Raw genomic sequence first — 288,358 nt, forward strand, 5'->3', positions numbered from 1 at the left:
CCAGCAGATCCCGGGAACAACATCGGAGATCTCTGTCCAGAAGAGCGCAGTCCTGGGAACAGCTAAGATACTGCGCAGGACCCTCAAGCTCCCAGGCCTCTGGTAGAGGACCCGAGCTTGAAGGATAAACCGCCCGCAGGGGCGTGCTGGGTGTTTATATAGATAGATAGATAGATAGATAGGAAGAGAGATATGAATATTTAAGCTTTATTTTCTATTCTTTAGTATGCATTTATATGTATATGCTGGTACTTGACATTTTATAGAATCACTCTTGGTTTAGTTAGAGCCCAAGACAGTAATAAACCGTACTTCTACACACCTTTGTGTCTGTGTGTCCGTTTGTACCTACATGATGGTGTGTCTTGCGTGTGTGGGTGTGTGTGTGTGCGTGTGCGTGTGTGTGTTCATACGTTCACTCTCAGGTTCATCTTGTTGTGATTTCCTGGATGTTATTGCCTGATTGTGATGATAACAGGTCTCTGTCAGCAGTCTGCAGAAAACCAGCTATAAGCATTTCTGCCCCTTTAGTACCAACAGAGAGCCTCTCTCTCACACACACACACACACACACACACACACACACACACACACACACACACACACACACACACACACACACACACACACACACACACACTTTGTTAATGCTGCCATATATATCAGGCTTCCTACTGCACTTCATTAGTTTTGGGATCATTGCTGCTGGCTCTTCTCTGCATTCTAGCTCCTCTTAATAAAACTAAATTAAAAACTTACTGCAAAGTTATTGCAACTCCATAATTGAAGTGCACATTAACTGTTGTAGAATGTCAGTCACAGTAAAGTCACATTCTTTTATTAAAATAACAACAACAACAACCCGCTGTTAAAATAGACCATTATTTTTAATTTTCACTGTTTTCACTGTTTTGGTCACATTGTGTCAGCTAAAAGCATCAGCTTTTGTTTCAAACTGATCTGAGTTGTGTTTGAACAATCTTTGCAGGTGATGAGAGCGCAAACACATGAGCCCAGTTAAGATAAGAGCATGCTTGTCATATTTTTCTGACTTTAACAAGATTTTAAATTGTGAATTTGTCACTCATGGTGACACAGCTAAAGTACCATTTTGATGTCATGTCATTTTGTGTGTTTAAGTCAGTGTATGGTCGGGGTGGAGGAGGGGGGCGGGGGGGAGTAGAAAAGCGCCGCGTAAGAACCATGAGAACTGTTTACATTAGGATCATGTTGGCTACCAAATGAGTTTAGGTTTAAGTTTATGAGCCAGATAACACACACCAATTAGTTAAACTGCAGGAATGTCTAGACCTGGATGACCTCTAATCTTCTGCTTCTAAAGTCAGCATGTCTCCATGCTAAAGTATATAGTTAGGGCTGCAGTAGGTGTAGGCCGCTGGGGGATTCCCATGATGTGTTTCTTCTTCACTCACTATGTGTTAACAGACCTCTCTGCACTGAATCATATCTGTTATTAATCTCTGTCTCTCTTCCACAGCATGTCTTTATCCTGTCTTCCTTCTCTCACCCCAACCAATCACAGCAGATGGCCCCGCCCCTCCCTGAGCCTGGTTCTGCCGGAGGTTTCTTCCTGTTAAAAGGGAGTTTTTCCTTCCCACTGTCGCCAAAGTGCTTGCTCATAGGGGGTCATATGATTGTTGGGATTTCTCTGTATGTATTATTGTAGGGTCTACCTTACAATATAAAGCACCTTCAGGGGACTGTTGTTGTGATTTGGCGCTGTGTAAATAAAATTGAATTGAATTGAGTTTGCAGCGTCATTTCTTTTCTCAGTGAACTGCTCACTTTTCATGTTTGTTTCAAAACATTAAAAGAAAGCAAGTGTCAGCTGGAAGCTTCTGATTGGGACTCAACCAGGCGGTGACATGTCCACTGTCTATGTCCATCTTTTACAAACACCCAGTGTATTGCAATGACTCTTCTGGTGCTTGTATAGCAGTGTTACACAGGGATTCTTCTTTAATAGCAGGAAGCAGTCTTTGACATGTTCAGAGTGGCGCTCGGGTTGATTCTGTTCTACTGTTAGGTTTTTCACGACAGTAGAACAATATTAATTAGCTACATCTGCCTCGTCTGTCAGTTTAAACCGTGAAAGTGATGAAGAGCACCAATAAAAGGAAAGGCTGCCTCCAGGATATCTTTTACAGTGATGTGTGATTCTGTTGTGCATTTAGCCAACCTCAGTGTTAGAGTCCATCACAGATGGGGCCAAATAAAATTTAAGATGCTAATTATCAGTATCATTTGCAGTGAAATGCCGCAGTGTTGGAGCAGCTGTCATTAAGAAGAGCAGCGAGCTGAGTTGGACAAACTAGAGTTAAGGAAAGACGAGGTTCTATTTTGATCCACTTTAACCAGTTTTTATCTCCAATATTTTTATCTTACCTGTTTTCACTACAACTGCAAATATAAGCTGCTACTTTCTGAATGAGGGCAAAAGATGAAAACCCCAAAAGAATATCCAGGCCTCATTTCCTTGCGATTTATTTCATGGTGTTATTTGTTCTTTTTTGGCTATTTGTTTGTTGTAGCTGCTGGAAACGTGGCTTCGTGCAGTGTCACATCAGCCGTGCAACGGCTCTGGACCAGCTGTATTTATAGATCAGCCCGTCAGAGGATGGAGCCAGCAGCCAGAGAGTAATGATGTGCTACAAATGGGACTCATCCAAAACTCATCCACACACACAGTCCTATTAACCTCCACACACACAAAGAAACACACAATACACAGACCACACAGTGACACAAAGTCATTTATGGTATCTTTTTTTATAGGTTAAATGCTTTAAACAGTCATTTGGCAAGTTCTTCAAACTGCTGCGAGAACAAAATAATGGGAGGGCTACTTTGCACCAGCACATCTAGAAATTTCTGCCGAGGCCTCTGTAACTGCACAAGATCGACGCTCACATTGGTGAGATGCATGGCCACAGTGACCCTGTGAGGCTCAATGTGAAGCCGAGGGCAGACACAGAGTTCACACAGCAGGGGACTTAATAGCCTCCTGAGAAGATTGCAGTTCTCAAAGCACAATGAAAGAAAAAAAATCAGTTAAAGTGACGGATACAAGATTACAATAACCACAAGAAGCCCCTCTGTTTAGGCTTGGTGCTGGACTGGATGAGTTGAAGGGATGCTCTCTCTGCTGTGATTGGTTTTGTGGCATTCAACAAACTCACAACAGTGGCAAATGTGTCTGCAGCAGATATGGTGAATCAGGAGTTAGCTTTAATAAATGTCAAAACATCTCAAATGTTTTTTGTTTCACCTTGGATGAAAGCACACATCATCCAATAGATCTCTGTACCCGCCTCAAAGAAATATTTTTTAACACTTTGTGTCTTAGTTTGTGTTTTGTTCTTTTGTGAGTGTCTTTATTTTCCTCCTGTGTGAGTTTGTTCTTGCTTGGTTTGTCAATGTAATTCAATTCAACTCATATATCACCACAACAAAAGTTGAGTCAGTGCATTTTATATTGTAATGTAAAGATACTACAAACAACCTTTGGTGACAGTGGGAAGGAAAAAACCCTTTTAACAGGAAGTAACAGCCGAGTGCTTTTTTCTTTTGTTCTTACACGAGACACCAGTTTGCACTGGTGCAACTCCTCTGCAAATCTGGCTCTTAGTATTTCCCCATATCTGCGGTAGTTTCCATCTCAGAAAGCTTTTTTGGTTTTGGATGTTTGTTTTTGGTAGTGACGTGAAACTGCAGTTGTGCAGAGAATGTATCAAGGCTTTGAAATAATCCAACATTAATCACCACACTGAAGAAGACTAACATCACAAACTGTGTCGCAAATATTACCCTCACCTTTTCAAATGTTCTGTTAAGAGTAAAAAAGTAAAAAAAAGTACCATCCAGCATGGAAATACCGAAATTTCCCACTTGTAATGGTGGTAAAGTACAGCCTGTGGCTTATTTGGCTTTCCTACTGAGTCTGAGCTCAGGTTTCATGCAAAGCCCAGTGGGTTGTGACTCCTTCACACAGAACAGGAGTTAAAATTTTACAAAAGTCTTGAACACCTTGAAATGAAACTTATAATAGGTGTTTGGATGTTTGAGTGGTTCTGATTCCTTTTTCTTTCAGGCAATTGCAGAAAAAGTATCACAGCCAGGCGACTGGTCAGGTCCACTGAAAATGTCTCAAATGGTTTGTCAGTAATTATGTCTGAGGCTGCGTCCTGTACCTACCTGGAGACGTTATAATTAGCTCAGCTGTACTGCAGTGCCATGCTGAGCCTCAATACACTTGTAAAAAAAAAAACAAAGAAAACTACTTGCAACTCATTGATAACTGAGTGTCGGTGAGATATAAGTATCTCTAATCTTCAGTCAAGCACAAAGAAAAGGCGAGAATTCAGCTCTTTTGACACAAAGAACAACTTCATTGTTTAGTGCTGCACAATACTATAAGTCTCACTGGGTACGGCATAGAAATTAATGCCTATTCTCATTCCAATTCAATTCAATTTTATTTATACAGCGCCAAATCACAACAACAGTCACCTCAAGGCACTTTATATTGTAAGGTAGACCCTACAATAATACATACAGAGAAAAACCCAACAATCATATGACCCCCTATGAGCAAGCACTTTGGTGACAGTGGGAAGGAAAAACTCTCTTTTAACAGGAAGAAACCTCCAGCAGAACCAGGCTCAGGGAGGGGCGGGGCCATCTGCTGTGATTGGTTGGGGTGAGAGAAGGAAGACAGGATAAAGACATGCTGTGGAAGAGAGCCAAAGATTAATAACAGATATGATTCAGTGCAGAGAGGTCTATTAACACATAGTGAGTGAAGAAGAAACATGCAATGCATCATGGGAATCTCCCAGCAGCCTACACCTATTGCAGCATAACTAAGGGAGGATTCAGGGTCACCTGGTCCAGCCTTAACTATATGCTTTAGCAAAAAGCAAAGTTTGAAGCCTAATCTTGAAAGTAGAGATAGTGTCTGTCTCCTGAATCCAAACTGGAAGTGTGACAGATTAATTATTAGTTGAAGTTCATAACGGGGTAAACAGTAGTGGTTAAAAGTTACTCAATTTATTATTCAATTTATTTCAAATATGTAAATGTATAAACAAGGGTAAAAAAAAGTCCCGTCAAAGAGATGTAATGTAACACAGGCAAAACAGTAAAAGAGTTCATGACTTCGTTCAACCGGATAACAATTCTTAATGTGACTACAAGCTGTGTAAAATTCAATCTGTGATCTACTTGTCGAGCCTGGGGAATAATCCATGTGATTTAGTGATCATGATTGATTAGTTATGCCTGCCATTGCCGGAAGGGGGATCTCTGGTGACTTATCCCCTTTCAGCCCATTTTCAGGGTGTAACAGAAGCTGGTTCCACAGAAGAGGGGCCTGAAAACTGAAGGCTCTGCCTCCCATTCTACTTTTAAATACTCTAGGAACAACAAGTAGGCCTGCAGAGCGAGAGCGAAGTGCTCTAATAGGGTGATATGGTACTACAAGGTCATTAAGATAAGATGGGGCCTGATTATTTAAGACCTTGTATGTGAGGAGCAGGATTTTGAATTCAATTCTGGATTTAACAGGAAGCCAAAACAGGAGAAATCTGCTCTCTCTTTCTAGTCCCTGTCAGGACTCTTGCTGCAGCATTTTGGATTAACTGAAGGCTTTTCAGGGAGTTTTTAGGACATGCTGATAATTCCCAGGGTATTAATAGCATTTTGATGCTGGTGTGGGTCATTTATAAAGCACCTTCAGGTGACTCATGTTGTGATTTGGAAATACTTAAATTGAACTTAACTGAAAGCCAAGCTGTTCTACCACGGTACAGATAGTAGGAAGTGAAACAGAGTATGATAAAGGACAAAGATTCACACAGGTGGACTATGTAGAAGGTGCAATCTGAAAGAGATAGGAGACTGCAAGGTGGTGGCAGTGGGGAGCGTAGTATCAGACTTTGTACATCTCTCCAAAGAGAGGAGGAAAAAGAAAAGGCTTATAGTGGATTGCATGTACTCCTGGACACTAAGGAAGATGAAAAGGACTTGTATCGACTGACTGGTCAGAGAGGTTGAGCTAGAAAGGATATGCAAAGAAGTCAATGATTCTATCCCCAGTTCCTCTATTCTGATGGCGTGCATGATGCTAAACCTGCTCTCAGTGTGTGTGCATGTGCATTCATGCTTGTGATAAACAAAGTGCTGCATGCACAGAACAAAGCCCTAAAAACTGGGCTGGTGAATGTGGCTTGTAGCAACAGAGCAACTTCAGTGGTCACAGAAACCAGAAGAGCTGAATGTAAATGCTAGCCTATTTTACAATGTGAGTCTGCATGTCTTTTTGTTTCATTCATCAGTCACTTTTGTTACAGGTGTGTTATAATATACATTACAGCCTTGCTAGAGCTGGTTACTTGCTAAATGTATGTTCCACAGTCACCGATAATGACTTCATGCTTAAATAGCTGTGGTGAGTGGAAGGAGCTGTCAGACCACAGTAATGTCTCCTGACTACCATGGGACTCGTTTTTTTCTGCCCTGCCTTTACTCCACTGACACAGTGTAAATGTTTTCTATTTCCCATAAGAATCCTACAAGATTCATGACAAATGTAAGAAATACATTAGCTTTTTGTCACATTTTCACACCATGCCATCTGTTGCATAAAACATGTTTTTTCCCACAGTACCCGAAGAGCCTCTCTGTGTGAAGGATTTTTTTCATTGAAATAAAAGAGCCTCTGAGGCTCTCTGCCATTTCTTTAAATGTCACGTCCCTCTGCAACAGGAATAACTGAGTCCAGGTGATTTGGGGTTATTTTTCCGAGTGTGGCTATTTGTAGAAAAATTTGTTTGTTTGTTTGTTTGTTTGTTTGTTTGTTTGTTTGTTTTTTTCAAATAGATCATATATTATTATTATTATTATAACATATTATTACATGAAAGATTATATGACTTTTGTCTCCTTAGTGTAGTGGTGACACAATTGCCTGACAAGCAAAATATTCCTGGTTTGATGCTGGGAGGGCATCCAGTGTAAACACAGTGTCTTCTATCTGATTTATGTCAGCATCATATCTTCATTTGGGTTCAAATGACATATATTTTATCTGAACTTTTTTTAATTCTTTAAACGTGGGCGGTTGATGGAAGTTTATGGGAGTCAGCATCCAAACAGCCTGAACATAAACTGCAGTTTTTGGAAACTTCCATTGTGGCTTTATTTTTTCTCCCTGGAGGTCACCACTTAATCAATACACATATGTCAAGCAAGTATAATGCCATCCTTACAGACAATGTTTCTGCTCTATTTCAGTTTCTGTCTGTTTTCTCTTCTAGAAACACAGAGAGAGAGCAGGAAGGAGTGCAAACAGGGAAAGATGCAAGACCACCCCGGGGGAAATTGCCCTACATTGTATGTGCTGACAACACGCCAACGCAGAGATTAACTCTGTGAAGCGCCACTGAAAACATCCCTCCCCTGCACGTCTCCATAGGCCATTAATCTGAGATGACATGCAGGAGACCGGCGAGAGGTATAAGGTGTGACTGAAAAAGAAAGAGGCTGTGACATGTATTTCCAGAGATATTGGCACTATCATCACCTTTCTCACTGTCATGTTTGTTCAGTGCTTTCACGATATGAATAGGCGATGAACTGTGGTCCAGCCTTTAATTCTTTTTTCATATGAGTTCTTGTTTAGGCTGTCAGAGCCAGTGCAGCAGGAGAAAACATCATCGATGCAGGAAGATAGAGTGTAACTATGTAGACTCAGGGTCTGATTTAGCAGTCGTGAACGAGATATGTAAGTGTAGTTTGACTGGACTTCAGCAGTTGATGTGTGTGAGCAGGAGAGCCTTTGTCAGCTCTGTTTAGATTATCTGTGCACGTCTTAGAAAATAAAACCTTAGAATGTATTAAATTAGTTATTTTCACAAAGACCTTGAATGTAACTTATTTTCAAGTGTCAAGTTTCAAGTTTTATTGTCATGTACAGATAAACAGTGTAGCCACATTCATCCATAATGAAATTCTTTGGCTCCTGCTCCTGAGCTTTACATGAGCATATAGAGAGTGTGCAGTTATATTAAGAAGAAAATAACAGAATTTAGCAGTAGAATAATAATAATAATAATAACAATAACAATGAAAAGGAGAGAAAAAAGTACTATTTGGTATTTACAAGTTTGTGCAAGAGTATTTACAGGTTGTGCAAAGTTGTGCAACAAGCATTTAAGTGGCATTTGTTGAAGTGATAGTGTGCAGACTCCTGTAATTGTAGTGAGTGTGTAGTGGTGTGTATGGAATGTCAGCAGTTCAAAAGCCTGATGGCTTGTGGGTAAAAACTGTCTCTGTGTCTGCTAGTGTGGGTCTGGATGCTCCTGAACCGCATGCCAGGCGGCAGGAGTGTGAAAAGTCTGTGGCTGCCAGTTCAGTCCTGGTGATACGCTGTGCTGATCTCACCACCCTCTGCAGAGCTTTGCGGTTCAGAGCATTACAGCTGCCATACCAGGTGGTGATGCAGCCAGTCAGAATACTTTCAATGGTGCATCGATAGAAGTTTTCTGGGGTTTATGCTGAATCTTCTCAGGAAGAGCTGCTGTCTAAATCTTACTAATAATGCTTCACTGAGTGAATGGGTTAAATGCAGAGGAATTTCCCCATGGGGATCAATAAAGTAACGGTGGCACGGTGGTTAGCACTGTTGCCTCACAGCAAGAAGGTCCTATTAATGTGTCAGTTAGCACATGTGATGAATTAAACAGTCAGCGTTTAAATCCATCTATTTAAATTTAATAATAATAATAATAATGTTACTTATTAAGAAATAGCCAGGCCTTTGCCACAGGACACTAATAGATCCCATGCACAAAGAATAACTCAAATAGACTCAGCTGGTCTCTGTGCAGTTGTTTCGTCTGTTGTGGTTATTTTTGATCTTTTGTTTTTCTTTACAGTCCTTCTGATTGAGCACACTCATAATTAATAAATTCTTATAACAATCAATAAGTTAGCAGCCAATCATGACTCTGAACGAGTACTGTACTAATTCTACAATCAGTGTAAAGTTACTTCAGCTAATGAAAAATAATGGATATATAGCTGAAATAATTGCTTGCCTGCAAGGCCTAAAGACTTTAGCAGAGAGCAAATTATAAAAAATAATAGGCTAATGGTTAATAGCTTATGCTCAAAATAAAATTGTATTGCAGTACATTTAACTAAGAAGGTTCAAAACAAAAAAAGGGGTAGAACAGCAGATAAATAAAGTCATAAATAGAAAGGAAAATGTAAAAATCCTCACTTCCTCAAAACTTCTATAACCTTTTTGCTATTGACAAAAACCCCACAAATCCGTTTCAGTGGCAGTCAGGCTGACCAAATGTTCTCACGTCTGCTAACGAACAGGCAGCAGCTGCTGGGGGCGTTTGTGTGTTACTGATAGTTGTGGTATGAATGTGGATGCTCCACGCTGCTCGCTAAGCTGTTCGACTGCTGTCTGATCTGAGGTGACTTTGGCTTGATGGCACTCTACTGCTCAATTAGTTTAATGTGTGGAGTTTGTATGATGTCACAACAGAGAGCTGCTGACTGCGTGCTGAAGGCGCTCCAGCCACCACTTCATCACCCCGTGTCAAACACGCACAGTTTAATAAGAGCATCTGAGGCTCTAATTCTAATAACCATCTCTTATACCATCTGAACCCGCTCCAGATCGATTACCAGATCAACCTGCTGTCATCTCTTGATCTGCGGTTTCACCTTTGGCTGAGCCCCACAGATCCATCAGGCCTCGCCTCCCTCACAACAAAGGAGTGAATCAGCTTTGTTTCGCATACGTCGGTGTATTTAGAGAATTCACTGTCAGTGATTTATTCATCTGCTGTCTTTGTTGTTGAAGAGACTTCTTCTTTGTCTTGACTTAAAGAAGCAGCAGGCTTGAATATAAATTAGTTAATCAATTTCAAATGGCACAGTTGGCACGGTGGATGGCTCCAGCGCTGTTGGCGTGGAAACCACAACTCCAGATAAGACATTTAGAGCTTGTTAACTGCAATCAGTGCACTCTGTCAATGTCGCTGCCCGCAGAAGCTTCAGAAACCCTTCAAACCACCACTGGGCCAAATTTTATTTCAAGGAACTTCTACTAATTAAGTTACTGGAAAAGAAAAACACAGTCAAACACACTGGAAAAGTATTTTATCTGATGTAGCATATGTGGTAAATGGTAAATGGTAAATGGCCTGTATTTATATAGGGGACTAGTAAAGTGTGAGGAAGTTAGCGACACTCTTATTGGGCTGACCATTTGCTTGTGTGACCAAGTGGTCGGCGGGTTTATGAAAGAAATAATAAAATGACAACGCCACCTGGGGGGAATTCTAGCCCCCGGGAAATATGAACTTTAGAAATGAAATGTAATTAAAAAGAACAACGTTTGCACAGGTTCAGGGATGCACACTGAGGCCGGCTCAATGTATTAACACCATTTTATTTATTAAAAAAATAAAAACAAAACAACAAAGACAGCACACTAAATGTCTAAAATAGTGTCCCAAATTACAACAAAATAAACATACAACTGGGACTTACCAGCAGCGGTGGACCAAAAGAAAACCACACAAAAAAAACCCACTATAGTCTATTCACCTGGTGCTGTACAACAAAAGTGTGGAAACGACCCGCCACCTAAGGTCCCACGGCCGCTGGTAGATCCTCAGTTCACTGAAATAAAAGCACAAGATATACACATTAAAAAGGATAAAAACATGGGACATAAACAGGCTCTCTATATACTAAAAAAAGAAATTAAAAGAAAAACGGAGACCTGCAATAAAACACACTCACATACACACCACAGAGCACAGATTGGAAATACTCGTGCTCTGCGAGCCAGCCCACAGCTGGTGCTGGTTCCGATTGTCCGTAGCCCTACTCAGTCTCGCGCAGCTCTCCACAACTGGGAGAGGGAACGGGAGAGGCGGTACCAGTTTTTGTAACACCAGCCCAATATGCAGCTGAAGATCGCCCCAACCAGCCGCGAAAGCTGGAGTAAAACGATAGTCCAAAAAGGGGCTTAGCGTGAGACCCAGAGCCCCCAGGGGCGAGGCGAGGCCAGCAGCAGGAACAAAACTGGACGGCCAACAGATCGGAACACAAGATAAAACAGGGCAAGACAAGACAGCAGCTAGGCAGGCGTCTCGACTCTTTGCTTAAAATCAGGCAGTTGGTCCCTGAGAAGGTGCGGCAGCAATCAAACCCTACAAACAAAAAAGGCAAAGATAACCTTAATCGTCTCTAATTTACAAATACTAGCAGCTATAATATAAGCGACTTACCCCAAGACTGGAGGCGCTGTACTGTACGGTGGACGCGTCTCTCCACCACAGCTGGAGTAAGGAAAAGAGAAACAGCCGCGCTGTAGCGGGCCGCAGAATTATGACTACTAGTTACCGACTTTTGAGAGAAATCAGAGGTCGAAAGGAGGCCTACCTGTAGCAGTCACAATCCGATCGTATCGGTAAATTAACCAATAGGCCAGCATTTACTGCTGTATCGCACCAGAAGCTCGGGAGGAATGATCCAACAAAAAAAACGGCTTCCCTTTATACAGGTAAACACCACCCTGTAATCAATATGCAGGTGGGTTCCTAATTAACCCAATCACACGATACAAGGAGCGAGTGCAGCGGAAAGAGAGCGAGGGTGGTAGAGCGAGCGAGAAAGAGAGAAAAAGAAGGGCGAGTAGCCCATCCGGCTACAACTGCTCTCTCTAACAATTTCAGATTTACTGGCATTGCACACATAAAAACATCAAAACATTCCCAGGTTAGAAATTCCTAGATTACCTTTTATTAAATTAGTCCTTAAGGGTCCATCTGAAATAATAGTAACATAGTATCAACCTCTATCTCCAAAACGAGCATGGTGGCATTCTACTTTTTAAAGTTATAAAATCACACATCTGTCTTTTCACCACACAGCAGCCCTGGGAACAGTGCTCCCAGTTTGGAAGCCCATTTAGTGTTTTGTGGGTCACAGAATAAGCCGCTGACTGTTGTTGTCATTTTCAGTTTCAAATTACAGTTCTCAGCCAAACTACAAGAGTGCATATTGCAGAGTATTTCCTTCTTATTATGCCATCTACAGCATTAAACTGTTTTTTTTTTAATCCACAGACGGGAATAAAAGTTTGGCTGTTTCAAAAGTCACATTAAAGGACTTCCGGTCGCTCGGGGGATGTAGAAGGTAGAGGAAAAGACTGCTCCGCTAACTTGTCTACCTTTTCCACTCCTAAACCAGCCAATTCACAACAAAACTACTGAACTGAGTACGTTTTATTTTACGGGTTCCGAAATTGGGTTTTGCTCATTCTAACATGGCCTCAAAACGAACTAAAGCGGCAGAAAGGGAGGACGACGCACCTAAGCTGAACATGGCAGCCATCTCCTCCCTTCTGGAGCAGCATAGGGAGGCATTGGCCAGCGACTTCAAAACATCTCGTAGCCTACTGGAGTCGAAGTTTGACGAAGTCCACTCTGCGGTGGAAGATCATGGCCAGCGGCTCGGATCTTTAGAGCTAGCAGCGGTTGACTTAAGCCAGCGGGTTAGAGAACTCGAGAACATTTGTTCCAATCTCAGCGAATCTAACACTAAACTTCTGGCTAAAGTTACGGACTTAGAAAGCCGAAGTAGGCGCCAAAACCTGCGTATCCTGGGACTCGAGGAGGGCATTGAAGGTGGGCGTCCCACAGAATTCTTTGCAGATTTGCTCTGCGAGGTTTTCGGGAGGGAGAGGCTCCCGACCCGCCCGGAGATCGACAGACCCCACCGTATACCTGCCGCTAAGCCAGCCCCAGGACAGAGACCGCGCCCCGTAATTATACGCCTTCATCGGTACCAGGTAAAGGACCTTCTTATCCGAGAGGCCCGGCGAGGAGGGAAACTAGAGTACCATGGTCGGCATATTTGCGTGGTGGAGGACTACTGCCCGGAAGTTATGAGCAAGCGAGCGGAGTACCGTGAAGTGATGTCTGAGCTGTATAAACGAGGTCTCAAGCCCGCTCTGCTGTATCCTGCACCACTTCTCCTGGCGGCGCAAGACGCTGGCTTCATTCGGCCGATGAAGCGAGGAGATACTTGGGTGACCTGCCCGCTACAGCCAAATCACCCTGAGAGCCTGCTTATCTGGTCTTGACGTTTGTCCGTGGGACAGCCCTGTGAGTAGATTGTCCTGACTATCTTCCTCTCCTGGGATATGCAAGGACTTTCGTTCATATTCAGGCATTCTACTCTCTGTTTTAGTCTCTTATTTGTCATCTTTCTCATACTCTGTTTTCAGCTGCACTTGTTTTCTTACATTTTCAGTGCAGGACTATGGGTAGTAACTTAAACTTTGTAAGCTGGAATGTCAAAGGCTTGAAAAGAAGGAAGGTGCTCTCACACATAAAGCAGTTTAAAGCAGCTGTTGTCTTTCTACAAGAAACACATTTCCGTGATTCGGATAACTCTCATCCTATATCCCGATGGGCAGGGCAGCATTTTCTTTCCACCTTTCAGGCTAAGGCCAGAGGCATTTCTATTCTAATTGACCAAAATATTCCCTTTGAGAAACATAATGTAATTTCTGATACGAGTGGCCTGTACGTTTTTGTTTCGGGTAAACTTTACAATACGAAAGTAGTGTTGGCCAACATATATGCCCCCAATATTGATATTATAGATTTCTTCCAGTGTGCTTTCTCATTGCTGCCTGATCTGAGCTCATACTCTCTCATACTTGGTGGTGACCTGAACTGCTGGCTGGACCCTGTGTTAGACCGATCCTCCCCGAATCCCTGCACTGTCAGTAAAACTGCTCTTTTCATTTAATCCTTTTTATCTAACTGTGGTGTCTCTCGTATGTTTGGCGCTGTTTACACCCCCACAGAAGAGAGCGCTCTTTTTTTCACAGGTACACCACACTTATTCTAGGATCGATTATTTTCTTATTCATAAGCAGCTGACTCCATGGGTCCAATCCTGTGAATACCAGACCATAGTAATATCAGACCGTACTATATATACAGGGAGTGCAGAATTATTAGGCAAATGAGTATTTTGTCCACATCATCATCTTCATGCATGTTGTCTTACTCCAAGCTGTATAGGCTCGAAAGCCTACTACCAATTAAGCATATTAGGTGATGTGCATCTCTGTAATGAGAAGGGGTGTGGTCTAATGACATCAACACCATATATCAGGTGTGCATAATTATTAGGCAACGTCCTTTCCTTTGGCAAAATGGGTCAAAAGAAGGACTTGACAGGCTCAGAAAAGTCAAAAATAGTGAGATATCTTGCAGAGGGATGCAGCAGTCTCAAAATTGCAAAGCTTCTGAAGCGTGATCATCGAACAATCAAGCGTTTCATTCAAAATAGTCAACAGGGTCGCAAGAAGCGTGTGGAAAAACCAAGGCGCAAAATAACTGCCCATGAACTGAGAAAAGTCAAGCGTGCAGCTGCCAAGATGCCACTTGCCACCAGTTTGGCCATATTTCAGAGCTGCAACATCACTGGAGAGCCCAAAAGCACAAGGTGTGCAATACTCAGAGACATGGCCAAGGTAAGAAAGGCTGAAAGACGACCACCACTGAACAAGACACACAAGCTGAAACGTCAAGACTGGGCCAAGAAATATCTCAAGACTGGTTTTTCTAAGGTTTTATGGACTGATGAAACGAGAGTGAGTCTTGATGGGCCAGATGGATGGGCCCGTGGCTGGATTGGTAAAGGGCAGAGAGCTCCAGTCCGACTCAGACGCCAGCAAGGTGGAGGTGGAGTACTGGTTTGGGCTGGTATCATCAAAGATGAGCTTGTGGGGCCTTTTCGGGTTGAGGATGGAGTCAAGCTCAACTCCCAGTCCTACTGCCAGTTTCTGGAAGACACCTTCTTCAAGCAGTGGTACAGGAGGAAGTCTGCATCCTTCAAGAAAAACATGATTTTCATGCAGGACAATGCTCCATCACACGCGTCCAAGTACTCCACAGCGTGGCTGGCAAGAAAGGGTATAAAAGAAGTAAAACTAATGACATGGCCTCCTTGTTCAACTGATCTGAACCCCATTGAGAACCTGTGGTCCATCATCAAATGTGAGATTTACAAGGAGGGAAAACAGTACACCTCTCTGAACAGTGTCTGGGAGGCTGTGGTTGCTGCTGCACGCAATGTTGATGGTGAACAGATCAAAACACTGACAGAATCCATGGATGGCAGGCTTTTGAGTGTCCTTGCAAAGAAAGGTGGCTATATTGGTCGCTGATTTGTTTTTGTTTTGTTTTTGAATGTCAGAAATGTATATTTGTGAATGTGGAGATGTTATATTGGTTTCACTGGTAAAAATAAATAATTGAAATGGGTATATACCCTGCCTCTCGCCCTATGACAGCTGGGATAGGCTCCAGCGCCCCCCGCGACCCTGAAAAGGATAAGCGGAAGCGAATGGATGGATGGATGGATGGATGGATGGGGTATATATTTGTTTTTTGTTAAGTTGCCTAATAATTATGCACAGTAATAGTCACCTGCACACACAGATATCCCCCTAAAATAGCTAAAACTAAAAACAAACTAAAAACTACTTCCAAAAACATTCAGCTTTGATATTAATGAGTCTTTTGGGTTCATTAAGAACATGGTTGTTGTTCAATAATAAAATTATTCCTCAAAAATACGACTTGCCTAATAATTCTGCACTCCCTGTACATTGTGCTATCAATGAGTTTCCCAGACATCCCTCAACCCAGACGACACTGGCGTTTTAATTCGACTCTCCTGGCAGATGTAAACTTCCTAGAATTCATGAAAGAACAAATAACCTTGTTTCTTAAAACAAATGCCTCAGGAGAAACTTCTAGCTTAATAATTTGGGATACACTAAAAGCCTTTCTCAGGGGACAAGTTATTTCCTATACTGCTAATATGAAGAAAAAGGGCCGGATACAACAACTTGATTTAGTCAACTGAATCAAAGAAGTAGACCTGCTCTATGCTAAGATAAAAAGCCCAGATCTATACAATAAGCGTGTGGAGCTTCAGACTAAATTTGAGCTCCTCACAACGCACTCAAGTGAAAGTCAGCTCCTGAAGAGTAAGAGTTTGTTTTATATTCATAGCGACAAATTGGGTAGGATGCTTGCCAGCCAGATAAGGGGCTTTCAGGTAAAACAACATATCACAAAGATTAGAATGGCTAATGGTAATATCACTTCGGACCCTTCCAAAATTAACGATACGTTTAGGGCTTTTTACTCCCAACTTTACACCTCTGAATTCCCGCAGGAAAGCACCTTAATGGATAACTTTCTAAAGACTTTGAATGTACCTATGCTTTCCTCTGATAGTAAAAACAGATTAGATGAACCCATCATGCCAGAGGAGCTGGGTGCAGCCATTTCTTCACTGCAGCCTGGAAAATCCCCTGGTCCTGATGGCTTTCCCGTAGAATTTTTCAAAGCATTTTCACCCTTGCTTTTGCCTCAACTACATTTAACCCTGTCCTACTCATGGAAGTGTGGTAAACTTCCGCCATCCTTTTACGGGGCAAGTATTGCTCTTGTCCCAAAGAAAGTTAAGGATCCTGTGGAATGCTCATCCTACAGGCCAATTTGTCTATTAAATGTCAATGCTAAAATTTTGGCCAAAGTTTTTGGCCAGACTGGAAAATATTTTGCCCTCAGTTATATCCGAAGATCAAACAGGCTTCATTAAGAATCATTACTCTTATTCCAATATCCGCCGACTATTGGATATATTATACACCCCTTCCAGTCAGAGTCCTGAGTGCATTCTCTCCTTAGATGCGGAGAAGGCATTTGATTGGGTCGAGTGGAAATATTTATTTGCAATTCTAGATCAATTCAATTTTGGATCGAAATTTATTTCATGGATAAGGTTATTATATATGTGTCCTAACATTTCAGTTTTTACTAATTCCAACGAGGAACCCGTCAGGAATGCCCCTTAAGCCCTCTTCTTTTCAATCTGGCTATAGAGCCACTTGCCATTGCACTCCGCTGCTGTGGGGAGATCGATGGGATCTGGAGGAAAAGAGTTGAATATAAAGTATCCTTGTATGCAGATGATCTCTTAATCTTTATCTCAAACCCCAAAATATCTATACCTGCAATGCTATCCATACTTCGCCAATTTGGCCAGTTTTCAGGATACAAGCTCAAAGTGAGTTGTTTCCTGTGGATGGAGGGGTACCAGTGTTTGACTATACTACCCTCCCCTTTAAAATAGCAGGAAATCAATTTACATATCTAGGTGGAACAATTACAAGGACGCATAACTGTCGCTTCAAAGCGAACCTCCTTCCTCTGTTAAATAATACAAAAAAACATCTGGCACAGTGGTCCCCTCTCTCCACCTCTTTGGTGGGAAGAATCAACTCAAGCAAAATGAATATACTTCCTAAATTTTTGTTTCTCTTCCAATTGTTGTCAAAGGAGCTTGCAAAGAAAAGCATCTGGACTTCTTTAGGTTACTTGAAGACGTTTCACCTCTCATCCGAGAAGCTTCTTCAGTTCTAAGGTCAAATGGTGGAGAGTCCCAGATATAAACCTAGTGGGAGTGTCCCCCCACAGAGGGACAAAAGGACCCCCTGATGATCCTCTAATCGCCTGAGCCAAGGTGTGAAACTGGGTGTGGGTCCCAATCAGCCAGAGTTTCGGGTGTGTTCATTGTGAAACCTGGCCCTACCTTACCATGCGCATTCCTGAGATCAGATGGCCCAGGATGTGAGTGGGCGTTAAGGCGTCTGGGAAGGGATCTCCTGGGCCATCTGATCTCAGGAATTCGCATGGGGTAAAGGGTTTATCTCTCTTATCTATGACAGTCTGGTGAGCATGAATGGTTCTTCGATATATCGGATTAAAACGGCCTCGAACAAGATTTAAATCAGTCATTGTCTATGGATACATGGGACTTAATACTCAAGTTAGTTAACTCCACATCCCTATGTGACCGCCACTGTCTTTTACAATTTAAGTTTGTGCATAGGTTCCATCTCTCCAAAGTCAAACTATCTCGTATGTATCCGAATCGAAGGAGCTTGTAAAGAAAAGCGTCTGGACTTCTTTAAGTTGCTTGAAGACGTTTCACCTCTCATCCGAGAAGCTTCTTCAGTTCTAAGGTCAAATGGTGGAGAGTTTACAAGGTTTACAAGGTTTACAAGTTTGTGGACAAGGCTCAGCGGGCCCAACACTCTAAAGGAAAAGAAAGACAACGCAGGAAATTTCACACCTTGCTTTCAAAAACACACACTCCTCATCCTGAACCTACACAACCCAGAGAAGAAAACACACCTGAAGTCAGTCAGGAGAAATGGGTTAAGAACTTTTCAGACAGGATTCTCACTGAACCTGAAAAGAGAGTATTAGCCAAAGGACTCAATTTTGCCATTTCTCCACAACAGTTGCCCATAGTGGACCTCATCACAGCCACAGAATCTGCCATATGGATTAATAAATTATCACAGACAGAAGCAGAGCAAATCAGAATGAAAGTCTCAGCCATGCTCTCCAGTGCCAAAGTCCCTCCATCCAACCTCACAATACAGGAAAAGAAGGCCGTCGCTTCCCTGAGCAAAGACCACAACATCACTGTTTTACCAGCTGATAAGGGAAGATGCACCGTGGTCCTAAACACTACAGATTACCATACAAAGATCACTACTCTCCTCAGTGACAACAATACCTACGAAGCCCTAAAGCAAGACCCCACAAGCAGCTACAAAAAGAAAGTTATAGCTTGCCTTCAAGACTTTGAAAAGGACAAAATTATTGACCGCCTTACATATCACCGCCTTTACCCAGGGGATGCCATACCCTGCATCTATGGACTTCCTAAAATCCACAAGGAAGCTGTCCCACTCAGACCCATAGTCAGTAGCATAAACTCAGCCACTTATAACATTGCTAAACACCTTGCTACCATCCTTGCTCCTCTCGTGGGGAACACCCCACACCACATCAAGAACTCCACCGACTTCACCGACAAGGTCCAGAAACTTACCCTGGATCCAGATAACACCATGGTGTCCTTTGATGTAGTCTCTCTCTTCACTTGCATACCCACCACGGAGGCCGTGGAGACTGTCAGAAAATGACTACAAGAAGACAGCTCCTTGGAGGACAGATCCAACTTCACACCCAATCAGATCTGCACACTGTTAGACCTCTGCCTCACCACTACATATTTCAAATACAACGAAGGCTTTTACAGACAAAAACATGGCTGTGCCATGGGCTCCCCCATGTCACCTATTGTAGCCAACCTTTACATGGAGGAAGTGGAAAGGAAGGCTCTTGGCTCTTTCAAAGGAAGAGTACCCAGCCACTGGTACAGATATGTGGATGACACCTGGGTCAAAATCAAGACACAAGAAGTGGAATCCTTCACTGCGCACATTAACGCTGTGGATAAAAACATCATGTTCACCAGGGAAGACACAAATGACAACTGTTTGCCTTTCCTGGACTGCGCCGTGCACATTGAAGAGAACGGCAAACTCAACATCGAAGTTTACCGGAAGCCCACACACACGGACCAGTACCTCCTCTTTGACTCCCATCACCCTTTGGAACACAAACTTGGAGTAATTAGGACCCTACACCACCGGGCAGAACATGTTCCCTCTAAGCCTGAAGGAAAAAAGAAGGAACACACAAACTTAACAATGTGGTGTATGCTGTACAGTGCAGCGAGGAATGCTCAGACCTCTACATTGGAGAGACCAAACAGCCACTTCACAAGCGCATGGCACAACACAGAAGAGCCACCTCCACAGGACAAGACTCAGCAGTCCATCTGCATCTAAAGGTCAAAGGTCACTCTTTCGAGGATGCCAATGTTCACATTTTGGACAGAGAGGACAGATGGTTTGAAAGAGGAGTGAAAGAAGCCATCTATGTCCACTGTGAGCGACCATCTTTGAACAGAGGCGGGGGTTTACGACACCAACTCTCTGCCATCTATAATCCTGTTTTGAGATCCCTTCCCAGACGCCTTAACGCCCACTCACATCCTGGGCCATCTGACCTCAGGAATTCGCATGATAAGGTGGGGCCAGGTTTCACAATGAACACACCCGAAACTCTGGCTGATTGGGACCCACACCCAGTTTCACACCTTGGCTCAGGCGATTAGAGGATCATCAGGGAGTCCTTTTGTCCCTCTGTGGGGGGTCACTCCCACTAGGTTTATATCTGGGACTCTCCACCATTTGACCTTAGAACTGAAGAAGCTTCTCGGATGAGAGGTGAAACGTCTTCAAGCAACTTAAAGAAGTCCAGACGCTTTTCTTTACAAGCTCCTTTGACTACGATGACCTGGATGACTGAGAACCTTCACAGACATATGTATCCGAATGTTGACCCCACTTGTGATAAATGTGGGAGTGCGGAGGCTTCCCTTATCCATATGTTCTGGGTGTGACCTAGCCTTGAAGGATTCTGGAGAGATGTATTTCAAACCGTATCCCTAATTCTTGGACACCATATGGATCCTAATCCATTAGTTGCGCTTTTTGGAACCACTGTAGAGGCTGATGCACAGCTGACCTCGTCACAGCGTTGCATGCTCTCCTTCGCCTCCCTTGTACCTAGACGTGCAATCCTACTAAGATGGAGGGGTGCCCCTTTGCCCACCCAGGCTCAATGGCTGAGGGACCTTATGTACTATCTGAGCCTTGAAAAGATCCGGTATGCGATTAGTAATAACAGCGGTAAGTTTTAGAAGGTGTGGGGGCAATTCCTGAAATACTTTTCCAGCCTCCAGGTTGCGAACCCGACTTCCAGCATTACTCAGTAAATCCTCCCCCCTTCTTTTTCTTCTTCTTTTTATTTATTTATTAATTTTTTTTAGTCATTTGTGTGTTTGTCTTATTTTGTTCTTGTTGTATCTGCGATGTTGTTTTTGTTTGTTTGTTTGTTTTCTTTTTTCTTGCATTGTTTGGCTTTTTTCTACCTGGCCTGAGGGATAGGGGTTTTAAGTGGTATGGGTTGGGGATAAACTGATGAAAGCAATTATAAGACACGTGAGTGTGTCATTAATCTGTATTCTAATATTTCAGTTCAAACAGTCACTGTGAAACTTGCTTGTTTGTTGTTTAACAATTCTGTGTGTATCTGTTTTTCTTTGTTGCTTCCATTCAATAATATCAATTTAAATATGTTTATATTGTCTATTCTTTAAAATAGTCAGATGTCTATTCTTATTAATGTACAGAATTCACCTGCTTGCTGCTACTACTGCACATTCACCCAATGTATATACCAGCAGTCCCCAATCCCCGGACCTCGGACCGGTATCGGTCCGTGAGTCGTTTGGTTCCTGTAGTCCCCTCTCTACTGACCGCGTTGTAGCGCATGGCCACCCTCCCAGCTTGTCAGACTGTTCCTGGTTGTGCTGGAAATTTTTGTCTGAAACACAGCAGTTTTTCCTCCCCACCGTCACCAAATGCTTGTTCATAGGGGATTATCTGATCATCAGTGTACTCGCGGAACACTGTGAGTCCTTTACCTTGTTGTGTAAAGTACCTTGACAGTACCTTGGTTGCTGTGATTTGGAACTGTAAATACAACTGATTAACATTGCGAGCAGATTTAAAAATGATCTGCACTTAGAGCATAAGTCCTTACATCTACGTAAAGGTTCACATGCACACACATTATACCGTACATAAGTTGGTTGTTGCTTGAGCTAACCAGGCTAATAGTCCCACCAGTTTTTTGACTGGTTTACTCAAGCCATACACTAGTATGCACTAGTACATTCTGATTGACAATATAACACAAACAGATTTCCACACGTAGCATAATGTGACTGACAAAACAGCACAGCATAGGTATGAGCTAGCTTTGTTAACTATAAACTCATAATACATATACTATAAACTGATAGTAAGGATGGAAAAAAGTAGCTGGTAGCTCTGAAGATGTTCCAACATGTGCACTTGCTTTGATTTGAGCTTTTTCAATGAAAGCATCACTGTTTTGAAGTATATTCTTCCCACTGGTTGAACTCATATAGATCCAGTTGATCTTTGATTCAAATACTACCAACAAGAAGGAATCATTTCATAACCAAGTAATTAAACACGTGCCTTAGTTGACTTTTTTGAGTATATAGAGTATATATATGGGTTATATTTACTTAACTTTTGCTGGGGGGGGAGTCCCACTAATGATTTAGAGATCTCAAAAACTCATACAAAGGCATTATGGGGTTAAAAACACTAAACAGGAACTTTTGACATTTAGTCACTAATTTTTTTTTTTTACTTTGTTATTATTGAAAATTATTCATGCAATTAAAGCAGATTTTTAAAAGGTTCCACACTCTCTGATTATCACTTGAAAGTCTCGTGCTTCTCTATAGGGAAGCAATCCTGCACCAACACCTCCTGTAAGTCTGAATATATTCATGTAGTTAACAAGGATCAAAGTGTGAAAACATGGCATTGCACAATGTTGAACAAAATAACAGAAAAACAATGCAGGAACATTTCCAGCAACAGGAGCCTTCATTTTCTTATTTCTCAGTATGCACATGCTCTTCAGCCTCAGTCTTTCCCACCAGAGATGAGGAACGAGGTGAGGAAGAGACCAAGGAGAAAGGAGTTGAGGTGGCAGGATTTTAACAAAATGAAATACCCTTATCTACAAGCACCATTTTAAAGCAATGCCAGTTAAGTGAGATGTTTGGCACAGCTGCATAATCTCTTCACTCTTCTGTTAGAGCAGTGTACTTGTCGTGGTCTGGGTGGTTTTCCACAGCATCAGCTCCTCCCCACTGGGTGGAGTCTTTGTTGTTCCTCACCTGATGGCAATCGGACCAGCAGTATTTATGACCGGCGCACTCAACTGGTCTTCGCCAGATTATCTGCCAACTTTACCTCTGAAAACCACCTACCAAGCTCTCCTGGATACCAGTTTGCTGCCACCGGTAATCCCTCTCCGTTTTGGAGCTGCCATTTTCTCCTGCCTGCCTCCCTGCCTTGCATGCAGCACCCACCTGGACCTCTCCTGCCTCCCCCCCTCCACGCAACCCCCACCTGCAAGCTTTGCCCGGGCCCGCCACAGTTTTCCCTGCCCAGTACCTGCACCCAGTTATCCCTGCCATCTAGTTTTCACCACAGTATTTTTCTCTCGCCTCAGACATCTAGTTTATGTTCATTGATTCTAGTCTGCACTTTCTGTTAGCCTCTGAGCATTGTAAAAATAAAGTCTCTTTTCGTTACACCTCACCCCTGGCCTCCGGTTTTGAATCTGCGCTTGAGTCCATCCCATGTCCACGGGCCACTGCGCCTGACAGTATAATCTGGCCAGTATATGGACTCAGCGGATCAAATCCGGACTGCCGTCTCGAAACAGGGCGCCATTCTTGGTACTCACGAGGACGCGCTCCAGTTTCTACTGGCGAAGGTTAACTCACTCACTGACGAGCAAGAGAAGATGCAATCCGCGGTTCAGAACCTTCAGTCAGCCACTGCCCCTGAACCCGAACCCATTCCCAGTACGTCGGCACCGGTACCCGCGCCGCCGCAGCCTCAGCCCGCTGCGGATTCTGAGCCTCTGCAGACGCCGATGTTCCGCGATGCCGCCTCCCCGGAGCCGGAACCCTTTTCTGGCGGCCGGGGGGGATGCAGCGGTTTCCTCCTTCAGTGCGAGCTAGCGTTCGGTCGCTCACCCCGCTCGTTTGTTTCTGATACTGTGCGGATTTCTTATTTAGTCGGGAAACTGCGCGATCGCGCCCTTACATGGGCAGAGGCTTATCTAGCTAGACATCCGTTACCGACTTGTCATTATGATGACTTTTTGAGAGAGTTTAAGAAAACTTTCGCTCACCCGACCTCTGAATGCAGTTCGGCGCGGAGGCTGTTGCATCTTCGCCAGGGACGGCGGAGCATTGCGGACTTCCTAATCGATTTCTGCATCGCCGCCGCCGAGGCGGGCTGGTCTGATCGGGCTCTGCTTGGGGTGTATTTGCACTCTCTCAACGATGAGATGAAGGACCACCTGGCCTCCCGGGATGAGCCTGCTACTTTTGAGGAGTTGGTTTCCCTCACACTTCGCATTGACAGCAGGTTGCGGGAGAGAGAGTGGGAGAGGGACTACAGTTCCCGTCGGTCCTTGCGGCGGTCATCTCTGGTCGTTTCTCCCCCGCCACCGCTTCCGGTTCAGCCGTCCACTCCCATTGCTGGCACCGGGGGTGGTGAACCGGAACCGGAACCCCATGCAGATCGGGCGTTACCAGCTGACGGTGGAGGAGAGAAAGAGGCGCCGCCGTTCACGTTCTTGCTTTTATTGTGGCTCCGGTGAGCATTTGATTTCTTCCTGCCCTAAGAAGGGAAAAGAGACCGCCCGCCGGTAGGTCCGGGGATATGGGTGGGCGGTACCAGGGTTAACGCCAAGCCCCGATTTTTGCTTTCTGTGACACTCTTACTCGGTCAGGGAGCCCACGTCTCATCAGCGCTGGTTGATTCAGGGGCCGAGCAGAGTTTGATCGACAGGGGATTTGCTGAACAGCTTCAGATCCCTCTTTTTGAGTTAACTCCGTCTATTCCAGTTAGGGCATTAAACGATCAGGTCTTTTCTTACATTACTCATCGCACTGCACCGGTTACCTTGATCACTTCCGGCAACCACAGAGAAACACTGATCTTTTACACCTCACAATCCCCTGACACGCCCATAATTTTAGGTTTCCCATGGCTAAGACATCATAATCCTCACCTGGATTGGGTGGGACAGAGGGTCGTGAGTTGGAGCCCATATTGTCATGCCAACTGTCTCGTCTCAGCTGCCCCACCTGGGGCCACTGAGCCCTCTAGCAAGGAGAACTGCACCCCTGACCTCTCTGCGGTTCCCCCCGAATATCATGACATATCAGAAGTTTTTAACAAAGATAAGGCACTGTCCCTACCACCCCATCGCCCTTACGATTGTGCCATTACCTTGTTTTCCGGCTCCACGTTACCTTCCAGCCGTCTCTACAACTTGTCACGCCCTGAACGGGCTGCCATGGAAAAATACATCGGAGACTCACTGGCGGCTGGACTCATCAGACCATCGACTTCCCCCGTGGGTGCTGGCTTCTTCTTCATGGGTAAGAAGGATGGCACACTCTGTCCATGCATCGACTTTCGGCCCCTTAATGACATCACAGTTAAAAACAAATACCCATTACCACTCATCAGCTCCGCTTTTGAGCCCCTCCATGGGGCCACCATTTTTACCAAACTGGATCTCAGGAACGCATATCACCTAGTCAGAATCAGGGAGGGGGATGAGTGGAAGACTGCGTTTAACACACACTTAGGACATTTCGAGTATTTAGTCATGCCATTTGGCCTCACTAATGCACCTGCAGTTTTCCAAACCCTAGTGAATGATGTCCTTAGGGATTTTCTGGATCGTTTTGTCTTCGTTTACCTCGATGTCATCCTGATTTTTTCCAAGGACCTCAAGGAACACAGAATCCATGTCCGGGCCGTACTCCAGCGGTTGTTGGAGAACAAATTATATGTCAAAGCCGAGAAATGCGAATTCCATGCACCATCTGTGTCATTCCTGGGTTACATTCTTGCAGGGGGGCAGGTGAAGACAGATCCGGCTAAAGTGAAGGCAGTAGCGGAGTGGCCACTACCTACCTCACGAAAACACTTACAAGGGTTTTTGGGCTTCGCGAACTTCTACCGCCGCTTCATCAGGAATTACAGTCAAGTAGCCGCTCCCCTAACTCGTCTAACTTCCTCTAAGCTTCCTTACCATTGGAGTCCAGAGGCCGACGCCGCCTTCTCCCGGTTGAAAGAACTGTTTACCTCTGCGCCGGTCTTAATCCATCCCGATCATAGTAAACCTTTTGTCGTGGAAGTAGACGCGTCAGGCGTTGGGGTCGGGGCGGTGTTGTCCCAGCGTTCAGGTTCATCTGCTAAGCTTCAGCCCTGCGCCTTTTTCTCCCGCCGCCTCTCACCTGCGGAGAGGAATTATGACGTTGGAGACAGGGAGTTGCTTGCTGTAAAGCTAGCGCTGGAGGAATGGCGGCATTTACTTGAGGGAGCAGAGCATCCATTCACTATTTGGACTGACCATAAGAACTTAACCTATTTACGCACAGCCAAAAGGCTCAACTCGCGCCAAGCTCGATGGTCCCTATTCTTTACTCGATTTAACTTTTCCATCTCTTACCGACCAGGCACCCGCAACACCAAGCCGGATGCTCTGTCCCGCCAGTTCGACCCTGTGTGTGACCCGTCTGATGCACCCACCATCTTGCCGGCAGGAGTCAGGATCGGTTCTGTCGCCTGGGACGTGGAGGAGGACATCCGCCGTGCGCTGGAGACTGAGCCAGACCCCGGCACGGGCCCTCCGAACCGACGCTATGTCCCCACCGTGGCTCGCCCTAAGGTGATCGATTGGGTCCACAAGGGCAAATTTTCTTGCCATCCGGGTGGGGGGAGAACAGGCTCACTCCTTAAAAGGTATTTCTGGTGGGAGACTATTGATAAAGACGTCAAAGAATATGTAGCTGCCTGTCCTGTCTGCGCACGTAACAAATCGAGCTCACTACGCCCAGCTGGACTTTTACGACCCCTCACTATACCTCATCGCCCCTGGTCTCACATTGCGTTGGATTTTGTCACTGGCCTTCCCGTCTCCTCAGGTAAAACCACGATTCTCACTGTGGTGGATAGATTCTCCAAAGCTGCACACTTCATTGCCCTAAACAAACTCCCCACTGCAATGGAGACAGCCAAGATTATGACTGAGCAGGTCTTCAGACTCCACGGCATACCTTGCGAGATCGTGGGCCCTCAGTTCATTTCGCGAGTGTGGAGGTCGTTCTGCACCGCTCTCGGGGCTAAACCCTGCTTGAGCTCAGGATTTCATCCACAGACGAATGGGCAGGCCGAACGGCTCAACCAGGAACTGGAGGCCACCCTCCGTTGTGTCGCTGCCTCCAACCCCGCCTCATGGTCCTCGTTGCTGCCGTGGGCAGAATACGCTCACAATTCGCTTACGTCTTCTGCTACTGGCCTCTCGCCTTTCGAGGCCTCCATAGGTTACCAGCCGCCTCTCTTCCCCGACCAGGAGGCCGACCTCGAGGTTCCCTCGGTCCAACACCATCTCCGACGTTGTCAGCGGGCGTGGAGGTTGACCCGTCAGTCGTTGTGCCGGTCCGTTGCTCGCCAGTGCCTGTACGCGGACCGTCGCCGCAGGGCAGCCCCTGCCTACTCCCCTGGGCAGAAAGTGTGGTTGTCTGCTAAGGACGTTCCCCTCAAGGTGGCATCCCGTAAGCTGGCCCCGCGTTTCATTGGACCCTTCGAGGTGGAGCGGGTCCTCAGCCCTTCTGCGCTGCGGTTGAAGCTGCCTTCCTCGCTGCGCATTCACCCGACCTTCCACGTCTCCCAGGTCAAGCCGGTGGTCGTGAGTCCGTTGTGCCCTCCTTCCGCTCCCCCTCCTCCCGCCCGGCTCATGGATGGGCATCCTGCCTTCGCGGTCCAGCGCATTCTGGACGTCCGTCGGCGGGGACGGGTCCGGCAGTTCTTGGTGGACTGGGAGGGTTATGGGCCTGAGGAGCGGTCCTGAGTGTCTCGTTCCTTGATTTTGGATCCTGCTTTGCTTTCTGCTTTTTACGGGGCTCGACGCGGGCCGCGGGTGGCTCGGTCGCCGGGGGTCGACCCTTGATGGGGGGGTAGTGTCGTGGTCTGGGTGGTTTTCCACAGCATCAGCTCCTCCCCACTGGGTGGAGTCTTTGTTGTTCCTCACCTGATGGCAATCGGACCAGCAGTATTTATGACCGGCGCACTCAACTGGTCTTCGCCAGATTATCTGCCAACTTTACCTCTGAAAACCACCTACCAAGCTCTCCTGGATACCAGTTTGCTGCCACCGGTAATCCCTCTCCGTTTTGGAGCTGCCATTTTCTCCTGCCTGCCTCCCTGCCTTGCATGCAGCACCCACCTGGACCTCTCCTGCCTCCCCCCTCCACGCAACCCCCACCTGCAAGCTTTGCCCGGGCCCGCCACAGTTTTCCCTGCCCAGTACCTGCACCCAGTTATCCCTGCCATCTAGTTTTCGCCACAGTATTTTTCTCTCGCCTCAGACATCTAGTTTATGTTCATTGATTCTAGTCTGCACTTTCTGTTAGCCTCTGAGCATTGTAAAAATAAAGTCTCTTTTCGTTACACCTCACCCCTGGCCTCCGGTTTTGAATCTGCGCTTGAGTCCATCCCATGTCCACGGGCCACTGCGCCTGACAGTACTGCTGTATGCTCAGATATCTTATAATTATAACACTGTGATGGATGAATTTGCACCGTGGACTTGTAAGCAGAAATACATGAAAACAAACTAGACAGCGCTGAAAGACACAAGCTGTAATATAAATATAACATGCAACATGTTTGCAGAAGACAAACAGAACAGGTGGAGGACACTGAGCACAGATTGGAGACATTCAGAGACAGCTGGGCGGCCCTGTTCCAGAAAGACGGCTCAGTGTGAACTGGTGACAAGTTTTCTGTTCTAGGGGAATCACTGGAGTAACTGGCAGGTGTTCTGCTTGGCTCCTCCCCTCCTGCTGAAGCAGCTGTGTGACACACCATAAATAACATTAACTTCTAGATTAGTTTATACTGCTTATATGGAAAAGCTGTTTGTGTAGAATAGAGATAACAGTGGACATGGCTTTTTTTAAATTTAGCTATCAATAAAGTGTGTGCCAATCTGTTTATCTGCACTGAAACATTTATTCTGCACTACTGTACAGGGTGGGCCATTTATATGGATACACCGTAATAAACCAAGCACACCATTGTTTTTCGTGTGACATTACCAATAAGTTTGATGTGTCACATGGCCCTCTTCCTATTGAAAAAACAAAAGTTGTATCCAAGATGGCCGACTTCTAAATGGTCACTATGGTCACCACCCATCTTGAGGAGTTTGCCCCCTCACATATACTAATGTGCCACAAACAGGACTTTAATATCACCAACCATTCCCATGTTATTACGGTGTATCCATATAAATGGCCCACCCTGTAGTTCCCATAGTCCAGCCTAAGGCTCAGGAGCCAGCCAGACAAGGACCGTTTCTGTTAATTAACAAAAACTTTCAGTTTTGTCTTTACAGTCTGGACAATAACCTATCAGAACTTTTACCTGTAATTTTAACCAGTTAATTCTTACAATTTAAGCCCAAAGAGTCATGCTCACAATTTCTTTCATTACCAGAACAGAATTTCAACGTTGTCTAGAAAAAAATGACCTGCTGCAGTGACAGCACTTTTAGGATATCTCCATGACCGAGCACTTAAAGTGGGCCATATGTAGCCCCTGATGTAACATGAGTTTGACATCCCGGCCATAGACAGAAGGACAAAATGGATGCAGCTTATGTCTAAAGTGCTTCTTACTAGATTTTTAGTGTTGCATTAAAAACAACAATACTGTGTCAGCCGCTTGCCTGATCATATGCTCTGGAATTCTCTACAAAGACGAATGCAGTTTCTTCTTTCTTCTTATTGAACTGCAGCAACACACCAGGGTTGCTTTCCACCACAGCCTACAGAAACCTTGCTGTGAAGGGCATCTTCACTTTCTTTGTATATGTACAATGGCAATAAAGAGCTATTCTATTCTATCTCTGAAATGTGTGGTTTGCTGGCTTTACAACTGATGGGCTGACACACACCAGTGTGAAGAGACTGATCCACGATTCACTGCACAAGTTAGAACCTGTGGTGTTTGATGCTGTGAAACACATTGCAGAGCCAAGTTCTTGTTACATATTTGTTAACGTTCTGCAGTAAATAAACAGAGTTCCTTGTCTGGAGATTTGCACATGTGGGTTAGAGAGGGTGTAGCGACACACAAACCTTCCCCCGGATTTTTTTCACAAATCACACCCTGGATGTAGCAACTGTGACGTCACCGTTTGGTTTCTGAATTCTTGTTTTTAGGCCTTGAGATTAGGGATGGGTATTGATAAGATTTTCACGATTCCGATTCCATTTTCGATTCTGTTTAACGATTCGATTCTTTATCGATTCTTTTTAAAAAAGGAGAACACTAAGGTCGATTAGCTTAGAACTTTGTTTTTTATCTTCTCTTTGAACAAGATAGAAATTTAGGAGTAACATGGCATTACAAACCCAACAGTGAGATCTTAAGAGATCCAGCCTACAGCTCTTCAATGGGGTGTCACAGGGACCCCGGGGAAAAGAAATTATAAATGTAAAATAATAAAATAAATATTCTTCTGTAGCAATAACAAAGTATAACATAAATTATTCTGTAGCAATTACACAAGAATATCCAGCAATGTCCCTGCCTACACATTCACTTACCGAAAATCGGGGGCATCTGCTGTGGCAAATGGGTGCAAGCCTTTGACCACAAACTTAGTCACTGCTCGGTGACATTCGTCTATCCTGGCCTGAAAGGAGACGCTACCGGTAGACTGCAGCGACAACTGCCAGCATCTGAGCCAGACTCTGTCTGTCTCATCACGGTCACCTAAATGCACAGTAATGGCAGGTTTTGTAATAAGGCAGATCGCGCTAACATAATATGCACTGTTAGTTGATTATTTACCTGCCGTATTAACGGGAGAGGACGTGCAAACGTTACCGCTGCTGCTGGGTTGAGATTCACGAGTCCGGAGCGGAATTAAAAACACGACATTCATTTAAGGTCATCGCGTGTTTTGTGAGCAAATGCTTTTGCATATTCGTAGTGTTTACTCCCTTAAATGAAATATCTACTTTGCAAGTATTGCAAGTTGCCCTGTTGTCATCCGTTCTCGTAAAGTATAACCAAACTTTTGAGCGTTTGAGCCGCCATGTTTCCTGCCAGGTAAATGACGCTCCACAACGTGGTGACGTCTTTCGGGGTGACTGGAATCGATAAGGGAATCGTTTACAAAAATGGCAAACAATTCCAGGGAATTGAAACAGTGCGAACCGGTTCTCAACAAGAACCGGTTTTAGATACCCATCCCTACTTGAGATGTTTTTGCTTTTGCCGTGTTGGAGTTTGAAGCCAGATGTGGCGGCCGAGGGATGGTGCTGAATGTGAAACTGCACACTCGGTGGCTAGCACTTTGTCCGTAACAAGCGGCTGTTTATTGCATGACACACAGTTGTTAGATGCATCCATCAGAGTCTGCAGCCAGTCCATTTACCATTTATGTTTGCTAACAACATTTTAAGTATATCCTGTATAATCCTGCTTTTCATTTTCAAAAATTGGCCAAAATTTGCAAAATTCATTGAATTTTTATTGTTTGACCCAAAACTGGGCAGAGGGATTTTATCTCACAGACTTCAGTAAGACTGAGAGTCACAGCTGTCACCTCCTGATCGCCATTAAAAAGAATGAAATGCACTGGTTTTTATATATAGTGCTTTTCTACTATACAGGAGGGCTCAAAGTGCTTTATACAACATGCCTTATTTACTCATTAATACAGCACTGTTTTCTATGCCCAATGCTTTCTACCTAACAGTCATGCTCACTCGTGTTCTGATGGATACATCAGGAAGTAACTTGGGGTTCGGTATCTTGGTCACGGATACTTTGGCATGCAGATTGGAGCAGCCAGGGATCGACGCGCCAAGCTTCCAATTAGTGGGTGACCTGCACTGCCTCTTGAGCTACATTCACCCCACAGTGTAGATTTAAGGCTTAACCTTAAATCTACACTGTGGGATCAGTTTTCAGACATGGAAGCTACGTCTGTCTGTAACAGAGTTACTACTATATAATAATCACTATTTATCAGTGATGTCAATAGATTATATCATGAAATAATTATATTTTTAGTCCTTATTTAGTGTTTATTGTTACTTGCTTTTAATATAGTTTAAAAGGGCCGTCTCTTAATACAGTCTGTGCCAAAAGTACTGACAGGAAACTACATGCTTTTGCAAGAGCATGGTAACTGCAGGACCAGAAAGTGAAACTAAGCAGAGTGTTTGATCGAAACTTATAGTGTTTGTGACGTCTGGATGGAGTATATAAATATAACTAGGCTTCCTGTTTGTGCTTCAGACTTTGGCTGACGTGTCTGTGTGTCTGCTGAGTCTCCGTATTCCGGAATATGTGAAATTAAAGATCATTTTGTAAAGTAAAGGACCACTATGAGCTGGCCATAAAGAATCCAAAAGAACTCAATTTAATAATTAAAAAAAAAAAATTTAATCTCACAATTTTCTGTAATTAATCGCGATTAATCGCAATTACTTGATCAATAACCTGGCTAAAACTAATTTTTTTTTCAACTTTATATTTAAGCTTGTGACATTTCTGCAATATAATCAAGTAAATGCAGAATAAACACAAAGAATGTTAAATGCTTAAATTCAAAGAGAATTTGAATAGTTTTCTTCAGTCTTTTAGCACAGGTTCTCTACTGTGAAATACAACTTTTTAAAAAAACCTATATACTAATAGGTAAGTATACACTAATATATAATATATATTAGTGCTGTCAAACAGTTAAAATGTTTAATCTGATTCATCGCAGGGTTACTGTAGATTAATTTAGATTAATCACAATTGAATTCATTTTTATTCTATATTAATCGCACCACGGTGGCACGGTGGTTAGCACTGTTGCCGCACAGCAAGAAGGTCCTGAGTTCAATTCCACCATCAGGCCGGGGTCTTTCTGTGTGGAGTTTGCATGTTCTCCTCGTGTTTGCGTGGGTTCCCTCCGGGTACTCCGGCTTCCTCCCACCGTCCAAAGACATGCAGCTTGTGGGGATAGGTTAATTGGATAATCCAAATTGTCACTACACAGCAAAATCTCCAGTGTTAATTCAACTCCTATAGTGTTAAAGTTAACACTTTTCCAGTGTTTATATAATTCTCACTGGTTTAGAGTTAAAGTAACACTTTGCAAAGTGTTATTATTTTAACTCCATTGTAGTGTTAAAAATATAACACCCATAGTGTTAGAATTTCACTCTGTATGGTGTGAAGTGTCTTCACTCAGAGTGTAACTACCTAACATTTATAGTGTTGTTTTAGGACACTGATAAGTGTTCACTTTTACACTGGCTTGGGTTAACTCTTTTCACTGAGGGTGTTACTACACAACAACTATGGTGTTATTTATGACACTTTTAAGTGTTTATTTTCACACTGGATTGTGTTGACTGTTTTCACTTAGAGTGTTATTCTGTAACTTTTACAGTGTTATTTTGGCACTTTAAAGTGACATATATGAGCTTTTAAATACTAGTCTGTATTAATTGTCTGAATACAAAAATGCATTAAAGTGCAATTACTGTATGACTACTGTGTTACATTCAGTGAAAATCCTTGTTAAGTCCCTTTACAGGATAAAAGGAGAAAACATAAAATTGGTCACATAAGCATTTTAATAAATATTAAATTCCAAGCACCATACAGCATACGTTCACAACAAAAATAATGGCACAATGTACAGACCATCATCATCACCATAAGCACTTTGCAAATCAAAGGGCTTGTATATTTCAATACAGTCTGCTTTAACAACATCTTTTTCATCCGTTTCAAACACTTTATAAGCATGGCAATGTTCACTGAAATTTTCAACCACAAGCTTCTGAACTATGAAGTAGGTGTGACTATTGACCAAAACTATTGTTTTTATTCTGCAAAACACCGGCATCTCATGTTCAGAACCACAACAAATGACCAATCCTGTTCTGTACTCAGTCCCATTAATGTTAACCCAATTAGCAGAGAAAGCCTCTTCTGCAACAGCAGGCAAGCCTAGGGAGATCATTTCACTATTTTCCTCACTATCAACATCAAATGATTTCAAGGGCCCATACTCAACATGGCTTAAAGGACATGTCTCCCACTTGTATGCTATGGATGTTTGATGTTTTTTGGCAAGTGACACTGTGATGTTCTTAAAGTTCTTAAGGGTGTCTTTGAACACCCTATGTTTAGCCTCACCTCTCATGCTCCATACATGCAATAATGGCCCAATTTTTCTGATGCAAGTTGGGTAGTGCAACATAAAGTGGTGTTTGGGAATCATGTACCTGGATACAACAATTTGAACAAGTCATGATGTTCCATTGTTAAATGTTTTAGAAGCACAGTCATGCCATGTGTAACAGATGGAGAGAATATGATGTTAATTATTTGCAACAATAGCAATAGCATAGTCCAGTTCTGATTTCCTTCTGGCACAATATCACCAAAAGTTAAAGGAATGTTTCTTATCAGACAAAGAGTCTGAATGGAGTTAAGACCTATACTATTACCACTACTGTCTAAGTTCACCCTTGTTGGACGATTTTTGCTCTCCAAGTAGCCATAGTCAAAAGCATAGATCCGTGACAAAAGAGCAGGTTTCGGCAGAAAATTGTCTGACAGATATTCCAACAGTAACTTTATCTCATATTGTGCTACCCCTTCGAGAATATCATGCATAATGTCCAAGGAAAAGTTCTGGCAAACATGAAAGAATTGAAGAGTGTTCAGTGTAGAATTCTTTCTTAAGCCAAACACATGTAGCTTTTGAGGATCAGATTGCAACTCACTGCAGTGCATTTCAAAAAGTTCTTTCCCTCGTAAGATGATCTTTGGATCATCCTCAGTATACACACTCTGTGCATCCTGTTTTGCAATTAAACACAAACGACAAAAGTAACGTCCACTGAAAGACTCAACAAAACCCAAAATTGAGTGCATCCCCAAGTTGTCCCCAGTTATCTGACATATAGTGCCATGGACCTTTTCAGATGAGAAGGGTAAATCAATGCCATGGCTCTCCAAAAACTTTATGTCATCAATCAGAGGCTGTATTTTTTCACATCTTCTGCATGAAACAATGCAACCAAATGAATGTTCATCAATGCAGAATTTAATTTTGGAGGCAGATTTCTGAGGACAAAATAGATTGCACCAACTTTGTGAACACCACGTTTGGAACCAAGTGGATTAGCAGTCTCAAAGTCATCATAATAAAGCTGAATTTGCAAAGAAGTCTGTGGTTTTGAAAACAATGGATGAGACTTATAGTAACTCCCATCACAAAAGTCTTCATATCTGTCTTCTTTTGATACACATAGTTTAGCAAGCAGCTCGCAAATATAAGAATTGCGACATATAAATTTGATTGTTTCCAAAATTGGAATGTACACAAAAGTGTCTTTTACTGGTACCTGGTCATAAGTGCCTGATTTTTTATTTAACCTTGTATCATAGCGTATTCCTAAAGTCTTTTCCACTGGATCCACAATTCCCCATTTTTCACGGAAATATGACTTTCTTTTAGCTTCAGTGTCGAACTTCTCAACTGGATTGTCAAAAGTCTCAAGACATTTTTCCACTGGAGATCTAACAGGATTTTCTGTTGGCACAACGTTCAGTACTTTATGTTTAAACTCACAGTGCAGTCCATCTGCAAAATCTTCCAAATCACAAACAAGTGATGACACAAAACTATTTGCCAAACCACTACCATTGAGTTTACCAATAATTTTAGTGCAAATTGCTTCAGAATTTTTTTTAATTCTTTGACCTGACCCATTGTTTTCAGAACACCCAACCTCTAGGCTCTGAGTAACACTTGTTCCTGCAACTGCTATGTCTGTATCTTGTAATCTGTCAAAATCAGCTTGAAATGACTCTGAGGGTTCTGCATCACCACTTTGACAACAATCTTCATCATGAACACTATTTAAATGTTTTTTTAAACCAGAATATGTAGTGAACTGACGGCTGCAACCATCTTGTGAACAAGCCAACTTAAATTTGGTGCTTGGATAAAAACTGTGACCTAGTCGCAAATGACTTATCAAAGCCTGACTGGTGCTATGCAGAGTTTGACAGATAAAACATTTAAACATGGTTCTCATTCAACATTTTGGCACGCAACTCACGAACACGTGGTGACTCATCTGTTGAGGTGGCATCAATGTTGAATATGGTGGTCTGCACAAAACTGTAGAGATGAACCAGTGACTCGTCGTAAGATAAGTTGAACACGTAGTGGGATTTGAAAAGTTCATCAAAAGCACTGAGTGAGCTGGTGGCTTGGCAGGGGATGAGCTGTTTGTCCACTGCAATGTAGAAGGTGTCAATGCTGTTCTGGGTTCGACCAACAGCGAGGATGTATGGTTGTTTACCATCTCTTGCTTGCAAGTGTTCATCAATGCTGCAGCATGACTAAAAACAAATGAGATATTGACATATAGGCCTAGCTTATACTTGCTGAGTATGAACCATTCATTCAGTTTGACATTATGTGCCTTGCTAACTTATTACAAAATACTAAGACACATACTTCATGGAGAGGAAAACTAAAAAGTGCAAAAACTGAAAAAGTGTTTTGTAGGATTTTAAAAAGTGAGACAACATATTTACCTTGTGAAAGTGCACCATTTTGTGTGCTGCATCAGTTGGACTTATTTTGGTTCTCCTCTTTCGTCCAGCTGTGGGTGGCAAAAGTTGAAGGAGTAGCAGCAGAGAGGCCATGTCACTGTCCCAGTCTGTGTATGGTTGAATTTATAAAACAATTTCAAAATGACAGGTAAAAATAAATATTATTAAAATCAAACAAGCATGGTGCGACGCCTACCATTTGCATCACTCTCTGTTGGTTTCTCAGCAGCTTTTATCAAACGACACAGGTCAGTTGACTGAGTCAGCTGTTTGGCTTCTTTAATAACCTTTGGCTTGAATGACATGTCCCACTTCTCAAGCAACTTGGTGGCTGTTTCAGCACCAAACAGCAGCAGGAAGTCTTGATTGACCTGTTCATCATACACACAGGACATAAAGACAGTGCTCAACATTGTTTACATTGCAATGTGATTTTGACCAATATGGGATATAGCCTGACTGGGATGACCAATGATCACATCTTTTACTGTTGCCATCCACATCAGCAAAACAAAAAAAAAAGGATTAACAGTTGAAAATATCAAGTGATTTGACTTACTAGTCCTTTGACATCCAAAAAGCGTGGAAATGTTTTGAAGACATCTGCAGTTCTTTGTGGATCATGCACCAGATCCTGGCGATGTTGGAACATCATTTTCATCTTCTGAAATACACTTGCTTCATCAGGAGAGTGAACAAGAAATGAGATGGCCTCCTTGCAGGCATCTCCATCAAGTTGCTGAGGCAATGTGGTTGCTAATCTTCTGCGCTTAGGCCCTTGTTCTTGATGCACTGGGACTTCCTTCACTGGCCGTTTGGTTGTAGACCTGGACATGGTTTTGAGGCGCCACGCTACATATCCAGTGCCTTTCACTCCGTCGTAGAAATGCTCCTGTCACATTTAAACATAGATGAAAAATAAACATCAAATGCGATCTTACAGACTTTGCAGATTCAACAAAAAGAAACCCAAGGACTATTATCATGTAACAGGTGCAATACATGTTAAACAACATCCACAATTTCAATACAGTTTTATGACAATAGTTATTACGAAAGAGGAATTAAGATTTTTCTTTTAAATCATTTAGCTGATGTAATTATTCCATGATGAAAACTAAATAATGTGCTGTTTTACAATCACTGCATGACTTACATAGCCGTTTGGAGAAAATGGATCCTTCAATGAGGGAAAGAGTGTAATTATTCCAAGGGCATATTTCTCCTTTTGCTTACGGGAGGGAATTCTGGTATAGAGGAAATACAATTGACAATGTTAAATCAGAAGTATGTGTCTTTACTGCAGTATACATTACAAGAATATTCCATATGGCCCATCTTTACTTTTTTATTAGGTACTATTACTCTTACCCATGTCTCTCAGTCATATCACTTGCCAATATGTTAACAAGATGCCGCCGGGTGCGGTGGCTCAGTGAATTTTCGGCATTGTATTCTTCAAGAATTTCCTCTCCACCAGGTTTCCTAGTCAAGGCATTTTTAACCATCTGCTCATATAAAAGGGAAAATAATAACAATAAAAACTTGTTTGTCAGTAAAGGTGAAAGTTTAGAGGAATGTCAACAAACCTGTGAAAGACATATCTAGCAAGAAGCACTAACTTCTACTAACATTTTTTCATACAGGGCAAGTTGGGAACCACCATGTTTTGAATTTCAATTTGTATAACAATCTACAGTATAAACGGTGTCAACTCAAAAATACAAAAGACATTTTCTGTTCTCAATTACCTCTTTTGCAGCCTCTGACACAGAAACATTTGGTGCAGAACTGTCTTTGCTGGATCTACTGCGGCCTGCAGGAATGCCCTTTTCCCTGAGGTCACTGTCACTTGATGAAAGTGATATAGTGTCCGTGAGGGAAGATAATGTATCCGAGGAGGATGGTGTGGAATGAGCTAAAGGACAAAAATCTTTGGGAGAGATGATTTGGTTAACTTTCTTTAGGCTACTCCACAATGCCATTAATAACACAATTTCAATGTTCATGTTCAGACAACATTCTATACAAATATGACCCAGCCCTGTCCACTGTCATGTATATTGCATGAAGACAGGTCAATGTCATCTGCATCAAGAGCAAAAGAACTTGGCTCTACATTGAGTGGGCTATACTATGAAATTTAAGTTATGATAACATTTACCTTCATCTGAAATCTTTTCACGTATTGTCAGGCATAGGTCTGGTTGGGCCTCCAGTAACTCCAGAAAAATGTCTTCTTCGACAGCTGTGTCAGTTTCATCGAAAATATCAAGGTCAGCAGCATCCGGAAGTCCAAACTTGGTTTTGGCTTTACAAAAAGATAAGCATAATGTCACCTAAAACGCCTGAAAAACTTTTTTAAAAACTAATTTTGACTTTTTTATTTAGCTAATATTTATTAACAGCTGTTTTACCTGTCTTTAAAATGGTTAAATTAGACAAGTCTGCAGCAACAATATAGGCCTAGGCCTACTGCTCTGTACTGTTTTTAATGTCACACATTAAAATAAAATGTGTTAACATTTAATTCGTTTTTTAAATAGATGAGATGCAAACATGATGAACTGATACATGTGCAACAAATTTTGTTCTGCCAGGTTATCTTACCTTCACTGATGAATTCTAGATAAGTGAATCCTGCGTGCAATTTAATGTACTTCTTTACATTGAGGTATTTCACTTTCAGCAACATGTCTTACAACAGCACCTGGTGGAGAGAAGGGTGCACAGAATATTTTTTACCATATATTTAAACCATAGCTTAAGTGGCAACAAATCCGGACAACTTTAAGAAAATATTAGGCTATACATTGTGTGATGATCTGTGAAGGGGTGACAGACCACTTCAACCTCAGGAACATAATTTGGCTTCCCCCTGCACACTAAAATAGCTGAACTTGGGTACACAGAAATAGCATCCAATGAATTATCCACCCATCCACATGTTTATAAGACGACAACGGCGATCTTCTCGTCTGCACGCAGGCTAGATACTTAGTTCTGCTATGTTGCGAGTAAATCGCTGTAGCCTACTTGGGGAAAAGCATCTCTGTTTAAACCATGTCAGGATGATAATCCACATAAAATTTCCTGTTGAACGCACACCTGCCTTCATCACACTTTCACTTATGACAACAAATATCCCTTATACTGTAAATTAATGAGTGCAAGTCTTACATTTATATCGGGAGTTTCTGACACATGCACAGCCGTCTGGCTAGTTGCTACTTTGTGGTGGTTGTTTTGTGACACGACATGCTAGGATTATCAGTGGAGGCGACGTCAACGACCCTCAGTCGTTATACCGCTTTGTCTTAAACACTGGATGGTAGCCTATTTCACTAAAACTGTAGAAAAGGGGAAAATGTTCCCTTAGATTAGGCCTACTACAACATGTATGATATATCCTAACCGTTAGCAAGCAATCCATGCACAAACGCAGCGCGCCTTGCTTGGTCACTAACATCTAACAGAATTCCATAACCCCCTGCCACTTCAAAGATTTGTAGGCTAGGCTACTGCTAAACTCGCTGGTAGCACGTGTAATTAGCCTATCTTGATGCTTTCCAAAACTTGACTTGAACGTCTCCATGTGATTGTTTAGTTCACTTTTAAATAGGATATTTCTGAGGCGAATGTTCGCTTCCCTTAAAAGCAGTGGGCTAAACGCATTTGTCTTAGCTGCCAGCTAGGCTACCACAAATTCAAATTTTAACATTACATTTAACATATCCAGAGGATAGCTAACTCCTCCCTCGTTTCATTTAATAAGCATTGAACACTGGAAAGCATTTCTCTTATGACATTAGAACTAACTAGAATTGAGAATTATATTGAGCACGCATTTATTTTCGCTGCAATATTAACTTGTTATAGAGGATAGTTTAGCTACCTAAGCTAACGAATCCCATCTCTTACCGCAGATGAATACACTCCACATTAGGAAAATATTGCATGCTTCTGATAAATAATGTTATAGGCTAGTTAGTTACAATATTTAATAATGATAAAATAACATAGGTCTTGTTGTATAGTTCTTACCTGAACAACCTCCTCGATCTTGACAGCAAACCTCTGGCGGACTCCTCATGCCCATGAGCGCGAAAAACCCGGATGTGGAAATCAACTCCAAATGAGTGTTATAGTATTGACTCTTTGAAATAACTCCGGCTACAGAGCTTTTTCAGCACCGTTAGTGTTACTGTAACTCTCAAACCAACACTTTTCAACTCGAAATTTTTAACACCAGTAATTTTAACTCACATCAACACTTCGGATTTTGCTGTGTATGTGTGAATGTGAGTGCGAATGGTTGTCTGTCCCTGTGTGTTGGCCCTGCGACAGACTGGCGACCTGTCCAGGGTGTACCCTGCCTCTCGCCCTATGACAGCTGGGATAGGCTCCAGCGCCCCCTGCGACCCTGAAAAGGATAAGCGGAAGCGAATGGATGGTTGGATGGATGGATTAATCGCATTTCATTTTGCATGAGCAAACAGACTCAAGAAAAAAGGGAAAATATCTGCACTTAACATGTTTATTGAACATCTTGAACATTCATGTTAACAAAAAACTCTGTAAACATTTATCCCCTCTCTCTCTGTCACTCTTGGAGAGGCTTCAAGTCCTCAAAACGAGGAACCAAAGTTCTGTGAACCTCATGTTCTCAACGATAGTAATAGGTCTGCCCGAAATGTGTTGACAGAAACATTTCAGGGATTTTGAGTCATTCTGCACTCGAGATGCGTTAATTGCGTTAAAAAATGTAATCACGTTGACCGTGATGGTGGATTAATTCGCGTTAACGTGTTAATTTTGACAGCACTACTATTTACATAAAGCAGTATGAGCCTTTAACTTGGATTTATCATGTGATGAGTAATACTGATGGGACGCTTCTATCATATGATGCATCATACAAACTATCTTTTATAGCTGACATCAGGTTGGGCGTGATGGTAAATGTATAAGTGAAGATGTCTGTCGAGCAGCTGAATTCTTTTGGTTGTAATTAGAAATCTGGATTAAATATATTGTAGTTTAGAGGAGGGAGTTTGAACCTGACTCAGCCTTTTTAACCATATCACGAGACTATGATATAAATCATACATTCATTAGTGGATTAGTTGTACCTGCCTGAGCCATATTTTCATATTCATTTCTGTCACAGGTACTATTTCTGTTATTTTCCAGCTGAATAAATATCAGATGTAATGTACCACACGGTTCCGGTGTTATCACTTCATTCCATTAAGGAAAATTCAAGTGTAAATTATAAAGTGGCCTGTGGTGACTGAAATGGAACAGTAGCTGAATGTCATGGTCTAAATTGACACATGTATCCATTTTCTGGATGAAGCCCTGCATCGTCTCTGAGCATGTCGGTATTTGTTTTCCAGTTCGATGAAAGAAAAACTGCATTTGAGAATCACCTATTTTTAAATCAACTTATTTGTTGTTGTATAAAACAACAGTTTTGCTACAAGCTAACATGTTTTGTTGCTGATTTTCCTCAGGCTGTTAGCTAGGTTCATCTCTCGAAACAACATGTCGAAGCTTTTCTGAAGTGTCATTTAACCAAAGTCAAATCATGTGCACAGTTATGTTCAGATAAATTACTACGAGCTGTAGGAAGAGGGAACTTTAATAGTTCCCAAGACGAGATAAAGCTGTGTTTGTTGCGTGATTTAGGCAAGGTCGAAGCCTATGTGTGTGTGTGTGTGTGTGTGTGTGTGTGTGTGTGTGTGTGCGTGCGTGTGTGTGTGTGCGCAAACTGCTCATTAGCTGATGGTAACTACACCTGCGGTCAAATGTCTTTTATCTTTGCTGACTGCTTTTGCTTTGATGATTATAAAAGGATTCAGTTATCGTGTTTAAGGAAGGAGCCTAGCTTGTGGTCTGAAGCCTGTAACATTGTATCTGAAGTAGTTTCATCACTGTAGAGATATTGTTTGCAGTCTATTTTTAAAAAGCCTCTGGAGGCACACCTAAACTAGAATTTGTTCTTTGTTGGAATTCTAAAAGATCTGTTCAGTCTCACTACCACAAGATTTACCTGTAGATTCTGAAATTTTGCAGTTCTGTTTCATCCTGAATTATTCTGCTTTTACGCATCGCATACGCATGCTTTTACAATTCCTCCATCATAAGGAAGCCATGTAAAATAAAGCCCTGTGTGCACGTGCACATTCACACACATGTACACTAAGAGTTCCTCGAGTGAGCTCAGCAGATGTTGTGAGCAGGTGTTTTGGCCTCTGCTCCAGGGGAGAAGTTTGGTCTGTAATTGGAGACCTGGGGCCACGTTGGACACACAGATTTCGCAGAGCATCAATGCTGCACCGTTTGGGCGTCATTTACCAAATGTTGCAATATGTCTCTCTAATGAATCCGTTGTGTAAATGCGTGTTCACCCCTTCACCCTCATTAAATTCTGCTGCTTCTGTGGCCTCCTCACTGAGCCGTGTGATGTCAAATGTGAGAGGAAGGATCTCTGATCCACTTTTCCTAACTGTTGGCTGCTGAGAGGCACCTGAGCCAACAGCACATCAGGGGCCCCGTCAGGTGGAAGTTAAAAAAATAGAAATTAAATGTGTAAATAAAAATAAAAAAATTTAAACAATGTGTGTGTGTGTGTGTGTGTGTGTGTGTGTGCGTGCGAGCGCGCACAAGCGAGGAGTAAAAGTAACTTTGTTGTTAGTTGCTGTGAAATCAATACACAGCTACAAGAAAATGGTCAGAAGAGATCATTTGTAAGTTATTACTATGTGGGTGTTGTGGTATTATGTGCTGCAAGTTCAACTCTGTAAAGCTAAGTTGCCCTTAGAGAGGCAGACTGAAATCATGAAAATTTTGTTAGTGGAGAAGCACAAAGTGAGATGAAATGTGTGAAATGTAATCAAACAAGTGATATTCCTGCTTTCTTGCCTCATAACAAACCATTACAATTATTATGCATAAAAGGCTTATTGTAGTCTCAGAGCAGAAAGAGCCCACAGATACTGTTTAACAAGAACCACTAAGAAATGAAATTGTTTCAGTGTTCCATCATCTCAGTCTTAAACAGTGAACAACAATGATGATGTGTATTTCACACTGTAATTTTCCAGACAGAATTATCAATTGCTGTGAATGATTGAACCAGAATGAAAACATTTTAAAACATCAGTGAAGTAAAATTACTTTGCTCTAAACGTGTATCCAACAGCAACCTTCTGTCTGCTACAGAAAGGAGTCATGAGCAAAGCGGAAGGTAAGACAGACGACTGCCTCGCTAACTGCAGGGCTCTATAGCACTTTGGTGCAGAAACGTAATGGTAATCAAATATATGACTAAACTGACATATAACCACTCGACTGAAAAATTATGCACAGGAGGGTGGACGCTAGCCTGGCAAAAGATGGCTGCTACTGTTATCCACACTCAGCAAATTAACATTGTGTGTTTGCAGTGCTATGCACTGTTCAAGGTCCCTCACAACTCATGCTAGTGTTCCTGAAACCCCCCCACAAAAGTTTCCACCAAGGACAAACAGCATCCACCTATGGAGGCAGAAGGAGGAGAACACTGACTGCAGACTGCAGGACAGTACTTCTCTGGGTTCACTGGACTAAGGCACTCAAACTACTCTGTTAGCGTTGCACACAAAACATTAGCAGGATATTCATAATGGTATGGCTAGATTTATATGAAGAAGAAGAATGCATTCAACATATTTAAACTGGGGTGGATAGGATCATATCTGTGCTTTATTGACTGCTAAGAAAGGTCTTGGTTCAAGTTGGAAGTCATGACATTACTTCAGCTCTCACTCCAACAGTTTTTGGAAGTACGGTTTGCGACTGCTAAAGGCAAATGTCGATATTTAAATCATTTTTCCGAGGACACATATTCACAACTGAAAACTGATCAAATTTGAAAAGAAAAATTGAGAAACATGAATTTCTCTAGAAAATACAACAAATCCAGATTCAGATCCTGTCTTCCTTCTCTCACCCCAACTGGTTGCAGCAGATGGCCCCGCCCCTCCCTGAGCCTGGTTCTGCTGGAGGCTTCGTCCTGTTAAAAGGGTGTTTTTCCTTCCCACTGTCGCCAAAGTGCTTGCTCATAGAGGGTCATATGATTGTTGGGTCTACCTTACAATATAAAGCGCCTTGAGGCAACTGTTATTGTGATTTGGCGCTGTATAAATAAAACTGGATTGAATTGAATAGATGTCCAACTGGACGGTGGTACACAGTTCATGTTTAGTGTGGATTGAATTTTTTGCCAGGTCAGAGACATAATATGCAAAACACATCATGGATGGATAGAGGATGAAATCTGTTACACTTGCTATAACATTTATGATATTTGGGTTTTTTCAGTCTGCGAGTCATATGGAGGCATTTTGACCTTTTTAATTGCAAGGAAATACTTTTCATCTTTAGTTCAACAGACTTTAACAGGTATAGATGTGCATCCAAATTACTGTCCAACTTTTTTTGAGTCACAATGGAATGGCTGTCTTCACTATATAATATTACAATAAATAAAATAGAGCAAATGCATAGAAGAAAAAAATACCTCTCACCAACCATTTGCTTGACAATGAGCCAGCTTTGGTTACTGGTCGGGCTGGAATTTGGGTTTGGGTAATGTCCATCTATTTTTATACCTCAGTGTGAAATGCAGAGGTGCTCAACCTACTTGGTTAGCGTGGATGGAACATTTATACAAATACATTATGATAAATAGCAGGACTTTTTTATTCAAAATCTGTTATAGGACACCCTGGCTGGAGCAACCCAGCAGTCAATAAAGCCCAGATATGATCCTATATGTGTATAACTATGTTGGATGCATTCTTCATTGTAGTCAGGGAGAAAGTGTCATCCTCCCCTTTATAGTGCTCATAGAGACCAGGCAGAAAGAGAGGGGAGAGGTATTGCCATTGATCTGAGGCGGGTGACGACTCTTCTGGGCCAGTGATGCGAATACTTTTCTGCTGGATCCACATTTATACTGTGTAGACTGTAAGAGTAAAAACTGGCCTGTACCCACCTCCATCCTCTGATGGCTTCATCATCTCCTTCTAGCCAAACACTGAGCACAGGCCAAAGCTTCTGTTGACACAATCTGGAGTTGATCTAGGAAATGTAAGCTTGAGGATTCTCTAGGAAAGGATGTTTTCTTGGTTTCACTTGGTTACATTTAAGATTGTGGTACACTCGTTGGTAACGGCTCTAAAAGGGTTAATCGATTAATCAAAGCTCAATACAAAACAGTGTTGGGTTTTTTCTTGTAAGTTAAACACCAGCCCAGCAACAATACATTAATGTCATTATTAAAACAGGGAAAATAAATGATCATTTAGTGTAATATAAAAATATAAAAAATGTAAATACAATAAATGTAATTACACTTGGCCAGCTCCTAAACAACAAGGATACTGTCTACACACGGAGCTTCACATGTACATTCCTGGCAGTGGAAATCAAACATACCTTTCTTGTCTGTATGCAGCTGCTAACCATCTGTGTGTCTGCGGATATGCCCGTAGGTTCTTTATTAAATATAAATCTCTCTTGGGTCTGCTTCTCTTTTATCTTTGCACATACAGTACATGTAAAAATATAATCCTGGCTGTCTTTGCGCTCACAATAGTTTCCAAATATCTGTCCACAGAGTCAGAATTAGAGAGAAAATGTGCCATTTTTTCTGGAATAATCTCTGCAGGGACATGAAGCTGTCAGAGCTGGTTACTCTTAAGTCAGTTTACAAATATTCAGAAAATGTTACTTTTTTCTCAAAGTCTCAGCTTTGAAAATTGAGCTAAAACTTTGTCACTTTATTTGATTACATACGAATTGGATGTTATTTTCGTGTATTGTAGACGGTGACAGTTGTATATGTTTGTAATTGGTACAACTTCTGCTGCTACAAGGAGATCAGCTTTGGTGGACCCCAACCGGTCGCAGCAGATGGCCCCGCCCCTCCCTGAGCCTGGTTCTGTCGGAGGTTTCTTCCTGTTAAAAGGGAGTTTTTCCTTCCCACTGTCACCAAAGTGCTTGCTCATAGGGGGTCATATGATTGTTGGGTTTTTCTCTGTATGTATTATTGTAGGGTCTACCTTACAATATAAAACGGCTTGAGGCGACTGATGTTGTGATTTGGCGCTGTATAAATAAAATTGAATTGAATAAAACTGAAAAGTTGAAAAAACACTGGACGTTAACTGGAGAGCAGCTAAGAGGAGTTGCTGGGAGGATGAAGCAGGTGAGTGTGGGGAGTGTGGTTCATTCTGACATACCTGACATTAGTTAAACACATGTAGTGTTTGTATAGGTAAAACAACAAGGCTGGGGTGCGTAGACAGTTTTAGAAAAACTTTTGACCATTCACCTTTGGTTTTAGGTGAAGGGAAGGACTAATAGATGGGACGATAACCTCAGATACCCGGAGGCAGACTATGAGCTATATACCATTATAGAACTATATATCATAGCGCACAGACCTGACATTATTCAAGCCAGTATTATAATATACTATCCATAAAACAACTGGGAAGGAACAACAGAGGAAAGAAATGAAGATGTTATTCAACGTGGAGCAGACGTGTGTTGTGTGTCTTTATGACACGAGTTTTATGACAGAAGAAAAGAAACAGCTGCTTTTATGAGCAGGAGGTTGTTTATTCCACCACTGGAGACATGGGCTGAGGTCCGGGTGGAGCAATGTGCAATGTGGAGGTAAATCTTTTTTCACACCTGTCATTCGCCTCTGTCAGTGCGCCCCAGGGTGGCTGTGGCTACAATGTAGCTGCCATCACCAGTGTGTGAATGTGTGTGTGAATGGGTGGATGACTGGATGTGTGAAGCGCTTTGGGGTCCTTAGGGACTAGAAAAGCGCTATACAAATACAGGCCATTTACCATTTACCATTCGTTTCCCTTTCACCTGCACTTTTCAGTGGATCTGTTGTAAGGAAGGAATAAAAACTTAGCAAATTAAGGAATTTTAACGAGAGTATATAAAAATATTTACAAAGAATATTAAAATAGTTAAAAAAATTAACATGTACATTTTTATGATCTGAGTTAGGTCTTTAACAGTGATAACTATAAGCAACATATTAAAAAATGAATGCGATGATAATAATGATGGTCATAATGATAATGTTTTATGATGTGAATAAACAGCTCACAGTTCAATATGCTAGGCTTCGATATGAGATATTCAAGTAAATCATATGTGAACAAATTCAATCAAAATATTAGTTATGAGCAAATAAATCACTTATGTTGAAGGTCCAAAGGTATTAATAACCATAGTGGCAAACAGTATGAAAAGTCTGAGATAAATAAAGGTGGTCGTCTGGTTTTATATAACTTTGTGTTGACGGGTTAAAAATCCCATCTTTCGCCAACCTTAACCTAATGGCCAGTGTTTGGGGTCAGAGTATTGCGTTTGATACTCCCCTCCATCCACCCCAAGCACCTCCTGCTGACTGCTGTTCATAAATGTGGCTCTTTGTCCAGGAAAAAAAACTGCAGTCAGTCCTTTCTACATTTGCTTCTGTATCATCACTTGGAATCTAATTTACAAGGCAAAATACAAACTTTTCAGCAATCGTGTTTGATACTTAAAAGAGCGTTTGATGAATTGATTCATTTGCATATTGTACTTGTGCTGCAGGGCAAGCCCTGAGATTAACTGGGGATTTTTGTTGAGCATGTATGTTCAATAGAGGGAGAAGAAACTGTACTTTTCAGTAATTAAGTGCATACAAAACAAGAACACAGAAAAAAAGAGAAAAACCCGCCAGAGAGCCATGGGTCAGTGCTGCCAGTATTTGTTTCTAAACAACCGTTTGAAAGCAGCGTAACGGTTCTTTTCTACCTTTGCTGTTTTTTCATGACAGCAGTACATCAGCTGCTTTCTGCTTTGGTGAGCATTGCTTTGGAAGTGGGAGGCATTTGTCTTGAAAGAGATTGTTATCGCAGTACTTCAATTGTTTCTGCAGATATTGGAAATAAGGAAATGCTTGACTTCACAGTTCTTTTCCCTCTCTTTTTTAGTGAAAGAAAAGTGGTGAGGGAGCCCATTATTCAAGCAACACATCTGCAAAGGACAATTCAATTTCCAGGCTTTTGCAATAAATGTCAGAGCAGGAAAACGCTCACAGAAAATTGCTTAATGTGGTTTTGTACTGAAGAGAAGGTGTAGGCGTGTAGCTGTATTATTCATGCTATGGGACTCAGCTCCCACTTAGAGACGGAAGGTCAGAAGCTTAGTCCTAAAATTTTTATTGATAAAATTCTCCAACCTTCTCTCTGAAGAAAGAAAAAGAGATACGCCTAAACTGCATTGCCCATTAACATGTAAAGGAAAATGTATTTCTTCTCATATGAAACTTAACCTGACTGCATAACCAACAAAAATAATCCACGGTCCACATCAGGTAGTGAGTAAGGTTTGGCTGCATGACTAAAAATGCTACTCCATGTGACTTGATGTTTTTTACTTAGTTTGATTGAAGTTCTTTCACTCAAGATCACAGTTTAGGCCAAAATTTACAGATGAATTTTAAAAAGTGGGGAAAATGGGCGACTAATATTCTTAACTCTTCACAGACATATGAATTATGTCCCAGTGTATTTATACATCTCTAGTGTGTACTGGATCTCTTCCAATTCAATAAAAATAGCAGAGCTTTTACACGGGGAATTCACGTAGCATAAACTGGAAAAAAATGATGTGGGATGGAGAACGAAGATGTCATAAACAAACAAATAAACAAACATACATGTCATAAAAACCTAAAAACAAAAATAGCATCCTGCCCGTGTCATTCGTCCTCTGACATGTTTGTTTCAGGCTTGGAAATTGTAGCTCTTTAATTGAACAGTGCTTAGTGGCGGTTGGAGATCAACTCTCTTCAGCTGTGATTTATTACATGAAATTGTTTTCACGCTAAAACAGAAGTTGATGTTTGTGAAAAGGATCGTGGTGAAATCGCAGTACACGGGGTATGTAGTCAGAATGAAACTATGAAGAGTGATGTTGGAGTCAAATTGTTAAATGTTGTCATTGTGTTACTTAAATTTGTAAGTCTTAGTTCAAACAGCATCATCAAAGACATTTCTTTGTTTCTATTACCCTCCCCAGCCTGTTGGCGGGGGAGGCTGTAGTGTTTTATAGGGACACATCACATGTGAGGGTTCTGTTTTCTTGTTTAGTAAATTTCCTGCCCTTATGACCCTTTTGGTGAGCAGGAGGTCACACAAACGCACCCCAAAACACAAACACACACATTCTCGCACAGGCATACACACGTGCGCACACATACACACATGGTACCTTATCTTTTATAACCATGGGGGGGGGGGGGGGGGGGGGGGGGGGGGTTACAATGGGAGGTGCTTGTGTGTACTGTAACTGTTGTCAATAAAAGGCGGGAAGTGGAGGCCGGGGTCGAGGTCGTCTGTGGTTGGATTCAGAGTGCTTTCCTGAGACACAGACCGGGGCCTCCCTTGCGCAAGTAAAATCGCTGTTCGTCTTGCTTCCTTGTCGTTAACGGGAATAAGTTTCTAAACCAGCGGGGCCTGTGGAAGCGCAGACCCAACAAGTGATCTTAACAACAGAGCCTCGACTGGCTCCTTTCAACACGGAGAAACAGAAGCTCTGCTTCAAGACATGTCCAAGCTCCTCCCCCCTTCTTTTTAAGGCTGAGGGTGAGGATGGAGGAAAATGGAGGAAATTTGCAACATTTCTCTTTCAGTCAACACCCAGCTCTCACGGCCGTAGGCCAAGGTGGGGATGTAGATGGACTAAATAAATCCTAGAACATTCAGTTAGATTTGGACTGTTCTTCAAAACCTAACTGAACAGGAAGAGTGAACCTTCTCACCCGCCTTTTTTGGGCCAATCATCCTCGACATCACGCCTTTTAAATCTGTGCGCATTCTCCTTTTCGGACTCTTTTCGCGCAACCCACCTCCTCCCCATCTCCACCTCAGACAGAGCTCTATTCAAGCCTCAGTCTGCATCCTCAGCACCACTAGAGGTGTGTGTGTGGGGGGGTCTATCAAAGGGAATCATATTCAGTTCTTCCAAGTGAGCTCTACTTATTAAAAATGGGATACAAACCGATTTCCTGTTGACATTCTAAAAGCACAGCAGCAATAAAAGGGTTTAAAAGATTTGTCCTGTGGAATTTGTGCTTCTGTGCTGTTGTGTGAAATAGATTTCAATACAGAAGTCTTTGCACACGTCTCCTCCCTATATAATCCTTCTGATGCATACGGGATGCCATCAAAGAAGCTCTGCCCTTGTCTTTGAGGAATGTCACAGATCACTTTAATGCAGTGATTTTACTGAAAAGGTTTAAAATAACTGCAGTAAAAAACAGGCATGAAAGGTACTTTGAGGTTTCCAGTAAGTTCTTGTACAGTCTTACACTCACATATGAGCTTGGTTAGCCTACATGCAGGGAAGCTGACTAAGAACTGATAAGCTGTTACTAAGAACACTGGAGGTGTGAAGTGGATGTTCTCCTGCTGTGAAATGGGAGCTTGAGCGATATTACGTCTATGTGTCATGTGCTAATCATGAGATGAAGACCTGCTCTGCATTTGACGATGTAACGCAGAGAAGCAGAAGGGCATACTACACGTATGTAACTATATGTATTTCCATCTTATGCTACATTTTACTATATTTTGGATGCATTTGTAAAAGCTTAAATGGCCCGGGGCACATTGCAGCCCACTCTTTCCCTCATATTCAGAATATTTTGTATTGTCGGCATTTCTGGCTTCACACACACATACACACATATATATATGAATGAAAACATAAATGCTTTTCTAAATGTGTATTCATTTGCTTTTCTACTCTCTCACCCCAATTTGTTAAGAAATGATTCACTTCTGAACAAACTGCAGGCAAAGTTCTGAATCCAATTACTGTATTGTAATTTGCATTAAAAGGGATGAGAGCCATCAGGGGACCTATTCATCCAAAACAATTTGGTTTGTATTTGGAATTTTCACTAGGCCAATTACACACATGGAAGATTCAGCCGGCTTAAAACCACTGACCTTGGCAAATATTCTGAATTCCTGAGGTTCCCAAGACATCCTTGGATCCAAATGCTGCAGCGTTTGTTCATTTAATGCTACTTTAGCGAGCTTGAGGAGTATTTGCATCCTCATGCAGAGCGGAGTCGTGTTTGTCAAGAATGCTGAAAAACTAAATACAGACCAAGTGATAAAAAGGGCAAATTTATTTAAAGCACTTACATAGAAAAATATGATCGATTTGAGTCAACAATAATAAATAGAGCGCCTGACTATCCCCAGGCCCTGTCGGTACAATAGTACAATCAATATCCAGTTTCACAATACAGCAAAGGCACTAGCATTTACCACAATCAACAACACGGCAATAGAGGTGGTGTGGGTGGGAGTGGACAGGGAGCAGGGCTCTTCACGGCACCGTCTGGACTCGTCAAACGGCCGTCACATACACCGTCACTCGTGACCCACCTCCCATGTTTGCCGTATTTGCAGTGGAAATTACACGAGATCTGCTTGAAGTCTTTTCCGCTTGCCTTTCCCTCCCCTCTAAATGCAGGTAGAGATGAAAATTTGTAGAGAATGCTCAAAAACAAAACTACAGCGCGATGCTGCTACAAGCGATAACGCTGCACCTTGGTACTTGTTTTGCTCTCCTGCGCTACAGGGAAGGATGCAAACATCGTGATCAGCCTGCAGGCAGCTCCAACATAACGTTAAACACGGATGCTTCTGAGCATAACTGACCAAAGCGTTCAAATAACCAAAAACTAAACTAAACTGAAGCAGTAGGACTTATCCATCATGTCCAATGCTACATGTCATAACAACATGACAAATGTATTTCATCATACTTTACTGATTGGAAATGTTGGACAGAGCATCATTAAAAACAAACAGAAAATGAATAAAGTCCAACTGAAATAAATATCTTTCTGCAGCACACGGATCAGTTGTGGAAAGTTCAGGAGAAGCATTCTGGTTTGACGGCTGCATTCCAGTTTGCTGCTGTTGGATGTTTACAACTTGAACATGTAGCTGTCAACAGATTTACCGATTCGGACGCTCGCTGTATTCTTGTGATTTTAAAGAAAACCCATTTGTAACCAAGTTATTCAGTTTGATACACGTCAGATATTTTTGACTAGACTGGTTGTGCTCTTAGCTTGGTATCAAGATCTGAACTGGGTGCAGGGTTAGCGTCCCCACTGTAAAGACTAACAAACCACCGGCACAAGATGTCAGCACTGATTTCCACGTGATGACATCCTCAACCACACTTTAAGACTGAATGGACATCATCTTTTGAGAAAATCAGATTTCTTATAATCTTCCTTTTAAAATATTCAGTCACACTGTATTTAATTCTTGATGCTGCACTTTCACGGCTCTGTTACTTTTCTAAATGCATCTGAGCAAAGTGCAAATAAATGTGCATTGGTGGGAAAAAAACTAACCATCTTGACTTTATGAAGCCTCAACTGTCATGGTCTCCGTGCCTGCCGGCCGGCTCCGCATTGCTGCATGTGTTTGTTTTGTTTTCTCTCTCTCTCTGCCTGGGCGGAGCTCACTGTGGGCTCCCGCCCTTGGCCCACACACCTGACAACAATCAGCTGTCATCACCTGAAGCACTATTTGAGGCTGGAGCACAGATCTTCTCGTCGCTGGATGATTGTACTACAGACGTTAGTGATTCTCCCAGCTTATCTGCTTAGTATTTCGTGATTTGTGAGTGACTCCCTTTCCTCTACCACAGACTTTCCTTCCTGGACCTGTGACCTCCCTACCGTGTGAGCGTGTGTGAGTTTGGGCGAGAAGACGAGAGCGAGTGTGAGAGAGCTTCCCCGTGATTCCCTGGAGTTGGATGTTTTCCCTTCACTGTATATATCGTGCACCGGTGTTGTAAATAAACTGTTTTTGGAGACGTCAAACCGCTCTGCTCTTGAGTCCCTACTACCAGTTGTGACATCAACGTACTGAAGCTCTTTTGTGCCAGTAACAGATAAAACAAAACAAAAAAAGCCTTTTGTGTCAGACTTTGACCTGTAACTTTGTTTGGTGGATGTAAACAGCCTTACAAACAAATGTAACACCAAATATTGCTGGACAGGAAGTTTACTGTAATTGCGCTTGATATCCAGTGACCTCATGCTCCGATTTCACTACATCATTAATTCGTCTCCAGTCTCACAGGCCTGCAGGCTCGTCGGGTAAGGAGGAATAACTGGTTGGAGAGTGCTTGGTGGTGGGTGACTGCTGTCCCTCAGTGACGTTAATCACAAAGAGTGCTGCACTGAAAACTACCCTGTCATTTCTTTGGTTGCTAGAAGATTGCCATGGTCACCTGTAGTTCATATGGAAGACTAGTCTGCAAACACTCACTAACTAATCGTGAAACTATCAGGTTTCTGGTTGACCTGAAACAGAGAACGTTAGGTGTCAGAGTACAAGTTGTGCATTTCATTGAAAAAATACAACTTTTACTTTGAAGTTTCTCGGGTTTGTGTCGCACTCCTGATAGTTTTACTATCACTCAGTGGTTAGTTAGGGAGCGTTTGCAACTTGGCATTTCACAACAACAACAAAAAAAAACTACGGGGGACCGCATTAACTAAAGCAATCACAAGGTTGTCAGTGCAGGATGTAGTTCTCCAACTGCACCACCCCTCACCAACGTTATTCCTGTGAGGTTTCCAGGTTTATTGACGGGTCTGAGTGACCGAGCCCGTCGCTGATATCATGTAACAGGCTATGACACAAAGTTGGGAACACTACACTACTTTTTTACTCTTTTCTTTTCTCTGTCAGTAAAAATTCAAGCACATCCTGTGTTCTGAGTTAGCCGGTCAGCTGTTTCATTTTAAATAGCTTCAAATCTCATGTAAAATTAGCTTGGAAAAATATTCAATTTGGCAAAGAGAAGAGGACACAGAAGCTTCTTTTTCCTGTTATAATTCAACGTCACCTCCTGATTAGAAGACTCGATCTGCATCAAAATAATCTGACAACATCCTTCAGATTCTAGTCTGCAGGTAAAGTTGGAATAACAAAAAACTGAACTTTGGCTGCAGAAACATTTCAGCTGGACTTTACGAAAACAGCAGCACAGTGAGTAAAACAGTACAGTAGATGGCACGTACAATCCAGTGATTCAGACACATTATAAATGTAATGGCACAAAAAAATAAGCTCCTGCCCGTCACCGTGCTCCTATTTCAAAGCCAATAGCTTCATCTCATCACTGACAATTATGTGTCGGTGTTGGTCGTGTGAGTTGGTCCCAATTGGTAATGACACATCTCATCAATAATTTTCTGTTTCCAAGGGAGGAATCATGGGAGAAAAATGTAGATTTTTCCAACATGAAAAGAACGTGTTGTGCAACTCTTTACATGCAAGACAGAAGCAAGCGTGACACTGAAGACGAGCTGTAAGCGTGTTGAAGACGTGCCCAGTGATGCAGCTGGATCGCTTGTTCCGTCTCTCTCTCTCTGTCTCACACACACACACACACACACACACACACACACACACACACACACACACACACACACACACACACACACACAGCACATCCCTGAAGCCCACAGAAGAAACTTAAATCGTTTGACCAGGACACTATGGATTTCTTTATAAGAGGTCAGAAAATATAGAAAGAAAAAAAACTGATTCTTGTGTAAAGCCATAATCAAAACATTGTAAATGCAAATGCTCACTATCATTGGTTCAGATTTGCACTGAAGAAAAAAAAAGAAAAGAAAATATTAAATATCTTAGTAAATATCAGGAAAGTGATAAGGCTTAAATCTTTCTCCAGTTCGACGTGCCTCCCAAATATGATTCCTAATGTCGGAAGTTTTTCCCCCAGGTGCCAAATATCCAAATATCCGTGGAGATCGACTGGTTCACTGTGTGTCTGCTTGAAAAAAGCCCTGATTGTCAGAACAAATTGTAAGAATATGGTTGTTGTTTCCTCGCCTTAAAGCTAGTCCCATCAGTTTCCACTCTCATCTATTGTCCCCTTCGGCCGTGTCAGAGTCCCGCGTTACAAATCCGCAGCTGTGCTGTCCTGTTTTGGTTTTCGTCTCTGCGTCCGGTCCTCAGTCACTCCGAGTTGCAGTCGACTGGAGAATTAATGCACAGGAGCCCGGGGATGCTCAAAAGGGCTGTAAAGCTTATATCCACACTCGATACACTCCAAGCCCCTCCAGCGTCAGTACACGTCGGAGCTCGCAGGGCTGACAGAGCTGCTCTTAACAAGTCTACTTTCTAGATGTTTCTCTGGGCAGTGAGGTACTTGAGAGCTGCAGAGCCATACTTCCTGGACAGATCCTGGTGGAACTCATCCTTCAGGGTGTTCAGACAGTTGCGGTAGCTGGAGCTGGAGCGAAATTTAGAGATGTCGAAGCTGGGAGCGTGGGGCATGTGGATCATGAAAGCATTCGGCAGGACCATCAAGTCATACTCCTGAAAAGAAGAAAGAGATGATAAATGGAGAACAAATGCATTTTCAAATGGCTTTCAGCCTCCACTCACAGTTTGGGTAAGTTTATCAAAACACGATGGGACGGGTTAAATACTCCCTTTAAGAATATTAATTTTAGGCTACAGTCACGCGGGGGAAAAGCCAAAAATGATGACCAAAATTATCGTGAGTGTGTACACTGAACTTGCAATCTTTGGTTGCCCAGGTCTGCAACAGGAAGGTGATAAAATGGCAATAACCTGGAGTTCATCTGTTATCAGCTTGAAATTTAATGGGGACAGGCTGGCAATTACATGCAATCTCTTTGTGACAATATGGCAATTAACTGTGATCCATTGGTAAAAAATTGCAAATCTTTCCCATTACACAGAAATTCATATTAAATCTCAAACACACATTGCTCCACAATATGGTGAATGGATGTGGACAATGCTTCATTTTAGATTTAGGCTCCATACTGCATCATGGTTAGATGGCTGCTGGAACACAGTCATTTCCCAGCTTCTGGGATGCATAAACTGTACGTTATCTCCCACGAGGAGCATGGTTTTGGTTCTGCTGGAAGTCTTTTTCCTGTTAAAATATGGCATTATTTTTGTGCCACTATTCTGAGCGCACGTAAAAAAAAATTGCAGGTGCAAGTGTTGCATTTTGAGGAGAGATTTATTTTGAGCGAAGAAAAGCTAAATTTGAGTGAACAAAATTCATTGCTGCGTGCACACACACACACACACACACACACACACACACAATAGCAGCCCCTCTCGCTCAGTTTTGCATTTGCGCTCTCTCCCAATGTGTTGCTCGCGCTCTCAACATTTCTGCCCGTGCGCGCTCAGCTCTTTCTGTACACCGTTATATTTGTGCCACAAACCAGCCAATCACAGACTTGGATGCAAAAAAATTTGATTGGCTGTTCTGGTTTCCAATCAGCTCGAAATGGCGAAATGCAATATCCCAGAATGCATTTCGTCCCAAACTCAAAAAGGCAGTGGCGGAGGAACACAGAGTGGCGGAGTTTGAAATATTACTCTTTCTGGGTCACAAAATAAACTTTAAGATATTTTCATGCGAGAATGGTGCTGTGTAAACTTCAAATCTCTGCTCGATTCATCAAGACATCACACATTTCCATAAGTGCTCTAACGTTTTCGGAGATGCCTGTTACCCACCAGCTGATCGCATAGCTGGACTGGCCACTGGGCATACCGGACATATGCCTGGTTGGCCGATGATGATTTTTCATTTTTATGTTTGTTTGTTTGTTTTTGTAACAGTATAAACAATGAAAGGTGGTGGATTAGCCAATTGGTCATGATCAACTCTGGGCTGGACCAATTACAATACATCCGTATTGAGGGGAAAAGGAACGCGATTCGTCCCAGACTTCAGCGAGAATGAAAAAAACACCAAAGCTGGAGTTATTCTGGCGTTACGCTGCGCAGCTGCCTCTTCTTCTCTCATTCTCCCCCCTCCCTCTTCTGTTGCTATTTCAATCATGAAACTGATCAATGATCAGCTGATCGTCTCTCTTGTTTGCTTATCACCCACTTCGCGCCAGAAACAGGGAACCAGCGGATGTCGCTCTAAACAACAGCACGTTCAAGCTTGATCAGCTGTTGTTAGAATTTATTTAATATTACTTTCTAGTATCAGCTGATGTTTGCTGGAGCCACAGCTGTAAAAGCTGCTGACCATGATATCGGTTTGGAAACATGAAGCTGATACAAATCATACATGTGTACATCACTGTCACAACATCGTTCGTTTTAGTTCAAAGGCTTTATGATTTATGGTGGTGTAGTCGGCCGAATTTTTGTCAGTTCAGCTTCATACATCATGTTTAACCCGAGTTCCCACCCGGTCAGCTGGTGGTTAACAGGCGTCTCCAAAAACGTTAGAGCACTTATGCATATATGTGATGTCTTGATGAATCGAGCAGAGATTTGAAGTTTACACAGCACCATTCTCGCATGAAAATATCTTAAAAGTTTATTTTGTGACCCAGAAAGAGTAATATTTCAAACTCTGCCACTCTGTGTTCCTCCGCCACTGCCTCGTTTGAGTTTGGGACGAAATGCATTCTGGGATATTGCATTTCGCCATTTTGAGCTGATTGGAGACCAGAACAACCAATCAGATATTTTTGCATCCAAGTCTGTGATTGGCTGGTTTTGTGGCACAAATATAACGGTGTAGAGAAAGAGTTGAATGCGCACGGGCAGAAATGTTGAGAGCACGAGCAACACATTGCGAGTGAGCGCAAATGCAAAAACTGAGCGAGAGGGGCTGCTATTGTGTGTGTGTGTGTGTGTGTGTGTGTGTGTGTGTGTGTGTGTGTGTGTGTGTGTGTGTGTGTGTGTGTGTGTGTGTGTGTGTGTGGATAATAGCAAACACTGAAATACAGTTTTTGCACGCAGGAATGAATTTTGTTCACTCGAATTAAGCTTTTCTTCGCTCAAAATAAATTTCTCCTCAAAATGCAACACTTGCACTTGCAATTTTTTTTTACGTGTGCAGAATAGTGGCACAAAAATAACGCCATATTAAAAGAGACTTCCTCCTTCCCACTAAGGATCCTGCTCATAGGGGATCACTGGAGTACTCTCTGTAATTTGATTTTGATTTGATTTGATTTTTATTTTTATTGATTAGCATTCAAATATCTACGTGAAAACAGAACAAAGATCTACCACAAAGCAAGAAAGCATGAGACAAGGCTAATCAAAAGGTATTGGCTGAAGTAATATAGTAGGACTGTTGCCTTATTTTAAAAAAAGCACATGAATGTTGCTATGAAGTTGCTCAATCATTACATTACACTAAAGGCATACAATAATTTATATGACACTGAGTAAAACAAGCATCTGAGATCCTACAGCCCAGCCAGACTCCCACATACTGACTGTGAGCTCATGTGACACACAGATTACAACTGCAATTAAATTTAATTACATTATACATTATGCATATGAGGCACAGACCAAAGACCATCAGCAAGAAGCTTGATGAGAAGGCGATTAATCAGAAATGGAAGAAATATAAAATGACCATTACTCTCCCCTATGTCTGGACCTCCACATGAGCTCTTGCATCATGGGGTGAAGATGATCATGAGAAAGATGTTGGACCACAGACAACAAGAACACCACACTGGACTGATATCTAGCAGCGCTTGCAAGGTCCTCCTGTTTAAGGAGGCACGTGACTTAGTTTTAAAAATCCAAATGATTCAGAAAAGGCTTGGGAGAGAGCTGTGTGGTCATATGAAACCAAAATCAAGCTCTTTAGCATCAACTCGATGTGCCACGTTTGGAGAAAGAGAAAGTCAAGCATAGAAACATTATACTTTTCTGCTAAGGACGGGACAACTTCACGGACATCTGAGTTGACAAGCGAAAGGATTTACTTAAATCAGTTTATAACTGATTACTATCCCCCCACCGCACCCAGTCGTTCTTCCCCTGCCATCTTTGACTAGATTATTGTGTACATGAGCACGTTTACCTGTGCATCCAGCTCCATGATATGGGACACCTTGTTCCAGCCAAAGCCCACAAAGCGCTGGTCGTACTCAGGACATTCTCTTCTCACCACAACGTATGGCTCAAAGTCTGGCTCCCACTCCACCTTATAGGGCGTGGTGGCCGTTCGCCATTTGGCATAGTTGGTAGGTGCGTGACCCTTTGGCCACACATGATACCTGTGACAGGCAGGAAGAAGGAGACATTGCCAGTTAAATAATCCTCCAATCATCATCGACTGATCAGAAAAGTTCATTTTGGTTTGTAATTAGAAACCTGAAGGTGTAGAGAGTCCCCATGTCCAGCATGGAGAGCAGCTCGGCTTTGGATTTGGGGAAAGACAGACGGTAACGAAGGGTCTCGAAAGCTGGAACCACCAGAGCCTTCTTTGTGTGAGCCATGTCCATCTGCACCACAGACTTTCTGCAGCAGCAAACAGGAAGTGAGAGGCAGCTAAAGCAGCACGTATCTACCAACAGGGATGACTAAACCCTCGAAAACAGGATTGCAGTCTGAAAGTTCAAAGTAAGTAAAACTTCCAGAAATGCCATGAATAATATATAATGAATGATTTTTGGTTCTTGGTTAGGAAAACTACTCCAAAAGGATTTTATGCAGGACTCATGACTCACCTCTAATGCTGGGCTCAGACTACACAGCACTTTGTGATCAGTGCGTCTCCTATTAGGCGGATATAATCGAGTCAAAAACACTCGCAATGAATTGGCAAATAGACAGAAATCCTAGACCGAATCATGGCAGGAATATCCTGGTGAAAAGGAGGGAAACGTCATCTCTTCTTTGTCCAATAATAATTTTAAGGAGTGTTAAAATATGTCTACTCTTGTTTTCAGTTCATCTTGTGTAGCAGGAGAGCGTCCTCACTGAGGAGCAAACACCGTTTCCACTCGCAGCAATAAGGAAAATGAGTCAGCGCAGAACCAACGGATGTCACAGCGCAGCATTACAACCTCTAAGCACAGCGGAAAGTCAAGGTGTAGGCATCAGAGTTCATTACTCTATTTTATTTTAGTCAGTGGTAAGGTAAGGGTATCAGAAGTACAGTTATAACACCACATCTGTATGTAACACTCTTCAAAAAAACAAACAAAAAAAAAACAAGCCATGAAAAGGTTTTTTTACAACAGGACAGTTGGACTTACCTCAGGTAATCATAGAGACCGTACATTGGCAGGAAGTCCACGTCAGTCAGGAACACGTAGGGTGTGTTGGCATTCTTCAGGGCCACGTTCCTCACCAGGTTGACCGGGTAGAACTGGCCCTCCTTGTAGACAATGTGGTAACCCACGTTCTTGCGGTTCTTGAGGACCTCGGAGGCCTGGGCATAACGCAGGAACTGCTGAGCCTCAGCGTCAGACATGTAGAGAGCTAGGCTGATGGGGCCTTCCCAGTGCTTACAGATGGCTTCCAGCATCTGCAGCCTGTAGCAGGCACACACGGTCATTTCACACATTTTAAAGCACACAGATCCAAGCCAGGAGATGATTACAGTACATGGGTTCAGTACCTGTCCATGGAGAGCTGGGCCACCAGAGTGATGTCAGTGTTGTCCTCAGTGGGCGTGTAGTCATACTGCAGGAAATACAGGTGAACTCGGTGCACTGTCAGTCGCTCTCGACGGAAGTCGTAACACTGATCGTCCTCGTCCAGCTCCTCCAGAGCCTTTTGTAGCTGAGCAAAAGTACACACAGTTACAACATCCATCCATCCATTCGCTTCCGCTTATCCTTTTCAGGATCGCGGGGGGCACTGGAGCCTATCCCAGCTGTCATGGGGCGAAAGGCAGGGTACACCCTGGACAGGTCGCCAGTCTGTCGCAGGGCCACAGTTACAACAATTAAATGTCATTTTCAATTTCCTTTATCTTCTAACCCAACGGTCCCCAACCCCCGAGCCACCAGCCGGTACCGGTCCGTGAGTCGTCTGTCATTAGAATAGAATAGAATAGAATAGAATAGAATAGAATTCCACTTTATTGTCATTGCACATGTCATAGGTACAGGGCAACGAAATGCAGTTTGCATCCATCCAGAAGTGCTTTAGCCATGATATAGATATATCTTCCTTCCTGTAGATGTCCTTTATGGCAGGAAGTGGTGCTCCGGCGATGCGCTGGGCAGTTTTCACGCCCCTCTGCAACGCCTTCGGGTCCGAGGCAGAGCAGTTCCCGTACCAGACTGTTATACAGTTGGTCAGGATGCTCTCGATGGTGCAGCGATAGAAGTTCACCAGGATGTCTGAGGACAGGTGGTTCTTCCTCAGAGTCCTCAAGAAGAAGAGGCGCTGGTGAGCGTTCTTGACCAGCTTGGAGCAGTTGGTCGTCCAGATCAGATCCTCGGAGATGTGAACTCCCAGGAACTTGAAGCTGCTCACACGCTCCACAGCCGTCCCCTTAATGTAGGTGGGCGGATGTGGGTCAGCATTCCTCCTGTAGTCCACGATGAGCTCCTTGGTCTTCTCAGTGTTAAGCAGCAGGTTGTTTGTGTCACACCACTCACCCAGACGATCCACCTCCTCCCTGTAGGTCACCGTGGTGTCATCTGCAAACTTAATGATGGTGTTAGAACCACCGGCAGGTCTGCAGTCGTGGGTGAAGAGGGAGTAGAGGAAAGGGCTCATCACACAGCCTTGTGGTACACCGGTGTTCATTGTGATTGTAGATGAGCAGCGGTTATCCAGCCGGACATGTTGGGGGCGGTTGGTCAGGAAGTCCAGTAACCATTTGCACATGAGGGAACTGATTCCCAGGTCTGTCAGTTGTGAGTTGTGAGGGGTGGATTGTATTGAATGTTGAACTGAAGTCTATAAACAGCATTCTGGTGTAGGTGTTGTTGTTGTCCAGGTGTGAGAGGACAGAGTGCAGTGCGATGGAGATGGAGGTGGATTTGAAGCAGGCCGGTACCACAGCGTGGACCAAAGACAGGTTGAATGTGTCTGTGAGCACTCCTGCAAGCTCCCCAGAACACGCTCTGAGAACACGCCCGGGGATGCCATCAGGACCTGCAGCCTTGTGGACATTGATCCTGTTCAGCACCGCTCCTACATCGGTGGAGGAGAGAGTCAGAGGTTGGTGGTCTGGCGTCATGTCTGCTTTGGTTGTGGTTGTTGGATTCCCTCGCTCAAAACGAGCATAAAGGTTGTTGAGCTCGTTGAGGAAAGAGACGTCAGAGGATGCGGGGGAGGGTTTGGTGGTCCTGTAGTCTGTGATGGTCTGGAGTCCTTGCCACATGCGTTGGGGGTTGGAGTTGGAGAAGTGTTCTTCTACCTTCTTTTTGTAATGGTGTTTGGCTTTTTTGATGCCCTTCTTTAGCTTAGCCCTGGCTGTACTGCAGGCGTGTGCATCTCCTGACCTAAAGGCGGTGTTGCGGGCCTTCAGGAGGAGACGAACATCCTGGTTCATCCAAGGCTTCTGGTTGGGGTACATGGTGATCCGTTTCTGGGTGGTGACACTGTCTGTGGTTTTGGAGATTAGGTGGAGCTCATGCACCAAGCGTTGTTAATATAAATGCACAAACCTCCACCTCTGGTCTTGCAGGAGTCATCTGCTAGCCTGTCGGCTCGGTGTGTGTGTTAAGGCTCGGGTGTGAAATTCATGGTTTTCAGGGTTTTTATCGTTATTTTTTTAATGTTTTTTATCGTTAACTCGGTTTTCCTGGATCTTTTCCCGAGTGTTATGAATAAATCTTCTTTTTTGGTACTGGTTTTATTTTGTTGTATTTATACGCAACACCTTAAAGGCTGGTCTGTGAAAATATTGTCGGACATAAACCAGTGGCACAAAAAATATTTTCTGTCTCTGTCTGTCCTAGCTCTCTCTTTCTTCCCCAAACACCCTCCTTTATCAAAAAACAAAACAAAAGATAAAAACATATTGCAAACAAGATTTGTCCTGCAGACTAATCTCATGGGAATCGACTGGAAAACGATACATGCACATGTGTTTAGCTGACAGGTAACATCATAAATATTTAACAAATAAACTTCACTACTACTACTACTAGATACTTTAGGCAACAGTGGAAACCACGACGCTGCCCCCGTACAATATTACTCAGCAAAGGCCACAAAGTGAAGTAGAGACAGATCAGCTGACCTCAGCTCGGCACAGCCCTGAACTGGACGAGCAGATAAGAAAACAGGTGGATGTTATTGTTTCCTGCCTGACACAGTCTGAGTGATGTTTGAAATATTTTCCCCCAATGTTAAATGATTACTCTCAGATGTTTGCTACTGTCACAAATATCGCCCGTGTGTGTGTGTGTGTGTGCGCCAACCTTGACGCTCTCTGGACTGGCCTGCGTCGGGCAGCCGAACAGTTCCCGTCTCAGCAGGTTTCCATCATACTCCAAGAAGGTCAGGTAGAGGTTCCTGAAGAACTCCACGTGTTTGTTTTTGACGCGGAGCTTCTTAGGAGAGTTCCAGTGGATCACCTGAAACCATAACAAATGGTAAATGGACTGTATTTGTATAGCGCTTTTCTAGTCCTTAAAGCGCTTTGGGGTAAGCGCTTTACACAACCAGTCATCCACCCATTCACACACTGGTGATGGCAGCTACATTGCAGCCACAGCCACCCTGGGGCGCACTGACAGAGGCGAGGCTGCCGGACACTGGCGCCGCCGGACCCTCTGACCACCACCAGTAGGCAACGGGTGAAGTGTCTTGCCCAAGGACACAACGACCAAGACTGTCTGAGCCAGGGCTCGAACCGGCAACCTTCCGATTACAAGGCGAACTCCCAACTCTTGAGCCACGATTGCAAGTTTCTGCTACTCAGCCTGACGGCAGCCTGTGGCAGTAAACGACAAACCTGATGGTGCGAGCTGGCGTACCTTGAGGTCAGACACCTCGGTGTAACACTGCTCGGAGCGCGTGTGATCAGACAGCTGAACGTTCCAGAAGCAGGGAAGCTGGTGCACCAGGACTGGGTTCTGCTTTATGAAGGCGTTGAATATGTCCTGCACACAGACAACACACCGCTTTATCAAGAGCCTCGATCCTTTTAACACTAGGATTACTTTGTAGACATGCATAGATCAGAGCTGCTGATGTTTGTGATGATGTAAACAGAATCAAATTTGTGAAAGCATGACTCATCGTGGCCTCAGGGTCTAATTCTGCAGCCCTGCTCTCCAAGACAACAAAAAAATAGTCTTTAAAAAATTCAATAAAGCTCAACAAACACAAGACTGTAAAACACCAACAGCTCGTCAGTGCCAGGATGATGCCACTGATGAGCTGTATACGTGGGCGCCGAGGCGACGGAGTCACAATCAAAGGAGTCCTCACCCAGAATCAGTTACAGTGAAGGCCACAGACTGATGACGGTGTGTAATGAGTTGACAATCCTGTTTGGAGGTATCCCTAACCTGATCAGCGAGTGATGTACTGAGCATGCTCATAAGTTCCCTCTCTGCCGTCAGCCTCCACATCTGCTCCCAACCGATTCGCCGCAGTCTCTCCAAGTACAGAAGAATGACGCCTGAAACCACGAAGCAGGACACTGGCTAACAATGTGACATTAACTTAAAACGTTCACTTTGGGCTAAATGTTCACTCTTCAAACACTGAGGTTCTTTGTGCTGTTAGGAATGAGACGACATCAGGTTCTGTGCTGTTTGGAGCAAACCTGCCAGCCTCAGAGATTCGATCAAAAACCCGTTTACCTGTGTTGAAGCCTCTTCCCAGCGCAGGCCACGGTTTGTGGTTTTTCCATAAGTTGCCCAAGTACCAGTCACTTTGATTCTCCACCAGACCAATCACCTGCTTATCTATGAATGAAACAACCATCAGCTGAGGAGCAAAAATTTCAGGAAACATTCTTCTTTTTCAACAAGTTTTTCCCCTCAACAGTTCACAAACATAATAAACTTAAATGAGCGTCAGTGTTCACAGTAACCAACTGCTTTCATCATTCATTCAGCTAGTTTAAAAAAAATTCTAATTTCTTATTTGATAACTGATATCGAGGCGTCACATACTAAACAGCAGTCACTCTGCTGGCAGCGTCTGCCCGCTAATGAATCTAAAACCCACAGATACATCTGTACGTCTGTGGTCTGCTTGAGGAGATTTTCAGTAACAGTAACTTATTGATGGTTTTCGATACGTGTGATGGTACACAGCAGTCCTAAAAATAAAAACAGCATTGATTTGAAATTTTCATAAACCCACAATTTATTCACAGTAGCACACAGAAAACAAAACTTTACATTGAGATATTTTATTATTTCATGAAAAAAAATAGCTCATTTTGAAATTGATGGCAACAAAAGAACATTTTGTAACTAATTAGGCTAATTGGCAACAGGTCTTTAACATGGCATAAAAAAGAGAAGCAGAGAGGTTCACAAATCTGTAAAAACTCTGTCTTCAAATTCTTTGTGGAACAATTTCAGAATAATGTTCCTCGATGGAAAATTGTGTCTAGAGTACATAATATCATCAAGCGATTGTGTGAATCTAAACATTCAGACACATTAACACTCCAATGGATAGATCAGAGAGCAACTTGGGCTAAGACGGGGATCGAACACCAACCTTCCAATTAGCAGATAACCTGCTCAACCTCCTGAGCTACAGCCACACCACATAGTCAACACATCCTCTGGACTAAAGAGGAAATCGGTCAGCTGGCTTGTTATCAGCACTCAGTTCAAAAGCCCAGATCTTCGATTGTAGGGCGGTGCATTAGTGTCTGTGGAACTGGCAGCTGTTGTTACAAAGAGACCGAATGCTACAGTGCGGTAAACATGTCCTGCTGCCATAAAAGTCAAAATGGCAAAACATTGCCTCATTTTAAATGTGGTATAGCGTGCCATGTAAATAAAATATGGCTTTATGACATTTGCAAATTGTTGGGTTCTGTCTTTATTTATATTTTACGCACCATTCCAAGTTTTGGAATTTCACAAATTTCTCATTTATAGTTTGACATTTCTGTGTGTCAGCACCGGCTGACTTTTTGGAGACTTTTTTTTTTTTTGTCAATGTCAGGTTTGAGGATCTCACCAGTAAACTTCCTAAAAATGCCCCAGAGTTCAGCGATGTCCGTAGCGAAGGTGATGTCTGTGTCCAGGACGATGACCTTCGACAGGTCGGAGGGCAAAGCTTTGGTTAGCGTCAGCTTCATCAAGCCGTAAATACCTGAGTAGTGTTTGTTGGGTATCCACGACACTTCGGACTGAAACAAGAAAAAAATGCAACAGTAACTCTTAAAGCTGTTACAGCTCTGAGCTGTTCATTATGTATGAGCGCAGTTCCAGTATGTGGGCTAAGACAAAGCCATATAAGGACATTCTGGCAAAGCCTCAATTTGTTGGGTTTTTTCCCTGTATCTGCTAAGAGACTCTTTTAATTAATTCTCCTGATTCTGAGTAATTGTATCTGCATAAGTGAATCATCTGCAAACATAATCGGCTTAGAGTCTTGGCTGTTTTTCCCTGTTTTAGTGTGAGGAAGCTGAAGAGAGAGGCTGCGGGTCGAGGCTTCTGACAGCACAAAGGACTCATTGTTTAGCACTAAGACTGTGAGGGAGAGGAGAATGTGATGATGTGACGGGGGTGATGCAGGTTGGAAACACAAACAAATTCAGGCTTGTTCCCTCCCCGCCACTCCAACAGAACAGTTATGATTTTAAAATAAATCGTTTGGCGTCTTTGTGCTCATGCGTCACTTGACTTTTCGAACTTAACAAGCAGTCGTTTCTGTCGAGTCAAAGCTCCTGTGGTGATTGTTGTCTTTAAACTTCGAGGAGGTGGATGAGCGGCTCAGAATCACCGAGCAGAAGTCTTAATTCAGTGACACTTAATTGGATGTTTTGACTGTTTTGTCCCATTCCCAGTCTAGATGGTCCCACACTGCTTGGACACCGATCCATGACTGACGGAGTTCCACGTTCCACATTCCATGGACGTCTTTACTGTCATCTGATATTTGGGGTTTTCTCTGTATTATTCTGGGGTTATCTTAAAATGTAACATGCCTTTGGGCAACTGTTGCTGTGGGGCAGTGGATCAGGCAGTTTATGTATCAATCCTGCAATTCATCCCAGGACTGAAGAGGGCAGCATACACCAATACAATTACATATACTCTTGTTCTACTCTATATCTGAAGGAGGCGGACGTCAACAAGCACTGGAAACACCACACATGCCAACGCAAAAAAGTATACGTGAAAGATCAAACATGTGAAAAACGCATGTTACCATTTCGAGACAGCAAATGTTTGCTAACATTATATAACTATATGAATGTGTTATATCAGGGCACCACTTTAAATACAATGATAACTCAACAATAACCTTACCTAGATCAAATGAGTGCATTTAACTTTATTTATACTTGGTTTCCTCACATACATCAACTTATCTGGCCTAAATATGGAACACTTGTACACCGCTGTCTGCAAGCACTTGTGAGACTCGTAATCTCTAATATCATGCAGCAAAATTTCTGCCACAACTTCACCTACTTCCAAGGTGCATGGAGAGGATGAGAAACTAACAAAGCATGAACTCCAGCAACACTTAAAAGTAAAGAGGAACAATTTTCTTAACTGACCAACGTGTGTCGGCTTGTGGCTTTCATCAGGGTCATAGAAACAGATAACACAATTTGTGCTTAAATAAAGGAAACAGAAAAAAATTCAAATTAACCAATCACATCTTCATAGGTAAGCCAGCTGACAGCAGTTAATTGGTTAAGTCACAGGCCAAGTAAATACTGGACTAGACCATTAACATAAAGGGGTGGGGGGCATAATCCCCACCTATCTTATCATGATATATCTGAGAAATACATAAAAAGAAAGAATGTTGAAATTATACAGAAAAATATTTATCCTTAGATTCATGAGAATGTTTGATGTGATTTCCAGTGTTTGTGTGACCGTGGCCAGTGAATTAACAGGTCAAGAATAATACAAGGAGAGCAATGACTCTGTCAGTATTCATGTTCAGGCTTGAGGCTCCGGTGTTATTAAAACCAGTGTTCCTGTAGCTGTGTGGTGTATGTGGCACAGGAAATCAACAAAAACTAAGATCTCTGACTACAGAGATGACATTTTCTGAATCTGTGCATCATAACATGTATAAAACTTTGAATGTATAAAGTTTATCTTTAAATTGAATAAACCTAAGAGCTGCATGTTCAAAATAAACAACGTAGCATAACTTTAGTTATTACTTAACGTTTTTGGGCCGTAAGTCTGCATAACTTTTTAAAGTAAAGTCAAATTTTACAGTGTGTTGCATTGTGCCTTACCAGAAGGCTGGAAACCCCTCAGCACCAACATGAGTACAATCGAAGCTAAATGGGAGCTTGACCCTTTATCTCATCCTAAAGTAAGATCAGAGAGCTTTAACGATGTTCTGATCTCTGCTAAAGTGACAAATGATCTGACAAGCACATAGACACTAGCTGTGACCTCCTCTGTCAGACTCTTAGAGATGCATACTGTACCGTGCAGCTCTTATTCTGTCTCCCACTCTTTGATGCTCTGCAACTATTCTGGTAAAGATTTGGAAATATATTCAACGGTACCCTCACAACTTGCTGTTGCTTTGAACTGTGCAGGTTTTCTTTTGATGTGATAAATTTAGGGTCTGACTTTGACTCACCTTGTCTAACAGACAACAGGAAACAGGGCTGTGTTAATGTATTTGGATGAGGTTTGTGTACATTCAAGGCGTGCTCTTACCTTGAGCTCATCTGCATCGTAGAAGCTGACTTGCACAGATGGAACCATCCAGGACTGGAACAGAGAACTCAGGATTCGATTTGCTACTGTGTCAGTGATAAAATGAAAGTGAAGAGGATTTCTCCTGAAAAATAAAAAAAAGGCATCAAGGTCAAGGAGGTCCTTCCAGTAGGAGGAAAAAAATGTCAACACGTTCCACGGCAATGCAATACTGTAATCAGATTACATTTTTCAGTATGACAGTGATGTAACATGCTACGGTGATATGGGCATCTCTTTTATTTGTAGTGCACAAAAGCACATCAGTACAACGGTAAAGGGCAAACTGCATCTGGGACAGAAACAACTGCGTTTTACTGCTAACACAAAGGTAACCTGCTAACACAAAGCTAACCTGCTAAAACAATGCTAACAAGTTAATACAAAGCTAACGTGCTAACACAAAGCTAACACGGTAACACAAAGCTAATGCGCTAACACAAAGCTAACCTGTTAAAATAAAGCTAACATGCTAACACAAAGCTAACACGCTAATGTAAAGCTAGTGCGCTAACACAAAGGGAAGAGCTCAGAATAACATTAGAGCTAAGTGTATGCCAACCCCAAACCACACCTGTACATGTGTCTGTAGCAGAACCTCTTTGGCTATCACTTTGAAGTTTCTTTGGACTGGTGTTAAACTTTGCTTTTTGTTGTGGGTTTATTCTATTATGTAACGCCAGCAAAATGATCAAATGCGTGTCCTTGTTAGGATAGGATTTTGTGTCTGTGTGGGACTGTAGCCTGAGGTTTATATAGTATAATGAGTACTTAAGCAGGATACTGCATAAATTTAAAAAGAAGTAAGTAATCTGTAGTACATTTCTTCTCTTGAATAATAACCCCACACAGGGTCGCTGATAAAGCTGAATACTAGTAGTTATTCATGTTAGCTAAGGTTAGCCCTCTAAAAGCATCACCATCATTAGCCTTCTAAATTAGCAGCCCTCTGCCCATGGAGCTGCTATCTTCATCAACAAGCTCTACAGTTTGCCTGCTTTGAACAAAAGCTTGAAGCAAGAGTGCCTTTATGGGTCTTTATCTCGTTTTTGATTATCCAATTTCCCCACAAACATTTCTTTTTGTCCCTTATCACTTTTATTTAATATCCTTTTCTTTTTATTTGCCTTTAGCATGTTTGAAGAAGGCTTCACAAATACTTTAGCTTCTTCTTTCTCCTGTACAATCTCGTGTTAACTCTAAAGTCATGTATATCTGAGAATATCTAGGTAAAAGTGGGTTTGTATGTAAATCTATTACAAAAAGAAGAATTTTGTGACCCCCTTTGGAATGACCAGGATTTTTGTATGAATTACTCAAACAAATCTTCTTCCAAGTCACAACATAGACAAACATAGTGTGACTAATAAATAAAATAAATAAACCTATTATGTATTGACTAATGACAAATCATTCACATTGCTGGTTCTTTAATGATTACACATTGTGCTCTTGGTATGCTCTTCACAGACTGTCCATTTCTAAAGAGAGCAGAAAAAGTCATGCATTTTGACCATTTGTAAACACTTTGTCTTTTTGAACACAATTCTCTAAAAATGTGTTTGTAGCATTTTGTAGATTCCTATATCTTAGTAACACTTTTTCCAACTTCCTGTAAACATTGTAGTCACTGAGAATGGTAAAGAGTAGATTTGAAATGAAATTAGTTTGTCAGATTTACTTTAGTGTTTCTTAAAGGCTGGGGTAAGTTATGATTACATTACAGCTAAGTGACATTAGTTAGCATGATGAGATTATGTCAGTTTGAAAGTGGATTGCGTCCTCCTTGCAACTATGAAAAAATGGTGGCTGCAGGTTGTTGCATTGCATTTTTCCGTATTTGGTGACCTGCAAGTACACTCAACAAAAATATAAACGCAACACCTTTGTTACTGCTCCCATTCCCCATGGGATGGACGTAGAGACCTAAAATTCATTCCAGATACACAATATAACCATCCCTCCCAAACAGTGGTCACAAATCAGTCCAAATGTGTGGTAGTGGGCACATCTGCTATATTGAGATAATCCATCCCACCTCACAGGTGTGCCACATCAGGATGCTGATCTGACATCATGAGTAGTGCACAGGTGTACCTGAGACTGCCCACAACAAAAGGCCACCCTGGAATGTGCAGTTTTTTGCGCTATTGGGGGTCTGGGGTCCCAGAACCGGTCAGTATCTGGTGTGACCACCATTTGCCTCATGCAGTGCAACACATCGTCGCATGGAGTCTATCAGATTGTCAATTGTGGCCTGTGGAATGTTGGTCCACTCCACTTCAATGGCTGTGCGAGGTTGTTGGATATTCGTGGGAACTGGCACACAGATGTGCTGGCGGACAGATGACAGATATAAGGGAATAAATCAGTGTTTTTATTACTAGCCCGTAGCCAGATACGGCTCTTCAGCCAAAGGTTGCTGACCTCTGACCTAGCGGGAAGCAACCTGTCTGAGCAATTGGAGACAGAACATTCAATTTCTAGCTTGTTTAGCTGATGTGACCAAAGCAAATGAAGGCTAAATGTTTGGTTGACAGAAATAATATTTTGATCAGCTGAGATAATTTAAGTATTGTACATCCCTTTTTGCTCATTTTTTAGCATCTGATTGCATCCATTTAATTAAACCAATGTAATATACTTTTAGATCCTTTCAGTAATAACCTTAAAATGTCTGTTAAAATATGACTCTTATGTGATCTAAACCATAACATTTTCACTTTGTCTGTTTCCTGTTTAAGCTGAATGAATCTAACTGGGAAATGGGACCACCTCAGCAGAGACTTTAGCCTGCAGCAACTACCAACCAATCAAACTGCTTGATTTAATTTCTACAGTGTAAAGGTCCATTGGCTCATTTTGTTTCAGTCTCTTCATTTTTTAAATAACTCTTTTTAGGGTGACCTTCAAAGAATACATTTTTGTTTACAGAAAACCTAAACTAGAGAACTGACACAAATTTAGACTCACCTGTGAAAGAGGACCGACTTGACCAGTGTGACCACATCTCTGCTGGCGTTATGACCGGCACAAACGCACGCTACATGGATCAGCTAAAGGAAAAAAGAAGAAGAAGAAGCTCTGAGTTTTGGCAAAAGTCAGCCTGTAGCATGAATACTTCCCATTATGGGTGCTAACAGCTTCCATCACAAGCTCACAGCAGACTAGATGTGACTGCAGTTATAGATCTGCCCTATGTGCTAATTCACACACAGTGTCATCAGTCTTCTCCTAAAGTACTGAAGCTATATTGCTCTGCTGGTGCGTGTCACTCGCCCCCGTCTCTGATGTAAACTTTCATACTGAGATTCTCAAACATATATGATTTCACGACACTCGCTTTTCAGCAGAAGAGACTTTGAAAAGTTGGAGCTCAAAGGCAGCAAATCACATCAAAGAACAAAGTGTTCCCCTGGATTTCAGACCCTGCTAACCCACCTCTGCCTCACCCATTAATTAGTTTGAATGGACCACTGTGATTCGCTGAGCTTCTTGTTCAGGAAATTCTCTCCTGTTTGTGATTAGCCATCAGTGCAGCTGTTAGTGTGACACACTAATGTGTGATCCCATCAGAAGTAGTACTTGTTAAAAAAAAATGAGAGATTTGTCACCGAAGTGAATTATGTGTAATGAGGTAGTTGCACCCCCCGGCCTCCAGGTGGCGCATTGCTCAGTGAGACAGAATAGCGAGGTCATAGGTCCTCCTCTCCAATTGACTATGTGCACGTTAGCATATGCTACTTCCGGTGCGGAAACTCCTGTGGGGAGCTTTGTTTCCGGTGTCCTATTCACGCCTTGTTTACCGTCCAAAACAAGTTAAGCAAATGAATGAATCAAGCGGCGATTTACATTTCTATAGATGTCTTGGGCATTTACCCAATATATCTGTAAATGATGTTCATCGACTTGTCGATATTTTTCCCCTGCGCCTCAGAGCAAAAGAGAAAAGTGATTCAAATGTTATATTTCTCAGCTGTCCCTCGTTTATCGCGGGTGTTATGTCCTAAAAATAGCCAGCGATAGGTGAAATCAAATAGCCAATTTTTTTTTTTGACGGTGCAAAACGTTTCGTGGACATCGTGGACATACAGTACTGCACTGCAGAGTCACACTGCTAACGATCGATGCAGCGATTCTGTACTGTACAGGAGAGACGTCACGGAGATCGTCTGCAGCGATCAGGACGCAGGACACAATGTGACGTAAAAAAAAAGCATGCAAACTTGCACTAAAAAATCCGCGAAACAGCGAGGTGAAAGGTGAACCGCGTTATAGCGAGGGACCACAGTAATTTTGAAGGTAAGTCACAACATACCCTTCGTAAATACTAATCTATAGAAACCGTTACCCTTCTGTGTTTTGTGATTTCTTTTTTTTTTTGGGTCAATTTAGTCTTAATATTGGTCCCACCTTCTGCTCTTTGTAACTTAACGCGATCTTTCCGTTTTCGAGTTTTGGACATGATTTTGGAGCATATCTTCGCAGTAGCGATTGACCGCAAAGTAAAGCTACCGGAAATGCACAACCCTACATCCAGTCTCAAACCAGGAAGTTAGCATTTTCTTGTGCACATAGTCAATATGGCAGAAGCGAGGCAAAGAGAAACTTCACCAGTCGCCTCTGTCTCATCATTTCCCTGTTTTGCAGGTTTGTAACCGGTAAAACTATATTAAAACAGTTGTAAAATATTAATAAGAAACACAGCTAAATGTGGGGGGGATAAATCAGTGGGTAAACCCTATTATTTGTTACTTTTTATGAAGTAGAAGGACTGGAAAAATGCCAAAGCCTAGCCAGCCGCGGGTGCCATTTTGGTTTCCTTTTTCCCCTTATTTCAGGTCGTTTTAGCTGAATAAGCTCCCTGTTGTGTCCTGATATTGTGAATATGAATGTTAATCTGCTGTTGGCAGTGAAGAACGACTGTTTACTGGTTCTGAAAAGTGATTTTGAGAATGTTAAAGCTAAAGCTAAGCCTGCCAGCATACACATGACTCTTTCATGTATTTGTGAGCTACTAAGCTGAATTGGTTTAAGACCAAGCACTGGTATGTTGGTTAAAACAATCAGAATACATAGGTATTTGGGACAAAAGTTAGAGGTAATTTTCTTTTTCTTGTGCACATAGTCAATATGGCAGAAGCGAGGCAAAGAGAAACTTCACCAGTCGTCTCTGTCTCATCATTTCCCTGTTTTGCAGGAACATTTAATCTGTTTTACCGGCCCAAACTCTGGGTCGGTTACATTAGCAGAGTTTATCCTGACCTCACACTTCTGGACGGTGGGTGAGCGGGGACACCCCGTGTGGTTGTTCTTCTCCTCGGCCGTGTTGTCGCCATCCTCGGGCCCCGTGTCTGCAGACGCACCCCACTGCTGGTTGCCATAGTTACCATCCGCTGCCTGGCCAGCCATACCCTGCGATTGGCTGAGCTGCAGGCGGATCTGTCGGTTCTCCTCCTCCACCTCCCGAACCCGCGACTCGAGGACGGCCCGCTCTAGGACCTGGGCAGCTGGAGTATCCGCCAGGCAAGGAGTCAGGAGAAGGGAACGACCATCTAAGGAAGGAAAGTGAGGCACTGTCAGGCTGTCTGCAGGAAGCAAACAACATGTAACCTGTGCATTGCTTTTGCTCTGCAGTTAATAAAAAAGAACTCTTCTTTTTTTACTACAGCCTTAACAATTCAAAAACATTTGGCGCATGTCTTTTGGTTTGAAATCTCTGATAACTGTTTCATGTTCCAGCAGCAATTTTGGCCCATTTGAGGCTATTCTTAGCCTTTATTTCTCAGTTTTTATTGTAGTTCTTATTCATCCAACACTTGTCTGCACCTCAGCAAACTTAACTTACTACTTAGTCGGTAGATGCATCTGTAGTCAGGTATCTAGTTCAGTTACACTGGTCCCATCTACCAGGGTCGGCTCATTACATCCATACAGCTCACTGTGGTTCCCACTGTACTGTAGCTTCTGGATCTCCACATGGTAGCTGTCTTCTACTGATATTATTGCACTGAGCTGCTAGGTGCTGCTGGTTTTCTACTCATTCACAGTTCAAACATGCGCTGCACATAAACTCCTTCACTGGGTTGGCTGGTAGTTAGAAAAATGTATTATAATATGCAACACTGTAAAGTAACTATAATTGTCAAATAATTGCAGTTGAGTAAAAAATGATTATTCTCCTGTGTTAGTTCGGTATGTTGAAGAACCACAATCCCTGCCAAAAAAGCAGTTCAGCCAGACACAGCTCCATTAAACACCAGATTAATTAGTACAGTTATAGCAAAGCTGCTAACGGGCTCTGTCGTCTTCTGCCCAAACTTCTGGAGACGACAACAGGAAGTGTAAAACCCGACCAGGACCTGTGGAGGTGACATCACAGGCAGCACACTCATGTTTGGCTTCATGCATGCTGAGAGTCTGAGAACGTCTCCTGCGGCTCACACTTGAAAATTGGCTTCTCACACATTTGTTCGCTCCTCTTTCACCACCTTACTGCCTCCTCAATGTTCTGACAGACTCGGGTGTGAACATTCCCGCGGTGCTTCAGGGTGTGTGTGTGTGTTGTCTGTTCATTTTTTATATAGTCATTTCTCATTTTGCCAGCAGCTTAAATATAATTTCAATGAAGCTGGAGAGAGTTAAGCTTCAATTCAAACTTCTTACAATGTGGAGAATTAAAAAAAAACAAAACAACAACAACAAGTGTCTTCCAGACACTAATCCAAGGCACAATGTACATTTCAATTCCTTTAATTTTAAATATGTTTATATTGTCTATCCTGTAAAATAGTCAGATGTCTATTCATACTAATGTACAGAATTCACCTGCTTGCTGCTACTACTGCACATTCACCCAATATATATATATATATATATATATATATATATATATATATATATATACACACATATATATATATATAATGTTCTTCCTCTACACCCCCCCAATTTTTTTTTGCACATGTCGAGGAGCGTGTCAGGCTACATTTCACTGTGTGTTATACTTGTATAACTATGCATGCTGTGTTGGTCAAGTTACTTGAAAAAAGTAATCAGTAACTAATTACTGATTACTTCCCCAAAAAAGTAATCCCGTTACTTTACTGATTACTTATTTTCAAAAGTAATTAATTACTTAGTTACTTAGTTACTTTTTAAAAACACGGTTTACAACCTGAAGAGGTGATAAAGCGATAGATCTTTCAGCCCAATTCTACTTTTTCTTCATAATCCATCATACAAAATGTAATCAAATGGAAAAGTCTCTTTTTAAAACTTGTTTTATCAGTTTTAATCTTTTAACTTTATGCATCAAGCAAAAATTTAATTATATGCAACATTCTCTGACTTGAATAAATTAGTTTAACATTTAAACCTATTTTCTACACATTCCAGCACATAAAATAAAATAAAATATTTTTTGTGTTTACACTCAGTCTTTCAAATAGATGCAAGTAAAACACAGCAGAAAATAAATAAAGTCAAAGACTAGCGGTCCTGTTGCTCTATTTTCACCTGTAAAGCAGGAGTGGCGTAGGCGGAGGTTTGCCCTGGTGCAGGTGTGCCGCGGTCAGTGGAAGAATCCGCGAGTTTCTCTGTGATTTTCCCATTACGTGGTAGCGCACTTGGTGCTTGCTTGGAAGTTTAGGGTTTTTTTTCACTGTAAAAAGAAGTTTTCTTCCCACGCACGATGGACGCTAATCTTTTTGTCACTTTTTATGGAATCTCAAAGTAAGGTCAGTACTTCCACGCTTTAAACGCTGCACGCTCATACTCTCTCCCACAATCGATATGTGATCCATTGTTGATCTGCACACAGCTGTTGTCACTAACGGCGCACTCGCTTACGTCACTGTCGTGAGACATTCTCGCAAAAAATCACGGTTTTAGTAACGCAGTAACGCAGCGTTCCTACGGGAAAGTAACGGTAATCTAATTACCGTTTTTGCAATAGTAATCCCTTACTTTACTCGTTACTTGAAAAAAATAATCAGATTACAGTAACGCGTTACTTGTAACGCGTTACTGTAATCTGATTACTGCCCATCTCTGTATGCATGTGACAAATAAAGAACCTTGAACCTTGAATCAGTGAGATAAACTGCAATTCTTCTAATGGCCAGTAGGTGGTGAATTTTGTGGTTTTACAAAAAAGTCAGGTTATTATCGAAGTTTATGAGAAAACAGCCTTTGGCTCTGTTAATCAACGATCTCAGTAAACACTTTCCTTTTTTGAATTTTTGTTATGTTTACTTTGAAAATTGTGGCTCTCATTAGTCAAACAGGAGGATAAATCAGGGCCTACTTTAGGTCAGACAGCATGCCCCCAGGCACAGACTTGTAAAGGACCTCGCCCGTCCTACATGATGAGTCTCACAGGCTAAGAAACACAAAACACCAACATGCAGACGTGTTTTCCGTCTGTTTGCAGTTTCAACTCCATTTCTGGTCATTTGCATTTCCCCCCAGTTACACTGAACTTTAATAATGGACACTCTTCTCTCTGTTTGCAAACACACTGTATCAGCTGGTGCTCATTTTGCTTCTCCTTCTAGTTCTTTAGCTGCTCTTTATGTTCAGTCACCTTGAGTCTGATAGTTTTAAATCTCTTTATGAGAGTTAATTAGTACTTGAAACTCAGGCTCATGGGCCCCCGGGCCAATGTCAAGTAGGTCCTTTCACATATCCTTCCACATTATAAGTGGGACTACTTTGTGATGCACAAGTTGATAACTGATGAGCATGCAGGGCCCTTCTCATGTCTGATTTCAAACCAGCAGGACAGCGACCTCACACTCTGACCTCACTAATAAATGGGTGCTGTAATGTTTCCTGTAACCTGATTATATGCATATATATAATAATAGCCATTTCTCTCCATTCCAGCAGCATCATGACAGAAATATTAAATGTAGAAGAACAAAAGATTACACACACAGGCTGGAGTTTGAGTTTTCACTCAGTCCTACATTCACTGCCACGCTGACCCAAATACTCACTTGAGCACCAAATGTCTGCTACTGGAAATTATCCAACAAACGCACCATTTCCTTCAATGTCAGCAACATTTGACAAAAATGATGTTGGACGATGTCCAGCCAATTCGTCGTCCTGCCTCCATCTAACTTCCATTCTCTTCTTCTCTCACTGGTTTTCTTTTGACTTTGTCCACCATGTTTTTCTTCATCTATACTTATCTCTATTCGTCTTCACATCTTTCTCCTTTTTCTACATGTTAGTCTCTCTGATGTCTTCCTCCTCTTCTTATGTAAGCATAAGCAATTGCATCTTTCTCCCACCGTGCCCTGCTCATCATTTCCCTCTCCCTCTATATTTACCCCTCAGTTCTCCTTTGTGATTGAGTTCTCTCACTTCGTTTTTTTAAAACTCTTTCTCCCATCTTGGTATTCTCTTCTTCTACATTGTGCTCCTTTTCCCTCCCTTCCTATCTGTAACCCCACGGAGCAGCAGCCGGCCCACAGCTGAACAGAGGCATGATGGGAATGTTTACACCCATATCTAATGGCTGAGTGACAAGAAGGAATTGGACTCTTTCAAAATCCTCTTTCTGATTATTTATCTGATCCTCTGTTGTCCATGCTTGTTCCCATTGTTTGTCCTTGTCTCCATATACATGGGCTGTAAATAATGTCTCTGTATGTTGTTATTAACTTGTGTGTAACATCAACCTGTCAGAGGGTCTGCAGATGGAAATTAGCCTGAGGCTATAATCTGGCATATTTACATTTGTTAAAATGTTCATTCATATGTATTGTCCCTCTTTCTAATAAAAAAGGAAATAACAAAATGAATTATTTGATAATGCGGTAAAGTCCAACTATTTGGACAATAACAACTTTTCCCCCTGTGCACCTTTGTGTTTATTTTCTTCCACTGTTATTTGACTTCAATAGGAATTTAAGCAACATTTCAATCCAACAAGAAGTCGTTCTATAATCCAGCTTCAGTGCTAGTGCAAACAGTGGCTTTCTGCGCTCATCTTTATACACAATCCATGATTAACAAGCAGCATTTTAATAATGTAGCTGTATGCGTATGAAGCTCTCAATGGGCTTTATGTTAAGGATCCTACTACTGTGTTACAGACAGAACCCGAATGGTTCTCACTGAGAATCGGCAGAGACTTGGTGACAGGGGAGAGGAAGAACTTCATTTTACTTGGATTACTGGTCTCAGAGAGGATCAGTCATTTCCTGTGACTGGGTGAGGAAGGCCAGGGTGCGTGTACTCACTACAAAGAATACTGTAGGTAGAGAGGAAACCCTTAGCTGACAGGACAGATGGAGGAACCAGAATCCGATTCGCAGTCAGTCAGCAGAAAGAAAAAAGGGAAACGCTGGTTATTTCTGTGGTAATGTGCTCCAGGAGCCCACTCCATCACTTTGAACACTCACAGCTAAAGTGGATCCACTGAACAGAGACAACTCATCAGTCATCCATGTTGGAGTGCTCGAGCAACATGGAAGCCTCACCAAAAAGGAATCCTATTTTCCTGCTCTGCGTGCCCTCCGAGAATCACTGCCACATAAAACATACACCGAATATGGAAATGTGTGTCTGTGTGTCTGTGTGTGTACGTGTGTGTGTGTGTACGTGTGTGTGAAAAACACTGAGGAGTAAACCTGCATCCTCCTTCCCATCAACGCTGACACCAGTGTCACGTGTCACTCTTAGATGAGCACACTGGACACTTTTCTGTAAAATCAATCTTTGAGCCTCATAGGTTGGGCCTCGCTTCTTTATCGCTTCCAACATGGTATGAATGTGAATGCAGTCACACTGACGCAGCACGATTTGACTTGATTTTTTTAACCTGTAAAAACAGCCCAGCACACAGATATATCACCTGCTGCTCTAAGGGTTAACATAAAATCGAGTTGTTCCAAGTGACATTAATTGTTAAGGAATCACTGATCAAGGTTTGAGGTGTTTGGATCAAAACAGAAATAATACAAATCCTGAGCAAGTTCTTGACTCCGTGTGATGGTTTGAGGGCGCTTTGGTGGTCTGACAGTGGGAGACTGGGAGACACATCAAGAACAGAAGAGGTGCCAGAAGACCTTATCGGTGTCTTTATTATATTTATGTGAAACTTCTAAGCCTTGTGAGGATCTAAGCATGTAGATAATATTTCAATACATAAAACTATTTAGTCCTTTGGCAATAAATGCTGGCCCTGGATATAAATTGTTAAAAGGAGAATCATTAGATATGCATCCTCAGTTTTAATGAGATTAAAGCCAAGGCTGCTTACCTATATCAACAAAGTCTGTGGCAAAAACCCCCACAACTGGTACAATGTTTCCCAAATCGGTTCATTATAGTTTGATCCAGCACTACATTACAGATCAGAGGACTGCTGACATGATCCACAGAAAATGTAAGTTCATACAAGTGTCAAGGTTGAATTCAAAATAATTAAAAAGCAATTAATCCTGAAGCTGCACTGGCAGAGATACTGTGCCTCTAACATGTGACTTCCTGTGTTAGTATGTGTGTTATTAAAGCTTCTCGAGGAGACACCACGCAAAAACGTCTCTCTGAATGAAAAAGCAAACTAAACAGAAAACTGCCTCCATGCGTTTAAAAATGTAACTTCATAGTCAGACTGAAAGGAAACTGAGCCGAGCTGCAAAATGCATCTGATAATTTATGTGTTGCTGTCGCTGGTAGGATTCCTGCGACGCCGTCTGACCCAGACCGCAAGCCAGCGTCTATGAAAATTACACTGTGTGGATTCTCAGTTTGGACCGTGTAATGATCAATGCTTGGCAGAACTCACGTTGAGTGATTTTGTTGCGCGCACATCCTGAAATCTCTTCATACTCACTTTCCAGGTTTCCAGCCAGAAGGTAGAGCCAGGTGAGCAGGACGATGGCTGTGAGTGACGCCGCCAGCAGCTTTAGGCGCCCGCGGCAAAGAAGGTTCATGATGGGACAGCGGCACTGAGGGCTCTGAGGGTCAGGGGTCGGGAAGAGGACGAGGGGAGGGGCGGGGTGGGGGTTATCAGGTGGGGCTCAGTCCCTCGGCAGGTCTCTGCAGCATCCTTTCATCTGAGTAGAGAAGAACACAGAGTCAAAACAGGACACTTAGAACAGAGCCATCCGAGTTCAAGTCGTTACTGAAGAAAAATTTCAATTTAACCAACAAATACTGAGTTCACAAGATTTCAATGTGGAAAACTGACACATGTCCAGTTTTCCAAGCTCGTTTTGTTTCAAGGACGTCTAAAAACCAAGAACAATTTCTCTTCATTCCAGCTGATTGGGTCTCATCCCAAAGCAGTCTGCAGATTTCTTATGAGTGATTCATTACTATCTGAGTTAGAAAGCTTACGGTTCTAAGAAGTCTGGACCCAATCTGTAAGAGATCTGAACCACAGAAGAAGACACAATCACACGGTCCGAAAGTACCAGAGGACAGCCAGACCTCATCCAAGAGTCCTCACAGATGGACCAAAATCACCAAACCAAACCCAGGCCGACACTCACAGCCTGTTACACTCATAATGATATTTGCTTTCGACCTCGATTATTGCACCTCTGTCTTACAGAGACACAATTTTACAAAACCAAGAGACAACTTTTAAAATCTGGCTCTTCATCACACAAACATTTACAAATACAACACTGACGCTTGAGGAAAAGTGCTGCTGGATACACTCGCTAACGCTGCCATGTGTGACACTCCTGTCGCTGGTCCACAACCTTCAAGGAGAATGTATAACATCACAAAGTAACCACCTCCTGTGACCAGTTTTATTCACTTTTGTTACTAAATCAATATCCATCCAACCATCCATTCGCTTCCGCTTATCCTTTTCAGGGTCGCGGGGGGCGCTGGAGCCTATCCCAGCTGTCATAGGGCGAGAGGCAGGGTACACCCTGGACAGGTCGCCAGTCTGTCGCAGGGCCAACACACAGGGACAGACAACCATTCGCACTCACATTCACTCGCACATTCACACCTAATGGCAATTTGGATTTTCCAATTAACCTATCCCCACAAGCTGCATGTCTTTGGACGGTGGGAGGAAGCCGGAGTACCCGGAGAGAACCCACGCAAACACGGGGAGAACATGCAAACTCCACACAGAAAGACCCCGGCCTGATGGTGGAATTGAACTCAGGACCTTCTTGCTATGCGGCAACAGTGCTAACCACCGTGCCACCGTGCAGCCACTAAATCAATATATTTATATAATATGTAACTGTACGTACTTGTAATTGAATTTCTGTCATGACTGCAGCACCTTCATGGCCCACACTTTGTCCCTGACTGAAGGTGATATTTAGTCTAAACAGTGAGTGACTCTGGACCTTCAAAGATAAAATAAGGAGTCTGATTAAAATGCAAAACAAAATGAGTTTCTTACAGATAAGGAAAGAAACAAAGCCATTTTATCCCAGCTAGACTGGGTTATAACTGTCTAGGGGTTTTTTCGGTGCTGAGACACAGAAATGGAAATCCTCGTCCAAAGTCTTTGACTTCAACTCAAATGTAACACGTAGAGCCTGAAAATGTGCCTGGTTAGCTCACCAATGAATAGCTGGTGAGCTGGTGGATGGTAAAAGATTGATGCCCTATTGTGATTCATCACTACCATTTTTTCAGCCTTTATCTTCACAGTTTTGGCACATCTCTGTTCATTGTATCATCGAGTTGCTGCTCTTGGCTGGCATGCTCATGCCTGTCTGCCTCAAGGTTGGGCATCCTGTTAATCTGAGCTGCTTTTCAGCTCAGCACAGCTGTGGAGACTTAGTGAGCTACTGTAGCCTTTCAGCTCCAGCACGTCTGATCGCTCTCTGACCTCTCATCACCAGGACATTTCTTTCTGCCACACACCGAACGTTTTTCACATCGTTCTCGGTAAAGAGCCTGATGTGGTGAAAATTCAGGACGTCAGCAACAGAAATACTCAAACCAAAAAGCAAAGATGAAACCACTGCTTGGATGTGAACACGAGGCTCCTGAGCTGCATCTGCAGAACTTCATGGATTAGCTGACTATATAATTACAGGCAGACGCATTAGAGTCGATGTTTTAAAAGCATTCAGCTTGAGGTTTGGAGTCACCGTGCAGAGCTCACATGACTGTTTCAGTCGATGAAGCTGAACTGAACTGAAAGAAGGAGAAAGAGTCACTTTGCTCCATACACACAGAAAACTTGAAAAGGGGGAAAGTCCCATACAAGTTTCAGTTTAGCTCTCCATGTTTGTCAGTCCAGCTCTGTCTGTGCTGGCCTCCCTCCCTCTATGTGAGCCTGATTAGAGCGGGAGGTCTGTCTTTGTTTAACAACGTGATTCATTAATCCCTCTTTAATTAGACACAAGCCCGGAGAGGAGAGAGGGCTGCCAGTGGGAAACAGTATGGAAGCAAGCTCATAGCAGAAAGAAGGTAACTTTGTGCTGGAGGCTGCAGCTCACGTGGAAGAAAAATCTTCAAGAATATTTCTGCGTTTAATAACTAGGAGCTAAATTTACATTTTAAAAGCATTACTGAAGCGCTTAAACACCCGCTGACTTTGTTCCTTGGCCCGTTTAAACACAGGCTTGTGCGGCCATTAAACTGTCAGTCATTTGTAGTCCCCCATTTTCAGCCTCTAAAAAACGGGGACTACATATAAAAAGGGCTATAATTCCTCAACAGGTAATGCAGTGCTTTTATTAAACCCCTGCAATTAACGCCGAAAGCCGGTGGTGGAGTACAAAGGCAACAAATTAGCATCGTCCAAATACTTACGCACTGCAGTGCAGCCATGATTTCTAGTGATGTTTCCTTGTTATACGTCATACACAGCAGATTCACAGGTAATATTTTATGTGTAAAAGTCTAAAAATTATGTTTAAAAACAAACAAACATCCAAATATTCAGTTTGAAATTTTAAATCTGTCTGAAACGAGGCCTTATTTAAGGAAATAAGTTGAAAAAAAATCTTATTCTGTAACATCTCTGGTGCCACTGATGTGTGGTGTAAGCTGGTGAATGTGGAAGTGCAGCCCATTTAACACGTGACTGTATTCTCATGTATTCGTCCTTTATGTTGTTTTGTGGGCAATATGCATTTAATCTAAATCCTGACACACCATGACTGTAACCTGCCAAGTGATTGTTACCTAAAAACCTTAATATATTTTTTGCAGGAAGTCTTTTGATCCTCTTTTCATTCATTTGCAAAGTTTTAATTACCCAAAAAGCAAAACCTCTGGTACTACATGAAGTACTGCTGACACACTTCTGATAAACTTAAGTATTTTTTGTCATCCAAACATGCAAATATGTAAAACTTGTCTGCAAGAAATATCCCCACGTATCAGCTGCACACACATCATTTTTCAGAATGTTTAATAAAAGTGTTTTCAGTCTTTAGCGGGGAAACCCATGTGACCACGTGATATGATAGAAAGCTCCAGAGCAGCTGCCAGACAGACTTAATGTTTTTTGTTTTGTTAAATCAACTATGTCTAGCATCAGGAATTAACTTTTGTTCTTCTTCCTGCCATTTTTGTGTCACATCTGTGTCTAAGAAGGTAATCAATTCCCAACAACAGGAGTGGCACCAAGGTGGGGCCAAAGGGGGGCACTGCCCCTACGCCCCACCCCACAACTTAAAAATGTTGAAGTGTTCCCTTAATTTTTTTTTAGCAGTATATGTAGTTGGTAACTGTAACAGCAGCCTAACACGATGCATGAGCTAACTTAGCAACCACAGCTTTTTTAAATTAAAAAACAAACAAACACAAATGTGTGGTGCTCAGTGCTGCTGTGGGGTCAACAAGGCTGTCAGAGCAATAACTCTTGGGTGTTACTGTGAATGTTAGCAGGATATCATGCCTAACATAGTTTCCTCTTCCTTGCTAATTGTCCACTCCACCCACATTACCATCACCTGTTTGACTCAAATGTTACAGGATTCCAACAAATCACTTTACCAGCAAATCGACTGTTTAATAATGGAGCTGAGCTCTGTCAGGTGTTTGAGCTGAATTGAAATGTTGATTCAGTTTTTACCACACGTTATTCCCACGAAACCTAGAAGGAGAAACACTGAGAAATTTACAACGACTTAAACCACAAAAAAACCCAAACTGTTATTTGTGGTTCAGCCCCACATGGTTTAAAGTGATGCATTATTAAAACCACAACAATTATCTGCTGTAAAAGTGGATCACACTGCGCGCTGAAAGGCTCTCCAACACTCTGCCAGACATTTCAACTTTCCAACTACATAGAGATGATTTATGAGTTAATTAGTGAGGCTGATGTATGCGCTCTATGTCGTTAAGAGCAATGAAAGGTGCTGAGACAGGAAGAGAGGAGGAGGAGGAGAGCTGAGATGGAGAGCAGGGAGAGTAAAGATTAAGAAGAGGGGAGAAGGAAGAGAAGTGTGGTGGGGGGAAGAGAAAGAGAATGAGAGAGGCAAGCAAAAGAACAGGGAAAGAGATAAAGAGGGAAGAAGTTTGAAAGATAAGGAAATGGGAGTGGGAACAAACAAGAAAAGAAAGAAGGGACAGGTAAAGAAAAAAGGAAGAGAAATGAGGAAGAAAAACAGGAGAAAATGTGAGGAAGAATATATAAAAAGAGAAGGGAAAGGTCAAGACAGGAAAAAGGAAAGGAAAAAGAAGATAGGAAGAAAGGAATGAGGAAAAGAAGGGAAGCAGAGAGGTTAAAAGGGCATAGGAAGCAGAGGAAAAGTACTAGGGAATGAGATAAACAATGAAAAAGAAATGAAAAGAAGATTAAGGAGGTGTATAAAACAACGATCAAAGGGAAACAGAAAAAAAGAGGAGCAGAGGTAATTGGAGGTAAAGAATGAAATGAAAAGGAAGAGGCAAGGTAGCCATAGTACGTAGAAGATTACCAGATTCAGAGAAAAGCAAAAAAAGCAAAAAGGAGAGGAAGTAAATGAGGTGGAGGCTGAGCTATAGGTCGTGGCAGTGTACTGGACACTCCGCCTCCAACAGCCATAAACTCAGAGAGGAAATAAAAGTGAGGGGCAGTGCCACTAAAGAGGTGTTTAATAGGCAGCTTTTGTTGATTCTGCAGGAGCTGCACAAAACGTTTTCTCTGCTCTAATTGTAGCAGTAAAAACGCTGTGAGCGGGGAGCACCGGAGGACTGCGGCAGTCTGCAGCCCCCTCTGTCATCGAAGCAGCTGAGAACAGCACTGAAGGGACAGCGTGGGTGGCACCGGGGTGGAGGCACAACAACAGATAACTCAGTCTAATGGCTGTAAATTAAAGGATAACACAGCAACCACAGAGAAGCAACAATTCCTAAACATTCCTCTGCTATCATCCCCAAAGCAGCAATTCACTTTCATTCACCCGCAAATTAAATCAAAGCCGAGGGCTTTCGAAAACCGGTGCAACCATTTATGTCAAAAAGGACTGAAACACATCAACTAGACAGTAAAATTCATCCTCTGAAAAACATCACAAAGTTTTCCTGTCAAGCACCTGGTGTGTTACTGAATTACTGATGGGGCAGAACGAGTCTGTAGATCAGGGATGAGCAGCAGAAGAAGAATATGGATGACTGTCCGGGTGGTGGACAGGTTTAGAGGAGTGTTTGGTGTATGAAGACGAGAGCGAGGCGTGTCCGCCTGAACTCGCTCCACTGATGCAAACCTGTACAGAAAACGACAGACTCTGAGATTCTTACACTTCAGTCCTTAATGTCGCATTATGTAAAAATAGAAACTGCTGCCACAAAGAGCGACACCGTCAGCAGAGCCCGTTCAAAGAGGCTGACCTGGATTATTTGTTTCAAACGCTTGTTTAAGGGGTTCAGACTTGATTTTGAAGCTAGGTGTTTAGCACCAAGGTTTGGGTCCTATATCTAACATTTTGCTGATGTGGATAGATGGTGGAATGATGGGTGGATGGATGGGGGGGGGTGGATGGATGAGTGGATGGTAGGGCTTATTTTGATAGTCGACTAGTCACCAATTATTTTTGCGATTAGTCAACTAATCAAATCATCATCCATTGGACGTACAACGTACAGCTTATTGCACCAGCAGCATCTGCTCTTATATAACTATCATTAGCTTACAGCTTTAAGTGTGTAAGGTATGTGCTAACTAAAAATAAAGACAAGATGGTAGTTTATTAAATTTTAATGAAATTTGCAGATTGTTTCAGTGAAGTTCAATAAACTCCTTGATATCTAAAATATAACAGGACACCAGAGTAAATTCTCGAGCATCTCACACTTCTGATAATTAGTTGTCTGCTTGGTTTATTCAGCTGTGTAAAAACTATAACTTTAATCTCAGCCAAACCGATTTACTCAGGAACAAATAAAATACTGAAAAAAGCCAAACAATAACATTTTTAAGTTATCTAAATGACTTATATATCATGTTTAACCTGAGTAGTGAAAGACGGCGGTGGGTTTGAAAATGATCTGCCGGGAGTCCGGTGTTCTCACGGCTCTAGTGAGCCTTGCCCCCGGCTAGCTATCGAGCTAGTGGGTAACAGACGTCTCCGAAAACGTCGGAGCGCTTTTGAAAATACGTGGTGTCCTGATAAACTGAGCAGATATTTGAGGTTTACACAGCTACATTCTCGCCTGAAAATATGTTAAACGTTTATTTTGTGACCCAGAAAGAATAATAAGAGTAATATTAAAACTAACTAGCTGCCGCCATTGATGGAAACTGAGCAGGGCCGCGCTATGAATTCTGGGACACAGCTTCTTCTTCTTCTGTGTTTAACGGCAGCTGGCATCCTTGTACATGCAGTGCTGCCATCTTCTGTTTCAGTCCGTTATTACACTCTTAAATACTACTACTGCGTCTTTTGGGATCTTACAAAGCTTCAAATGACGCGTCGACTATTAAATTAGTCGTTGACGATTTTAATAGTCGACTAATCGTGGCAGCCCTAGTTTTCTTCTTTCCGTGTGTCGCTACTTTAAAACGCTTGGGCCGCTCTGCCCGCCACAGTTTCAAACTGGTCATGTGACTGCATGGCCACATCTGATTGGTAAAAGAGTTACAGAAAACTCCACTGGCGGCATGATCCATTATTAGCAGTATTATGTAATGTGTGAAATTAATCATTTTTTTAAAAAGTAACGAGTCGAATATTGCCAAATGTAGCGGAGTAAAAGCACAGTTTCTTCTTCACAAATGTACTCAAGTAAAAGTAAAAAGTATCGTGCAAAAAACTTTAAAAGTACATTTTTTTCAAAAACTTACTCAAGTAAATGTAACGGAGTAAATGTAACTCGTTACTACCCACCTCTGCCCATCAGTCTTCACACACAACATATGATAATGCAATTAGGAACCCAGAGCAAAGCTTTAGTCCAGTGGGCGTGTCCTCGTTGTGAGTGAGGAGCTCTTTTAGCCCTAAGCTAATCACAAAGAGGATAGTCCTGATTAAGGGAATAATCAGCAGATGCTTCTGCATTAGAGGAGAGAGATAAGAGTGGAGACCAATAATCAACTCCACTCATCCTCTATTCAGCAGGAAGAAGACCTCAAGAGCGAAGAGCGCTCAAAGCTCCCCTCACACGACTACTCGATGGCTGTCAACAACCTTGGCAGAAGAGGCACTGCTTTACATTATGCTAACAATAAAAGCTGATCCTCTTTAACCCATAAATAGGTAATGAGGAAAAACAAGGAATTACTATCTGTAAACTGAGAGCAGCAATCACCACACACTGTGTTATTATATATACAGTAACCCAATTATCCCTCCCAGCTTCTGATCATTGAAAATGTTGATTTCATAGCAGGCAGGAGGGCCCCGTATTAGTTTTTCCTTTTCATTAACAGTGTCTTTCTTTTCTTCTGCCGGCTTCAGCATGCTTCATGAACACACAACCATCTCAACTTTCGAGGCAACATTGCTTTTTATAACTATCTATAAGGATCTCAAACCATCCAAGAGTATGGAGGGCACGAACAGTGTTGTGAAGAATATTTGCTTTCTCTCCGGGATAGTTACTTTTTTCTCTTACTAAATGATATTATTATTAAAAAGTACTGGCAACCATCACTGCTACACCCCAGGTTACTAGTAGACACACCTCTCTGGTATCAATTTCTATGTTGTCTTCTTCTCAAGTTATTGGATTCACAAGATTCTGAGAAAACTTGACCTCTAATGTTTAGGTCGAGGTCACTAATTTCTAGGAAATGCACTAATGCTGAAAATTTGAAAATCCCAGGTCACTTCAACTCAGCTTTATTTATATTGTGACAAACCACAACAACAGTTGCCTTTAAGTGCTTTAAATTATAAAGTAAAGACTAGGGCTGTGCGATATGACCAAAATCTCATATCCCGATAACGATATAAATCACAAAAATGTAACATGTTTTGTAAATTCTGTGAATCTCGGGCAGCTCGACACAAGTGAAGTGTTTCCAGCTGGGCGTCGTGTACCTGGAGTCGAGTGTTTTAACCGATGCATGAAACGATACATTTTTAGACATAAGTTGTAACGGCCGCCATTTTCTTTGTATTTATTACACGGCGTGCTGCGGGGAAAAGCCTGTTCTAACGTTTGAGTCTACGGTTTATTTTTTAGCAACTGACGGCTCTTTTTGCTTCTCATCCGTAAACAATCTGCTCTTTCACGTGACTCAGTTTAAGTCTCAACAGGATCTTGAGCTTTATTGTGAAAGGTTTACGTGGAAAACAAACAAGCGGACAGCAGAGCCACGCGACCGTTTTACCATCATTGTTGCTAACGACAACACGTAAAAACAGGCGCTTGTCTGTCTGTAGTGTGGTTATATTAAATATAAGAGAAAGAGAGAACTTTAAGAAACTAATATAGCCACTACAGTGACCATCAAAACGATGAACAAATATTGCTGTAAACTTTATATTTCACGACACCACGAAACAAACGATAGAGTGATAGGAAACGATAAACGTTTTTATATCGTCATTCGATATATTTCGTTATATTGAACAACCCTAGTAAAGACCCTAAAATAATGCAGAGGAAAAGAGAGGAAACCTCACATGGCCACCTATGAACAAGCGCTTTGGCAACAGTGGAAAGGAAAACCTCCCTCTTGACAGGAAGAAACCTTTGGCAGAACCAGGCTCAGGGAGGGGCAGCCAGGGTGAGGGGAGGAAGATGGGAAAAAAGAGCCAGAGATGAATAATAATTCATGATTAAATGCACAGTCATGTATAAACAGTGAGTGCAGAGAAAGGTCTTCTTGACTTATTGCATTCACAAGATTTTTGGAAAACCTGACCTTTGACCTTTTAAGCCCCCGTGTTAATTTTTGCAGCCATCAGCTGGAAATAGATATTTGGAAATGTCTCAGATATTTGAGACATTTAGCAGGACTAGCTTCGAGTATAAGTATATAAAAGTGAGGCAGTTGCCATACTTTATGTGATGGCATACCAAAACGTTTCCCCCACTACCAGATAAGTAGTGGGGGAAAGCCATGGCAACCAACAAGGCACTGAGGTAGTTCGACAACAGGGTTTTCTGTATGAGAACACAGCATCTGTTGTCTGTGGACGTTTACATGCATAAAAAGCTATATAAAGGTTTTCCCTGATGGGGAAGTGAAATAATATGTCCTATTTAAAGTTGGATCAGAATTGGACCGGCGTTCTGGGACATGATGTCTTTCTTGACTATGGTCAAGATTCACTCACTAAATCAGACAGCAACAACAGACTGAGTGAAATCTAAAACCACCTCCTTTCTAAGAGCTTTGTCCAGTATCACCAATCTGCTGCTCAGGTTTGTTCACCAGCATCATTTTTCAGAATTTCTGTATAGAGGGAGAGACAAGTGTCAGTGTGAAGAAAAGGAAAACTTTCTCCATCCTTTCCCTCCGGCATCAATGTTCATCGTGTTTCAGAGTCTTTCCACCCAGTTTTCACCCTTTGCTCCATGAGTTGCACTCAGAGCCTTGACACGTGCACTCTTTTCCCTGCAGCTTCTCTAGAGAGACAAACATTTTTCTTTAGTGCAGATTTTTCCTCTGTAAAACACACCGGCTCTATTACTCAACTCAGTGCAGAAGAGGAGACATGCTATGAGGAAATAAAACTCAAATTTAAAACATTTAAAAAGACGAATACAAAAAGTCTGTTTGTGGCAGTTCCGTTAATGACCCAAATGAAAAAGATCATATTTAAGGTGCCTTTGCAGCGTTTAGTCAAACAGATTGAAGTAACATATCGAATAGTTAGAGAGCACAGCTTGATCGGTGAAACGATAGCTCGTTGGACATCGACAGGGAGACTGCTATGGTGATATTTTGTTTCTACCATGATTAACATCAACCACAATGTCGAGTCCCCATGGCTGCATTTTCTGAAAACTTTCATTCTATAATTTTGTGTTGATACACATGATGACACACATCAATGTCTTTTCTTTTTGCTCTAGCTCAACAAAAACCAGGAAGGAGGAGACCATTAGCCCATGTTTGTCCACTCAGCCAGCTGCTGCAAAGGATAAACAACATTACGTTCATGAAGTTTCAATATCGATTCCACGTGTAATACTTTCATTATTTAGTATTTATTGACTGTCAAAATAAACTTCAGTGAACACATGCCCGTTCTTCTTTTAGCAAATAAGGTTGTCGTTGTTGGTTCTAGAGAAAAATCTCGACATGCTGATGCCATGAAAAGTTGGTGCTATCCTGAAGCCAGAAGATGAAATGAAGAAACTCTCGCTCCCCGAGCTTTTCTCAGAGCCCTCCTCATGCTCCACTCCATCCAGCATTCCCATCAGCCTCAGTTCTATTTTCCGTTTCATGTCATTTAACAAATTAGCACAGCAAATTTAATGTCAGTTCAGAGCAGACACTTTGTCCTTTGTGAACATTTCTTCTCCTTACTTTTGTTATTGTTATTAATAATTTACAGAGATCCCGTAATCATGCCTGAGTAAGGTACTGCTCATTCCCCATTGATTTTCCTTTGATTCCATTTGGTCAGGATTTAATCAGCTGTACTGTCAGTGTGCTGACTGCTCTGTCAGGTCAAGAGTGTTTCTTTGTGATGTATCAGAGTAAGCTGAGATGGGATTAGTGAGTTTGTGACCAGGAACGACCTTTTTCATTTCATTTCCCTGTACTCCCACAGACAAGAGCTGGAACTGACAATGATACATTGTCTCTCTTTCTGTGTCTTTGTCTCGCTCTTTCAGATGAGCTGAGCCACAATTTTCATTTTACACTTTAAAAAACGGCTATAGACATTATTTTTTCAAATACAACTATGTGTCTTAATTATTGCTAATATAAAGAGTTCTCACCATCATTGGTAATGACCCCAATCCTCAATCAAACTGTGAACCTTTGCCAATCAGTGCAAGTAGTTTTGGAGCCTCGACATTATCCCTGGGAGGTTCATGTCAGAAATTACTCAAAGTACTGAAGAGTTTTACTCCAATCCTTCATACCAGAAAACTCTTTAGCGTGATTTATTGCTGTGGTGGAAGAATTATTCAGCCTTTTATTTTTCTAATATATCTCTAATTTTTCTTCCTGACCTGTAAGTTTAAAACATAAATGAACTTTAATTTACATTTTTCATACTGTTGATTATTACTTAGCTCCTCTCATTGATGCAGAATTTTAGAATTGTGGCAATCTGCAGTACACTTAACTGAACATATTTTACATACTGTTGGGTTCTTAGATTTGTCATGTAGTCCTGCAGAGCATGTTACATGCTAAGTAAGATTAGATTTCCTTTTAAAAAATGTTAATTTTAAAGTAACAAACTGCCAAATAAATTAGCAAAGAGTCAAAAAGTCGAGCAACAAGTCACGCCCCACTCTTCAACCCATCTTCTTTCTGTTTTCTTTGCATTATGAAGCCTTTATTCTTCCATGAGATTTCACACCCAGTGACATCTGAAGCTTCAAAGCTGTAGATCAATGGTGCCATTATTCTACATCCATTAAACTCTGCAATCCACGCTTATTTCATAATGAAAATACATTTCCAATTTAAATACTCCAGTAAATACAACCAACCTGCATAGTGCTTGAATAAACTTACTGGGAGACATGTTTAACAAATGCACCACGTGCTAAACAAACAGTCCAAAACAAACAGAGACTATAACATAACTCAGACCAAGTCTCCAATATGCATCTGTGGCCTTATTGTTCTTGAGTTTACAATTTGGGATCGACGTATACTGGAAAATTCTACAGAGTAAGGTAAAGCTACCCCTAACCCTCAGCTCAGCTAATCACTGTCGTGATGGTGGATGTAAAGAAGTTGAATAACTTAATAACTATTCACACATAAATCTTTGCGAGGGTGCATGGTTAACCATATATAGAGAAAAAGAATGGGTGTAGGAATAGTTTCTATAACACAGCATTTGAGACAAAGGCCACAGAAAGCTGCACGTGTTGCTCAGAGTTAAGAGAGATCAAAGCAAATCTGTTTACGGTGGACAGACAAATACTACAGAGAAATGAAACCTATCCTTAGAAACAGGGCTACCCTTTTAAGAAATAAATGTCACTGCAGAGTTTCTGAATGTCACTTTTGAGCGTTGCACACTCTCCAACTATATTACGTTCAGCTTCATTGTACTGCAGGGCAGAACTGTAAGTGACAAATGTGAATACCCAGGACAAAGTAAATCAAAAACATCCACAAGGACGGGTGAAACCAGCAGAGGCAAGATCACACAGCATGTCTGAATGTAATGAAATCCTCCTCCACCTACAGTACTCTGAGCAGGTGTATTATAAGGTGCCTTATAATAACATCCCAAAGACAAACGAGTAAATGCATTTTGTCTGTGAAAACACAGCTCTGGACACAAAGGCAGAAACCTGAGGAGAAGAAGCTGAACGACAATGGGACCGGACACAGATGGGTTTAAATCTTTGCTAACAGCACTGCATGTTGGTTATTTCACTCCTGTAACGCTTCACAGTGTCCTGTACGTCATATAATTTCTTGAATTGAATACATAAACAAAGCAGACGGACGATGCAGAAACAAGCCAGTATAAAACCTTTAAAACACACACGCAGAAAGAGCAGAAGCGACCTTTACCCTGTCGCCGTACCTGCGTTTTTCCTCTCCTGCACATGTGGCTGCAAATCCAAATTCAGCTGCATAGAGTGAGTCAAGCCCTCCTCATTCCCTCCTTCTAATCCTCCTCTTTCAAAGCTCCAACAATAAACTCCAGAGTTCTTTTCTCTCTCGACAGACTTTTGTCCCAGTTCTTCGCCCTCTGTCACTGCTTCGTGCCCTCCTTTCCTTCACTCTGCCTGCTCTCCTCCCACTGCTCCTCCTCCTCTTCCTGCACAAACACGCTATAAATCTCCTCCACCTCCAAGGCAATGGCTCTGATTTCAGCCCCCACCTCTCCCTGCTGTCCTCCTCTGGCTTTTGCAAGAAAAGAGTTGAGCTCCTTCAGAGAGAGAGAAAGGTAGAAAGAGGAGAAATGACAGAGGGAAAGAAGCGGTGTCGCCTTACTTGCTGTCAAGAACACAAGAGAGAAGCTTTGTCGGAGAAGAAGCTTTAAAAAAAACCTGTGGAATTCAAAAGACGTGAGGCTCAGTTTTTCACAGGGTGGGCTTTTTGCATAGCCTGAATACACCTGCCACACCTGCTGTTGGACCATAATCAGACTAAAAACCCAGCTAGAACAGAATAAGACTGCATCTCTTATCCAGTCCAGGAAACACATGACATTTCATACATGTACTAGATAACTGTACCAGAAGCTAAACTAACAGTTGTAAGATAAGTTAATTGTTTTTGGAGGTTTTTTTGTTTTTTGGTAGACCTTTTTTTTAGCCAACTGCCACGACCTGGGATTAGAATGTGCAAAAGCCAAAAGTCACATACCCTAACTCCAGTCCTCAAGAGCTACCACCCTGCAGCTTTTAGATGCATCCTTGTTGTGACACACAACAGCTTTGCCAAATGTGATGGCATCCAACCATTTCATTCAGCTGTGTTGCAGTAGGGATGCATCTAAAAGCTGCAGGACGGTAGCTCTCGAGGACTCGAGTTGGACAACCCTGCCATAGAGTATCTCATGGCTTTGGATTGAGTTAAGAGACTTAGATTTCTAGTCTATGTGTCCTTATAAAGCAAGAGAAATTAGCATGTTAAATGACACGAGCAAGTGTCTATTAGCTATGTCCAGATGATTGGGCCAAATAAAGGGCAAACCAGTCTAATCCACTACAGGTCCAACTCACTATTTCTAGGATGTAAAGGATGTGCTGATAACAATCACACCGACCTCAAGTGATAACCGTAAAGGTACAGAATCAAAGTGTAAAGCTTTACAAATATCACTCAGTAACCTGACTGAAAGCCTGCAAGAAGTCTACATAAAGCAACTAACCTTCATTATGTCCTTATAGCTGAAGGTCATGCGTGCAGATTACAATGTACCTAAAGGTTTATTTACCTGCCAATGAAGTGAAGTGCTTGACTTGTGTTGCAAGGATTATATCCTGGGCCACATCTGCACAGTGGCTCAAATGTCTTAACGCACATTATATCTGGCCCATCTTAGGCAGAACTCTGGCTAACTCAGCTTTGAGTCGAGGCTGTAAGTCGACATGGTCACGCAAAACTTTGGTGTGGGTAACACTTGGATCAGTCAGTACTATCACTTTTGCCCTGCAGTATTACTGCGGTAAATGACAGTGAAGGTTACACCAACACTGCGCTGTTGCTCACTGAGGAAAATGATTTAGTATTTTATTCACACACAACTCTGTGATACCGCTCGACACTGAAGATTAGGTTCAGACCTTCAACTAGTTTAATGTATAACCAAGCAGGAAACTTGGCTTTTCTTTTCATTTACTCCGGCCGTGACTTGCATAATCCAGGCACACATTCCCTTAAAGAACTAGACCTGCAATCAACAGACAGCGATTTACTTTTTGTTTTATAGTTTGCCAAATGTTATTCGAGTAAATTCATCCTGGGTCATCTTTTGTTTTTCTGTGCCTGCAGGCATGAAGGTAAGCGCTATGATAACAAAAGCACCATAAAGGAGGGAGTGCTCTATAATTACAGTGTATACAGACCTACAGTGTTGAGGAGGAGCATGCCAAGAACCAGTCTGAGCACGCTGCATACCTGAGCTAACCAAGCTCTGCTGATAGGTTTGCTTGACCTACAGAGCTGTGCACGGACTGGCACCAGCCTACATCTTTGATCTGCTACAGCCCTATGTCCCTAGCATGTCTCTGAGGTCATCTGATCAGGGCTTACTTGCTATAAAAAATACTAAAAGGAGGACTAAGGGTGATAGAGCTTTTGTCACTGTGGCCCCAAGACTGTGGAACTCTCTCCCCCACGCATTAAGAACTGTGGACTCAGTAGCTGTTTTTAAAAAACAACTCTTACCTTTTTAAAACTGCTTTTGGTTAATGTTATGCCCGTTTTATTTTCTCTTTTTAAATCTTTTTATGACTTGTAATCTTATGTGCAGCACTTTGTGATTCTGTCTTGAAAGGTGCTATATAAATAAAGATTTATTTATTTATTATTATTTATGCTTCATTAAGGATGCAGATCAACAGAGTGGATCGGCGGGGAGGCTGGGAACCGACTACGGCTCTTATTTCTTCTCCGGAAACAGCTCACACACGGGGAAACTCAACTTTGTACAGGAGTGTCTGGAACGTCTGGAACAACTGCCTGCTATGTAAACTGTGAACACAGCTCTGAGCAATCTACCTGCTTCCTTTAGCATTTCAGGAGCTTACGAGGGGACATTTTTTTCACTGCTACACACACAGATATCATCTTTAATTATCAGTTAATATAACTTAAAAATAAATCTTAGTCTACTAATACGGTGGACGAACAGCTACGCGAGGAGCAGGCGGGTTTTAGAAGTGGAAGGTCCTGCATTGGACAAATATTCACGCTGAGATCAATTATTGAGCAGAGCCTCGAATTCCAGCAAAGGCTATGCGTGAACTTCGTTGACTTTAACCCTCTGGGGTCCGGGGTATAATTGGCCATTTTTGACTACTTTTGATTTTACCTCTATATTTCACCTTTAAAATATGTTTTTTTTGCCTTGTTTGGTATCATTATTTTCAGCACAACCTTAAATATCTGAGATTTGAGTTATTTTTTCATTTTGGTATACTATATTAGCGCAGTTGATCTAAATTCAGACAAAAAATTCAAAATCCGAGTAGAAAAAGGTTATATTTTTTACTGTAAAACCCACAAACATGTTTAACGAATCATTTTCATAACTTGAAATGCAAATAGAAATTGTACATTTCTAAAAATTATGCACAAGTTTTTCAAACAACAAAGTTATATGGTACTATTTACCTAAAAATGCAGCCAAGGCCTCAGGTGTTTTTTACATAACCATTTAAATCTATTTACAGAACAATCAGGTGTGCTGCATCAAATAAGAAGGCACACAAATTATTTGTGCCAGTCCAAAAAATGTAGTTTGTGTTCAGTATAAGACAGAGGAGAACACCAAAGGCCTAAACCCTACAGGTCTGACAGCAGGGGGTGCATCAGTCCAGTTTTCCATGTGGGAACAGCGTTTACACTGGAATCTGCCTTTGACGGCTTTTTTAGAGCAAATATGAAATTCAGCAGTCTAACTGACACACAATGCAAGACAATAACTACACAACACACTAACTATAGCCTCCAAACACGCTAAACGTCACTAATGTCTCACATATGAAAACTCTCTCTCTCTCTCTCTCTGTCTTTCGCTCGCCCGCTTTCCGTTGGGTGTCACTCCTAAAAACTTCCCCTTCTCCCTAAACAACCAAATGCCGCATGTTGCCATATAATTTTTTTGATTGGCTGACATGGTAAACTCTAACACCAATAGGGAAGGGGTGTTTTTTCTTTTTTCACTGGCAAGCGGAGAGTGTTTGCTAGCGCTCTCTGTAGAAAACGCAGTTTTTACCGTTCTTCCCGCTGTGAACACCACTGTTTTGTTCAGAAAAAAACATCGCGTGTATTTTTTATCATAAGTCTGGTTTTACGTGGCCCATCGACACAATTCAAAAACTGGTATATAGTTTGAAGTCCGCACTTTTGAGCCAAGTTGAAATGGAGACTCTGATGCGCTGCATCTTGTAGCTGTGCCGTCTTAAATTGGTCATGTGATTTTGACGCGCCAGCGTGTCCGGCGACCCCAGAGGGTTAAAAAGGCTTTTGATAGCCTTAATCGAGACACGCTCTGGAAAATCATCAAGTCTTACGGAGTACCCGACCGCTTCGTTACCGCATTCCAAGCATTGTACTGCAACTCTAGTTGTTGCGTCCGAACAGACAACAGCATCACGGAATATTTTAACATCGATACTGGTGTGCGACAAGGCTGCGTCCTATCGCCATTCCTCTTCAACATCGCCATTGACCATGTCATGCGCCGAGCAATTGGACCAAACACGATGGGCATCGCCGGACGTGATCCCCTGCAGCAGTTCACAGATTTGGACTTTGCGGACGATATAGCCTTACTTGCACCAACACTCCAGGCTCTTCAGAAAACAACCTCATCTCTGGAAAGCAAAGCAGCACCGATAGGACTCAGGATCAGTGGTGAGAAGTTGAAGATTATGCGAGTTGGTTACGCTACACCATCAAACACAGTGGTGACTGTGAAGCAGCAGCAGCAGCTAGAAGAGGTGGACAGGTTCATGTACCTGGGTTGCACTTTTAGCAGTGACGGGGACGTGGAGCATGACGTTAAGTGCAGAATTGGGAAAGCATGGGCAGCCTTTCAACGACTACGACCTATATGAATGACCACCGCACTGCCTTTATCAACCAAGGTGCGGCTCCTGAAGAACATTGTTATACCGACGGCACTGTATGCAGCGGAGACTTGGAAATCAACTGCAAAGATCAACCGCCATCTTGACATCTTCCAACAACGTCTTCGACAGCTGCTTAAGATCACATATCGGGATCGCGTTACCAATGAAGAAGTATATCGCCGTGCAGGAGTAGAGCCGCTCCATGTCCAAGTCACCAAGCATCGGTTCAGATTTGCCGGTCACATCCTTCGGCTACCGGACCAGAGACCTGCCCGTGTCGCGGTTCTGTGGAACCCAAAGAATGGAAAGAGACGGCGAGGAAGACCCAAAATAACATGGAGGAGGACTTTCCTTGAAGATTTACGTTCTGTCGAACTGTCATGGGATGAAGCAACAACTGCAGCGATATACCGAGTTCGATGGCATTCCATTCTCACCCGATGTGCCAATCAGCGCGGGAGGATCTAAGTCTAAGTAAGTAAGTCTACTAATATGTAGCTGTGATGCATTAAAGCCTGACACACAGTAGCTTCCTCCTCTGTGCAGTGGAACTCCGATGTTGTTCAAAAACTAATAAAAAAGAACAAAATGAGTAATACTGTTGGATTGGGAATGTAGCTTCAAGGAGAATTATTGTGTTTTTATTCTTCTTCTATCCACATGTTTTTGGACACTAACACAAATATAGTGATTATGCCTCTGTGGACCACCACAGTGAATTTTAAGTCAACGAATCAAAAATTTGCATCATCTGTTTTGGAATTAAAGCCATTTCTATGGCTGCACACTCCAACTCTAAATACACTTCCTATATATTTGGTACTTTTGTTTTGCTTTTGATAGTGCACGGTATACATTTTTATTTCAGTTCACATGTTCATTCTTTAGCATAGTTACATTAGAGTAACTTTTCTAGCTTCTATATGAAAAACAAATTTAAAAACTGTTACCTCTAAAAACAAACCCATTTAAAAAAATTCCAAATAAAGTAACAGACATATATTGTCCACCAGTGTTGGTCAAGTTACTTGAAAAAAGTAATCAGTAACTAATTACTGAAAATAAATAAAAGTATTTTTGCACCAACAAGGTGATTAGCAGAGAGCTATTAACACACCACATCTCAGTATGGTGTACAGTGTGCCCTTGAGCATTTTAGGAACCAGGCAAGTGAAGGACAAAGGAAGAAGAAAGAAGAGACAGGCCTCAAAAAAAAGCTAGAGCAGATGAACAGTAACGACCTTAAGAAGAATAAGCTACTCTCGGTTGCTCCCTTGTCACAAAGGATTGCCACAGCCGGTAGCTGTACATATTTGATTTGGCAGACAGCGGAGAAAAAAATCCAGCCAAGTTCTCATGCAGGAACTGACAAATGCGTATCGCCCTGCAGTTGATCCACATACCGTTCACTGGTGGCTTGTGAGAAACGGTCTTGGTTGTCAAGAAGCCATTCTTAACCTCCTAGGACCTTCCGTCCACATATATGGACATCACATTTTGGGTTGTGCAGACCAAAATATTTAAACTCCTCCACTTGGGGCAGGGTCTCGCCCGATCTGGAGTGGGCAATCCACCCTTTTCCGGCTTAGGACTATGGCCTCAGATTTGGAGGTGCTGATTTCTCATTCCCACCGCTTCACACTCGGCTGCGAACCGTTCCAAGGCGAGGTGGAGGCCATCACCTGATGAAGCCAATAGGACCACATCATCTGCAAAAACCAGAGATGAGATCCTGAGACCACCGAAGTGAAAGCCCTCCGCCACTTGGCTACGCCTAGAAATTCTGTCCATAAAAATTATGAACCGAATTGGTGACAAAGGGCAGCCCTGGCTGACCCACCAGGAACGAGTCCGACTTATTGCCGGCTATGCAGACCAAGCTCTTGCAACGGTCGTATAAGGACTGAATGGCCATTAGCAATGGGCTAGACACCCCATACTCCCGGAGCACCCCCCACAGGACCCCCAGAGGGACACAGTTGAATCCCGTCTCCAAGTCCACAAAACACATGTAGACTGGTTGGGCAAACTCTCATGTGCCCTCGAGTATCCTCGAGAGGATAAAGAGCTGGTCCAGTGTTCCACGACCAGGACGAAAACCGCATTGTTCCTCCTGTATCCAAGGTTCGACTAGCGGACGAACGCTCCTCTCCAGCACCCTGGCATAGACTTTCCCAGGGGGCTGAGGAGTGTGTTTCCCCTGTACTTGGAACACACCCTCTGGTCCCCTTTCTTATAGATGGGGAACACCACCCTAGTCCGCCAGTCCAGGGGTACTGTCCCTGATCTCCACGCAACATTGCAGAGACGTGTCAACCAAGACAGATCTACAACATCCAGAGCCTTCAGGAACTCGGACCTCGTCCACCCCAGGAGCTCTGCCACCAAGGAGTTTTTTAACTGCCTCAGTGACCTCGCCCCCAGAGATTGGCGGGTCATCCCCTTCGTCCCCAGACTCTGCTTCTGCCACGGAAGATGTGCCAGTGGGATTGAGGAGGTCCTCGAAGTATTCCTTCCAGCGCCTGACAATTCTCTCAGTCGAAGTCAGCAGCACTCCTCCCGCACTATACACATTGCAGGTAGAACACCGCTTTCCCCTCCTGAGTCGTCTGACGGTTTGCCAGAATCTCTTCGAGGCAGTCTGAAAGTCTTTTTCCATGGCCTCCCCGAACTCCTCCCACACCCGAGTTTTTGCCTCCGCCACCGCCCGCGTCGCACTCCGCTTGGCCTGTCGGTACCTATCAGCTGCCTCCGGAGTCCCACAGGCTAACCAAGCCCGTTAGGACTCCTTCAGCGTGATGTGGTGTCCACCAGTTGGTTCGGGGGTTACCACCACGACAGGCACCCAAGTGGAGGAGTTTAAGTATCTCGGGGTCTTGTTCACAAGTGATGGGAGAAGGGAGTGGGAGATTGACAGACGGATTGGTGCAGCGGCTGCAGTGATACGGATGCTGTAGCAGTCTGTTGTGGTGAAGAGAGAGCTGAGTGTAAAAGCAAAGCTCTCAATTTACTGGTCGGTCTACGCCCCTACCCTCACCTATGGTCACAAGCTGTGGGTAGTGACCGAAAGAACGAGATCGCAAATACAAGCGGCGGAAATGTGCTTCCTCCGAAGGGTGGCTGGCCTCTCCCTTAGAGATAGGATGAGAAGTTCAGCCATCCGGGAGGAGCTCAGAGTAGAGCCACTGCTCCTCCACATCGAAAGGAGCCAGCTGAGGTGGTTCGGGCATCTGACAAGGCATGTCCCACCGGGAGGAGGCCCCAGGGCAGACCCAGGACACGCTGGAGAGATTATATCTCTCGGCTGGCCTGGGAACGCCTTGGTGTTCCCCCGGATAATAGTGAGAGTCTAAAACATGGTGGAGGTTCTGCCGTGGGTCGTGGTTGCACTTCAGCCAGTGGTGTTTGGAACTTATCGAAACTGTTGGAATTATGGATGCAGAGAATAAACATCAGGATAACGTCTAACTGGAAACAGCTTCATTTGTCTCAGTGATTGCAAACACACCTGGGTAGAAAAACATACAATGGAAAACTATTAATCACGGATTGGCGTCCCTATAGAGCCGGGACCTCAGCAGTCGGGATCATCTCGACTGAGGACGAGATTAAAGCCGCCCAACATTTAAAGAAGCGGTTTGGACTTGGACTATTCCTGAAGATGACTTAAAGAAAGGATAAGAAAGCTTGGCTGAGACATACGAAACACTGACTGTCAGGCTCATTATGCTGCATTTCCGTTCAATAAGTTACTGTACTTCTTTTCCATTTTTCTACCAAAATATAAAGAAATGAGGGGTGACTCAAAACTTTTGCACAGTACTCACCAGCCAACAGTAGCACAGCTATCAGTCTTAGCCTTAAACCACTGCAGTCTGTGTCTTTCTTTTTTATATTAGAGAAAGAAAAAGAGAGAAAATGAAGCAGTGCAATGTGAAACATTATTGCTCCTCTGAGATAAAATCTGGTTTTTACAAAGCGAGGTCTGCAGGTCAGCAACATCTTTTTTCACAGTTTACTCCAAAAAAAATACACTTTTTGTTAATGCCTCCTGCCCTCTGGCTGTGGATCGTGTATGGTGGGTAACTGTCCTTCGGATGATTTGACAACTTAACATCAACACTTCTCTCCTTGTTATGGGGCCACAGGTCAGGTTTACTGGCCCAGGGAGGGGGGGTCTTATTGAAGGCTGCTAGCAGATAAACAACAGGAGGGACAGAAAGGTGAGGAGAAATAGGTCTGCGCTTCCTCAGAGAAGCAGAGAAAGAATCTGGTGGATTGTGGGTGTCTTTGGAGTGGCTGAGGAGTTGCGTCTCCTACTTGCACCTCCCCCCTCCTCCTTCTCACTTGCAGAAGAGGATGAACTCTGTAGAATTTTTATGTACTTTTTAATAGATAGCTGGTATAGCTCCAGAAAGCACAGAAACTGTAAATGTTTACCGTCACCATCAAAATTTTCCATGCACTCATCGTGGGTCGTGAGTGTGGGTGGAGAACGCGGCACAAAAGTGTGCTGTAAACTGGAAATGTTGCCGCCTTTGAAGTGGTTGCTTCAAATTCAGGGTCTACTGGAGGTCTGCTGCGGTCTTCAGAGCAAGCATCCGTCTGCTGCGTCCACACGGCAAAAAAAAAAAATGCAAAAAGACTGAGTCACTCTATCAGTCTGCTATCAGTGGGAATGATTTATTCACTGGTATCACTGGGGTCAGAAAAGTTTCCAATACTCGGCACTGGATTCGCTCACAATTCAGTTAAATTCTGTACTCTGTTTGGAGGGAAACCAATGTTAAAAATAAAGAGTAACAATAAGAGAAATAGTTAAAGGACAACAGCTGCTCGGCTACTTGAAATTCAGAAGCAGATGATCCGTGTTTGATAGCACAGCAGAGAATCTCTCTCCATCTCTTTCAGTGTAAACATGCTGTGCCCTCTGGCTCTGCACTGCCCACCCACATGGACTGCATAAATAATATGACAATTGACTCGCAGAGTACAGAATCATGCACACATTCACACACAAGAGCGCTCGTGTTTGTTTTGCCGTGCTCCAGCCGCCTCCACACTGCATAGTCATATCCACAAAGTCCGCTTCTGGACAGTACAGCAGGTCAGAGGTTTTATTAAGACTCTTTTAGAGCCCCTCCGCTGTTGTACACTCGCCTGCTATTTCTGAGCAACTTTCCGATGTCCTCTGGAGCAGGCCTACCTATACATCTATCAAAATGTAATTACTTTCATACTACTTCCAAATACTTCTACACCCTCTGGAAACATAACAAACTTCTATCCCAAGTGCTGCAGCTATAGACTAAATATAAACAAAGGATGGAAGGTGGAAGTGAGCTAAAACTACGTTCTTTCTAATGGCCAGCAGGGGGAGACTTCTACAGCTGAAAAGAGAAAGGCAGATTGTGCAGAGATCTCTAAGAAAATGATTTATGACCACAGCAAACATTTTCCTAACGAGTCTCAGTCACTAGATTCTTTATATTTCTCTTTAATTTATTGCCCCATTTAGAATAAAATGGCCGATAACACAAAGTATGCACACAGAACGGCTAGTCTGCGATTAATTAGTCAGATCTCAGATCCAGTCCGTTCACAGTTCTTCAGGCTTCAACATTATAGTCTGCAAAGTTTTCCGCTAACATTCAAACTCAGTTGGCACAGTAGAGACTATTCAGGGTTTTTCACAGGGGACCAAAAACAGATACAGCTGGCACTGTTAATGTAGCTCCATCGCTTAGATAGTCCACACTTCCTCCTTTAAAGATATTTTATTGTTGACAGAAAAGCTTCCACACATCATACCATCTAGCTCTGAATCGAAAATCGAGGATTTTCCACTTTTAATCTTTTCGTTGCATGTGGAAAAGGTTGTTTTTTCTTTTAAGTGGCACTTCTAAAGAACCCGCTCACTTTAATATAAGCTCCAAAGTGGAGAAACACCACAGGGTTTTCGTGCACCGTAGACAGTTTGATGTATTCCACGTTCCATGTCACATACTGAATATATCTGGAACAGTGCGGGGAGAAGTTTCATGTGCGGACCGAATAAAACTCAACGCTGATGGTGCAGTGCCAATGCAATGAGTAAGCAAAAGCAGCACGCCACAATAACATGAGACCAGAGTTGAATTCCAGTATTTAAACAACCTGATGATCAGATTCATTGTTGATCTCTTGGTGCATCTCCTTTGGGCTGCGTTTGGCTCCGTAATGTCGTCTGTGGCTCTGTGCAGGTGTTTTAGCCCTATGTGGTCCTGTTCCATTTATAGTTGCACCTCTTTGTAACCACTGTGTGTTCCCTTCTGGTCATTTATTGTCCCTTTGCAACTGCTTCATCTCTGTTTTTGGCCGTTTTGTCTTTGTGGTCAATTTACATACCGATGGTTTCGCTTTATGGCATTCTGTGATCAGTTAGAGTCTTTCACCAGCAAGAGAGAAAACACGACCTCCTCATGGTCAGTGTGGGATTCCCATTGGTTGTTTATTGTCTATTTGCAGCAGCTTTATTTTACATTTTGGCTGCTTTTTCCTGCCTTTGTGGTCTGCTAAACTGAGCTTTGACTTCAAATAAAATAGTCCCAGAGCTCCCAGATGCTTTGGATCCCAAAGAAATTCATTTTAAATGTAGCAGCACTGTTGTGTTTGTGTGAGCTGGGAATGATTTGCCAGTTTAGCTTCATTTAAAGTTCAATCTTGCCAATGAGTTAAATCAATGGGAATGGTGTTACACTTAAACGGTTTATTTTCACAAATCACAACTTTCCAGGGTGCAGAACACAAACATACATGCTGCCAGTGTTAACCCTCTGTGCAGTCCTGTCCTTCACCTTAACAGGGCCTGAGCTCATTACTCAGTGATGATATGAGAGGACAGCAGCATTACAGCCTTTGAATGAGCCACGTGATGTCTAAGGTACACAGATGATGGACACACCATCGTTCAAAACTAATGTACTGCACGAACACAAGTCAGAATTTCACCAAACTCATGGTCAGCCAAACTGCCCTCATCCAACCTTGGAAGCTCAGCAGGTCAGGTGTGGTTAGTTCTTGGTTGGGAGACTGCCTGGGAATACCAGATTCTGGAAGCTTGTCCCGTCTCTTCTCTTAACCGTCGCCCCTAACTGGTCACTGCAGCTCCCCCGCGCTGAGCCTCGTTCTGCCAGAGGAATTGAAGGAATCTGAATTGAATCCGGAGTTGCATTCTAGGCGTCCCTCTGAAATCAGGATGGATTAAGGTCCTAACGGTTACATTTCAAGACTCACACGTTGCAACTCACCTTCAACATCAGAGAGCTTTTGAATCTTCATGAACTTCAGGAGTGCATCGGATCTAGACCTTCAGAGGCTGTGCTCTAATTCAGCCTGAAGGGCAAAGGTTAGTTGGGTTATACGGTCAGTGTTCGTTACACACTCAGTATCTTAGAAAGTCAGACTTTGCACTGTCAAAACTCATTTTATTATGCATTTTCTTTCATGATTGACAACAGCTTCTAACAGCCAATCCAGATAATTCTCTCACTCATGACAATTTCAACAAGATGTTCACGGTGCTGACTAATAGGAGCACAGAGCGCCCTTCCAAGGCGCAACAAAAACATGCAAACAGTCAGACAGCCTCTGCTGTCCTCTCGGTGTGAGCAAGTCCTTTTTGTTTTGGTTTTTCCCCTTTGATGGGATTCAGCATGATGGATTTAGTATGTCACACCGTGGCTGCCTAAGCCCATCATACCTATTTCAAGACGGCTCAAAATCCATGCCTGGTTAATTTACACAGGAAGATTAGCCACCACAGAAAGAGCCAAGGGTAACTGGAAGGCTGGTAGTTCAGTCTGTGTGCCAAAAAAAACCTCGGGCATTCACTGGAGTGTGAATTATAAACAGAAAGCACTTCAGCATATGTATGGGTCAATGTTGTAGAAGGTGATTTGAGTACTCAAGTAAAGGGTTATCTACCAGCTCTGCTTGGTACAGATGGTTGTTCTGTTTGTGGCATTCCCAACACGTGATGCTAACAGGGAAGTTACAGAGTGCCCTCTGGTGGGAAAACTACACATCAACACTCATGACCTGGAGAAAAGCCCATTAAACTCTGATGTAGTTCAGGAAGCAGTTACTATTAGCCAATAATCAATTGGTTGGGCTTTAGTATTATTATAAAAAACAATTAAAACAAACACCCACTGCACAGTTATTAGTTATAGAGGCCACAGCATTTTAGCATTGCTATTGAGCTAAACACACTAAACACTGTTGGAGCCAGCCTCCAGTGGGCAGTAGAGGAAATACCATTCTTTGTACTAGCTTTTCAGTTACATCATTCATAATTCTAATTCGAAATAATGTTGTATGGTATTTTGTTCAAAACGCTCATCCCACTGGGAAATTGCGTCGTTGAGGCACCAAATTGAATCCACTGTTTGCTAGAAGACTAATGAGAGCAAAGATAAAACATTAACCTACAGACCAGACCTTTCCTGGTGTGTTATTATTTACTGCACATCAGGCTTTTCTGAATGTGTGCTCATTGCACTCTGATGTCATGAGACCTCTGCTGGCTTCAGATAATATGGTGAGTCACATGATGCTGTTTGTGTCCAGGACACGTTAATGCTGCAGTGACAGAAGCTCCCTCCTGTTTTCAGCCTTCAATCATTGATCAGTTTGAGGTCTGCTCAGGACAAACTCAATCGACAAAATCAATGTTTCGTCAGAAGTCTGCTTCCTGTGGTTATTCTGTGATTAACTGTCCTTTAACTCTGAACATCCTGGTCAATATTATTCTTGAACATTTAGCAATTAATTTTTTGTAATTGTTCTCCAATCGTGGTCTTACATTTCCAATGAACTGTACTTTTTTTTCTTACTGGGATAATTATAAACTGGATTATAGAACTCTTTGTTTGTATAGAAACAGGCCACAACACCAAGAAAAGCACAGTGGGGGGGACTGTGGAGAAGGCAAACGAACTTAACAACTTCTTCAACAGGTTTGACCAGCCCACAACCCCCCCACCCTCACCTTCACTACAGAGTCCAATCCCCACTCTCCTACCTCCCTCGCTTCCCCCCCTTCCTGACACCATGACACCCCCCTCCTCCAATCCCTCTCTCAGCAGCAAGACATCTCCCCCCCTCCCCTCTTCCCAAACATCTCCCAGTGTCACAGTGGATCAGGTCAGGAGACAACTGAGGAAGCTTCGCCCCAGAAAGGCAGCAGGCCCAGACAAGGTGTGTCCTAGGATGCTAAAGGCGTGTGCTGCTGAACTTGGGGAGCCGCTACAACGAGTCTTCAACCTCAGTCTGCGACTGGGGAGAGTGCCCGCCCTATGGAAGACATCCTGCATCGTCCCGGTCCCCAAAAAGAACCGGCCCAATGAGCTGAATGACTTCCGACCGGTGGCACTGACGTCACATCTTATGAAGACTCTAGAGCGGCTCTTCCTCAACCTCCTCCGACCACAGGTACAACATGCCCAGGACCCACTACAGTTTGCATACAAGGCGGGTGTCGGAGTGGAGGATGCCATCCTGTACCTCCTACACAGAGCCCACTCACACCTGGATGGGGGAAAAGGCACGATCAGGATCCTGTTTCTTGACTTTTCCAGTGCCTTTAATACCATCCGGCCCTGTATGCTTCAAGAAAAACTGAACAGGATGGAGGTGGACCCCTGCCTGGTGGCTTGGATCTCCGACTACCTCACCGACAGACCACAGTACGTCAGGCTGAAGGACATCACGTCTGACACAGTGGTCAGCAGCACAGGAGCACCACAGGGAACTGTGCTGTCCCCTCTTCTCTTCACCCTGTACACCTCTGACTTCTGCTACAACTCTGAATTATGCCACATTCAGAAGTTTGCAGACGACACAGCCATCATGGGGTGTATCTGGGATGATCAGGAAGAGGAGTACAGAAGTCTGGTGAGGAACTTTGTCGCATGGAGTCACACAAACCACCTGCAACTCAACACCTCAAAGACTAAGGAACTGGTTGTGGACTTCGGGAGGTCCAGAGAAGGTCCACTGCCAGTTCAGATAGAGGGGGAGGAGGTGGAGGTGGTCAACAAGTACAAGTACCTCGGGCTGTGGGTGGACAATAAACTGGACTGGTCATGCAACACAGAGCACCTGTATAAAAAAGCCCAAAGCCGACTGTACTTCCTCAGGAGGCTGAGGTCTTTTAACATCTGCAGGAAGCTCCTGAGGATGTTTTACCAGTCGGTGGTTGCTGGAGTACTTTTCTATGCTGTGGTGTGCTGGGGGAGCAGCACAGCAAAGAAGGACTCATCCAGGCTGGAGAAACTGATCAGGAGGGCTGGCTCTGTGGTCAGCATGAAGCTGGACACTCTGGTGACAGTGGCAGAGAAAAGGACATTAAAGAAACTGATGGACATTATGGACAATGCTGGGCATCCTCTGCACACGGCCATAAACAATCAGAAGAGTCTGTTCAGTGACAGGTTGCTTCTCCCAAAGACAAGAACTAACAGACTTAAAAACTCCTTTGTCCCACACGCCATCAAACTGTTTAACTCCTCTCTGGAGGGGAGAGGGAGGGGAAACAGGAGGACAAAGGAGGGGGGAACAACTAAGCTGTAGTGCCTCTTCACCTCACTGTACAATACCTTTTGTGCAATACTTTTGTAAATAGTCAACGGTGCAATAGACTCAATACTTGAAATGTGCAATTCACTTGTATTTTTATTTTTATTCCTATTTATTCTATTTATCCCCTTCGTATATTTTATTTATATTGTCTCTGTATTTATATATATGTGTGTGTGTATAACTCTGTAACTTCTGTCGGTGCTGTGCTTTTTTGGAAATCGAATTTCCCAGAGGAACCCACCCGAGGGATTAATAAAGTTCTATCTAATCTAATCTAATCTAATCTAATCTAATCTAGAAGGCTGAATTCTTTTAAGTCTTGTATGAAGAATTTGTATCAATTATTAGTGTGATTATGCAAATAATTCTTTGCACTGTAGGTGCAAAGAATTATTTGCATAATGATCGAATGTATCATTTTCCAAATACAATTTTCACATCTTCAAATTGAAGGTTGAATGAAATGTGAATAAAAAGTGCAAAAAACCACAAATATTTTACTTTTATTTATTAACGTATTACAGAAAAAAACTGAGCCAGAGTTGTCAGGACCTGTGGGTCCTACACAGCACATGCTTTTCTTTTTAGAAACTGCTGTTTACATGCAAACAGAGAAAGCTGCTTTCTTCTATATCTGATAAACTGCAGTTACTGATTACTGCTTCTGTGCCTCACTGATCTTTCCAAAGCCGAAGTAGTAGTTCTGAAATGTTAATGTGATCTTCCTGTAAGCATTAACCTTGAATTAATGTGACTGCTCATTTGACTTATACTGGATGTGACTTACAGTGAACTTTGCACACATATTTTTATCTGGCTAACCTAAACTAGTTTGCTTATTTCTAGATCAGTTGTATTCTTTGACTTTACTAGCTGTGCAAGCTCCACAGTTTAAAATATTGCTTACTTATCGTACAATAGGCCTTTGTGCAGTCCCTCAATTCATCTCCTACCTGAAATAACCTATTTTAGCTCCTCTCTCTTTAAGGCCACCCTTAGGGCTACGGTTAGGTTAGAGCTTGGTCACAAACAGTTCAAGAAATTTGAAGATGCTCCCTTTTAAATCAAATCTTTTCACTCACATTTTGGCCCAACTTGGTCTTTTGTTTCATCTTCCACATCTTCAGTGAACCACTCTGTGGTAGCGTTAGGCTCCATCCTCGATGGGCGGGACCAGAGATCACAGAAATTTAATATTCAGCAATTTCATGCAACTACAGACAAAATAACTGCTGGTGACACCAGGCCCAGTTTCCAGGTGAGGTAATTAAGCAGCTATCAGAGAAATACATGATACCGACACATGGTTGACACATGACCTTGTTGTAAATATATACAAGAGGGTTACCCAGGCAACAAGAGCCTGGAATATCTGCAAGCGACCAGCTGTGACCGATTCCAGTGTGGACACAGCTTTAGGGTTAGGATGCATCTTACATACATAATAAAGTTTAGTTGTGTGAAACTGATTTTTCAAACCAAGAGTCTTACATGCATTTACATTCAGTTATATCGGGTACCTGAAAATGGCACACTGTATTAAGCATCAGCACCCAGAAACATTAAATTGTGCCAACTTTCTTCTGATTGGCTGAGCCTTGTAGACACATGATTTAGTGAGTCCACTTGGGTTCCACTGTAAGGTTGGGCGATATGTAAAAATCGTCAGTCCAATAACCGATGACAGGCGATATATTCACGCATGAGCAGACTTTTTGATTGGCGGAGCAATGTAATCATGCACATGCGCGTTTACAACACAGAAGAAGTCCAAACATGGACGAATTAATTGCCAAATTGCACCCTGGAGGAGAGGGCGCAGATAGAAGTGGACTGTTAGCTCAGCGAGGAGGTCGTAGACGGAGACAATCCATAGGTTTGATGGAAAATGCATGAAAAACGTTTCCCATTGATGTCACACATGGCATGGAAACATCTGTGTATACCGGCCACGAGCACGCCTTCAGAACGGCTAATATCGTTAACCACCTGTGCATGCTGCTAAAACCTGATAAATTTAAATTTATACGTTTTGTTTGGAGGAAATATTTGACCTTTTCTTGTTTGTTTCAGTATTAATGTATCTACTTTTTGGATTATTCATTTATTTATTTATTGCATTGTGATGCGCCAAATCGCACAAAAGACTTTATGTCTGAGATTTTTTTCTTATGTTCGCTGGAAGAGACATTTCTGTTAGCTTCAACGAACATTATTAGCAAACTTGCTCATGGGCAAATAAATAAATCACCTTTGTAAAAATGATCGACGATAGCCTCCGCCTCGTCAATAGTCGATATATTCGTCCAATCGGCCAACCTTATTCTACTGACGGAAAGCTTGCCATTGGACAGTGAGCGAGACAGTCTGCCATTTGTGGCTATGACTGCGCAGATGTTACAACCACACACGCTCCCAGGCAGTGGATCTCCAGCTGTCCATGTCCAGCCTACAGAGTATAATCCAGGTCTGAGGTTTCTGCTCTGATATTGTGCAGATCCAAGATCTCAAGATCTCCCTCTTTGGCCCTGCTGAAGATAAGCATCCACCGCTGTGACAGTATATATATCATAGCAGAAAATAAAGACTAGCACAATAGGTTCACTTTCACCATAGAAGACAAAGCTCTGAAAGCAGTCACATGAGCTGTGAAGATTTAATCTAATCTTTTTCTCTACCAGGCCCAATATAATAAAAACGCTCAAGGTTAACGCATTATTACTCTGTTTGAAAGCTGCATCATGTGTTACCTCATCAGTGAAGAGTACAATCTTCCTTTGCACTTATTTTCACTCACATTAGCACAAATTATGTAACAGCAGTCCAATGCCGAAAAACCATGAAATGTAATTTCACCCCGCCCCCCTTCGGCCGCTGATCTACGGGAGTCCTGTCGCGTCCCGATGAATCACAAAGTGCTGAGAGGCATTCCTTTCAGGAAACGTCAGGATGTGATTTTGAGATTGCAGCAATTCCTCAGTTCAAATGAGAAAAGAAGAGCGAGAAAGGGAGGGGAAGAGACTATTTAGAGAGGAGAAGTGGAGGTAAATGATTAAGTATAGTTGTGAGTTCATTTTCCCAGCAGAGCCCGGGCTCCATTTCTTTCCATCAGCCAACAGAGATTTATCTCTCTGACAGCAAGGGGAGTGTGTGTGTGTGTGTGTGTGTGTGTGTGTGTGTGTGTGTGTGTGTGGACAGTGAAAGTAGGCGCTGTGAAGAGAACGAGTGGCTCACATCCATTAATAACAACTTTTCACTGTAAGAATCAAATGTTGTCGCTCTCAATCTTCGTTTGTCACTTTTACCCTCCTTCAATCTTCTCCCTTCATTTCTCCAGCAGTCACAACAAATGTAGTAGATGGCTTCATGGGAGGGCGTCATCATTTACTCTCAATGAAGAAGAGGACAGCAAGGCACAATGGAGAGGCGGGCAGGAGTGGCGTTCACAAAGGGACCAGTTTTCTTTTCAAACTGACTCGCGTGTCTTTTACTTTTCAAAGAATCAACGTGGAGCTGGTTAGGTAACCAAAGAGAAGTTCATCTGATCATTAATATTTGCCTTTTTCAGGATCACATATTTTGCCCTCAAACAGATGTTTACGTGCTTTAACTATAGTTTTCCTGTCACAAGCTTCCAAACAGGCAAAACTGTAAGAAGCATTGGGCTAAAACCTAAACCTCGATGGGTTTGCAATAACCTTGTGGATATTTGAGATTAATGAAGTTATTCACACAAGGTCACCATAATGGTTGGTCACGCTACAGTCTCACAATTTCTTTTTTTGTCTTTCAGCAGCAAAATAACTTCAGTGCTAACTGTAATGTTAGCAAGCTGCATGGGTAAGGTGGAAGCAATGCAACGTCTTAGCAGGACAGTGCTCTCAAAACTGTAAGCAGTCCACTGGGGCCTCAGCTCCTCATATCCTATCCATTAAAGTTATATAAAAATTTAACAGTGCAAATGCAAATTCCTTGCTGACAGTTTAACCAAAAGGCATTTCCAGTGGAAACTGGCCGACATATCCTCAGCATAACCATGTATAATATCCACAAAACTTAAAAAGAGGTTATACACACACAATACGGTAATATTATGTTGAAGCGCAGTACGTATCACTCCGCGAGGCTCCTGCCTACGATAGCCGTAATGCTCCGACAATCCATCAAGCAGTGCGGCTTCATAGCTTAGCAAAGTCGCACTAAAACATTTGACAGATTTTCGAGCGCCGTGTACATAAAATCGTTTCGAGGTCAGTAAACACAACCAGAGTTCATACATAAGGCACACAGGATTATAAGGGGCTCTGTCGATTTTCAGAAAAATTGAAGGATTGATTTTAAGTGTGCCGTATTTTCCAAAAAACATGGTAATAACGACAGCCCGCTAGCATGCTCTACCAGAAATAGTGCTTTGTTGTGTATCTGGCGGACGAAAGCCAAACCAGTTCCACACCACTGAAGCTGCAGCATTTTACAAACCAGTTCTGGTTCATCCGTTTCATTCAACGATCCACTTTCCTCCTTCTCATTCTCCGACATGCTTTTTCCGCCATGTGCGTATGAAAACAAAGGCACTGCGCATGCGCGTTTTACCCATATTCTATCGCGATATTTCATTTTCTTATCGTTGCCCAACATTATACCGGTATTACCGTGAACGGTATGATATGGCCCAGCCCTAGCTCCTGTCAGTACATAAAAATGGCCAACACAAACTAGACAATGGAGTGGCATTAGGTGTTGGTGACATGGTTACCAGAAGAAAACGCCGACCCTACCAAAAGACCTTTAAGGAAAATAGGAGATATGATTTGAATTTGTGTTAGCAAATTTGCAACCTTTATGCTCCATAACACACTGTACCGATAAAAGCATCCAGTTAAAGAACATAAAAAACATGTGATTACAGATCAGTGCAGGTAATGTCTAGACTCTGCTGGATGGCACAGATCCAAGTGTAGTAGAAGCTGTGTCACTGCAGGAATAGCATCTGTCCAGGCATTTAGACTACCAACACTCTGGCTTTATTGAAAAAAAAAAAAAACAGAACCCACAGGGTTCCACAGTCCAAGTAATGTCAAGCACCATCTGTGATCCAAATGCAAACAATGGGAGTGTTCCTCTACCAGAAACAGATGATTTATAAACCTTATAATGCACTGGGCAATAAAAAAAATCCAAGTTTATTCATAAAATCAAAGCAACCTATAACCTCATATATATACACACACACATGAGGTCAGTCCCTAATTTGAAGCCTTGGTTGACCTTTGCACCCTGTCCAATACCCCTGCGGCAGAACAATGGAATGTGTCCTGGGAACCCAAACACAAAAGACCCCACCATAGCCCAGATGACCCCATCAGCACACCACATCACTTCTAATGTCTGCTCTGATGTCTGTTATCTGTCCAATCAAAGCCAAGTTTTAATGGACAGAGGTCGGGGGGACTGACCTGTGGTCACATTATTTCACCCCTGTTCACCTCTGTCTGTCCACCTTCAGCACACCATATCACCAGTCTTTGGACAGCTCGTGCGTGCATGTGTGAGTGTGTGTGTGTCTCAGCTCTCATCTGTGGTTGCAGCAGAGCACATCAATCGTTCATCGGTCAGCTTTGGTGTCACATTTCTGCCCACAGCAGGTGCACACACTGACCTGACAGTCGTGCACATTGTCACAGTAACAATGATCATAATGTATGACATGCTTGTGATGCCACATGCAGTGAGAAAGCAGCCAATTGTGTCGTTACAATGACAAAAAAATGTGCTTTCTTTCTTTCTTTTCCTTTACTTTGGATTTTAACTGTGATTCCATACAGTTTCTGTTTCATTGACCACATTATCTCCTCATTCATTTAGGAATCCTTAGTGGTAGCAATTGGGAGACTTGCTTCTAAAATGACTGTAATGATACAGAATATGGTGCGGCCACATTCTTCCTGACCGCTTGGCTCCGACTATGCACCTTTTTAGTTTATTGCTTATTTTCTGCTCTGGTTTACAGTCCAAAATCCTCTAGTTTTATAGTCTACGACAGCAGATCACTTGTAAACATCGGTGACAAGGTTGCACATTTAATCTTGGACACTTTTAAACTTGACCCATCCTGGCTGCCAGAGATACTACACACAGCGCGGACAACAACAAAGGATGGGCCGCTCATCCAAGGCGTAGAACAAAGAAGCGCCGGGGGAAACGCGGAACAGACTGAGACATCGCACACCACTGCCCAGCATCCTACTGGCCAACATACTAGTAGGATGCTAGGAGAACAAGCTTGATGACCTAAGAGCAAGAGTCACCTTCCAACGTGACATGAGGGACTGCAACATTCTGTGCTTCACGGAGACATGGCTGACCCCCAAACATGCCGGACCAGGCCGTAACTCCGTCGTATTCATTCTGTGTGCTCCACGCGGACAGAACAGCAGAGTCGAACAAAACCAAAGGTGGAGGAGTGTTTCAGGGTAAACAGAAAGTGGTGTGATGCCAGGACCATTTCTACTCTTTCCAGTGGCTGCTTGCCACATCTGGAATTCCTGAGCATTAAGTGCCACCCTTTCTATCTGCCCCGTGAGTTCATCTTGGTCATCGCCATGGTCTACATCCCACCCCAAGCGGACACAGGTATGGCTTTGTCCGAACTACATGATGTGCTGAGTTCATTTCAAAACAAGGACCCGAGCGCAGCCCTCATTGTAGCAGGAGACTTTAATAAAGTGAACCTCGGACAAGTCATGCCAAACTTCTACCAGCGTGTCTCGTGTTTGACGAGGGGGGATCGAATTTTGGACCACTGCTACACACCATACAAGCAGGGCTACAAAGCTGTCTCACACCCGGCTTTTGGGAAGTCTGACCACAACGCCATCTTCCTCACTCCCCAGTATAAACAAAACATACAGAGGGAAGAAGTAACCACGAGGGAGGCGAAACGTTGGTCTGCCCAATCAGAAGCTACGCTACAGGATGCACTCAACGACGTAGACTGGGACATGTTCAGAGCATGCGCAGTTGACAGCAATGAGTTTATGGACGTAGCAGTAATCTTCGTTAATATGCTAGTGGAGGAGATTATCCCCACTGCGAGAGTCGCCACATTCCCGAACCAGAAACCGTAGGTGGACAAATTGTGCTGCAGTGAACACCAGGACCGCCACCTACAATGCGGGTCTCCCCACTGGCGATATGAGTGCCTACAAAGCGGTCTCATACGGCGTGTGGCGCGCGGTGAGAGATGCCAAATGCCGGTACGGGGAGCGCATGGAGTCTCGCTTCCACCAGGGTGACACACGGAGTATATGGTACGGACCACGCACCATTACGGACTACAAAGCCAGGGACACTGCGCCGATCAACGCAGACTCTGCATTCAACAATGAGCCAGGCGGCTAATGCTAACTACCGCCTGACTACCGAAGACAGTGACGTCATCAGCGAGAGACCGGTGATCAGCATCGCGGAGCATGACGTCCGAGTGGCATTGAGTAGAGTGACCACAAGGAAAGCGGCGGGGTCAGACGGCATCACCGGCCGTCTGCTGCGCTGCTGGGCTGACCAGCTAGCAGGTGTGTTCACTTCCATCTTCAAAGAGTCCCTGGCCAAGCCTGTGGTCCTAGGACTGTGCGATATGACCAAAATCTCATGTCCTGATATAAGAATTCTATCATCCCGGTAACGATATAAATCACAAAAATTTAACATTTTCTGTAAATTCTGTGAATCTCGGGCAGCTTGACTTGCGGGAAGTGTTTCCAGCTGTGCGTCATGTATCTGGAGTCCAGTGTTTTAACCGATGCATGAAACGATACATTTTTAGACACAAGTTGTAACGGCCGCCATTTTCTTTGTATTTATTACACGGCGTGCTGCGGGGAAAAGCCTGTTCTAACATTTGAGTCTAAGGTTTATTTTTTAGCACCTGGCGGCTCTTTTTTACTTCTCATCCGTAAATAATCTGCTCTTTCACGTGACTCAGTTTAAGTCTCAACAGGATCTTGAGCTTTATTGTGAAAGATTTATGTGGAACATAAACAAGCGGACACGCGATGCTGTTACCGTCATTGTTGCTAACCACAACGCATAAAAACAGGCGCTTGTCTGTCCGTAGTGTGGTTATATTAAATATAAGAGAAAGAGAGAAGTTTAAGAAATTAACATAGCCACTACAGTGACCATCAAAACCATGAAAAAATATTACCGTAAACAGTTTATTTTGCGACACCACGAAACAAACGATAGCGTAAAATGAAACGATAGACGTTTTTATATCGTCATCCGATATATATCGTTATATCGAACAGCCCTATGTGGTCCCCACATGCTTCAAAGGATCCGCCATCACATCCCGGTGCCCAAGAACAGCAAACCCTCATCCCTGAACGATTACCGGCCAGTTGCACTGACCTCGGTAGTAATGAAGGTGTTCGAGAGGCTGCTGAAGAACATCATCTCCTCCTCCATCCCAGACGGTAAATGGTAAATGGCCTGCATTTGTATAGCGCTTTCCTCAGTCCCTAAGGACCCCAAAGCGCTTTACACTACATTCAGTCATTCACCCATTCACGCACACATTCACACACTGGCAATGGTAAGCTACATTGCCATTGCACGTAACGATCTGGCACCTAATGATGTGGCAAACATAGTGTTATAATCAATCAGTAAACTCGTACCTTAAAGCAACAGGATTATAGACCTATTTTAATTGCTTTAAAAAGCAGGAGCAGGTTACGTTCATTAGTCTTATAATCTGTAAAGTTTCTTTTTTTTGGATAAGACACTTTTGATCTCTGACTTTAGCCTTTGAGGCAGTGAATCCTTCCAGGCATCATTAACAACTTCTGAAAAAGGGACCAAAGAGAGAACGGTCGAAAGGACAACCTCAAGGAACGTCCCAGGTCGTTCCCTAAGCAGCAATCTTCAAAGCCAGTGCAACAAGGCACTTTTTAAACTTTGTCAACAACTGCACCAATAAAAAGGAAGGAAAATATCCGAGTTCTGGGGTAAAGAGTACGCTAAAGGAGAAAGTGAGACTGATTTAATGGTGATCTGGTGAGGGCTGGAGGAAGTGCTCGAATCATGGCTTTAAAGTATCTTTATCTATCAGCAGATAAGGCCATAAATTTACCATAAATTACATCTTTTGGATTTTTAATATTAACGTTATGGAGGTGCCACTTACATGCTCTGGGTGAAGAGCTGCAGTTTATAAAGGTACCACATGTCATTTGGTTTATCAAGTGGAAAATTATTGTTGGTTCGTTTTAAATTGGAATGGAAACGCCTCCAGATGCCGCCTACGCCCCTCAATGAAATATCCTGAACACACACGCAGGTGGAGACAGCACCCCCTCGCTAACTCATTCAACCGCTTTATGCGTTGTGACGGAGCTGACGGCGCACTGGCACATCCTCTCGTTTCGCACAGACTTCAGAGGCAGTTTATTCCCAAAGTCTAAATAACCCGAGGGGTAAAGCAGAGGGAGGAGGACGGCACAGTAATCAGGATGAGAGTAAAAATAAAAAAATAAGAATTCAGCGAGTCGTTCTCCTTCTGTTTCCTCTCACTGCAACCAGCCTGAGAAATTAAACCTACACATGGAACACAAAACACAGAGGGCTTCATGTTGACATGATGGTAATTATGTTTCTAAGAGGGGGGAAAAACAGAAGAAGGGAAAAAAGGCTAATCGAAAGCATAGCCATTTTGCAAGTGTGGACGGGGATTTGGGCAAGTGGCTGCGAAGATGCCCGAGCTGATACCGGGAGAAAAGCTCAATCAGCTGGCCAAAAAGTCGTGAACGCCTCCTTTTCATTTCAATTCATTTCTGTTTTAGTTTACCTCTTATGAGTAAGTACATGGAAATAAATGGTTGGAAGAAAAAACCTCCAATAGACAATCAGGGAAGAGCAGAAAGCAGACAGGACAAAACACGCACAGGAGAGAGTCCCAGTGTTGCCAACTCGTCAGTCAGGAAAATCGCTATTGGTTGTCCTAAAAGTCGCAAGAAGTCGCAAAATGACGACATCGCCTAATTTCCATAATTGGTCATGCTTACATTATTGTAACCTACGTTGTAGGAGAAAGAAATAATACAATGAGAGAGACAGAGTAAAAAACATGCTAAAAGCACTTAGAATATATTTAGAACTACACATTAAATTTCTTTTTGCAATTATCATTTTTTTAACATCTCAATTCCAACCCTGCTCCTCTATCTGGACTTGGGACCAGGAAAAGTGAAACAGGCACTCTGGCGGAGTTACACACACACACACACATGGACGTGTAGGGGTGAACATCTCCAGCTCTGTTTTTTAAAGAAAAATCTGACAATAGAAACATGTCAGTTATCTGACCAAGTGAAAAATAACTGTATGGTTTACACATGACACGTGATTCCCTAACTGCTAATTAAATTCAAATTTTCAGAGACTTAAACTTAATTCTGTTAAATGAGCACTATATTAACTATAGTTAGAGGTCAGGGAGCAGGACTGATGTTGTTTGTTAGCTAGCTCCCACATTAGCAGCTCTTTTATTAGCCATAGCCGCTACCTGAGAGATGACCAATATGGGTAATTGCAGATTAACATTCATGACAACTGTTCAATACTTTAATGTTGTTGAAACAGGAGCTAAAATGCTCTACAGGGAGTGCAGAATTATTAGGCAAATGAGTATTTTGTCCACATCATCCTCTTCATGCATGTTGTCTTACTCCAAGCTGTATAGGCTCGAAAGCCTACTACCAATTAAGCATATTAGGTGATGTGCATCTCTGTAATGAGAAGGGGTGTGGTCTAATGACATCAACACCCTATATCAGGTGTGCATAATTATTAGGCAACGTCCTTTCCTTTGGTAAAATGGGTCAAAAGAAGGACTTGACAGGCTCAGAAAAGTCAAAAATAGTGAGATATCTTGCAGAGGGATGCAGCAGTCTCAAAATTGCAAAGCTTCTGAAGCGTGATCATCGAACAATCAAGCGTTTCATTCAAAATAGTCAACAGGGTCGCAAGAAGCATGTAGAAAAACCAAGGCGCAAAATAACTGCCCATGAACTGAGAAAAGTCAAGCGTGCAGCTGCCAAGATGCCACTTGCCACCAGTTTGGCCATATTTCAGAGCTGCAACATCACTGGAGTGCCCAAAAGCACAAGGTGTGCAATACTCAGAGACATGGCCAAGGTAAGAAAGGCTGAAAGACGACCACCACTGAACAAGACACACAAGCTGAAACATCAAGACTGGGCTTTCTAAGGTTTTATGGACTGATGAAATGAGAGTGAGTCTTGATGGGCCAGATGGATGGGCCCGTGGCTGGATTGGTAAAGGGCAGAGAGCTCCAGTCCGACTCAGACGCCAGCAAGGTGGAGTACTGGTTTGGGCTGGTATCATCAAAGATGAGCTTGTGGGGCCTTTTCGGGTTGAGGATGGAGTCAAGCTCAACTCCCAGTCCTACTGCCAGTTTCTGGAAGACACCTTCTTCAAGCAGTGGTACAGGAAGAAGTCTGCATCCTTCAAGAAAAACATGATTTCCATGCAGGACAATGCTCCATCACACGCGTCCAAGTACTCCACAGCGTGGCTGGCAAGAAAGGGTATAAAAGAAGAAAAACTAATGACATGGCCTCCTTGTTCACCTGATCTGAACCCCATTGAGAACCTGTGGTCCATCATCAAATGTGAGATTTACAAGGAGGGAAAACAGTACACCTCTCTGAACAGTGTCTGGGAGGCTGTGGTTGCTGCTGCACGCAATGTTGATGGTGAACAGATCAAAACACTGACAGAATCCATGGATGGCAGGCTTTTGAGTGTCCTTGCAAAGAAAGGTGGCTATATTGGTCGCTGATTTGTTTTTGTTTTGTTTTTGAATGTCAGAAATGTATATTTGTGAATGTGGAGATGTTATATTGGTGTCACTGGTAAAAATATATAATTGAAATGGGTATATATTTGTTTTTTGTTAAGTTGCCTAATAATTATGCACAGTAATAGTCACCTGCACACACAGATATCCCCCTAAAATAGCTAAAACTAAAAACAAACTAAAAACTACTTCCAAAAACATTCAGCTTTGATATTAATGAGTTTTTTGGGTTCATTGAGAACATGGTTGTTGTTCAATAATAAAATTATTCCTCAAAAATACAACTTGCCTAATAATTCTGCACTCCCTGTATTGTACTATGAGGTCTTTTAGATATGATAACAGTGCATCAGTGCTCAGGTCTAACTTGGTGATGTAAATCTGCCTAACCAGACAGTTAGCCAACACACACACAGTTATCATTCACGATAGCCAACAGGCTACTGCAGCTGCTGCCTGTTTCATTAACAGGCGAGAGAGATTTGAGATATTTACCACCTGAAAGGTAATCTGGTGTCAGACACCAGGTGGTTGTCCTGTGGTGCAGTCTAGCATTATTAAGTCAGGGCACTGAAGACTGCTCAAGTAACTGATTAGTGGTGCTAATGATTTTTTCTTAACATTTAGAGTTACAGCTTCTAAACTGGTGTCCAGCAGTTTCATTTAAGAACTTTTAATAGCATTTTAATATTTAATTATTGCTATCTAATTAATGTGAAAAAAAAACCCCACTGAAACACACCACATTTAACTACTCTGTCCAATCGGGACTGTCAGGCTACGAGCATGAGGTATGGTTGTATAGTTTCAGACCACTGGGATAGCCAACATCTTATTATTTTGCTGCTGCCATTAACAGTTTGGTGGGAAATAGGATTATGACACTTTTGTGTAACTGATGATCTCTCTTTTGTCTTTGTTGTGGGAGGAGCCTTAGCGAGTCCTGATGTCATACTCAGCTTGGGCTGTGTTGTCTTTGGCGAGACGTGGCTGGCAGAGGAAGGTATTCTTGTGCCTGAAAATTGGTTTTTTTTTTTCAAGTGGACAAGAGCATTGCTTTAATGCAACTGTGGCTCATGGAAGGCATCCAGATTGCAGTTTAATAATACAAAGTACTCAGCCTTGTTGAAGTTGCTGGCTGCAGTGCTGGAGGGTGCCCTACCTGGCAGCTCCATTGTCCTACTGGGATATTTCAATGCTCATGTGTGAAACGACAGTGAGGGCTGGAGGTGAGTCATCTAGAGCAGGGGTGTCGAGCTCCAGGCCTCGAGGGCCGGTGTCCTGCAGGTTTTAGATGTGTCCTTGATCTAACACAACTGATTTAAATGGCTAAATGACCTCCTCAACAGGTCTGGAATGACCTAATCATTTCAGGTGTGTTGACCCAGGGTGAGATCTAAAATCTGCAGGACATCGGCCCTCGAGGCCTGGAGTTCCCCACCCCTGTTCTAGAGGAACGGCTTGCCTGATCTGAACCTGAGCAGTGTTGTATCATTGGACTTCTCTGCAAGTCAAAGTTTGTCCTTGATTAACACCATGTCTGAACACAAATGCATTCTTTAGCGCACAGCAGAGTGGCATCAGGACACTCAGTTGCAGGTCAATGATTGATTCTGTATTAGACCTGTGGCTGTGTGTTCTGGACATTTAGGTGAAGAGAGGAGCTGAGCTCCTGATGACCAGCTGGTGAGCAGTTGGGCGGGGACACCCAAAACATACAGAGAAGGTAGAAAAATCTGGCAGAGGCTGGGATCCATAGGATTGTTAATCCCAACTTCAACAGTATTCTGAGGAAAGCTGGTGACATCAGCCTCTGGACATGGACCCTGTTTCCAAACCTCAAGGTAGCTGTCATGGTGGTAATCCCTGAATGGGTTGGTGGACACTGGAAGTTGAGGGAGCCATCAAGCACTAGAAGGACTCCTGGTTGGGCTTAATTAGCCTGTGGGACACTGGATGCAACTGACCTGTGCTAAGAGGCCACGCAGAGTGTTGCTCTGGCAGATGTTGAAGCAAAACCTCAGCTGTGGAGTTTTTGAATGCAAAGTACTTGTACAACTTACTTTGCTTTTCTTTCCAAACAGGACAGAGCTATTACAGCAGTTGCACTAGTTGAAATCTTCCATTTGTAGTTTTTTCTATGCTGGTGACTGTTTCTTTTGTAAAGCTAGACTCGAACCCTTGTAGGCAGATGCTGCCTCTGTTACTTTTTGGAGGAAATGCAGCTTTAAATGCAAGTTTTAAATGTAAAGATTCAAGATGTCTACAGTTTGTGTTATCCACAGACCTAACAGCATTTAACCCAAAACTGCTCCAAGCCAAAATTGTAATTTATTTTAATTTTAATTCAAATCTGATTCATCACCAAGTCCAAACGGCCCCTGATTCAAAAGCTGCCGTTTTTAATTAAACACACTAGTCGGCCACCTGTAAAACTGCAAACATCTGAGTAACATCTACAAAGACATTACTTGTTATAAGTCTGGCACATTAAAATTTTACATAAATGACTAAAAATATGCAGACATCAATTCAAAAGCAACAGCCGAAGAAAAACAAAGTGCTGTGATGCTTCCATTTAGCAAGTCCGATGCTACAGAAAATCATATAACAGTGCAGCATCGATCGTATGGGAAGCTTCCTCAGAGAGCTGCTCCTCTGAGCTAAATTTGTACCCAAACTGCTTCAAGCACACATAAATAATTTCCACTGCAGCTCTATTAAGAGGAAGAAGAAGAAAAATAACACCATGTGACAGCCACAGGGGATAAATACCTTGGATGCTAATTTACACAACATAATTATGCAATGACCTTTGTGATGTGGGACAACATGTTCTAGAGGTGTTTGCTGGGTAAAGCACTGCTGCTGAACATTTTAGATTTCCTGTCATGTCACACAAACAAGACAACAGAAAAAAAATATCACAAAACCAGTCACGTAAACGCACATGCACAGGAATCAACAAAGAGCCAAAACAATACATTCACCAGTTCCAAGCAGCTCATCTCTGGATTACATCCAAGAATTTGTGAATCTGGTCTCTGAAGATTTCTCTGCATCTCATCAGATATAAACTGAATCCTATTATGTCCCCACACAGCTGATTTTACACCAACTCTTCAGTCGTTTTCTTCAGAGACTCTATGCAGGTCCACACGCACTCACTGAGGGGGTGTTTTACAGGCAAAAAAATATAATTAATTAAAAAGATTCCTCACCAGATTGGCTAATGTAAATCCCCGTGTGGGGTAAAGTGATGAGAAGTGACGGAGAGGCTCTTCAGTCGAAGTCAACAGGAACCATCCGGGGAAGATCCAGTCTGCAGAAATAAAAATAGCTATGAGATGACAGCAGCTGTATGGCAGGACTGGAACAATTACTAATATTCAGACAATCTTATAAGATACTAAAGAATAATATTTTTTTAACAGAAATGAACAGAAAGAGTGAAGATTTCCTCTGAGCTGCTCAACCAAAAGCATCTGAATATCAAACAGCAAAAGCTACAGACTGAGCTGTCAATCACGCAGCAGACAGAGCTTCTCATTACTGTCATTGCTCAAGTTGAAATTCACAAGGTTTTTCGGTTGCCAGCGCTCTGAAACCATGTCTCCTCTGTCGATCAACCTGCACAGGAGTGTGAGGTTGTCTATTTCTTTAATTTGAGGCTAAATACTACATCACTTCCTGTGCATGCGTGGGTTCAGCAGTGCAGCAGCTCGTCTTTTTAAGCAACAAGGACTCCTGTGCCATTTTAAACATCAAATGCAAAACCTTTTCAAAAAAGTCAATAAATAAGCCATTAGTACTAGTTACATACCCTCTTTCTTTGCCCAAATGACATTAAACTGAATCTTTTTGGATCATTTTTAAGACTTTTCAGTCATTTCTACCTCTCCTTTGCAGTGTTTCTTCCGGTCTACTGAAAGCTCTCCAGAACAAAGAAGACCCTCAGCTGCATGGATTTTTCAAACAGTCTTAGCGATTGTATCTCATTTGCCTGTTTACCACAGAACAAATTATTTTCAGTTGAATATTCTTTATAGGTAATAATTTATATGTAGTCATACTGATGGGATATGGTATTTGATGGAGATCTACGGGTACTGTCATGATACGTTTTCTTTATTTGTAATACATGTAGTGCAGCAATTTTTGTTTGGAAATACTAAACGTTCCTTCCATCCATACATCCGCTACCTTCACATGGTGGAGGGGCTTGTGTGTTCCAGGGATCTCATGTTGCCAGGGGGCTTTTGCTCCCTCGTACAGCCTCCCATGGCAAACTGGTTTCAGGTGATGGACCAGACAAAGAGAGGATTCAAAAACCCCTGTGAGTATAAGATCTAGGGAACAATTCACCCTGCCCAGGATAGGGTTACCAGGGCCCCACCCTGGAACCAGGCCCAGGGAGGGTGCCCGAGGGCGAGCGCCTGGAGACCATGGGACATGGGGCTACTACCTGTAGGGTGGGCCCATGCGGCGGCCGGGGTCAGAGACCCTGTTGGGCCAATCACCAGCTACCGAGACTAACGATTGGAAAATGGAATGTCACCTCTCTGGTGGGGAAGGACCCGATCCACCGCATGAGGTTGAGAGGTACCAGCTCAACGCAAAGGGCTCCAGAACCCTGGAGAGGAGCTGGACTCCCTTAGTCTAGAGTTGCCCTTGGCGAGAGGCGGCAGGCTGAGGTAGGAATCTTAGTATCCCCTCGCCTTGCTGCCTGTACGTTGGAGTTTTTCCAGTGGACAAGAGCGTTTGTTCCCTGCGCCTTTGGGTCGGGGAACATGTCCTGACTGTCGTCTGCACCATAAGACCTGCATTCTCTTAAATGGCCACCAGGGAGCAATAGCTGTAGCTGCAAAAGTGCCCAGACCTCTCTAAACATTTATGGTTTCAGTTACTTGTTTTGGATTACACTGATTTTAACTGCCATAAATGTAAATTATGTCAGTTTGTTTAATTTATTGTGTTCATTTATGTTATTTATTTTCTTTATTTATTGTTGTTCCTTTTGGGGTAGGAACTAAGGTTCATTCTGTGTTGCACACAGGCCTTTTTAAGTGACGTAAAGGGAAGTAAAAAGCATGTGCAAAGAAGCTAAGTTAATAAGTTAACTAAGGCAGAAGAAGGAATAAATAAGCAGTTTAAAGTAAAAGAAAGCTGCAAAGAAGAAGAAATTGGGAATTATTTTTGTTAAGTTTTGTTCCTGAAGCGGACTCATTCCCTCACGGTTACGTGCAGCCAGCGAGGTACGTTAACTGTGTTTGTTTATCGCGTATTTGTTAACTTGGGTTTAAATGTTTATTTGTAATATTTATGTTGGTCATTCTGTACTTTTATGTAATAACAGTTTGACGGTGGATTTTATGGTGTTTCTGAGGAGAAGTTTGACGGAAGAATAAATCCATCAGTGAATGAAGAACCGTGGTGTCGTGTATTAACTGGAGGGAGTGATACTGATTAAAATGCAAACAGATTTTTTCCCCCCTCAGTGTCATAGAATAAGATTCGGAAATAAACAATTGGCTAATGACTTCGAATTCCTTTAGCCAATGAGCTTGTGTTTTCAGTCTGATCCAATCACAAAGGTGACATGAGTGATGTCACAGTAGCCACCGGACCTTTTATACTGTGGAAGTGGGATGGCTGTCTTAGACTAGCTCTGAAGCTACTTTGAAGTTGCTAATGCAAGAGTAGAAGATGACCAGCATTATTCTTGGCCTTGGCCCAAATAACTACATTCTCAAATAAATTAAGCACTTAATAATGGGCCAAAACAAAAATAAGCAAGCAACAATAAAACCACAACGACTTAAAAAAAATGTAAAAAATGAATGTAAATGCATTTTAGGATATCATTTTCCTTAAATTTTTATTTCAGACTTTTTGATCTTTTTGAACTGTATCCATCGTTGCCTTTTCCATAAAGAATGCCTGATGAAAAAGCTCAGGAGCACTGGAATGGATCAATGGTGCCTTCCAATCAGACTGATTTACTGAGATAAAAACATCACGGGTTATTGTTGTGAGGGGTGTTGTGTAAAACGTGACTCCAAGTCTGTGGGCAGGGCTTACAACGGTTGACTTTCGGGAAGGGAACACTGTGGGGTGAAGCTCTGGAGGGAAACAGGGGGACAGAGAAGCAGACGGCAGGAGTGAAAAAAGAAGAGGGAAAAGAATTAACATACACAAAAAAATCTTGTCTTTCTTTTGTCCTCCCTGGCATTGCCTGGGCTCCATCCAGACGGCAGCTCCTCTCTTCTGTTGTATAGAACAGAGGGAGGCGACACGACGCCTGTCAAAAATCCGAGAAATTCTGCCCCGGAGCCCGATCTTAGCCAGAGCCTGTGACAAACAGTCTCCTCGCATGCCGACAGTCTAATCTGCACCAGCATCAACGAGGATGTGGGGGGGCTAGGATCATCCTGAACCACAGGAGGTCCCACACTGTTTTTACTGCAGCTGATAGCTGGAGTGATGCTGTTGTTTGTGTGCTAACAGCCCGTCTGATGGCTCCAGGAGCACAGCCAGATTGGCTCTTAGTGTGAAACAACAGCAGCCATTAAAGCTCCTCCATACGGCCTGGGGCGAGAGGAGCAGGAGGAGGGGGCCATCTACCCCAGACTGAGTCCAGCCCAGTGTGAGAAGGAGCTTGTCTTTTTGTTTTAGTTGGTAGTAAACACAATCAAGGGATTCAGCTTAGTTTGCATGGCCTTAGCTAATCTGATTATTTGATTCTTCTTACAGCAATGAAGATATTTCTGGAAAGAGAAAATGTGCTCTTCTTCCCCACGGCCGAGGCTTAGCAGAGTTTAGCACATGCAAACGCACCGTGGTGCATACTCTCTGTGTGAGTGCACAGACACGGGGGGAGGATCACTGCTCTTATCTGTCACGTGCCAATCTTAAATCCCCAGACACAGACACAGACATTGGGGGGCAGGTAAATTTCCACTGTAGGCATGCCTCAGGGGTCCCCCCACCTGCTGTATAAAAATAGCTGTTGGGTGATTTCTGACCCCTGCATGCGAGAACACACAGAATGCCAGAAATACACATCTTCAGCTTTTTAACATGGACAGTTTGTCATTTTTCAAGTAAACTCAATGTAATTTTTGACTTGACAAAAACTTAAATGCTCATTTAGGCTTTAGGGGAAAAGAAACAAACCATGGCAGTTTCTTAAAACAAATCATTAACAAGTAAGTCAGATGTGTGTTGTACCAGCCTCGAGTACATCTATAAAAAATGCACAAGTTAAGTGAGGCCTTTAAATAAAAACAGACGGAATTTCTATGGAGGCAGCACAATTGATCATTTAAACAAGAGTTTCACAACTTTTTAAAATAAAAAACAACAAATGCATTCAAGATCAAATAAAATGGCTGTAACAACAAAACTAAAATAAATACAGTGGAAGTGAAGGATATGGATTTATATTATTCGCCCAGTTCATTTGCACTCATGTCACAACAGTCCCCCGCTATAGTCTCCATTCTCTTGTACTGAAACTACTAAATATCAGAGCAGATTTCGGTCATTTTAACTCACCTGTCCTAAGTTTACAGTCAAGTCACAAACTACTAAAAACACACAAGGAAACACTGATGCAATACCAGACATGGAAAAACCCCAAGCTGCTGACGGTGTCTTCTGTGTTATGTCTCTCTCTAACTAACAACCATAGACTATTTAAGAGATGGATGGCCGTCACTGTGGCGTGACACACTGGCTAGTGGGCGGCTATTTTAAAGCCTCAGGTTTGGCATTGTTTTTTTTCACAAGACTGGACATGCTGGGTGAGGGGTGGACCTGAATTATAACTCCAGGAACATTGTATGACTATAATAGCAGTACTTTGTCAATCACAAAATAACCTCATCCTAAAGCACTCCCTGTTCTATTGTCCATTAGACTATAATGGGAGCATCATTTACCAAATGAACATCATCTTACTGAAGTATTAAAGAGAACTTGAAACTTCTGACTCAGGCTATAAAGTCATTAGAAGAAATGTTTACAGAGGCCATAAATCATGCGACAAATAGGGTCATTTTCCCCATTTACGGCATTCATTGGGTTCATATTGTGTATCCGGAGGTTAAATCCATCCTTTATATATGGTGCCACCCCTCCTTTTTTTCTTTAACTGAGAAATTAAGACCCAGTATTCAGACTTTCTTTCCATTTTCAGCGAGGTCTGGTGCTAAATAACAAGGTCAAGTAAGGATAATGGCTAGGGCACATTTCACATCAGGGACTTGTTCAGCGCAACCAATCCAATGTAGCAGATTTAAGAGTAGCTAGAAAGGTACAATAAACAGTAATGACCCAAAAGGTTGATTCTGTTCATCTGGATGTGCAGTCAGTCTCAGCAGACTGCACGTTTCCCAACCTTATCTGGGTATGTATCACACAAATCTAACTCTCTACTTCCACTGAAACCACTTCTTTTTCCCAATTCTGTATTTTTCAGGCCAGAACACGTGGAGGCAACATTAAAAATGTAAACTGAAGTGACTTAATTGCTGACACAAACAGACACGAGTCACACCACACTGAAGCCAATTTACAGCCTTTTAATTTTTTCCCTTGCTACACAGTCTTTGATGTGTGAAACTGTGATCACAGCACAGCTGCAGCGGTTTCAAATTCTACAAAATGACAATGATCTGCAAAATCTCAACAGTGAACTGACTGGAGTCAGCCGAGCTAATTTGCCTGAACAGTGGTCAAGTCAAAGCCCTTATACAGTCACTGTCACTTTGTTAGGTACACCTGTTTGACTGCTTGTTAACACAAATATCTAATCAATCAGTAACATGGTAGCAATTCATGTAACTCTGAATTTGGGATGGTTGTTGGTGCCGGATGTGTTGGTGTCGGAGTATTTCAGAAACTGCTGATCTACTAAGATTTTCCCCACACAGCCATCTCTATGGTATACAGCAGGGGTGTCAAATATGGCATAATCAGCCCAGCAAAGACTCTAATCTGGCCCACTAGAAGGACAAAGGACAACATACATTTTTAAAGTTTAAGTATTTTTTGGCAAGCTTTTTTTTTTTTTTCAAAAAACAAGAAAAACAAAAACGGAAAAACTATTCTTTTTCAAGAGGATTCATGCTAAACTAAACGAACAATTACAAAAAAATTAAATGACAAAAATTTGGTGACCATAGTCACCACATGTATGATTCTATGATTCACGTACGGATGCACCCGACAAGTCTGCAGCAACTGTGTGACGCTATCCTGATACGGATCAATGTCGTCGAGGAATTTGAACATAACGCTGTGCTTGAAGGGAGTGTCAGAAGACAGAACGCATCTATGTTTCTGCTTTGGCTGCTCTTCATGGCTGTACAGATTCTTTTTGAGCTAATGCAAAATAAATGAATTCGCTAATTTCATTCAATTCACAATATTAACAGTATTGTATTTAATACCCAGCTGGATGCAATTCCCCGGGTCGCAAAAAAAACCAAATCCAGCTGTATAGAACGACTTTTAGCTCTCTATTTTATGACCTGCATGAACATATCTCTGATGATTTTTCTGGGCTAGAATCTCTAGTTTCGAGTCATACTGCATAAAACATGGAAATCATTTTATAAATGGTACTAACCCATATGGAAAAGATATATATAAATCTTATAAAGTTTGTATCTGTCTTGTGTGAAACTTGTATGAAAAGCATATAAATGTGAAAACAGATATAAGATCCCTTGAAAAATTATATAATGAAACTTGTATGTTTTGGATACTTACTAAAACAATGTATGAAAGTAATGCGAAAGTGGCCACTTTCATGAGTAATCACATATAAGTTTTTACTATTTCTTTTCTGTATGGGAATTTAAGTAATAATGGAAGATAAACCAGGGTAAATTGAGTCAAACATGCAATTATATTTCTAGGTGATTAATAAAGAAAAGGTAAAAATAGGCACAGCAGGATAAAATTTGCCCCATCACCATTTTTAACTGCCCCCTCAGCCACTTCCCCGTAGTGCTGGTCCTGCCTGAACATCTGCTGTAGTCCACACTTTTTGCTCTGCTCTTTGCAGAAACAGCGGCTAACGAAACCCTGGTTGTTTTGCTGTTTCTGGAAAGCTCAAGAAGGAAATGCAAGTTAACAGAAGGAAAAACTGCAGCAGTATGAGCAAAAAAACAATATTGACTTGCTTGTGCTTCCTGAAAGCATCGAGTTAAATGAGTTAAAGAATTCAAGATAAGAATAGTCTTCATCTGTCCCAGACTTACTGCCATTTATCTAAATGATCTCATTTAAAAAAAAAAAACAAAAACAAAAAAAAAAAAAACATACTACTACTAAGCGTCTGCATTTTCTTCATGGTTCAAATTGCCAAAGAAAAGGAAAATCCATGTCAGCTCTGAATCCAGGAGTCCTTGTGTGCCCACAGAAAGAAAGCGGCCAAGCAACAGCCCCACTGAGCCAAAGAATCAGGCCTGGGGGAGTCCAGTTAAGGAGACAACAACGCAAAAAAAAAAGAAAAGAAAAAAAGAAAAGAGGGGGATCGCAGCAGGCTGAGAGTACAACGGGAGACCAGGAAAAAAAAACTGATGGAAGAGGAAAATCTTGGGAGAAGGAAAATCAACTTGGAAGAATATCGCTGACCGAAATGTCCCCAACATCCACTTCCTGGCACGTCTTTGTCAGGACACAATCAAAGAAGAGTGACCGAGGTAATGGTTAGAAAAAAAGTAACTGTGGGAAACCGTAGGTGTCAACTGAAGGCAACCTTTCAAGTGACACAAATCACTTCCGTTTTTGTGCAACAAGCTAGGGCTGCACAGTCCTTGGCAAAACTATAATCACACTCATTTTGTTCAATATTGACAGCGTAATCTTTTGTGATGATTATTTATCGATTTTGGTGTTTAAAAAAAATTAAAACATTTATTGCATTGTTGTGAAAACAGAACAGCGCTTTCTAATTTGTAGAAATCATCATCATTTCGTAAAGCTGTACCAAACCCTAACACGATGAAATAAACACACACTGCTTTCAGTCTTACATTGCACTGAGGTTACGTTCAGCTACTCCCTTATTCACAAGGGTTTGAGGCAGGTAGCGCCACATGTTCGATTTGGCAGATTCTCTCACTGGATGACCTTACGAGAATATTTGATCCTCCTGTGACGGAATACTGTGCTACATTTATATTATACAACCTTTATGGCCACAAACTAATCTCCCGTGTCACGATTTGGAGTGCATTTGATGAGCATGCATTTTAAATATTGCTACTGACTAGCTGCTGCACATGTATCATGTATTAGGGCATATGAAGCTTTGGTGTTGATGAAAATAAATTAAGGGAACTAAAGGGGTAATTTATAGAGAGCTTAAGGGTTTCTTCCTTTTCCATGCTTGCTTCGTAATCTTGATGGTTTTGTCTTTGTGTTGTAAAAAACAATAAACCAGTTTTAAAAGCAACTCACAATGGGATGGATTAAGTTGCAATCAATGTCCTCTGCTACTGGGGGCTCACTTAGTGATGTGAATATGCTGGGTTCTGTTATGCTTCCATATTTTATTGAAACCTTCGACCAGACATGCTTTGCTTACATAAGAGAGATGACCACATTGAATCTGTGGATTGCCGTTATCATAGACAAAATAAAAGATGGATGTAGCTTCTGGCTCTAAAAAGAGTAGACAATACTGAAGCGCCTTAGTTCTTTTTAATGGCCAGCAGGGGGTGACTCCTGTGGTTGCAGAATCCAGCTGTATAGCAGAGTTTGGGAGAATAACTTCCCTTTGATCAGTGATGTCAGTGAACACTTTCCTGATGAGTTAAAGCAGATTCAAGGCATACTGAACAGAACATGTTCTGTCTGTCCGTCTTTCTTTTGGGTGTGCATGCATGAGCGTCTGCTGCATGTGTGGAGAGGAGAATGAGTGTGAGGTTTTCTAAAGGTTTGAACTTTACTTTTTACAGTGGTGATTCACATTTTAGCTCTGTTCACACAACTTTCTTTCACTGGCGTGTTTTTGGTGTTTTTTTCAGCAGCATATAGCACTTAGCTGGGTACGATAGCGGAAATGATATGTGGTTCTGAAGGCTTTTGGAGCCTTTCCTGTCAGTATGGTATTAAAATACCCATTGAATTACTCGGTTGAGAAGTGTTGTTTGGCTGTAGGGGAACTTGTCGAATGTGACAGCATGAAGGCAGGGTCTAGGAGAAATAATGCGGTTGTCATGTTTCTGGATTCTATAGACAAGGTGAATAGCCTAGTTGAGAGGGGAGTTGTTTTGTGAAAGATCATCCTGTCCAATTTGCCAACTATTGGTAATGATGTATTGCTGCAGCAGTTGTCACATAATGATCAGCAAAGACAATGCAAATCAGCAAAGTTGAGGCACAAAACTGCTTCGACTGTTCTGCCAGGGCTAAGAGCAGAGGGAGCTCTTGTCTGTTAACGTTTTCAAATTATCTGTGAAATGCATAGAAGACGGAGGAGTTTGTTAATAATTTGCCAAAGGTTTCAGAACAAACCTTTGGCAAATTATTAACAAGGGATGATTCAAGACAATGTTGTCTTGAATCATCCCTCAACTCTAGAAGAACTGCAGGAGGCACTGTTGAGTAGGGGTGGGCGATATAAACGATATACGATAGAAACGATATAAATTTGGCCAACGATAGAGATTTTGACTGTATCACTCTATCGCGATAGCGCATGTTGATGATGTCATCAAGCTGCGCCTGTTTTGGTCGAAAGCATCGCAGTGGCTACAACTATTATCATCTGCACAATATGCCGACAGTCATAGCAAAGAGATGAAGCACTTTTGAAATATGGGGAAAGCCAAAAACTGCGCTTCCTCCACTTCCGTAACATTGATTCATTAATGTTGAATTCTCTCGCAGCTGTTCTATTCCCATGTTGTTGCAGTATATTAACTAACCTCGTATTGTGGATGCATAATCTCAGTTGTTCTCCTGACTGAAGTTTGGCCCGTGTATAGCATCCTGCTATGCGACTGCATTTGTCCCTGACCACCAGAATCCCTCACGTTAACTTTTATCGATTGGGAAAAAAGTTGGCGTTCATCCTCCAGCTTCACTGTGCTAATGTTATGCTAACATAGCTGTGTCGCTAGCAATCACGTAGCACAACATTATATACCAGGTAGTCCAACTTCAGTAACCCTGCAAACATCACTGCTGTTTAGTTTTCTGTCTTCATTTATGTTGGAAGTGGTAGCAGAGCTGAATGTTTATATGGATCATTATTAAGTAAATAAATGTGTTTTTAAAAATCACTCTATTATGGCTTCTACTGGAGATGAAAAAGGAGGTGTGGCTCACAAGCTAAAAGATGGGAGAAACATTTTGGACATAAAGATAAATTTTGTGTGTTTGCGTCTAATCCAGATAGGGTCAGAATTATTAGCCCGCCATAAAAAAAATGTCATTCTTTAAAAGTATTTTGAGGCACCAAAACTAAAGAAAACTTTAACGCAGCCTTTCCAAATATTATAGTTTTATTTCTGATCTTTATATTTTAATCGCACACAGAAACAATATTATTTCACAAAAATCGAATTATTTGACCCCTGATGCTGAAAGTCAGTTGTGTATCTTTTTTGCTGTATAAGAGCCTGTAGTCATGCAGTTTTTAAGTCTCACATGTTTTTAGGCCATTCTTCTTTGACAAATCTCTTAAGATCCTCCAAATTTGATGATCTTCAGGCACAGACCTTGGTCTTCAGTTCACCCAACATATGTTCAAGTCGGGGCTTTGTGCAGGCCATTCAGTTGGAAATGATTCTTACAAAGAGCGATGCATGTTTTGGGTTGGTGTTGTTGGAAGACAAAGAAACGACCCAGACCCAGTTTCACAACCGACTGCTTGAGGTTTTCTTTCAAAATTTTCACATATCAGTTCTTGGTAAATGGTAAATGGGCTGGTTCTTATATAGCGCTTTTCTACTCTCTGAGCACTCAGAGTGCTTTGCACAACTTGTTCATTCACCCAATCACACAAAACACTTTTTCTAAGCTGCTTTCTATCCAACATTCCCACAGACATTCATATGTATGTATTGGAGGGCAACATGGGGTTAGTATGTTGCCCAAGAACATTTGGCATGCAGACTGGGATGGAACCACCAACCTTCGGGTTAGTAGGTGAACACCTGTAGCTCAGGTGTAGGTCTTCGTGATTCCTTCCACCTTGATGGGATTCCCAGTTCCAGTTCCTCAGATCTGACTTGATTTTACACGCTTTGAGCTTTACAAAGTTAATAGGTTTGTCCTCACCTGTAGTCGTCAGTTTGAATCCCATTCTGTTCATTTTTTAACTCTAAACTTGGCAATGGACATTTTGTCTCAGTTTACAACCACATTGTATAACAATGTTAAATGGGCTAGATCCTATATAGCACTTTTCTACTCTGAGCATTCAAAGTACTCAAAGTAATAAACATTTTCATGTTTATTTTGCATCGTTTCAGTGAGTTTCAGCTATCCATAGTTATCAGCTCCCATAGTTTCATGTGCTGCCATTTAATCAGACGATATGTCTTTGTCAGCTGTGAACGCTGCAGATCTCTGTCAAAACCAAGACGACATGTTAGAAATTCAGACCCAAGACTCAGAGATGTTAAGCAGTTTCAAGGAATGTTACGAGATATACAGAGTCTGAGTCACTGGGTCTGGTCATAATAAACAAGCTGATGGAAATGTATGCATCACGTTTTCTCTGTTCTTTCAAGATTGCAATTTTTGGTCTGAAACGTGCTTCGTACCACGTTTCTTTTAAAGTTAAAGTATGTCTAACTTTGATCACTATCCATATGCTTTGCAACAACAAACAAACATCACAAATGCTGCTCCGCCTCTCAGGAGAAATTCTGCATTTTAAGAGCACGTGGTGCATCCAAATGCATCAAGACTCTTGTTCTGTGGGGACAAAAACGTCTCTTTAATTCATCTCTTCCTTGTTAACTCAAGATCAAATGGCACTGCTCTCTCTCACCTGGACACACAGACTAAAGCAATGAAATGCTGCAGGGCTTTTCAAATATTCACAGCATGTTTTTCGGAGAGCACGCACATTCATAGTCAGGTTAGATTTTGGGATGAATTTGGGTTTGGAATCCTTAAATTTTCAGTGCTGCTCAAACTGCCGAGAACGTTGCTGCTGGGTGAAAAACTGGGATGAGCTGAGATAAGAAAGATTTCCAGATGAGTTTGGGGACTTTGGGAGGGATTCTGGCTTTGGTTAGAGATGGGAGAGTGAGGAGGGAAGTCGAGGGGGGTTAAAAGCTTCGACTTTGTTATTCTTCTGCTTGGCATAGAGGACCAAAATAGAGGGAGGGCATCGGACATGTGGCTATCCCTTCACTTTTTAAGGAAACTAATGTTTTTCACTTTCACTGTTTTAATTCGATCCACAACTATGAAAACATAAAAAGCTAAAGGTGCCGTACATGACCAGAGTTCATCCGATTAAACAAAACAGATGTGCCATCCATTAACCTGACTGATCTCTTTATGTATCCAAAATAATCCTTAGGAAGTTGCTGTTATTTTGAATAAAATAAAGAACCATTCTTAGCAATCAGCAGCTGAGATCTGGTTCACACACACCCTGTGACATCCACTCTGCATGCACAATCAACCCATCAGCTCAGTCTCTTGCTGTCCCTGCTGCTGCCTCAGTCGCTTGTGGACTTGGCACAGGATTCTGGAGCGAGCAGCAAAGAATAATGAGGTGATCATGCCATTGCTCCATGCTTCATTACACCCCCATTGGCTCCCAGATCTCCCAGGCCCAGAGAGGCCTTGCTCGGATTTAAGTGTGCATGTTATTAGTCTCCTATGTTAGACACTTCCTTCACCATTCATACTGTGTGATGAGAGAAGTCTGAAGTCACAAGAACTCAGATTTACTGCTGTGTCCTGTCCTCGTATTTTGGGGGTTTCTCTGGGGGGGAGAGAAAAAGAAAGGGATCATTTTAATGCTAGAACCATCAATAATTCTCCAGATTGATACCAAGAGTTTTAGTTCCACAAAAAAAAAAAACCTTTTTCGAGAGATTTTTCTACAAACCCTGAAGAGGCACCTCAATTAATGGTTCTTTGAGGCCTAAGGCCATTAAGGTTGCTAGGGAAGGGTGTATGTTGCCCAACTAACTTTGGTTGCTTTGCTCACCAGCAGATTGCTGCTGTTGTCTGTAGTTTGCAAAAAACATTTGCCATTTTCTTTCCAAACAGTAGTGAAAATTGGAAAAAAGTGAAAATCTAATTGGAAAGGTAGAACATTTACCTTACAGTGGGGCAAAAAAGTATTTAGTCAGCCACCGATTGTGCAAGTTCCCCCACTTAAAATGATGACAGAGGTCAGTAATTTGCACCAGAGGTACACTTCAACTGTGAGAGACAGAATGTGAAAAAAAAAATCCATGAATTCACATGGTAGGATTTGTAAAGAATTTATTCGTAAATTAGGGTGGAAAATAAGTATTTGGTCACCTCAAACAAGGAAAATCTCTGGCTCTCACAGACCTGTAACGTCTTCTGTAAGAAGCTTTTCTGTCCCCCACTCGTTACCTGTATGAATGGCACCTGTTTGAACTCATCATCTGTATAAAAGACACCTGTCCACAGCCTCCAAAGTCAGACTCCAAACTCCGCCATGGCCAAGACCAAAGAGCTTTCGAAGGACACCAGGAAAAGTATTGTAGACCTGCACCAGACTGGGAAGAGTGAATCTACAATAGGCAAGCAGCTTGGTGTGAAAAAATCAACTGTGGGAGCAATCATCAGAAAATGGAAGACATACAAGACCACTGATAATCTCCCTCGATCTGGGGCTCCATGCAAGATCTCATCCCGTGGGGTCAAAATGATCATGAGAACGGTGAGCAAAGATCCCAGAACCACACGGGGGGACCTGGTGAATGACCTGCAGAGAGCTGGGACCAAAGTAAAAAAGGTCACCATCAGTAACACACTACAACGGCAGGGAATCAAATCCCGCAGTGCCAGACGTGTTCCGCTGCTGAAGCCAGTGCATGTCCAGGCCCGTCTGAAGTTTGCCAGAGAGCACATGGATGATACAGCAGAGGATTGGGAGAATGTCATGTGGTCAGATGAAACCAAAGTAGAACTTTTTGGTATAAACTCAACTCGTCGTGTTGGAGGAAGAAGAATACTGAGTTGCATCCCAAGAACACCATACCTACTGTGAAGCATGGGGGTGGAAACATCATGCTATGGGGCTGTTTTTCTGCCAAGGGGACAGGACGACTGATCCGTGTTAAGGACAGAATGAATGGGGCCATGTATCGTGAGATTTTGAGCCAAAACCTCCTTCCATCAGTGAGAACTTTGAAGATGAAACGAGGCTGGGTCTTCCAACATGACAATGATCCAAAACACACCGCCCGGGCAACAAAGGAGTGGCTCCGTAAGAAGCATTTGAAAGTCCTGGAGTGGCCTAGCCAGTCTCCAGACCTCAACCCCATAGAAAATCTGTGGCGGGAGTTGAAAGTCCGTGTTGCTCGGCGACAGCCCCAAAACATCACTGCTCTCGAGAAGATCTGCATGGAGGAATGGGCCAAAATACCAGCTACTGTGTGTGCAAACCTGGTAAAGACCTATAGTAAACGTTTGACCTCTGTTATTGCCAACAAAGGTTATGTTACAAAGTATTGAGTTGTATTTTTGTTATTGACCAAATACTTATTTTCCACCCTGATTTACGAATAAATTCTTTACAAATCCTACCATGTGGATTCATGGATTTTTTTTTGACATTCTGTCTCTCACAGATGAAGTGTACCTCTGGTGCAAATTACTGACCTATGTCATCATTTTAGGTGGGGGAACTTGCACAATCGGTGGCTGACTAAATACTTTTTTGCCCCACTGTAAAAGTAAAGTCATGCCTTCCTGGTGTGCTTCCCTTTGCAACCATTACATTTCCAAAGATGGAACTTTTCCTTTGAAAGTGAAAGGTTACATATGCATCACACTTTTCAGTTTCACTGCTACTTGGCAAAGAGTCTGCATGTGTTTGGGAATGCGGCACATTTCATGACCAGGGCAACGTGTTAGCAACCAAAGCAAACGGAAGGATGTTTTAGTACAACACCATTCTTTGCTACAAACTTCATGCTAGCAATTGAAGTAACCAGTTGGCAAACACTTGCCAACTGGTTGCAGAATACAGAATACAAAAAAGTTGTTTTTTAATATCTGCACCCTCAAATGACTATCAAAAATGTATAAGCTATTAAAATTTAAAATTGATGAATCAATTTCTATCCCAACCATAAAGTGGGAGGGAGATGGATCGACCAATCAAAACTTCTGGACACAAGTATGCTTAAACACTGTCAAAAAATCTGCAACGTACAGCAAATACAAACTATACAGAACAAATGTTGTTCCAAATGGGCCTCAGACTCACACATATGCAACTATTGCAAAGACAACTCTGCTGAGAACTATATGCATGCTATTCTGGCAGAGGATATGTGAGGACCACACGGTTTATTTGCTGTATCTCAACCTCACCCAAGCTGTGAACTTTGTAAACAAAACTGACATAAGTAAACCAGATAAGGAAGTAATTACATCACACATACATACAATACATACAATTTATGGAGCTGATCTTGGAAAAGCAAAATGTGTTTGGCACAAGAGTACACTCAGATCATAACTCTGATTGGAAAAGCTTCCAGACACGACAGGATTTAAAAAGAATCATAATAATAACAATTACATTTCTAATTTTAATGTAAAGCAAACATTTCCTAGTGCTGTATTTAACAGGTGAAAATGAGCTGAATACCATACCATACCAACTTTATTTCTAAAGCACTTTAACATAAAACCAGGGTTTCACAAAGTGCTGTACATGTTAATAGCATACGTAAAGAAAATTAAAATGAGATACGATAAAATAAATAGATACAATAAATTAAAACATGTTAATGAATGACATTATCCACTATGCAATGTGTTCACAGTGAGCAGCTTGCGAACGATAATATTTCTAAAATATGTGTTTTCTGGCTCTTTTGACAGCGTAGAATATAGCAATGTGTAATGAAAACAGGAGAAATAGCACAGGACAGTAAACTGTTAGACGAAGTGCTTCAGGCAACAGACTGCACAAATTTTCAGCCAGGTAACAAACACCTTTTAGTATGCTGGGCTATTCAAACACATAATGTGTGCAGCATAAATTCAGAAATTCACGGTTAGTTTGTTTGCTGCCACCCGAATCCTGTGACCAGAAATATTAAACCACAGGCTGTAAATATAAGAAGGATGTAATCACTGTGACATACTCAGTGTGATATCACCCAGTCGTCGCTGTCATTTTAAGGCTTCTATGTTTGTGTAACAGCTGCGACCATGTTGGGTGTTTGGAGTCAAAACTAGACCAATTTAGAGCCGAGGTTTGAGCCAATGCTACTTAGCTTGATTGAGAAGCTGAATTCTAAAACAGTACAGACACGGATACCTCCTCATGGACTAATAATAATACTATAATAATACTAGAATTCCCTCAACTCTAGCACAAACTTTCTGTAAGGCGAGCATAAATTAGCTACACCTAACTGAAGACCCAACTTGTTTAGTTCAATTTAATGTTATAACGCTGAAAACTATCCAGTACATTTTTAGCAGATATAAACAATGGGCATTTCAACGCGAGGGTCTCTGGAGAGTGATTCGCGTTTCAGGACGACTTCAAGTGGCAGTTAGAGGAATTGCAGTTCCATGTTGGCTTAATGGTTTTGCCATTACACCTAGCATTTAACAGGAACTCCAACATCTTTAGCTTGTAATAATCAAGATTCAATCAATCAGATTAACTCTGAAATATGACCTTACAGACAGCTGATTAAAAACTACAGCTAATCCTTTGCCACACTGTTGAGTACGATCAGGCTACGAAGTCACAAATACCCCAAATGACTCCACTGACCATAACTAGCTTCACTCCATATGAGTGCACAATATTCGCACATTATCTGACAGAACAAATATTGTGCAAGCTCCAGAGCTAAACTGTCATCTTCCACTTATACTATAAATTTCCAGGTTACTTTGTGCTTACATTTGACTCACGCAAATGTTATTCATAAATATGATTATTGCTAATTTCCAATTCCAAATGTATTTATAAAGCACATTTAAAAACAACAAAATGCTGCACATGTAACAAAGGGTGACACAATAAAATAAGAGACCTCCCACACACACACACACACACACACACACACACACACACACACACTTCAACAAACATATTCAAAAAGAATTCTTAAATTATATTGTGATATAATTTGGGGACAATATCACCAAACCCCTGGTTCTAAAAGTAAATGTTTGAGTAGCTTCAGATTTCGTTGCTCTTTTGTGAGCATACATCAGTTTCCAAGAGTGAAACGTGCTGGAGATCCCAAACAAACCCAAGCACTCTGCCACACAGAGGTGTCACATTCACACATCAGTGTAGAGCCGAAATCTGACACACGGTCTGAAGGCTGAGCACACAAACAGCACATTAACAGCCCGCTCTGACATTTACTCACAGATTAACCTCGGCACATCAACACTTTGCTTTTTCACTCCGATAAAACCTGAAGACCCACAGGACAGGAAGTCACAGCTGTCCAGCCTGACAGCTGTATGTACACAAGCAGAAGAACAAACACATGAATGTGTAGTGTTCAGGATACTGCTGAGGTGGTCAGTCAGTTAAAGAGTTGGTCAACAACAAAGATCTATTGTGTGCGTCATTAATCAATTTTAGCTTGTCAAGCTTAAAGAATTGCAGCTTTGGTTATTTTGCACATTTGGCCTTTTAAAGCTTTGTCAGTCAGAGAAAAGAAATCTAGATTATCCTCATTTGCTGAACCTCATACATGCAATCACAGGTGAAGTGGGCAGGAGCCAATCAGTCAGGAAATGTAATCACCATTTGGGTACAGCACCAGAGAATCCTACTGGCACCTACTAATCCATCCAGGTTCAAATGAGGATAGACCAGAAGCCTCAAAGTCTTCAGCACACTGCTTTGCATGACACAGCAACTCTTAATTGCATATGCAGCATCTCCTTTTAAAACAATTATGCAGAAAGGAAAATCCATTATTCACATTTTTTTGTTTTTAAAATATAGATATAAAGCAAGTGCATATACGCAGAAAGAGGTTTAGATTCAGTCCTCAGGTTAACTTCCAGTTCACCATCTTTACTTTCAAGCTGCCTTTAGACCGAACGGTTTACAGGCGTAACCCTGTAAACCGTTCTGAGGGTAACTTTCCGCCTGAGGACTGCATGCTAGTGCCTTTGTCCTCCATTTCCATTTGCTTCTCCTACAGTCATGCTAATAGAGGATAAAGGAAGTGGAAAGTTCCTCAACCTACACATCCCCACGCCAACCAAGAAGTTAAAGGGGATCAAAATAAATTTAAACAAGTTCAACCAAAAAATATTTTTTACCTAACTGTTGTGATCTTGTTTCCTTTCAACACAGTCGATGACAAGTCTGCAACAAAGGTGTCGCTAAATTCACAACAACATGGACAGAAATATAAATCTAATGCTCAATCTAATTAAACTTGGGCTCAACTTTAGATAATGCCCAGTAAACCAAACCATTTATGACTGACCTGCAGATATTTCAGGCAAAGATTTGAATACTTTATAGTCCAAACTGTTACATTTCCTCCATCAGGTTTAATAAAGCCTGGATTTGACTATCAAACCATTTCTTCATTTTAACATTTAAAGCCATTTATTAGGTTAATGTGCACTAATCAATGTACACACACAAAACTTAATAGTTCCCCTTGAGCCTGAAGCTAACGCTGTAAATGCAATTCTGATGGCATCAAGCATAGTTCAGTGTGTATATATCACATTATGTCAGTTCAAAATCTTACCAGCCATGCTAAAACCTTCCCGCTTTAGAAGCTTTACAGTTCATGATGTTTGTAGTTGCACTGTTCCCTTTAATAAAAACATTAAACTTTTCTTTGTGCAAAATAAGGAATCTCATTTAAAAAGAGCATTAGTGGGTTTTCCTGGTGGCACAACGCTAGGTGGATTTCTAATGTCTGACCGACTGAAAACTCAACACCAGTTAGCTAGACTTGTAGTCATAAAGGAGTGACCCTTTAAAAACCAAATAATATTGGTCAGTATTTTGTATGAGACCCTCTTTTTTTTCTTTTTTTTTAATCAAAGTGGATAGAGTCAGAGCGCAAAGGCTGCAGAGACCAATCTGCCAGCAGAAATAAGTCCGTCTGAGACAGAATCATCTCTTAAATCTCTTCTTAAAACACACCTGATTTTATCTGACCTCTGTCTTTATTTCTTTCGTGTCTGAGCTACAGAGGAGGCTTTAAGTGTCCGTCAGAGCACTGCTTGGTGGAATCAGGCAGTTACTCATGTTTGCACTTTGATAAGTTGTTAAAACTCAGAATTCTTCCCCAAATATTTAGATTTCACTGGCGCTTATGTGCACATGAGTAAAAGGAGCTACTCTCTGTGAATACTTTAATAACCAAGTACCTTCTGTCAAATAAATAATTGATTAACATAACCAGGCATCTCTCTAGTCAGTCTATCACCCCAGGGACTAACTCAAACTCTTGACTTGCAGCTGATGACTGCAGCCTCAGTAAACAACTAGGTAGGCGAGGTGAATAAGGTTTACAATGTAATTAAAATTCATTGGGGGTGTCCAAATTCATAGGCCGCATCCTTTGGAGGCCACATTTGTAGGCAGATTACGTCACAGCGACGCAACGAAGGCTGTCCAAATTCGTAGACTCCTCCAAATGCGGCCGACAAATCCGTCCTCTTTCTCACCAGATTTGAAGGATGGGTCAGGTGTGTCCTTTGTGGCCCAATCTATCCCAGAATTCATAGCGAGGCCCAAACAATTCCAGTTTTCAACAATGGCGGCAGCTACTTAGTTTTAATATTACTCTTATTCCTCTTTCTGGGTGACAAAATAAACTTTTAACATATTTTCAGGTGAGAAAGTAGCTGTACAAACTTCAAATATATGCTCGGTTTATCAAGACATCACATATTTGCAAAAGTGCTCCAAGTTTTTCGGAGACGTCTGTTACCCACCAGCTCGATAGCTGACCTGGAGGTCGAAGGTCACTAGAGCCGACGAGAACACTTAGATAACTAAAAGTGTTACTGTTTGGGGTTTTTTCAGTGTTTTATTTGTTCCTGAGTAAATCGGTTTGGCTGAGATTAAAGTTCTAGTTTTCACACAGCTGAATTAATGTCACACAGAAAACTGATTAAACAGAAGGTGAGATGGTCGAGAGTTTACTCCAGTGTCCTGTTATTTTTTACATAGCAAGGAGCAGACGGCCGAGTTTATTAAACTCCACCGAAAAAACTGGTGACGCAAATCTGAAGGCTAGACCGGCCTTCTGGCCTGCTCGGTCTTTAGAGGACCCGGCCCACGTAGACCACAAAAACCAGGTCCTCAGGAGGATGCAGCCTCTGAATTTGGACACCTCCATAATATCCACAATCATGTGGCTATTACACTTACCAAAACATCCAAACATTAGATGAACAGCGAATGAGAAAAACAGCAAAGACACGGTGTGTTCCCTAACTTGTCCAGATCCTAATTTGATCGATAATCCATGGGATCCACTTAAATGTGTCCCAGCCCACAAACCAGAGGACCAAAGGTCTTTAATGCCAATGTTAAGGTGGCGGACATCATAGAACAGAGCAACTACTGATGAAAAACAGTCTTAAGGATGTTCTCCCATCAGCTGAAGGATGAGATCCTCTAATACATTATACATAACTTCTAGTACAGTCTAGCCTTATGGGATCACTGCTGTTTAACTGTCTGAGATCTAAGTAGCTCTTACCCTAAGAAACACATTCTAAATTACAAGCATTAATTAATTATCACCAATACTCAGCATTGATGGATATCGCATGCTTTGGATTTACTGTATAAAGCTGTAAGGTCCATGTTTGTTGAGAATGATACAGAGCGATCTCTCAGGGTGACATAGCCCACGTTCAGTCTGATTTTACACTCCGACACAAAGAGATAACATCAGTAACTGCTTCTCCAGCAGCCCACACCCAGTTCAGTCGGGTCAGAAGCTCCAGCTAAATGGACGCTGGATTATTTATGAAGAAGATTAACAGCTCATGTTTCTGCCTTTACACCAAAGTCTAAAGCATTATCATGCTTTTTATCTCTCCTCCATCCTGCTGTTCTATGCTGCCTTTCTCATAGCTGCTTCATCCTGGCGCCACGCCGCACCTCCTCTCACTGGGTTCATTAGTCGCACATCGCCTTCCCATCCAAGCGGCGCTGCACAGCAAAAATAACGAGGAAGCCTCGGTGGCTGCACGACGAGACAAACGGGCAGAGGAAAGATAACAGTCACAAATTACAGCGCACAACAGACTCGCACAACTTTCCCCGGCTACACAAACTCACATTGTGACACAGCAGCAGTGTGTGTGGGAGCTAAGGTAGAGAGGTTTGCTCGAACACTGAAGTCACATCCCACACAAGAGCTGTAAAAATGTAAAGAGGAGGATGCTTCCTGGTACTTGGAAAACGCTTTTTAAAGAGAAACTTTAGTTCACAGTTATATGCAGAAGATCTACACACACTATGCGTGCTCAAAACAGCAGCCATTAGGTTTAGTAACTCCTGGTTTTCTAAAATTATGTCACACGTAGAAGAGAGCTACTTCCTGTTGGAGAGTACACAAACCTGCTTTTGCCAGATTTCTCTCAGAAAGATGTTTTTTGCCACGTATGAACTGGAACAAAGACTATCTATTCCCTGGGAATAAAAATACGCCCACCTGACCTCCGTTCCAACAACCCAGGAATCTCACAGGGGTCTTTGGCTACACGTGTAATCGATTAATCGATTAGCCAACTGACAGAAAAATAATTGGTCATGTCGATGCAGTTATCTAGAAGCAATCTCAATAAGATACATGTTTACTCCCCACTTTGTAATAATGGACATGTCATTATCAACTGATAATAAAGATGACTATTGACTTGCCGCTGGCGACTGCAGCCGCTAAGGTGGATAAGGTTGGCCATTAGAGCTGGGCGATATGGCTTAAAATTCATATCGCGATATAATTTGAAGCATGTGCTTTGGTAACGATATATATCGCGATATATTCTTTTCTTCTGATAAATGTATTTTCCACACTATAAGGCACACTTAAAATCCTTTAATTTTCTCAAAAATCGAGACTGTGCCTTATGTATGAATTCTGGTTGTGCTTACTGGCGTCGAACCAATTTTGGCGTGCAGAAATCTGTTAAAAAATGTTTTAGTACAACTTTGGTAAGTCGCACTGTTTGATGGATTGTCAGAGCATTACGGCTGCGGTAGTGAGGAGCTTCGCGGAGTAATGTGGGTCCAAAACTCCGTCCACTTTAGGTCCCAAAGTCAAACGAACACTAAGAGTTAAAAACGGTCTGAATTTTTTCATCTTTAATAAAATGATCAGTGTTGCTGCGTTACCAGGTGCAACAATTAAGTTTAACATCCATGAAAACAGAATTTATTCAATTTAACGGAGTTAGAAGTTAACAGGAAGTTAGCTCGCTAGTTTAAACCTAAACATTTCATACCATGTTCTGACTGAGAGATTTTTGAAACTAATTAAAACGTACAGCTCTGCTACCACTTCCAACATAAATGAAGACAGAAAACTAAACAGCAGTGGCATTTGCAGGGTTACTGAAGTTGGACTACCTGGTATATAATGATGTGCTACGTGATTGCTAGCGACACAGCTATGTTAGCATAACATTAGCACAGTGAAGCTGGAGGATGAACGCCAACTTTTTTTCCACTCGATAAAAGTTAACGTGAGGGATTCTGGTGGTCAGGGACAAATGCAGTCGCATAGCAGGATGCTATACACGGATCAAACTTCGGTCAGGAGAACAACTGAGATTATTAATCCACAATACGAGGTTAGTTATTAAGATACTGCAACAACATGGGAATAGAGCAGCTGCGAGAGAATTCAACATTAATGAATCAATGTTACGGAAGTGGAGGAAGCGCAGTTTTTGGCTTTCCCCATATTTCAAAAGTGCTTCATCTCTTTGCTATGACTGTCGCCCGCCATAATTTGCAGATGATAATGGTTGTAGCCACTGCAATGCTTTCGACCAAAACAGGCGCAGCTTTATGACATCATCAACATGCACTATCGCTATCCGATTGTTCAGTGATGACGTGACGAATCCTACTTCCAGGCCTAAAGTAGTCTGCGTTTAATATGGCTTTTGTGTTGTTAACATGTTTAATGTTATGTATTTGTATTTTCTTCTATTTAATCTCAAAAAGCTCCTAAAACAGTCAGTGATCACTGTTGACCTCCCTCGGCTTTTATTACCGCTAATCATTTATTGATCAGTTTTTAAAACCTTAGGATGTAACTACAGCCCAGCCCATGCAGCAGTATATGAATGACTAACCTCGTATTGTGGATGGATTATCTCAGTTGTTCTCCTGGCTGAAGTTTGGTCCTTTTACAGCATCCTGCCATGCGATTACATTTGTTCCTGACCACTGAGAACACTCACGTTAACTTTTATCGAGTGGAAAAAAAAAGTTAGCTTGTTTATATTATGCTAACATAGCTGTGTCGCTAGCGGTCACGTAGCACATCATTATATACCAGCTAGCCCAACTTCAGTAACCCTACAAACGTCCCTGCTGTTTAGTTTTCTGTCTTCATTTATGCTGGAAGTGATAACAGAGCTGTACGTTTTAATTTGTTTCCAAAACTCCGCAGTCAGGACATGCTATATTGTATTTAGATAGAAGCTAGCGAGCTAACTTCCTGCTAACTTCTAACTCCGTTAAATGTCATAAATTCCGTTTTCATGGATGCCTGGATGTTAAACTCAATTGTTACACCTGGTAGGGCAGAACGCTGATCACTTCATTAAAGATGAAAGACTTTAGACAGTTTTTCAACTCTCAGTAATGCCATAGTGATCGTTTGATATATGGACCTGCAGCGGAGTTTAGGTCCAGACACGGCTAGTGACGTCAGACTGAACAACCGGATAGAGATTGAAAATGTGACATCATTCAGGGGTAAAACCGCAAAGAATTCTGGGAACTCGTGGCAAGAGGTACTAGCGCACGCAGACTTTCAATTGAAATCAGTTACACAGCGATAAATAGAAACACAAAAATTGGCAAGAAGCTGTTGTATTATTAACTGCAATAGTCGGTCGCATGACAGCCACGGGAAGCCGACAGGTAAAGAGATCGGTTGTTATCGGATTACGTCGTTGAAGAGAAATTGTTCAAGCCATGTTTACGAAGTAACAAAGAGCCGACAGATGGCCTGGATTGCAGCCATTCAAAGACCAAATATAACGTCCCAGAACACTCAAGCTCACATGTTAGTCTGCTCCAAGCATTTCCACAAAGGTCAGTGTTTTGTAGTAGTTAATACGTCATTTTTCATAACATAATTGGTGATATAGGTTACAAGCAAGTCTGGCGCTGAACAGAAATTGTCGCGTTATGCTCCTTTGTTTATTGTGCATAAATAGTGAATTGTCCTGACACAATATTGCGTTTTGCTTAATTTATTACCATGGTACATTGACAAAAACATATATTTTTATTCACAGGGTAAAACGTGTTTTTTTGTATCACTAATTGCCCAGTACGATTACAGCATACAATATTATTGACTTTTCATCAAGTCTGTCTTTGTACGGACCGGCATTGTTCTCCTTCGTTTTGTACATATCCTTTTTGGGAGGCAAAGAAAAACCAAGAATTTATTGGAACCGGAGAATGAACGTTTTGCGGTGCTGCAAATGCTTGCATTTGATGCGGTACTTGGATTGTTTTGCCACGAGTTCCCGGCATGCAATGCACGAAAGTCACGTGGTCTGTCAATCTCTATAGAGCGGTATAGTCAAAATCTCTATCGTTTACTGTATATCGTATATCGTTTATATCGCCCACCCCTATTGGCCATGTCATTAAAATGCATCATATCCACTCTGCTAGCACTCTGACACCCATCAGACACACCTGGACTTCACTCAGCCTCCTCTTTACAAATGATTATCAATTGTGAGTAACAAAGAAAATGACTTTCTTTTGATATCAAGTTTTATACACGTAAGTGCTGTAAGCCATGCTAACCATGCAGATGGTTACAGTCAGAGTTACGGATTCATTGGAATAACAGCAGGGACAGTGTTTGACTGGAGGCTGCATTTTTGGCAAATCCCATCTGCACTTGAGCTGGAGGGCTGCACTGAATCCACGGCAGCAACCAACACCCTGCACTGCTTATTTAAATAACGCTGTATTTGTACGGCTTTGTAAACTTCCCTAATGTTATCCTGCTTACATGAAACTTGAGGCAAGATCTCACTTTTAGAGAGCAACTTCAAAGGGACGCTTGACACAGGCTGCCATACTCCTGTTACTGCAGTAAAGCTCAAATGCACATGTAAGGATGAATTCATGCAGCATGAATACTGACAGCAGCAGTGTTGGCCAACATATTTTAATATCACTGATATTTGAAACTAACAAAAGAAGAACTTATTAGAAGCCCTCAGGTGTATTTTAGGTCTTGAAACCAATTTTTAACGATGAATTTTGACCATTTTAAACACAGATTATCCAACTACATGTATAATTTACTTATGTGGTGTAAAAATAGATAAATAGTATCAATTAACAAAGAAGAAAATAAAATGGAGTCTAATTGTTTATAATTCTTATGTCCTTGTGTGTGTCGTTTGTCTGGGACTGATTCATATATAGAAAATATTTGCATTAATCTTCAATGACAGCAGATGTTTAGGGAGGAGCAGAAGCACATCAGCTCTGTCTAAAAACATTATTTACAAAGAGCACTAACTGTAACATTTTGGGGGATTTCTAATTTTAACATGAGGGAATCGACATTATTGGTTCTCAAAGGATAAGACGGATTCTTAAATATGTATATAGCTTTCCCTGTGCATGTCTGTATATCGTTCAGTGAATATAATTGTTTCATGAATGTTAGATTTGTTAAATAACTGGTCCATTGTCTATATCCCTGCTGTTACTACACACTCTGCTCAGTCACTGTTGTTGGTTACACTGAAGTACATATGAAAACTGTACACAGCAAAATCGCCAGTGTTAAATTGACACTGTGAGTGTTAAATTTAACACTAGAAAAGTGTCTATATGTGTCCACTCTTTTGAGTGTTAAATTAACACTTTTCAAAGTGTTATATTTTTAACAACGAGCTAGTGTTATTTTAACACTGCACAGAGTTAAAAATTAACACTGAGTAACACTGACCAGTGTCAAAAATATTCTACACTGGTGTTAAGTGTTAAAAATTAACACCGAATAGTGTTGGTGGTACTTTACACTAGCCCTGGTGTTAAAAAATTCAACTCTGAATAGTGTTAATTTTCTAACACTAACACTAGTGTCAGTCAAATCATTAATACCACCAGATTACAATAAACTCCCATTAATCTCTGATATCTCTACTGCTACAATTAACCCCCAACATCCACCCATTACAAAGAAATACAAGACATTAACGTTCCAAAATACTTTGTATTCAGATACACCACAAGTAAACAAGTCATACAAAATTACAGTATGGGACAATGTACATTTTGTCATCAGTGCCATTTGAAAATTGCCTATCATAAGGTCTATAGTACACCAGATCATCTACAGAGATCAGTGCAAAGACATCTAATCCATCCTCAATAACAAATGCATTTAAGTGATCATTGAAATATACTGTTGAGACCTTACAAGTTAGAAGATAAGTATTGAAATCGCTAACAATTATACTGACAATCTTACTGAACAAAGGCATCTCATTTTCAACACCAGAACAAACATACATCCCAACTTGATATTCTGTACCATAACTTTTGACCCAGGAAGTTGTAGAAACAATAGAAGAAACATCAAACATTTTATTCAGTGCTTCACTGCCTTTTAAGCTGCTGGCCAAGACTTCATTAATGGGGCCGAACTGTAATCTTTTAAAATAAAAATTTTCAAAATGAAAGGCTAATTGATTCTGATGTTTTTTTACTAGTGTTTTTGTGATATTTTTAAAGTTCTTTACAGATCTTTTGAAGAACTTGTGCTTTGCTTCAAATCTCATGCACCACATATGTATGAGTGGCCCAATTTTTCTAATGCAGCGTGGGTAATGGATCATTAGGTGGTGCTTTGGAATCAAATTCCGTTCTGGAAAGAGAGATTTGAAAGCCTTGTGATGATCGGCAATCAGATGTTTCAAATAGCAAGTCATGCCATGAGTTATAATGGGTGAAAAAACAATGTTCACAATTTGAACTAACAAAAGTAGCAAGTTCCAATGTCCATCATTTCTGCAAACGATATCTCCAAAAATCAATGGGCTATTCCGCAAAAGACACCATGACTGTGTAGCAAGTACATAAGCTAAAATAATTTATGTTGGTTATGAGTAGTTGGGCTAATTCAGAAGATATCAGATTCGGCTCTAGGAGGTGAGTGAAGTACAATAAACATACAACCACAGATATTGTGATTACAGTTATTATTTATAGTGAAAATAAAGTGCAATTACCAAATACCAATATTTACAAATCTGCAGACAGGAAAAGATAAAACATAATTCAAGCTTGTAAAGTATCCGCTGCACAGTGGTGCAGCAACCTCCTCCAACCCCCGGCAGACAATGTCCATAAAGTTGCTATTTCATAATTGATATAAGTCCAACGCGTATGACAGTCTGTAACAGGTTGAAATTGGAAGTGTGATGATCAGAACTGAGATTCCAAGACTGAGATCTCAAAAGTAAGATTTGGGGGACTGAAAACCAGGGGGGGAGAGTGTAGGCCGCAGCAGCCTCCTACCAGACCGCAGGAAGTTGTAGCTGGGGTTCTGGCTCATTGGGCCTAGCTCGCCATCCAAGGTAGTGGTGTCGCTGTGGTCTCTCCAGGGCACCACTAGCCTGCACTATAATCACAGGACCACTATTAGCAAAATTCATCTAAATTTCCCAAGCTAGCTTTAGTTCCAGTGTACACAATAAAGTTCAGGAGAAAATACCAATATACAACAAATACATATCCAACCATTGTAATAAATTAAAATAAATAACAATCTCAAATAACAAAACTACAGCCACGTAAAGTGAGAGTAGTAGTAATTAGAGATGGACCGATCCGATATTACGTATCGGTATCGGTCCGATACTGACCTAAATTACTGGATCGGATATCGGAGAAAAATAAAAAATTTAATCCGATCCATTAAATATCACGAAAGCACCTCACAAAACTTGCAACACGCCATAACTCACCTCAGAACGTTAGCAGTATGCATCACGTGATAGAGCGGCTGTGGCATGCGGGACCTGTCGGTGGTCTGGATAGCATGTGGAGCTTCGCTAGCAACCCGGCATTTCATCTCCGACAAAGTTATCCCCGAGAGAAGTAAAGCAAGTGTGTAAGTACATCTCTGAATGTTTGTAAAGCATTCCTGCATTAAGCTTACCAAACGATATATGGAGTGACTGCCTCTTCTTGCTGCTACTTCAATCATGAAACTGCTTAACGATCAGCTGATCGGCTTTTCTGTCGCGAGTCCGTGTCTCTAGTTTGCTTTTGGCCCACTTTGCACCAGAAAGAGGAAACCAGTGGATAAACAACAGCAGCACGTTTAAGCTTGATCAGCTGTTGTTAGAATGTATTTAATATTACTTTCTACTCCAGGATCTTTTTCTACGTAGCTGACGGCTGGTAACTGTGCAGGGGCGGATCTAGCAAAGTTTAGCCAGGGGGGCTGATAGGGCATTAACAGGGAAAAGGGGGCACAAAGACATACTTTTCTTTCTTATTCTCATTTAAAATGTCGAGCTTTTAATAAATAATTATCTGACACCCAAAGTTTTAATTTGATGCAAAATGAATAGAAGTCCATTATTGTATATAGTAACTATTAAGTCTAATATATATACCCTAGTAAGCTATAGTACTTTTTCCTTTGGGAAGGTACCATCTGTGCAGTCTGCAATTCTGTTGAAGAAAGATGTTGAATCTATTTAATATTTCTTGAAAAATAATTGATTTCTGTGCATTTTTTTTCACACTGCATCAAATTAAGGTTGATTACGGCGATTAAGCATCATGAGGTGGAGCGTGAGGGGTGGTTCCCTATTTTTTATTTATTTATTTTTGTTGTTGCTGGGAGTTGGAACCCTATTAGTTAGGTTGCTTAATATTTATGCTAAGTACTCTTTAAAATACCAGAATAGGGAGGATGGTGTAGGTTTAAGTTTATTAGATTGATCAGTATTGCTGAACTATGAAATATTTTTTTTTGCATACAGGTATAACAGAATAGCTTTAGTGTAGTTGTTGTTTTAAACTTGAGTATGAACTTATACAAAATGCAGCAAGATATTTAAAAAACAGTTTTGTTGATTAAAAAACACTATATCGGATTCATATCGGTATCGGCAGATATCCAAATTTATGATATCGGTATCGGTATCGGACATAAAAAAGTGGTATCGTGCCATCTCTAGTAGTAATGTAGTAGGCCTCAGCCTTAGCTATCCCATCAGCTGATAGCACTGGCATACTGATACAGGTTACAAATACAAACAGACATTCAGGCTCAACTCACCATTCACTACGTGCGATGTCACATACGAGCCCCCACGCATCTACCCGCGGCGGTATCAAAATACTGTTGAACGCAATCCACAATTAATTCAAAAACAAGTCAAGATAGTAAACAGCGAAAAGCGCTCACCCCACGTACCTGTTGCTTCCATCCGCTAACGCCTCTCCCCCGCGTCTTTTCGAGACGACAACCCGGAAGGCATATATCGGTGCCTCGCGAATGTGATTGGTCACAACAGGCACGTGCAGACTCGCGGCGTGGCGTGCGTCACGACGCGTCACGATGCCTTCACGGACACGCTCCGGTTGGAATTTAAAATTCCGATTTAGTTATAGGTGCAGTTCTTTTTATTTTTATGTGGGTTACATCTGCACAGCATTAAGCCCAAGATCTTTGCTGTTGTCATCCAGTTTTAGCCCACCTGGCCTGTTCCTTCTATTCAATTCAATTCAATTCAATTCAATTTTATTTATATAGCGCCAAATCACAACAAAAGTCGCCTCAAGGCGCTTCATAGATACAGAGAAAAACCCAACAATCATATGACCCCCTATGAGCAAGCACTTTGGCGACAGTGGGAAGGAAAAACTCCCTTTTAACAGGAAGAAACCTCCGGCAGAACCAGGCTCAGGGAGGGGCGGCCATCTGCTGCGACCGGTTGGGGTGAGAGAAGGAAGACAGGATAAAGACATGCTGTGGAAGAGAGACAGAGGTTAATAACAGATATGATTCAATGCAGAGAGGTCTATTAATACATAGTGAGTGAGAAAGGTGACTGGAAAGGAAAAACTCAATGCATCATGGGAATCCCCCGGCAGCCTACATCTATTGCAGCATAACAAAGGGAGGATTCAGGGTCACCTGGTCCAGCCCTAACTATATGCTTTAGAAAAAAGGAAAGTTTTAAGCCTAATCTTAAAAGTAGAGATAGTGTCTGTCTCCCGAATCCAAACTGGAAGCTGGTTCCACAGAAGAGGGGCCTGAAAACTGAAGGCTCTCCCTCCCATTCTACTTTTAAATACTCTAGGAACAACAAGTAGGCCTGCAGAGCGAGAGCGAAGTGCTCTAATAGGGTGATATGGTACTACAAGGTCATTAAGATAAGATGGGGCCTGATTATTTAAGACCTTGTATGTGAGGAGCAGGATTTTGAATTCAATTCTGGATTTAACAGGAAGCCAATGAAGGGAAGCCAAAACAGGAGAAATATGCTCTCTCTTTCTAGTCCCTGTCAGGACTCTTGCTGCAGCATTTTGGATTAGCTGAAGGCTTTTCAGTGAGTTTTTTGGACATCCTGATAATAATGAATTACAGTAGTCCAGCCTGGAAGTAATAAATGCATGAACTAGTTTTTCAGCGTCACTCTGAGACAGGATATTTCTAATTTTAGAGATGTTGCGCAAATGGAAGAAAGCAGTCTTACATATTTGTTTAATATGTGCGTTGAAGGACATGTCCTGGTCAAAAATGACTCCAAGGTTCCTCACAGCGTTACTGGAGGCCAAGGTAATGCCATCCAGAGTAAGAATCTGCTTAGATACCATATTTCTAAGATTTTCAGGGCCGAGTACAATAACCTCAGTTTTATCTGAATTAAGAAGCAGAAAGTTAGCGGCCATCCAGGTCTTTATGTCTTTAAGACATTCCTGCAGTTTAACTAATTGGTGTGTGTTATCTGGCTTCATGGACAGATAGAGCTGGGTGTCATCTGCATAGCAGTGAAAATGTATGCTATGTCTTCTAATGATGCTGCCTAAGGGAAGCATGTATAATGTAAACAGAATTGGTCCTAGCACTGAACCCTGTGGAACTCCATAATTAACCTCAGTGTGTGAAGAGGACTCTCCATTTACATGCACGAATTGGAGTCTATTAGATAGATATGATACAAACCACTGCAGTGCAGTACCTGTAATACCTACAGCATGTTCTAATCGCTCTAATAGGATATTATGATCAACAGTATCGAACGCTGCACTGAGGTCTAGCAGGACAAGCACAGAGATGAGTCCACTGTCAGAGGCCATAAGAAGATCATTTGTAACCTTCACTAAAGCTGTTTCTGTGCTGTGCTGAGCTCTGAAACCTGACTGAAACTCTTCAAATAAACCATTCCTCTGCAGATGATCTGTTAGCTGTTTGACAACTACTCTTTCAAGGATTTTTGATATGAAAGGAAGGTTGGAGATTGGCCTATAATTAGCTAAGACTGCTGGGTCTAGAGATGGCTTTTTGAGTAAAGGTTTAACTACAGCCAGCTTGAAGGCCTGTGGTACATAGCCGATTATTAGAGATAGGTTGATCATATTTAAGATCGAAGAATTAATTAATGGCAGGACTTCTTTGAGCAGTTTTGTAGGAATGGGGTCTAAAAGACACGTTGATGGTTTGGAGGAAGTAATTATTGAAGTTAACTCAGAAAGATCAATTGGAGAAAAAGAGTCTAACTTAACATCAATGGTACTAAGAGTAGCTGTAGATAATATTACATCTGTGGGATGATTATTGGTAATTTTTTCTCTAATGATAAAAATTTTATTTGTGAAGAAGTTCATGAAGTCATTACTAGTTAACGTTAAAGGGATGGTTGGCTCAAAAGAGCTCTGACTTTTTGTCAGCCTGGCTACAGTGCTGAAGAGAAACCTAGGGTTGTTCTTATTTTCTTCAATCAGTGATGAATAGTAAGATGTTCTGGCTTTGCGGAGGGCTTTCTTATAAAGCAGCAAACTATTTCTCCAGGCTAAATGATGATCCTCTAGATTTGTGACACGCCATTTCCTCTCCAGATTACGAGTCATCTGCTTTAGGGTACGTGTTTCAGAATTATACCACGGAGTCAGGTACTTCTGATTTGAGGCCTTAGTTTTCACAGGAGCTACAGTATCCAGAGTCGTACGTAGTGAGGAGGTGAAATTATTAACAAGATAATCGACCTCTGTTGGGGTAGCGTTCAGATAGCTACTCTGCTCTGTGTTGGTACAGGGCATTGAAGATGATAACAGTGGGTGGATTATATTCTTAAACTTAGTTACAGTGCTTTCAGAAAGACATCTACTTTGATAAAGTCTACTCTTCACCGCTGTGTAATCAATTATTGTAAAAGTAAATGTTATCAGGAAATGATCAGACAGCAGAGGGTTTTCAGGAAACACTGTTAAATGTTCCGTTTCTATGCCATATGTTAAAACAAGATCTAGAGTGTGATTAAAGTGGTGGGTGGGTTCTTTTACATTTTGAGAGAAACCAATTGAGTCTAATAACAGATTAAATGCCATGTTGAGGCTGTCATTTTTAGCATCTACATGGATGTTAAAATCACCCACAATAATTATTTTATCTGAGCTCAGAACTAAATTAGATATAAAGTCTGAGAAATCAGACAGAAACTCTGTGTAAGGCCCAGGTGGACGATAGATGATAACAAGTAAGACTGGTTTCTGAGTTTCACAGCTGGGGTGGACAATGTTAAGCATCAGGCTTTCAAATGAATTAAAAGTCTGTCTTGGTCTTTCATTAATTAATAGGCTGGTGTGAAAAATTGCTGCCACACCGCCCCCTCGGCCTGTGCTTCGAGATTTCTGGTAGTTAGAATGGCTCGGGGGTGTTGATTCATTTAAACTAACATAATCATCCTGCTGCAACCAGGTTTCTGTAAGGCAGAGTAAATCAATTTGTTGATCAATTATTAAGTCATGTACTAACAGAGACTTGGAGGAGAGAGACCTAATATTTAATAATCCACATTTCACTGTTTTACTCTTTGGTTCAGATGTGGATACTGTATTGTTCTTTCTTTGTGATTGTTTATGTTTAAGTTGTTTGTTGCTGGTTTTTAGTTTGTTTTTTGTCTTTTTGGAAGCTGACACAGTCTCTATGGAGATGGGTTTTTGGGGGGGTAGCAGGAGGAGAGAAGCTGCAGAGAAGCGTGTAAGACTGCAACTCTGCTTCCTGGTCCCAACTCTGGATAGTCATATTTTGGGGGGTTTAATAAATTTGTCCATATTTCTAGAAATGAGAGCTGCTCCATCCAAAGTGGGATGGATGCCGTCTCTCCTAACAAGACCAGGTTTCCTCCAGAAGGTTTGCCAATTATCTATGAAGCCCACATCGTTTCTGGGACACCACTCAGACAGCCAGCAATTTAAGGAGAACATGCGGCTAAACATGTCACTCCTGGTCTGATTGGGGAGGGGACCAGAGAAAACTACAGAGTCCGACATTGTTTTGGCAAAGTTGCACACCGATTCAATATTGATTTTAGTGACCTCCGATTGGCGTAACCGGGTGTCATTACTGCCGACGTGAATTATGATTTTACTGAATTTACGTTTACCCTTAGCCAGCAGTTTTAAATTTCCTTCAATGTCGCCTGCTCTGGCCCCTGGAAGACAATTGACTATGGTTGCCGGTGTCTCTAGCTTCACATGTCTGAGAACAGAATCGCCAATTACCAGAGTTTGACCCCCGGCGGGTGTGTCGCCGAGTGGGGAAAAACGGTTAGACACATGAACGGGTTGGTGGTGTACCTGGGGCTTCTGTTTAGGACTATGCTTCCTCCTCACCGTGACCCAGCCGCCCTGATTCCCCAGCTGCTTGGGGTCTGCCGGGGAACAGCTAGCGGGGCCTACGCTATTTTCGGCTGCACCAGCTACAGGGGCCTGGCTAGCTGCGGGTGAATGAAGGGTGCGAAGCCGAGTCTCCAATTCAGTAATCCTGGCCTCCAGCGCTGCAAATATGCTACATTTGTTACAGATATCATTACTGCTAAAGGAGGCCGAGGAGTAACTAAACATCTGACACAATGAGCAAGAAAGTGCAGGAGGGACAGGTGAAGTAGCCATGGTGCTAATGAGTCGGCTACGAGCTAAGCTAGGCTAGCGAGACAGTACAGAGACAGTGAGTGAATACTTTGGCTATAAATTAGGTAGTGAGTACACAGAAAGTGTGCTTCGGAGGAAGCACGTGAAGATTATACTATGAAAGAAGAATGTATTTAAAAGTTGTTAATTAAATCGCTAAGCAAATAAGCTACTCAGAAACACCACTGTGTTTGAGCAGGAACAGGAACAGGAAGTGATACTCTACCACAGAGCGAGCGAACACCAAGTGACAGCGCCACCAAGAGTCAGTCTCTGTGCATATCCGTAGTTAAAGCTTATAATTCTCTGTGACAATGAATTCAAGGATATCAAAGAGGTCTTAATCAAGTACTGAAACACAAGCTTTAACTCATACTGCACCACTCCCTCTAGTAGATCATGCATTATGTCTACAGCATAGTTGTCTGAAATATGGAACAGCCGAAGTGAATTGAGTAAACAATTTCTTTTTACACCAAATGTTGAGGCCAAAGCAGGATTTTGTTGAATGGCACCACAGTGTTTGTAATGAAGTTCTTTGGAACGCAGTGTTAAGCCTACATGATCTTCACTAAAAACTGACTGCAACTCTGTCTTATCAGTTAAACAAAATCTACAACAATAGTTTGCACTAAATGATTCAACAAAACCAAAAATGCTATGTAAAGCCAAGTTGTCACCTGTAATCTGAAAAAGCGAACCTCTCACAGGTGTGGCTGAAAAGGGCACTTGCATTCCTTCAGTCTCTAAAATCTTTAGATCATCAACAAGTGGCTTTAGGATAGGATCAAACCCATATTTTTTTAAGTCTTCTGAATGAAAAAGGGCTACAAGATGAATGTTCATCAACACAGAATTTAACTCTGGTGGCAAATTTCTCAAAACAAAATAAATACAACCAAGTTTGTGCACTCCCTTTTTTGAGCCTAAAGGATTAGCAGTTTCAAAATCGTCATAGTAGAGCTGGATCTGGAGAGCATGTCCTTGTTGTGAGAATAAACTGTGATTTTTGAAGTAGGAGCCGTCATTTAAATCTCTGTACAATCCCTCCATGTTTAGTTTTTTTTTCTGGAAACTGCTACAAAGTTCACTGTTTCGAAACATAGATGAAAGGGATCCCATGATAGGAACGTACATGAATTTATCATTGACAGGAACTTGCCTGTATGTCCCTGTTGTTCTATCTTTGCGTACATCAAAACGCACACCAAGAACATGCTCTATGGGTTCAACTATTTTCCATTTTTGCTCAAAATATCTTATCCTTTTAGATTCTGTGTTAAGACATGAAAATGGATTTTCAAGCTGATCAAAGCAATCCTCAACTTTTTCTAAGGTTTCTCTTGATGCATCAGTTGACAAACAGTCGACAACAGATTGTTTTGCATGTGCATGGATGTCATTAACCAGTTCCTCCAATGAACCAACTAAACACTGTACAGTACTTTCAGGAACTCCTGATGATTGTACTTGAGCAATAACAGAGCTGCACATGTTCAGTATTTGCCTTTTTTCAACTGGAACCGGTGTAGTTATTGTCATGGGATGAGCCACATTTACAGGCTGTGAAACAGAGGTTCCATCGTTAGGTACAGGCTCAAAATTGTTGATGACCTCAGAGTGAACGCAGTCTCCATGTGCTCGGAATAAGTGCCGCTTGTAACCAGAGTACGTGTGAAAGATAAATGAACTCTCACATGGCTCTCCACAGGTCAAACGTAAAAACTTTCCTGGGTACAAACCATGCTGGAACTTCAAATGTCTAAATAACACTGAGCAACTTGTGTGGTGTATCTTGCAAATGTAACAGATGAACATTTCCAGTCAAAGTGCTGAATAGTGGATATCTTTAAACCGTACAGTGAAGACTTCCTCTTGTTTCATTGACCCGAGGACTGTCCTTCACGCTGCCAACATCAATGCCATACACTTGATGGTCTGGATGAATGTGTAGAAGTTGTCCAATGCCTTATCAAAGGACACGGCAAATTAAAAAAATGTGCCTTGAAAAGTTTTGCCTTGTCAAAACCTGCATCTCCCATCTGTGTCACACAGGGAATGACCTTTTGATCTAGGACAATGTAGAAACTTTGGGTAGAAACTTTGGATGATGTTCTTTCTTTCTCCAACCCACAGGACGAATGGCTGAGTGGGGCCAGCCTTAAGAAAAGCCTCTGTGCTACCTCCCACCTGAGGGAGAGAAAGAAACCAAGTGATTCACATTAAACAAAATTGATAATCTGATGTTGAGGCATTGCTGTTTGAAATTATGACAATATTAAAATGTTTCACTCCGCGCGCACAATTATTTTTGTTTCAATGTGTACATTTAGTTTTAATAGAAACAATGACATGTCAGTCCTGCAACACCAAGCTTGTCTGGGATAGATACATCTGCTGCAGGTTGGATCACCTTGCCATCTTAAAATATCAGCCGTTGATAATTTGCATCTGTTCTCATCAAAAGAGAAATATACAATTCTAAAAAGCATACCTTGATGAATTTCATTAGGTGGTGAGCAGCATCTGATGTGCTAATCTTTGAAGACGTCCTTCCCTTAGATGTTGGAGTGAAGTGAAGCAGCAAAAGATGGCAGCCGCCTCGCAGTCCCAAACTACAGAATAGAAATTAAGATCATCACAATTACTGTCATTTAAAGGACCACAGCAGTCATTTTTCCACGTTATGTAATACCATGATGACATTTTAATTTTTCTAATAAGGCAGTTTTCCAGCGCCTTGGTATAAAAATTCATTTCTAGAGACTTAAAATCTTCTGGCCACCAAGTGAAGTAGATATCGAGTCATAACAATAGTAAGATTATGTAACTTTTTTTGTGTTCAAACTACATTAAATGTCATTTCAGGTTTAACATGTTTGTAAGCTTGTTTTCATACCATACAGAAATGAGTGATATATTGTGTTGTGGGAATTAAGCAAATGCTGTAAAGGCATGCAAAATCTACCATTTCCAACTTACACTTACCAGCCTCGTTAGAGTAACGCTGTGCAGAAATGAGCAGCTCATCCAATTCTGTACTCTGGGACAGATTTTTGCAATCTTTGATGATCCTTGGCTTGAAGAATGTTGGCCACTTTGCAAGGAACTTACCAGACACTTCCTCCCCAAAAAACAGCATTGTGAAGTCTTGGTCAATCTTAAACACAAAGTGTAACAACAGAAACAACACATTAACAAGAAAACAAACAAAGGAACCACAAAGCAGTCATTAAATTATTTTATGCCTTACCAAGCCAGGTGTATCCAGAAATCTTGGGAAAAGGTCCAGGACAGTAGAAGCTATGGCAGGTTCTTGAACCACTTTTTGCCTATGTTGAAATGTCACCTTCATGTTGTCTTTGACATGTTTCATGTCAGTTGAGTGCCTCTTCCTTGCATTTATCACCTGACAACGGCCTCACATTTGAACACAAGTTGCGAAGAGTCTTGGGGCTGCTTGAAAAGCTGACTTTGATTAGTTCATCTCTTCTCGGGAACCAGCATATCACCACCTGCCAAGAGTAAAATAAGGTCCAGCATATAACACCATTTCTTTGCAAAATATCTAGCATGTCTAGTCCCTTTAGACTGAGTTAAAATTAATTTTGTTAAGAAAAACATCCTTGATCCATTTTTTAAGTAGTACAAGCTGTGTAACATGACTGCAATACAGTATTCTCTCAACTATCACAGGGGTTAGTAGGAACCATATTTCTATTTTGTTATTTTTAATATATTTTAAGCCATAAAAACCCTCCCCACTCTCTAACAAACCCTAATATAACCATGTTATTCATTTTAGACTAGAAAATGCTTAATTTACCACAAAAAAAGGAAATCTAAAAAAAGAAAAAAAAGAAAAAGAAAAATACCTACTGGCTACAGAAATGCGCACTATAATGAAATTCACACAATTTACAAGATGTAGGGGCCATTATAGTGTAAAAATACTCTCAGGTTACCCTTAAGCATCCTAGTTCACCTAAGGCAGGGTCTCAAAGAGCTGTCATCTTATTGGAGGGCTACTTCAGTGTTCAAGAAGTAAAAAAGAAAGAAAGAAAGAAAGAAACCACAAAGAAAACACCCACAAATATTCCTGACAATGTAGCGTTTGGTTTGTTCGTTTTTAAATTTCAAATATTGTATAACAAGACAAAACTGCAAATATGAACGCATCCCCCCCTCTCCCTCTTAACTAACCGATACCTTTAATTGAACTACCAAATTAACACAATGGTCCTCTCTTTCTGGTCAGACACTTTGCAGCACTTCTGCTGTAATTTTATTCATATTTAACAAAATAAAAATGCAGAAATAAGTGTACACATTAGTTTTTGACTCTCACTGAACTAACAAAGCCAATCCCTCCACATGTTTGTACTCTCTTGTTACCTCGGCCAGGTCCGCGGCTCTGAACCGTGGTAATGACACCTCTGGCCAATACGCTGGGTTGTCAGGCTTGTAGCTTTACTGTCAGCGAACACAGTGTACAGTCGAATCTTAACAGCTTTCTTACAACCAGGCACTCATTTTGGCGGCAGTGGTTATTATTATATTTACATGCTCTCTTCTTCCATTTCTCATCGGTAACAGCTCTTACTTTCTCCCTCTCTCGCGCTCAAACACACAACGGGAGGGGCAGTTCCACACGTTCTCCCCGCAGCACTGACTACACTACCCATGAGGGCCGGTAACACTCTGCCCTCATTGCCTTTATATTAAATCATTTTTGGCTAATGACAAAAAAAAGTCACTTTAAGGGCCAAATTGCATTATACTTCTTCACCTCACCTGACGTGGGCCGCAAGTGGCCTTTGGGCCACGAGTGGCCTCTGGGCCGCGAGTTTGAGACCACTGACCCTAAGGCTTTGGCAGTTTAATTCGAAAATAAATAAAAGGCATTTAATAAAAACTGTGAAATATATTAACATGTAATATTCATTACAGTCTGCCAATAGCCAGATTATGCTAAATGAATATTAGGAAAGAAACTGGTACTTTGCAGAGTTCTAGCTAGCAGTAGCCCAGCTTAACAAAAACAGTTAAAATTCAAATATGACACTTAAAGATGATGTATTTTGATATAAATACTATTTCTTTTACTAGTTATCATGTTACTTGTTCTAACATCAATCTAAAACGTAATATTTAACCGAATAAAACTTACCGCATCAGCAAGAAAAAATGGCGACCGAAGATTCTGGATTGCGAAGTTCCACAGGAAATGAAGGTGTGGTCTAATTTAACACCCACAGTGTTAAAATGCAGTAACGACTAAAATCTACACTTACACTTTTCAGGAATCAACTCCCGATGTGTTATTTTAACTCGATTAAGTGTTGAACTAACTCGGAACTCTGTTGAAATCTACTAACACTGAAAAATCAACACTGGCATTTTTGCTGTGTAATAGCCAGAAGTAGCAGCTTGTGTCTTGGAAAATGGGATTATGCAGTACGTGTAGTAAATGATGATGTCTGATTTCCTGCATGATCTGATTTTTCTAAATTATCTCATCCAGGTTTCTTAAAGTCATCTGAAGATGCTAGTGGACTCTGTGTGCCCACCACCTCCAAAAGCTTTGGGTACAACGTAGGGAATAATGTAACCGCTTTACTATGAACGCTGCTTTTTTTTACTACAGCACATTTTCAAGGTTGTGCTCATTTGAATTACTTTAGATGTGGTTTAGTTTAGAAAACAGCTCCTCTGTGATTAACAAAGTATATTAAAGTGTGTTCATGTAAAGACGAGGTTCAAATGACTCAAACTCAAGGTTCTCACATTTCAGATGGAGTGGCAACATCACTTATGGACTTTCAGTATTTAAAGTTTTATGAACCACAAAATCCAAAGCTGTTAGTTTACTTTCATTACGTGCTTCAAATTTAAAATAATGGAGTAACTTATTCTTATTCAACTCACTGGCAAAAGGTTCTGAACCAATCATGACAGGAGTTGCAGTGTTACAGAAAACATGATCATTGCTTCAGGCTGTGGCACATTTTTCTGTGACTCACGGTTGAGTCTGACTCTCCCCACACAGCTTTTGTGGAGCAGTGGATGATGTTTACTACATGAAAAATTAGTTCTTTACTTTATTGGAGCCAAAGTTGAGAATAATGACTCCCAAAGGTAAGAGCAGAGGGTAAAGGGAGACTTTAGAAGGGCAAGAAGGGCAACACTACTCACATGGCCTTTAGGGGAACTTTAGTGAGAGTCACAGTCCACATGATGACTAAGACCAACATGAGGCACCTGCTGGGCCGCTTGTTGAAGTTGAGGCAAGTAAATCTGACACATAGTTACAAGTAGGGCTGCCACAAACGATTATTTTGATAGTCGACTAGTCACCGATTATTTTTGCGATTAGTCGACTAATCAGATCATCATCCATTGGACGTACAGCGTACAGCTTATTGCACCAGCAGCATCTGCTCTTATATAACTATCATTAGCTTACAGCTTTAAGTGTTTAAGATCTGTGCTAACTAAAAATAAAGACAAGATGATAGTTTATTAAACTTCACCGAAACAATCTGCAAATTTCATTAAAATTTAATAAACTCCTTGCTATCTAAAATATAACAGGACACCGGAGTAAATTCTCGAGCATCTCACACTTCTGATAATCAGCTGTCTGCTTGACGTTTATTCAGCTGTGTAAAAACTATAACTTTGATCTCAGCCAAACCGATTCACTCAGGAACAAATAAAATACTGAAAAAAGCCAAACAATAACATGTTTAAGTTATCTAAGTGACTTATATATCATGTTTAACCTGAGTAGTAAAAGACGGCGGTGGGTTTGAAAATGATTTGCCAGGAGTCCGGTGTTCTCACCGCGCTAGTGACCTAGCCCCCGGCTAGCTATCGAGCTAGTGGGTAACAGACGTCTCCGAAAACGTCGGAGCGCTTTTGAAAATATGCGGTGTCTTGATAAACTGAGCAGATATTTGAGGTTTACACAGCTACATTCTCACCTGAAAATATGTTAAACGTTTATTTTGTGACCCAGAAAGAATAATAAGAGTAACATTAAAACTAACTAGCTGCCGCCATTGTTGGAAACTGAGCAGGGCTGCGCTATGAATTCTGGGACACAGCTGCTTCTTCTTCTTCGGGGTTTAACGGCAGCTGGCATCCTTGTACATGCAGTGCTGCCATCTTCTGTTTCAGTCCGTTATTACACTCTTAAATCCTACTACTCATTCCTGCGTCTTTTGTGATCTTACAAAGCTTCAAACGACGCGTCGACTATTAAATCAGTCGTCGACGACTTTGATAGTCGACGTAATCGTGACTAGTCGACTAATCCTGGCAGCCCTAGTTACAAGTGCACCGGGGTTAAAATGGGCTACTTTTTGACTACAGAGCTCAGAGTCTAACACCATGAAAATGAAATAAATGGAAAGAATCGGTGCTTTTGGATTTGAAATTTAAACTACAGACTAGAGATGGACCGATCCGATATTACCTATCGGTATCGGTCCGATACTGACGTAAATTACTGGATCGGATATCGGAGAGAAATAAAAAATGTAATCCAATCCATTAAATATCAAAAAAGCACCTCACAAAACTTGCGACACGGCGTAACTCGGCTCATAACCGCAGCACGTCGCAGCAGTGCGCTCATGTGATAGAGCAGCTGTGGGTATTTGTAGCCTCGCTACCAAACCAGCATTTCATCTCCAAGAAAGCTATCCCAGAGAGGAGTAAAGCATCTCTGAATGTTTGTAAAGCATTCCCACGTTAAGCTTAACGACCGATATATGGAGCGACTGCCTCTTCTTGCTGCTACTTCAATCATGAAACTGATCAATGATCAGCTGATCGGCTTTTCTGTCATGAGTCCGTCTCTCTTGTTTGTTTATCGCCCACTTTGCGCCAGAAAGAGGAAACCAGCGGCTGAACAACAGCAGCACATTTAAGCTTGATAATCTGTTGTTAGAATTTATTTAATATTACTTTCTCCACCAGGATCTTTTTCTACGTAGCTGGCTGCTGGTAACTGTGCAGGGGCGGATCTAGCAAAGTTTAGCCAGGGGGGCCGATAGGGCATGAACAGGGAAAAGGGGGCACAAAGACATACTTTTCTTTCTTATTCTCATTTAAAATATCTAGCTTTTAATAAATAGTTGTCTGAATCTTACACCCAAAGTTTTAATCTTATGTAAAATATATAAGTCCATTACTGTATATAGTAACTGTTAAGTCTAATATACCCTAGTAAGCTATAGTACTTTTTCCTTTGGGAAAGTACCATCTGTGCAGTCTGCAATTCTGTTGAAGAAAGATGTTGAATCTATTTAATTATTCTTGAAAAATAATTTATTTCTGTGCATTTTTTTTCACACTGCATCAAATTAAAGTTGATTATGTCGATTAAGCATCATGAGGTGGAGGGTGGGGGGTTCCCTATTTTTTTTTTTGGCTGGGAGTTTGCAACCCTATTAGTTAGGTTGCTTAATATTTCTGCTAAGTACTCTTTAAAATACCAGAATAGGGAGGATGGTGCAGGTTTAAGTTTATTAGATTGATCAGTATTGCTGAACTATGAAATATTGTGGGTGCAGTGTATTTTTTTTACATACAGGTATAACAGAATAGCTTTAGTGTTGTTGTTTATTTAAACTTGAGTATGAACTTATACAAAATGCAGAAAGATATTAAAAAAACTGTTTTATTGATTAAAAAACACACTATATCGGATTCATATTGGTATCGGCAGATATCCAAATTTATGATATCGGTATCGGACATAAAAAAAAAAGTGGTATCGTGCCATCTCTACTACAGATATTGGAAACTCACAATGGGATGACGGGAGGCCATGTTGGAAAATGGGATAACCACACATACGAGCAGAATTGAGTGGGGCTTTGTGCTTTCCAGACTGGAGGCAACAACAAAGAGCTGAGGTCGCACAGCCAGCAGCACATGGCTTGGGGAGCAGTTGGAAGAGTATATTTCAGAAAGGTAGTGATGTGGCTGTTTTTCAGGCAACCTGTCAGAGAAAAGATGGGCTGACAGAAGCACAGAAAGTGGCTGCTGGACAGTTTTCATTGTTTTACACATTGTTTCACTTCACTGCAAGTTTTTCTGCCCTTTGGTGAGAGTAAACAGCTACAACATGTACATGTGGGTTACCACATAAAAGGACCTTAACAGTCTAATATATTAGCTGCTAATAACTGGGTGTCATGTGTGCTGCCTCACTGCTCTCAGGAGCACTCTCAGGTAGACCTCAGACTATTTCCAGTGATAACGTGTCTCAAGTAGGGCTGCCACAAACGATTATTTTGATAGTCGACTAGTCACCGATTATTTTTGCGATTAGTCGACTAATCAGATCATCATCCATTAGACGTAAAACTACAGCTTATTGCACCAGCAGCATCTGCTCTTATATAACTATCATTAGCTTACAGCTTTAAGTGTTTAAGATCTGTGCTAACTAAAAATAAAGACAAGATGATAGTTTATTAAATTTTAATGAAATTTGCAGATTGTTTCGGTGAAGTTTAATAAACTCCTTGCTATCTAAAATATAACAGGACACTGGAGTATATTCTCGAGCATCTCACACTTCTGATAATCAGCTGTCTGCTTGACGTTTATTCAGCTGTGTAAAAACTATAACTTTAATCTCAGACAAACTGATTTACTCAGGAACAAATAAAATACTAAAAAAAAAAAAGCCAAACAATAACATTTTAAGTTATCTAAGTGACTCATATATATTTAACCTGAGTAGCGAAAGACGGCGGTGGGTTTGAAAACAATTTGCGGGGAGTCCGGTGTTCTCACGGCGCTAGTGAGCCTAGCCCCCGGCTCGCTAACGAGCTAGTGGGTAACAGACGTCTCCGAAAACGTCGGAGCGCTTTTGAAAATATGTGGTGTCCTGATAAACTGAGCCGATATTTGAGGTTTACACAGCTACATTCTCACCTGAAAATATGTTAAACGTTTATTTTGTGACCCAGAAAGAATAATAAGAGTAATATTAAAACTAACTAGCTGCCGCCATTGTTGGAAACTGCGCTGGGCCGCGCTATGAATTCTGGGACACAGCTGCTTCTTCTTCTTCTTCTTCTTCGGGGTTTAACTGTAGCTGACATCCTTGTACATGCAATGCTGCCATCTTCTGTTTCAGTCCGTTATTACACTCTTAAATCCTGCTACTTATTCCTGCGTCTTTTGTGATCGTACAAAGTTTCAAACGACGCGTCGACTATTAAATCAGTCGTCGACGATTTTGATAGTCGACGTAATCGTGACTAGTCGACAAATCGTGGCAGCCCTAGTCTCAAACATTCCATTTCCTTCTGTGGAAAACAGCAACTGTGGGAAATACGCCACCCTGACTCCCCCTCTAACTCACAGCAGTGATCGTCACACTTCAGCTCACCTGACTGTTGCTAATTCAGCAACTCTGTTGAGCGATTTACCTGCTTTTCAGCTCCATTCAGCAGATACTTTCTTTTTTCTAGGCCTGTTTTCTACTCTTCACCTGGTTCAGTAACAGTGGTCTCTCTCCCCGTCTCTCTGTTTAGTATAATGGGTGAGTGAGAGGAGTGACACAGAGGGAGGAGGCACAGTACCGCGAGTAATAGACTTTGTGCTGCTTCCAGCTTTCTCTGAGTGATCACAGCTGGAGTCACAGCACAGCTACAGTCTTTAATTCAAGCCTATTGTGATTTTGCAGCAGTTACAAAACCAGACACAAGTCATTGTGAGTCGTCATCACTGGGTGGGGCTTTGCTGATTTCCTGAAGCACAAAAACAGCCCTGTAGCTAAACTTCCTGTGGCTGTTGGCCATTTTCTAAAGTCATTTCTGTGATTTTCTCCTGCCTGTTAAAGGAGATGGGTTCAGTTTATGGGCACACAACTTTCTGAAATATAAATTTAGCTGCAGAAAGATCATCTCTCGCAAATAGCATCTTGCTGCCTTTAATCTAATTTGCTAAAGTCTCATAATGTGATGCTGCAGATGGGCCTTGAGGTGATTTTGAACATCTCTGCTTGATGGCACATTTTTGCGGAGTCCGATTAGATTAGTAAATACTCCTAAATGCTCATATTCTTAAGATAAGGTGAATGTGGCTGTTTGTGTTTATTGGAACGGATAACACATTTGTAGGAAATATGAACTACTTTATTTTTACATCAGGCTGCAGTGCAGTCTTGAAATGGTTGTAAGACTTGAAAGCCCTAAACCGCCCCGAGGACTCTGGGCTTTGGTGAACACTGCTGTGATCAAATGGCTTCTGAGAGCTGGTCACACATACAGACCTGCAAGTGAAGTTACTTGCATCCCTTTGGCAGAAGTTTAAAGGATCAAATCGCTGGATTTTGGAATGACCTTCAAAGTTTGACTGAGTGTGTAAGAATGGAGCCTCGGGCCCACAAAAACACAAGGACAGACGAAGAAGGGAAGCAGCTACGAGGGTGACAGGACTTCAATCGACTGTATAAAGAATACTTGCAACACATTAACTAAAGGTTTCACCATTAGGGGGCAGTATTTTCCCAGGGGGTGTGTCGACATGTTTTTTTTGGATGTGTGCTAGTCTTTATCTAGTCCTTTCCTCAAAGTTCTTTGCCTTTTGCCAAGTTGCCATCAGAGCTGTGCGATATATTGGGATATGAGATTTTGGTCATAAGACAACAACGATATAAATCACAAAAATGTCACATTTTCTGTAAATTCTGTGAATCTTGGCCAACTCTACTTGCATGAAGTGTTTTCAGCTGGGCATTGTGTACCTGGAGTCGAGTGTTTTGACCGATGCATGAAACGACACATAAGTTGTAACGGCCGCCATTTTCTTTGTGAGTATTTATTGCACGGCGTGCTGCGGGGAACAGCCTGTTCTAACATTTTTAGCATCTCATCCGTAAACACTCTGCATATTATTTCACATGATTCAGTTTATTTTGAAGCATCTCAACAGGATATTCAGCTTTATTGTGAAAGGTTAATGTGGAAAATAAACAAATGGATGGCGGAGCCGCATGCTGGGTTTACCGTCGTTGTTGCTAAGACAACATGTAAAAACAGTTGCTTGTCCGTCCATAGTGTGGTTATTTTAAATATAAGAGAAAGAGAGAAATTGATATAGCCACGACAGAGGCTGATTCAGCTGCACTGGCTCCATAAAAAATATGTTGGTAATAAGTTGCCAAATTAATTCCTAGTTTGCTTCAGCTGATCTCTTTAGTGCCCCACGTAGATGTTTCGTATAAGAATAATGAGGCAGTTGTCCACACTTTGGAAGGTTTTAAGCTTTTTCGAAACAGTAATTTATGTCTAAGGTCAAACTTTCTATTAATACAATCTGATTATTATATTATCATCATGAATACACAGTGTACAGGCATCGTTTGAAATTGACTAAGTCTTAAAATCCATCGCGGATTCCAGGTTTCTTCAACAGCGGAGAGCTAACACTGAACACTGCGTTCCATGAAGTCCTAAACAGGCAACAATGACAGCATTAAACATCACACAGACAAAGGAAAACAGAGCAACCAAAGTCAGGCTCAGCAGGACCCATCTCAAACAAAACCATATCATCTCCAGCTTATCCATCTTCAACTGTCACTGCCGACCCAGGTCAGTAGCAGAGCTCTCAGTAACTGGCACAACGACGACAGGGCGGGAGCAAAGTTCAGCTCCAGTCGGACTGTCAGGAAAGGATGAGATAGATACAGACAGGGAAAATGACAGGTCCTCTCCTGGGACTCAGACGAGTATCTCGAGCAGCCGCAGCGACGTCTCAGCCCTCTAATCTAAGTCAAAATGAACTGTACTTAAACAGTTGTATTTTAAAGTGGAACAGTCTGGGAAAGACTTCTAAGCAACAAAACCTTCTACACCTTTCCACGGTTCAATGTTCAAACATCTGACAGCTCCCTCACGTGCGGGCCTCCAGACAGGATGAGATCAGCTGTTCTGATTACACTGCGTATGAGATTTAGTTGGACTTAAAATTCACTGCACATTCATACAGCCGGGCAATGAGGGCTCGACTACACAACTGATCGTCGTCATTGTCACTCGTCGGTACATGATACACTGTAACCTGCCCGTCAATCGTTGTGTCCTAAATGTTATGCAACCATCTGCCACCAGAGGGAGGATCATCGCTGAAAAACGCCATGAATCTGTTAATCCTGATTGTTTTATTGTTAGTTCTTTTAAAGGCAAAGATACAAGAGACAGAAATCCTCTGAGTTCAGTCATCTGAGAGGAGCTCAGAGTAGAATCGCTGCATAAAAGGAGCCAGCTGAGGTGTGTGCCTCCTGGGTAAGGTGTTCCAGCCAGGCGCGTCCTACTGGGAAGAGGCCAGGACACGCTGGAGAGATTGCATCTATCAGTTGGCCTGGGAACCTCTAAATATTTTCCCTTAGAAGCTGGATGAAGTGGCTGGTGAGAGGGAGGTCTGGGCTTCCCTTCTTAGTCTGCTGCCCCCCTGAGCCGATTCAGAGAAGTGGAAGAAAATCGATGGCTGATTTACCGATTTGTTATTTTACATTTTCCCTTTTATTGAAGTGGTTGTCTGCGCCACTCTTTTCAGTGGCAGATTATTAGTTCTTGGATATTAATTTGACATATTTTAATAATATGTGAACATCTTTTTTGTAACATGATTTTATACATTAAACATCTGTTTAAGTGGTTTTCTTCTTCGTTGTCTGGAATATAACGTGTAATGTTCATAATGTGAGGTGCTGCACAGTTAAGCAGCCCAATTCATCACAGTTTACATACAGGTAGAATATCTCTGTTGCTGAAAGGGTTGCTAATCTCTGGATGAGGCTCTTATTGTGCAGTTCCAAACCCCTTAGTAAATATTATTCTGCTAAACCTTTAGCTTGAAGCATGAGTTGATGCTTACAGCAGTTTGCTTTCTCTCTTCCTGCAGTGTACAAAGGCTCAGTTAGCACCTGTGTCAACACAGTGAAATATTAATCTGCAAAGAGAACTCCAAAACAGCTCGTGCACACACAACTCAATCATTTGACTACCAAACATCTGCTCCAGGTTATGCTTTTCTTCGTTTCCTTCCCATTGCAGAAGGAAACACCACTTTTTCTATACAGACTCTCAGTAAGTCCTGCCCATGGACACAAACCATGATTACCCTTCAAAAAGAAAAGTACAGAGCGCATGCAGAACGGATTTAAGCAGCAATAATCACAATAATTCATCTTTTTTTCGAACGTATGTAACTGTTTTTTGTTCTGATCCAATTTGTTTGCTGTACTGTTTGTTCTTTAAAAGCAGACACTTCCACATACCACAGAGTCCCTGATGATATTTGAGGATTTCTACCACAGATTTGGTTTTGCAAACATCTGCAAAAACTAAAAAGGCATCCAGGTAGGGCTGGGCTATATCACACCGTTCACGATAATACCGGTGTAATTTTGGGCAACGATAGGAAAATGAAATATCGCGATAGAATATGGGTAAAACGCGCATGTGCAGTGCCTTTGTTTACATACGCACATGGCGGTGACGCAGAAAGAGAAGAGCAAAAGTGGATCGTTGAATGAAACGGATGAACCAGAACTGGTTTGTAAAATGCTGCAGCTTCAGTGGTGTGGAACTGGTTTAGCTTTCGTCCGTCAGATACACAACAAAGCACTATTTTTGGTAGCGCATGCTAGCGGGCCGTAGTTGTTACCGTGTTGTTTGGAAAATACGGCACACTTAAAATCAATCCTTGATTTTTCTGAAAGTCGACAGAGCCCCTTATAATCCCGTGTGCCTTATGTATGAATTCTGGTTGTGTTTACTGACCTCGAAACGATTTTATGTACACGGCGCTTGAAAATCTGTCAAATGTTTTAGTGCGACTTTGCTAAGCTACGAACCTCGCGGTGGAGCCTCGCTGAGCCTCAGGAGCCTCGCGGAGTGATACGTACTGCGCTTCAACATAATATTACCGTATTGTGTGTGTTTAACCTCTTTTTAAGTTTTGTGGATATTATACATGGTTATGCTGAGGATATGTCGGCCAGTTTCCACTGGAAATGCCTTTTGGTTAAACTGTCAGCGAGGATTTTGCATTTGCACTGTTAAATTTTATATAACTTTAATGCACATAAAAAACAGCTGCTTGTTTAAGTGAAAATACATTGATGTTTTTTTTTTTGCACTAATAAAGTTGTGGAGTCGTAAAGTATTTTGTCTAGTGTCAATTATATCGTCAGTTATATCGTTATCGCAAATTTTCAAATTATATCGTGATAAATATTTTTGGTCATATCGCCCTGCTCTAATCCAGAGCACCTTTGCAACTTCCAAATAAGGACAAGTCTCAGACATTTCAGGTTCAAATTTGACAACAATTCTGAAACAAAATAACAAATTTGACCACATTAAAAACATGAACTGTTGGGCTGATCAGTGATCAAAGAACAGTGTTAACTGCAGTGTCTACACTGGAGTCCAGCTCAGCCGATAGTAAACCATTCCCATGATACTTAAGAGGCCATGTGTCACATGTGTAGCACACAAACAGACACAGTAACTCCACCACAGCATTACTGTTATTCTCACATTGGTGCAATCAGACAGCCCCCCTCCCCCCGTGCACCTTATTAACATTAAGCTGATGGGGGTTGGGGGTTAGCCCTGTGCAGACCTTTTCTGTCACTTTCTGAAACAAACCATTAGATTTTCCTCTTTATTGCTTATTGAAACCTGATCGAGGTCTTCCAAGAGAAGCAGTCAGAAAACATTATGGTTACAAAGCAAATCTGAGCTCTCTACAAGATCAGGTCAGAAAGAACTTTTTTTCCTACTATGAAAGTCTTTTGTGCTCAGTGGAGCTCTTAAAAATTCAAAATAAAAATATAGTTCAATGCAATCCCCTCCTGCTTCTGCTTGCCTGAAATTGGAAGCAGTCACATCGCATATAAGCTGAAAGCAAAATCAATTTCTAAGAAATCAAAACAAAAGAAAAATCTATGCAGCTCAGACGTGCGCTCAGGTTTAGGGCCTTACCTTAGAGGAGTCAGGGGAACCAGCAGCTCATCCTGCAGAGAAACACTAATCCATCTGAGGGAGCAGAGTTAATGCTTCTTCTCACACTGGTATCCCAACAACAGCTGATCTGAATACGAAGAGGCCAAGCACGCCGACAAAAGACCCTGCCGGCACCTCCCGTGGCTAAAGCACCTCACCCCCACACCCTAAACAACCCCCCCTGCCTGATCCTGCATTCACATGGCCCTGCCTGAGTCCAGCACCCCCGACTTAGGCCATCCTGAAGCCAGGGGCATGCTGGGACGTCGCTGGTGGACATCAGCCATGGAGGAGTCACAAACTGAGCAAAGTGAAGCTCATCATGAATTGTTTTTGGACAAATGCTCCCAATAACTCTATAGATACTTTTTTAAATCAAAATTTGAAAACACGACCATCACCTCTCATCCACAAACACAACCAGGGCCAGCCTTCACAACAAAACCACTCTCTCCATTCTTATCAAACTGATAGACTGACTCACTAAAAGTCATAATTAAAAAAATGAACTGTATTAAACTGAATGGATTTGTTTTTGAACTTGAATTAAATCCCAAAATTTACAAAACTGTAGAAAAACTGTTTAAAGGCAACACAACAACGCGTGCATGACGCTGAACCCAGATCAGGAATGTGGGAGAAAAAGGTTTGGACCATTTCATCTGTACCAGAAAAACAACACAAAAAACAACAACCAGCCTAAATCCTTCAGCCTTGCATACACAAGTTTTGGTTTTCTGACCAATAAAAAAAGTGATTTTTCTACCTGCTACAGTTCAAGCAGGTCAAACCCAGAACAGAAGTCATGAACAGACACATTCACAGTTCATCCAAGATCCAGATATGAAGCCCTTTGTGTTTCTGACTCTGTGTCTGTTTGGATTAAAAACTTAGCTTTACATAAAATGTATGATTTCAGATTTCAGAGAGACAGACTTGAATTAATTAGGAGAATGAAATGACTATACTAAACTGATTTCTTCAGCATTCCACTGCTTTGTACAAATACACCACAGATTAAAAGTACCAGGCTGTGTCTCTTCATCTCTTAATTCAGATGTTTTTTTTCCTACAGCCAGCTCACAGATTTGGGCAAAACTTATTTAAGACTTCAGCATCACTTCTGACCATAAAAAAAACCCCCAAAACACTACAAATATAGTTTAGGTTTAAGGGTGGTGGGGTCGGGGTAAACCTACACTCTAGCTAACTCTAGCTACTTACTGTATGTGCTAGCTGGTGAGAATAATTTCATTTTAATATAATTTAACTCTTTTCTTCCATTTAATAGAACTACAAATGTTTCTGTGTTGTTGTTGTAATAAAGCAGTAGCCAAAACTTTACACCTAAAGGAAAATGAAAGGTAACAAGAACAGCACTTCTATCTTATGTGGATTTCAATACTGCACTAAATTACATTTAAAACATCATGTTGGTATAAAAAAAAAAAAAAACGATAGATGATCGTAAACAATGCACAACAGACCTGATCGCATGTTCGGTACACTGGTTTTACGCTGTTGACTTAGACATGCAGCTGCAGCTTTACACACACATCATCATCAACAACAAAAACAACAACAACAACAACAGGACCTAGCTCATTCTGTTTTAAGCTGTGGTGTGATTACTGATGCTGCTCAGGTGCGTGCGCATCACCCGCAGCCGTGCCGCAGACCACGCCCCGCCACGGTGATGACAACAATAATACTAATAATGCACTTTATAGACAAAAATTGATTTTTCACAAAAAATTATTGATAATAATTAGTAAAAACATATCTAGGGCTGCAACGATTCATCGAGTAATTCGAATAATTTAATTATAAACATTCTCGACACAAACTGTTTGCTTTGATATTTGGCGCAACACGAGGCTCGGTAGCGCGTCACCGGTTCACCCACGTTTGCGACTAAAAACCAGACCTGCAATAGAAACGCATTTCGGCGCAATGAAGCCTCCACTTTTAACGTAACAGCAGCAGTGATGATGACGCTGGCACAGTTTGAGTCTGCTCACGCAGCATGAAGAGCGAATACCATGTTTATGTCATGCAGCGTGCTAAAGGCTGACCGCAGCCATCATAGCTTACATGGAAGGACAGGGCCGTGTCTAAAGGGGGGCATGGAGTGTACTAGACCATCGGTCACCAATGAGCATTCATTCTGAAAAACCTGTTATTTTTACTTTGAATATTTATTATTGCTCATTAATATGAAAAAAGTATTTCTTATCCACTTACTCGATTAATCGATGGAATAATCGACAGCTGCAACCCTAAAACTACGCATGTATTAGAAAGTTTAGATAAGAACCGAACCTAAGAAACTTTACTATTTATCTATTTCTCTGCTTATTTGTGTAATAAAACAGCCTTTTATGCATTTCATAGACAGCTTCATTCATTCATACCAACTTCCAGTGATTTATTGCAGACTGAGACGAGCAGCAAACTAGCATAAAATGAAGAATAACTCAGTAACCTTGCTGTAAGGTTTAGTGATGAGCATAACATGTCCTTTAAAAAATATTTTATGGCTCTATCATTATGCCTGACAACGCACTTTTAATCCACTAGTCATGATTTCTTTTTTAATACGTATGCCCTCTCACGTCACCATTTCCATTTCCACCAGCTTTTTAACTGAATGTGTTATCAAGTCCAAATGACACACACAGACACACACACAGTCACACTTCACAGGAATAGGAGCGCAGGCAGAAAAACAGCAGTGTCCTCTATAAAAGGCATGAAATCAGAGTCGGACTCCCACGTGCAGTTCGGAGCTGAAGGCGATCGGAGCTGCAGCAGGATTGTTCCGCTCTGCTTCACATTATGAAGGAAAGGGAGGAGGAGGAGGAGGAGGAGGCAGGTTAGACTCTATCCTGCTGCTGCCACCGGGATTCAATCAGTAATTTGATGTTTGACCAATTATGTCAATTCTCTATTATTCTCAGGTAAATGCTGCCATAGTCAACACAGGACTAGTCCAAGAAAAGGTTGCTTTCACAATTCTAACGTCAAAATAAGATGTTTGACGACAAAACTGATCAGTGGTTGGAACTATTTCATCTTCACTGTTTCCACCAGTGTTTTAACCTGAAGACAAAACACAAACTGACACAAACACACAACACACCACAATGTCTACGTTCAGCTAAGTCAGTCATTAACTAAGCTAATATAGCCTGCTAACAGAGACCAGTTCATTTCTTTGAGTTTATTATCATTTAGCCCATATTGTTATTATTTCATATCTGATTGGATGAAGTGTGCACTTCCAGTGTTTTCTGCTCTACACGGTTATATTTGCTATCATGCTACAGTCAAGCTGCTAACTGAAAAACAGAAGCTCTTTTTGTTTTTACTATGATTTTTCTACCAGTCCTTAAAAAAATACCAAGTAGGACTTTTGAGAAACTTTAATTTCAGTCAAAAGTTCAACTTGTATGCTCATCATACACTGTGCATAACTTAGCTCCTGTTTGGCATTTTGACCCACGCACAGGAACAGAATCTCATTTCTTGAAATAAAAACTAGTGCAAACACAAAGATGAGCCCAGAGGACGCTCCTACTCATTTTAATTTAATTTAAAGAAAAGTCGTTTAAACAAGATTCCATACAGCAAGTTTCAAACTATATAAAAAAGAATCTCTTGGTGGTTTTATTCCATATAATCAGGCTAAGAAGAATGCTAACATGCTAGCTCTCCATCTTCAGAGTTCTAATGAGCTGAGTGCACTCTCAGCTGTACTTTCAATTATAAATAAAACTTCATGTTGTCTGTATATTCTCCAAATAACAACTACACACTGCACAGAGCTCTTCCAATGCAGGAACTCGAGGCAAGCACAAAGTGCAGCAGTCATTCACAACAACAGCCCATAATCAGCTCTTTCAGCCTCTTTTTTTTTTTTTTCTTTTGACACACTTGTTTGTTGTTCGACCCTCAGTATTGGCAATTATAAACTTGACAAACAGCAGTCAGCCATGGAGGCGCTAAAACATTATCACAGCAAACAGATAATGACATGAAATCAATCATGACTGCAGCAGCATCGCTCACATGCACCCCAGCATGGGCAACAACTCCGCAATCGCCTCTGCAGCTCTGATGTAAGTCATGAAATGTTGTGACGAGGGAATGTGTAAAACCAGCCTGACGGGAACTGACTGCATAAGCACTATTATTAGCTTAAATAAATATTATAAGATATTAGAGGTAGGTAATGAAGCATGTCCAACGCTGTAAAGAACTACACAACTGTTTTAGAATTACATGTAATGAACAAAGCCTATTATTTAAAAAACAGTTATGACTGATTATCTTCTTTATTTCCCTTTTATAGTTATCCCAATATTACAGTGGTCCCTCGCTATAACGCGGTTCACCTTTCACGGGCTCGCTATTTTGCAGATTTTTTTTGTGCAATTTTGCATGCCTTCTTTTTTGTTTGTTTTTTAACAGCACATTGTGTTCTGCGTCCTGATTGGCTGTAGACCATTGTCAATCAAAATTTACATAAATCTTCGATCACTAGCAGTGTGACTCTGAAGTGCTGTACTGTATGTTTGTAAGTTTTCTCCCCAACAAACAACAATGTCGATGAAACGTTTTGCACCGTCAAAGGCTCCTGCAGTAGCACCCAACAGGCAGAGGAAGATGCTAACCAGAAATAGAAATTACCATATTTCCTGGATTATAAGGCGCATTAAGTGAAACCAAACAGTCAGATAAGTCAAACTTTACTCAACTAATTCTTCTTGCTTCCTCTACTTCCGTACCATTGATTCATTAATGTTGAATTCTCTGGCAGCTGCTCTATTCCCATGTTCTGGACCTGAAAACAGATCTTTGGTTTCATTCTATAATACTGGGCTTATTTTTATACGAAGGTTTGAACTTTGAGAGTTTAAACACGAGAGAAAAGTGTGAAAATGTTCATGCCTGTCTGTATAAAGTGTGTAGTGCCTTAAAAGCCTTAAAACATCTATAATCATTGCAAAAAAAATAAAGTTGGCTACTTTGCGGATTTTACCCATCGCTGGTTATTTTTAGAACGGAACTCCCGCGATAAACGAGGGACTGCGGTATTGGACTCTTCGGACAATAAAAACTAAAAGAAAAAAAATGAGATGGCAATATTACTTGTATCCAATGGTCCATGAATTCATTTTGTTTTTCTCCATCTTTATAAATTAAAGCAAAAAGCTGAGTTTTAAATTATGATGATTTTAGATGACACACAGACCTTTTTTTACCTTTTTTTGACATGGACAAATCTTCTCTGAAATAAATATAATATATATAGTAAAAACAGTTATTATATTATATAATATGATTAAAATGTTAAAGAATTAGGTCAAAATAGACTTCAGATTGTTTTAAATCCTTAGTTTCAGGCATATTTTTTCTGCTTTTGGCTAAGAATGAAGTCAGTGCCGCTCTCCAACTACCATTAAAATATTTTACTTATGAAAGGCAGCCAATCAGAAGGCATAAAAGCAGAGGCAAGATTTAAACTTGTTTACAAAGAGAAAATGAACTAAGGGCTGCAGGAAAGTCTGGTATATATTCTGAACTGTGAATCATGAAAAGCTTTTCTGTTAAAATTAAAAAACAACAACAAACTGGAGCTAGAAATGTTTAAGCATTTGGAGAAAATAAATGACCATTATGAGTTTTTAATGTATATGTTCTTGTTTCAGATAAACAGTGGAACGCATTTATTGCCTTTTGATTATCATCGACTGGCGAATCTTAATGGGATTTTGCACAGATTACTTATACAGCAATATACTAAGCAAACTAATGATTCACCCATATGCACTTGTTCTACTACACTGTTTATACGGTCTTAAAAATGATACAAAAGTGTGATTGTTGGGTGAAAATACAGTAGGTGGAGGTAAAACGTAAAAAAGAAGCCCGCTGACTCTTAATTGCCTCTTGGGGATAAATAAAGTCTCTCTGATTCTGATTTGATGAACATTTTCTGCAGTGAAAGGTGCAGAGTGTGGTCCGCCCCACCTACATCAGAGTGTGGTCCGCCCCTCCTACATCAGAGGTCCGCCCCTCCTACATCAGAGTGCGGTCCGCCCCCCCTACATCAGAGTGCGGTCCGCCCCCCTACATCATAGTGCGGTCCGCCCCCCCTACATCAGAGTGCGGTCCGCCCCCCTACATCAGCGTCCATATTGATTTTATTTTTAAACATCTTGTTGCACAACAGAACAGCAGAGGCGGAGGGCCGGACGAACCCACGAGTTCGAGTTAAAGGAGAGATTCACCAGCTGAAGAAATTATTGAACAGAACTTTAGCACTACGCCTTCTGGTGATGGTGTTCATTAAAAAAGGAAAGAAGTGTGTGTGAGTGTGTGTTTGGGTGGCTAATATCTCCTTCTGCTTGGTCAAACACGTTATTTATTCCTCATTGTGTGTGGCCACAGGCCGTAAATATATCTGTAATTACCTACACTGCCATCAGGTGGGGTTAATAGAGAAACCATTAGCAAAAAAGTGGATGAACGCAGGCATAGAGGGGAACATCGCTGCAAAGACAGTGAAAAGAAAAGTAGAGGAGAATGCTACCAGGAGCATAATTAGCCGATATTAGTCATTAATTCAGTTCCTTTTGAATGTGCCCATTACCCTGCTGCTTACTGCTTGAACCAGGTTAGCAATTAAAACAGGATTAAACTCATTTAAAAAGGAATCTGATCTTCTTTTTCAAAAACATTGAGCAGGATAAGGCTAGTCTGCATTTTTCTCAGTACTTTTCCTTCCCAGCACCAAACTCTCTGCTCTCTATTAAAGATGCAAACCTCAAGACTCTGGTCCATAATGAATGCGTTCCATTAGACAGACCATAACTAGACATTCTTTAAGAGGAGTACATATATTTTCAGTTTTATTCTTTTCCAATAGCTCAAATCTTTCACATATGTAATTAAAGGAGAAAGAAGAACTTCAAATGTTGAAATTTCCTCTACATTACAAAAGTTTATGGTTCACAAACGCAGACAAAATCTATTTTAACTCCATCAACTGCATTAGCTGCAGAGTACATTAGACCACGATCTCTGCAGAGCTCCTAATGACATTATTGTTCTGGATTATACTTTTGAAATATTGATCATATTCTAATAGTCCACTTTAACACACAATAGATCAGAAAGAGCTCATTAGAAGTTTCGTACTGCAGAAAATAACATTTCCATCTTTATTTTGATCATAAATCAAGTTTGAGTGTGATATCAATACTGTGAAAGGCTCCATCCACGGAGTAATTAGCACAGCCATCAATCAGAAATACAATTTGGCTTCATTAACGTGACTGCATTCTGCCATTCAGACATGAATCACTTAATGTTCTTAATGCTCTTCATGTCTTCATTCAGATATTCCCATGACATCAACACGAGACATTATTTACCGTTTTAGTAAAGAAGCTATCACACTGTCTGAACGTGATAATTACAGAGGCCAAATACTATAAACACTTAAGAAGAACATATAACACTGTAAGTAAGAAGTCATTAAGTTGATTAAGATGTCCATCAGCTGTGCAATAAACTGACTCTTGTGTTGTTCACGTCACAAAGGTGAGCTGTCACTGTTAGCTCTGCGTACGTCCTATTTCCATGTTGAGGATAATTTATTACGAGTAACTAATGATCTTACAGCTGCTGTGCTGCGGCCGTAAATGTGAGTAATTCTCTTGCTTATGGAAGCTAATGGATAGACTGTACTGCTTCCAGAAAAAGCACAAAAAAACTATTTTCAGCTGCTGAAAAAAAAAAAAAAAAAATCTAATTATAGTCAGAAACTGACCTGGAAAACTATCTTGTGATTAAAAGCTTTAGTAAACTGTATCTTACAGATATTTTCTTTCTTTAATACATATGAAATCGTAGAGAAATATGAATACGGGGGAAATGGCCAAGTGTGAGGATTTGACGAGGGCTGAATTGTGCCGGCTAGATAACTGGCTCAGAGGATCTCCAAAACTACAGCTCCTGCTGAATAGTCAGTATCTATCAAAAGAGGTCCAAGGAAGGACTGGTGGTGGTCATGGGCGGCCAATTGATGCATGCAGGGAGCAAAAGCTGGCCCATGTGGTCTGATCCAACAATGAGCTACTGAAGCTCAAATTCTGAATGACAAGCAAGACAGACCCAGGACATGATGGAGAGGTTATATCTCTCGGATGGATGGATGCGTCACAGTTTGGCGCAGACCAGTCAGGGTGCCCATCCTGACTACTGTCTACCACTGAAAAAGCCAACACAATGACCACGTCAGAACTAGACCACAGCACAATGGAAGAGGATGTCCTGGTCTACTGAATCATGTTGTCTTTTAGGTCACGTGGATGGCCGGGTGTGCATTGCTTACTTGGGGAACACCTGGTACCAAGGTGCATTATGGGACGTTCTGCTGGGAAGCCTTGGGTTCTGCCAGCCATGTAGATGTTACTTTGACATCGACCTAAGCAGTGTTGGAGACCATGTACAACATGATGTAGAACATGATGGCTCTGGCTTCTTTCAGCAGGTTAATGCATCCTGCCACAAAGCACAAGCTGTTCAGGAATAGTTTGAGGAACACGATAAAAAGTTTTAAGTGTTGACCCAAATTCCCACATCTCAATCCAATCGAACATCTGTGGGATGTGCTGTACAGACAAGTCCGATCCGTGGTGGCCCCACCTCACAACTTACAGGGCCTAAAGGACCTGTTGCTAACATCTTGGTGTCAGATACCACAGCACACCTTCAGGGGTCTAGTGGAGCCCATATGTCGATGGATCACCACAGCACAATATTAAGCAGCTGGTGCTAATGTTACACCTGATCAATGTAAAACGTGTTTGGTGATTCTGGAGTTTAGTTTTGGGTTTTGTTGTATCAATTTTACACAATAACCAATGACAATGAAGTCTTGCAAAACTTTACCTTCAAAAAATAAAAAACATTTGGTTACAGGGTGTCAATTCTGGCACCTTTCAAACTTTTGATCCCTTAATTCTATAAATGTGAAATTTTGAAGGCAAATTTTTTCGCTTTGCTTGTTTTTTGTTTTTCCTGTTTTTTTTGTTTTTTTTTCACTCTTTAAAAATCATCATGGACCACAGTTAAAATAGCAAAACTGTACCAACTTAATGTCTATAACCCAAGTATTCAATTACATTTTAAGAAGATCCAGTTTCCTCAAACAAATGTCTGGAACATCGTAAGCTCTACATGTAATATGATTCAATGCAATATATTTTGAAGTACCCTTCTGTCATTATATCGATGTTTGTAGTCAACAACAGCTGTCAAATAAAGCAAAGAAAACACTTTTCAACAATATTTAAATGATGTTAATATTATGTAAATATTAATTGTAACAATGAGCAGGAGAGCTCTAATAACTTTAAAATGTATTTCCTCCGTTTCAAGTAAAATAAGATTTGCATTCATAAATAACATTTTTAAAACAAGTTGAAAAAGTTTCCCCATAATGGCATCTAATGTATAAACTATCTCGGCTTCCCCGACAAACCAATGTGTAAATGTCGTCTTCTCACAGAGTTTTCGGTTTTCGCACACGCTCTGAATAATGCATTGCATGCCATTGGTCTGTGCTGTCTATGAACATACATACTGTAAAGACAAAGGCAGAGGCCGTGCAGATTAAAAAAAAGAAAAAGCATATATTACAATTTGCCTGATGAGGCATTGATGGACATGTCCTTTGAGACTCTGGACGTCTGCAAGACTGTGAATCAGATCTTGCCAATGACACATAAAAAGACTAGAACTAACATTGAAACTAACAACTTGTGATAATTTGGTGATATATAACATATATAATATACAATAAAAACTTCAATTTCAATTAGAAAACACAAAAACTATAATAGCTCTGGTGAGCACATCCTTTGTAAGATGAGGAAAACTACTCCTTTTATACTAAATGGTTTATGTCAGTATATTCCAAAAGTTAAAAGCCTTGGATTATAAACCTCCTTCAGACAAAACACTCTTCGCTTCTTTAATCAATGAAATATTGAACCAATGCAACAGTCTAAAGGAAGCTCTTCTCGGATCATGATATCAGATGCACCAACCTGGGATACTACAGCATAGCAACGATATGGAACTTACTGAGACAGACACAAGCATTACATTGCATCATTATTACTGGATGCATATTATACTTCTTGTCCCTCAATCGACTGGACTACAGAGACGACTGCTTCCAGCAATCATTTCTAACATATTTTAGCTTCACTTCTGTGCAAGTGGGTGGAAATTGTGAAGCAACGATGATCTCCTGCATTTCTTCTAATCCATCTGAAACATTAATGGGAAACTAAGAAGCTGAAATGTACATTTTCTTTTATTTAAGACTCATGCAAATAGATGAGGAATAAAAATTAAAAAAAAAAAAAATCACACCTCTGCACAGTTGTTCTTAAATTCACTAGTTCACTTTTTAAATTTGTTGTATTTCTATTTGTATTTTTTTTAAATTCATGTTATTTTCATTTCCTCCCACCAGATGACCTTTGATGACCTTTCCATGTGACTGATAGAAGTCACATCAGATTTGAAGAAATTTAACGCAGTCATCAGGAAACCATCAATTTTTTCTAACAATGAGGTTGCCAACCTACGTTTACTCTCGTGTGACTGAGCTGCTGCTTTACAGACTTTACAGTCAAAACAAGGTAACACAAAGTTTTCTCATACACTTCCAGGCCACACTGGACTTCAATTAGTACACCAGTAATTAGGGCTGTTCGATATAACGATATATATCGGATGACGATATAAAAACGTCTATCGTTTCATTTTACGCTATCGTTTGTTTTGTGTTGTCGCAAAATAAGCTGTTTATGGCAATATTTTTTCATGGTTTTGATGGTCACTGTAGTGGCTATATTAATTTCTTAAAGTTCTCTCTTTTTGTTATATTTAATATAACCACACTACGGACGGACAATCGCCTGTTTTTATGCGTTGTGGTTAACAACAACGACGGTCACACCACCGCGTGTCCGCTTGTTTATGTTCCACATAAACCTTTCACAATAAAGCTCAAGATCCTGTTGAGACTTTTCAAAATAAACTGAATCACGTGAAAGAGCAGATTATTTACGGATGAAGTAAAAAAGAGCCGCCAGGTGCTAAAAAATAAACCTTAGACTCAAACGTTAGAACAGGCTTTTCCCCGCAGCACGCCGTGTAATAAATACTCACAAAGAAAACAGCAGCCGTTACAACTTATGTCTAAAGATGTATCGTTTCATGCATCGGTTAAAACACTCGACTCCAGCTACATGACGCCCAGCTGGAAACACTTCACGCAAGTCGAGATTCACAGAATTTACAGAAAATGTTACATTTTTGTGATTTATATCGTTATCGGACGATAGATGTCTTATATCGAGATATGAGACTTTGGTCACAGCCCTACCAGTAAGCACGAGTAACCTTCAGCAGCCCTTCTACATCCACAATATGCTACAAATATTAGAATAAGAAAATAATCATTAGCCAATAGCAATTTAAAAAAAAAAATCAATAAATCTATGCTACATTATATTTATCAATGAACTGATTTATTTAAATGTTCAACTAACATCCATAACTGGGTTTGACAATCTTCAAAGTTCGATTTTTTATTTTATTTTAAATTCTCACTAATTCTAATTCTCAGTGTATTTCAGGTCCTGACAGAAACTTACTGGATAACAGTTTTCTTTGATGAAAATATGCTAAAACATTTGCTCTTCACTAATGTACACACCTGAAACTCTCCAGGTATTCCTGCAGAATAAATGCGGCACAGCTGTCATTTCTTTGTAAACATTATTCGTTTACATTATTCGTTTCTTTACCACACAAATCCTCCGCTACCTCGTCGTCCTCCTCGGCTTTCTTTATGACTAAATAGAGATTCAGCCATCTGTCACCAGAGTCACATGACATCATGCGCTGGTCACAATCATATGTGTGCATGGAACAACAGCAATTATTCAGCCTGTTGAGCTGCTGAGTGAGTCGCAGCATTTTCGAGAACATCAATACACTGGTGTTATTCACCGGACTAATGAGCCTTTTCATTAGAATCACACATCACTAGAGGATGACCCATGCAGCACCCACCTAAGGTCAACTCAGATAAACATATATAGTGTCTGAGCATGCAAACAACAACCAAACCTTTCAACAGTTATATGTTCAGCACCAACACCACCAGCTGCCTCTCTTATACCTGATTTAGACTTCTGCGAGGATCTTTGTAGAGGCTACAACTACAACTAGAGCTGGGTCATATTATACCTTTCATGGTAATATGAGTACAATGTTAGGCAGTGATAAGAAAGTGAAATAAATGTGCATGCGCAGTGCCCTTGTTTTCATACGCACATGGCAGAAAAAGCATGGCGGCGACAGAGAATGAGAAGGGCGAAAGCAACAGATGAACCAGAATTGGTTTGTAAAAGTGGTGCAACCTCAGTGGTGTGGAACTGGTCTGGTTTTCGTCTGTCAGATACACAACAAAGCACAAGTTTTTGTAGTACATGCAAGCGGGCCATCGTGGCGCAGGGAGGAAACACGACAAACCTATTTCATCATTTGAAGCAGAAGCGCTCGTTGGAGTACAACAACTAATAAAGCTGTGGAGTTGTAAAAGTATTTTGTCTCGCAGCAATTATATCATCAATTCTATCGTTATCACAAATTTTCAAATATATATCGTGAGAAACATTTTTGGCCATGTTGCCCTGCCCTCGCTACAACGTAACCACCTACGCAGCCAATATCGTTCCAGGCAGTTATGCTTTTGCTGGGAAATAGCGCACACATGCACATGAATACCCATTCATGTCTGTGTTGTAGGGGTGTGTTATATTCTAGGAATGTAACATTCTGCGATTATTATTATGAATCTCACAATAATGCAAGAGTAAAGAAGAGAGAAAAGAAATTGCCTCGATGGACAAGTAATCACCATCAGTGACGATGACAATCATCAATCTCTCGATGTTGTTCATGTTTGCCCGTGAAAGAGTGTAGAGGTGTTTTTCCCACTGACAGAGTTCCCAGAACGGAGGCATCCTATCAAAAATATTTACTGCAGATTGAGCACAAACTAATCTCCCTACAGGAGATCTTCAAAATGGACTTACAACGCTAATATTGGTTAGGATGTGCCCTTCAATATACCTGCTGTTCCCTCAACTAGCCTCACTAACCGAGATATTAAGTTAAAGTGCTTGATGCGAAGTGTGAAATGGTTCTGAGGCGGCCGTAACCAAACGTAGTCATCAGGAATTCCAGACATATTCACACTGCACAGAGAACCTTCTAACAAGTGATGAATAATTAAATGCTGCTCTTTAAAACACACAGGAGAAGAGTTCACCTGTTTTATTAAAAAGACAGAGATGAGAAGCAGGGTAAAAGAGACGGTGGGCAGACAGAGACACGAGCAGCCAAAAGGTCGGACTTTTTAAACGCTTACTCCAGTTTGTCTGGGAGCTCTCCTTTGTAACAAACACAGAGGACAGCGCAAACAAAAGAGAAACTGACGACATGGTTCATCGGACAAATGGCAAACTGGACAGTGTCTCTGGAAGGAGGCAGCAAGATTAGAAGGAAGCAGAAGCGGCCAAGTGTTTAAAGAAGTAACAGCTGTCACAACGGGATCCCAGAGGTAGACGCCATAGTTTTCAATATCATACTATGACAAATACAGGCTTTTTTTGTGTTCCAGATTGGGTCAGGAGTTGGAATTTACGAGTTACCAGCTGGAAGCTATCGTGTGTTTGAGATTCGCTAACCCATATGAAGAGCACTGACCAGGCGCTGAATGTGCTACAGCTGTGGACAAATTAACAAGTACTGCTAGTGATGCATGAAGGGCTCTACCTTTGCTAAGAAGCAAAACAAATCATGTTTCTGGTGCCTCTGGGTGCAGTTCCAGAGTGAGGTTAAAAGGTGCACAAGGCAGACTAGAGGATGGGCAGTAATGCTGTTGCTGTATCAGAACTAAAAAGGAGGAGATTTAGAAAAATGTAGGTTTTCCCTGACTTACAATCATGAGCTCTGGGGAAATAACTGGAAGAACGGGACTAAAGAATCCTGAGGAGAAAAACAGGATTTCATGTGGCCTCATGAGCGCCACAGGAGGAGATGGGCATCTAGACTATGTTGAAGAGCTTGCTGTCCTGCCTGGATGCCCATCCAGACTCCATGCAAGTCACAAAATAAAATACAAAGCTGAGCATCTTGCAAAAAACACTTGATCCTGCAGTTCCCCTCAGCTCAACATACCACTCCCAGGTCTTTTGTTTGTTTATTTTTTTAAAGAAAAAAACCCCATCTTGACTGGTGTTGTGTTGGGACCACTAGCACCTAATCGGCTCAGGTCCATTTGTGTTACTTGTTAGTGTTTCCGATCAGGTAGCAGTCCCTGGTACCAGGTTCTTTTTTAGTACTTGCTCGGCTGGAATCACAAGTGATCCGAGTCGATCTGAAAATGTGAGATCAACAGACTGCAAGCCAACAACTGACCCATCAATGATGTCACTCGATGAGTCATGAGAGTGGCTTGTTCCCAAAAATCAAAACTGCTCATTTTGAAATTCGGCAACGATAGAAATGGCTGCACAAAGACCGACACCATGGTCACCGACTCACAAACACCCAGACGTCCTCCATTGTTCCGTTGCATTTGTTTTGCAAGCAAAGACATCACAGGACTTTCGGCTGTAATGAGCCAGGCGCACTGAGGTGGTCGCTCAGTCATAATGGAAAACAACAGAGACCGAGCAGAGTCGAGTCAAGCTGGGAAGGTACTAGTGGAAAAGAGGCATAAGCGATTCCTCAGTCCAGAGCTTGAACCAAATACAGAACAATTTCTGTTGCACTGACCCCAAGTGGCCAAAAGAAGAAGAAAGAAAATAATAAGCTTAAATTTTGTTTTAAAAAAATTTGTAAATATTAACACAAAGCAGCTGTGATTGAACTTTATACCTGAAATAAAATGTTTCTCCCTTTCATAATCTTTATTCCACCTGTGTGATATTTCATTTATGCCAGTCCAGGTCAATCTGGCCACACCTCTGGTTACTGGTAGTGAACAAAGTTGCATTTTAGTTCTCCAGATCCTCCCCAAGTCTGTTTCAGATGAACCATGAACCACTGAGGACAAGGGTAGCAGCTTCAGAACATTTATCCATTCACAGTGCAGCCAAACCAGAGGTCAGTGGGCACATAGTCATAAAGACATTTTAACAGGCTCAAGCAGCACTATGCTTTAATATTCAGACTCTCACATAGATAAAATAAATAAGACGCTATCAATAATACAATATGCACGGTCAGCCTTATCATACCGATGTATCTATGTCTTCATTATTGCCTGCAGATTATATTCACATTAACTGTCTGATACAAACTGTAAAATTACTAAAACAGAAAAAACAAAAATAAGAAAAAAGAAAAAAATTTAATTTATTCAAAACGAGAAAAAATAATGAGCAATGCAATTTACAGAAAGAAAATGCTTAAGCAATTCAGATAGCTGCAAATTAACTTTATGTCCAAGCACAGGCTGTCTGTAACTCAGTGCCTTACTTTATAACAAAGCCTCATATTTTAAAAGAACGGCAAAAACATGTCATATATTTGACTAAAAATCGTTTTGTGTTTGTTTTTAGTGGGCTAGCACTCCAAATGTACTCAAAGTTCAAGAGCTTCAAATATGAAACAAAGCGCGCTGCAGAGGTCTGGTGGAGCCGGTTGCGTATACAGCAGCTGTGCGTTCTTTTTTATTTAAGGATTATGCATCCACGCAGAAACTAGGACGATGTTCGTGACCTTAGGATTTGAATGTTATTCAGCGTGATACAATGTGTAACGGCTCCATCGAGAGGCAAACTGCGAATTTAAAGTAATAGCATGAAGAAGTGGAAGGTGATGTGTGTGCGCGCACAGGAGTAATGGTGGTGCGTGTGTGTGTGTTTGGGGAGGGAGGGGGGGGTCTGAACATGGCTCAGAGAAAAAGAATGTTGCTCAATTACACCTTATCCACCAATCAAGTCACATGGAGATGACTTAGGCACGCGCGCGCTCGATCACAGACATAATCCACGACAGGCAGCATTACACGTCAGTAACATCAGAGATTTGAAATGTTGGCTGTGATCCCTCCTGAGTCACATCACAGCCCGCTGCTGCTCGATCTGCCACACGGAGTGCAAACCTCCCTTACCTGCGTCTCAACTTCTGCTCGCTGTTACTTCCACTGTTCTGCTGTTCTTGGCCGCAGTCGCTCTATATCCTAATCCAGCGGATTTGTAAACCATTCAGAAATCCGTTCAGAGTCGAGCGGAGAGCTCAGCGGAGGACGAAGGAGCAGGTGGCATCGTCTCCGGTCCAGAAAGCGTGCCTGTGTGTAGTGTTTGTGCGTTTGGGGAGAGACGCTCCACGTTAACGGCTCAGTAAATCTGTCCTCACACGACGGAGCGACGAGGAGAGCCAGGTGGTCGAGCACGAATCCCGCGCCGAGGTTGCCGAGCTTTATCGGCCGAGTCCAGCCTCAGAGCGCTGCACCCTGTCTGGGTAAGAAGCGCGGGGGCGCTGCGGCTGTCAGATCCGGTCTCTGTCGATTCGCCACACGCTCGTGAGCAGAGGAGTACCGACGATCCCTCCTTCGCTCTGCTCCTCCTGAAAAATAAAGGGAGGTGGGCAGTCTTCAGCAGCCCCCACCCCCTCCTGTCCCCCGACCTGAGGACAAACTCCGCCCTCCCCACACAAGCTCAGCCAATAGGAACCCTCTCGCTGTCTCTCGGCCACACACCCTCTCTCTCTTTCTCTGGCCGATTCGGCGACACAAAGGCTCCGGCTCCTCTCCAGGAGCCGCCTGCAGTATTCATCCTCTAAAAGGAGTAGACACGTACTCAGCCATACTCATTGAGCCGCACAACCACTTATGTCACCTGACCAAAGCACAATAAAGGGATTTCACAGCGTTTTAAAACTCGCTTGCAACCTGTAGCTCAATTCAGTGCACAAGCATTTGACAAAAATAAACCCTGGAAGCAGATTCAACAAGTTCTGTCAGGGAACATCTGAAGAGCAAGAAGATACACAAGTGCAATATGAGATGTAATGCTCTGCTCTCTCTGGGTTTTCTAAGACTTTATCTTGAAATGCTTGGCGTTATCAGCTCGGTGTTGTTGGTATTTCTACATAAACTAGCTTTCTGTTCAGAAAAATGAAGCCAAGGGCCTTAAACTTCTATTTATTTGTAGGCCACCAGATGGTAATAGCTTTGGTACAAAAGTTCTACAGAGGTCTGCCGGGAAAGGGCTTCTTCTTGACCTCTGTAATTGCTTTGCAATGTTGCAGCCCCTTCCTTGTCTTGTCTTCTTTGTCACTTTGGGTCATACCAAATAAAAATGCAGTCTAATTTGTTAATGTTGGTCATGTTTCAAAAAGTAGGATTAGCCATGTTATCTTGTGCTTGCTCATTGGCTTCAACAACTTCCCATCACAAAAAGTGCTCAGTATTTGAGACTGTCCAAACCAAGCAGCGGCCTCCAGAGCTGCACTTTAATGGTCACTTTTACTGATTAAGGTTCCTAACTGGGTGAAGTAACCCAGAAGTATCGTCATGGCAGCCTAAGTGTAAGATGATGGTTCTGTAAATAAAGATAAAAAATAAAGTGAACTGAAGGTTTTAGTGTAACTCAGTTTGACTTGGTCATGGGCTCAGTTTGATACTATATGACCGTCTTTCAGGATTTTAATGATTTTATTTGACAAGTTAAAGTGGATAATCACCTCCTAGTAAGAAAGAATATACGAGGGGAGCATGCATATTCATTTTACTGAACTAAAACAAAAGCCAAGCAAATAAACTGCATTCCCTCCACTGTCACTTGAGGCTCGCTTCAACAGTGAATTCATATAGATTCCATTGTTAAAATATTCACTAAGCACTTTTGGTCTCAGCGGCATTTCCCTCCTTCATAACAACTTCCTGAGGAATTTCATTAACACTTATTCATTTGTATTTTCCTGAGGCTTAGAGTTAGAGGCCCGACTGCTCTGCTTGCTGGCATGAATTCAGCTCTACTAATTGAAGTAGCTGAACTGGACTTCTCGTTTGTGTTTCTGTTTGTGTTATTGGTGCCTTTGGAGAATTTCAAAGGGAATTATCTGAATTAAAGAAAAACTTAAAGCAACCGATTAGCTTAAGTTTTTTAAGTTTATGAAGCTGAAGACTATCAGCACTCCAATATTTAGATTTCAGTTGACATGTTCCATTTAACTAAAATAAAAATAAAATGTTTAATAATTAAATTTATAAATATTTAATAACTAAAACTTTTCATTCATGTCTCCCATGTCAATAAGTTAATAATTTAAAAGGAACGAGTACAACAGAGTCATGTTATCAGTTTAAGAAAACTAAGTCTATTGTATTGTTCATTTTTGTAATCTTTTTAAATTAAACAAAACCCAAAGATCTATATGTGGGAAACTCAAAAACATGTAGAAAAAACACAAAATGTAGAAAAAAATCAATGCACCGAATACTGCAAAATTTAAAAGCATAAGTACATTTCTTCCGTTCACCAATAACACACTGTATAGTTAATATTCAAGAAAAACACTTCTGACTGACTGGTGTCATGGCAGGGTGTTTACCACTGGGTGGCTGTAGCTCAGGAGGTAGAGCAAGTCACCTACTGATAGGAAGGTTAGTGATTCGATCCAGAGGTGGCCCACACATGGGCCAGCATGAGGCCAGTTGCAGGCCCTGTGCTGGCCCATGTGTGGGCCACCTCTGGCAAACCTGATCTGGGCCACAAAAGGGCCGTTATTCTTTGCGGTATGTGGGCCTTGTGTAAGAACATTGTGTAGGCCAGATCCAGGCCATACCAATTTTGCTATGTGGGTACCTGCTTGGTTAACATTTATATTCAAAACAATGACATTCACAAAACCAGTGGATGCATCAATTTTTTATGAGGGACATATGTACGTGACGCAAATTTAGTTTAAGATAAGATAAGATAAGATAAAACTTTATTAATCCCTCGGGTGGGTTCCTCTGGGAAATTCGGTTTCCAAAAGCACAGCACAGACAGAAGTTACAGTTACAGAATATTATATATATATATATATACACACACACACACACATATAAATAAATACAGAGACATATATAAATAAAATATACGAAGGGGATAAATAGAATAAATAGGAATAAAAATAAAAATACAAGTGAATTGCACATTTCAAGTATGGAGTCTATTGCACCGTTGACTATTAACAAAAGTATTGCACAAAAGGTATTGCACAGTGAGGTGAAGAGGCACTACAGCTTAGTTGTTCCCCCCTCCTTTGTCCACCTGTTTGTTTGACCCAAATAGCTTTGTTGAGACCGAACAGTTTAATCTGTCTTGAACAGCTTTGCATGGTTTACAGTTCAAAATAATCCTTATTTAGCTCATCCTCCGCTGTCTGAAACAAGCAGTTTAAGCTTCAAGTCAAATATGTTCTGATTGGCTGCCCTTCATAAACAGAAGATTTAAGCAAGTAGGACCTTTGTGCTCACAGCCACAGCAGTGTGCCGGACTTTATTCAATACGTTTTGACTTACATAAAACATAGCCAAGGGTAAAAAAGACGTTCCCCATGAAGTTGATAAAAAATATTTTCTAGATTCATTTTGCATTTATTTGGATTATGTGAATACGAAACAACTGACACACATGATCACACAGCATGACCACAGTTACATAGAAAGCAAACAGTTACTTTATTGTACAAACCAGATTTTACATTACTGAGAAACCATCTTTTCAAGGCCATTATGAAGACGTGAAGCGTTTTCGTTTTAAAGGAAGGTTGCATCACAATACAGCTGCAGAACAAAAGGAATGAATGCTTTTCCAAAACTAAATGAAATAACCGAATCCTGTAATAACATGAACACACATGCATATTTTTTAAGAGATAACAGGTCAGTCTGCTCTTTCTGAATACTTATCGCTGATTTTTTTTATCCGTTTAATTTTATTTTTATTATCAAACTTTAAATTAAAAGTTTCGTTTGCCAACAAACACCTTGCCTAACAATTGCACAACATATTATTAACAAACAAATATATATAAAAGAAACTATATGTATCTTACAACTAGAGCTTAGCAGTTTTATTTATTAAATTAATATGACTTATTTGTGAAATTTGAAACTAAGTTTTTAGATAATATTTCAATGTAAACGTACTAATTCAGTTTCTTTAAAATAAAGAACCCTTCACATTTACTGAGTTATAGGCTATTTCTCGTGTTATTTTATGCATTTAATTCACAGTATATATTTTCAGTTTTCTTCATATGTCATTTAATTAAAAATAACTGGAATATTTGGTTACATATATATTAAAAATTCTATTCAATGATGGATTTTTTTCAGTTTTAATTACTGTCCAGTCTGAAGCCCACAACAAACCAAAACCGTGCCTACAATTGTCCCAGAAAACTGCAGTCAGTTATAGTCTGAACACTACAGACAGCCAGGTCTAAATAAGCCCTGTCTTTATGAATTATGAAGCACTTTGGACTAAGGGACTTTCAAATTTAGTTTAAGATGACTCAGGGAAATTCCTTTAGCTTTGAATCATCCCATTTTGCATCAGAGCAGAGAAGAGAAAAATCAGATTAAAAAAATATAAAGTACAAGTGTCAGCCAGTTTTACACATCATTGTGGATATAATGGTTCTGACTGAGCTCCCCACAAGGCTGGACTGGGACAAAAAATGGCCATCTTGACTAGAGACCGGCCCCCCAGGTATTACAGGAAAAGGCATAAAGCTTTTGAATGAAAACAGACACTGTTGTGAAAGTGATGTACACAGTCTTGTTGGTATATGTATGATTTATATACATTTTACGTCAGATAAAAACTTTGGTTGTAATCTTCAGATAATTATTTAATAAAAGCGAGAAATTTTAATGAGAATAAGAACATATTTCTTTGTGCCCCCCTCTCCCTGTTAATGCCCTACCTGGCCCCCTGGCAAAACTTTGCTAGACCCGCCCCTGCACAGTTACCAGCTGTCAGCGTAAAAAAGGATCCTGGTGTTTTTTGTCTCTCAGAAACAGTTCATAACTTCTCTTCAACTCATTCACGTCACCTAAAAGGTAAACCTGTTTCTCCATCACCTGTTCAGCTCTGATGATTCAGTAAGGACATCTCCTGGTTTCATCTTCATGTTTCCCTCTCACCACATATCCAAACCGATATCATGACCAGCAGGTTTACAGCTGTGGCTCCAGCAAACATCAGCTGATACTAGAAATTAATATTAAATAAATTCTAACAACAGCTGATCAAGCTTAAACATGCAGCTGTTGATTAACGCGACATCTGCTGGTTTCCTTTTTCTGGCTCAAAGTGGGCGATAAACAAACAAGAGAGAAAAGCCGATCAGCTGATCATTGATCAGTTTCATGATCATCTTCATTGAAGTAGAAACAGGAGAGGGAGGGGAAAGAATAAGAGAAGAAGAGGCAGCTGACAGCGTAAAGACAGAATAACTCCAGCTTTGTGTCTTTTTCTATCCTAGCTGAAGTACAGGACAAACTGTGCTCCTTTTCAGCTCAATACAAAAGGCATAATATTTTCTCTGAATGCTGGACGATTCCATCGTTTTACGGGACGGTTGGCAACTCTACTATCTAACCTTATGAATAAAATAAAGTTAACTATCAGTAACTTCATAGCACCCACCCAGCTGTATAGAAACTCCGTCATGCTAGCTAGCACGCAGTACGAGTTATTGTAACTGACTGTAAAAAGTCAGCACAACGAAAATAAACTCCACCTAAACTTAGTTTATATCTGACCCAGATAGACTGCAGGTCATAACTTCTTACCCGAAGTTCAGTTCACCTGACACTCGGAACGGCGGCCGCCTCGGGTCTCTCCTCCTGCCTCCCCTCTCCCTTATCCACCTGCTGTCCTCCACCACTTGCTAATGTTACTGAATCTGTGGAAGCTCCACGATGCCAAACAACTGAGTTACTTTGACAAACCAGTCCAGCTATGGCTCCCCACTGAAGTCAGGACTCTCAAACACCTCCACGCTTACCTGCAAGGCTCAAGTTGAAACATTATTTTTGAGTTGAAAAACATTAAATCACAGGCATGGATTAGAACAGTGGTTCCCAAACTTTTTTTGCTGGCCCCCCCTTTGTCTTACAAGAAAAACGTTCGCGCCCCCCCCCCGCGTGCACACACACGCACGCACACGCACGCACACATCCTCCAACCACACACGCCCATATTTTGCTCCATTGCGGTTTATTTCACACCTCAAACATTTAGTAAACAATTAAGCAAACACAAGTAACCTGCAATAAATTACAGGTAGTAATAAAATAAACTACTGACTCTTTTACGCTGCGTCCACACCTACACGGGTATATTTGAAAACGCACTGGGACAGTGGCGCGGCTGCCCCTCTGTTGGTCTTCCATGGTCTCTTGTGTTCTGGGGGCCTCTGGATGTCTGGAGTTTTGATCTCCTCCATACCCGCTTCACACCCTGGAGGACGGGGCTGTGGCCCCCCCACACTCCCTAGCAGATCATTACATGGAGAAACCTTTGGAATGCAAGCATGCTGATCCACACAGGTATGCACACATGGGTATTCACAGACGCGGACTAAAGCTTTCTTGGCTTTAAGACATGCATGCGCTCAAAGCACACTGTGCGCTGTCTATCTTGCGTGCTGCACAATATCGTTTATTATTTAGTAAATATTGATATCTATGACTAGCTAGGTTATTGTGATGGTGCTTTGTTTTCTCTATTATTATGTTGCTCTTTGTTGTTTGCTGTCTCCTCTGTTTGTTTGTTTTTTTTTTTTTTTTTTTTTTTTCTCTCTCTTCCCCCCCCCTTCTCACCGTCTCTTCTCCCCTTTGGTTTTCTTTCTTTCTCTCCCCCTCTTTCTCTCATTCATTCCCCCTGTCCTATTTATTAAAAAAAAAAAAAAAATGACAAAGGATGAACTGAAGCTCTGCCATCACGTAATGTCGCATACTGCTGTTTCTGATGTCATTTAAAAAAAAAAAAAAAGAAAAAAAAAAAGAAAACGCAGCTGTTTCGTCCACGTAAATGGCGTTTGGAATCACCGAAAACGGAGATTTCTTTAAAACTCCTGTTTTGCGTTCACGTGTGGACGAGGAATACAGAGTTCGTCATGCAACGTCAAAGGTATGTGCCTTTATTCACGTCACGCTGTGCGCCACATTATTGTTTACATGAGATAAATTGCAGAATGGCAGATAGAGACGAAATACTGTTAATCTGACTATCTGCAGGTTTTACACATTTACATACACAAGCAGTTACTGTCCCTCCATTTACAAAGGCAGAGGCGTCACGATGTGATTATTTTACGTGTAGCTGTTTTTTTTCCTGTGTAATAATATTCAACATTGCTATCAATATTTTTTTTAAAAATGCCTCTCTGTGCCAAGTGGGTTTAAAAACATAAACAACTGTGGGATACTGTTTTTCTGTGATTTGAACCGCGGGACAAATTGTGGCAGGATCAGCCTGATATTATTTGTATCCCGCTTTAACTTTACTGTATAAAGTATAGTTGTCATGGCTGCCGAGGCGAGCCATGTGGTGTTGGAGGAAAAGGAGGACCCAAAATGCAGGCAGTGACTGATGATTCAAGTGACGTTTATTTACAAGTGGTGGGGTGGTAAAAACAGGCAGTGAGGGAAGAGAATTTACAGAACAAACCTAAACTGGGAAAACTAAATGACAAACCGGAGATCATACAAACAGGGTGAGAGGCAGAGAGGCGCAGACGAGGAACAGGACACCGTGGAACACAGACGAACTGGCAACAGTCAGGAGAACACACAGGGCTTAAATACACACAGCAGTAATCAAGGGATGAGAGACAGGAGGGCAACACACCAGGGAGAAGTCAGAGCTGACGGGACAGGGAAAACGTAACCTGAACACACTCACACGAGACGGGGACCTTCAGAATAAAACAAGAAACTCAGACACAAAGAATCAGACAAGACACTGAACTAAACAGACAGATTCACAAGCAGACAGTGTGACACCATAGACAGACAGAACACAGAAGTGGGACCAGGGCAGGCACAGAACAGAAACCTAACAAATGGCAAATCATAACGGAATACATAATCACAATAAACAAAATCATAAGGAAACACAAAACACTGAGTCGGCAGACTTAGGACCATGACCATAGTATAGTATGTATATCTCCAAAAAGTGTTTGTGAACTAAAAATCAAGAATGTGGGATACTGTTTGTCTGTGATTTAAACAGCCCAGCGCTGCTCCCGACGAAGGGAAAACCAATTCTGCAGGGAGACCTACCTCGGCACTTGTGCAGGTGAAGCCAAAGGGCAGATATGCTTCACCATATTTTCTAGTCTTTGGCTTAGAATGAAGTTGGTTTGGAAACATATTCAGCGATGCTTCATCTCCTGCTTTGCGTTTCTGTAGGCTCTCGCTCAATGGGAGTCGACTCTGTTTCACCACAAAGCACTCTCTAAGCACGGCTCTTAGAGCTGATGCTTTAGCGCATGACACATTATTGTTGTGTGTCATGGATACTGTTGACTCCAAATCTCCTGACCACTATGTCGATCTGAGACAGCAAGACCGGGACAGTGAGACCAAGACCACGTAAAAGTGGTCTCGAGACCAAGACCGGTCTTGAGACATCCAACTCTGCCATAGTGCGGAAAATACAGTAATAGTCTTGAATGTCATATATAGTAGGGACCCCGAGTAACTTGTAAGCAATAAATCTCTGTCATTGACTGCTATTTATGTTCATTGGACCACTATCTAAGAAAACTGAACAAGACCGGTGGGCCTGGCAGGGAGGTGAGTAAGGCAGAAGGCTTTTGAAACCATGTTATGTGGATAGAGGAGATCACGTATGTGGACATCACATTTTGGGTTGTCTAGACCACAATACTAAATTTTGCTCCACAAGGCCCTGATATCCACTTACAAGAACATTATACAGCCACTGTTCTATCAAAAATTTAAACAAATGTCCTCATATTGGGATCTCGGCCCTTGTAGAGCAAAATCAGGTAAAAAGATAATTCTTTGTTTTTACATTCATCAGATCCCAATCAGCCAAATAGCAAAGAGAAATTAAAAATGCATGCCATGAAAGAGTTCGGGTCTTAGGAGTTTAAATGAAAAGTGCGCTAATAGAAGACAGAAAAGATTGCATCATCACGATAGCATCAGACCGATAACTCATCAGTCAGACATGATGGTAGTGGTGTCATGGTTTGGGCCTGTCTTGTGAGGCACAGAGGCTAATCATCAGTAATTTAAAAACTATTCTTCATTATATTAGAGAACAGCAAAGACTAATGGAAAATCTCAAGAAATACTAGATCAAGTAGCAAGTATCCAAGAAAGCAGTCAACTGCAGACAACAGATGACCCAGTAACATTTCACTGTGGAGTTTCAGAAATAGGTGATGGAAGAAAAAGACTGAGCATCTCTTCTATGCCAGCGAGAGACCCAAAGGTTCAGAAAAACAACTGCTGAAAACAAAGGTTAAAAAAAAACTGTAAACATTGATAACAGAAAGAGCTGTACACAGACAGTGAGAGAGTTTACAAACTAGATTCAGGGAGGAATAGAATGTGAAACAGCATGAGAAGCAAAAACCCGGAGATCATAAATTATTCAGAGACAAGTTATTTTTATAAGAGCATGAAAAAATCAGACTAGGACAACTTTAACTGAGCTGCAGCTCAACTCTGAAACAAACACTTCTATCACAGACGCACTCAGCTCGCCACCCTCTTCATTTTTACAAAGAAACACACACACACACACACACACACACACACACACACACACACACACACACACACACACACACACACACACAAATATTCAAGGTGAGCCTGAAGATCCAGAAGAACTATCATATGCAAATAGCCCATATGTGCTGCCTGACGCTGTCTCCCAGATACTCACACACACATGGGGATATGCCTGTGTGTGTGTTTGGGTCAAAGGTCAGTTAGGATGCCTAAAGGACAAGAGGATGTTGGTCTTGAGAACTCCTTTTTGCTGTACACATGGATGAACACACACATAGGTTTACAATATAATTAACCTTCCACAACCCACCTTCTGTTGCTTGCAGTATTTGTCTTCTCTTCCTGTTTTATGTTTAGAATTTTGAGAGTGTGTTTATTTATTTACAGTTCAAAGCATGATTTCCACCTCTTTTGTGTTTGGACATCGGTTTGCATTTTGCTGCTTGGTTGGAACTTTTAGTTTTAGGTTTTTTTTATTTTACTGTTGCAGCTGGACTAGATATATATTGATTTGGGTGTATGTGTAGGTTCTCAGTCAGAGTGAAAGGTCTTATCATTTCAATCAGGAACTGGCTCTATGCTTTCCAAGGAACCAAGGACCCAAACATTTGGGAATCAGTCTCGACCTTCTGCATCTCATGTTAAAGTGAAGGTGGTTCCTATAGTCTGCAGGTTTGCTTGATTCCATTTCATAGACCTGCTAAATTTCCTTAGGGAATTATAAAGTACTCTGATTCTGATAAACTGAAGGGTGTTCCTCACAAAGTGCAAGCCAATAAATCTGTTACCTTCCCTTAAGCTGTTTTCACACTTGCATAATTTAGTAAGTTTAAAACAAACTCTGGTTTATTTTCTCCCACGGAGGGGTTCATTCATGCAGATGTGAAGATGGTAACCACACACTGGTGGGGAACAAGACAACTGCACCGAGAACGTTTGAAGTAGGTGTTCTTGGTCCAGTTCCAAGCAAACTCCAAAACAGTTCATTTAAGTTGAGAAGATGATCCTGCCATGATGCAGATCTGGCAGGACCCAAAGAGTACAGACAGCGGTACTCAGTAGCAAAAAGTTTATTGAACCTTAGTCATTTATAGAGGGGTTTAGGGTGCGATTGAGCGAGACCCTTTGGGTCTTGTGAGTCCTCAGGGACCAGAGAGGACAGGATATGTTATGGTCCATTCCAGAAAATGAGTTCAGCATGAGTAGAAAGAGAGTGGTGAAGTCTTCCTTTTGGAAGGTTGGGGGTGGAATGGGGTCAATGGTCAATGGTAACTTTATTGTCCCCAGTGGGAAATTGATTTGCAGTCTGCCCATACACAGAGACACAAAAAACACAGCACCCACAAAAAATTCATTAATTAATTTAAAAAAAATCCCAGAGAGAACAGCCCAAATTTTATCATCAACAAAGTGCAATGTGCATGGCAACAACCCTCCTTATAGTGTTATTAACCATGATAATAGCAGCAGCAGGTACAAAAGACAGTCTATGTCTCTGGGTCTTCACTGCAGGCATTTTATACAAGAAGCAGTGTGTCGGTCGATCGGGTTCCTGGGATCTTCTGGTGGAAAGCGGGCAGGCAGGTGACTTGCTGGTACGAGAGGTTTCCTCCTGAGGTGGTGAGGCCAGAGAGGATATGTGGTGTGCAGGACCGTGGGGCTCTGATCCAAATGAATCTGATGAGGACTCTCAGGTGAAGGTGTCACGGTCCTGGGAATCTAGGGTTTATGGTAAATGGCCTGTATTTATATAGTGCTTTACTAGTCCCTAAGGACCCCAAAGCGCTTTACATATCCAGTCATCCACCCATTCACGCACACATTCACACACTTTATGTGTTTTCTGGTTTCGAAGATTCTTTGATTTAGTATTATTCGTGGTGTTTTCTAGTTTCTTAGTTATTTTCTGTCATTTCTAGGATTTAGGTTTTGTTTCTGTGCCTCTCCCGTGTTCCATATATCACATCTAGTCACCCTTGTCTCTATGTCCAGATTGTGTTCTCCTTCTGTCTCCATAGTCAGTTATGTTCTCATGTCTGCTCTTCCTCAGTCCCAGTGCCAAGCCAGCATCTTCAGTGTGTCTCATGTTTCTGGTTTTACTTTGACAGTCTTGTGTCCTGTGTTAGCGTGCTTAGATTTCCTTCCTCCCGTCTCGTTATGTTTGATGTCTCCCAGCTGTGTTCCCCATGTGTTTCTACTTTCCTTGTTACCCTTCTGTGTATTTAAGACTTTTGTCTTCCTCTACTTGTTGTTGCGTTGTCTCATGTTGCTGTGTGTTCTCCTGCGGTCCTCGTGTCCCTCCTAGCTTCTAGCTCTCAGCTGTCTAGTTTCTTATTTTTTTAGTTCCTAGTATCTAGTCAAGGGCAATTAACAAACAGTGGAAGGAAAGACAAAAATAAAACCCCACCGTGTTTATGTCCAACTCTGATCTTGCCCAATTACAAGGTGTTTATTGCAAGTTTGAGCTAAACACCATCTTGCAGTCAATGTATACTGTGCACTCATGAATGTACCATAGACCTGATTATATACAAACACAGCACCTTCATCCTGTATTTATATTTTTGATACTCCTACTCCAGACATATCAAGTCTGTAAGTGGGTTGAACATTCCCACGGGATTTGTAGTGAGGCATTTGCTTGGAGTTCATCAGGAGAGTCCTTGGTGTAAAAAGGAACCATATCACATTAAAAAGCTACAGGGTTACAAAGCCATCAAATGATTTGACCAAAAGTGAAGGATCTACAGGTGAGAAAACCCTCTGAAACCACTCATTTTAAAACACATGAAGTTGGCTGAAATATTTCATTAGGCGCTCAGAATGCCAAAATCCAAATAAATTCCAGAGTAGATAACGAAAAAGGGAATTAAATATTGTACAGTGTGAAGAGAGGTGGGATTGAATTTTACCTCTCATTACATATTGAGAGACGGTGAAAGAACTTTTATGTTTTAAAGTGATACAGAGTGCCACAGCATAGGCCATCTGTGAGTTTGCTCATAGTAAATCATGTTTGATTCTTGATCAAAAATATAACCAAAGTCTTATTCATATGAAAAATGAGAAATGCAGGTTGAGTAATTAAAATTATTCCAATCAGCTTCGACCTTGGCAGATTAGTGTCTGTGTGCTGAGACTGGCTGCAGGAATGTGAAAGATAGGACATCTGTCTCTGATAACTGATAAACACATAATCATAATTTGTATACATAATTCTATATATGCTTAATACTGATGAGAATATAATCAAGTGTAAGTTTGACCAATATAGCAAAGAAGAAAGTGTAATCTGTGAAGTGATCCCAATAACAAGCCTCTCACTGCGGTTCGGCACAGAGGAGCTTGTTTATGCTAAAGATGACCTTGGAGGCTGTGAGTGAGACAGAGGGAGGGGAGGACAGAGTGAGACACCAAGGAGACACGAGTCTCAAAGAATCTCTGACTTTATAATATAATTTGAAAAAGAAGTTATACTGAATATATTGTGACTGACAATCACAGAGTCATAAAAAGAAAAAGGGAGTAAAAAACAAGCTTATTGATTAAAATCATGTTGGATATTCATGAGGCTGAGCTAATGATAAATCCTGTTGAAGTAAAAAGTACAAACTGAATGAAACATGAAGGAAAGTATATCCATATGTGATGAAGGTAATGATAGATCACGTTAAAATATAACATACCAAAGAAGAAAATGCAATAAAGTGATATTAATGTTTGAATTTTGATTGAACTCAGCATTAGCTTGGAGTAGGTTAAGTAGAAAAGTATAATTACAGTGATTTGATCATGTGACTATTATTATTTGATTTGGCTTTTGCATTGCTCCTGCTAAATTGTGGACATTCCCTTTTTAACACCTTGTGAAACAGTAAAGGAAAAAAAGCTGTGTATTATTATAGCACCACTCAAAGGGTTCTTACAGGTTACTGTTGCCTTAAAAAATAATAAGATCCCTGAGGCCTAGTTTTCCAGGCCACTAAATTTGAGCCAGTTAGTCAGAGAGTACACAGATTTAGAAGAAAGCTGCTGATAATGGGCGTGACCGAGGGGACGACTTTACCAGAGGGCAACCCTGGCGAGCATGGCCAGGGATCGACGCCCGGAGGACTAAGAAGCCGTTAGAGCTGGGCGACTCTCTTCTCTAGCTCTATCCAAGCTCTATATTGCCTATTGGGTAACACTCATAGGATCAGAGATTCTGACTTTTTAAGCAGCGAGCCAGTTCCAGACCTTCCTGTTTTGGGGGTGCCTGGCTGAGATCCACAGCAGCAGTCTATATTAGTAAAGACTGAAACAAGCAAGAGACTATAAAGTTGGAAACGTTTCCATTTTTCAGAAAATGACACACACAAAACTTCACAGTGCTGCCAAGTGTTCTAATGATTATTGAATGCTTCATTCCAGATAGTTCACGTGTACCTGAATGAATTAAATCCAAAGACGTCACCGTGGTTGCAGATTTCCATGAAACTAATCTAACTAATCACCCCAGAGCATCTACAGTGTGTGTCATAACTGTTGTTACCCACCTTTGTTTCCTTTGCCCGTAACAGAAATCTTTCCAAGGTCAAAATCAAGTTTTTCACAAGGATGAATTGTTACATGCGGTATGACTACACATCACATGTTCACACAGTGCATCTGTATGTGCAGTGTGTTGGTGTGTCTGGTGCAGACAGACAGACTTTTAATATTTGATTAGCTGCCAGATGGCACACTAGAGCTCCTAATAACCATCTTTAATAAAGGTAGTCAAGCGTACTTGTGTGTGTGTGTGTGTGTTCGTCACTGGTGGGTTGTGGGGTTCCTGCGATCAAAGAAGCCACTCCAATGGCAGACACACGTCGAGAGCCAGACGCACACATCAATAATTCATCAAAACACACACACACACACACACACACACACACACACACACACACACACACACACACAGACACATCGAGTTGGTGCCAAAAATGGGGGCTTATGCTGAAACAGAAGCTGTAATTAAATGCTATATCATTAAAGCAGCTGATTCATATTCATTCATACTGCCAGGCTGGAACTGGAACAAAAGTTGAGATAATCTTTTTAGTTATTTATGAATTAAGTCATTAGTTTATTTGGAGAGATTGCTGTCTTTTTGCTCTTTGGGCAGTTACTGAAGGGCAGTACAGTAGCACGGTGGTTAGCACTGTTGCCGCCTGAGTTCAACTCCACCATCAGGCCGGCCTGCGGCCCTGAAAAGGATAAGCGGAAGTGAATGAATGGATGGATGGATTTTACTGAAGTTGCAAACCTTGCCAGGACTAGAGCTATATCATTAATTAACAACATGAAACTAGTCAAGGTAGAGATTATTATTAAAGGCCAGGAAATGATACAGTTTCCTCAGAGGGCTTAGCATAGCACACGACACCTTCTGCTCTAAAACTCGTGCATGAGGAAAAACTCGTCAGAAATGAAAGAAAAGCAGGTCGCTCTTCTAAACTGACAGATGCAGCGTACAAAACATATCATCACAGCCTAATTACAATTGGCGCAATCAGGATCACAGATTAGAAATAATTAGAGTAAATCCAGGTGTCTGTCTAACACAAGATCATTTTAGCAGCAACAGTGGATTTAAAATTCAACCAGCAAAACTAAATGACTTCTTTTTTTATCATCTTTGTCAGACACAGACATAGATGCTTTCTGAGACAATGGCTGCAAGACCAGTTGTATAATAATATGGAAAGATATGCATAGCTGGACTGAAATGATGATTCAGGCCGGGAATTTGAAGCTTCTCTTTTCATAAATCCACAAAATCCTTAATTAAAATGGGAGAGCAGTTATGATCAGTCTGCTATATTCATTTGTGAGGACATGTATACCAGTTATTTTACAAAAAGCCTATCTATGGGTGGGTCTACAGTTTTAAAAGTATGGCTGTCAGAGGACCAGAAAAATAGATTTTTATTTGTCAAATTTTCTTAATTAATAGTTAATTCTAAATATAAGACCTGTGTTTAGGGTATGGAAGATTTACTATAAGTCTTATCGCATGTTCACAGTAATGTCATTAGTTCTACAGCATATTTGTTAAATGAATATTAAAATTGATGGTGGTTTTACTGTGTTAGTCCCAGCCAAGACATTTTCATATTCAACAGGGTTTCATTAACAGAATCCAATATGTGGTACTAATACACCGATACCTAAATATTTAATTTGTTGTGAATCATGATGCGGTAAGAATGCAGGTGTGTGAGCAGCGCTCAAACTTCAAGAGAAAAACTCACATCTGAAATAAAGTGTAAGGCTGATTTTCTTTAATGAAAAACACTTGTTAACTTGAATGTCCAAAGAATGCCTTCTGCTGTATTTATAACAGTATATACAGTACGGTGCATCTAGTTTCCCCCTGAGAATGAGAAAACAACATTATGAATGCACTCAGTGGGTGCTTTAGGTCAGCGGTCTCCAACCTTTTTTGTACCACGGACCGGTTTATGCCTGACAATATTTTCACGGACCGGCCTTTAAGGTGTCGCAGACAGAGATGGGCAGTAACGCGTTACTTGTAGCGCGTTACTGTAATCTGATTACTTTTTTCAGGTAACGAGTAAAGTAAGGGATTACTATTGCAAAAACCGTAATTACTTTCCTGTAGGAACGCTGCGTTACTGCGTTACTAAAACCGTGATTTTTTTTGCGAGAATGTCTCATGACAGTGACGTAAGCAAGTGCGACGTTCGTGACAACAGCTGTGTGCAGATCGACAATGGATCATATGAGTGCGGGAGAGAGTATGAACGTGCAGCATTTAAAGCGTGGAAGTACTGACCTTACTTTGAGTTTGATTCCATAAAAAGTGACAAAAACATTAGTGTCCGTTGTGCGTGGGAAGAAAACTTCTTTTTACAGCGAAAAAAACCCCCCTAAACTTCCAAGCAAGCGCTGAGTAGCTACGACGTGATGGGAAACTCACAGAGAACCTCTGCCTACGCCACTCCTGCTTTACAGGTGAAAATAGAGCAACAGGACTGCTAGTCTTTGATGTTATTTATTTTCTGCTGTGTTTTACTTGCATCTATTTGAAAGAGTGAGTGTAAACATAAAAAAAAAAAAAATTTTATGTGCTGGAATGTGCAGAAAATAAGTTTAAATGTTAAACAAATTTCTTCCAGTGAGAGAATGTTGCATATAATTAAATTTTTGCTTGATGCATAAAGTTAAAAGGTCAAAACTAATAAAACAAGTTTTAAAAAGAGACGTTTCCATTTGATTACATTTTGTATGATGGATTATGCAGAAAAAGTAGAATTGGGCTTGTCACGGTCTGACTGGGGCAGACCGTATGTGTTGCAGAGGAGGACTCAAACGCAGACCAAAACGTGGTGTGGATTAACAAAACAAGCCGTTTATTGAGGTTAGCAACGAGGGTACAAAATAATAGGGCATCGGTGAAAACTAAACAATAACCTAAACTGGGTGAACTAATAACAAAACATGAAAAACCTTAACCATAGTGAACTGACATGGGTACCTGGAGATGAGACATGGATGAGCAGACGACCTGACGATGGCATGCAGAAAACAAAGGGCTTAAATACATACATGAGGTGATCAGGGGAGGTGGAGACACATGGGGGAAACAGCTGACAGACATAAACCTAATGACAGGACCAGGAGAGGAAAGCTAAATACAATAAACAAAGAACACATGACATTGTCAGAATAAAACAGGAAATACTAAAACTAAAACATGACAACACAACTTAACAGACCTAATATGTGATGAATAAATACAAAACCCCAAAACATAGAAAACCCAGGAACAATAACTGCCTAAACTAAAGGCAGATAGGAAATAACACAAACTAAATCACATAACAAAATGAGACAAATACAAACATGAACTCAGAGCGCTGGGTCAGAGACCCAGCCTGTGACAGGGCTGAAAGATCTATCGCTTTATCACCTACTCAGGTTGTAAATCGTCTTTTTAAAAAGTAACTAAGTAACTAAGTAATTAATTACTTTTGAAAACAAGTAATCAGTAAAGTAACGGGATTACTTTTTTGGGGAAGTAATCAGTAATTAGTTACTGATTACTTTTTTCGAGTAACTTGACCAACACTGGTCGCGGATAAATACAACAAAATAAAGCTAGTACCGGTACCGAAAAAAAGAAGATTTATTTATAACACACGTGAAAAGACTCAGGAAAACTGAGTTAATGATAAAAAGGATAACAAAATAACGCTGGAAACCGATAAAAACCCTGAAAACCATACATTTCACACCTGAGCCTCAACTCTCGCGGCCCAGTACCAAACGACTCACGGACCGATACCGGTCCGAGGCCCGGGGGTTGGGGACCGCTGCTTTAGGTAATGGAACTGACACTGCAATATGTAAATCAGTGTTGCCAACTCCTCAGTAAGGAAAATCGCTATTGGTTGTCCTAAAAGTCGCTAGAAGTCGCTAAATGACGTCATCGCCTAATTTGCATAATTGGTCATGCTAATCTAATTGTAACCTATGTTGTTGGAGAGAGAAATAACATCGTGGAAGAGACATAAAGTGAGTAAAAAACTTCCTAAATGCATTTAGAGTTTATTTAGATCTACAAATTAAATTTCTTTTAGCAATTATTGTTTTTTTAATGTCACAATTCCAACCCTGCTCCTTTACCCGGGCTTGGACCGGCAAGTGACCCGAAATAGGCACTCTGGTGGAGTTACTTTGTGTGTGTGTGCTTATAAGTAGTTTTAAACCTTGTGATCCACAAAACAGCATAAGAGTAAAAGAAGAACTGACTGCGTTACAGCACCCGCTGCTTGTTGAGAGTAAAAGCGATACGCGCTTTCACGTCTTTTTTTAGCAACTTTCTTTAGAAAAAAAGTCGCTAAGGGGTCTGAAAACTCGCTAAATATAGCGACAAAGTCGCTAAGTTGGCAACACTGATGTAAATGTTTTAGTGCTCTGAATCTTTTTATATATTGTTAACACAATAAAGAAAATGTCAAAATGAGCGATTTAGACTGAGTGTAAATGTCTGCATTCAGTGTTTTCTTTCGTTTTTTGTTATCTCCAAAGTCTTTTCAAGCGTCATCCTCCTTTCCACCAGAGCGATGTCAGGAGGTAACAATTACAACTTCACTTTCCCTTGTCTCAATCAAGGCTTTTCTTCTTAAGGGGAAAAATCCAAACCTACACAGCACTGTGCGAAAAAGTGGGGGAAAGCTAACGGTGGCTATGCTACCTTCAGATACAGCGGCTACAGGGACCTGGCTAACTACGGATTTTTCAAGGGAAGGCAGGTCTCCAATTCAGCGATCCTGGTATCCAGAGCAGCAAACAGTGTACATTTATTACAAGTATCGTTAATACTAACAGAGGTCAAGGAGTAACTAAACATCTGCCACAATGAGAAGGAAAATGCAGAAGGGACAGCTGAGGCAGCCATACTGCTAGCGAGCTACGAGCTAAACTAAGCTAGCTTAGCTAAGCCAGGGTCTTAGCATCTAACCATAAAGCTCCAGGCTCTGGTTGCCTAGGTGACGCTCTAATGTATTTACTGCCAGGTCATGGGAAAATCTTTGCTCTCACTGTTTGTTACTTCAGTGTCACGCCTGAAAGTTGAGAAAAAATGATCTTGGGCTCGGCTCACTTACTGTCACTAGTGGTTTTTTTGCCCACAGTCACTTGAAGTTGCAGAATGTCATTCACCTTCAGCGGTCTTTAATTGCCACACTGCAGCAAACTGTACACAGTAGCACCACCACGTAGCACATCATTATATACCAGCTAGCCCAACTTTAGTAACCCTACAAACGTCACTGCTGTTTAGTTTTCTGTCTTCATTTATGTTGGAAGTGATAGCAGAGCTGTACGTTTGCATTTTTTCAGAAATCTCTCAGTCAGAACATGCTATATCATGTTTAGGTGGAAACTAGCGAGCTAACTTCCTGCTAACTTCTAACTCTGTTAAATTTAATAAATTCTGTGTTCATGGATGTCTGGATGTTAAACTTAATCGTTACACCTGGTAAAGCAGCAACGCTGATCATTTTATTAAAGATGAAAGAATTTAGACAGTTTGTAACTCTCAGTGATGCTGCAGTGTTCGTTTGACTTTGGGACCTGAAGCAGAGTTTGGACCCAGAAATGGCTAATGACGTCAGACTTAAAGACCGGATAGCTGAACAACCTTATGTAAAAAACAGCTGCATTATTTCACATGTTAGAAAACCACATTAAATGGTAAAAAGGCCTGCATTTGTATAGCGCTTTTCTAGTCTCTAAGAACCCCAAAGCGCTTCACACTACATTCAGTCATTCACCCATTCACACACACATTCACAGAAACAAGGCCAAAAAAACCAAAATGTCCATCAAAATCACAGGAGTGCAGGGAACAGTTCATGACTCCTCAGGGGGCCGACCCGGAGGGTGACGGTCCAGAAAATCATAGTTCATGTGATCAGGGGGCCGGCCCGGAGGCCGACGGCACAGAAGTCCATGGTCGAACAGTTCCGGGGGCCGTCCGTGCGGACGGCAATGGTGGCGACATGGAAACCGTTCAGGGGGCCGACCGTGCGGACGGCAACGGCGTAGAAACAGTTCAGGTGGCCGACCTCGACGGCGGTGACGTCCAGCAGGTGGCCGAAGATTCCCAGGTGCAGAGCGAGGCTTGGGCGGCGGCATAACAGCCGTAGGACCAGGCGACGCTGAAGCAGAGGCTGGACCAGGCGTAGCAGAGGCCGGACCAGGCGAGGCAGAAGCAGAAGCCGAGGAAGACTCGGATGAGGCCGAACCAGGCGAGGCAGAAGCTGAGGCCGGACCAGGTGAGGCAGAAGCAGGAGCAGAGGCCGAAGCCGGACCAGGCGTAGATGAAGACTCTGACGAAGCCGGACCAGGCGAAGATGAAGACTCTGACGAAGCCGGACCAGGCGAAGATGAAGACTCTGACGAAGCCGGACCAGGCGAAGCACAGGCTGAAGCTGGACCAGGCGAAGCACAGGCTGAAGCTGGACCAGGCGAAGCAGAAGCAGAAGGTGGCTGGACGAGCTCCTCGGGCCCTCCAGCAGACGTGGCATGAGGCTGGTGCGGTTCTCCTGAACCCCCAGCTGACGAGGCGTGAGGCTGGATGGGCTCCTCGGGCCCTCCAGCTGACGTGGCATGAGGCTGGATGGGCTCCTCGGGCCCTCCAGCTGACGAGGCATGAGGCTGGTGCGGTTCTCCTGAACCCCCAGCTGACGAGGCGTGAGGCTGGACGGGCTCCTCGGACCCTCCAGCGGAGACAGGAGGCTGAACGGGCCCCTCGGACCCTCCAGCTGACGAGGCGTGAGGCTGGATAGGCCCCTCGGACCCTCCAGCGGAGACAGGAGGCTGAACGGGCCCCTCGGACCCTCCAGCGGAGACAGGAGGCTGAACGGGCTGAATTCTCCTGAGCCTTCAGTAGAAACAGGAACGGGTGCAGGCACCTGCTGGACACTAGCCACTCCCACCCGAGGAGTAGGTACGCATTCACACACACATTCACGCACTGGCGAGGGCAAGCTACATTGTAGCCACAGCTGCCCTGGGGCGCACTGTCAGAGGCGAGGCTGCCGGACACTGGCGCCACCGGGCCCTCTGACCACCACCAGTAGGCAAACATGGGGTTAGTACACAGCTGGACCGGCCATCAGGCATTTGCCCGGTGGGCCGTTGGCGATTTTTTGTTTATATGGGCCGATCGATTTATTTTTATTTTTTTTGGAAGGGTATAAATAATGAAAGGTGTTGGATTGGCCAATTGGTCATGATCGACTCTGGGCTGGACCAATTACAGCCGAGGAGGTCGGATGCACCCTCCCCCTTGTTTAGCAATCTTGTAGACGAACTAAAGAAAATGGAAAACAAAAAAAGGAAAGGAGGTGCAGAAAAAATTAGGGCCAAAAAGAAACAAGCCCTTCAGGCAGACGCTGCCAAATGTGTAAAAATAACTGAATTGTTTGGCGGTAGCTATGGCATAGCTTCCACAGATTTAGCAACATCAGCAAGTGGTGGAGGCCAGCAGGTGGATAAGGGAAAGGGGAGGCAAGAGGAGGAGAGACCCGAGGCGGCCGCCGGTCATAGTGGCAGAGGAACTGAATTTCAGGTAAGAAGTTATGACCTGCTGTCTGTCTGTGTCAGATATAAACCAAGTTCAATTCAATTCAATTCTTCAATTCTTTATTTATTTGTCACATGTAGTTATAACTAGTACAACACACAGTGAAATGTTCTTTCCAGCTAAAAAGTACTCCCCCCCCCGACTGTGCATCTTACTAAACTTATAATAAAAAAATATCTATATAAAAGTATAAAAATGTATAATATCGTGCAAAATATTACGCTGTAATAGTTAAGAGCTATAGTGTACGTATTTACGTAAATACAGATGTAAATGATAAAATACAAATAAAAATAAGGATAAAGGTATGGAATTGTCCATCATGTTGTCCGATTTGTGTTTTGATTGAGGAGTCTCACTGTTTGTGGGTAAAAACTCCTCCTGAACCTTTCAGTTCTTGTTTTCAGGCTACAGAGGCGTTTCCCTGACCTCAGTGGCCTGAACAGTTTGTAAGCGGGATGGCTGGAGTCGTTAGTGATCCTGATGGCCCGGGATCTGCACCTTTCAGCGTAGATGTCCTGCAGTGTTGGTAAAGATGTTCCCATAGTGCGTTCAGCTGTGCGCACGACCCTCTGCAGGGCTTTCTGTTGCTGCACTGTGCAGTTCCCGTACCACACCGTGATGTTATTACACAGGATGCTCTCAATGACCCCGGTGTAGAATCTCCTCTGGATGTTCTTGGAGATCTTAAACCTCTTTAAACGCCTCAGATGATAGAGGCGCTGTCTGCCTTTGCTGATGAGGAAGTCCGTATGTGTGTTCCAATTAAGGTCCTCGTTGATATAAACACCGAGGTATTTAAAATTAGAGACTTTCTCCACAGGGTTTCCATTGATCTGAATTGGGGTGTGAGTTTTCTCGCCTCTCTGTCTCCTAAAATCAATCACCATCTCCTTTGTTTTGCTGATATTCATGGAGAGGTGGTTTGCCACACACCACTTTGCTAATCCGTCCACCTCGCTTCGGTAGGCCCTCTCGTCATTCCCGGAGATGAGTCCTACCACCACTGTGTCATCAGCGAACTTCACAATGGAGTTAGTGGGGTATCTGGCCGTGCAGTCCGTGGTGTAGAGGGAATAAAGAAGAGGGCTAAGCACACATCCCTGGGGGGCCCCTATGTTCAGTGAAAGGGTATGAGAGTACACATCCCCTATTCTCACCGACTGTGGTCTCGCAGTCAAAAAGCTGTGAATCCACCTGCACAAGGATGTGCTGAATCCCAGATCCCGGAGCTTATCCGTAAGGATGTGGGGCACTATGGTGTTGAACGCTGAGCTGTAGTCTATAAACAGCATTCTCACATAGTTCCCACGTCCCTCATCTAGATGGCTCAGTGTGGTGTGCAGGACCTGTGCTACAGCATCTCCAGTGGATCTATTTGTCCGGTATGCAAACTGCAATGAGTCCAAGTCGGGAGGGAGGAAAGAACTAATAAAGGGTTTCATGAGCCTCTCAAAACATTTCATCACTACAGATGTTAGGGCCACTGGGCGATAATCATTTAGGCTGGCTGGGCGGGTGTTCTTAGGGATCGGAACAATCACTGATGTTTTAAAGCAGGTGGGGACTACCTGCTGGGCCAGGGAGGCATTGAAGATGTTAGTGAAAACTGTAGTTAGCTGATCTGCACATACTCTTAGCACACGTCCCGGTATGCTATCTGGTCCTGCTGCCTTCCTGCAGTTGGTTGCCCTCAGAGCTCTCCTCACGTCATGCTCAGAGAGTATCAGTGGTGCTGGTTCAGCAGCGGGGGCGGGTGCAGGGCTCTGAGATTGAAACTGAGGCGCCTCAAAACGCGCAAAAAAAGCATTGAGTTCATCAGCTAACTCCGGTTTCGTACATCTCACAGTGCTGGGTTTATAATCTGTGATTGTTCGTAGCCCGTCCCATATACGTCGGGAGTCGCCATATTGGAAATGCGACTCCACCTTGTCCTTGTAACGCCTTTTAGCCGCTTTCACAGTCTTCCTTAAACCATAAGAAGCTGCTTTATAGTTGGTCATATCGCCCGATGTGAGCCCCATATTGTAGGCCGTGGTCCGTGCTTTGAGAGCTCTCCTGACAGTAGAGTCAACCCAAGGTTTTTGATTGGGAAAGGTCCGAATTGTAGTCGAGGGGATGATGGTATCCACTAGCATTCCAATGAAGCTAATCGCTGTGTCCGCAAACTCGTCAATGTTTGCGGAAGTATCCTGGAATACGTCCCAGTCTACATCACCAAGTACGTCCTGCAGCGTCGCCTCTGATTGGACAGTCCAACGTTTGACCTCTCGCGTCACCGGAGCTTCCTGATGAAGCCTTTGTTTATATTCCGGGGCGAGTAAAATGGCGGCGTGGTCCAATTTCCCAAAAGCCGGTAGGGAGATGGCTTTGTAGCCGCCTTTAAATGGACTGTAGCAGTGGTCCAGTGTGTTGTTTCCCCTGGTGGGACAGGTAACATGCTGGTGAAAATTAGGCATGACCTGTTTTAATTTAGCCCTATTAAAATCCCCCGCCACTATGAGGGCGGCATCTGGATGTTTAGCCTGGTGGCCGCTCAGCACATCATGGAGGTCCAATAGCGCCTTGTTGTTATCCGCTTGTGGCGGGATGTAAATCGCAGAGATAATCACAGCCGTGAACTCCCGAGGGAGGTAAAATGGCCGACAGAGGATGGTGAGAAGCTCCAGATGGGGTGAGCATGACCGGGACAGGACCGTGATATTCTGAGGGTTACACCATCTGTTATTAACCATAAAACAAACCCCACCGCCCCGCAGTTTACCGGATTCCGCAGTTCTGTCCGAGCGGAAAATAGAAAATGATTCCGCCGGGGTTATCGCATGGTCCGGCACAGAGCTGGTCAGCCAGGTTTCGGTCAGGCAGAAGATGTTGCAGTCCCTGATGTCTCGCTGGTACCTGGTTCTCGCCCTGATGTCGTCCAGCTTGTTCTCAAGTGACTGGACATTAGCTAGCAATATGCTAGGCAGTGGAGGGCGGTATGCTCTGGTACGCAGCCTGTTCCGGACCCCTGCTCTTCTACCTCTGTATCGCCGTCTCCTTTGTCTCCAACATCCTCTGGAGTCATTGTTCTCGTCGCGGAGGATCTCTTCCGGCCACAACGTTGTGTCCAGTAAACCCGTAGCAGAGGTGAGTGAAAAGTGTTGTCCTATATCCAAAAGTGTGCCAAAGTCATATTGAGTCCGGCCTAGTGCAACACGAGCAAAAAAACCAATAAAAAACATAAATAAAACGAAATAAAAGCACAGTCGTCGCAGAGCTGCCAGGGCGGCAGCCGAACTCAACGGCGCCATCTTGGATTCCGGATTTAGTTGTAGTTTGTTTTCGTTGTGCTGACTTTTTACAGTCGCTTAGAATAACTGGTACTGCGTACTAGCTAGCATGACAGAGTTTATATACTGCTGGGCGGGTGCTATGAAGTTACTGATAGTAAATTTTATTTTATGCTTAAGGTTAGTTTCTCAAACTCCTCAAAATCTTAACAAATTGTGCCAATCCTTACATGTTGCACCAGGCTGATTTATCATCAAAAGTGGAGAAGACAGAAGAGCAAGAGAGAGAAATAAAAGAGCAGGAGAGAGAGATGACTTTATGTCATCCATGAGGGATGCATTTGACATATGTTTCACATATTATAGCCCAACAAGTTACTTATACCAATTTAAATACGAGCAATCACTTTTTGGCACAACACCGGCTATTGCAGTTATTAATACAACAGCTTCTTGCTAATTTTTGTGTTTCTTTTCATCGCTGTGTAACTGAGTTCAATTGAAAGCCTGCATGCGCTAGTACCTCTTGCCACAAGTTCCCAGAATCCTTTGTGGTTTTACCCCTGAATGACGTCACATTTTTGGTGGGCCGGTCTCTAGTCAAAATGCCGCAGTCAAGCCCTGGATTAGCATCTTGCACAAGGATATTTAGCATACAGCCAGGAGGTAGCCTGGGATCGAACCACCGACCTTCTGATTATTGGCTGACCTGCTCTGCCACCTGAGCTACAGCCACCCATTAGACTTGAGCTAAACTGTTTTAACTGTGTGACTCTACAGGTCTATGGGTTGGCCTGACTTTAAAAATGGTAGAACGCATTAAACAGTTTTAAAATTATGGATTTTCCATAGATTTAACTCATCTGATAATCCTAGTTAGCCCAGCCCATTTTCATCTTGTTATCATGCTGCTCAAATCCCCAGTCTGTATGTAGGTATAAGTGATTGACAAATTGGTAGCGTATGAGTGTGTGTTGTACTTCTCAGTTGGGTGAAAACTCATCTTTGTGACATCTAATTTCAAAGAAATCAACATGGACAAATCAAGATGCTTATGCTAAGGCTTCACAACGGGATTGCCCTAACCAGTGAGTGGTTGTGAAAACGTATTTAATCCTTTTCTGATTTATTTCCTTTTTATTGCATACTTCTCACTCTTACATGATTAAGATGATTGAGCAAATTTGAATATAACACAAAGATAACCCAAGTAAATACCAAATGCAGTTTTTAAAATAGGGTTTTATTTATCAGGGTGAAAAAAGCTCTCCAAACCTATGTTCTGCTATAAATACATAAGGCTTAGCATAATTATGTACTTGAAAAGATTTGCCTTATAAAATTATAATGAATTATCATGTAAGTCAGAAACAATGAATAATGTGTTAACAAATACACAAAATAACAATTTGTTATAATTTGGGTTCATAAAGATTTTTTAAGTGCAAAAATCAAACCCACAAATATCACACTTTGTGTGTTGGCTTTGTAATCATTGTCTTATGAAATCTTCCTTGTGACTGAGGTTGAATGAGCCTGAAGGGCCTCAGGGCCCCGATGAAGAGACAACAGCTGCATTGAAAGAGAAAAACACTGACAAACACTCGGCTGACGTGAGAATATATTTAACAGGTTTATCATTGACATTAAATGAGTGAGTGGCATAGTAGATGGAGACAAATGCTCTACCTCCTGAGCTACAGAGCAGCTGTTGATCGGAAGGTTGGTGGTTTGATCCCTGGCTCCCCCAGTTTGCATGCCAAATATCCTTGGGCAAGATACTAACCCCGACTTGCTCTCCGATGCATCCATTGGAGTATGAATGGGTATGAATGATAGTTAGAAAGCACTCACCGTATAGATAGTAGTGCTTGTGTGTATGGGGTGAATGTGGCGTGTTGTATAGCGCGCTTTGAGTACTCCAGGAGAGTAGAAAAGTGCTATATAAGAACCAGTCCATTTACCATTTACAAAGGGACGTGCAAGAGACATTTCATTTTTATTCCACACCCCATCCTATAAGATGTGTTGCTATTGTGTGTGTGTACATGTCGGCTGTGGGGTGAAGCTGTGGGGGTTTGTGGTTGTCAGTCAGTATTAACCTTCATCACAAGGCAAGTTAGCCAAGGTTGGATTAGCTTCAGCAGCGAACACTTCTGCTTAATAGCATTTGCCAGCATGCTGCCTGTTAGTAACCCTGTTCATAAACAAAACGTTACCTACACAGTGGTCAACTCCTTGGGCAAGGTGCGAAAAATACATTTCCTTTCCAGCTGATAGAAACAATTTCACGATGTCCCACTTTAACAGGAGATGCTCAGTGACAATGACAAAATTAGAAATTAACATTTTTCATTGCCTCCTTTGTCTTGCCTGGAGTCATGGTCCTTCACACGCCTCTTTTGCTAATTGCAGAAAATATCCTCACTTCTTGGAATGCACGCAGACATAATAAAATCTAAATAATAGGTCCAATGTCATCTGTCTTAGTTTTTTCCTACTGCGTCAAACACCATGACATGAATATGGTAATGCATCCGTTTCCAAAGCAGTTTGTTGAAAAGCAGTGATAACTTTCAGGTGAAGGTTAGCAGGGAGCTGGAGACAGTGGTAGGACTTTGATCCAGCTTGTACAGATGCGGGTCATTCTTGAATGAGGCTAGTCTCACTCAGGAGTGCAGATTTATTAAGAACAAATCTCCACCTAGATGACTGTTAACAGATATTAACATTTTATTTCATTTCAGAAGCACTTTTGTGACTACCCCTGTGTTGGCTGTGTGCCCCTTGGTCCATTCCAGAGAAAAGTCAGAGCAATGAGAGTGAGAGTGTGTGTGTGTGTGTGTGTGTGTGTGTTGTGGGCTATAGCAGTGGCAAAGTGACATTTCCTTAGCTGGTGGAGCAGTAGAGGTGAACGCTTACTTGGGTGTGACTTACCAGAGTGTAGCTGCTATAATAAAGATCTGTGAAGACGGCTTGAGTCCGCTCTGACCTCCATTACTGTGTAATTGTGGGGGCCTGGGGAGCTGCTCCAACAGCATTATCCCCGATGTCACACCTGAAGGTGAACCTGCAAGGAAGCTGACAAAGCTCTTACAAACTTCAAACCTCTTTTCCCTCCAGAAAGACATGAAATGGGACACGGGGTGAAAAGCCACATAAGAGAATGCTGCCACGCCAAACGTTCTTCACATTCATCGTAGGCGTCGCCATTTAAATCATTTACCTACAAAATCAACGTCAACAATAGATTTAAATAATTGTTTGCTGAGAATGGAGGAGCCTAAATTTAGGACACAGGAGACCAGGGTGCAACTGAAAATCCAGAAATATGTCATTGTCTAGCATTGTTCACCTCTGTCAGGACCAGGAACCCAAGTCGCCACTGGGACCCTGTCCAGTCCTCTCTGCTGTATCAGTACGATCTGTGACCTGCTGTCTCTTGGGTTCTGCTTTAGAGTCCACTTAATAACCTCACCATTCAGAGGCATTTTCGTGCGTATAGTTAGCTTACTCTGGTCCACATCAGTGTGAGTTCAGGGTGGTTATGGCCTTTGGGAAGAAACTGTTCTTGAGTCTGTGGGGTTTTGTGCCGATGCACCTGCAGTGCTTCTCTGAGGGAAGTAGGCTGAACAGGTTAAAACCAGGGTGGGAGCTGTCTTTGATGATGTTTGCTGCTCTGCTGAGGCAGTGGGAGGAATAAATGTCCATCAGGGAGAGGAGAGGGCAGCCGATGATCTTCTTTGCTGCCCTGACTACACTCTGAAGTCTTGCTCTGTCTGCCTTAGTGCAGCTGCTGTACTCTGTGATGCAGTAAGTTAGCAGGCTCTCAATGGACGAGCGGTAGAAGGTCAGCAGCAGGTTGGAGTGCAGCTTGTACTACCTGAGGACCCTTTAGGAAGTGCAGCCGCTGTTGGACCTTCTTGACGACCGCTGTGATGTTGTCTGTCCAGGAGATGTCAGCGGAGATGAGGACGCCAAGGAACCGGAAGGTGTGGACCCTCTCCACACACTTCCCGTTGATGTATAGGGGGGCTAAGTCTGTGCTGTGCCAAGAGTGACCAGCTTGGTGATGAGGATGTCCGGGATGATTGTATTGAAAGTTGAGCTGTAGTCCACAAAGACCATTCGGACGTAGCTTTGCCGCTGTTCCAGGTAACTCAGCACAGAGTGGAGGGCTATGACGATGGCTCCTTCTGTAGATCTGTTTGTGCAGTATGCAAACTGGTAGGGGTTGAATTCTGGGGAGAGGTAGTCCTTGATGTGCTGAAGGACTAGTCTCTTGAAGCATTTCATGATTACCGGTATGAGGGCCACAGGGTGGTAATCGTTCAGGCTGGTTTTAAAGTGTTTCAGAAAGGGCTGTTCCACAAATGGCTCCAAAAGTCAGTCAGTCTCATAGGCTGGCTGTTAAAATGAAACATGCTTTCAGCCTTGCACAAAATATTTTGTTATTTTTCATGGGTAGCTTCCCTCTTCTTAACAACTGAACTATGGATGTGAAGCCTTAAAGAAAGCAGTATAAGTTACAGGTGGTGAGCCAGGGAGCTGTCAGCACAATAGCTGCCTGCTCGGCCTCACCTCTGTGTTTTTGCTGTTGGTGCCTGTTGGACCGCACCAATGGTCTAACATTGTAATTATCTCTACAGCGGAGGTAGAATTAACCACTGTAGGCACATTAATGGCAGATATAGCAGAGTAAGTGTAATTCTCCTTTAAGTGGAGCAGAATTTGGAGAGATGTTGAGGTTGCTGTTGTACTTGTGATGTTATTCGTGTAAAAATAAACGTCACTCTGTTCAGGTCTCGACATTTTGCACAGGTCCCACTGCTTGTTCTGTCTGCTTCTTGTTATCATACCATTGTCCCCCGCTACCACCTGTTCCTCCGTCGCCCCCACCTCTCCCATCTCTCTCCTCTGTTGCTCAGTTTTATTTCTCTTATTTTACTTTGGAATATATTTTTATTGGTAGCAGATTAAACTGGCAGAGCTGTGATGAGATGCCATTTTACTGCAGCAGTAGGAGTCGCCATCTGCCTCCATCTGCTCTCTACTTCCATAACACCTACGCGCACACACACACACACACACACACACACACACACACACACGATAGATGAGTAAAGCAGTAAATCAAAACACACAGCGCCACGTCCAGCAGGTAGCAAGAGGACTTTCTAATCCGGCCTGCAGGTGGTTCCTCTAACCAGGCCTCATGTTAACAGAGCAATGCAGCGAGGGAGGAATGTTCATTACCTGTCTCCCGCTGTCCCTCCAATCTCATGTACAGCTCTTTGGCTTCACTGCAGGCAGCTGTTGTTGCAATATAAGCACATATGCGCATAGTCTTTTCACAACTTTGAGGCTAGAATAATAATAAAAAACAGTTCCTATTTTATTCCTTTATTATATCATCCTATTTAAATTCATTTTAACATCACATAGCGTCCTAGCTGGGACGTAAAATCTCCTGTCCATACAGGCTCGCTCACAGCAGGTTATAAATTAACCAGAACATTTTTTTTTAATGTTCATAATTTTTCATCACACTGGTTTTGGATCTACTGATTTGTGTGCATGTACACAGGTCCAACCCTCTGAGGTCTAAGCCAGCGTTGGTGATGATTCTAACCCTATATCTTGGACAAACTGTAAATACTGTCTGATGTGTGTCACAGTGATTCTTTTCTTAGTCCGATCTAACCAATCAGAGCACTACGTTTGGGAACATGTGTGCTCGTAGCACAATGGGAAATAAAACAGGAAATAGTACAGGATGAGATGAAAAAAGTAAAATAATGAAATAGTAGGTAACACTATTTTAACTCAGACACACAGCTAGATGCTGTTCCAGGTCAGTCGGCTCTCTGCCTCCTCAGATGTGGTCCCAGCTCTTCCATTTAGAGCTCAAACTGTCCCACTGATCCTGAAATTCTCCGTGCTGCTGCCTTCTGGTGAGAATGGGATGAGCCCATAATCGCCTTTTTTCTTCCTTAACATGTCAACTTCAAGTTTTTTGAGGACAAAGTTTACACGACAAGCTTCCATCAGAAAAATTCTGAATTTTGTGCTCTTTTTCTCCAACACACTTGGTGTGGAACAGTCTTTGGACTTCAGATAATTAGAAAATGAAAAGTCTGTGTTGGAGGCTGAATGGGCAGGTAATGGCACGAAACGGCATCTACATGGAGAGAGGTGCACACGTGGGAACGGCTGCTGGACTGGTTAGTGCAAGCAAACTGTGGCAAAAATATCATTTCTGGTAACAGATCCACAAAATACACAAATAAGAAACACATTGCTGTTGTTTTTGCTTTACAATGGTGCAGTTTCATCACTTACTAAAGGCCCAAACTCAGCTCAACTAAAAGAGAGCCTTCAATCGATAAGACCAACCAAATCACAAACTGTGACTTTCACTGAAAGGCTCATCAGCACTTGCCAGCAGATGCTCGTGTCTCTGGATCTCTAAGGGTCTCTCACCTGGTCCACAAAATACAAAATCCTCTTCTCAAGCCCTCTATTTGTATTTCTTTGAAAATTTTTTTAATTTTTTTTTAAATCACATACACAGAAGCAGTGAAAGGCAGAAAGTTTATTCATATTGTTATGATTCAATGTTATGGATATTTTTTGTACTGTGTTTTTTGTCTGCCACACCAGAGGGTGGCATAGTTTGTGTCCTGTGTTATTGCTGCTATGTGAGTTCCAGGTGGAGGCTGACCATTGGTGGAGGACTGGGAGAGGCCGGCTATAAATGAGGACCCTTCTCAACCGGCACGCCCCAGCCTAATTCCTGTTCCCAACAAACTGTGCATCTGGCTGCGTGTGAGTTTATATTCTGGAAGCTTTTGCCGTGTTGTAAATAGTTTGTTGTAAATAGTTGTCAATATTTTTTTTACTCGGTAGCTGTAGGGGTGAGAACCATTTTTCCTTAGAAACCTTTTCTCCTATTTTTGGTTAGGGAGGCAGGTAAGACACCTGTAATTTTCTTTTGGGGTTTTCTCTGTAGGTAAGCCAGCTGCATTTCATTTCTAAAGTTTTTGTTTGTTGTTTTGGCCATGCTCACCCTGATGCCCGCTACCTTTTGGGACTTAATAAACTGACTGGCTGTTGAAAAATCCGGGGCTGATGTCTTTTTGGTTCGTCTTCCTTGAGAGCAGGGAGTGTGGGGGCATTTTCCTTTTTTTTAAAAAAAATTTCCTTACGTTGCACGCCGGTTTTCCCTGGGCTGAGGTGTAACAATGTGTTGTCTGAAGCAAACAGGATAAGCTGTTTTAAGAGTCCCGCCATGGTTTGTATGTTCTGTCTATCACTGTTTAAACACTGAAGGTGAGAACAGGATTCACCTGAGCATCCTCGATTAGAGCTTCTCCAGCAATCCGCCTCTCGCTCCTCTCATGGCCTCCAGATGCATTAACACGGAGATGTTAATGGTCACAGGCACCAACACAAAGGTCAAAGGAGGCAGGAATTAGAGAAACGCTATACACCTATACACACATACTGGGAGGAAGGAAAAAGACAAGAGGGAGGGAGAGAGAGGAAGCAGCACAGGGAGCAATCCACTAGTTTTGTCTGATTCTGTAAATGATGTAAGATGATATGCTATGAATAACATCATAAATGTTTCCTTTGCATTTCATCTTCCTGTGCTACAGAATAAACACATAAGTAAATAGATGCAGGCTAATTGGATGATATTAGTTACTATAGTAATATCACTGAATCACATCAACAGATAGCTGAGAATGGTAGAAGTAAAGAGTTGAAAAATAAACAAACAAAAACAGTTTCATCTGCTGCAGTGTGCATTTCATTACTGAACTTCAGTGTTATCCATTCAGTTCATTATCCTTAAACATGTTCGCTTAGCTCTGAGCACAAAGCACGCCACCACTCTGCAACAAAACATTTGTGGTTAGCATGTTTAAGTGTTTCAGGAAATCTTTAATAACCCTTATTTAAATGCAAAACAGACATACACAGTATAATATACAGAACTGAATAAAAAAGAGGGTTTGCATAAGTAATGTTTGGGTTACTGTACGTAGGTTTGAAAGGTGTTGCGGAGGTGCAGAGAATGTGGGAAGAGAATCCAAATTTATGCACACAGCTGCTGCAGCTGGCCTGATAAGTTACACAGAGCTGTAAAACACAGTTGTTTAAAATACGAAAATGATATGCTGCATTCAGAAAGAGGTTTTCTGGCAAGCAATTAGCAGTGCATCTGTGGCCCAGTGACGCTGGTGTGTAGTTTTGGATGAGTGAAAGTAGGGCACAACTCAAGCACTGTGGCTGATGGATGTAGAACAGGTCATCACTGTCCTGCAGAGATGTTCTCTGCCGGATACTCGATGGTTGGTTGCGTTGTGTGTCTGGCAACACTCTTGATGGAGGACATTGAACAACATCTACCAACTATGATAACAGAGTTCTGGCTGATTGGAGCTGGCTCGGACCTGGCTTATCGAAGAACAAGAAGCGGCTACAGCTGTTTAAAATCCCACAAGGCTGGCCGTCATGATAGACGATGGGCAGGACTGTGAGTACTCAGACTGTGTTTTTTTTAACGCAATATGGATAAGCTCTTGGAGAAGAACAACGGGAATTGAGAGACCTGGTGACCAGTGACGGACGTTAGACCAACTGTAAAATTGGATGCAGTTTGTTCACACTAACCAAAACAACTACCATCTTCATCTCATGCGGCTCACCTGGCGCCAGCTGGAGGCTCAAAGCAAAAGCTGACGGGAATAACAAAACTCTCCCAACAAACAGTGGGAGACTGTTTGTTGTGACTCTCTCCCTCCTCATTCAAGGCCACCCGCGTCGACCGAAGATTGTTGACTTTTGCTTAACCGGGTGAAGGGACACTTTCTCTCGACACGGAACACACACACACACACACACACACACACTGACACAGACCTACACTCACCCCCCCAAACGCTTCGAAGCTTATGTCTTCCATGTTGTGAGATGTGATGATTCATGTGCTGAGGTGTTTTTTTCTGTTCTCAAACTGATCTCCCTGTTGGAGCTCAGTCTGGGGGGAGTTCTTTTTTCTCCTCGTCTTTCCTCATGTTGTGCATTTTCCATTGTGGTTCGGTTCCGGGTCGCTGCTCGTGCGGCTGACCGGCCAGCTACCTAATCTGACCTGTCTCCCCAATGTGATCTTTGAGTGACATATGTGACCGTATGCATTACGGTCACATATGTCACTCAGTACGGTCAGTAAGGTCAGTCTCTTAATTGCCCCTTGGGGATAAATAAAGTCTTCTGAATCTGAATCTGAATTAAGAAAATGAGAGCTGAACCAGGATTAATTAATTCTGATATGCATTCTGTAAGAAAAGAAGGTGGGAGGGAGGAATCAGGCCTGCAGAAGAGATATAACTGTTTGTCATCGGCAAAATGACTCCCTCCATTCCACCCTGGAACGTTTACAGGTTTGATAGTGTTAGACAACTTCACCGGACAGATGACATACTAAGGCTAAGGGTCGTTGTTATCCTCGGTCCAGCTGAAGACATAAAATGTTATTCGTACAATCCGGGGTCATCGGGCATCAATTACTTTTTGCATAAATTACGTTTTTGGATACTATATATCAAATATTTCAAATGATGGTTCCTTACGTTGAAACATACATCTGCAGTGACTTTCAGTATCCTATTGTAGTATTCTTATTTTATTTGTACTGTATGACGTTTATGATCAAACTTTACATCAGAACGATGCGATTCTTTTCAGACCAGTGAACACTGAATTCCCAAATCTATTTGGAAATAAACAGAAACTATCACGAGTGCCAGTGATCAACAATAACAAGGATCCTATTTAGGATCGGTGAGGCCTTAACATCCAACAGTTATGGTTAAGTTCCATTTTGACCTTGTCCCAAATCTCTTACAGCATCTGACCTTCTGCTATAAGAACCCTGATGTTAACCTAACCCTAACCGGTGTCTGATGAGCTGATGGATGTTAAGAAGCGAAGTAGGTTTTAGCAACTGAACCAAAACTTCTGTAAAAACCATTAAGAGGTGCAGGCAAGCTTTTTCAGTGGCTAACACTAGAATCAGGCAGCGTGTCTCTCAGTGAGTAAATGGAGAGTGAAACACAGGACTTCTACTGTTGTTTGTTTTTCCCTTTGGACCTACAGAGATGAAAAGTGGTCTTGGCAGGTTTCTGTGCTCATTGCTGTGGCTGAGCAGCTTCTGTTCCCCCCTGAGGACAAAGCTAATTGAAACCTGGCCCCATTTACCAAAACTGCTGTCAGTCACCCCTGACCGCACGGCCGGGACACAGTAATAAGGTTCCTCTGCCAGAACAAACTCTGCTTTTTTTGTTTTTTTACACATTAATAAAATTGTAGCAAACTTAGCTCCACATAAATAGATGATACAGTGCTGTTAACACCAGCTAATGAGACATTTTCAACACCTGAGGATAAATTAAATATTCAAATATATTCTGCAGAGTGGGTTTCTTGTAGGATGCATGCTGCCCAAAGGAGTTTAAGTATGTGCACAAAGAAATAGAAAAGGCCACTGATTCTCAGTCCTGATTTCCAAGCTGTATGTGTCTGTTGGCATTTTTCTTTACCCGTCTAATCAGGAGCTGATGTATGGCTGAGATGCCAGTTTAATTAACAGCCTGGTAGGTGAGAAACCCAAAGATGTAAATGGACTGAGAACAAAAGCTAACGAAGAGCCTGCTCTCTCCACAACAACACAGATAACCCTGTGTCTCAAACCGAATCCCTAAATGTGTCAGAATCATGCACTTTGACACAGCACACTCCTGGTTCCTATGTACGTATGTGAAAATTGCTATGTACTACGGTCACATGACCAACAGGTTATATGACAACTTAGACAGCTGTTTGGCTGCACAAAGATCACAGTCCCATTTTAACGCGTGAGGTTTAATTTGATCCAGCCTCACGTGGCTCAGTTTGTGGCACATTTTTCAGCACCACAGGTTGCTTCTTGGTTCATATTAGTCACCAGTACTGGTTTCCATGTGAGCTGTGTTTCAAACTTCAACAGCAGGCTACATAAAAAAAGAAGTTTGACATAAACCACAGCTATTATCCATCCCTCTGTTCTCTTCCACTTATCCAATTCAGGTTTGTGGGGGAGCTGGAAACTATTCCATCTGCCATAGAGCAAGAATCACCAATCTGCGACAGGACTAACACAGATACAGACGACTATTCATGCCTATGGGGATTTTTCACCAGTTAACCTAACCCCACTAACTGCATGTCTGTGGACTGTGGGAGGAAGCTGGAGCACCCACACACACGCGAGGAGAACAGCTCCACACAGAGAGGCCCTGGGCAGGTGGTGGATTTGAACCTAGGACCTTCTTGCAGTGAGGCAACTGTGCTAACTAACGAGTTATTAATTCTGTTCATTTAAATGTTTTAATTGCTTTGTTTTAAACCAGTAAAATAAAATAAATTGTGCATTTTTTGTTTTTGGCACCTTTAATTCTCAGATACAGGCTTCCCCAGCAGTGAAGACTAACAAGTCGCATATTTTCAGTCTGCTCACACATAGGAGCTGTTGCTGAGCGGCAGACACAGTGTGTGTGTGCACACAGCCAGAAACATTGTTGGTTTTTAATTGCCGTGCACCACACAACAGCTAAACTTCAATTAGCAGTTATGGTAAAATAACACCTGTTGCAAACACCCAACGCATTATAGACACAGTAGTCTATGTACAGACTGAATATAGCATTCCAATCTGGAGGTTTTGTGTCCTTGCTAATGAATGTGGGCTTATTGGAAAGCAAAAGCATGCATCAATGATACCAGTGTGTGTGGAAATTTATGGTGTCTGCACAAAAACCAGTGACAGGATTGGGAGACTCATCAGAACACCCCGCTGGGTGGAGCAGTAGTGGTCCACACATTTTTCCGATGGAGCTGGGACGACTACTAACCCCATGTTTGCCTCTTGGTGGTGGTCAGAAGGCCCGGTGACGCCAGTGTCCGGCAGCCTCGCCTCTGTCAGTGCGCCCCAGGGCAGCTGTGGCTACAATGTAGCTTGCCATCGCCAGTGTGTGAATGTTTGTGTGAATGGGTGGATGACAGAATATAGTGTAAAGCGCTTTGGGGTTCTTAGGGACTAGAAAAGCGCTATACAAATGCAGGCCATTTTTTAACACTCAGTCCAGGCAGCGACTGCTCAGATGGGTTGATCTGATATCCTCGTGTTGGTGTTGTTCCCAGATCATCATACTAAATGTTGTTCCAGGATCAACATTGCAAGTGACCAATCAGGATGTTGTGACGTCATACCTTTTCGACTTCGGGAAACCGGCGTAAAACAAAAAACTGTACTAAAGCTGCGTGAAACCGCCTCTGTCCGCCGATCAACGGACCCTGACCCTGACCCTAACCGTAACCCTTTAATAAACAGTAAGCAGAATTGATATTGTCCTTGCAACATTGGAATTTCATAAATGCACGAATGGGCCTGGCGCGCAAAAGAATAACGTCACAACAATGTGATTGGTCACTTGCAATGTTGAACCTGGAACAACATTCTCATGATGGTCTGGGAACAACACCAACACGACGATATCAGATCATCCGCTCAGATGTGTCATTTGAACTTCTTCCTCTCGCTCTCTTTCATACGTAAGATGGCTTTTAGAGAGACGTTTCTCAAAATGGGTGCCATCATCCACACATTTAAGTGATTATGTGTCTCACCCTGCTATTTGGAGGGAGGCTTTTCACTTCACCTTACAGTGTGACCATTTCAGAAGCTTTTAACACGTTGTCTTCCAAAGTGGTTAGTGGACATGCCTCTCAAACCAGTTGGCTATGGCGTTATTTTTGTGCCACTATTCTGAGCGGACGTAAAAAAAAATTGAGCGCACGTAAAAAAAAATTGCAGGTGCAAGTGTTGCATTTTGAGGAGAAATTTATTTTGAGCTTACAAAAGCTGAATTTGAGTGAACAAAATTCATTGCTGCGTGCAAAAAACGTATTTCAGTGTTTGCGCTTATCCATATACACACACAATAGCACCCCCTCTCGCTCAGTTTTTTCATTTGCGCTTGCTCGCAATGTGTTGCTTGCGCTCACAACATTCTCTGCTTCGTACGCTCAACTCTCTGTACACCGTTATAAGTGTGCCACAAAACCAACCAATCACAGACTTGGTTTCAAAAATTCTGATTGGTTCTTACGGTCTCCAATCAGCTCGCTAGCTACTGTCATGGTCTGGGGGGCAGACCGTGGGGGATGTTGGAGAAAGGACCCAAACGCTGGACTTAATGAAATGAACAGTGGGTTTATTTACAGTGAGGTAAATGTACACCACACATTGAATCTCCAAAAGTACTCCCTCGACTCCCGTGACGTGTCTTCTCCCAAGTGCTGGTATCCCGTGCTCTCTGCCCCTGTGCCTTCACACACCCCGTGTGTCTTGCAGTCCTGTGTTCCACTCTCCTGAGGAAAAAACACAGACACAGCCGTTATGGCACCAACTCCGGCAGGCATACACTGACCAGCACTACAAACACTGACATGGAGTCTAACTCAACGATCCTGCGCCGGAGGAAGCTCCATCGCTCTGTTAAGTAGCTCCCCCGACGATCCTGATCAGAAGCAGGTGTGTGGTAAGCTAGGCGTGACCAGCAGCTGGCAGGGCCACACCCATCAGGCCTGCAGGTGGCTGTCCTTCATCCTCCAGCCTCACACACACACACACACACACACACACCAGCATGGAACACAAGAGCACAGTGCAGCAAACATACATCCAATACACTAATAACAATAAAGGTCCACACTGTTCACGAACCCCGAGTCCCCGGAACCGGGTCCGTGACAGCTACTGCTTTCCGGAAACACTGTCCGAAATGTAGCTAAATCCAGCTAAAATCTCTTAAACCCCAATTTGCGGATAATATCTTTAATCATTTTATTTTAAAATATATTATTTTTTGAGACTATTGTTGGTGTAGTAGAATGTAGTTGCATCATACAACCATGCCAACTGAGTAATTTTTCCAAATTATACTTGAGTAGCTCTCTTTTATGTCGTCGAATACTGAATAGCAGCACGAAAAGAGCATGTCCCGGCCACATGTAAGTAATATAAAATCATTTTGTTAATTATTATTCGCTTGATAACTGACGTTAGCTAATTTGCAAACTATGCAAACTTGAAAAATGATGTACCTCATGTAGTTTGTTTTATGGGTTGTTTATTTTTGTCTGAGATACATCATTTCATTGTACTTGTCCATGTTCCTTGCTGCTTTTAACAGGACATACTGAGACAGCAAATGATGCATAGACTCCTCTCTAAACTGGAAGCTGCTTTAAACCAACAACCACTAAATCTGGATTATTTGGAGTTCTTGACTCGTCATGAGCTTGTTCTGTTTGAATCTTTCTCTCAGCAAATAGGCGGTCTGTCAGAGATTACAGAGGCTCTACAAAACGTTCATCATCTGGTTCAGTGTGAAATTAACATCAGCTCTGTGGCCATTATTGAACTGGAAACAGAAGTTGGTCTGGGACCTGGCCACCCCAAAATCGTACTAGAGAGAGAAAGACTCAAGAATTTGTTGGACATTCAGCTGCCAGTCAGCTGCATTGCTAAATGTCTTGGTGTTTCAAGAAGAACAATCTACAGGAGGATGCAAGAATTTGACTTGTCTGTGAGAGGAACATACAGCACAATGAATGACCAAGAGCTGGACAACATCATATCGGCTATCAAAAATCAGATGCCAAATGCTGGCTATCGAATGGTTCAAGGACATTTGGTTTCTATGGGTCTCCGTGTTCAGTGGTGGAGAATGATGGCCTCCATGCATCGAGTTGATGCTGTAGGGATCTTCAAACGGATCACAGAACTAGGCTGTGTTGTGCGAAGAAGCTACTCGGTGCGAGGCCCTCTCTCCCTGGTCCACATAGACACAAATCACAAGCTAATAAGGTAAAATACCCACTTATATAGCTCTAACACAAGTTGGGCAGAAAGATGCACGTTATACTTTAAATCTGCTTTAATCAACCTTATCTGATAGGTCTTTCAGTGTATTTATAATATTTTAAAAAGCACTTGATAGAGTAATATTAAGTAAAAGGAATACAGGATGTGTAACAAAACCAGCAATATTGTTAATTGTAAATTTTCTTGAGCAATTATTTACACTTTGTATATCGATATTTTCCATGATAACAAGCCTATCAACACATAATATGTTAAGTGCTCCAGAAAACTTAAAAAAAATCATGACAAGAGAACTAAAATATTTAGTCTCATTGAACTTATAAACATATAAAAATGTTGGTATTATTTTCAGCACACCTGACAAGTGTCCAGTTTAAGTCAGTGGCAAGTGTGCATACTGAAAAATGTATTTTCAATGTCTTACATGTTCTGCAAATCAAGCCTTAGTGAGATTGTTTTCCCTCTGAAACAGGTACAATGTTGTGATCTTTGGTGGAGTGGATGGCTACTCAAGGAAGGTAAAAGTGTAACTGTTATGTAGAATATTTGGTAGTTTTGAAATGAGAGCTTTATTAGGTTGTTTTTTTATGAACATCAATTATTCAGCAAGCCAACATAGTGGACGATTTGCAATTATTATTTTTTTAAATTTCTAATCAGTTCTTTACCAAAAAAGGTTAAACTAAAAGGCCATTTTCATTTTTTGATAAGTACTACCAATATTGATGTATAGACTACTCAAGCTTTGAATTATGGTTATGAACATAGAACCGTACAATATTCCTTGAACACTTATTATGAAACTGCATTATTAACTGAAAAACTATACATGATCTGAAACCAGATCTTTAATTTTCCATTTGTTTTTACTGCAGGTCCTGTACTTGGATGCAGCAACTAACAACAGGGCAAAAACTGCATTCTCATTTTTCCTGAGATCAGCCCAGCTTCACGGCTTGCCATCAAGGTTTTATGCCCTGATTTAATTTATATGCTAGCAACAAGTATCATTAAAGAAAACTTTAAAAATTCCTTAAAAATGTATTTTTATCATAGGGTTAGGGCAGATCAAGGAGTAGAAAACCTGGACATTGCACATTTCATGTTTGCCACAAGAGGAACAGGGAGAGCGAGTTTCATATCTGGAAAGAGTGTCCACAATCAGAGGTTAGTCTTTTGATGTTTTTTATATTATTATTGACTGCATGGGTAGATTGTTGTAGCAGTTCTGATATTGATTTGAAGCATGAAATACCTGAAATCCAAATTCAAATGTATTTACAGAGTAGAACGACTTTGGTGTGATGTCTGGATTGCAGTCACTAGCAAGTACCATGATATTCTTCACTCACTCGAGGAGGATGGCCTGCTTGACATTTCAGATGTCATTCATCTTTTTGGTGTCCACTACATCTTTGTCCCTCGACTCCGAGCAGATCTTGTCACCTTTGTTGGAGGATGGAATAATCATCCCCTCAGGACAGAAGGTGGTCTCACTCCTGAACAGCTCTGGTGTATGGGACATCTACAAGAGCTGGACGAGGGCGAGAGACTTGAGGTACCAGCTCATAATCTGATTTTTTTTTTTTTTTTTTTTATTTAAATGTTGAATTTCAAAATTTTAGTTAGCAGTTAACTCTGCTCTTCTGAAATTAACAAATTAAAACACTTGTAGCACATCTGGGAGATGCTTCTGGTGATTTTATACATTCTTGCTTATCAATTACCACTAATCTAAATTACAGTAAGAAGAACATGAAAACAAAGGCATTCTTTTTAAATTGTTGTATTTTAATGGAAAAAACGCTTACACAAAATAACATTCCTCCCAAAAGTACCTATTCTGGAATAATGACCATTATATATGTTTGTGGATTTGAAGGAGCTTCGGGATCCAGGCATTGACTGGGAGAGTGCTGTACTGCAAGAAGAATCTAACAGCACAGTTGTGGTTCCTGAAGTTGAATGCCCACTGGATGAGGAAACCCTGGAGGGGCTTCAGAGAACTATTAATCCCTTGGAACATTCTGAGTCACACGGTCGTGACCTGTACATACAATTCTTGCTACAGGTGTCAAACCAACAGTGACACTTAACATGGACGTGAAAGTCAACGTTCTTTTAAGTTCTCAAATACTGGATTTCTTTGCTAAAACATTCAGATTACAAGTAGACAAGCAAACAAAGCACTTGCTTATTATCTATCAACGTAGGACCCTACACAAAGTTTTGAAGTCTTGTCATTTTCATGAAACGGCTACGAACATCTTAACAGCTAATGTTTACAAACATTTTTACTCATTTAGTTTCCAAATTACAAGACAACAATGTGTTAAACTCTGTGGAATCCACCACCATATTTAACTGCTGCACTCATTATGGTTTTAAACACTGTGTAAGTGTCCAGATGCTGCACTGGAAAAGTCACAGTACAAGTGCATGCACTCACAACTGGGTAACAAATGGAGTGATCTCCCAGCCGCTCCTTACATTCATGGTCAAACTTGCATGTTATTTTGAAATGTCTCTTTTCATCAGGAAGGATGGGAACATGGGACTGGCTGGTCATCCCCTGGAGCACATGGTGGACAGCAAGAGACTCTGATTTTTCACCACCTGCACCGCCTGTGTTTCCATCTGTGATGTTTGAAAAGTCTTTTCTAAATAAAAAGCAATCTGGATTACAATGTTTTAAATTAACAACTAAGAATACTTTCTAGTGCCCTGCATGTTAAAGCAAAAATATTTAACAGATGCATACGGTATATATACAATACTATAGGTATATACAGCTAATACTATATAGTACCTGATACTTCAATCTCCTGCAAGAAATCTTGCAAAAAATTTATGATCTTCCTCTCAGTTCTCTCCCTAGATGTCCCTTTTTCACTGAAATGTGGTTGGCAGCTCATCATAATGAAATCAGCGTCTGGCTGTAAATAAGGAAATAAAGTAGATTATATTATAGATATATTGTTCATTCAAAACTAATAAATAAATACAGGATAACTACAGTACAGATAAGTGGACTGTCTTTGGATCAGACTGAAGCTGCTATGTTAATACTTACTTTGAGGATTTTCCCAGGAACAAACAAACTGTGGAAAGCTTCAGGATTTACAGCCATCAGGTTCACAAGACCATACAGTTCCATGCCCTTTCGGAGCTGCTGTAGCATTGGAATCAGTCTTGTTGTAGAGTGTAAGACAATAGCACTTAAAAAAAACAAACAAAAAAAAAACAAAATGAAAAACTAGTTGGGGATTGGGGGGGGGGGGTTAATGATCTCTCTGATTTTTTCTCCCTTACCGGATCATGCTTTCCTTACTATCCATCTTTATCTGGTTTGTGTATCCACAGCTGACAATTTCATCAGCCCACATCATCAGAGACTGTATGTCTGCTGCATCTTCAACCTGGAAATGTATAATGTGAAAGAGGAAATACAGAAGGTTAAAAGTGTTTAAAAACACCATACTCATAATATATCATGTGCCAGAGCTAAACCAGGTGCTCACTTTGCGGATGAGCAGGGAAGATTCCACATCTGCAACATCCTCCTTAGACAGACAGCTGAAATCAACCTCTCCTGAGCAGAGGAAATTGTAGCACCATTCTTTGAAAAAGGCAGGAGATGGGCCTCCTTGGGCGAGGCTGACTGCAATTATTTCACCAACAGTTCTGTGTAGACAAATGATTATAATTCATTTTCAGGTAACATTTACAAAAATATCGGATGCGTATTAAATGTAATACACAAAGCTCGTATGTAACCAACCTGAAGTTTTCATTATCAAGATCGGTCAGAGAATACTTGGGGTTTTTGCCCTTGTTCTCAAGTCCTTCAAAGAATCTGCTTTCAATACCTGAAATCATGTCTTTCATACAAAAAATATCTGCATTTTTAAGTTATCCATTATTTATTGACACTAGGACAAAACAGGTAATAGGCAACTCACCACTCAAAAACTCTTTCCTAAGTGCTCCTGTATCCACGCCTGCCTCTCCAATGAAAACCACCCTAAGAACACTGGTGGGAGATGCAGCTTTTTTTCTCTGCCACTGGAGAATGCCTCTGTCTGGAAGGTCTTCTCTGTCCACACACAACTTAAATTCTGTTGTGGTGTCGACTTGTTGTTCAAGGCAACGCAATACATCTTCCACGCTTAACAAAAACAGGGTAGAAAACATCCTAAGCTCTCAAAGAAAAATAATCATCTTTAGATTAAAAGAGGCTACCACATTAAACGTGATTAGAAATTATTGCAGCATGTTCTGTGCAACAACCTTTAACAATAATTTAAAGTAGTGTGATCATAAAATGTTTTATATGAAATTAAACCCCAGGTATTGTGTAAAAGATCTTACACATAATTTTAACAAATGGTTCTGCAGAATAGTGTGTATATGAACTATAATAGAGCAAAAAGTACCTGTCTGTTGTGCATACTGAAGTTTGAGCTGGTGTCCCTGTAGTTTGGTCATTTTCTTCAGGCACCATGCATTGAAAGCTGATGACAAAACAAAGTTTAAAAAAATAAAAATACATATGTTTGCGTGGACTGTTACTGATTAACATTTTTTCATAAACGGCTGAAAAAAGATTACCTATCCCCACACAGACTCGCATGGACTGTGATCTCATCTTCAGGAAAATCCTTAGTGCATATTGGACAAATAACCTACAATTCCAAAAATGGGTACATGTTAGGCATAGTGGGAAAAAGATCATTACCGATACAAAATTCATTGTAGTTACTATGGTTTTTAGTAATGTGCTAGGTTTATCTTGCATTTGCTTTTCACAATGCATAACTCCGATTCCTGCTGAATCAAAAAACAGTAATTGTGATACTATATTATTTAATCAAAATTGCTCATTTTGATTTCATCAAAATTGTCTCACCTCATCATCAGTCTCATCAGGAGAGAATTTTCCTTTGCACGTATTGATGTGTACTGCAAGCATCTGCAGAGGCATAACTTCATTACACTGGTAACATATCTTCTTTGGCATCTTTGAAAAGTGCTGTGAGTCGGGAGGTAGAGGAGATGTGTCTAATGTTTCCTGAAGAGGTACTATGTAAAAAGTGGATTTGCCACCTCCTGACACAGCTTTCAGTGTTTTGACAGAATATCCTTCTGTTTCAGGTGGAATTACAGTGAGCTTTCGTCGACCACTGCCACCTTTATTGACAGAAAAATAGCATAAACAATCAAGCAGCAAAAGTATCAACTACATAATCATAATGCAGTATGAGCACGCAAGAATGCCAAAAAAATACATAAAAACTGAATTAACAACAAACCTGTTGCCTTATGTAAGAGCCATCCTCCACAAAGATATTCCATTTTTGGAAAGGTTTCTTCCAGAAGTCTAGAAATCTTAGTTAAAAACACCATTAAGCAGAATGGAACACTAAATGGACTGTGGCATATGATTCAGGCTAAATGCGTCTGCCAATGACTGATTTTAATACTGACTACACAAACTTACCTCTGCATGGTCACCATCTTCTGGAAGAGACACTGTTTGTCTCCCCATGCCAGCTTGTAGGAGTTCAAGCTCCTCAGCTGGCAAAGGTGTGTAGGATGTGTTTTTTGACAGCAAATAAAAACTGAGGCCTGTGGTCTTACTGCCTGCCTTAACAAGCTGCTTAGTAGATGTTAAACATCTCTTTTTACCACGGCTCAAGTGTGATTTGAAATATCCTGGAAATGATCTGTGGGATGAAAATACATGAGTTTAAAAAATGCAGTGTTGCATAACATAAGGGTTATTGTTTAATAAAGGTATTAAATATGACATCAGTCCTTAATAGCACATTTTAATTTAAAAATCAATGTTGATAAATCCACAAACCAAATAACTTTAACAGAAAAGATTGCAAAAAGTTAAAATAAAAAAAACACACAAAAAAAGCAAAAACCTTGTCATCTCTTGCTGGATAGTCAGATTTCTAGGCTCCGGCTGCCCACTCTCTGTTGGCCTCCCTGAAGGATTTGTGGATATGTTGTTAAGCAGCAAAGACACCAGATTTCTTACTGCTGACTCAACTGCACCATTACCCTAAAAAACATGATTAGGATACACTGCCTCAGTAAGACAACTACGCTGGTAATTACCCATAAGGCTAGCTTAAACTCTACAGCTGCATCTGTAACTACAATTTCACAGCATATTAAACAGAAAGGACAGCAAATTACTAAATTCACACAAAAAAAATTAAACTCACCTGATACTGTGGTGTAGTATTATTGGAGCCATTGTTTGATTCTGCCATCTCTTCTTTAGCTGCAGAGTAAATCAAAAATCCCTCTATCTGCAAGAAGCGAGGCTGAGTGGACAGTGTTTCCGGTGTCCGGAAAGCAGTAGCTAGCGAGCTGATTGGAGACCGTAAGAGCCAATCAGAATTTTTGAAACCAAGTCTGTGATTGGTTGGTTTTGTGGCACACTTATAACGGTGTACAGAGAGTTGAGCGTACGAAGCAGAGAATGTTGTGAGCGCAAGCAACACATTGCGAGCAAGCGCAAATGAAAAAACTGAGCGAGAGGGGGTGCTATTGTGTGTGTATATGGATAAGCGCAAACACTGAAATACGTTTTTTGCACGCAGCAATGAATTTTGTTCACTCAAATTCAGCTTTTGTAAGCTCAAAATAAATTTCTCCTCAAAATGCAACACTTGCACCTGCAATTTTTTTTTTACGTGCGCTCAGAATAGTGGCACAAAAATAACGCCATAGTTGGCCTGAACCAATGCAGTTATTTACTATATTTACACGCCCTATACCAAATGTGCAAAGATATTTAGCTTACACTGACACAAAACTAGGAGTCACAAAGCATTGTTTACCCTTGAAATGTAGCTAAACAACTTTACAATTCCTGCATTTATTTTCACAAGTGCTTATTTAAAACATATTTATGTTAGTTTACTGTTTAATTTAAACTGATGGGGCAGCAGCAAGAAGGTCCTGAGACTCAACCGCCTGGCCGGGGCCTTTCAGTGTGGAGCTTGCATGTTCTCCCGGTGTTTGCATGGGTTCTCTCCTGGCTTTCAGTTAGTGGAGTTAGATTAACTGGTGATTTAACCTTCCTGCCTTCTTGGGACCTTTTTGTGCCACTGCTATGTGTTAAATGGCTGCCATTTCCATTGTGTTCAGTGGAATATAACCAAACTTGCCACAGGATAGTTTTTACCTGTCAATGTTAATATTCCAGTGTGAATTCCTTAAATCAGCCTAAAATAGCTGAGCAGCAGAAATCCCCACACCCATCACCCTGGGGACCATTTTCTGCCCATTGACTTCCATTATAAACGCTATTTTTCAACCCCAAATTATCATCATATGATTTTATTTTTTCTTCTTTTCTTGGATGTCAATGAAGACTCAGGGCCTTGAAGTTTTAATTTTTAAATTGCAAAAAAAATGCAAAAAAATAATGGCAGGTCAAAATGTATGTTGGTGCCAATCTTTGGTCCATCTAAAGGCCTACTTATAATGACAATCACATATTACTTCAACTGGTTTTTTGTGGAAATATTTAGTTTCGTTTTTTGGTTTTTGGGGCTTATAACACAGGGCGCTCATGTAATAACACTGGGATTTGAAGGGTTAAAACAACGAAAATATAATTAAAACTTTACATGAATATTTCAGGGAGAAGTAGTTTTACAAGGTTGGCTAATTTAAAGTGGAATAAGATATGGATATATGGTCTTTTTATGGCGTGGCTGAGAATGGTCCCTAGGGTGATGGGTGTGAGTTTTTTAAAGGATGGCAGGAGGGTTAAATTGCCCATAAGTGTGAATGTGAGTGCAAACAATCGGTGTACCTCACCTCTTGTCCTATGGTCACTGGAATAGGCTCCAGCCCCCCTTCAACCCTGATAAAGATAAGTGTAAGAGAATGGATGGATGGATTTACACAGATGTAGAGGGGAGAAAGGAGATAGGGTATCCACAGCTCCAGCTGACCTAACCTGTTCTCATTTTTGGCAAGAAAAGCTGCTAACATAGTGTCCATCGGTTGTGGGCCATGATGCACTGTCACACCCAGCTCATCAGGGCTGCAGGGTTACTGTTGTGAAACCAAAACCATGATCTTATCCTAACATTTAACAGCCAGTGGGTGAAAGTGAACGCAGAAAACTAAATCAATCAGTAACTAAAACAAACAGTATAAACAGACACGCGGGTCTCAGATATCTTTTTGAGGTATCAACAGTAACTCCATTAAGTCCAATGTAAGTGACTTCCACAACTTGGGAGCCACAACCTTGAAAGCACAGTCTCAATTTTAACCAAACCTACCGTAACCTCGACCTAGGTACAGCCAGCAAGCTTGGCTTGATTGGCTAACCTCCTGAGGTACTTCACTAACATAGGGAGGCATTTCACCATGCAGAGCTCTGAAAGTGATCACCTAAGTATTAAACTAAACCTTTAAGGGTAGCCATATTGGTGTTACACGGGACCTTTCAGAGGACTTGACGAGCAGCTTCACATGTCACTCTGGAGTGTTTGCAAGTGATCCAGGCATAGACACTCAGGCAAAGGAATAATGCATTATGAATCATGTATGATCAGTTTATACATGCTTTGATTTATTTCAAACAAGTCTGTGCAGCACAGCGGGCATGCTTATAAAAACCGAAAGGCAGATCAAAAGTTACACTCTGTGGTCAACTGTGTAAAAGACTGCAGAAATATCCAACAGAACAATGCATCTCTATGCATAAAAATATGATAATATTAATATTTGAAACTCTAAGAAGAGTGAACAGCTGGAGATACAGGTGTAAGAATGTTTCTAATAGTGTCAGAACTTTTGGATATCTTCTTCTCTTATGGATTAAGTTTGAAAAATCTATATCCCTTGCAAAAGATGACTAAGACGTACCTGGAGCTTTGTGGATTTCCACAAACACTCAGCTGAAACGCTGAACGGTGTCATTCATCCAGAAATTAGCCAAAGAGGTATTTCTGCTTTTTTAAAAGGAGCCATTTTATCAAAAACACATAAAAAGTGATCATTAAAAGAATGCAGCGTGAAATTGATATCATTATTCAGGAAAAAAGCATCATCAAGGTTAAAAACAGGCGAAAATGTATCTGTTTATCTGATTAAAAGTGCGCGAGGTTGACAGCCAGAAGGATGATTAGAATCAGACAATAAATTAAAAAGAATATAAATGTGGTTATAAATAAAATGTTCTCAGAGCAGGGAAAGTCGATTAGAGTAAAAACTAAATCTAAAACATGTCCCTTGTTCCAAGTGGGGCCTGATTTAGGGAGCGATGAATTCTGTGGACTCATCTATGTAACTATGTAGCAAATCAGAAGAAGAATCACAATAACTGACGATTTCAGAGTTAACGACAAAAAAGTCAATAAACTCTTTCAGAAACAAGGAATGTCAGACGCTCTATTATAATGCAGTAAAACAGATTAGCTCTTCTAACTTTTGTGATCTGGAGCTTAAACAAAGGAAACAGCTCTATGCTCACATGTCAGCACAGGAAGCAGATCCTTAAACCGGCTGCAAGCTCTCCATCACATCCTGAGCGATGTAAAGGGTTCAACGAGGTAGGCCCGGTTCAGTCTGCCAGGTTTCAGCCTTTAAATTCAGCTTTTCGAATGTCTTATTGTGATGGAACGTGTGTTCATGAGTGTCGTGCTTGGGGAGCCGAGCCTGGACTCTTCACAGAAGTGAACCGGAGCAGGTGCACTGAACGTGCGAGTACTTCTACTATTAGGCCGTCAGAGATGGAGAATCCGGAAACACCTGACAGTGACAGCAAAGCCGGCTGGGAACCATTACCACGGTGATCAAACAGGAATGTTAAGATTTTAACAGCTGTTAGTTCTTTAACAGCTGCTCAAACGGTAGTTTAAAAGGAGATCAGCCACACCTGGACATTATGCCACAACACCTAATTATTCAAGTTTCTTTATGTGAGGAGATGAATGTTAAATGAAATTCTGAGTTTAACAGGGAACCAATGAAGAGAAGCTAACAGGGAAGAAATATGATCTCACTCTCTGGTCCCAGTTAGTACTTTGACTGCAGCGCTCTGCATCAACTGAAATCCTTTCAGGGAGCTTTTAGAGCCACTTCATAATAACCCTACAAGTAACAAATGCATGCAAAAGCTTTTCAGCGTCACTCTGAGACAGGATGTTTCTTTTAACTTTGGCGATTAATGAATGAACGAGGAATAAAGGTGGTCCTACACGTTTTCTTGATGGACAAATTGTGTCAAAGATTCGTCACAGTGTTACCGGAGCCCGAGATAATCATATTTTAATATTTTTAGGAGCAAGTTTAATAAGGCCAGTTTTGTCTGAATTTAGAAGCAGTAAATTAGAGGTCATGTATGGCTTTAAGAGATGTTTGTAGATTAACTAGTTCCTGACTAAATAAAGCTGGAGAATAAATTTATATATGGCTTTGTCTTTCAAATACTATCACCTAAAAGAAAAATACTGTATCATGTGAAAAGTACTGGTCGCAGCACAGGCCCTCGTGGACTAACTTTTGTATGTGAAGATGATGCTTCAAAATGTTGCCGTCCGAAAAATTCTTTATTGATATTTTTTCATCACTTTCGAGTAAAGTTAGATTTTACATGTGGCGGGGTGTGGTTCTGAGCCGCAGGGCGGGGAGGGGGAGCAGTAGGTTCAGGTGGCCCAGCTCGCTTCATCATAGTAATTAGGCTTTGCAGGAGCTGGTCGGGCCTGTTGGGTGGCAGCGTGGGTCGACCTGGGAGCAGGAGCAATACACGAACAGAGTGATCAGCTCTGAACACTGTAAATGAACAAAAACCTAAACAGCCACTCAGGCCTGTTTGTGTGTGTGTGTGTGTGTGTGTGTGTGTGTGTGTGTGTGTGTGTGTGTGTGTGTGTCATACCAGGGTCAGTACAAAGATGTTTGCATTCAATAATCTGAATCCTTTTTAAAAAATCGTTATTTTGCACGTTGTTGCAACTTTTTTACTGAGAACAAAAACTCGAACTTCGATAGCAAAATGAGAAACTCAGTCATTTGCTAAACGTGACTGTGTATTTAGTATTTGTGACACCGCCTTATTTGTTGACCTGTTTTGTAAGTTTTCCTTTGTGGAAGACGATGTGCCAGAGCTGGTAAACATGGCTGATCAATAGGCAACGCTCCGTTTTTAGCCTTGAGATGTTTATTGTAGCGAGCGGGCCATTAGAAGCCAGAGTCAGCAGCTCCATAAATCAATGGTATTATCACGCAGCAGGATGGAGGAAAAGCAGCAAACTGAAAGGCTGCATTTAGAGCACAAAGAGGGGCAGGTGGAGGAGGAGGTGAAGTGCTGCTATAAGATAATAAAGTGTCAGTGCTCCCACTGTGTTTACTCTACAGCTGCTTCTGTTTTGCCTTCTCCTTGTTCTGCTGATAGAGGGAAACTTGATTACGGATCAAAGGATGAGCAGAAAAGATCGTATATATACATACGACTGATGAGTACTATCTGCAGTTGCCATGGTTACTGCTGTGCTGATTTATTTTATTTCATTCATTTTTTAAGTTTGAACACCACCTTGGATCACAATGAAATAAATAGTAAACCAGCTCTCAGGTGGTGAATGTTTGCCTGTGTTTGGGTACATCTTATGACTCGATGCTCCGTCATTACCTCACACAAAACACATTAGTCTGACAGACTCATTGCTAAAGTAACATTTGAATCAAATGTTTGAGAACAAATAGAAATTTATGAAAACATGCAAATAGAAGAATGAGAAACAGGGAACACAAAACACTCTTAATGTAGATTATTTCAGGTTGAGGATCAGGTGGCGGAGCCAGCCCACATGTCCAAATATCCTTGTTTCCGACGTACTCATCAAAGTGTGAATGTTAGACTGTAAGCACACAGAAACAGAGAGAAATCCTGTATAAGAACTGTGTTTCCGACCGTGGTTACTCCTTTGTACAAACATGAGTTTCATCGTTCCACCGAGGCAGCATTTAAATTGGTTTAAAATGGAGCACTGTAACAAAAAATAATTTCCCCCAGGGATCAATAAAGTATTCTGATTCTGATTCTGATTTAGATTTCATTCAGGTACATTTGATAGTTTGACGTAGGTCCACCAGCAGCCATCGCTGTCAGAAATATTGTCTCTGCCGTTATTTAAATATTAAATATTGATGACTAAGTGGTGCTGTGATGGCGATGCATTAGAATTAAAAGTGAAATTGTTATTTCAAACAAGGGCGTCTTTCTCAGGATGAAATCACGTGCAAGTTTGTGGTAAAACACACTGGTACTGAAAATAACTGTGATATGAAAAGTATGATTTGAAATGATAAACACAATGCAGAATCACGTTGCAGTTTATCATTACAGCAGTTACAGGCTTCAGTTACCTACAATGCTGTAGTCTCAGCTAATTTACATATTTTACAGCTGAGTAAAGTGAGCTGTTATCAACTACTGCTAACAAGTACAATTACTTTGTTACAACACTTTCTTATATTATCTGTACTTTCCAGTCCTTACATTTTCAAAACAGACATATACATTATTTATATATGAATTATTTAACGCATTATTTATAGCATGATATTCGGGGGATAAAGTGGGTGGAACAGTGCTTTTTGGTGCTCCAGAAGAGCAGTGAAAAAAAGGGTTATAATAGAAATAATTTTTTGAGTGGCAGGTAATTTCAGGATGATGAAAGACAAGATGTTAGGGTTCACCCACCTTTAAAATCCCACTTTAACCCCTAACAACTATGGACTTTTATCATGTCTTGATGCATGCTCAATCATCCAGGTAAGGAAATCCCCAAAAGGTTGAATCTGTTTATCTGGATGTTTTTAGCAGGAGAAACGTTTCATCACTCATCCAGTCTCAGCTGACTGCAGGTTTGCACAATGACTGAAACCAGCCCACTGAAGGAACAATGGGCTGGGAGGTCTTTATCATGACCACTGATCAACAACCACTGACCAAAGCCCACTGATCAATGGCCACGAGTACCATCCACAGAGAGTTGGGGAATGGCTGCAATCACAGCATTGTAAGATGGTGACAGATGTACCCTTAGGCCCCCTCCTCGATTCAGAGGTGGTCCTTTCCTTTTTACGTAAATGGCCTCCTTGACTCCGCCCTCAAACCAGCGTTCCTCCCTGTCCAGGATGTGGACATCCTCATCATTGAAAGAGTGTCCACTGGCCTGTAGGTGTAAATAGACTGCAGAGTCCTGACCTGACAAGGTAGCTCTTCTGTGTTGTAGCCAGAGGTTGTTTGGTTTCCCCGATGTATAAATCCTGGCAATCCTCCTGCACTTAACAGCGTACACTATGTTACCCTGTTTGTGTCGGGGGACCTGATCCTTGGGGTGAACCGATGTTTGGCGCAGCGTGTTTTGGGGTTTCAAAGCCACAGAGACCCGGTGTTTAGAAAAAATGTGTCTCCGCTGGTGTGATTCTCCTGACACATACGGGATCACTACAGGTTATCACTTGGGCAGCGGTTGTCCATTACGCAGGTTTGTTAATGTCAGATTTTTTGGCAATTTCCAAGATCTAGAAACATTTTCAGTTTCTTCATTTATCCAAAAACAAACCCAAACCAGTGAGAAACGATACAGTAAATTTGCTGATGTTAAATTTGTATTGAACACACCTGGAAGATTTGCAGAATTATAATAATTATGGTGAATTTAAAATGATTTTCATATGTACTTTTTTAACGTAAAATACATTTGTGATTTACACTGTAATTTTCTTTCTTCCTGCCTCATTAAGGCAACACGATGGTGAGAGGGTTTGCAGAAGCTGTTCATGTTTCCAATAAGTTGTTAAATGTGTTACTTCCAGACTTTTGCAGTGCAAACAGCAGAGCATGTATCTGACTCGAATCTGAGATGACAATATGTGAGTGTTCCTTTAAATCAGTACAGAGACTACTCTGGATAGCACAGCGATAAGAAAAAAATATTCTGATGCCAACTCTTCCCTCTGAAAGTTCCAGTGGTAAATGCATCTGTCTATCTCAGTTCACTTGTGAAGCCATCAAGTTGAACAGTTTGGCAGGAAGCGTTGTTTAAAAGGGCTCTGAGGTGAAGACTGTTGAGCACATCTGTGAGTCTAATGGAGCCTGAAGATCCTGCTGTCATCAGAGAGAGGCTGTAATCAGGCAGGCTTTTAACGCATGGCCTGCTCTCCACCAGTCGTATCCATCCTGACAGGCACACCGGAAACACAAAGCCTCACAACAGGTGTACAGAACAGCACACTGACATACGCTCCAAGTGGAGGAAACTGCAGCGATGGAAGATATGCTGGAGACATTTTGAAGATTAAACTGGATTCAGTTTAAGCGCCTTGAAGGACATGAAGTTCGTACAGTCAATATAGAAAACAAAGCAGCAAAAGCACAAACGCTGCAAGATTTCAGAAAGTGCAACTTTTTGTAAAAACATGAATTCAAGTAAATAAAAAAATAAAAATGAATCAAAAATTTTTAAAAGATTGTGGAAAACAGAAAAGGTAATATTTCAGAAACATCTTTGGAAAATATGTTTAAAAAGTACAAGAAAAACAACAAAACCAAAAATGCTGCGTTCCACACGGACAAGACTGACAGGGTCGCCAGAGTTGCTTCTCATTTTTAAACAGACAGAAGTCCCTAGTGGCAGGTTGATGTCATTGACACTGAATTTGACACTGACTTTGAAGCGATGAATGAGATCAGATGCAGGGTGGAATATTTAAACACATTTAAACAAGCATTTAAATAGCAGATGCTTTTCTCTTTGTTGTGCAACGTTTTGCAGAGAGGGGATGTAAAACTGCCAGATCGCTGGAGCTCTTGGAGTTTGGCTTAATCTTGAAAATGAAGCTGAGTTTGTACTGTGAGGTTAACAGGCTCCATAGTGTTAGTAAACATGAAGCTTCTGTTGGTGGTTTCCACTTGCAGTCCAGGCATGACTGGTCTTTGATTTCACAACCACACAATAAAGCAATATGTTGCTTTCTTCGTATTCTCTAAAGCAGGGGTGTCGAACTCCAGCTGTAGGCCTCGAGGGCCGGTGTCCTGCAGGTTTTAGATCTCACCCTGGGTCAATACACCTGAATCAAATGATTAGTTCATTCCCAGGCCTCTGGAGAACTTCAACACATGTTGAGGAGGTAATTTAGCCTTTAAATCAGCTGTGTTGGATCAAGGACACATCTAAAACCTGCAGGACACCGGCCCTCGAGGCCTGGAGTTGGACACCTGTGCTCTAAAGTAACTGCATACATTTACACTGTGGTTAGCTAACATCTTCTTAATCCTCCCTCATACTTGCCTCATCAATAATACCTATCGGGAGCCTCATTTGCAAATCACTCTAACCTAAAAGTAGCTCCTCACTGCTGAATAGAAAGAATGAAAGAAACAAAAAATCAGGAGTGAGTCAGTCCTACAGTTAGGAGTCATTTCGAAGCTACTTTCTCTAAAAGTAGCTCGTCAGTATGAAAGAAGTTAGATGAAGAGAAGAGTCAGACGACTCCTGAGCAGACATTATTGTTATCAGGACAGGCCTTCATGTTCTCGAGTCTTTTCAAACGTTACAGCGATAAAAACGTTCTCAGTTAAGTTAAGTTAACAGTGATGAAATGTCAATATCCCAACATGCACTCCTCATAGTTGTCCTGTATTGTTTTTTTCACCAAAACTGTAAAGACTCTACAGCTCTGTTCGTGGTGTAATAAATGAAATCCAATGCAGTAGTCTCAGGCTAAGCACAGTTGTTTAAAACAACAAAATAAGTAAAGAATAATTTTCAAAAAATTGGTGTTAGAAAAAGGCATAGTTAGCTAGTTGATGAAACAAACAGAAGTATATTGTGCAAAAAACAAATTGCAGCATTTGCTGAAACAGCCTCACTAGTATGTTGTGAAAGTGACACTGTATGAAGATGCCAGTGGGTGCAGGAACAGTCGGTCTGAGACCGCTAACAACAGTGCTGCTGTCAGAGACTACTTTCAGAGCAGATTAGCTGTTAATGCTACATGGTTGAGGGCAATAACTGAAGCTATAAGATACTTTATTTACAAGCAGGCGCAGCTGTATACACGCAGTATTTAGACTATAGAATGAAGTGAGCTAAACAATTTATTCGTCTGCAGCATTCACCGACAGCTGCACCTCATAGATCTGCTGCTTAACAATGACACAGAGTAATCTAAAACACCTGAAAGTTTGGTTAATGTGTTCTTTGTTTGCTCGAGCTTGAAAATTGTGTATAAGCCCAAGTACAGTACGTACAGTATCTACAGTATATTCTCTGGAGAGCCTTGTATGGCCAGAGATTGTACTGGGGATTAGTTCACACTGTTTACATTATGCGTATAACACAAAAGAAAAAATTCCATTTACAAAATGTTGTAGTATTTTGTGGTTTGTGCATAGAGCTTGGGGGAAAATATCGCTATACAGTCTTTAAGTCTGACGTCATTAGCCGTGTCTGGGTCCAAACTCTGCTTCAGGGCCCAAAGTCAAACGAACACTGCAGCATCACTGAGAGTTACAAACTGTCTAAATTCTTTCATCTTCAATAAAATGATCAGCGTTGCTGCTTTACCAGGTTTAACTATTTAAGTTTAACATCCAGCCATCCATGAAAACAGAATTTATTACATTTAATAATGTTAGACGTTAGCAGGAAGTTAGCTCGCTAGTTTCCACCTAAAAATGATATAGCATGTTCTGACTGAGAGATTTCTGAAAAAAATTCAAACGTACAGCTCTTCTACCACTTCCAACATAAATGAAGACAGAAAACTAAACAGCAGTAATGTTTGTAGGGTTACTGAAGTTGGGCTAGCTGGTATATAATGATGTGCTACGTGATCGCTAGCTACACAGCTATGTTAGCATAACATAAACACAGTGAAGCTGGAGGATGAACGCTAACTTTTTTTCCACTTGATAAAAGTTAACGTGAGGGTTCCCGATGGTTAGGGACAAATGTAATCGCATGGCAGGATGCTGTAAACGGACCAAACTTCAGTCAGGAGAACAACTGAGATAATCCATCCACAATACGAGGTTAGTCATTCATACACTGCTGCGTGGGCTGGGCTGTAGTTACATCGTAAAGGTTTAAAAACTGAGCTTTAAAATGAACAGTGGTAATAAAAACTGAGAGAGGCCGACAATGATCAGTGACTGTTTTTAGGGGCTTGTTCAGCAAGATACAAAACATTAAAACATGTTAAAAACACAACAGCCTTATTAAACAGTAGTTTGGACCTGGAAGCCGGATTCATACATCATCACTTAAAGACCGGCTAGTGAGTATGACACATGAAAGAGCCCACTTTCTCAACTTGGGTTCTTGGACCAGGCTTTTACTTGGATTACACATTTTGCCATCAGATTGTTTCTTAGAACAAACAATCTTTGATTCTTTACATGAGTGAAAAGGTGGAGTCCTTATCAGCTAAAGCTAGTTAGCCTGGTTAACATTCATAAACTATATGGGTGCAATGAACCATACACAGATATCAGCTAATTAGTGCTCAGAGGGACAGTAATAAAATCTGCTTCGTGCCGCTTTAACCTGGCAAGGTCACTGTGATATCTAACGCTGAGCTCGGCCTGGAGTTTTGATCTAAAATAAGCTCTGAAAGTGACACTAATTCTCTTTGTCATGATAGTCCCTGTCACGGCGGGGTGCGCCGATGTGTATGGAAACAGGACCCAAAAGCAGATGAAGACGAGGAGTTGTAAGATGTAACAGAAAAGTGATCCTTTATTGAGACGACGGTAGGGGTAAACCAGGAAAACCACATATCAAAATGAGAAAAATACAAAAATGACCTCAGAGCATTCACTGAGCATCACTCAGTGAATCAAATGACTCAAAAAACCTGATTCACTTTGGTGAGTGACTCATTAAAACTCGATTCAGTAAAAAGAATCAAATTTACCATCACTAATTCATCCACTTACGAGTTGTAACATACCTTATCAACTTCAGCCACTTCCTCTTCTCTCTCTTTTCACAAGGAAACTGGTAAAATGACAGATTAGACTGTTGTTTTGAACCAGATTGGTTAAAACAACGAGGAACACAGCGTTGCGGCATATTGAACACAGGAGCGTTTAGGCCCGGAAGCGGGGTTCATACGTCATCACTTAACGACTGGATAATACTAATACTAGTATACTACTACTAATAATGATATTAGTAATAATAAAAACATTGACTTGACAATAAGCCATCGAATAGACAAATAGAGGAAAACAGCACAACGATTCGGTTCATTGCTGAGTGAGTGAATAGAAACCCCTGCAGCAGGTTGAGCTGGCTGTGGGTGGTATTCCACTAGGCTCTTTCCACATTTCTGAACTATCACCCACAGCTTCACTTGTTCTAGCAACTCTTCTGCAATGATGTGTAGAAGTGCTCACATATATATAGCGTTATAGCTGCACAGTTCTGTAGAGGCATGCTGAGAGTCTTTAGCTTCCAAAAAACAAACATATAAACTTAATCTTTGCTGTGCTGAATATTCTGCACGAGCCCCTCAGTATCCCCCCCCCCCCCATGATGAACAGGACAGTTAGCAGGAGCTAAGGAGTTAGCTCTCGTCTGCTTTTCAAAGGGAAATTTAAAAGTACCCGTGTCCCTTATGATGTAGATACAGCTGCATGGACTCTGCCTGCATTGAGAAACAGTGATGAGGATGTTGGGAAACTCCGTTTATGTGATGTATGTACATCTTGACTGTTGTATAGACTTAGAGAAAGCATAAAAGCAAGACAACAGTAATTCAGACAGTTCAGCTTCTCTGCACAGCGACCACTTCTCATGACAAAATGCACTGAGCTGGATTTAATTTGAGGACTGAAATGCCGTAGTCTATCTGCGGTCGTCAGTGAAATATTATTGGTAGCTGACTTAGTGCTCAGCTTTTGAGGCACTTTATTTTGGGCTTCAGTCAGATTAATGTTATTCCTGTCCTGCTCTCTCTGTGTGGGAAGCTGCTGACAGATTTTGTGCCTTCTCAGTAACGCTGACGCTGTTTGTGCAGCTCGGCCTTCAGCCCACAGGCTCTGTACAAGCTGCACGCCATGCATCTATTACGTGCGTCTTTATATAAGAATCAGAGATTCAAATCTCTCCTTAGGTTTGTTTTTTTTTTGCTCACATACAGTCATTGTCAGCTGAAAAACAAGCAGTGTCTCCTCACACTGCCGTGCTGTTCTTTATGTCTCAGAGCAAATGTAGATGACAAAGACACGTCGGCGTCTTCTGGATTATTTTTTTATTTTTCACATGTCACGAATAATTATTTAGTCATGAACACGTGTTAGTCATTGATTCTCCTGGTTTCTCAGGCTGCACGTTATAAGATCAATTCAGCTGTTATGTAACTGATGTAAAAGTGAAGAAGCCTGTGACATGAGCAGGAGCACTTCTGTTGGTCAGACTGAGAAAGCATTAAATAAAGTCAAGCATTCAGTTCATGTTGATACAAAACCCAGCAGAAAAACAATAATCATGCAACACAGGGGTCGAGCCTCTGGGTTTATGAGCGACCACTGTCCATTTGGATGCCCATTTGCAAAGTGACAGCGTGTCTGTGAAGATCTAGTAAAAATGGACTTAAATGCCATTTCCAGATGTTGGGATGTTGTATAAAATATAAATAAAAACAGAATTTGAGAATCTTGTAAACTTGTATTTTATTTACAATAGAAAACAGACAATATATCAAATGTTTAAACTGAGAAATGTTGGCTTATTTTTAACACATCCCAAAAAAGCTGGGATAGAAAAAAAAGCCCCTCGGGGTTTTCTGAGCTTCCTGCTCCAAAATGAATTAAAATAAATGTTGTAATTCTCTGCAATTACAAACTCTGTGTTTACAATCTTGGTAATAAAGCTAACACTTGTGAGATTTCATCAGAGGTGTAAATAGTACTGCAGATGTTACTATGTCAAAGTTACTGTGACTCAAACATAGAAACATTAGACTTTTTTTATTTCCCTCACCAAATTTTAAAAAGTATTTTCTAACACCTTTGAAAATATGCTTTGGTTCACATTTAACTCCAGAAACTCACCTAACTGCTCATTTAACTGTTTGGTGGTTGTAGAAATGGTTTATATGTCATGGTCCTGGGTCCTTTTGACCCAGCGTTTTGTGTTTTCTATTAGTGTGATTGTTGGTTCTGTTCTTCTTCTGTTTAGTGTTTACTCTGTTCTGCCCGTGTGTTCCTGTATCAAGTCTGCGTTTCTTAGTCTGTGTCCTTGCATGTTCCTGTTTTATTGTGAAGGTCTGCGTCTTATGTGAGTGTTTTCAGTTTGCCTCCCTAGTCTCGTCACATTAATCACTCCCACCTGTGTGTAATCTCCCTGTGTTCTCTGAGTGTTTTTAAGTCGTGTCTTCTGTCTTAGTCGTTGCTTATTCGTCTGTGTTGTTCCCCTCCATGTTCTCTTGTATTCTCCCTGCATCTCTGTTTCTCGACTCAAGTTTTCAGGTTTGTTTTTGCGTAGCTTTTCCCAGTTTAGTTTATTCTTAGGTTTTGGTTTTCTTCCTCCTCGTCCCTGTTTGTTTCACCCTTTTGTTAATAAAGCTCGCTCACAACTTAAGCAGTCTGCATCTTGGGTCCGTTTATATTCTCACACGGCCTGCCTCGGCACCCCGTGACATTATATGAGATTTTAGCTGAGATTCAGAATTTTCTACACATGTCGGGATTTATATTTCTGACTCCGTGTTATAACCGATTAAATGCAATCTCCTCCCTTCCCTCCTCCCTCCACCCATGCCCCTTGGACTGGGAGTGTGGGTGCTTAACTTGTTAAAAAATCTCTGTACGGTCCTAAATATAGAAAATACAGTATATTTGTTCTGTCAGCTTATGAAGCACACTCTGATTTGAATACTGTGCACACCAAGATTTGAGAATTACTTTTCTCAGTGAACGTTTCAACAGCAAAACACGTCCAATTTGTCTGCATTTAGGAGTCGATACAGACGCTGTCATTGTTCATTTGTTTTACATGCATCCACACCAGTGGACGTATTGGAGAGAAACTTGGGGTTAAGTATCCTGGCCAAGGATACTTGGGCATATAGTGGAGCAGCCATGGATCGAACCGCCAGCCTTCCCATTAGTAGATGACCTGCGCTCCCTCCTGAGCTACAGCCAACCCAAAGCTACGCTGTTTATTTTTTAACCCTTAAAAATCATCCCACTTCTGCAAAGAACAGCGGGACTAAATTCCTCCACCTTGATGTAAAAACTCAGTTATCACAAATGCTTGATTGGAGTTCTTGCTGCCAAGGTTGGCACAACCAACCAAGGTTTAGGGGCAGTTTGGATAACTAATACATTAAATCTTAATGAATGCAATCATGATTTAAAAACTGTATTTTACTTGGGTTAGCTTTGGCAAGCAGCGCCTCGCGTTTCTAATAAAGAAACTGTCTTTGCCACACTTTCACAGCTGTTGTTGTTGACACTTGTGATTTTAGATGCCGAACTCTGAACAAGCCAAAAACTTTTTTAAGTAGGTCTCCAGAGGATAAGGGTCAGACAGGCGCCAGAATTTGTGCTTGCTTTTAAAAAGTGGCAGCGCTGCACTTTAGATTCCAATTGGAAAGCTATGAATCTCAAACAGCCTTGGAGGAAAATCTCACTCTGCACTACTCAGATGCCTTAAGCAGACACTCACACGCACATATACACATGTGTCAAGATCACAGGCCAGGGTGAAAACACCTTTGCTAAGTGATTCCACTGAAGCCTGTGGGGTGTTCAGACTGTGTTATTCTCACACCTCAATAACCAGCCAGCCTGCAGGATGCATCTCTCCTAACGCTGTCATTACACTGGAATACGTTTGCACCGTTCATTTGTGACAGAGGGGAGGATGAATTTCAAAGCTTAATGGTCCAGAAGTAATTCTCCTTGTTGTTGTGAGACTGACAAAAAAAATCAAATGTCCAATACACCCAGTATAAAACCAGTATATTAGGTGTTGTATTGTTTTTATTTTTAGTGGGGTTTCTGTTCTATGACTTGCTTCTAATTGTCATTAGAAATAGGATATAGTAATATGAATATGTTTTGTTTAATACATAAGTGGCTATTAAGAAATCTGAAATCTTACATCAGACAGAAAAAAGAAAGATCAGTATTTATCACACCTTCACATTCAGAGGTTGGATGCCAGTGATTAGACTGGATTAATATAGATTAAGCGTAACCTTGGATCAATGACTTGTTCTTTCTTCCAGTCTAGGACTAAATCTGATCCATGTCTTGGAATCTGGCTGATCAGGTGTGCTGCTGTCTGGTGTGGTGTGTGTTAATTAGGACTGGGTATCGTCACTGATTTCTAGAATCGATTCGAACCCGATTCACGATTTCGATTCAATTCGATTTGAATTGGGGAAATCTTCCCTCATACAGTTAGAAATATTATCACTACTATTATTATCATTCTCACTAATATTATTTTGATCACTTATCAGTGCATATCCATATTTTTATATCTATAAAAAGAAAGCTGACACACGTGAGGTGTGAGCATCACAGCAGAGGCCTTTGTATCAAAGTAACTCAGGATAAAACAGAAAACCATGAAGGAGATTTTCCTGTTCTGGCTTTTTATAACAGATAACCTTAAAAATATTCCGCAGTAGAACAAAAACGGAAGAAAACCATGAATCAACATCTGAACATTACCTGAAGCTGCTGAAGTGAAGCAGAGCAAAGTTACAGAGGTTTGATTACAGACACAACTAAGAGTTTTGCAATTCCGCATAATTTTAAAAAGTTTAAATTACTTCAGTATTAAACAGCAGAGATGAGGCTTTCATGTCGGAAGTCAGTTAAATTAAAAATCCCACACAAGCAGCCGACAGCGTTGTACGAAGCAAGCGAATAATGCAGAAAACAGATTTTTAGATGGGAAACTGTTCCTGAGAGAGAGAGCTGTGCAGGAAGTGTGATTTTATCGTGGTCAAAACAAAACAGCAAAAGTCAGAGTGAATTCGTGACGATGTTTATGTGAAGTGTAGTTTGGATCTTCTTTTGCTGCTGGTTCAGTCAGGTTTGGTTGGAGAGAGATAAAAACCTGCAGCTTCAGAATGTAGCACAAAGAAAGACGTAAACACAAAGCGCGGACCCGCCGACGCATCAGAATCTGCGAGCTGTCGGCTTTGTCCATGTCGTCGGGTGAGAAAGCCACATCTCACTGATTTTGATGCATTGGTGGGTTGGCGCTTCGTGTTTAGATCTTTGTGCAGAATCCGTGTACCTGCTCTCATTTACTGTGTTAGCTGTTTGGTGGTTGTCGAAAATTTGTGAGGTTTAACCTGAGATGCTGACGTTTTGTAAATAAATTTATATTTAAAAATCGATTCAGGATTTTAATGAATCGATATCTAGAATTAGCTAGAATCGATTTTAATAACCCACCCCTAATGATAATGATAAGACATTTTGGAAAAATTACCTAAAGTATCCAAGTGTTTTGAAATGAATCAGTGTTGGGAAAATCCACAACTGGTGTACATATTTACTCCCAGTTTGTTCAAGCCTAGCCACTTCATCAAGTTCAGCCTAAAAGCAGATGCTGTGATGCAGAAGGATGAGTTTAAGAACCCCAGTTTTATCTCACCATTTGGTGTCAAACTGCATGTTTCTGCTCACTGCTACTTCTGTCAGTAAGATGCTGCCAAGGAATGAGAGCTGAGAGCAACAGTGTCCTTCACCCGTATGCAGAGCATTTAAAACACTAATCACTCATGTGTGTGAAACTTTAAAAGACAAGTAAACATATACACTAGGGAAATGTGAGAGAGTTTCAGTTAATGCATAAAAAGGGCCAAAGGAAGAAAAATATTCATTAATAGTAAGTGAAGCATCTTAGGAAGCAGACAGCCAGTTACACACTGTCAACTTTGGCTGATTATGTCATTTATTTAGAACACTGAGCAGGAAGGGACACTGATAGATGATCGTGACAGAATTTTCTGGATACCTTGAAGAAAATCTGAGCACTAAACAAAGTTTGTACAGTTCATATTTCAGCTCTTTTGCCAACTAATTTAACATTTCCTAAACACAGATTGTCTTACAGTTTTCACATTTGCTGTAAGCTGAACCCGAGTGAACTGTACTTTATGACAATATACTCTGTACAGGAAGTACTTTGACAAAAACAGCTAAGAGGATTCTGCCCTCAGGCCCGAAGAACTTCATCCACATTATTTTCCCAGACAGCTTCCTTCCCTTTAAATTCAGCACAGGATCAATACTCTGGAGTGTTCCGGTAATGTGTGTCATCTCGAGCGCTGAGTTTATCGAATCAGCTTTTCCTCTTTGCATCAGTGACCTGTTACAGATGAGGCCAATAAGGGATTAATCCAAACCTCTTCAGTGTACCTGGCGCTCTGTGTCATCATGCGAAAATTTACAGATGAACAGATCATTGAGTGGAAGCCAAGCAGCACAAAACCCCTTAGGAAGTCATCTAGGACGTCGGTCTGTATCGGCACAGTGAGTCGAACAATTAGAAATCATTACCCATTTGCCACCTCAACAGTTAGCTTCACGACAACACAAGCAAGAGTCACCACAAAAACTAAAGTGGTAATGAGAAGGTAATTTTATTATTCCTAACTATTCTCCGGTGTATTGAGTCATGATGTAACTGTGAGAATTCACACCCCGCTCCAAATTCCTCCTTGTATTTCCTAGCAGCGGAGATTAAATAAGGTTAATAAATACCACAGTGAGTGTTAACCTCATTTTATCACAGGAAAAATAAAGTTTACTTGAAAAGCTAGGGCTGGCACAGGCTTAGCCACTTCACATCCAGAGGGTCCTAGTTTGTAAGGCAGTCTCTCTATGTGGATTTTGCATGTTCTCCTCCTATCTGTGTTAGTTCTCTTCGGATAGACCGTCTAAAGACATGCATGTTGGGTTAACTCAGACCTTCCCAAAGTGTGGGGCCCGCCCCCTAGGGGGGGCGCAGAGCCATGGCGGGGGGGCGCGGTATGAAAAGGGAGGAAAAAAAAACAAAACGCTTGGACACTGCTAGCACAGGCGCCTTACAGAAACGCAAAGCAGGAGATGAAGCATCGCTGAATATGTTTCCAAACCAACTTCATTCTAAGCCAAAGACTAGAAAATATGGTGAAGCATATCTTCCCTTTGGCTTCACCTGCACAAGTGCCGAGGTAGGTCTCCCTGCAGGATTGGTTTTCCCTTCATGGGGAGCAGCGCTGGGCTGTTTAAATCACGGACAAACAGTATCCCACATTCTTGATTCTTAGTTCACAAACACTTGTTGTAATGACTAACTACTCCTGACATGTTGGAGATGTTAGCTCTTTATACAGTAAAGTTACAGCGGGATACAAATAATATCAGGCTGATCCTGCCACGATTTGTCCCGTGGTTCAAATCATGGACAAACAGCATCCCACAGCTGTTTATGTTTTTAAACCCATTTTGCACAGAGAGGCATTTTGGGATTTGATTGCAATGTTGAATATTATTACACAGGAAAAAAAAACAGCTACACGTAAAATAATCACACCGTGACGCCTCTGCCTTTGTAAATGGAGGGACAGTAACTGTGTGTGTGTATGTAAATGTGTAAAACCTGCAGATAGTCAGATTAACAGTATTTCGTCTCTATCTGCCATTCTGCAATTCATCTCGTGTAAACAATAATGTGGCGCACAGCGTGACGTGAATAAAGGCACATACCTTTGATGTTGCGTGACGAACTCTGTATTCCTCGTCCACACGTAAACGCAAAAAATAAGTTTCTAAAAAATCGCCGTTTTCGGTGATTCGAAACGCCGTTTACGTGTGGACGAAACAGCTGCGTTTTCAAATATACCCGTGTAGGTGTGGACGCAGCGTAAAAGAGTCAGTAGTTTATTTTATTACTACCTGTAATTTATTGCAGATTACTTGTATTTGCTTAATTGTTTACTAAATGTTTGAGGTGTGAAATAAACCGCAATGGAGCAAAATATGGGCGTGTGTGGTTGGAGGATGTGTTTGTGCGTGTGCGTGAACATTTTTCTTGTAAAACAAAGGGGGGCCTAGCAAAAAAAGTTTGGGAACCACTGGGTTAACTGGTGATACTAAATTGCCCATCAGTGGGAATGTAAGTGTGAATGCTGGTTGGTCTCCATGTGACAGATTGGCAACCTGTACCACCCTGCCTCTCGCCCAATGACAGCTGGGGTAGACTCCTGCCCTGTGACCCAATCTGTACTGTGGAGCAGTATCTGTGGAAACTGTGAAACAGCTGTGCTTGGATCAGGTCAACATACACTCAGCTTGAGCATCACTTTGGGTTTGGTGCTTCCACTCCAAGCTTTGTGTTGGCATGTCATTGCAGGCCCTTGGAGTAATCTGAGGGCAGATTTAGTAATTAAACATGCTGCATTTGCAAACATGTTCCTACTTAAATGGATAAGTTGTACTACAGTTGTATTACAATGTCAACACAACGATGTGTTTACCTGAAGTCAGAATAAGTATTCTACCAAGAGTTGTCGGTTACAACCGAGCAGACGGGATCAGAGAGTGATTAATCTATAAACCCGAATAATAGAAGGTTAGAAGAGTTTTTTCTGTTTGTTTCTGGAAACAGTGAAGCAGTTCAAATCAATCAGGACCTCTCAGTGGTCCTGATTGATTTGAACTGCTTGGAAATCATGGTGGAAATCAATATGTTGAATGTATAATTTCCAACTCTTCTGTTAGAAATTGTTGAAGACTGCGCCTCTTCTTGGGACAAATCTCACACACAGGAAAGCTGTGTTATAACCAGTGTTGCAGAGTGTGATGCATTACAAAGTAATGTTTCACTCAAAGCACATGACATTTTTCAGTAATTACATTATATTTACAATTTTGTTGTCACGTTACAAAAGTTCTTCAGTGACTGAGATGCTGGATGGATAGAAAGAAAAAAAATCAAACACACATGAGCTACAATAAGCTGATTTCAGTTTGCGTGTGGGAGGAGGTCGATGGTGGAGTGGCCTACAGTGGACATTACCTTTAGTTTTATCACACAAAGTGGCAAGAGCACAATGATAGAGGGGAAAATACCTCCAGGACATAAACAATAGTGATGTGTCGGTCGCGAACGAAACGGCTCTTAGAGCCGGATGTTTGACGTGAGCCGGCTCCTTATCAAGAGCCGTTTTTTTTTTTTTTCTCTCTTGCACTTTTCCCGCTTCACTCCGCACGTGAGCCTCGTGCTTTGCTCTGAGCAGAGGGGCGAGGGGCGATAGTTACACTGGCAGTAGCACAGGAACAGAGCGGGAGGGAGAGAGAGAGAAAGAGAGCCAGGGACAACAACGTCACATTAGAAAGGTATAGTAATCATCCACAACTATTTTCAGTTGTGGATGATAAAGGATTCAGAAAGTTTATTCATGCAGGTCCATATGACAGAGAATGTGCATCTTCTTTTTGTTTTCATATTTTAATTTATATTTAATTGTGTTGTGGTTTGCAGTGTTTTGTGTTGTTTCATTTTAAATTTGTTTAAAAGGAAAAAGCTGAAAATTTAAATAGTTAAAAGTTGAAATGTGAATAGTTGTTTTTTGTATTATATGATTTATTTATTACATTTTCTGTGGAGTGAATGAATAAAAGTATATTTACGGTGGCCCCTAGAGACAAAACACGTACAAACTCCAAAACACGTACAAAACACAACAGAAGTGCTCCAGGATGCTAGGGCGCAGTGTTGAGCTTTTGTTATCTAGAGGCTACACAAGCCAGCAAGTAGTGGTGTGCGATACTGCATATTTTGGTATCGATTCGATACCAAGTAAATACGGGCCAGTATCGCCGATACCAATACCGATACCGATACTTTTCAATAAATAAGATGGATGCCTCATTGAATTGCTAAATCGCAATTAATTTTCATGACCTTAAGTGTTTTTTGTGATTTTTCCTTTTGTATTATTAATTACTTAAAACCCAGGACATAATTAGGAGAAATAATTTATTTATAATTAAATAAAAAATGCTTTATTATTGTGGCGGTCGCTCGGGGTGAGCTGGAGGCTGGCGCGCCAGCGGGACCTGCCAAGCTGGAGATGGAGGTTGAGGTGCGCGTGGATCCTGCCAGACGGCGGCATGCTGTCCGCTTCGGCACGCAGGCTGCATGCCTGCGTGCTGGTGTTATGCCAAAAAGTCATTGTCTGCCAAAAACTGATTGCTTGTATTTAAACTGCTAGTAACTTGTTGGGCTATAATATGTGAAACATATGTCAAATGCATCCCTCATGGATGTCATAAAGTCATCTTGAGCCACAAACAACATTTGTGTAACAAGGTAGAAGCCGTAATCAGTTTTTGGCAGTGACTTTTATATAACCTTTATTTATGCAGTTAAAAAAACAAATCTCATTAACATTAAAAATCTCTTTTGTAAGAGTAAGTTGGCCAAGAGGACAGCAGAAATGGCAGCAAATATTACGACAGTTCTGCAAAAATATTTTAAGTGGCGATAAAGGACTGGTTGGTTATATTGTAAGTGCAATAACACAGAGTTGTAAAGATACTTGAAAAACAGATATTTTTTTTAATTCTATATATAACCCCTTTGTAAACCCTTTTCACCGAAGTGTATTTACCAACATACGTAAAGATATTACACATAAAAAATACATGGAAACATTGGAAATCAGTTTTTGGCAGGCAATCACTTTCTTGCACAACACCGGCCGTCTGCCCAGCTGCCTCTGAGCCCCCGCTCACTTCCACTCCGGCTCCGCCGCCTCTGCTTGCCATATGGGTGGCCATCAGGCCAGCTCCCGGGCTTCCGCTGGAGGCACGGGCGACCGCCAGAGTGGACACTTCCCCATCGCTGGGGCGCCGATGGTCCGGGCCGATTCCCGCCCCTGCTCGCGGGGTGGGGTGAAGCGGGGGATGGGGGTATGTGGCAGGGCGTGTTCTGCGATGCCGCTGCCAGCGGGAGAGCTGCAGCCGTTGAATGTACTGTTACAGCAGCAACCGTGTGATTATTGTAAGAATTTTTTTTTTAAATCTTAAGTGCACACAAACCAGTAAACAAATAAAAACAAATACTGTTAAGATAAGATAAGATAAGATAGAACTTTATTAATCCCTCGGGTGGGTTCCTCTGGGAAATTCGACTTCCAAAAAGCACAGCAACGACCGAAGTTACAGTTACAGAATTGTTATATATTTATATATATATATATATATATATATATATATATATATATATATATATACATACATACATATATACATATATATATATATATATATATATATATATATATACACACACACACACACACATATATAAATACAGAGACAAATATAAATAAAATATACGAAGGGGATAAATAGAATAAATAGGAATAAAAAATAAAAATACAAGTGAATTGCACATTTCAAGTATTGAGTCTATTGCACTGTTGACTATTTACAAAAAGTATTGCACAAGGTATTGTACAGTGAGGTGAAGAGGCACTACAGCTTAGTTGTTCCCCCCTCCTTTGTCCTCCTGTTTCCCCTCCCTCTCCCCTCCAGAGAGGAGTTAAACAGTTTGATGGCGTGTGGGACAAAGGAGTTTTTAAGTCTGTTAGTTCTTGTCTTGGGGAGATGCAACCTGTCACTGAACAGACTCTTCTGGTTGTTAATGGCCGTGTGCAGAGGATGCCCAGCATTGTTCATAATGTCCATCAGTTTCTTTAATGTCCTTTTCTCTGCCACTGTCACCAGAGTGTCCAGCTTCATGCCGACCACAGAGCCAGCCCTCCTGATCAGTTTCTCCAGCCTGGATGAGTCCCTCTTTGCTGTGCTGCTCCCCCAGCACACCACAGCATAGAAAAGTACTCCAGCAACCACCGACTGGTAAAACATCCTCAGGAGCTTCCTGCAGATGTTAAAAGACCTCAGCCTCCTGAGGAAGTACAGTCGGCTTTGGGCTTTTTTATACAGGTGCTCTGTGTTGCATGACCAGTCCAGTTTATTGTCCACCCACAGCCCGAGGTACTTGTACTTGTTGACCACCTCCACCTCCTCCCCCTCTATCTGAACCGGCAGTGGACCTTCTCTGGACCTCCCGAAGTCCACAACCAGTTCCTTAGTCTTTGAGGTGTTGAGTTGCAGGTGGTTTGTGTGACTCCATGCGACAAAGTTCCTCACCAGACTTCTGTACTCCTCTTCCTGATCATCCCAGATACACCCCATGATGGCCGTGTCATCTGCAAACTTCTGAATATGGCATAATTCAGAGTTGTAGCAGAAGTCAGAGGTGTACAGGGTGAAGAGAAGAGGGGACAGCACAGTTCCCTGTGGTGCTCCTGTGCTGCTGACCACTGTGTCAGACGTGATGTCCTTCAGCCTGACGTACTGTGGTCTGTCGGTGAGGTAGTCGGAGATCCAAGCCACCAGGCAGGGGTCCACCTCCATCCTGTTCAGTTTTTCCTGAAGCATACAGGGCCGGATGGTATTAAAGGCACTGGAAAAGTCAAGAAACAGTATCCTGACCGTGCCTTTTCCCCCATCCAGGTGTGAGTGGGCTCTGTGTAGGAGGTACAGGATGGCATCCTCCACTCCGACACCCGCCTTGTATGCAAACTGTAGTGGGTCCTGTAGTGGCATGTTGTACCTGTGGTCGGAGGAGGTTGAGGAAGAGCCGCTCTAGAGTCTTCATAAGATGTGACGTCAGTGCCACCGGTCGGAAGTCATTCAGCTCATTGGGCCGGTTCTTTTTGGGGACCGGGACGATGCAGGATGTCTTCTATAGGGCGGGCACTCTCCCCAGTCGCAGACTGAGGTTGAAGACTCGTTGTAGCGGCTCCCCAAGTTCAGCAGCACACGCCTTTAGCATCCTAGGACACACCTTGTCTGGGCCTGCTGCCTTTCTGGGGCGAAGCTTCCTCAGTTGCCTCCTGACCTGATCCACTGTGACACTGGGAGATGTTTGGGAGGAGGGGAGGGGGGGAGATGTCTTGCTGCTGAGAGAGGGATTGGAGGAGGGGGGTGTCATGGTGTCAGGAAGGGGGGGAAGCGAGGGAGGCAGGAGAGTGGGGAGAGGACTCTGTAGTGAAGGTGAGGGTGAGGGTGGGGGGGTTGTGGGCTGGTCAAACCTGTTGAAGAAGTTGTTGAGTTCGTTTGCCTTCTCCACAGTCCCCCCCACTGTGCTTTTCTTGGTGTTGTGGCCTGTGATGGTTTTCACACCATTCCAGACCTCCCTCATATTGTTCCTCTCCAACTTCTGCTCCACCTTCCTCCTGTAGGTGTCCTTTGCTTCCCTCAGGCAGCGTTTCACCTCCCGCTGTGCTGCTTTCATCTCCTCCTTCACTTTGCTCCTGAAAGCCTTCTTCTTCATGTTGAGGACAGCTTTGACTTCCTGTGTTACCCACGGTTTGTTATTAGGATAACACCGTACCGTCTTAGCAGGGGCGACTGTGTCCACACAAAAGTTGAGGTAGTCTGTAAGACAGTGTGTCGCCCCCTCTATGTCCTCACCATGTGGGCTCAGGAGCACATCCCAGTCTGTGGTGTCATAGCAGTCTCTCAGAGCATCCTCCTTTTCTGGGGTCCATCTCCGGATGGAGCGCGTTGTGACAGGCTGCCTTTGGACGAGGGGTGTGTATTGTGGCTGTAGGTAAACCAGGTTGTGGTCTGACTTCCCTAGTGGGGGGAGGGGGGTGGCTCTGTATGCATCTCTCACATTAGCATACAGTAGGTCAATTGTCCTGTTGCTCCTTGTGGGACAATTCACAAACTGGTGAAAAGCAGCCAGAGTAGAATCCAGTGTGGCATGGTTAAAGTCTCCAGATATAATAATGAAAGCCTCGGGGTTTTGTGTCTGAAGTCTTGCTGTGACTGTGTGTATTTTCTCACAGGCAGCTGTTGCGTCGGCCCTCGGAGGGATGTAAACACACACACAGATCACATGACTGAACTCCCGAGGTAGATAATATGGCCGCAAGCTAACAGCTAGCAGCTCCAGGTCCGGACGGCATACCGAAACTTTAACGGAGACGTGTCCAGGGTTACAGTATCTGTTGTTGACGTAGACAATGAGTCCCCCACCTCTGCTTTTTCCGCTGGCCTGCGTGTCCCTATCGGCTCTCACGGATGTGAAACCGCATAGGTCTACGTTAGCCTGCGGCGTTAGCTCGGTTAGCCACGTCTCCGTGAAGATAAACAAGCTGCACTCACGGTATAGTCTGTGGTTGTTCAGAGCGCACAGTTCGTCAATCTTATTCTGTAACGAGTTCACGTTGCCCATGATCACTGTCGGGATTGATGGTTTGAATCGCCTCCGGTGATCCGCTCTCCTCGCTCCAGCTTTGCAGCCTCTGTAGCTCCTCTTTAGCTCGGCCGGGATGTTGTGTCGCATGCCGGTCTGTCCCTTTGTTCTTAGTGCCAGCAGCTCCGCTCTCGAATAGATGAAGGAGCTGGTTCCAGAAGTTTTGAAAAGTGCATTATCCATCTTGTATCGCTATATCTAAGAGGTATAAGTAGAGGAAGGTGAAAAAAAGTTTGAAAAGCCTAGTCTAAAAAAGTTAAAGTTAACAAAAAAAGGTGCGGTGTTGCAGAGCTACTTGGAAAGGCTGCCGTCACTCCAGCGCCATGTTTGGCTATAATACAAAAATTACAATTAAAATTCTCAACAATAAAAACAATGTGTCAGCGCAACACCAAAACATAAGGGGGGGGGGAGTGTGCCTGCTCTCCGCTGACACAGGAGCGGCGAGTCCAGCGACCTGGCTGTTTTATTTTTGCCGAAAGCACAGCATAGCAAACAAGCAGAACTCAAAGTAAAGAATCGATCTAACCAGGCTAGTATCGATCCGATATCGATCCCGACTTGGGCTCGATACTATCGATATTTGGATCGATCCGCCCACCACTACCAGCAAGTACCAACGACCGGATTTGGTGTGTGGTAGTAACAGGTAAATGAACATTTTAAAAAAAAAATCATTTGACTATATATGAGTGCTTGTGTATAAATACACAACCAATAGACATATGTTTTCAATTGTGTAATTGAAAGAGCCGGTTCTCTAAAAAGAGTCGGAAATCCCATCACTAATAAACAACCACATCATGCTGCTAACACAACTTTGGCTCTTTGCAAACGTTCGCACAGACAGCATGCTAATGCAAAGCTAGCCAAACACCTTCAGTGACGTTAAAGCTGAGTGAATGTTGAGCCCAGCAGAGCCTGAACTTCAGCAGGTAACAAAGGCAGTGATGAGCAGTCAGGTGACGGCTTTGAAGTCTCTCTTGGCTGGCTTTTATCTTTGCTTTGTGGTCATACTTAAACATAAAATAAGATCCTGTGTGTCTTCATCATAATAAGGATTTATAAGGTTGATAATGTTAACAGGGAATTTTGTGACGGTGTGTTTCAGGTCATTTTGCTTTTGTAACGAGATGTAATGCAGTAATGTAGCAAGCAGTGTTGGATAAGTTACTTTAAATTAGTAACTTAATTACATTACTAGTTACTTCCATCAAAAGTAACTCAGTTACTTCAAGTTACTCGTTACTTTCAAAGTAACTAGTTACTAGGGAAAGTAACTTTGGTTTTACTTAGACTTCTCTTGTTAATGTGTTGCTAACTGGATACCCAGCAAGACTGCCAGTCTTTTAGCTTGCTTACTTGCCACAAGTGCACTGTGCCCCGCCTACCAAAGGAAAAAATAATGTGCATATTTCCACGAGAGAAATCCCACACCTGGACCGTCGTTGACCGCCGCCACGATTCTAGCCTACGTTACAGCGTCATGTGCGCTTTTTACATCCAACACAAAAACTGCAATCGTGGTGCTTTCGATTGTACTCAGAACACGGAAATTCTGCCTTCTGAATAGGAAGATGTAGGTAACACCAGACTGCAGATGAGCTGCATACAGGGCTGGACTGGGACAAAAAAATTGTCCCGGGCATTTTGACTAGAGACCGGCCCACCATTATAGCAAAAATCATAAAGCCTTTGAATGAAAACAAATACTGTTGTGACAGTGTTGTACACTGTTCTGATGGTATATATGCATCAATCTATCAATCGTTTGTTGTAAGACTCAGATAATTATTTATTAAAAGCTAGACATTTTAAATGAGAATAAGAAAGTATTTCTTTGTGCCCCCCTCTCCTTGTTAATGCCCTACATGCCCCCCTGGCAACACTTTGCTAGATCCGCCCCTGCACAGTTACCAGCTGTCAGCTACTTAGAAAAGGATCCTGGGGTTATTTGTCTCTCAGAAACAGTTCATAACTTCCCTTCAACTCATTCATGTCACCTAAAAGGTAAACCTGTTTCTCCATCACCTGTTCAGCTCTGATGATTCAGTAAGGACATCGCCTGGTTTCATCTTCATATTTCCCACTCACCAGATATACAAACCGATATCATGACCAGCAGCTTTTACAGCTGTGGCTCCAGCAAACATCAGCTGATACTAGAAATTAATATTAAATAAATTCTAACAACAGCTGATCAAGCTTAAACGTGCTGCTGTTGTTTAACGCGACATCCGCTGGTTTCCTCTTTCTGGCGCAAAGTAGACGATAAATAAACAAGAGAGAAAAGCCTATCAGCTGATCATTGATCAGTTTCATGATTAAACTAGCAACAGGAGAGGGAGGGTGAGAGGATGAGAGAAGAAGAGGCAGCTGTGCAGCAAAGACACAGAATAACTGCAGCTTTGTGTCTTTTTCATTGTAGCTAAAGTCCGGGACAAACTGTTCCTTTTCACCTCAATAAGAAACGCGTAATATTTTCTCTGAATACGAGGCGATTCCGTTTTTTTCCGGACGGTTGGCAACTCTAATAATTAACCTTATGAACAAAATAAAGTTCAACATCAGTAACATAGCACCACCCAGCTGTATAGAAACTCCGTCATGCTAGCTAGCACGCAGTACGAAAAAGGCAACACAACAAAAATAAACTCCAACTAAACTTGGTTTATATCTGACCCAGATGGACTGCAGGTCATAACGTCTTACCTGAAGTTCAGTTCACCTGACACTCGGACGGGTGGCCGCTTCGGGTCTCTCCTCTTGCCTCCCTTTTCCTTCATCCACCTGCTGGCTTCCACCACTTGCTAATGTTACTGAATCTGTGGAAGCTCCGCGATAGCCACCACATGAAGTAACGAATAACGAGCCTATTTAAATCCCAGTAACGAGTAACGCGTTACTGATTTTGGCATAATAACTAGTTACCGTGCTCGTTACCACAATAATAACATAGTTACTGTAACGCGTTACTTAATAATGCGTTAGTCCCAACACTGGTAGCAAGGGTGGTAAAAAAAAAAGTACTTTCTCCCTTGAGTAATTAAGTAAAGTATTGCATTACTTTTAAGAAAAATAATGTGTAATACATTACTTTTTTTGAGTCTGTGAAGCTTCTCAGTCATCCAGGTCATCGTAGTCTAAGGAGGTTGGAAAGAAAAGCGTCTGAACTTCTTTAAGTTTCCTTAAAGATGTTTCACCTCTCAGCAGAGAAGCTTTTTTAGTCCTAGGAGCAAGTGGTGAAGAGTCACAGATTTTAACCAACATGGGAGTGTCCCTAAGAGGGTCGTGGACCCACTATTGATCAACTGCCTATTCACATGAGCCAAGGTGTGAAAAGGGCTGCAGGTAACAATCAGCCAAGGTTTCGGGTGAGCTCATTGTGAGACCTAGCCCCAACCAAGCATGTGACTTACTGAGATCAAAAGACCCAGAATGTGAGTGGGAGGTAAGGCATCAGGGAAGGATCTCAGAACTGGATTATAGATGGCAGACAGTTGGTGTCGTAAGCCACCGCCCAGTAGCGGTTTTTGATACGGGCGAGACGGGCAGTTGCCCGGGGCGGCATCGTGGAGGGGGCGGCATCATGGGCATTTTTTTTTGCTCGCACCCATGTTGCATTGCATTTGCATAGGCACCTATCTGTTTTCTATCGCCGATTTGTGGGGATGAGCTCCATTTGCAAGGTGCGCCTGCCGCTTGCCACACAGGGAGGAGAGGGGTGGGGCGGCCGGGGACTCTCTGGCTGACTGGAGTGCCTTCTAATAACCAGCTTGCGAAATCAAAGAAACAAACGTAAAAGCAACAGACATCATGATATAAACTTTGAAATTTGCATCGATGTGTATTCTGTCACACACACACCCATATATGCGGGCAGTGAGCTGAAGGCCCTCGGTGCGCCTGCCGCTGCTGTGCTGAAGTCCAAACCCATTATGTCACAATTCATTTTCCTGGGTTGTGCGAAATCGCAGAAAAAAAAACATACAAACTGAGTCTGCGCACTAATGTGTAGGGCTGTTAGTTTATGTTGTGATTCTCAGGTTGGGGGATGGGTCTTGATACTGGAGGGCAAAATAAACATGGCTATGGACAAGAACTAGCTGACGTAGGAAAACAGAAAAATCCTTACACTATTAGGCTACATTTTTTAGGAAAGTTACTTACTGTAATGTATCTTACTGTAATTACAGAGTAATGAATGACTTTCAAACACTGATAGTGTGGTAGCATATTCAATAAAATGCTTGTTATACATATAATTCTGAATATTTGATAAATTAGCCAAATTATATTCTTGTTTTAATTATGAAAATGATGCAGGCATGTATCAGAGTTTTATATTGGTTTTCTCTTCAGGGGCACTTCTGAAATATTTTGGAGCGCCCTTTGCAACTGCCACTGCCCAAGATGAGCAGCCATCCACCTCTTCAGCCACATAGCCATAATTCTAGATTGCACTCCAGATATTAGCCACACTGAACAGCTGTCAGGTTTGAATTGGATTGTGTCATTACAAGAGAAGCCCCATGTTGAGGAGTATTTCATGGGTCTTTTGGAAGCTGATGAATCCACAGGGAAGCATTTCACATCCATGATTTTAAACAGGCTAGAAGAGCTGAAAATTCCCTTTGAGGACTGCAGAGGTCAGTCATATGACAATGGGGCCAACATGAGGGGAAAAAACAAAGGCATTCAAGCCAGGCTCCTGGAACTGAATCCTAGAGCTCTTTTTGTTCCCCGTGGAGCTCATACACTGAATTTGTTCTGGCTGATGCTGCAAAGGGATCTATTCGTGCCACAAGTTACTTTGGGATTTTGCAAAAACTTTACAATTTGTTTTCAGCCTCCACTCAGAGGTGGGCCATCCTGAAAAAACATGCTAACATTACACTGAAGATGTGGTCTGAAACAAGGTGGGAAAGTAAGATCAACGACGTTGAGCCCCTAAGGTACCAAGCATCTGCAGTGAGGGAGGCTTTGATTGAGGTGAGAGACCACACCAAAGACTCAGTCATAACGATTGAGGCCCAGTCTTTGTCTGAGGAGGTGGGATCATACAGATTCAGCATTTGTACAGTGGTGTGGTATGACATCCTGAACCAAATCCACCATGTGAGCAAGCTCATGCAGTCTCCCAACATGCATGTGGATGTAGCAGTCAATCTCTTCAAAAACACAGAAAGAGTTCTCCACAACTACAGAGCAACAGGCTTTTCAGGTGCACAAATGTCAGCCAAGGATATGTGTGAGGACATGAACATAGAGGCTGTTCTGCAACAGAAAAGACTGAGATCTACAAAGCAGCACATTTCTTATGAGTCATTTGCTGAGCCATTGAGTGATGCCCTAAAGAAGCTGGAGGTGACCTTTTTTAATGTTGTTGCTGATGCTGCAGTGTCTTCCATCCAAGAGACATTCACCACTTTGGAAAATGTGGGAGAGAAATTTGGAGTACTGACACATTTTCCAAATTTCTCAAATGATGAGCAGTGAACAGTGTAAAGCCCTCAGCGCTACTTTGCTTTTTCAGGACCAAGCAGACGTGAATGCCAGAGAGCTTGCACAGAAGATTAAGAATTTTCCTGACTTACCGTCAAAATCTATGACCTCTTTTGAGCTCCTGAACTTTGTGCATGGCAATGATCTCTCAGAAATTTACCTAAATTTGTGGACTGCTCTGAGAGTTACTTACTAGTTGCAGTTACTCTACCTGTAACTGTGGCTTCAGCAGAGAGGAGCTTTTCAAAGCTGAAACTTATAAAAACATATCTCAGGTCCACTATGGCTCAGGAACACCTCACTGGCCTTGCCATCATCAGCATCAATCATGCAATTACTGACCAGATTTCATATGATGATATTATTGAGGACTTTGGATCAAGGAAGGCAAGAAAGATTAGGATTTAGATGACAATTATCTCATATCAGTGTGTGTTGTGTGAAGTGCAAACATGATAAATGTGCAATTAGGAATGCCTTATTTGTATCTGCCTTTTACACTTAATATAATAACTGTGATATGCATGTCTTATTTTGACTTCTTTTTTATATTTAAAGTGCTTTTTTCCCAATATATGTAAGTTGTTATGTTTGTTAATGTGTGAGATAAATATTGGTTAAATTCAGCATGGTTCCAACAAAAGTTTTTACAATAAAATATGTTAACCTAAAATCCTTAATAGAGATTGACAGACCACGTGACTTTTGCACATTGCATGCCGGGAACTCGTGGCAAAACAATCCAAGTACCGCATCAAATGCAAGCATTTGCAGCACCGCAAAACGTTCATTCTCTGGTTCCAAAACCTTCTTGGTTTTTCTTTGCCCCCCAAAAAAGGTATGTACAAAACGAAGGAGAACAATGCCGGTCTGTACAAAGACAGACTCGACGAAAAGGCAAAGAAAAGACACGAGGAAAAAAATCAAAGGAGTGAAAGGGTTAGACCCTTACGAGCACACAGAGTGGACAAAAGACGTTAGCGTGCTGCCAAACTTTCACCGCGCTCATATTTATAATTATACGGTTCTTGGAGTGAGTGCATACACTCATGAAGTTTAGTAACTTCAGGTCACTGCAACAAGCCCAGGTACCGACGGATGGGTGCAGGACCTTGAAATGCACCGTGTAGAACGAAAGACCATCGTACGTATCATAAGTTTACCAGTCTCACAAATCGTCTTCATAAATACACATTCGTTAACCGTTTATTAATAGGACCTTTGAGCTCAACGGTAATTAATTAGTAGTGGAAATAATTTCTGGTTCGCATTACAGAAATATAGCAGTGACAATAATATTGTATGCTGTAATCGTACTGGGCAATTAGTGATACAAAACAACAGTTTTATCCTGTGAATAAAAGTATATGTTTTTGTCAATGTACCATAATAACAGAAGCGCTGCCACTGCCACCGCCTCTGTTCAAACATGGTCGTTCACAGTGGACATAGATGCTTCTTTCACTCCTCTTTCAAACCATCTGTCTTCTCCATCCAAAATGTGAACATTGTTATCCTCAAAGAGTGAGCTTTGACCTTTAGATGCAGATGGACAGTCTTGTCCTGTGGAAGTTGTAACGTCGGGTTGTGTTTAGTGGTTGAGAGGAGGCGGTAAAAACACTTAGCAGGATAGTCAAAAGAATACACATTCTTTGGGAATTCCACAGCGTGTTCTTTAATACACCTTTTCGTCATCAACCATATAAGCCCGGTTGAACGGCTGCAGCTTAACAAACATAGTGCACAGTGTTCGTACAACCCATAATGTTGCAAAAAAAGGTGTCTGGAGGGGTAAAACATAAAATCCGTCCGTCGTCATGCACTAGCGTGCAAGCACATGTCCACACAAGCACCGAGAGGGCAGTGGCACATACCGATGACAACATTAACCCTTGTTAAGTTTGTGTTTGGGAGTTTCGTCCTCTGAGTGTGTGGCTGAGTCTGAAGCACACCTGGATGTCGTGCTTGGAAAAGACTCTCCTGAGTTTCTCTGATGAAACTGCTACATAAAGGATGACAATGTTGTCCCGTTTGTCCCAAGTTAATGTCTGACCTACTTTTCTGTGCATCTCTGTTGATTTGATGGAAGCCTAATTGTGATAACCACATCTAATCAAATCTATGTGTAACAGGTGACATTTAAATGTGGAGAAGAAGAGCATGAAGCATCATTTACCGTCAGATTCTTTGCATTCATTTGGTTTCCTTTTCACTGTGTTCATCCTAGGGAACATCTGCCATCAGTCTAAACATAAGCCTAAATGCTCACATTTAGTTACTTTGTGTGTCCTGCATTGGGGTCCTCTCCTCACCATTATTCCTGACAATACGCTATTTCAGTGCAATTTGCAGTAAATTCCATAAATTGTGAATAAATAATTTTTGTATGATTCCTTTAAATATTATTATCCCCATATTTTGCAGCCAGGGCTTTAGACCTGTTCCTTCATCCTGGAAAGTGCATCATAAAGAACAGGTATGAGCTAACAGCTTTACAGCAGTATTTTTATTACAGTGCTGTAGTAAAAAGTAATGTGATTATAGGAATCCTGGATGGATAGAAAAACAGCAGGGACAAAGTGATTTGAGTAGATACATAGTAACAGAATGAAGGTATCAATTTATCTTGGATAAACCGTTTCTACAAAGTAATCTCTGCAAGTTTATACAAAATGTCATCATAACCTGGCCGAGACCCCTTAAGGACACCTATCCATGCTTTTTGTGGAAATGCTGGCTTGAGACATTTCAAGGGAATTTTCACTTTAACATCCTCTACTTCAATTCTGCATGCATGTGTGTGTCTCTCCACTGTACAACATCCACCTCACTGACAGAGAGAAGTACCTTTTGTTCCACCTCTACAGTCCCCAATTACAGTAATCTTTTCCTCGGCTAATCCTGCAGCACACAACTTTGAAGTGGAGCGCTTCATTGAACATCAAAGTTGTCTTCTCACTCCTCTGCTCACGCCACTCACAGAAACTCTGTAATATAATGAGAGAACAAAGCATTAAGTGATGGCTTGAGGAGCCTTCACAAAGAAAATACACACCTTTTTCCAGGACTTTAAGTGTTCAGCCTGTTATTACTAAACACCAAACAAAGTTGCTGCACTCTGGTGACACTCTGCACCCTAAAAAATGCTGGATTAAAAATGACCCAATTTGTAACCCAACACTGGGTCAAATATGGTTCGAGCCAGTGCTGAGTTGTTTCAGCTTAACAGAGTTGGGTTACTGGTTTGACCCAGCACACTGGGTTAGGATAGTATCCAAAAATTGGGTCGAAACTTAGAACCCATCACAAGGGTTATATTACCATTAATGTTTGGGTTAAAATTTCTACTTGGTATAAAATTCAGCTCATAAAAACTAGATTCAAAGCAGATTTTCTCAAACAATATTTTTATTGCCATATGATACATAGACAGCAATGAAAGTAAAATGCAAGTAACAAAAACGTATATAATGTCACGGTTCTGGGTCCGTTGGACCCAGTATTTTGAGTTTATTATGTTTTGGTTTATTTTTGCATTATGGATTGTTTTCTGATGTTCTGGTGCTTTGTTTATTATTATCATTATGGATCTGTTTCTGTTATTCTTGGTGAGGGATCAGTTCTTAGGTTTTGGGTTCTCATGTGTATTGCAGTTTCTGTTCAGTGTCTAGTCTGTCTCTCAGTGTCATGTCTGCATCTGGTTTAGTAAGTCTTGTTTCCTGTCTTATTGTGAAAGTCTTTGTCTTATGTTAGTGTGTGCAGCTTAGCTCCCCCATCTCGTTAGCCCTGATCTCCGCCAGCTGTGTCTCCCTTCTGTGGCCCATTCCCTCATTACTACCCTGTGTATTTAAGCCCTGTGTTTTCCCATGCTCGGTGTCGCGTCGTACCCTCAGATTATGCCTGTGTGTTTTTTGGTTTCTGTATTCACGTCACTTCACGTTTGGTTCTCATGTCAGCAATAAAGCTGAGGTTTTGATTTACAATTCTGTGTTCGAGTCCTGCGCTTGGATCCTCTCCGCCTGCCCGCACACAGAGCCCTCACATATAATTCATTATATTATATGGTAAATGGCCTGCATTTGTATAGCGCTTTTCTAGTCCATAGGACCCCAAAGCGCTTTACACTACATTCAGTCATCCACCCATTCACACACACATTCACACACTGGCGATAGCAAGCTACATTGTAGCCACAGCTGCCCTGGGGCGCACTGACAGAGGCGAGGCTGCCGGACACAGGCGCCACTGGGCCCTCTGACTATTATATCCATTACTTCAAATCAATCTTTGGTTACAGCACATGTACATGTTAATACACATGAAGATATGCTATGTAAAGCTGGCTCTGTTTTTAGAACAAATTACATGTAAAAACTCTTAACTTTTAAAAAAACTGATGAATTGATGATTTTTTTTCAGTGCTTAACATACATCAACACTTTGGAAAAGTGAGAGGGCTCACAGCTAAATGAGCCCTCATTCATGTGATCATATTTGAGTCATGTTCTGGGATTCATCTATTCCTGGGACAGACGACAGTGTGAAGGAATTCCCAAACCTGGGTGCATGACTTTGCTGGGCGCAAACAAAAAATGCTTTGAAGCAGCCATCAACAGACCTTAGATTGCTGCAAAAACAGAAACGAATCTATCTTCTAGTACCAGCAAAATGAACATTTTCTTGGGGTTCTTTGATCCTTTGGTGCTGAATTCCTCTTCCTGATAGAACAAAGCCTTTTCCTGACATTGTGTAGACACTCCTCCAGAAATCCACTTGCTGGCCTATGAGTTCTGCAAGGGCTGAACCACACGTCCTATAATTTTTAAACAAAATAAAAGGGTCAGCAAAGCAAGATTTCAAAGATTATTTGCAGTTGTTTGGTTAACGTTAAGTTGTCTGTAATCCTGGAGCGGTGAGCTCCAACACTGTGCCTGACATTTGCTCAGAGAGGACAACAATGAAGCAGACCAGTCTGTGGTTGTGAATGCTTGCAGTTAATTGTTAGGAGATGGACTAAGCCAAGGTCAAGTATCATGTTTCACACACTTTATACAGTCACAAGGTTGTACAAACCTTTTTGCCAACTTTGCAATAGATTTAAACAAATGTTATTATTTATGCATCTATAGTGTGCATATGACTGAGTGACATATAATGTGCATACATGTTTTAAAGATATGGAAATTGAGTACATACAAACTGCATATTTATTTTTCTAATCACAATGACACTCAGTATACTGATTGAAAAACTGACCAGTATTCGGGTTTTTTAATTGTTGTTGTGTGTATCCACTGAAGTGTAGATATTTATATATCCTGTGCCACGACAGTCCTTTAGACATGGAAACTGACCTGCTATTGATGATGCCAAAATTGCCTTTATTCCTGAAGTTGGGCTGCAAGAAAAAACAGTTGCACTTAATACAGTTTCATAAACAAAAACTTTACATTTCTGTAGATTTCTCTTAAAATAAACAAATACAAAGAGCAGAAGCTTTGGAAAAAAAAAGAAATCAAGCATTTTTGACTGATCCTCTTTGTTTTCATCACCCTGTGCACACACTATAGGAGCTGCCACTGGAGTCATTTTACTCGGGCCAGCACAGCGCCCTGACGCTAAATGTAGCCACAGTGAAAATGCCACACACACACACACACACACACACACACCACCAACAACAAAAACCTTAACTGATTTAGTTTATGTACAAGAAATAAGAAATCCATAGTGCTCCATTAAGTGTAAAATAAGTATCTGGACCCTCCATCCTTCATGTACGGATATGTGCTGGTGTTCCTCAAGACTGGCAACCAAAGATCCCCCTCAGGTGAACCTCACAGATGTTCTAAAGTTAAATAATTAAAGTTAAAACATATATAATGTTAATTTTATAATAATTGAATATACTTGTGATGGCTGCAGTTACAGCCACACGGTGGTAAAATCTACCAAACATCAGTCTTACAATAGAGGGTTAACCACAACATTACACTTACATTTTTCTTTCTTTAAATATAGGATTTAATTTACAGGGTAATAACGAATTGGTTTTGGTTTAGAATGAATTTACTTATACAATCATGTAATACTGTATTCTAAAATAAGTGCGCACATTTTAGTTTACACTGTTATGTATGTCTGATTTAATCTTTCTTTGTTTTCTGAGTTACCTCAGTGGCAGCTGCTCCCAGTCCCTGGTTGATGAGCTAAAAGGTTGAAAAGGGGCCGAGTTTTGTGTGTTCTACGCCTTTCTGTGTTTTTGTTGGCTGATCAGCCACTGTTTAAGTTTCCCCTTTGTCTCGTTTAGGTAGGTTAGTTTGTTTGAGTTAGTAGTATTGTTTGTTGCCAGGTTTTGAGAAGAGTTCTGTTACTTTGACCTCTTTTATGGGCCCAAGATTTTGAATTCTCTGTATAATCTAACCAAGTTTGTTTTAGGGTCAAATAAAAAATTTTTTTTTCACTTTAACCTGTGCCTGACGTTCCTTCACTGCTCGGTCCGTCACAATACTCAAAAGTTAGCGAGGATAACATTTCTCATTTTTAATTTTCATTAAAGTGAATGTACATAGATATAAGCAAGCCTGATTGCACAGCTTGTGTATCCGGGACCGATCATTCGGACAATTAAGTCGGTGACTTTCGTCTGTGAAGTAATGACAGGCTGCTTTCACCCAGGGTGATAAAGTAGCTAGCACGGCCTCCATCTAAGTGAAGAGCAGATTAGCTGTATACTGAGTAGGGTCCGAGTGCAACTTAGCCTTGTGTGTTGACTAAGAACCAAATGGCTTAATACAAACGATATTTAGAAGGCAGTAAATTAGTGTTTTTTATTTTACTTTGATTACACGTAAACTTCGGAGTGGTGGACCTTAAAGCTACCGAGGTCTCATGGTGAGGATCGAAGATGGTGGCTAAATATTGGTGGTGGCAGTATAAATGCTCACATATGTTGCTGTTGCCATCACGTTTTCATTAGTAGCAAGCTAGTGTTAAGGGTTCAAATATTGAGGAGGGATACAGGAGGGATTCAAAATCACAACACTGGTCCAGGAGAGTCGGTCAAACGATGATTTTAATGAACACACGTGTGGGAGATGAACACTGTACGCAGACAGCATCGATCTCACGCGAACAATACACAATCAGTTGTTTTTATACCTTCAGGGTATTGTTTATGACGCCCCCTCATGCGCCAAGCAGATACAATACATGCATAAGTTTCAAAACCACAAATGTTCTGGTGACGACTTTTGACACAGTGAAAAGAACATCGCCTCCATCTCCATGCCAGGTGCCTTTCCTGTAGCCCATCTCGCTCTCGCTTCTCCAAAACCTCAGGGCATGCTCTGCAACAAAAACTGTCAATTTTGCAGACTCAAAATGCAGTTGCAAGAAAAATATGTCTGAACTCTTACCTAGAAATGAATCTACCTAAGATGTGTGTGTATATGGCGCACAACCAGACAGAGTCCACTCTCATATGTGCAACAATCTACTAAAACTATATATGTAATATATTGAATAAATGCTGTAAATGAATGCCACTACTCAAAGCTTAATATTAAGATTATAAATGAATAAAAGATAACAATGAATAACCTGGTTATTCAAATAGCCTTATCCAGACAGCTCCTCAAAATAACCACCAAAAAATGCACACTTTACAGAGGATACAAAGACATTTCAGAAGTACACTTCCTGACTTATTCTGAGTCATCTGTTACCAAGCAAACTCAAACACAGCAGGTTGCTGAATACACTCAGGCCTTTATTCAGGCCTGTTTCTAGATTAAATGTGATATATGTATTGTAAGCGTGTATGCAATCCTTCCATAGCTCTAAGCCACTTTGCTCAAAAGATCGGCCGGACATCGCGCCGGACGAAGCTTCTGACCATCAATTAACTGACCGAGCTTCAGCTCTTTCATAAGCACCAAAATGCAATGTGTATAAAATGATTACAGTTGCTCCTGCAATGAAAGATTATTGTATGATTATGATACCACCTGTAATACAGACTTTAATGTAATTTTAACAGCTTCAATAAATGCTTTAACGCAATGCTTGTTACGTGGTTCTAATGCAATGATAATACTGATAATAAAATAGCAGTAAAATAACTTGTTTAATCCCACACTAGCTAAGCGCAGGGATGCACGTGCCCTTTGCGCGGTCTAGTGAACGAGGGGAAAAAAGGGTCAAAGTATTAGCGCAATCTATCTTTAAAAAATGTTTTCCCACAAATGCAACACCCAATCTCATGCTTTCTTCGTTCTATATACAGTGATCTCTAAATAGTTTGTCAAACAGAGCAGCCTCAGCCTCAGCCTCGTTTCAAATAATAACTTTAAAAGATGATATCAAGCATTTTTAAGTAGAACTAGCGTTCTTCATCACAAGCTAGCTGGCGTTATCTGTTAATAGACCTTTAATGAGTAGGTAAAGTTCTAGAATAAACCAATAAATTATCAACCCTATGATTTTCAAACTGTTAGAATTCACTTTTTACTTTTACTTTTTATTTCATACTAGAAGAGTCCAGTGATATCTGATCAGGACACATCTCAGCTGAAAACGGCAGTTTGTGAAGAATGATGTGGCTTCTTCTGAGGCTTATCTTCGGCCCATCAATTTGGTAAAATTTTGACCTAATATTTTATCAAAGCTGCCCAACCTATGACCCAACATAATTAGTCAAGCTGTGGAGTGAATTGAAGAACCCCGCACATCACCTACCCAACTCGTGAGTCATGACTTTTGAACCAGTAACCCAGCTTACGAACCTATGGCTTTTACCCAGAAGTTGAGTTATGAAAATAACCAGCATTTTTTAGGGCGTACAAATTCCTAAACAGATTTTGAGAGAAAACTTTTAAAAACAAGATTTCAGGGCAAGTTAGGCTACAGCCTACTTTATTCAATGGTCGAACGCTGCACTGAGGTCTAGCAGGACAAGCACAGAGATGAGTCCACTGTCAGAGGCCATAAGAAGATCATTTGTAACCTTCACTAAAGCTGTTTCTGTGCTGTGATGAGCTCTGAAACCTGACTGAAACTCTTCAAATAAGCCATTCCTCTGCAGATGATCTGTTAGCTGTTTGACAACTACTCTCTCAAGGATGATTGATATGAAGGTTGGAGATTGGCCTATAATTAGCTAAGACTGCTGGGTCTAGAGATGCTTTTTAAGTAAAGGTTTAACTACAGCCACCTTGAAGGCCTGTGGTACATAGCCGATTATTAGAGATGGGTTGATATTTAAGACTGAAGCATTAAGTAATGGTAGGACTTTAATTTACCACTTTAATTTTGAAAATATTTCAAGGAAAAACTGAAGAACAATGCCAGATGCTCTCGAGAGCACGAGGTGGAAATAATAACCCTCATCGTATAGAAAAGTTGGCCAGTCAAAAGGCTCCAAAATATTACATGGTGCACAGTCTGAAGACAAAAAAAGAGATAACGTCTCAGTTTTCTTCATTTACATGAAGAAACTTGGATAAAAAGTTTCTGAAAACCCCACACCTTGGAAGGAGTTTACAAAAATATCTAAACTGATCTAAGTTGCTGACTGCATGTAGACAAAAGGGCAAAATGCATTTTTGGCATGTGGACAGGGCCCTTTAACTTTAAGACTTAGTGCCTGCTGTGTTGGCCTCTCATATCTGTGTCATATCAGCATAACACAACTTAGTATCATGCATAAAGTAATCATTCCTCTCTGTGTAGAATCCTCAAAGTTCACTAGTGTTTATACTACACCTCCCAAGGCTGCCAAACACAGTCACAGTCCCTGGGAAATAATGTTCGTCATGCTTTGTACAGCATGTTGTGAATTCCAAAGTACGCCCTAACCCCTTTATTGTTTTGGTTCTGTCAAAAGATTCAGGGACTAGACTTCCAATGAGGAGAGACAAGTGTGTACTTGTGTAGCTTAAATTTTAAGAGACAAGTCTGTCCACCAAGGTAAATAAACTGCAAACTTTGATTCCAAGAGTAATTTTTAAAGAGTTCCCCTTTAATGGCATGAAATTATTTCTTATTTAAGGTTTAATCTCAAACTGCTCTCTCCTCTCCTACTGATGTCACATGTGAGCATGTACCTTTTAAGATGAAGTGGGGTATAAAATTACCCTTTCCTTATAATTCATCAACCTCCACTGATCATCGTATTGAGCTGGTTTTACATCAGTAAATGTGAAACTCCCTCTCTGCTGTGCCCATGTTTAGGTGAAGCTGTGTCAGAGTTGATTGATTGTTCTACCTGTAAGTTAATTTAACACAAACTTTACTGGGTAATCAATTGAATCAAGAAAATCCCTCTCAACACTTAATAGAAACACACATTTTATTCTTCACACAGTGAGTAGATCCTTTAGCATTAAGCAGCAGTGTTTCTAATGGTTTTTGCTTTTGAGGACTTGTGTGTGCAGGAGAGGATTTTGCAGGCATTTCTGATATAAATATCACTACCAGTAACCTTTGTTTCTTCTTTTATCAGTTTTTAACCTCCTAAAATCAAGATTGATATGACATTGACCTGCATGCTAAGTATCCTCATTTACTTATCCTGTAAAACAAAGACTATTTATTAAGGATTAAAATCTTAAAAGCTCTATTAAAAACCATTTAATTAAAATGGCAGTGTAGTTCCACGGTGCAGTACTAAGCGCATTTCAGCATTTTTTGCTGCCTGAGAGAACAAAGCCATTAATGGCCAATGTTCTGCTAATAAATTCCATGTCCAGTTTTTCCAAGAATGGAAGGATGGCACATTTGGCTGATCTGGATAAGGCCCATGCCATAAGGCAGCTCTAAACTGGTCTTCTGGAAAACATAATTGCAGCATTATTTTGAGTGAGCAGTTTATCCAAATTGTCAGAGACAGGCCACCAAGTGGGCATCTCAACAGGATGATGCCACAAGTTGATGCCCTTTCCTCACCCTGTCAGCACTTAGGAACTGTAGGTAGCCTTCAAGGTTTGCAGGATGATGTGACCGGCAGATTTCTACCCAGACAATCCAGATGAGACTGCATAAAGCCAATCTAAGGTCTCATAGGGTAGCTTAAGCCTATGCCAGTCTATTGTGGCTGTGTATGGTTTTTTCACACACATGTTGAGGCTCCTGCATGTTAAATGAAAAAAAACTGTTGCCAATAAGTCATGTTTCTTCAAATTCTAATCATCCAGTCCATGAAATAACACCGAACTAGAGTCAACAGTGGAATCAGCTGTTTGGTTTTGGCAGAGAAGATTTGGCAACCCAAACACATACTCATACATTTCCCTTCCTGTGGCACCATTTAAGGGAAAATAAACATGGTTTTCCAACTGTATAAAATGTATCCCCAGGAAACATTGTTATAGCAAAGAAATAACTGACCAAACACAAATTTTCTTACTTTGTGAAAAGTTTAAACAGTAATATAACAGATCTGTAAATGTATCACTTTTTAAAGAGAGCATAACAGCATTTGCATTAGAGATGGGTATTATCCCTGATTTCTACATTCAGTTAAGTTCAATTTTGACTCAGACAGTGATAATGCATAAAATAATGATTTTTGATGGTAAACTGGTCTTAAAGTACACTGAGAGAGCTGTGCAGAAGGTGTGGTTTTAAAATGGTGGAAGCAGAACTGCCAAAGTAAGAAATTCAAGGGTAGATCTGATCTTCTTTTGCTGCTGGTTCAGTGAATTTTGGTCGGAGTGACAAAACCTGCAGTTTTAACCATCTGCAGGCAGACGTTGCAGATTTGCAACAGTTAAGAACTAACAACCTGATTGCCCCACATGCATATTTTATGAGGTTTTTTTTACTCAGAAGTACCACTGCAGGACTTGGTTGTGCATTAGCAACAAAAAACTTAATTTGGGCCTGAGAGGGTTAAGAATCTGTGTGATGTTGGCTTTCAAAGCGTCGCGAGCATAAAGTGCGACCTGATGCCATGTCCACATGCGTGGCGTCGGGTCACGCTTTGTGCTATCATCTTTTTGCGGCCTCTGTTTTACCTTCTCTTTAATCCTTTGCTGTTTTAATAGTCTGGCGGTTGTTGAAACAGTTTTGAAAGCTTTAAGCTGAGATTCTGGCGTTTCTGGCAAAATACATTTATATTTAAAAATGATTCAGGATTCTTTTTTAAACCCACTCCTAAATCACATGGCACTGGAGCTTTTGGGTTCTGTGTGTTGTAAGGTAGGGCCTCTTTTGTCTTTTTTTGGTTTTACTCGTCTGTCTCATTGTAAATTCTGCTTTGAAAAGGTGGGACCTAAAACTAGCCACCGTATCAACATGTAGTCACTGTGGGGGTAAAGTAAGTACAAAATACTAAACTGAGCAAAATATTACTTAGAAACATGCAATATTTAGTTACGCTAATCTGACCTCCAATATGTGAAGGGCGTCTTAGTGTAACTCCTGAACTGTACACATAGTCGGACTGCACTTTGGAAGAAATACATTTTTACTTATTATCTAATAAAAAAGAAAGTTCAACAATTGTTGACATCAACACCCTCTGTAAGCCTCCTGATCTTTGGAAAAAAGAGGGAAAATTTCATACACCTGTTATAGGGACGACAGTTGGTGACTGAAGAATGTATTAACTTAGCTGTACTCAAGAGAAAACTTCTCTCTCTCTATGTCTTTATCTGTCATTACTGTCATATTGTAAAGAATAAAACATGTAAATCTATGAGGCGCTTAAGCGATATAAAGTCCACATAACATTTGAAAGCCTGTACATCAGACTTGTGAAATATGATTAGAAGTAGTCTCAGAGTGGGTTATTTCAGGACACAGTTAGATTACCTGTAATCCCTTCCCAGTTCCAGCTGTGGTCTGATTGGGTGGAACTCTGCAGATGCAGATTTAGTTGTCACATGTATATTGTTCAGCCTACTCAGATTGAACACACACACACACACACACACACACACACACACACACACACACACACACACACACACACACACACACACACACACACACACACGTTGCTCCACTTCAAAGACAGAGGAAACAAGTCATTAAGATCAAACAGGCTCATTAGGAAAGTATGGTTGTGATGTGAAGCTAAAGTACCTGTTTGAGCCAGACGTAAGAGGGATTTGCGAGACGGGAACTGTACTGCTTTTGGTCTGTGAGCTCTGTGGAGGAAGGAAGTAGTGACTGTGAATTGTTGTTAAACAACTGTGGATTAATTGCCCCCCTAGTCCATCCACTCCATCATCTTGTAGATGTAGGAACCCCTGGAAAATGAGATGGTACATCTCAAGAGGATTATCCATATAAAAGAGCTGAAGGCTGCTGAATAGTTTGCCAGAAAAGGAGATTAGTCAGCTCTACGCATGTTTTAAATTCCTTCTGAACAACAGTTTAATGAGAAACTTTTATGTGCTTTTTAATGTTAGTTTAGCTCATTTCCTTCAATTTGTACAGTAATTGTTTGATTAGTGATGATTTTCTTAATATATGATTTTGTTGTTCTTCTCATGCTGTTATCATTTTTAATGAAAAATTATAGCAATCCTTGATCAGTCTGTAGCTCTGGGGATGCATGTGTCTGTTTTGTTTCTTTATTAACTGACAACTATTGAATGAACTTAATGATGTAGGCATTTTTACTGTGTAATATGTCCAACTGCTTAAGTCAAGTAACAATGTCTGGGGCAGGAAAATGACACTAACATTGAAAAACTGCCACTTGAAGCAGGCTCCAGCCAAAAGCCAATCAGCCCCAGCAGACTTTTAAAATTCCCAACAAGGTACGGACCGATCCTGGAGGCAGGGGCTATACAGGTCAGGGGTAGCCTGCCCAGCAGCTAACGCAGTCTCTTTAAAAACACTTACAGAAGCACGAGACTTAAATCGGCAATTCTGTACTTCGATCATATGGACTGGATCATTTCACTGGATGAATTTGCGGCATACAGTGGGGCAAAAAAGTTTTTAGTCAGCCACCGATTGTGCAAGTTCCCCCACTTAAAATGATGACAGAGGTCAGTAATTTGCACCAGAGGTACACTTCAACTGTGAGAGACAGAATGTGAAAAAAAAATCCATGAATTCACATGGTAGGATTTGTAAAGCATTTATTCGTAAATCAGGGTGGAAAATAAGTATTTGGTCACCTCAAACAAGGAAAATCTCTGGCTCTCGCAGACCTGTAACGTCTTCTGTAAGAAGCTTTTCTGTCCCCCACTCGTTACCTGTATGAATGGCACCTGTTTGAACTCATCATCTGTATCAAAGACACCTGTCCACAGCCTCAAACAGTCAGACTCCAAACTCCGCCATGGCCAAGACCAAAGAGCTTTCGAAGGACACCAGGAAAAGTATTGTAGACCTGCACCAGACTGGGAAGAGTGAATCTACAATAGGCAAGCAGCTTGGTGTGAAAAAATCAACTGTGGGAGCAATCATCAGAAAATGGAAGACATACAAGACCACTGATAATCTCCCTCGATCTGGGGCTCCACGCAAGATCTCATCCCGTGGGGTCAAAATGATCATGAGAACGGTGAGCAAAGATCCCAGAACCACACGGGGGGACCTGGTGAATGACCTGCAGAGAGCTGGGACCAAAGTAACAAAGGTCACCATCAGTAACACACTACAACGGCAGGGAATCAAATCCCGCAGTGCCAGACGCTGAAGCCAGTGCATGTCCAGGCCCGTCTGAAGTTTGCCAGAGAGCACATGGATGATACAGCAGAGGATTGGGAGAATGTCATGTGGTCAGATGAAACCAAAGTAGAACTTTTTGGTATAAACTCAACTCGTCGTGTTTGGAGGAAGAAGAATACTGAGTTGCATCCCAAGAACACCATACCTACTGTGAAGCATGGGGGTGGAAACATCATGCTATGGGGCTGTTTTTCTGCCAAGGGGACAGGACAACTGATCCGTGTTAAGGACAGAATGAATGGGGCCATGTATCGTGAGATTTTGAGCCAAAACCTCCTTCCATCAGTGAGAACTTTGAAGATGAAACAAGGCTGGGTCTTCCAACATGACAATGATCCAAAACACACCGCCCGGGCAACAAAGGAGTGGCTCCGTAAGAAGCATTTGAAAGTCCTGGAGTGGCCTAGCCAGTCTCCAGACCTCAACCCCATAGAAAATCTGTGGCGGGAGTTGAAAGTCCGTGTTGCTCGGCGACAGCCCCAAAACATCACTGCTCTCGAGAAGATCTGCATGGAGGAATGGGCCAAAATACCAGCTACTGTGTGTGCAAACCTGGTAAAGACCTATAGTAAACGTTTGACCTCTGTTATTGCCAACAAAGGTTATGTTACAAAGTATTGAGTTGTATTTTTGTCATTGACCAAATACTTATTTTCCACCCTGATTTACGAATAAATTCTTTTTTTTTTCTTTTTTTTTTTTTTCCGCCTGTCCCATTTGGTTCTTTAGCCATCAGAATTGTTGTCTGAAGACCAACAAGGATACCCAATGGTTTTACTTTGCCAAATGGATCATCGTGGCATTGCCGTATTGGTCCATTTGGTCGATCTTTGTTTTTATTATTTATTATATTTTATTTTCAGATGTTACAGACGGGACAGACATGAGTGAGAGATAGGAAAGGGAGAAAGAGAGAGGAAGGTAAGGAAAAACAGAAGGGGAGAGGGACAGTGAGAAAGGGGGGGAGAAAAAAAATAAAAATCTCCTGGATCACCTGTTGAGAGAAGAATAGAAAACAAGCAAAAAAAGACAAAAAAAAAAAGAAACAAAGCAACATACTAAACACAACACCATCGCATTAATCTAGCTAAGTGTAAACAGCAGTAAATACTAAATATTCAATGTTGTTGTGCAGCACGCAGGACAGATGTGCTTCGAGGTAGCAGCCAAGAAAGGTGTAATTTGGGTCTACGAGCAGTGAACACCCGTGTGCATACCTGTGTGGATCAGCGCGCTTGTATTCCAAAGGTTTCTCCATGTAACGATCTGCTAGGGAGTGTGGGGGGGCCACAGCCCCGTCCTCCAGGGTGTGAAGCAGGTATGGAGGAGATCAAAACTCCAGACATCCAGAGGCCCCCAGAACACAAGAAACCATGGAAGACCAACAGAGGGGCAGCCGCGCCACTGTTCCAGTAAGAGCTGAGGAGAGTCCCAGATGAGGGTTCACTCAGCAGCCGCGGAGCAGAAGCCAGGGGGAGTTGCAGTGACGCGCCCGTGAGCTCCGCCGGCCGCCAGCTGTGCCTGAGTGATCGAGCCCCAGGCCGAGAGGCCGGGGGCACCCCACCCCCGAAGGGGCCCGAGTGAGCCCCAGGCTCCAGGCCCCGATAAGTGGCCGCCAAGGAGTGAGCCGGTGTGTACCTGGACGCCCACCCCCAGACACAAAGAACCACCAACGCACCGACACCTGAGGGAGTCCGCCACCGGCAGGGGAAGTGGTGGTAGGTGGAGATAGGCCTCCAAACCTTGGAGGGCCTGAGGTGTCCCCAGAGAGGTGGCGTCTGATACCCAACCTGACATATAGACACAGACATACAGGCACACACAGACACAAACATCCATTCCCCCCCTCATGCTCTCATATGCACTCACTCCACACTCAACCAACGTGGAGACAGACATAAAGAGACGCTGTACACACGATCACACTCCCCAAGCGTACTCTACAAACCGGGTCTAGGTACCCTTGCCCCTGGAGGGGGAACTGCACCCAGACCCAGGTGGTGTTACCCTTCTCCCTGCGGTGGGGAGAGGCAGACCACCCCGACTCCGTAGCAGCAGGGAGGCCCCACACTCCAGACCGCAGTCGGACGGCCAACTCCACCTAGCCCTCCCGCCCCAGCAGGCCGCAGAGAATGGGGGTGGGAGAAGACTCCAAACCTCCCTCCACCCGCTCATTGTAGTGTTGATGCATGTGTGTTCTAAGGTGCAATTAAAACCCAGGAGGGCATGGAATAAATTCTTTACAAATCCTACCATGTGGATTCATGGATTTTTTTTTCACATTCTGTCTCTCACAGTTGAAGTGTACCTCTGGTGCAAATTACTGACCTCTGTCATCATTTTAGGTGGGGGAACTTGCACAATTGGTGGCTGACTAAAAACTTTTTTGTCCCACTGTATATGTTTTCCGAAACAAGCTTGAATTTTCCAATTTTTAGGAAACAGATCTGATCAATCAGATTAGATCTGCATTTGGCAACAAGTGCGCTCGTGACCCATATCACGAACCAGTGCTGAACACTATTACTAATACTATTTTCCCTCAGACAGTCAGGTAGACGCTGCTCTGGATTGATCGGTTATCTGAAATGATTTCTTTACCTCAGATATGCTTCCAAGCCTCAACAGCTTCAACTCCTCGATTAAACCATGAAATTCTTCCTGCTGCGGCTGTTTTCTCATGAGAAGAACCCAGAATCTCAGTTTCACAGGACCGAGCTTCATCAGGACCAGCTCATCATCCTTGATGTAAACTTCTTTTTTTCCTGAACTTGATTACTGAGCCAATTAAATATGAATGGGGCAGGTGTCTTTGTCCCATTAACAGTGCCTGGAGCTTATCAAGTTGAGAGGCCAGCAGTTTTTTCTGGTTGTTTGTGACCATCCATAGTGGATAAAAAGTCTCTGACTGGAGAGTGATATTTCACTGCTTTGAGATCAGTTACCATCTGTTATTTCTATGGACACAGAGCTAGCATCGGCAAGTAAACACTCTGATTTATCACTGTAACAGATGACTTTTATGTTGCTAAACCATTAATAACATGTCTAGTGGTTAGAAATGAAAGCTTTGACAATGGAAAGGGAAACTTCTGCCCTGCCCAGCTTAATAAAACAAGCTGAAGAGGTGATGGTTCCACCAATGCTTTCAAATGGCGGCGCGCACGGGTGCAACGGCTCTTAGCTCTCCAGTTTGGTGCTCGTTTTTACTTTTAATGTGGATATTTTTGAATGTTTGCAACGCCGCCATCTCTTACAGTCGCCAGAACCTAATTGATCTAGGTTTTAAATATAGTTTGTCTGTTTCTGGCGACTATCAGCGAACACACAACATCCTGGTGGAGATAGCAAGACCGCCAGGGTCACCGTGGATGGTCTGCCCGCCCAGCAAGCGTAGAAGGCGACGGAGGGAAAGAAAGCAGAAGAAGGGATGCCGGTCGGGCTCAGACGCTAGGCTACGCAAACATCCACACCGGCTAGCACTTCCGAGCCTTTTCCTATCGAACGCCAGATCCATCACCCACAAACTTGACGAATTGGAGCTACAGATAGCCAACACAAGCTTTGCACGTAACTGCAGCATTATTCTTATTACGGAGACGTGGCTTCACCCGCTGATTCCCGACGCTGCAGTCGAGTTAGCAGGCCGCACGCTACACCGGCATGACAGAAACAGCAACTCAGGTAAAAGCAGAGGAGGGGGGCTATGTGTTTACGTGCATAAATAGTGGTGTTGTAACAGCAGGATCATTCACACACACTGTTCTCCTGATTGGGAGGTTCTGGCAGTCTCGTGCAGACCTTTTTACATCCCGAGGGAGTTTACAGTAGTTATTGTGATAGCTGTTTATATACCGCCGGATGCTAACGTTAGCACGGCTCTCAGCCTCTTGCTCAACACCATAAACAAACAACAGCTTGCCCACCCCGATGGGGTTTTTATTGTCGCCGGCGACTTTAACAAAGCGTGCCTAAAGACTGTGCTTCCTAAATTTGTCCAGTTCGTGGACTTTGCTACGAGAGGAGAACACACTTTGGACCATGTCTATTCAAACATCAGGCATGCTTTCATAGCGACACCCCTCCCCCACCTGGCTGGATCTGACCACCTCTGCATGTCCCTCACCCCCACCTACACCCCCCTGCTGAGAAAAACAAAGCCCCAGACAA

At 41.8% G+C, this 288,358-nt stretch overlaps 4 protein-coding genes and 1 pseudogene across 7 annotated transcripts; 1 reads left to right on the forward strand and 4 right to left on the reverse strand.

Moving 5' to 3' along the window:
* Positions 1-35,898: 35,898 nt before the first annotated feature.
* LOC146583793 (uncharacterized) lies at positions 35,899-40,505 on the reverse strand (annotated as a pseudogene). Its single transcript, XR_014892778.1, has 9 exons — positions 40,490-40,505; positions 39,056-39,155; positions 38,610-38,756; positions 38,197-38,378; positions 37,817-37,953; positions 37,602-37,692; positions 37,005-37,337; positions 36,428-36,816; positions 35,899-36,229 (listed from the first exon to the last, which is right to left on the reverse strand). The product of XR_014892778.1 is annotated as an uncharacterized LOC146583793 (transcript).
* An 11,190-nt stretch (positions 40,506-51,695) lies between these two features.
* large2 (LARGE xylosyl- and glucuronyltransferase 2) lies at positions 51,696-191,989 on the reverse strand. 3 transcript variants are annotated; one of them, XM_085277524.1, is made up of 16 exons: positions 191,546-191,989; positions 124,806-124,906; positions 81,130-81,352; positions 74,541-74,830; positions 72,249-72,331; positions 69,237-69,360; positions 66,547-66,718; positions 65,202-65,306; positions 64,905-65,017; positions 64,368-64,493; positions 63,810-63,965; positions 61,043-61,206; positions 60,678-60,956; positions 59,791-59,937; positions 59,498-59,693; positions 51,696-55,971 (listed from the first exon to the last, which is right to left on the reverse strand). In XM_085277524.1, exons 3-16 carry the CDS (start codon positions 81,227-81,229, stop codon positions 55,774-55,776), a joined length of 2,253 nt encoding a protein of 750 aa, XP_085133650.1. In that variant the 5' UTR covers positions 81,230-81,352; positions 124,806-124,906; positions 191,546-191,989; the 3' UTR covers positions 51,696-55,773. The 3 variants fall into 3 exon arrangements, with proteins under 3 accessions (XP_085133650.1, XP_085133667.1, XP_085133659.1); XM_085277541.1 differs by lacking the exon at positions 191,546-191,989 and adding an exon at positions 142,191-142,209; XM_085277533.1 differs by lacking the exons at positions 124,806-124,906; positions 191,546-191,989 and adding an exon at positions 94,352-94,552.
* Positions 191,990-230,760: 38,771 nt separating this feature from the next.
* Positions 230,761-234,171, forward strand: LOC146583795 (uncharacterized). Its single transcript, XM_085277564.1, has 6 exons — positions 230,761-231,611; positions 232,102-232,147; positions 232,505-232,596; positions 232,686-232,796; positions 232,914-233,187; positions 233,512-234,171. The coding sequence occupies exons 1-6, from the start codon at positions 230,953-230,955 to the stop codon at positions 233,716-233,718; spliced, it is 1,389 nt and encodes a 462-aa protein (XP_085133690.1). The 5' UTR covers positions 230,761-230,952; the 3' UTR covers positions 233,719-234,171.
* Positions 234,172-234,297: 126 nt separating this feature from the next.
* Positions 234,298-236,310, reverse strand: LOC146583796 (G2/M phase-specific E3 ubiquitin-protein ligase-like). Its single transcript, XM_085277579.1, has 8 exons — positions 236,241-236,310; positions 236,066-236,143; positions 235,592-235,797; positions 235,411-235,510; positions 235,151-235,313; positions 234,942-235,048; positions 234,703-234,847; positions 234,298-234,565 (listed from the first exon to the last, which is right to left on the reverse strand). Exons 2-8 carry the CDS (start codon positions 236,131-236,133, stop codon positions 234,428-234,430), a joined length of 927 nt encoding a protein of 308 aa, XP_085133705.1. The 5' UTR covers positions 236,134-236,143; positions 236,241-236,310; the 3' UTR covers positions 234,298-234,427.
* A 213-nt stretch (positions 236,311-236,523) lies between these two features.
* LOC146583797 (uncharacterized) lies at positions 236,524-264,172 on the reverse strand. Its single transcript, XM_085264415.1, has 7 exons — positions 263,702-264,172; positions 260,449-260,688; positions 237,869-237,955; positions 237,563-237,702; positions 237,130-237,355; positions 236,942-237,017; positions 236,524-236,819 (listed from the first exon to the last, which is right to left on the reverse strand). The coding sequence occupies exons 1-7, from the start codon at positions 264,170-264,172 to the stop codon at positions 236,524-236,526; spliced, it is 1,536 nt and encodes a 511-aa protein (XP_085120541.1).
* Between the last annotated feature and the right edge of the window lie 24,186 nt (positions 264,173-288,358).

Source organism: Mchenga conophoros, linkage group LG1 (assembly GCF_057382185.1).
Source record: "Mchenga conophoros isolate Kocher_MC1m ecotype Shallow Benthic linkage group LG1, M_conophoros_male_GT1.1, whole genome shotgun sequence".
NCBI lineage: Eukaryota > Metazoa > Chordata > Actinopteri > Cichliformes > Cichlidae > Mchenga > Mchenga conophoros.

Bases quoted from the DNA above. Each gene is read 5' to 3' on its own strand.
- LOC146583796 (XM_085277579.1), bottom strand. From the start codon at position 236,133: ATGGTGCCTGAAGAAAATGACCAAACTACAGGGACACCAGCTCAAACT. The intron at 235,798-236,065 runs GTACTTTTTGCT...GTTTTTGTTAAG, and splicing joins TCAGTATGCACAACAGACAG to CGTGGAAGATGTATTGCGTT. The intron at 234,848-234,941 runs GTAAGGGAGAAA...GTTTTTTTTAAG, and splicing joins AGTAAGGAAAGCATGATCCG to TGCTATTGTCTTACACTCTA.
- LOC146583797 (XM_085264415.1), bottom strand. From the start codon at position 264,172: ATGGATAATGCACTTTTCAAAACTTCTGGAACCAGCTCCTTCATCTAT. The intron at 237,956-260,448 runs GTGAGCGGGGGC...CGCTTCTTGCAG, and splicing joins GCGGCGGAGCCGGAGTGGAA to ATAGAGGGATTTTTGATTTA. The intron at 237,018-237,129 runs GTAAGTTTGTGT...TTTTTAACTAAG, and splicing joins AAGATGGTGACCATGCAGAG to ATTTCTAGACTTCTGGAAGA.
- large2 (XM_085277524.1), bottom strand. From the start codon at position 81,229: ATGAACCTTCTTTGCCGCGGGCGCCTAAAGCTGCTGGCGGCGTCACTC. The intron at 63,966-64,367 runs GTACGCCAGCTC...TTATGGTTTCAG, and splicing joins CCGAGGTGTCTGACCTCAAG to GTGATCCACTGGAACTCTCC. The intron at 55,972-59,497 runs GTAAACGTGCTC...TCTTCTTTTCAG, and splicing joins TCATGGAGCTGGATGCACAG to GAGTATGACTTGATGGTCCT.
- LOC146583795 (XM_085277564.1), top strand. From the start codon at position 230,953: ATGATGCATAGACTCCTCTCTAAACTGGAAGCTGCTTTAAACCAACAA. The intron at 231,612-232,101 runs GTAAAATACCCA...CCTCTGAAACAG, and splicing joins ACAAATCACAAGCTAATAAG to GTACAATGTTGTGATCTTTG. The intron at 232,797-232,913 runs GTTAGTCTTTTG...ATGTATTTACAG, and splicing joins AAGAGTGTCCACAATCAGAG to AGTAGAACGACTTTGGTGTG.